The sequence below is a fragment of the Perna viridis genome, chromosome 6 (genome assembly GCF_037379345.1).
Source record: "Perna viridis isolate PV_CMFRI_1.1 ecotype Kerala chromosome 6, ASM3737934v1, whole genome shotgun sequence".
In the NCBI taxonomy this organism is placed as follows: domain Eukaryota; kingdom Metazoa; phylum Mollusca; class Bivalvia; order Mytilida; family Mytilidae; genus Perna; species Perna viridis.
The window spans coordinates 42,194,229-42,482,586 of record NC_142450.1 but is presented as its reverse complement, the minus strand read 5'-3'; the positions used below and the strand labels follow the sequence as shown (position 1 = coordinate 42,482,586).

The following is a 288,358-nucleotide window of genomic DNA, read 5'->3' as shown; positions in this document are numbered from 1 at the left end:
AACTGATGGAAATCAAAGCGCGAAATGATATGTTTCAACTTGGAAGCATGTGGATTTTGTTGATTGTCATTAAAATCGCCATTTGCTATCACGTAATCGATACTGGCATCGTCACAGGCTGCCTCGATTGAGTCAACGACAATTTTCCAAATTTCAGCATCCACATTCGGGGGGACGTAAAAGGTACCAAATAAGATTTTCTTTCCGTTTAGTTTGAGCTGGACCCAAACTGCCTCTGATACGTCGGACTCGAGATCTAAACGTCTGATGGCATGAATGAAAAGTGGTGGCAGTGCTTTAGTATATGTGCTAAAGCACTGCCACCACTTTTGTGGGGACCTCTTTCTCTACGGAAAGGATTATGAAAATTCATAAGTTTGATAGAATCATCGAAATGGTGTCTATGTAACCACGTCTCAGTAAAAATAAAATATCGAAGTTTGCGTATTCGACGTTTATGAGATCTAGTCCGGAATTAGACTCTGTACGTTAAGATGAAGAAAAGATACTTGAGACGTCAACGTGTCAAAGAGACTAGACGCATCCGATACAAATGAAATGTCATCATCTGAGATTGGACCCGGATTTAAGTCAATGCCCGATATAATAAGCAAAATTTGTACAACAAATGTAACAAAAGCAATGCCCCTAACACAGTCAGACAAAATGCTATTTTGAGCTCTATACCGATATATATCATTTGACAAACCTTTTTTTGTGCATTTGTATGGTGTACAAGATCAGAAAACAACACAAACAATAAAGTGACAACATTATACTGCTTTTTGTTGGTTAGTAGAAAAAATAGTATATAAATACACATCAATTCTACAAAGTTAAGCGTATTTTTACCATGAACAGTATGCTTTCTCATTCTATACTCATCTATCCCTACACCCATCATGTCACTCCTGAGTGGTACAGGAGCGATAGAGAGTGACCTATGCATACACGTAAAATTGTTCTATAAAAATGATTCCTGAATAACATACATGTTTGCGTAACCCTTGATCTGATTAATGACCTCATGTTATAAGAGCAAGGTAAGCAGTTTACACAGTGAACAGATATAAAACAAAGAGAAAAAATATGCACTTCAATAATAGTATAAAATAGAATGTACACAAAGTTAATAAATTATGGAAGGTTATCAATGCAAAAATATAAATGAAAAAAATAAACATTTCAAAGAGTAATCAAGGGAACCAAGGAGGTTATAGCGGTAATCAAAAGAACGTAATCCAGGGACAAAGACCAGACATGGAAAACAGACATACACTAAAAAGAACACAAAGCAACTAAAATCATACATACAAAGTAACAAAAGAAAATGAGCAACTCGGACTCCACTAAAAACTGGGAGCATGGACCAGGTGCACCGGTAGGGTAAGCGTCCTCTGCTTTTCTAGAAACACCCGCCGAGTTGCTCATAACAAAAGTCAGTCCGGGGTAGACAAGCGAGGAAAGGCAAACCATGACCCGTTGAATAAATCAGTTTTCATGGTGCTGATGGATACATCATAACGATCCACGAGTTCATGATGACGACCATAAAACTTCTGTAGTGATGACTTCAATCTTGTAGCAACATAACCCTGTTCCAGAAGCCTATTTGTTAGAGTTCTAGCGCGATACAAAAAGTCTGCGTAGTTTCGGCAAGCTCTGGCATAACGTATAAGTTGTGATATGAACACTCCATACACAGGAGCCGAAGGGATGTTGCCACATATGAAAGGAAAGTTGACAATTCTGAATGAAAAGTCATCACGTTTGTCGTAAAGTTTGGTCAATAGTTTTCCTTTACCATCGATTTCTAAGTGTAGGTCAAGATATGAGGCTGACTTCACAGTGTCTGTAGTATCCTTTATCTCAAGTTCTTTTGGGTAGATGCGATGTATCAAATCCCCGAAATTGGGATTGTTTAAAGATAATACGTCATCTATATAGCGGAAACTGAGATTGAAGGATCTAGCCAAACGATATTCTTTCTTTCTGATCAAATCAGCTATAAAGTCAGCCTCATAAGAGTGAAGGAATAGGTCAGCAAGTAAAGGAGCACAATTTGTTCCCATTGGAATGGCGACCGTTTGTTGAAAAACACGTCCACCACACTGGACAAATATGTTATCGATTAAAAATTCCAGCATTTTGTTAACATCTTCCTCTGTATATTTGGAAGATGATTTGGAATTATTTCTTACAAAGTATGGGGAATCTCTACCAAGAACTATCACTGGAATGAGTAAAAAAAATCTAAATATAAGGGGAAGAGATTTTACAAATCCAATGATGATTTCATTTATTTATCTAATTTCTATTATCAAAAATCGTGTGGAAATTTTAGTTAGATTAAAGTAAAACTTTTACTCAAAGTGTATTTTATATGAATGTTTGCTTCCAGACAGGCATCTTCCAAAGTCAGGGTTTTGAGTCCACCCGCGCTCCTTCAAACCCCTGACATTACTCATTCATATTTAACGGATATCGTCCAGCGAAATCTAGTGAGTTACTTAAATATACCCGAATCCAAAATCCAATCAAATCACTCGTAATAGAAACTCTTCGATATAACTTACAAAGTGGCTACACATAACGTCATTTTTTTTCAGTAAAGACTCTAAACAGAATCTACAGTTATCATTTTTGCTCATATTGCATCATTTGTGACATCATACAACTTTCAGTTACTATATCGGATCGTCCATTACCTCGTATTATTGTTTACCTTTCAACAGACATTTTATGTTAAATCGATTTTTGTTGGTGCTTCTCACCAGGAGAAGCAACCAATCGGAATTGGTTGGACGATACCCGCTAAATGTGAATGAGTGATGTCAGGGGTTTTAGGGAGCGAGGATGGCCTCAAAACCCTGACTTGGGAGGATGCCAAACAGGATGTTAATCACTTTGCATCAAAGAAAAATGACTTGTTATGATACCTATTAACTAACTTCATTTCATCTCATATTGCAAAAAAGTATATAACGCGCTTCATATCATTCAAGGTCCAATAACAAACTACTATTATATTTAGCATACAATGGTCAGATTTTAAATGACAGCTGGTAGAATATTTTTATATGTCGTTTCACGGTTGAGTAAACAACATTACTATTATAACACATGTTGTGGTTACTCAGTGTGCACGTTGTTCAGGCTAGTCGAGGCAGCAGCAGCATAGCTCATGCCATCCATTGGCTCTCGTTGAGCATAGATCACTGGGTCTGGAAAGATTTGAGGACAGGCACATGGGCATGTTTTCTTAATAAATGCTTTCAAGGATGTCTCATTGTTAGCTACTGAATTTTATCATTATGTTCCTTTAGAAACACCTTACCGTCAACCGTCCATGATTGCTTAACAAAGCCTTTGTTTTTAAGCTGACGTGCTTTGTAAGCCACACTACTACGAAGTGTGGTTAAATCTTCGTTTATTAAAACATCTGTAAAGTCAGTGTTATCTTCCAGATCCTTGCTGGCTTTAAGAATACGTTTTTTGGTCATCAGGTCTTTGACTCTTACGATGATCTGTCTCGGAGATAAGGCCGACCAAACCGATCTTTACGAACCGGATTACCGACTCTCTGAGATCTGACTGTATCACCATCCTGGAAAACATTGTCTATGCTTTTGACGATATCGGTAACAATAGCTGTTGTATTTTCGGTTAGTTTTTCTTTGATTCCACTAAACCTCATTAATTCACGCCTTCCGTATTGTTCCAGTGAATCTAAATTGTCGCGAAGTTTGTTGTTCTCGTGTCTGAGATTATCAAGTTATCAAGAACTCTTGGAATGCGTCTTTTACAGCGGAATCAATCTCCTGTTTTATTTTGTCTTTTATTGTACCGCGAAGTTCCTCGTGAATTACAGCCTTAAGCTGCATCACAATGTTCGTGATATCACAAGGTTGTAGAGCAAAGGTTATAGGTGGAGGAGATGAGTATTGTTGATATTGCGTACTAGTATGAGGATATGGTTCAGTTCGAGTAGTTTCTGGAGAAGACATGTTGCAGGATTTCTTTGTTTGAAATTCTGTTTCAGGTGGAGTAGGGTAACTGTGCCGTCGTGGTCTTGTACCCGGGGTAGATAAGTATATGGTAGGATTCATTTGAATGACACATGAGATGAGTGTTTGTATTGGACAAATTTTATTGTTCAATATATTGACTCGCTATATAATTGCGTGACGTAGGATTGTCAATATAGTCCGTGATTAAATGTACTCACATACTCGATTATACGGTAAATAGTAAATACAAATGTAATAAATTTTCCACATTTTCACACGAATCTTGGTATAAAGTCAATCTATGGTACACACAAACAGTCTTTTGCAAATCTCTTTTCGAAAAAGAGATTTAATCACATATTTTTAACATTTTGTTGGAACAAATTTTCCAATACATTTGTTTCCTGGGCATGCGCATTTTTACTGAACTTCTTAATGCGCCATAATTACCTAAGAGACGGGCATTTTGGACTAGCTAGGTTAATATATTAAGAAGATAATTCCCAAACGGTATAACTAAAAACATTCACCGTCACCAAGATCTTTTGAGAAATATTTTGTTTTATTCAGGATTTTATAATGTCAACAAATTAATTTTCCGTAGTTTTTACATGTATAGTATTATGTTCACCATGATGTAATGGCAGACAACAAAAGTCTAAGCAAACTCAAAATCAGAGGCAAATATCATTGTATAGAAAAACATTTTACCAATGAGTCGGACGAAATAGTGTTTATGTAAACAGCTAACACTTAGCAACAAACAATTGGTCTTACACAATACAAGCCATTCCATCTAATGTGGACACAGTCTAGAGTAATACGAAAATTATTGCATTTGGTAACACCGAAAATTTGATGTTCAATGAGACGGGACTTGCAAAAGGAAACAATGCGTAAATAATCGGAAGGTACGAAGATCGTTTAAACACTAAAGTACTTTAAAATATAACAAATATATGTAGACCAGGCGCGTAGCTGCCGTTAGGCAAAAAAGCTTTTGACTGCACTTAATTTTGCCAATTATTATTTTTTTTAGATAAAATATAACCAGGAGAGGCATAAATGATGCTCTAAAACGCTATCTCCGCGGAGCTTCGTCCCGGACCCTCTGCCGTAATTTAGCCTACACTTCAATTTGGCCTCAGCTACGCGCCTATAGACACACACACCCGCACACACTTGAAAAGCCCGAGAGATTTAGGAAATCGAATTAGAAGAAGAAAAGAGAAAGAAAGCGCATGTAGTGAACAAATACCAACTCCTTTGCCAAGCTCTTAAAGATGAAATATTAGCCACATACTGAACAAGCAGGATAAGAAATGTTGATAATTTAATTTCAGAAGTTTCACGCTTTCTGATTGCATGAATAAAAAATGTGTCCATCTTCTCATAGACCAAACTTTGTAATGTGACTGTGACGTCATCAACCCTTTTTGCTGATTTATTCCTAAAATTTTGATACTAAACTTAATTTAACGGTATGGCTGTTATATTTTTTCGGTTTATTTGAAATAACCTCAATGCCCGTGGTGCACACTTGAAAATAACCTGCTAAGCAGTTAATTTAGTGTGCACCACGTGAGGTTATTTCTTCATAGACCGAAAAAAATGACGGTCAGTCCTTGAACAAGTATACAGTTCTGTTACAAGTGTATTTTTATAAACATTTCTTTTAACAGTTCTGGCTCAAATAAAAGTCTGTCGAAATAAGTACTTAAACCCAAAACAATCAAATGGCTCAGACCTGTAAGTCATTAGTTAGGAAAAAAATAGATAGAAAAAGGGTCACACAGGTCTGCACACGCCGTAACTGACTGATTCATAGCATGTTAAAGAACTGACTTTTACCTGGTGATATGCGGAAGTGAAACATCATTATATGGACGAATCTTATTATAAAATAGCCAATAGGTTCTTATTAATGAAATCAAACAAATCTGACACATGGTATACTGGCGCAGCAAAAAATGGAGGCATTCTTTTCGCACGAAGGGGAGCAAGTAGAAACTAGGTAGAATTCTAAAGAAAAAAAAGATGACACTGTATAAAGGTTTGGACATTAGGCAATATTCAAAAGAAAGAAAATCTTTATAATAAATGGCAATATTCTGGTTCCATAATTTTCATTTTTTAATTATATTTTTGGCGGATAAATGAATGGAAAGTAGTCTCTAAATTAAGGATTATTTTCTGATAATCTAATTAGACTTCAGACATTATTCAAAGAAAAAAACTAATGAATTCGTAAAGGTCTTCTGAACCTAAATAAGTATTGTTGGGTCCTACATCCAGTGGGTGAATGCAACAATTTATAGGTCTAATTTTAATTTGAATGATCCCCACCCGGTGTTTCACTATTAATATCTGTATAAAATTAATATATGTAATAATGTTTATTTCACAATGGCGATGTTTGCTCAATTTTACTTTGTGCTTAAGTTTTTAAATTAATAAATCGGAATATTGATTTTTGAAATCTTAATGAGTGTTACATGTAAGGAGCAATTTTGTTATCAAAGATAACATATATGGGTGTTGTGTGATCATGGTGGTGTTTTAGATTTATGAGGAAAGCTAACGAAGATTAGAATTAAAATTTCCCGTCAATATTTTTGGAGTGACGCTTTAATTTATAGTATAACTGTACTTAATATTTCAACTGTACATAAACCGTTAAATGAGGAGTAATACCAATGAATATTGAATATTGATTTTAAAACTGCATGTAGTGAATTTGAAAAAAATTTTTTTGCAGATTTCATTACCGTGCTTCTAAAAACTCATTTCTAACGTTACGCAGGACGAGATAAAGTCGATGTCTTTCCATTGCAACGAGATTTTAGAGCTCTTGTGCACATACTTTTATACATATTATACAGATTTAAACACCGTAGTTCACTCGTCTTAACTCGGTCGATCCCTTTTGATGTAGGTTACCGGAATCATCCGAGGGTGGCCGAATGCACCACCTCTATGACCCGGGATGCTTTGTAATTATCATTACTTATATGCTTAGATTTTCAACGACACCGACGGATGTTGGACGGGGTCGGAAGTGCGATGACTCTTCTTTTTATCAATATAGATCGAATATCCGAATTGATGTAGCAGTCGCCAGAACCTTTAGATTTGTAGAGACTGTTATACCTGAAATTATTTTACATTACCGAAGAAAAATAGTCACACTAGCACAGTTTACCCCCAGTAAGGTTCAAATGCAGATAGTTAGGTCCACGTTATAGATATTTCCAATATAGCGTATTTAATTCTATGCTATTTACGTCAATAAACAAATCCAATCAACAATTTTACTGCGAAATAAATATGCAGATTAATTTGGTTTGTATTAATAACGATCCAATTAAAAATAGTTGACCTCTTACCTCTTACCAGTACCTATTTATTTCTATGCATTTACTCGAATAAACCAATCGTTCATTATATTATATTCAATATGTCGATATATTTAATTTGCATACAAATGCAGTATTCTTAGACGCATAATATACCATTTGATGCTTAGGTGGCAATGATAACCCTTCGAGATTATAAATAGTCATCGTTCATAGAAATGAAAAAGAGCAATACTGAGAGCTTTCTTCAGATATTTCATGCAGGGCCAAGTGGATCCATGTATTTACAAAAATGGGGCAGTGGTAACGATCAAGAAACTTAAGTAAAGAAAGATGTTCCAGGCAGTGACTACTCTCCCTGTTCCAGGCTAATATTTGCCGCTCACTTTTCCCTAAACTTTTAACAGAAGGGTAGCATAACCCCCGAAACCATCATGATCTATCATCCACTGTGTCGTGTATTTTTATTAGGGTTACCACCTCGTGACATTGGAAGCCCGGAGAGGACAAATAAAAATGAAACTTTGCTTATAGACGATGGCATAAGAATTTCGATAATGTGTTTCTGATTAATGGTGTCAGTCTGTGGTCTGGTGATATTGCAATGTAATGATAATTCTATTTGGCTGTTTGGTCATGTGTTATAATGATAGAGCTATAGGTGCTTCAGGGCCTTAAAAGTGCACGGCATAAATTATTGAAATTTAGTTTTAGCACTTTGGCGTTTATCTTAATGTACATGTCTCTGGAACTAGGTACCCAGAAACTAAGCGCTTTTACCTGACACACGGGTGTCTATGGTATTACTTGTAGGACTTGAACTGTATAGCTTATCAACTGAGAAATGTAGCTAGTTGAGAGGGACACATATACATAAGGGCATGCTTTATTTCAATGATTATAGCTAAAGTTTGAATGATTTGAAAGACGGTTTTGACCTGGAGATCTTTAAATTGAATTTCGATTTAAAAAATATGGAACTGGGAATGGCCAACTAGTAGTTTGTAGTTCATTTATGTAGTATGTTGGATGTTTTGTGTTAATTTATCTAGGTGTTCCATATAAACCAACATCGAATCTGAATATTTCCAAAACTGGCGCAAGGCACGCTACGATGCATCGCAAATTTTGTTGTGTATTTATTAAATGTCCTGCGTAATTAGAATGGTGAATATGAAAATAAATCAAAGAGTTCAGTATGAACCATTTACAACAATAATCTTGTGTTTAAAAAACGTTTGAAATCTATCCCCATACTTTCCTTTTACCTCTGTTTTTATCCGATATTTTTGCAATTTGATGAGTATTTGAGGCGTAAAAATTCAAACGATAGATATAAATTGATTCAGTACATGAGTACTTTGATTTAGTAAAGTTGGCTTTGAAGTTATTTCCAATTAAATGGATAGTATAATTTCCTTTATTTTTATTTTTTCAAAAACATTGTCTACTATACATGACAAATATGTTGTCGTACCAGCAGACAAAGCCCAAAACAACATTGTTTTTGTCTGCAAAATGTTTTACATCCAATGTTTATTATCAGAGGTAGACGTAGAAAATAATTGCAGTGATAAGACCTATACTGCTACCACACTCTCCAAAGAAGAGATTGTGGAAAACTATAAATCTGTGCTATCCTCTTTTGGTCTCTCTACCTCGATGATTGTGATTTACCATCTATGTACTGGATTCCTAACCTCCACAAGAATCCATACAAACAACGTTTCGTAGCTGGTTCTGCAAAATGTACCACCAAACCTCTTTCAAAACTTTTAACTTCTATACTCACAACTGTCAAAGAGGGTCTGCAGTCCTACCACAACACTTGTTACTCCCGTAGTGGTATTAATTCAATGTGGATCCTGAAAAATTCGAAAGATCTTTTGGAAACAATCAGTTCAAGACTATTATCTGAATATAATAGTATTAAAACCAATGATTTTCAACACTGTATACTTCTATTCCCCATACTCAGTTAAAATCCCGACTTAAAAACATTATACACCGTTGTTTTTCCAAAAACGATGGTACACTTAGATACAAATATATAGTTCTTGGTAGAGATTCCCCATACTTTGTAAGAAATAATTCCAAATTATCTTTCAAATATACAGAGGAAGATGTTTACAAAATGCTGGAATTTTTAATCGATAACATATTTGTCCAGTGTGGTGGACGTATTTTTCAACAAACGGTCGCCATTCCAATGGGAACAAATTGTGCTCCTTTACTTGCTGACCTATTCCTTCACTCTTATGAGGTTGACTTTATAGCTGATCTGATCAGAAAGAAAGAATATCGTTTGGCTAGATCCTTCAATCTCAGTTTCCGCTGTATAGATGACGTATTATCTTTAAACAATCCTAATTTCGGGGATTTGATACATCGCATCTACCCAAAAGAACTTGAGATAAAGGATACTACAGACACTGTGAAGTCAGTCTCATATCTTAACCTACATTGAGAAATCGATGGTAAAGGAAAACTATTGACCAAACTACGACAAACGTGATGACTTTTCATTCAGAATTGTCAACTTTCCTTTCATATGTGGCAACATCCCTTCAGCACCTGCGTATGGAGTGTTCATATCACAACTTATACGTTATGCCAGAGCTTGCCGAAACTACGCAGACTTTTTGTATCGCACTAGAACAAATAAGCTGCTGGAACAGGGTTATGTTGCTACAAGATTGAAGTCATCACTACATAAGTTTTATGGTCGTCATCATGAACTCGTGGATCGTTATGATGTATCCATCTGCACCGTGAAAACTGATTTATTCAACGAGTCATAGTTTTCATTTCCTCGTTTATCTACCCCGGGCTTGACTTTTTATGAGCAACTCGGCGGGTATTTCTAGAAAAGCAAAGGACGCTTACCCTACCGGTGCACCTGGTCCATGCTCCCAGCTTTTAGTGGAGTCCGGGTTGCTCATTTTCTTTTGTTACTTTGTATGTATGATTTTAGTTACTTTGTTCTTTGTTGTGTATGTCTGTTTTCCATGTCTGGTCTTTGTCCCTGGATTACATTCTTTGATTACCGCTATAACCTTGGTTCCCTTGATTACTCTTTCGAGCAATAAGTTAACTCTTTAATCATTACAATAACATTTATTTTATTATGAGAATATAAATTGCTGTTATAAATTTGCGTTTAATTTTGGTCATAGTCTGTTGATTAGCTATTACCATAAGATCCGCAAAGTCTATGGAATGTTGTGTTGTGTAAATTTAAGCTTTTAACAGGCAAGTTTATCAGGTAAAGTTCTTAATTACAATGATGATTTAAAAGTACGTGTATGATTAAATCTTCATACTATTTAATTTTTGGAACTAATTTGTATACCTCAAGGAGAAATAGGGGAGGGGAAGGGAACAACCTTGTGTGTCGACTCTGCGGTTTTCCTAGTCAGTTGTGGTTACCCTATTCCAACAAAGAAGTGTTCGAATTTTTGCTTTATAACCTCGAATAGAACAGACAATAGTGTAATTGTTGTCATAACAAATAATAAATGTGTGGTTTGTTTTCACCTAATTTGTCCCCAATGTTAATGTATTAAGTAACTTGTTTACTACATTGTTATCCGGTTTGTGACAAACAAGATTTATTTCAAGGTGGTTCTGGTACGTACACGTAATATATCACGTGATTAAAGTCCATTTGTTTTCTAGATACAAATAACATTTATTTTTATTTGGAATATTTTGTTCAATTTTAGCGGTGTAGGTGGCGATGTCCCTGTACGTTCATTAATAATATGTCATTCTCTTTTAAATAATTTGCGGTTTCTTCAGGAAGCTTTAAACTATTTTATTTTAAGAATTTTCCTGTATATTTGGGCACGTTCGTTTTATAAGAAGAAAATGTTTACATGTACTAAAAGTACTTTTGTTTTTTTGTTTGTTGTTTGTTGGGGTTTAACGTCCGAGCAGCAATATTTCAGCTATATTCAGACGATGAACATGAAAATGATGATAAAATGAACATGAAATGATGATGAGATGAAAAGGGATGGGACACAAGGACAATAGGGTCGACAAATTTTGATTGCCACTGGAAATAGGGAGAGGTGGGTAGGGTCGGGCAATTTAGCCTCCTGTGGCGGAGCCCTACGGTTCCTACTCCGAGAGAATACCACAATAGGGTTCTTTAACGTGCGAGGAACGTGACATCTTTCCCAACACGGTGCACCACTATGGTTTGCGGTCAGGTTTTCCGTATTATAGCCTGACAATCCCAGCATGTAACACGCCAGGGGTACCCCATTCCACCACCTGGGGCACACATCCCTGTTGCTCTGTGGGCAGAGCGCCCTAGCCCCCGGCTAGGGTTCTGAGCACTATTTAGTCGCCTTTTACGACAAGCTTAGCGCTGCTGCAGGCCTATTCTTTTAACACCCGGACCTGCACGGGGCAGACTACTTTTGTACTTGGTAATCCAAACTTTTTAAAGTACTCTTTACCACATGTAAACATTTCACGTGATACTGAATTTCACCATAATAAAGTTGATTGCATTTTTTAAATTGAATGTCTTTTTAATAAACTCTTTTGATTAAAGATGTTTTCTGTCTTCATTCTCAACAAACTTTCTCAAAAACAAATACACGGTTAAAAAAAAATTCATAGTTACGACAAATCTACAGAGAAACTAGAATAATGAACATAGATATACCAGTCTTTCTTCGGAAGGATATACCGCTGTAAGTCCATTCGTATGATAATATGCACATATATATTTTGTTTTACTACATCAGAAAATATTAGTAGATAATTGATTTTAGCATAAAATAATCAATAACAAAATTATAAAAAAAGTCATGAACAAGAAGTTCAATCAAATTCTATGGATAGCAACTATGGACAGATCAAATCATACCAAAACCTAGCAAAACACAAAAGAATTACAACCGTTTATGAAATTAAAACTTGTTTATATATTTTATACTTATTTTCCCAGATATATATATATATATATACTTAGCCTATCGTATTGGACAATTATAAGTGGGATGTGCCAAAAACAAAGACACTATTGTATAGACTTTCCCATAAACTTGTTGTGGCAGATAATTGTACATTAGCGTCTGTCATGTTTGTGGTATCTCTGTGTTTCCTTCTAGCAGCCGTTTTCAATCAATCGGAAGGAGATATACGGTGTCCGAATGGTGAGGATATAGCAGTTTCAATGTTCAGTGATTGTCAACGGGAAATTTTAAATATTGTGGAATTGATGTGCAGTTTATTTGCGCCTGATTCCAATTCAAATACTACTGGTATGTGCTCATATAGCAGTCTACTACATATTTCCACGTTAAAAGACGGTCCATGTATAAACCAGGCTGTTCCCATGATATGGATGGCACATCGAAAATTTTATCCCACTGAATTATTTTCTTTAAATGTAATGTTTATACCATAAATGTATGTCAACTAGTTCAAAGATTGTATTTAATGGACAATGGATTGCTCAGAAAATGATTTTAAAGTTAATTTTGATCAAAATGAAAGATTTATCTCCCTTTTTCAATGAAATTCAATGCTTTCTTTGTAATTTATTTCTTTCTAACCGTTGCAATTACTCAAAACTAACATTCAACTTTGAGGAAGGGTGCATTTGCGATATGAAATCGATAAATTTTTTTTCGGAAAATAAACTTTTTTCATGTGCCACTCACTGCCTTTTTTTTCGTGGACGCCCTCTTAAACAAATGTTTATAATCATTGGACTTTATTCAATGTTTCCTTGTATTGATTGTCTAATATATATTTCTATTTCCAATCCTGGCTATATTGTGAGTTTTACAGAAATATTATTTTCATGGTGCACTGTACTTTATGTCGACTGTTTTTCCCTAGGTTTTATTTCCTCAACAAACGAAAGAGCATCAATCACTGAAGAACTTGTGTGCAACTGTTGCATGGATGACTGTTCTGTCACAGAGCTAACTAAATACTGTAGACTTCTAAATCATAAATCGTAGTTGTATATTATTTGTATTTTATTATCATTTTTATTAAGAAGAAATTGGTGATAGAATTTATTTGTTTATTTTATCTATGGGCTCTTCAAAAACGCATAATAAATTTTAAGTATTGATTTCTTTACGATAGAAATAGTGTGCTAATTTTGGAACATCTCGGGTAACTTCCGAAAAAAAGGATTAATTAGAAATTGTTACTTATGGGACATAGGCATAAAAATATACAGGGGCAATAAAAGAGAAGAACTAGAAATGTTATGATAATATTTAGATGTATCTTAATGTTTATTGAACTTTAAATTATTCAAAATAGTGAACTTGTTTGTCTATTACTTGAGCTGTTGACATAATTTGATTTATAAATAGAACAATAAATAATTAGTGTTAAGTGTTTCTAAGTTTGTAAGTTGGACAAAATGTAAGTTCTGGTAAGATTTTTCGACTATACAATTATATGATCAACTTATCGCGAGTTTATATATAATCAAAAAAGATATAATTATTTTCAAAAATGAATTTTATTATTTGTATAATCACATTTGGTCTTAAATATATAATAATTTTTGCACTTTGCAGAAAGAATATATCTAAATATTTATATAAAAAATAATTACATGTGTTTTCAGTTGCTAAAGAGCTCAACTGACAAGACAAAAGGACATGGAACAAAAATTACAAAACAAAAAAAAAAAAAAAAAAAAAAAAACACACACACACAAAGCATTCCAAAAAAAGGCATTCCAAAAAAGCTTTCCAAAAAAAGGCTTTGCCGTGCCAATTTGCTCAATTTGCTGTCTTGGTAATTTCATAAAGGAACAACAAGTGCATTGTGATTTTGTTTCATTTTTTTACAATTTCACTATTTTGTTTACCATTGTTAAAAATGTAGAAAGGGGAAGGGGGGGGAGGGGTAGTCGTGTCAAAACAAAAAAAAAAGAAGTTTTTGGTTATGGGTATATAAAGTATTTGTGATCATTTGCAAGATATTCGACGATGCCTTTGAATACGTTGTTGTTATATTTTATTTCAAAGAAAGGGCTGTAAATGGACGTTGAGAGCTACAATCATATATATAATGTAATTTTCGATATACAGTACACGTGTTTCAAGAAGTAACTCTCATCAACATCATATATAGGATTTGTTTGTTTGTTGGGGTTTAACGCCCGAGCAGCAATATTTCAGATATATTCAGGCCATGAACATGAAGTGGATGATAAAATGAACATAAAATGATGATGAAATGAAAAATGGGACGGAACACAAGGACAATTAGGTCGAGAAATTTTGATTGCAACTGGAAATAGGGAGAGATGGTAGGGTCGGGCAATTTAGCCTCCTGTGGCGGAGCCCTATGATTCCTACTCCGGTAGAATACCACGGTAGGGTTTTTTAACGTGCGAGGAACGTGGCATCTTTCCCAACATGGTGCACCACTATGGTTTGCGTCAAGTTTTCCGTTTTATAGCCCGACAACCCCAGCATGAGACACGCTAGGGGTACCCCATTCTACCACCTGGGGCTAGGGTTCTGAACACTATTTAGTCGCCTTTTACGACAAGCTTAGCGCTGCTGCAGGCCTATTCTTTTGACACCCGGACCTGCACGGGGTTATATATAGGAAGATCACTAACTAGTCAATCATTTGTGAACCTGATGGATTTGACTTCGATAGCTTTTGTTTTTGAATATAATAATTAAATTTTTGGATTTATATATAGGAAGATCTAAATCCAAAAAATTAATTATTATATTAAAAAAAAGAAAAGCTATCGAAGTCAAATCCATCAGGTTCACAAATGATTGACTAGTTAGTAATAATAAAATGAATCGATAATAATGATAATTTTATTTTCTAATGTCTTAAAAGTAATGTTATTCTTCAATATCGCATGAATCTTAATTTCCAATTTGACGTTGTTCATAGCTTCTATAGAAATAAAAAAAAAACGTGTCCGATTAAAGTGATTGACAATGCTATTAATTTTCCCTCTTTCCCGTCCTTTCTTCCTTTTCTAGTATACTCTATTCCGAAAATATTATATATTGTCTTCTGTAATTAAGAGAATGTTCATGCAAAAAAATATTTTGATCGTATAAAAACTGTTAAATATCCCATAAATAGATACATATAAAGAATACAATTATTATTTTATAAGACTAACGCTTCGCTTTCGACTTGTGCGCACATTCCATTTGATAAAATGATTGATACATGATATTCAACAAATGACAGCTAATTTTGTCGAAACTATTATTCTTTCCCAACAATCCAACATAAAATGCAACTTCCTGGATTATGCTGGAAAGACGATACATAATGTCTGTAGCAATAAAAATTTGTAATTCTGTATTTATCAATTTAATTGCCTTTTATTAATCTCGTGTTTGTTTTTATCAAATCTCTGAAAATATTGTTATTATTGTTAACAGTTAGATAATTTGATTCAGGAATGTTTCTGATTTTTTATCATGTTATACGTAATAACCTGTGAAAATTTTGAAAATTCTTTAATAGATGAGTGTTCCACTCAGATTCATCTACGATCATCAATATTTCTCTATTTCACAGAGAAAAACTTATAATTTGCGAAAAACACCTTTACATCTTTAAGTTAGTCTTTCCTTTTGTCTGTGATAAATTTACGTCATATTTTAAAAGTTATTCGAAGCTGTGCGAACTCAATTTGTTATGGTGATAAATCAAACACAAACCAATAATATTTCTAATATATGTGAACCCAAAATGGGCCTAGACTAAACTAAAATGACAAAATATTAGAAATTCACAATTAATAAACAAAATCCCACGTTTCATTATATCCCTATCAGTGAGCATTATATACTTGGAAAAAATGGACAAATCGTTGAATAAAAGAATGATTTAGTTGCTAAGACTTGTATCGATGTTGATTTGTGTTAGTCAATATGGTTGTTGCATATTATCGTCATCATTGTGTCAGTACTGTTGTCATAGAATTTACACTGTCTATTAGATCCTGCATGATGCCTTTCCAATCTTCAAGGTACATTTATTCACCAGCTAATTTAAAAAATACTAATGTGGTTTTCTAATCATGTTTTCAACATCTTACATCTTGTAACCTCTTCTCGAATGTAAACAAATATTCCCTGCAGACGGCACAAAAAATGTAGCCTAACCGCAAATGCGTTCCATCGAATCAATAAAATACCTCAAATATGATACACATTCTTAATTCAACCTTGAGTAACATCGTTAAATATCAGTAAATAGTAGAAGCATATTAAGACAAATAAATGTAAACAGTTGGGGTGTTCCTCTGAAAGTTAACCGCAGATCAAAACACAAACAACCCATAGAATAGCAAACCCAACTTGTTTACTATTTTCGATTCTAACATTCATAAACATCTTTAAATTCACTAATCTGAAAAGTCATGCATCAAGAACAGAAAAAAATTAATTAAACAAAAAATTTTCCCTTTCACCTAGACGTAGTAATTAACTGCGTACTTCTTTAAAGATGAAGAGACCGAACTAAATAGTGTTTAATTGCGTACTCCTTTTTAAGATGAAGAAACCGATATATTGACAAAAAATTAATAGGAAACGTATGCTTTGGCAATGCTGTTATGGATATATTTTTTTTTATTCTGCTGCTTAGTTCAGTCCTTGTGGCATCGCTTTGCTCTTTTAAGAAAAAGTCGTATACTTATTTCATGATTGTGTATGACAGTTATCACATTAAAATAATCTATTGATGTACCTATTACTGTAAACGTTGTATATGGCTCAAATGTCCAAAATGCTGAACAAAATGTATTTTTTCTGAAAGTTTAGAAGTTTATTATCAAAAGTAAAAGGTTTACAAATGCCTGATACTCATATACTGCATCGCTTCACTAATTTTGTAATTCCATTAATCTATTTGTTTCATCAGACAGTTAACAAATCATGAAACGCATCACTTTATTTATATGCATCTTCTTGCAAGTTTACTCTGAAGGACACGGTGTAAGCTATTAAGCTTCTTTCTGAATCCTATCATTAGTTGTGTTTTGCTTGTGATTATATACTTGAATAAATATGTCTAAACTAAAATAATCCTGCATTCTGAGCCTTGTGATGCACTATAAATAGGTTCCTGAAAGAATATTTTTAGTGGCAAAATTGATTAGACCAACTGAAACATGCATTTTCTGATAAGAATACTCACAAATAGAAATATTGATTAAGTAAAAACACGTATAAAGAAAATAAGAAAACAGGTAAAAATGTGTCAAAAAAAAAAAAAAAAAAAAGAATATGTGAAAATTATTGGTACGGCATACCGTACCTGTCAAAATTATTGGTACGGTCGGGGCAGTACCAACCGTACCGGTTCCTACGCCCATGCAATTCAAGAAGAACACCAGTGTATATATAGATCTGCTTTATTATAGGATTAAGCACTGTTTTTCCTGAACTTATCGATATGTGAAATCGGACTACTCACAAAACAAAATAAAATTATGTAAGATTTGTGGGTGACTGGTCCGATTTTACACATCCATTAATTGCGGGAAAACATTATAATTCCAGTCCCAAACTATCTACAATATATTTAGGTTACAGACCACCAATGAGCATTTGGAACGTACATAGTCCTACACAGAAATTACCCCCTGTTCCTCATAGTGCAGTGAAAAAAATTCTCATTTAATTTTAAAAATGTAAACAGTTTCTGAATGGAAAAACATTTCTGTACATTTTATAGGTGATTTTGCTTCTTGTGGTGTGAAGCCTAATCTTCATAATGATTTCTAAATACACCCCTATCTGAAAACACTGGGATTTCCCATGCTATTTATATACCCTTCACTTCCGGCGACCAGTACTGCACTGCAAGTCTGCTAACCCCACATGCCATTCTGAGGATTGTGAGCTGACATAAGTAGAATCATGCTGATATATACTATAGTCCTCTGCAGGTTAAAGTTAAGGTAGTCCAGAGAAGCCGTTGAATATTGTGAAATTAGCATAGAAGCCTATGGTAAGTGGAATTAATGGTTTCTAGCCTATATTAATCGACAGTCGGTATAGTTTTGTTTTTTACCCCTTGACTTTAAAGATGCTCTCCCATCGAAACGCAAGTCACCTGATCGCAATTCTGTTTCCCGATATGCCAAATACTGATAACTAAGTGGCGTTCGAAAAAAAAACTGTATCGAAAATTGAAACTACGTGCCATGTGTTATTTCCTGAATGAAATGTAGAAAACTGTAGGTAAAAGAATAAAATCTTACTGCGTCGGCTATTTTATTTTTAAAGATAGTACTTGTCTCTTCTAGACTCATTTAGTGAAATTGACATTGCAAATGCCGGGCGCCGATCGAGGTCGTAAAAGTGAACAACCAATCATAAATTCTCGAAAAAGGCATATGCTTACTGAGCAATATAATTGATCCGAAAACTTGGAGTTACATAAAACAAAGGTTCTTCGTGATAGCTAGGCATTTTACACGTTGGCGTTCTCCCAGATAGTTAGAGTGGGGTAACACTCTCGGATCCACGTGGGGCCTGGGAGTAGGCCAGAGCGTCCACAGAGCAGCACTTCCGCTAATAGGACATACTCTGAGTTCTTCGGTCAGATATCCCGAAGGCTGAGCTCCGCTACCTCCATCTACTAACAGAATGCTCATAAGGGGCGGTCGTGCGAGATCCGTAAGGATAGTCAAGACCGTAAAAACCCCCAATCATAACTCTAGATTATGCAATAGATTAGATCTAGTTGTCTGATTAAGGGCATAAATAACGGTCTTCCAATTATATCGATCCAATATTTTAATTGACCCAGGGATATACATTACATAGTTTCCAGCGTTAAAACCGTCAATGATCATCATAGACGCAAGTTAATTATTCTTCCAGGCGTGTTTACCCACTACTTTTGAAAAAAAAGATAGATGGAAGGCTGTACATGTTTAGAAGTACCCTTACTAGTACAAATCAATTTGTAATAAGGTTGTTTTTACTGCTAACTGGGCGTCAGGCAAGTTCGTTTTTGAACAACCGAGTTATTGGTAGCAGCGACAGATTTGCCATTTTTGTTTAGTTTTGTCATATCTACTCCATATATACAAGAGTCAGGGTAACCCCAAAAGGTGGGGGCAACTCAGAAATAGTTGTCGTACATAAGCTAGAACTTTTTTTGTTATTTTATTTTTTTGTAATGTTTTGGATTGCAAAAAAATAAAATACTTTCGGGGACCTTCATGTTCTGTTGTTTTTCTTTGGGGGGATGGGGTTAAAATTGGCTGGTGTTTTGGGGTTTGTGTGATTGATTTAGAAACTGTGTTTTTAATCTTTGAAGATTAATTCAGTACACTTCAACTATCTATTTACGGTATATAAGCAATGCATTACATCAACTTTGTGAAAGAGACAATAATGCAATAATAATGCAACGAAGTATAATGACGATATATGTAGAATGTAGTATATTTATATAATGAAAGCTGATAATAATAATAATAGGTATATATGCTCTATGAAAAAAGGACAAACCGGATAATTCAATTGCCCCAGTTTTTCAAACTTAGCTACGACAATTTTCATCGAAATGTTGTCAAATCTATATAAGTAATAAATACCTTGGACGAATATATTCCTCGCCTTTAGACTATACGAATACAAAAAATACGAAAACTTTATTTAGATTGGGTACATATAACAACAGACAACATAACCTCTGGTGAGTTTTTAGCCAAATGAACAATATATATCACATTCACACGACATGCAAAGCATAGAGACTGCACATATAAATAGGCAAGCATCGCTAAAAAGCAAATTACGAACACATACAAATATGAGCTACACAAAACATATAACATAGATTGGCAATAAAACAAACAGCACCGTACGTAATTAACACATTTTAAAAGGCATGCGTAGACAATATAAAACACATTTTCGTGCACACATATTAAATACATAGGAGTAATAAGACTGAGTAAAATATCAAAGTTCGTGCACAACCACAGTGTAGCACTAGTTAGCAGCAAAAACACAGATAATGGGATAGTATCTATTTGCATGCAGAACACCGACATTCCGAGCCAGCTCCGAATTAAGCTCCTAAAATGAGAAAATCTATTTTCTATCCTGAAATGGTTCGGAATGCTGTTCCATAAAGTAGTTGCAGCAAAACGAAAACTTTTCTTACCAAAAGTACTGGTTTTGACCTGCGGTATATCTAGTATACTATTGTACCTGAAAGTATATTTATATGATTTCACAGTGACACGATCATGATATATCATTCAGGATTTTAAAGGTTTAAACAGCCTTTGTTCTTTGGCGTCTGATGTGCAGAGAAGGCATCCTAGAGCGATCCAAAAGTTCTTCGTATGAGCTATACATGTCACCATACACAAAGCAGATTGCTCTTTCTTGCACTTCCAGTTTTTTTTAAGAATTTTTACCAGTACAGAAATGCCATTCCAAAGGGCAAAAATTAAGATTGCTAAGAATGAAAGTAAGGAAAATTGATAGTCTTGTGAGTCTAATTTAAAATGGACTAACAAGTTTTAGTGTCGGGTACATTTTGCTGCTGAGATGCCTTCCTACACAAATTAGTAATATGAATATCAAAATTAAGTTCATAATTTTATAATCAATTTTCAAAACCCAATAGTATCACAGTATTTTCACAAGAAAAATTTGAAGAATTAATATTGATGAATGGTTGTTTTTCCAAAGTCTTTTTACCGACTGCTAGCATATGAATTTGTCAGGATTGTCCTGCATTGTATTTATTCCAAACCACTCAATCGGTTTCAGTGATTCCGTTTCTGAGGTGGAAATTAACACATCATAATCAGGTGAACAAAAAGATAAGGTGTTATCATCTTCATAGTTTTATAGTGTGCCATGTTTGATGAAGTAAAAAATATCATTGAAAAATACATTGAAAAGGAGAGGTCCAAGCATAGATCCTTGCGGTACGCCCTAATGCATGATGTCGGCCCAACTACTAAGATTACTATTAACTTTGATTTGCTGTTTTCGATTAGTTAAGTGGGAATGAAGGAGGGATACTGAAAGCTTGGAAACTCCAAATGCTGGTAATTTATCAAGCAAAATTTCATGTGGAAGGCAGTCGAATGCCTTAGACAGATCCATCAAAACTGCAGCAACATAGTAGTTTTTTTTCTAGTGCTGATCGCCAATCTTCTAGCAGTCTCAGTAGTGAAGTTTGACACCCAAGACCTCTACGAAAAGCACATAAAAAAGAGTAAAAATTGAATCAAAATACTTGCTCAACTGAGTTTCTAAAATTTTTTTCATAAACTTTTGATAAATTATATAATACACTGACAGGCATGTAATGTTTCCAAAGTACTATTTTTCATATATAAAGATGTTACTTGTGCCTGTTTCAGTCTGCCTAGAAAAACTCCACTTTCTATGGTATAATTTATTAAATTTGTTAACTGAGGTACAATTTCAGTTCTACAATTTTTCACAATCTTAGCTGGTATACCATATATACCTGTAGCCTTTTTCGATGTTCGTTTTATCAACAGCATTTTCACCAACCTTTTCAAAATCAAAAGATGGAGTACATGAATTTTCTCTTTCTGACTTAATAGAACAAAGGCTGTTTAAACCTTTAAAATTCTATCATTTTCTTGTAATACAATCTTATTGTCTCCAGAATAACACAAAAAAATGGTTTGACAGCAGACCAAAAGTCACTATGTGTTAAACCATCTGTACACCTTTCTTAAAAAAACTATTGTCTGGTCGAATTATTTTTTGTTTTGGTTATCAGGTTCCGTTGTTTTTTTTTTTTTTAAATATTTTTCCCCATGTTTTTGAATTTAGTTTTTTTGTGTATTGGTTGTATAACAACTATTTTGTGTAAATGGCCTTACGCAGTTCCCGGTTCATACATGATAAAACTTTTTCTTGGTTTTCTTGTTTTTATTAGAGCATATTTTTTAGTATTTTTGAGAAATTGTTTTCATATCGGCGGCATATCTCATTTACATCTTCCACTTTTGATGCATCTTCAGGGGTATTAATCTGATGTATTTCGGTGTTAAATTTGTCAATATCAAAATTTTTGTAGCTTCTGTAATTTTTTAAAAGAAACTGCAATCGTGTTGTGGCAGTCGCTAATACCAGTAGGAATTTTTTGAGTGTTAAAACACAGATTTTCCTGTTTGTTAGAATGATATCTACAACCTTTTCTGTAACATATGTAGGATCCGTAATTAATTGTGATAGATCAAAAATATAACATAAATCAATCATTTTCAGACATTTCAACTCATTTAGCATATCACAATTTATATCTCCTACAATAAGTAGGTTGTCCTTGTTTACATAACATTTATCTTTATATTTTGTAAAATTTTCTGGAAAAAAACAAGGTCAGAAATAGATGGAGGTTTGTAAACTTCCATAAATAACCATTTGTTGTTATGTATTTCTAAACTAATGTTTTCTTTTATCTTATGCCCAAAATTTTGTCGTCTGCCGAATGTAGTCAGTGTCAATCACTTTAATAGAATGTAACAGTAAAGACGTTCGTCGTCTATATTACTGATTATTTTTTAAATCTGGTATTTAGTGTATTGGTAATTGTCTCCCTTGAATGCTAAACGAGCAACACTTGAAAATATGCTGCTGAAAGTTCTAACGCTGAATTGTTGGTAAGAATTTCTACTTGTTTTATCAGAAAACTGCTGAAAAATTAAATTCCAACATGCTGTTGCCGTGTCAATGTCGATTATTTCCTGCAAACGCAGAGGTTGTAATTTCTATAGTGGTTTGGTGCAATAACAAATTTTGATTTTTTGTAATGAATAGGAGCCAGAACGCCTCCGGGGCATAAACATCAGATTAAAACAATGCCTTTGGTAACGTCATGATTATATGAACTAGCACTGTAAACCCTAAAGGGATTAGCACTGGAGATATTCTTTTGTTTTGAAAACAAAAAATATCCAGATATCTTCAGCGCCGAATCTCAATAAACATTAAGTGTAATTTTTTATGATACATGACTAAATGAATGGACATACAATCAGAGACCTATAATGAAAGAGATAAGAAAATTGTTAATTAGCCAGTTTATCAATAAAATGTGATGGAGAACAAGATTCCTGGATTTTCCACTTACAAAATGTATTTATTAAACTACTTTTTCCCCTTTTGATTAAATGATCTGAAATAAATTGTAGCAGACATTAAAATGGAAAGCTGTAAATTTTATTCAACAATCTTTAAAAACAAAAAAAAGTTGTGAAAGGTTAATGTGAAAATTATGAATTTAATTTTGAATTATTTTCAATTTGGTAAAATCAGGGTATATAACTTGTTTTCAATACTTCTTTTTTTTTGTTTTGGTAGAAAGAAAAATGGGGTATGAACATGAAGCTAAGATATTGTCAAATGGGAATCTGAAGGTTTTATTTCAATATTTGCAATATTTTTTAGTAATGATCATTTGAAGTCAAGTTGTCATTGTTGATTAAGTAAGAAAGTGATTTTGTTTCCCGCTGCGTGTAAATGCAAGATTTCAGTTTGTTGTAAATCTTTGATTACAGGTCTATGTTACAACACATCTAGGGTCGACATGTATTTGGAAATAAATATTTTCACCTTTTTAAATTTTCAATTAGTGCAATAGGCGAAAACTGTCCATAAATACATTATTGATCATTATTTCAAAACTAAAACTCTCACAGTTTAAACATAATTAATAGTTTCAAAGAATATTGTTTACTATTATGCAGCTCATAATGTACACAATGCAAGTATCACATGATTTCGGCAGTTATCGAACTCAGCAGCGAGATTTCAAAATCAGTTAGTTGCAATTGGTTAACACTGCAGTTGTGCATCTGTTTAATTATACAAATAAATGTAGGTCTATGGTAGGAGGCATTCCTCACTAAAATCAGATAATAATTTAATGCATGCATGATCAAGAATTTCACCTGCGTACCAGAACCAACTGAAACAAAAACTATTATGACAACTGATGACCCTTGTCATTCATTTATTCATTTCTTAAGTAGATCATCATTTACAATCATGATAATTTTCTTTGACATTTATCAAATGAATATCCAGGTTATGTGAATAGGAACTAAACATATCAATCAATTGTTGTTTTTTCCGAATATTTACCAAAGCCTTATTATTTTGACCATAGGTTTAACCCTGTATATATTGATACTATAAATTTTAACTTATGTGTTAATCTAGACAATAACAACAAGTCTTCAAAATTGACACCAGCCCAACAGCCATGGCTAGTAAAATGCTAATGGGCTAGCAGAATTTGGGTAAAAAGCCAATGATTGCTATATAAATTCCTTAAAACTTGTTTAGCCTGGGCTTGTTGTCAGAAATTTATACATGTATGGCAAAGACTGCAATGACAAGAAGTTTTAGTCAATTATATTGAAAAATAACAATATTGTCATTTTTGTACATGTATTTTATTACAAAAAACAACATACTTCCTGGAATACATATATATTTACATATTACATTATTGTTTATAGTCAGATTGCTTGTAGTCTGTAGTTCCCTTGACCCTGCAACCCTTCTCTTCTTTATTAGGATATTGAAATCCCATACAGCAATATTCATACAAAATAGAGGAGGATTGCAGAGTTAGTAAAATTTGAACTACATTTGTACAAACAATTTATAAACAATATGCCTACAGTACATGTATGTAATTTTTATTAATGTACATGTACAATGTAATTGCACATCCAGGAAGTATGAATTATCAAGATATGATACATACAATGTATTTTCCTCCTTTGTTACATACATTTACATGTACATTACATGATTATTAATGTTTATTATAAAGAAATACATCATCAATCTAACATGGTGACAACAATACTTGTTTAGAGTAAAGTAAGGTGACATTGCTTGTTAGTGACAGGTGCATAAAGACCCTACATGTACCTCCTACATGTCCTATAGCTCCTTCCATATCATTATCATATGTTGATTATTTTGGGTGTTAACAATCAAATTGCATCTTGACCTTTTAGGGAAATGGAAGGTTGTCTATTTTTTTCTATTGTTGGCACCTGTTGGAAAGGCTTGTAAACATGTATTTGATAAAATACCACTAACTGCATTGCTGCATTGCCAGTTTTGCTTACAGGGAATCATAGTCCTTTCTGAAAATATACATCCACTTGTATAAGATATGATAAAACACAAGCTTGTTTTCATCCTGTAGCTGTAACATGTTTCTCCATTTGCTTTAGGTCTATGGGACTCTGGCTCCAGGAAATTATTACATTATTCATGTATATAAGGATACACAGGAATTGAAAAATAATGATTGACATAAAAATTCATGATGAAAATTAACTTGTGAATCTCTTAAAGAGCAATAAGGATAAATCATTGTGATATGAATTACTGCAGTTGAAATATTGTAATTATTTAATTCACCAGTATCTATCATATTAAGTAAACCATACATACCCATTCTGCATGGCCTATATCATAAAAATGAAAAGAATAATTATATTACAACAACTCAAATATATTGAAGACATTCTCAAAGTCATTGATACATATAAGTGAAATTTGAAGTGCCACTTAATTTACCAGGATTTAGAATTGTAGGCAGTTTGGCAAATTTTTAGACCAATAACCCCTTGAAAAAATGATGAAGGTAGACTAGAAATTTGACATCAATGGACATATTTACATGTGCATGCAGTGATTGAATTATGGTGAAATTCTTGCCAAATGCAAGTTAAAATTCAACTGTGCAAGTAGAAATTATTTCCACTTACTAAAATTTGCTTGTAGAGTTTTATATATATTATACATGTAGATTTAAGTTGAATCATTATCTTACAGGGGTGTACCAACAGCAATAGCATGTCAACTGAGAAAAGAGAGAATGCTTGCTATAGCTGAGGAATTATCAAAGGGAGAATATGATCTTATCTTGCTTCAAGAGGTAATTAGTTGATAAGATGCCCATTTCATATATAGGCTTATGGAGGTTTGGAAAATCTGTTTAGCATTTCATTTATAAGTTTTCATGCACTTGAGCATCATCTGTGTGATGTTTCTTGAGTAGTCCTACTTTGAGTGTTTTGGATAAACAATTGGGTTAAGGTGGAGAGTGGAGGGCATCACTTTGTCTAGTTTATTAATACTATTTTTTTTTTATTATTTTAACAATATAATGTCATTTCTTCATAAGTTTGATGAGGTAAAAATTGACTAATGCATCCTGCTTCAAATTATACATTTGGCTAGGACTTTTACTTCAGGTAGAGAAATGGCTAGTTGTTAGATATAACTCCTTTCCTTGTGTTTGGTATCCAGGAGATGTTAGATATAACTCCTTTCCTTGTGTTGGGTATCCAGGAGACGTTAGATATAACTCCTTTCCTTGTGTTGGGTATCCAGGAGACGTTAGATATAACTCCTTTCCTTGTGTTGGGTATCCAGGAGACGTTAGATATAACTCCTTTCCTTGTGTTGGGTATCCAGGAGATGTTAGATATAACTCCTTTCCTTGTGTTGGGTATCCAGGAGACGTTAGATATAACTGCTTTCCTTGTGTTGGGTATCCAGGAGATGTTATTATTATTGGGAGATCTGTTGTTGTGAAAAATACATAATAAAATCAATGACATGTAATGCTAAATACTTTAAACATCTACTTAAAATATTTGAACAATCCATCACCTGTCTTGTAAGATTAATCCTTATAATTTGAAGTCTCTTTTTTGGGATTCTCAAATCTCTTAATTTGGGATGAATACAAATGTATATGGCCCAGTCCTAAATGGTGTGGGCTGTCTAGCAGCCCTAAAATTAAAAAAAAATCCTATTTTTTTCAGTTTGGCTAAAGTTTCTTAAAAAAACTTGGAAATTCAAATGTAATTTCTGAAAAAAAACCTTATTTTTCATGTGAATTCCTTAAATTTCATGTTACTTCACTCCAAAACTCTTAGGAATTTCGAAAATTATCCTTGAAGTTTTTGTTTCAACGACTGTTTGTTTCATTATTAAAAGAATGCATCCTAATTGTCTATAAATGCTTTCTTCATCGCAGGTAATCAGGATTTCTTCTGTTGGGAATTCACAAAAGACATGAAAGAAAGATAAAAAATTTTCTCAGTGTTAGTTACTTTTATGTCAAATTCCTAATTGACCCAAAAGTAGCTCAAAAAGTTCTTATTTTTAGCCCTAAAATTAGCCCTTATTGTTTGCCAGAAGGTGCTGGAATGGGGAAGTACTTAACAAAACTATGAAGATTGCCTATAGTATGTGCTTTCTCCATTGAATATTTGTTACCAATTCTTGAACTTTCATTTCATTTCATTTGCCATCACTTGGCGTCTGTCACCGTCTTCATACATGTACAAATGTACGTTAACAATTTTTTCAAAATCTTTTCTTCTGATATTAATGAGCGGAATTACATGTACATGTATATGAAACTTTGCACAGATGTTCCTTAGGGTATCTTGCACAAAATTTTGTTTAGAATTTTGACCCATCCAAAAACATGGCCACTGTTACTAAAAATAGAACATACATGTAGGGGTCAGACTATAGTTTTTCGCATATATCTCCAAAACCAATAGGTTTGGCCAAAATTATGACACAAAGTTTAAATGTTCAGCATGTTGAGATCTATTTGTGGTCAAATTTTTATTTTAATCTGTTAAGCCATGTTGGAGTTGCCCTTTGTCAACACTTTTTTGCTCTTTTTGATGTTCTTTCTTACAAAAATCTTCTCCTCTGATAGTGCTTGACCAATCGAAACCAAACTTTGTATGAATGTTCCTTGGACTATCCTGCATAGAACTGATGTTGGGTTTTTTGATCGCAGAAAACAAAAAAATAGAACAGGGGTCAGACAGTAGATTTTTGCATATATCTCCAAAACTGTTAGGTTTTGCCAAATTCTTTCAAATTCTTTGCTCACTTACTTTTGTTACCTTGTATGTATTATTTTAGTTACTCTGTGTTCTTTGTTGTGTTTGTCTTCCATGTCTGGTCTTTGTCCCTGGATTACATTCTTTTGATATCCGCTAGAACCTTGGTTCCCTTGATTACTCTTTCAATTGCTAAGTGATCCTTGTTACAAGGCCTATAAAATTCCTCAAGGGATCAAAGTTGTCAGGCAACTCCTTGTTAGCTCACCTTGCCAAGTGAGCTATTGCCATCACTTGGCGTCTGCTGTCGTCGTCCGTCGTCTTCCTTAACAATTTTTCAAAAGTCTTCTTCTCTGACACTACTAGACCAATTGGAACCAAATTTGGTATGAATGTTCCTTGGGGTAACCTGCAGAGAACTAATGTGGGGGCTTTTGATCTGTCAAAAAACATGGCTGCCGTACCTAAAAAATAGAACATTGGGGTCAGACAGTAGTTTTTTGCATGTTATATCTCCAAAACCGTTAGGTTTAGCCAAATTCTTTCAATTGCTGAAATGATCCTTAATAAAAAGCCTACAAAAGTCTTGAGGGGTCAAAGTTGTCAGAAGACTCCTTGTAAGAGTTATTGCCTTTGAAAGGTGAAAAATAGTTTTTTTTGTTTTTTGTTTTTTTTTTCTACAGTTTTCAGTCAATATCTTGAAGACTAAGATAGATAGGAAGAAACCTTCAATGGCTGAAATGATCCTTTTGATAAGTCCTAACCAAAGTCTTCTTGAGTCAAAATTGTCAGACAACTCTTTGTTAAATTTAATGCCCTTGAAAAGCAAAAATTTAACCAGGTGAATGATTTAGGCTCCTGGGAGCCTCTTGTTTTTAGTTATCAGCCAGTTTCTTGAAAGCTATGATAGATAGAAAGAGACTTTCCATTGAAGAAATGATCTTTATAATAAATCCAACAAAAAGTCATATTGTTAAATTTATTGCCTTTGAAAGGCAAAATGTAACAAGGTGAGCAATTCAGGCTCCTGGGAGTCTCTTGTTTCTGTTTTATGCTTGATGCACAAAGTCTGAAATAACTATGTGATTTCAAGCAACTTAAGTCTCTATTGAATCATCTTTATGTGAACCAGACGCCTATCTTCAAATTTTAGTGTTAATTTGATAAACAGGGGCCCATTTTATTTAGTTTGAAAATCTAAAGAAATGTCTAATTGTTTGTATTTTACCTTTCAGATATGGGACAAAAGTGATTTCAGTTTATTGAAGACACACATTTCCCAAGCCTTGAAATATTCACATTACTTTTACAGGTAGTTATGCTTTATTATGATTTATTTGTCAATCTTAGGAAAAAGAGGATAGGGGCCCTCCAGTATTTCTATTTTCAATAATATTCCTCAATTTCTGGCTGAAAAAAAGATAATATTACCTAATATTTGTTTGGGGGAATATAAATACTGTGAAAGTATCATTGTTCATGTATACCAGTTCATTATTTTCATGGGTTTGGTAAACCTCAGAATTTGGTTTCCAACTAAGAGGAAATTTCCCATTAGTTTGTATAATAGAGTTCTCAAATTCATAATTGCCAAAATCTACAAACTGATAATGTATTCCCAAAACAATGAAAATTGGTACACATGAATTAAGGCACTTTCACAGTATATCTTTGTTTAGGGAAATATGAGTCCTTAAGGCGAAAAAAATACCAACCCAATGAAATAGGTGCATTATAGGATAAGTGATGACTACAGGACATAGTGTACATTATTGTTACTTTGTTATCCTCTGTAACAACATAGCTCTTGTGTCTTTCCTGTCCATTGTTTTTTCTATCCATTATACCTTCATTAACACTCATCATGTAGATAAATGGTTAGTGATAGCATGGAAGTATAATATCTAGACATTATACTTCCATGGTGATAGGTATTAGAGGATCCCGTAGATTTTCAAGGTTAAAGTTCAGGATTAATTGTTGTTACCTTTGTATATTCCTTTATTGCTATGAATTCTGTATACATACTTGATTTGTTAATCATTCTATTTTCTGACAAAATTATTTCTTTCTACTTTTGTTATTGTCAATTAATTAGATTGATTTGAATAGATATAAAACATTCTATACAATCTCTAAAATCTTTATACAGTGGAGCCATTGGTAGTGGTTTATGCATGTTCTCTAAATACCAGATATTGGAGACATTTTACCATAATTTTCCACTGAATGGTTATGCTCACAAAATACACCATGGTGATTGGTTTGGTGGTAAAGGTCTAGGAATGTGTCGACTAAAGGTTCAAGACTTCAGGATCAATGTATATATTACTCATGTAAGTACTAAAACTTTTTATATGTCATATAAAGAAAATTTGCATAAATATAACAATATATATGTTTCAAAATGAGAAAATGAATAATCTCTAGCCCTCATGGATTCATATTTAACAGCATTCCAATTCACATACTGGGTACACATTTCATGTACAATTAAATCATCTACATACAATATCACAAGTTAAACCATTCATGCAACTAAATTAACAATATTCTGTTATTTTAAACTTTTAATTTCTGGTCTTCTGGAATGGAGCATTCATTGTGAAAATGCATCAACATTCAAGAATAATATTTTATTACATCATAACTGAAACAATAGTCTGAGTGTTTTTGGTAATTTCATTGCCTGCTTTTGATCTCTGTGTCCTATTTCAAAAGTAGTTTTTCAGTCCACTCCATCATTATTACATGCATCATATGAAGCATAGGTCAACATGAACAACATTACAAAACATACCATAGTTACAAGTATCTAATGCTACAATATGTCTTCCCATTACAACATACACTTAATTAAAAACGAAATTGGATCATTTGTACCCATGAAAAACCCTCTGTACCACCATATTCAAAGGTCAGAGGGTGCATGAACCCCAGGTGCAAAAGCTAGTGGACATGCTGATTTAGAAGCTGAACTGTCCTATTATAACATTGGTTTCCTATATTTTGTATTTCCTAATAATAACTCAACATACATTATTCAATGCAAATAAACCAATGTGTAGGACATGCTTAAATTTTTTGCAGCATTCTTTTTCCCATATTTTTTTTAAGGTCAAACATGGGCTTAATATCTGTTGGCATGCTCAATATATTTCCTATGATACTGATTGAAATTTAATGAAACTTTGCACATATATGCAGTACAGTGGTAGATAATTCTCTGTGTCATGTACATTGTACTTCTGTGCAGATTTATTTGAATATCCAACATTTTCTTTGTATATATTGCTCGCCTGAATATAGCTGAAATATTGCTGCTCGGGTGTTAAACCCCAACAATCAATCAATCTTTGTATATATAGGTGCATTACAGTGATTGATATGGTATGGTATTGACATACATTTATTTCAATCATGGAACTCAAGAAAACTATCTTCATATGATTTTCACATGAATTTCACCTTGAATCAAGCAAAATGATTTCTTTAGATCACATAAAATATTACGTAAATTGAGCCTTCATCTTAGTTTCATATATAATTTTCATGTGAAAATCACATTAATTTAAGGTTAGTATAAGATTAAGTGCATCTGAATTTTTGTATGGGCAAAAATAGTAGAAATGAGGACTGTTCTCAGTAAATCTTGGCCTGATGCGTTGTCTGCAACTCCTCTTCAATGACTTGCAGGGTTGTTATGAAACTTGATGGCATGTTAAATTACCATATTGGAATGTGCATATTGTCAGGATTTTGTGTTTGGGCGAAAATTGCAGAAATGATGGCTGTTGGACTTTTTTCAGCAAATCATGGGTCTGATGCATTGTCCGCGACTTTGCAGGATTGTAATGAAACTCAATGGAGTGTTGTATTACCCTTGAGATATGTGCATATTGTCAGGAATTTATGTTTAAAGTAAATTTGCAGTCATATTCTGTAATTGTGTTGTCTGCAACAACAATGAAATAGTACTGATTTTGGTTTGCAGTTGGATGCTAAATTGTGTGTCAAAAGTGCTTTGTCTATCCCCAATAAAACTGTCCAATATGAATTGTGTGACCACACTGGTCCCCAAAGGCACAGATTTCAACAGGTTGTAGGGGTTTTAGTCTCTGTTAGTGGCAATGCCTTGTTATATTTGATATTGCAATTTACAGTTGCATGCAGAATACAACTTCCAGGATGACGAGTATGCTGCACATAGAGTCTCCCAAGCATTTGATATGAGTCAGTTTATCAAGCTGACATCTACAAGAGATAACTGTGACTTGGTCATTGTAGGTGGAGACTTCAATGTTAAACCAGATTCTATAGGATCTCAGATCATCATGTCTAATGCTCATCTTCTTGATAGTTGGATTACTAAGGTAAAATAGCAATACTAGAGAAAGGAATATGTAAAACTTAATTTACTTTTGGCACTTTTCTTTATAAGGACTCATGGCATCTGTGTATCACATAAGTTTTATTGTATTTTTAAACAATTTTACATTGCCATGAAACATTCTTTCTAAATAATGCAATGAATTTGTTTGTTTACATTTCTTTCTTGAAAAAGATACTTGAATTATGTTTGGTATGTGAGTATTGATACATCTCAAAAGTAAGGAATAAAAACAATATTTTCTGTTCTGCTGAGCAGATTTTTGACATATAAACTGGTTTTGGACTCAGTGACTTCATCCTGAAATCTTGCAGGTTGCAGATATTGAGCTAATTTTTTTGTATAATGGTAGATGGAAATTTTTGTCCAAGTTTATAGAATTTTTTGACCAAGTTTTGGTAATGGTTATTTTAGGTATATGCATATGATCCCTTAGTTAGCTTGTATTTTCCTTAATCTGTTTTATTATTTTAAGAATGACAATTTGTCAATCTGTATAAAAAACTATATTATTTCCCCTATTGAAAGTATCGTTTTTAAATTTTCAGAAAAGCACTAATACACCAGGAAATGGAAACACTTGTGACTTACCTTCAAACTCATTCACTGGCAAAACAGCTCTGAAATTTGACCCAGAGGGTAAAAGAATTGATTACATTCTATTTCGTGGTAACAAAGGTAATTATGACATGAAATGCTTCAAGGGTTTTGTCTGATCTTTTTAATGAGTTGCATATAAATCTGATACATCTTGATTCCTCCTAAAATACTCAATCAACGATCTCTCTTTATAGAAATTTGTCATTCAGTTTGAAAAGCATTTTTTTTCTTCCTGATGGCAAGTTTTTTTCGTGTTTATCAGTGGGTGGTATGATGAACTGTAGAGAGTTTGATTTGTACTTTACTACTACAAACTGCTACATGTCTAGACAGCAGCATTATGAATCATGTAGCTTATAGAATAAAACTGAATTTTTTAAGCATGATGTTTCATCCTTTAGCATTTTTAATATGTTCTGTTTTTTATGCGTCTCATTATTTGTTTATGTAATTTTATTACCAAATAAATATAACTCGACTGAGAAAAGCCTATCATGGCCTTCAGATATGTTTTGTTCCCTACCGTTACTGTTAAGCCTTCTTAAAAATATATTTTAGACATCTTTTTCATTGAACAGTTGTTCCATAAAATACAAAAGAAAAGGAAAGTTTGAATGTGGGATAAATTTTATTTTTATTTCTTAATTAATGTTAAATAAAGAATTCAATTTAAATATAGCCAAATATTCAAATCCATTCTATTTTGGTAGGTAATGAATTTGACAGTAACAGGAGAATGTAATGCAGTTTTTTTTATAAACATGTGTATCATATCAAGAATCAAAATTGTAAAAACTACCTAAAGCATATTGACTTCTACATAATTTCACTAGGAGTTTCTATGGTAACCGAAGAGTGTAATGTTACTATGAGACAGATTCCCGATAGAAAATACCAGTTTTCTGACCATGAAGGGGTAGCTGCAATATTCCGTATAGAAACAGATGACAAATGTGAGTGCAAGTTACCTAAGTAACCAGATTAACAAGATTACTGTGGATTCATTTTAATATGAATGCAAAAAAAAAATTTCGATTGTATACTGGTATCACCCTGTTGTGAGTATTGTTATCATCATTGTTGACGTTTGTTGACTGTAGTTTATTTTTGAAAACTTGAGTAAACCTTATCGAATCTTATTGAAATTTTAACACATTGTTCCCAGTGACATTGTGGAGGGTCCCAGTGACAAAGTGGAGGGCTCCAGTGACATAGTGGAGGGACCTATAATTTTTAAAGGTTGTTGCACATTCTGTTTTGAAAATAAGGGGCTGTATGGAGATAATAGGTGTTATTATTAGAATTGATAGAACAAGCTTATTGTTGATCCAATTTGTATGATTCAGATGTCAATCTTTTACTTTTGAAATTATGTTTTCAATTTTTTTTTCAGGGTATGCTTATCTTTCACAATTTTGTAGTTACTGGGGTACAAAATTTGGCCACGCCCCCAAAAAATCAACTTTTTAATATTTGGTCAGATTTGAAATTATATGATTTACTTCAAATCTTGTCAAAACATATCACTGAAACAAAAAAATTGCAAATGATGATGATGATGAAGAAATTTATATGACGACTTGATCAGGGAGTAGAGCAGGGACCTGGAACATGTTTATTTAAATATGTTGCAATAAATAAATGGTATTTTAACAAGAAGAGTACATTTCATGTAAAGAATAATTACCACAAAATAGGAGTTTTTCATTTTGTAGAAGGACTAGAGGGGTATCATTTTTTCTTAATTAGCTTTAGAGAGGGGATACATATTTTTTATGTTTTCAATAGTCAGAGATAAGGAGTTCCCTTCACCTTTGCAGATAAAAAAAATGGTAAGTCCCAAAAAATATACTGTATACTGGCATTTATTCTTAAAAAATTAAAATACTATTTTTATTTAAGAAATATTGCAAAAGACACCCATACATATTGAATACTTACAGAGGACAGTATTTTTTTGTAATTATTTGAAGTGGTTCATTCCAAAAAAAGATGTGGGTGTTGAACAACCTTTATCCACTTTCATTAGCATAGTTGTTAGTTTATTTCATTCCATAAAAAATCCCTTTGCATAGTTTTGTCTATTACAAACTCACCTAAGCATTTATCTTACCTTGTTTCTTAAAAATAAATCTCAAACTGACATTTTTATCAATTAAGGAGGTAGACCAACCTTACAAATCATCGAAACATTTGTATTCAGCATTTTACATCAATGTCATGTAAGCATCAAAGTAACTTAGATTAATTTCATTCTGTGTCAAATGAAAGCTTGATAGCCTTTGGTGAAATTGAATATGATACAAACATATCATTGACTACATGAGTTATGTCCCTTGCCCTTGGTCTACCTCTTTAAACCACTTGAAAACTTGATGATTGGATGTAAATCTCTATATTTTATAACCCAGACCAGGTAACTGTGTTAACCTCCAAGTTATCAATGAATGAAAGAAAGGAGATTAGATTAGGAACAGGATATTCCTTATTCATTAAAAAAAAACTAGACTATAACAAACAAAAATGAGAGAAAATACCATAAGTACATATAACAAATATTACAGAAATAAGGAGTAAATGAGCAATAAAATTGGTAGTTTATACCAGGTGCTCCGGAAGGGCACATAAACACAATTATGTACTAACATTTAGGAAGTAGTAGAAGCAAGGTATACTGCATTTAGGTCAGTAAATTTGAAGCATTTTCTTGCTTAAAGAAATTCCAAATGTTTGAAAGAATGATTTGAGTAAATATGGTTTTGTACAACTCATAGGTAAGGGGTTTTCTTAAGCACTATATCATAAAATTTGATCTATTTTTAGCTGCTGGAACTGATCACTATAAAGAGGCTGAAATTGACAGTAATGTTACCAACTGTGTAACTGTGATAGATAAAGGACTGAAGAAAGCATCAAGTGACTGTACCATGTATACCGTGTTAGCTGTGATGTCTGTGTTCCTTCTGTATCTTATATCATCCCTGGATGTACCATATGGTTTTGGAATCATCAGGGGATTCATGTTAGTCCTTCTAACTCTAACATTTGGGTACTCTATATGGAATAGACTTATACTGAACAAAATGGAGGAACATGGGCTGATAAATACTCAAAAAGACCTGGAGAATTATTTAATGTTCTTAAGGGGTGATAAGAAAGACAATTGATAGGATATTTTTTATGCTTTGTTTGTTATATCTGAATTTGTAGATAAATTCTTTAAAATTTCTAATATCAGTTCATGTGACAAAGGAAAAAATTTAAAATAACATGCCAGGTACATAATATACATAAGTTTGTTCAAGTATCAAGTATTTTTTTTAAAGAAATTGGTGCCTTAAAGTTGTTAGACATATCATGTTATAAGTAGACTGTACAACATTGTATTTTTGTATACAGGTAATTAGATCTGAAAATTATTTTTGTTTATAAAAAAAATTAGTGTAAAATTTGTCATAATAGTTAAATAATGGACTATGGGGACCATAAATTAAGACACTGCAAATGGTACAGGTGATACCAGGTGTAGAAAAGCCAACCAAACAAATGATAACTCTAACGAAGTTTCAATTTCATAAACACTTTATATGTGTATCAATTTTATACCCCAACTCAACGAGGTGGATGAATTGATTTCAAATTTGGTGTGTGGCTTTATATAGATGTGGCATACATTGTAAGTGAATTTGGGTGCTGTCTGGTATCAACTTCCTGTTTGCTTTGTATGGAAAAAAATATAATTTTGTCATACAAAGCAAAAATTTTTTGCTTTAGATGTAATGATTGAGGAAATTTTCGTCACAAAGAAAAATCTCAGCTCCCAATGGATGGATTTATTTCAAATTTGGTCTGTATCTTTATATAAATGAGGCATACATTGGAAGCAATATGGATTGTGGTCAGATATCAACTACCTGTCTCATAGGGCCTTGCCATTTTTCACTATATGGAATGATAGAGAAAAATCTCAGCAGCAGATAGATGGATTTATTTAAAATTTGGTCTGATGGGGATAACTTCGTTACCCTTAACCTTCTGATATGAGTGGTGGTATATCTAGCATGACAAAATGTGCAACTCCAAGTAGTCACAAAAGTGCAACTGTCGAACAACAAATTGGGTATGTGGTTTGTAACTGTTTCTGAATTAGAAATAAACATGACTTTAGTGGTTTTTTTGATATTCCTGTGTCTCTCTGATTGACATTGTTGTCTATGTATGCTTTTGATTAAGTGGAACAATTCTATAGTGTATATGTTTAAATTATGTTATCTTTTCATTAGCTGCTGTACATGTGCAATACTGCAATGTTCTTGTTATGAATTCCATTTTACTGTGATATATGTAATCTATGTTTGTCTAGACTTATTTTTAATTGGACCAATGTATTAAAGGAGCTTATTTCTAATGAAACTTGTTTTAAATCTTTTTTTCCTTCATTTTTCCTTCATTTTTATCAATACCCTGAAGTCTTCATATCAACAGTTGTACAAAGACAGGATTGAAGACTTAGTCAATACAGTTCATGTCATAAAGTCATCATATTAAGGAAATCTTATTTACAGCCTTCCTTGTCAATTTAGGCCACACAGTCACAGGATATTGTGAGAGAGAAAGTCTAAATTCCATGGTATAAAATTGAAAAAAAAAACCCTACATTAAGTCTGAAAATGGTGAAACTGACAAGGCATGTATAGAAAAGTGAGACTTAGTGGTTTGAACTCCATTGCTCTTTAACTTCTGACAATACACCCTTTTTTTGAAAGCTATCATGTTATAATTTAGAAACTATGTTTTGTAGAAGATAACAATTTCAGACTAAATAGTAACACAATATCATCAAATAATAAAACATAATTAAATAGCTGTGGTTATTTTAATTTTTTTTGTTAGAATGTATGTCTTACTGGAAGAGTAATCAAGGGAACCAAGGTTATAGCGGTAATCAAAAGAATGTAATCCAGGGACAAAGACCAGACATGGAAAACAGACATATACAACAAAGAACATAAAGTAACTAAAATCATACATACAAAGTAACAAAAGTAAATGAGCAACTCGGACTCCACTAAAAACTAAGAGTATGGACCAGGTGCACCGGTAGGGTAAGCGTCCTCTGGAAGAATGCTATCTTTTTTTCATAGTTTTTCATATTTCCAGTGAAAAATAAAGTGTTGAACGTCCATAGTTCAACACTTATTCAGTTGAAGTATCTCCTTAAACAAGCATCCACCAATTATCATGTTCGTGTACATCTATAAATTTTCTAAGAAAGCACTGAAGAATTCAAAAGGAGTCAATACCTAGAAGATACATGGAGAGACAAGGTGATTGTCATACATCTCCTATGGAGGGTATAATAACATCCAACAGTCAAACAATACTTCACCAAGATAATCTTATTTATTGACAGAATGTTTTAATTAATTTGTGACAAAACAAATCTATAACAGAGATTTTCTCCTATGAAAGAGTATTCTAAATCATACTGCAAGTAAAGAGTTAAAAAAGTACCTACATGTGCATGCATACCTGAATATAATATATTTCCTCAACATATATATCCTCAACCCATAAACATACATTTTAACTAGGATATATTGTATATAAAGCTTAACCTTTATATATCTACCATGATTTTGTCTGATTATACACGACCTAATAAATGACATCATATACATCTAAAACAAATACATGTAGTGACAATTTTTTAATCCTTAACAATCTAACAGTTAGGAACCATTCCATATATAACACTGTCTATGGTAGGGGAGATTCATACTGTAAAAAAAAACAATGGAACAAATAATGCTTTGTTGTTCTACATATTATATTTTCATGTCACGATAGTCCTTTCTGCATTTTGATCTGTATTTTTTAGAAAACATGCATTCATTCCCCACTGATTCAACCAAATCAAAGAAAATCAAGAATGATAACTCTTGCTAAGTACCAATTTCATTCACATTTTCATGTATATAGTTTTTATCTCATCAGTGCAACAACTGAATTACAAACCTGGTTATATGACCTGTTCTGATAAAGAAATAAAAGTGACTTAGGTGGGTTTCTGACATGCATGAATCACCTTCTGACTGATTTTTATAAAAACTACTAAAATAATTAAAGCAGGTGAACAGTAATTCTTGTGTCGGAGAGATGCATCTCAACAGACATCATTAAATCAGGAAATTACTGATACAAAAAATTAAGTGACTAATGATATAAAGCCTTGCAGGTACAAAAAAAATGTTAGTGGTTTATACAATAAAGTGCCCAACAAAAGATACAAACACTTTGCAGGGGTAAGTTAGAAAACAATACAAGTACTACACAGCATTCATAATTGATATCAATTAAGAGATTTTATACCCAGATAATATTATTTCAATTCATGGATTGTCAACAAGACTAGATTCAACAAACTAGGTCAGTTGTAAAGTGCTGCCTCAACCTTCCTCAACACATGACACATTTCACAACCATACTTTTATTTCTTCAGTATCTTTTGTCTATGACATTGGAATTTCATGTGTTGCAGCATAGCGACCATAAACCTGATGAAACAGCTGTCGCTCTATGTCAATCAAGAGAGAGCTAGCACCTAGTCGAAACATCTTGGCATTTAGCCATTCATTACCAAGTTCTTCTTTCATTAGTATCAACCAAGTACAGGCATCCTTGGCACTTCTTATTCCTCCTGCTGGCTTAAACCCAACCTGACAAACAAAGTAAATATTTTAAAGGTATTTTCAAATCTGAATAATTCAACTGAATGACTGCAGTAATTCAACAGTTACAGGCAGACGGAAACATGCATGGTCAACCCACAGTAAAGGAATAAACACCTAACCCAGCTTATGCAAGTGACAATTGCATTGTTTTTCAATAGAAAAGTTGTGCACAAATTAATCAGTGAAAAACATATATTGGTTGGTATTTCAAGTCTGAAACAACTTATGAATGCTTAGTACATAAAATATAAAGAAATACAGGGTGAGATATGAGCCTTCATGTGATGATAGTATCAGTATGATATGTCCAAAATATATTTTACTGGTTGCAAAATTTCAAATAATTTGATAGGGACATGTAACTGATCTCTCTGTGTCAGCCATTTCCCCTATATGGTATCTATAACAAGAATAACCTTGTAACCTGTCCTTTGATAGAATTCCCTGATGGCCCTGACCATCACCAAGGCAACAGGAAATATGGCATTTACTCCTTCTTTACCAGTTGATGTCTTTATGAAGTCAGCACCTAAAGACAAATTATACATTTAAGTGCATAACATATTCTATGTCAAAACATCAAACTAAAATAAAGCAATTTAATTTGATGTTGAAGGGCTGGGGGCAAAGTCTCCCGGAAACTCCTGGATGTTAGCCTTTTTGAGATTTAAATTTTGACTTGAAAATATGGGATTAAGTCTGCAATATTTGCTCCAGTTTTGTTTAAAATATATGAATTTGAAATCAAGATATATGATATATAATGAATCATAACTGATTTGGTCTCAAACCAAATCAAGGAGCTCCCCATGATTCCCACCAGATCTATTTCTAGACTAATGCTGATAAACTTTGTTGACTGTTTATTTTTTTATTTTGATAAATGTCATATTTTGTTCTTAGGCTTTTATGTACTTGTTACAAAATTTGAACACTAACACATGGAAATAAAAGCATAGGAACAAAACTAAACATATATTAAATGAAATTCCATAACATGTGGTGGTTCCTTGTGTTGATTATTTTCATAATAAAACTTTGTTGTTTATTGCCTAATTATTACTGTGACATGTAGAGCAATTGCATGTGTATGGCAAGCTAAAGTGGACAAAAATCAATATTTTGAAATATTAAATAATGAATTTTTAATATTACAAAATCACTCCATGCAGGTCCGGGTGTCTAATGAATAGGCCTGCAGAAGCGCTAAGCTTGTCGTAAATGACGACTAAATAGTGCTTAGAAACCTAGCCGGGGGCTAGGCGCTCTGCCCAAAGAGCAACTGGGATGTGTGCCCCAGGTGGTGGAATGGGGTACCCCTGGCGTGTTTCATGCTGGGGCTGTCAGGCTATAATACGGAAAACCTCACTGCAAACCATAGTAGTGCACCATGTTGGGAAAGATGCCACGTTCCTCGCACGTTAAAGAACCCTGCTGTGGTATTTGATGGAGTAGGAACCTTTGCGCTACGCCACAGGAGGCTAAATTGCCCAACCCTACCCATCCCCCTTTTATCTTGTGGCAATCAAAATTTGTCGACCCCATTATCCTTGTGTCCCATCCCTTTTTTCATTCATCGATTCATGGTCATTTTATCACCACTTTCATGTTCATCGTCTGAATATAGCTGAAATATTGCTGCTCGGACATTAAACCCCAAAAATCAATCACCTCCCAATGAGAAAGGGTTACCCGGTAACAGATATGAGTTAGTTGTGTTTTATGATTAACATGATTAACAATCATTTCAATATTTTGCTTGCATTATGCTATAACATCCGTAAGACACAAGAACACATGGATAGCATTTCAACTTAATTATTGATTTTAAACAATATGTACTATCAGTAATAATCTGTAATTATTGCACCAACAAATAATCAAAAGATATCCATGCAAATATCCCTTACTAAATCAATACAGCCATCATACAGACTAAACTGGCTTTATAGACATTAACCACTTTAAAACCTACCTGCCATAATACAGACTAAACTGGCTTTATAGACATTAACCACTTTAAAACCTACCAGCCATCATACAGACTAAACTGACAATGTTGACAAGTAAGTCCATTTAAAACCTACCAGCCATCATACAGACTAAACTGACAATGTTGACAGGTAAGTCCATTTAAAACCTACCAGCCATCATACAGACTAAACTGGCTTTATAGACATTAACCATATTTCCAAGCTCCCCTGTAGCTAAAATTGTTTTCAGATGGGCCTCTCCACAAGCTTCTCTCATGGCTTTAACTTCTTCATAAACACCTGTAGTCAAATACAACATGTATTCATCATTAACACCTGTAGTTAAATACAACATGTATTCATCATTAACACTTGTAGTCAAATACAACATGTATTACTATAAAGATCATGGTCATGTATTCATCATAATCATCTGTAGTTAAATACGACATGTATTCATCATAAACACCTGTAGTCAAATACAACATGTATTACTATAAAGGTCATGGTCATGTATTCATCATAAACACCTGTAGTCAAATACAACATGTATTACTATAAAGGTCATGGTCATGTATTCATCATAAAGACTTGTAGTCAAATACAACAAGTATTACTATAAACAAAATGGACATGTTTTCATCATGAACACCTGTAGTCAAATACAACATGTATTACTATAAAGAACATGGACATGTATTCATCATAAACACCTGTAGTCAAATACAACATGTATTACTATAAAGGTCATTGTCATGTATTCATCATAAACACTTGTAGTCAAATACAACATGTATTACTATAAACAAAATGGACATGTTTTCATCATGAACACCTGTAGTCAAATACAACATGTATTACTATAAAGAACATGGTCATGTATTCATCATGAACACCTGTAGTCAAATACAATATGTATTACTATAAAGTTCATGGTCATGTATTCATCATAAACACCTGTAGTCAAATACAACATGTATTCATCATAAACACCTGTAGTCAAATACAACATGTATTACTATAAAGGTCATGGTCATGTATTCATCATGAACACCTGTAGTCAAATACAATATGTTTTCATCATAAACACCTGTAGTCAAATACAATATGTATTACTATAAAGAACATGGACATGTATTCATCATAAACACCTGCAGTCAAATACAACACGTATTACTATAATAAAGGTCATGGTCATGTATTCATCATAAACACCTGTAGTCAAATACAACATGTATTACTATAAACAAAATGGACATGTATTCATCATAAACACCTGTAGTCAAATACAACATGTATTACTATAAACAACATGAACATTATTCATTCTTATCATAATGCCCATAACATACATGTAGACTTACTATAAACCAACCATTTTCCCTTTTAACTATTTTTTAGTTTCCTGTAAATGGGAGCTTTCTTAAGTGGGTATATCATTTTGTTTATATGATGTATATTGAGGTATTTCATGGAGAGAATTGGATATATTATTGAGTGTTTGTTGTTTCAGTTCATTTTTGACCTTATATTTTAGGGCAATGGTTAAAGCCTTATAGAACTACTTTAACCCCACCACAGATGCCTGTCAAGAGGTGATTGATTTGTCTTTGTCTTGTTATATTTCTTTATTAGTTAGATTCTGAAGTGTGGTCATGGTTTTGTTACTATGGATTTGAGAATATTTGTTACATAGAACAAAACTCATATAAGACAAATTGTATCATGTGCACCAAGCTAAAACTATTTTTTGTTCACACCTTTTCTTCACAAAAATAAATTATTACTCGACATTTAGGATGCTAGTGCAGTGGAAATATCACCAATGTCATTATTGCTTTTGTTTGTATTTATTACCTCTCCAGTTTCCAGTCAATGCATAGTCCCTGTTGATAACAATATCTATTTCAGTAGCCCCATCAGCAACAGCAGTTCTGATCTCCTCAAGTCTCGTCTTTAATGGTGTCTGTCCTGTAGGAAATCCTGTCGCCACTAAAACAGAAAATTGCAAGTATTTGTAAGACCTTGCTTTGTACCTGTCTGCCACACCAAGGGAAAACACGTCATCCCATTCAGACACGTAATTCTGACCACAGGCCTGGTAGATAAGCAGTGAGTACTCATTTTGAAGTAAGTCTATAATGTGACTCAGCCATTGATTGAACCCACAACTTCCCTGACAAGTAGAAGAACTTTCAAAACAAATTTTGAAGAAACCTAATAACTTTATAATACATGGTATTTGCCAGACATTGTTAGTTTCAACCTTATTTGAGAGATTATGGCAGTAACTTTGCTTCATATTTCATCTGTTGAGAAATATAGCCTTTAGATCACTTACCAGGTGTGATGTATGAACATGTCATGCACCAACACTCTCTAAGTCTTCATGATAACTAAAATGGACACACGTACCCTCTCAACTGTTTCAAAGAATTGTTGTACAACTTAAACTGAAATGAAACTTCTGTAATTCTTTTCATAAGGACATTTCATCAATTGAAAGTTAATTTCTATCCATTATGTTTTTTAATATAGAAGCCAAACACAACAAAAATCAAAATAAATGACCTCTTAGGACAATAACTTCTGTAAGGAGATGGCACATAATTTTGACTGCCTAATAAAGACTTGTTGTCCTTGATATATGGAAAACCTCATCAAAAGAAAATTTCTTCCTATCTACCGTAGATATAAGCCCATTACAACAAGAGTTGAACCCTGGGCAGGTCCGAGTGTCAAAAGAATAGGCCTGCAGCAGCGCTAAGCTTGTCGTAAAAGGCAACTAAATAGTGCTCAGAACCTTAGCCGGGGGCTAGGGCACTCTGCCCACAGAGCAACTGGGTTGTGTGCCCCAGGTGGTAGAATGGAGAAACCCTGATGTGTTACATGCTGGAGTTGTCAGGCTATAATACGGAAAACCTCACCGCAAACCATAGTGGTGCACCGTGTTGGGAAGATGCCACGTTCCTCGCATGTTAAAGAACCCTACTGTGGTATTCTCCTGGAGTAGGAACCATAGGGCTCCGCCACAGGAGGCTAAATTGCTGACCCTACCCACTTCTCCCCTTTTTTCAGTGGCAATCAAAATTTGTCGACCCCATTATCCTTATGTCCCATCCCATTTATCATTTCATATTCATTTTATCATCCACTTCATGTTCATCGCCTGAATATAGCTGAAATATTGCTGCTCGTGTGTTAAACCCCAACAAATGGACAAACAAACAACAAGAGTTGGAGCATATCATCCCTTACCAGAAGCTATAGGTATATGTGAAGCATTTGCTGCTTTCAGGGCTTTTACAGCATCAACAACTCTGTTTGGATACACACAAACTGCTCCTACTGTTATACCTGAAAATGGAAAGTTGACAATGGGAATTAAAAAAAAAAATAACACCAGACCTTCACTCATACATATACTAATTAAAATACTACATGGAGGGAATCAATACTTGTATTTTCAGGTTTAAATTAATAAGTTTTAAACATTATTCATATTTGTAATATTTCAAATCATCATGCCTACAACTGAATACCATAAACAGATATCTTTCTACATATTGCATAATGAATAAAAATAATTTCATTTCGTAAAATTCATACCTTCATTTTCCATTTGTAGACCCTTAATGAGGTCATCTCTGACAGGGTTTTTGGCTTTGAAACACAGACGTTTAACATTACTAGCAGTATCATCTCCAGATAAAGTAGTCAGATCTATACATGTAACAGCTCTAAGCAACCAGGCAGACTAAACAATAGAAATTAAACACAATTAATGATAATTTCTTATTCTTCAATTAAGGTTATTCTTCCATATTTGGCTTATATGAAATGAAACTTGTCTTAAAAAATAGAATAAAAAGAAAATCTTCTAAAGCCACACTTAAAATAATGTTCACTTCCCCTTACCTAACAACAGCTCCTGCTTTGGGTAGGAAAGTAGGGGAAAAATATTTTTAAAAAATACCCAAAGTTCATATGATGCTATAAAAACCATGATCAAGGAAATGAAAAAATGTTGCTTTGAAAATTTTAGAATTTTGTCAGAGAATGGCAATAAAGTTATCTGGGAAAGGCCAATTTTTAAGGGTAGGTAGGATAAGGGGAAACAAACTTAATTTTAATTATGGCATAAAACTTTCAATTTTTTTCCACATTATGTCATTGTTTTTTGGTTTTTTTCTCTTCAAAATCTTAACATATTATATTAGAACAAAATGAATATGAAATGTCTAATTTCTGTAATGACTCACTTGCCACTGTTTCTTCACACATCTCCTGGTTCCTAAAGTTTCCGCCCTCCTTTTCACTGCTGGTAAATTGACATAAACATTCTCCAACCAACTTGCATCTGGAAATTGATGAAATTCATGTATGCTTTTTGGCTTAACTGACACCCAAAAAAATCAATCTAAAATAACTGATCAACCTTAAAAAATACATGTGCTTCACTCCAGACAAGATTTTTATAAGACATTTCATAGTATCTCTATCACATATTAAATGATTCCATTGCTAAGGAAAAACTCAAAAGAATTGCAAAAAAATTTTTGCAGAATATTGTAATGGCTACAATTTACATTACATAAAACTAAAAAATATGAAGCTTGCATCTTAATTCTTCCCTTCAACGAGTCTAGTTAATCATGATGTTTGCCAGAAAAGCTGGTAATTTGGTAGATGACAGATTTGGAATACAAAGCCCTGCTCAAAAATTTACTGCCGGAAATGAGATTTCATGTATGGCATGAAATATGTAGACTCAAGAAAACTTTAGTTGGTCACATGTATATCTCAATGTTTCCAAATTTCCAGTAGTTCTCAAATATAATAGGTAAGTTTTAAAAAAAAGAAATCATTGATCTGCAGCCAAAAAGCAACAGCATAGTTCAATATAGATTGAATGTACAGTGATTTTTCTAGCACATGCCATTTTCATCATTGACAAAAAATTTTTCGGGATGACAAAAATAATCTAGTCTCATCTATCTTTGAAAGTACAAAAAACATTAAGAGCTATAAGCTCATCACCGGTTCAAGTGACGAAAATGACAATTTCATTACCCCTGATTGTATACAAGACTCAAAAGGTGTCAACATTTTGTGCTAACAATCACACTAATCATTCATGTGATAGACAGTGGAGTAAGTGTCAAGCTCTTGATCACCTCAAGCCTGACTTTAATGCACATGATTAAAGGTCTATGAAAATGCTGGTAAAAATTTCTGCTGGGAAAATTCCTTTACTTCTTGTTAACTTTGTAACAAAATGACATAAACAGTTATTTTTCATTTATTTTTGTACATCAAACTTGAGTGTTAACTAATGCAGGTAATTTGGTCACTACTCAGGTATCACTTCGTTTTTTTAGTTACAGGTATTGTCAAGAACCCAACCCGCCTCTGGAAAACATAACACTTAATGTATTATCCAAATCAAAACATAGCTTTTCTAAAATAGGAAGGCAATTGTTTTCTTTTTGGAATTTGCAGCTGTCATTTGCATCTGAATTTTATTTACAACACATGATATCTGTAAAATATTCCCACCATCCTTGGAAGACTGTAATATTTGCGGTATCTGTATAAATTAATCTGACCCCCTAAAACTAAAAAGGATGTTGCTAGAGATGCTCTTAAAGGTTGAAAAATGTGAAGTATGGTGAAGTGCTACAAAGTTATCAACCATTTTGAAAGTGTGGGACAGGGGATGGGGCTGGGATTTTGGAAAAACATTTTACTCATTCATTGAAAAATAATAATAAAAAAAATTCCCCCATTATTTAACAAGGCAGATTTTCAAATAAAAATATTGATGTTGCTTGCTGTTGAAATATCAATAAAAATATTACACTTATAAAACAAAAATTCTCATCAGAACCCTACCCCTTTTGCAAAGAGGTTTTTGATGCCCTTTATTATTTTTAAGTGTCTCACAGATGCTACACGTATGGTAAAGCTCATGGTGCTCACTAATTTAGGCAATGCCTACTCCATATTATCAGATGTTTTATCTACTACATGTACTTTAAAAAAATATACCATAAAAATGGTCCTCATTTTCTCACATGAAAGTGACAACTTTCAAAATCCTGGAAAAAGACCTGCATTCCTACAGTAGGTCAGCATTTCAAATCATCATAATTTTTTTTGACATTTTATAGATATCCAGGCTATCTGTATAGAAACAAAACATGTCCATCAATTGATGATGTGAATTTTTAATGGAGGATTTGTATTTTGACCACCAGAGTGAGGTTAACCCACTATAACTGTTTCTTCCATAGCATTTCAGGTATCACCTGTCTCATGTTACAAATTTGAGAAGAAGATTGGTGAGAATTACTTCTATCATGAAAGTGGTAAAATCAACTGTCTGACGAGTCCAAATAATTATGGCGCCATGGGAGACTATCATCAGAATCAGGGCTAAAAATTAGGAAATGAAAGCTGGTAGCCCAGACTATATATTTGTTCCATATTTTCTATATATTCAACTAAATTTTACCCTGAAATTTGGTGGCCCAGCTTTAAATCTGGGAGCCATGGGCTACTGCTTATTCCCTGAGAATCCTGTCTGACCAGTACTGCACTACTGGCAGTATAAAAATAGAAATTAATACTTTATCAATTTTTGTCCGTAACCAAAGAGATAGAACTTTTGATTGGCTACTCTGGTTTGACACTACGTACTGTTACAGGTCGCACCCGCTTCATATATATTCAACATAAGCATTTATTCCATTAAACATGCTCTAGAAAACGGACATGAATTGGGGTCACTCATTTTACTTGCTTTATAACCGCAATGACAGTGGCAACTTAAATGAAAATTCGTTATACGCTTCAGTTTAGCTCAAAACTACACGCCTAACTTAACGCATGCATGTTGAAAACGTTGTGTAAAGTTATTTTTTACCGAAGTCAATTCCAGGGTTTCTGTCTGCCATGTTTACCAATTACAATCTTTAAGACGCTTGTATTTTTCGGTCTTGCAAACGCTAAATTGATGTTGTTTGAAAATCTACGATATAGTGTTCATTTTAATAGTTTGTGACCTTGAATTCAAAATATTGACCGCGACCTTCACTATTTTAAGTCAAATTGTATTTTTAGAAAACTTTATATCACTGACATTATTATGAGAAATAAGAACCACATATTAACAACAAAAATGGGGATAAGAACCACAGATCAGAGGGTCATGAATAATAAATCGCCAATTCAGCATACAAGTAAATCATAAAATTGCAGGTGATTTGACTGCAACATAAATTTAATATATTTAACAGGCAGCGACCATTTGATTTTCTGGGGGTGGGGTGGGGTGGGAAGGGCTATGGATTTTTATTTGTAAAAAGTCTGTTTCTAGAAAAGTGGAAAATATGAGTTTGACTTATCGCTTGAGAGAAAAATAAAGTTTGTTTTAAAAAAATCATGCTGTTAATGTGAAAGATGCCACGCAATAGTGAGATGACAAAAAATTGTTTTCAATAGATGGTGAATAGATTATTTGTTTTCTATTGGCCCTGGAAAATACAAGTTAATTTCATTCAAGGTAAAAAAAAGTTTGGTCTCAGAAAAAAAAACATAGCCAACCTCAGAACATCAAATGGTTGCTGCCTTATAGTATTCTCACTCTCTTGCAAAAATTCTATTTTATCCTTTGACATTGACCCTCAGGCAATAAGATATATCACACCATGAAGGTGTATTATATACCTTAATAACCTAGTGTACACTCTGACCTTGACAATTTAACCGAAGTTCAACCTTTTGCACAGAAATTGTCCTGCAATAGTTTGCCTTTGAACCTATTAACCTGGATATCTTTCACATTTGAATGAGTTTTGTACCTTGATAACCTTCAAATGGCCTACGTTGCACTCTTTAATTCTTTACTTACCTCAAGTTCAAATGTATTCAAATGACTGCTCTTTAACATGTTTTAGCAAAGTCTTCCCCAAAATCTAGTATATTATTTATAATCTTTTCTTTTGGTTAGAGAGCAACCGTTTGGTTCTAGAAAGGGTGGGGGTGATGGGGGCTGGAACAAATCTTGTGTCCTGAATTATTAATTGGTAAAATTTCTGACCTGAAATTTTTATTTTAACTTTAGCCTGTCCTTAATTTGTTTTCAAACTAGATCATGATTTTTATCTACTACTTGCATGCTGCCTTTTTATTTTACCCAATTGTTCATTCTGGATTTTTTAAACCATGAATTGTCTTCCTGTCTTTTTATTGCAAAATTAAATGATTGTTCCATTATCAAGTCTATAAGATAGCTGTATAGTTAGAAATATATTTAGTTCATAAGAATTCAGAATAAAATACAAAAAACATAATGCAGCCATATATACATTGTCACTTTTGTCATTCCATTTATAAAGACTGAAAATCAACCATAAGTTTTGGACTAATCTTTTAATTTGCAGATAAAGATACTGAAGTTATACAATAATTCTTCCCAGGGCAAAGCTTGATATTAATGCAAAGGACAAACACTGCACTATTGGAAACAGTTGATACAGCTACAAATTTGGATGGCAATTAAGTTTTTTTTCTGATATTTAAGAATGAAAGTGGTTAACAGACTTTAAATTTGCTATTTGACAATATAGAAATAAATAGTTGATGACAACTTTTAATGCTGACCAGTTTCCCCCCGTAAATTTCCAATGGTTTGTGATCTTTTTTTACCAGGAAGTTATCATTTATTTGATTCTCCTTGTACATGGTAGAAAAAAACAACATTAAAAAAAAATGGTAAGTCCCTATTAAACTCATTGAATCCATAAGAAAAAGAAACCTTATAATGTTACTCCAATGTCCTAAAAGTTAAAGCATTACATCCCCAAAATTCAATCCCAGCCTTGCTTTGAAGAATCATAAGCAACTTGTGATTTGTTTTCAAAAAGATCCATACATTATTACTCGTTATTGTATATTCATCAGGAAAGTGTCTGTTTTGGCCCTTATTTAATTCCTAAATGGTTCAAGTTACATTCCAAAAAACTAATCCCACATATGACATTTAATACTCAAACAATTTGTTCAAGTTAGTCTGGATTACAGGAAAAATCTAGTAATTCCTAACAGTTCAAGTCCTGAACAGCAAAATCAATCCCAGCTTCCTTATTGCTGAATGGTACCTTGTGGTATAATTTTATTGAGATCTATACACTAATACATTAATTATCATACTAGTGAATGACATTTTTGATGATGCCTAACGAGGACGACAATGCAGATGTCTGATGATGCAAGAGTCATATCATTATACAACTGCAAATGTTTTTTAATGATTTCTTTAGTTCATTAATAATCCTTGAGCATTTTGGGCAAGCATGGATACAGTATAAAAGCTTCATATGGCTGTCAGATTTTTATTGTGATTTGATACAGGAACTAATGGCCTCTTTTTGACCCCAAAATCAATCCCAGTCTGGCATTCTGAGGTACAATTGCTTTTAGAATCTTTTCACTTATACTAGTAGTCAAGTTGTCCAGACACCATAAAAATGCTTGTTTCCCTTGTTGTTCTGAACCCCATTCCCTTGAACTTGATACCAGGCGATCTCGCCCCCATTACTTGATTGTTCAAGTATTAACCCCCAAAAATCAACTCCGGTATAGAAAGTTCTTGATTCTAGACATCCATTTGCTTTTACCAGAGTTATATAGTTAAATTCTATGAAATGATTGATTTTGGCCCTTAATTCAAAAACAGTTGGGCCATAACTTCAAAAATCAATCCCAACCTTCTTTAATGCTATGGAAACTTTAAAGATCAAACAATATTCATGTAATCGCACAAATATCAGTGTCTGTTATTGAAAAGTTGTGGCAGGGAAGAGCTGTACACAATTTCTATTGGAAAAAGAACCAAATACAAACTGTTGACCAAGATTAGCTAAGGGACAAACTTTCTCCTACTAATGTGGTGTATTGTGTACAAGAGAACAGTGGATGCTGATACATCTTATGACATTTGTAACTTCCTGTGAATCTACATGTATCTGATTGACCATCCCTGTACAATATATACAGTATAAATTGATCTTCTAATGATATTTATATCTGTTTTGAAGTATCTGAAATAATGATATTGTATTTCATTGCATTTAATCTCCTGTATTAATTGAATTAAATGAGCAAGTTTTTTTTTCAATATCAAGGGCACAGTATCTCCTCTCCGTAACCTTGAAAATCAAAAGGCTTCCAGAATCAGCTAGAGTCAAAGCAAGTTTTTTTCCAAAATCAATTGGATGTTGATCTACCGTTCACAGAGGTGTGACAGAATAAGTGATAAGTAAACAGAGGAATTACAATATCCTTCAAATGAGTTAAAAACTAAGTCAACTATTTCTTTCATGTTTAATGGTCATTTTTCACAACCCTGATAGCTATATACAAAATAAATACGCAAGCGCTGTACAACCAAAATGTGACTAGACATATAGGTCAAATTAAACCTACGATGCAAAAATAAATAAATCGTAGCACACCCATACAGCATTATATGCTCATTGTTTTACTGGTTCCCTGTCTAAGAATATATTACTGCCTAAATGCAAGTGGAACATTACAGTTCAATACTTTGAAGAAACAGAATCAGAACTGAATGAAAGAAAAAGACTATTGAAACAAATGCTATAGAAAAAAAATCTTACCCTAGATACATCAAAATCTCAATTAACTGAATTAAAATGAATTAAAATCTGCAAAACTATGTGGTGCAACATAGCACAAATGTCTCTGTATAACTCTTTACTGCATAATGTATTTTAGATTCTTAATAAAAATGAAACTTAATGACAATAACAAAATAATGGAGATATACAATAAATAGTTTATAAATAACTCAGTAACAGACAAGTTTTCTCCATAAAATTTAAAACATAGTTGTACACTTATAAGAATTGTTAAAATGACAGTACTGAAAAGGTGAAAATTTTTACGTGGGGAAGGGTTATCTTCCCTACATCTGTGCTGAGAAAAAATCTGTGAAAATAACCCCCTCTGAATAGTTTGGTGTTGATATTGGAATTATGAGATGTGACAGAAGACCCAGACAGCAAGATTGTGCTGCAAAAATTTCCCCCAAACAAAAGGTTTGACCTTCTAAAACATGAAAAAAAATCACCTCTTGAAAATTTTAACGTTTACAATATGTCTTAATGAAACTGATCATAAGAATGTGTATATTCAGAGTTCTCCTATTCTTGAACACATAGATTTACCTGGTAAACAAATAAAGAAAACCCAAAAGGAAAGTATCTCTTTTTGGCAGTGAACAAACAAAAACATGCTTAATTCTCTAAAGCAAATATAATTTTTATAGATATTTTCCACAACCCAAAGGTGACCCTGTCATAAAATGACAGTTGTAAATTCTGATCACTAACCATAGAAATGTGATATGTGAACTAAATTACATGTTAATCCAATCTACTCAACATAGGATTGTTAATACATGACAATGTACTTCTATTTTACCTTTAATCACTTACAGTGTATTAATACTTTAAAAAAACCACAAACAGTTGGGCATCTATTACTATCTCTCAATATTTTATAACATACAAAGAACAAAATAACAAAAACCTTCCTTTTTACTGATTACAGAATATAATGTTTATTAACTCTACAATGACAATTTTAATGTAACTTTACCAGGAAAACTGCTGTTCAATATCTGCATACCAGAGGTATTTTTTACCAAAGCAAATCTCATGAAGCAATAAACCTGCTACTTATTTCTCTACTATTCTACTCAATAGAGTTATTCCATTTTCACACACTACACACCTCCTCAAAATTGTAAACAAACACACATGTTGTACATGAATACTTACACCAATGAAAACATTGCACATAAGTCCTTCACAGAAGGCTCTAACACTGATTTTCTGTGTTACAAAGATAATAAGCCTATTTTAGAAAACATTAAATGATGATTTTATGTATTGATGCTACTAATGGTTATATACACTCCTACTTAACCTGAATTCAAACCATTAGTCATTTTCAAATTCTGATTACAGTAAAAAAAACACTAAGATCTATGAGATTCTTCCCAGTTAATATCATAACTAATTGTTCTAATGCACTGACACAATGACCTAAGACAATTTAAAGCAACTGCATGGATTTGTGACTTAAAACTATCAACAAGAAATCAGAGGGCACTTAAAATCTAGAGTTTCTATCCACTTATTATGAGTCTGTCCGGGTAGAATGTAGCTAGATTGTGGCATAACTTTAAACATCATTACAGTCATCTTTTAAGGTAGCTTCTGTAGACAGCTTCTGCAGACAGTACTGTGTGATCTCCTCTGAAGTCATGCAGTTTTATTAACGTGTCACAAGTGAATGTCTACTGTTAACATGATAATGGGAATCCTGATGAGTTCTTTAAATGACGACAATGATCAATGGGCTCCAAGTCGAAGCCTTTGGCACGCATCATGTTCATAAGGTCCCTGTCTTCTTCACGCTCCCTGAAAATAGACATATCATATTTATTAATATGAAAGTTTTTTATTCATAAATAAAGTATTTACATGCCAAAAAATGCAATTATTGATATAGGTAAACATAGCTTCTAATTAACATTTCATTGAATCTTGTTATTTTAATAGTTACATAAATATTTGAAAAAATAATGCTGGTCTTCTTGAACAATTGCAAAAAAAAAATTACCACAACAGTTTCAGATACTGGAATTATGAAAAAGTATGTAAAACCACTTTAACAACTATTACAAAACATGCACTGTATAGAAACAATCAAAGTTATCCTCAAGGAATGGGGTAGGATCAAGGAATGAGGTATGAATCATGCAAAACTATTAATCATTCAATAAAATACCGGTACTTAAATATTATTTAATCCAATATGAAAAATCTCACCCCTTTTTTCAAAAAACCATAAAAAGTTTCAGTTATAATAATAACAAAGTTTGTAGCATGCCATCTTAATGGAATATTTGAGTCCCACTATGATCTTGTACTTGAAAATCAAGAGTGCCAATTATTAAGTATGAGCCAAGTTGTCAAATCTATTGAAAGCTATTTATATTAGTGTTTACAAGGATTGTACAAAAGAACAGAAAGACTGAATGGTACAATAGTTTTACAATAGTATAACAAGTTCTCAGTTGTTCAGGGGATAACTATACGGTAATAAAGTAACACATGATTGCTGCACGTAGCCAAATGTTCTCAGCCACAGCAAAATTTGAAGGCCCATTAGAAATACAAATATGCACATCACTGAAATCACTATGTTATTTGGAGATTTACCACTTCAACAATATATATGTATTTACAACTAAACTAGGAATTATCTCTATGGTCAAAGAAACAATATGTCCACAAAGACAACATTCAGAACAAGATCCATCCAGTGGTTTCAGATGAGGTGGGTACACAGTTATATTTCACTGTTCAATGTAGGAAATGATAAAGTCCCATAACTCCCACAAAATTTGTCAAATCTAAATGATGGTGCAGTATGAGCAACTATATATTGTGCCTAAAAATCCTACAAAATTTGAACAAAATTCTTTCAAAGGTATCAGAAACACTGTGTCCACGAAGTGTCAGTGCTCAAGGCAAGAAAAAGTTTCATATCCCATAAATCCTGTAAAATTTGCCAAATCAAAGTTATGGTGCATTATGATCAACTACCTATTGTGCAAAATCCTTCAGAGGCATCAGAAGATTTGCGTCAACCAAATGTCACTTTCATGTTCAATGCAAAAATGATCCAAGTCACCTAACTAATGTAGTGTGCCTAACATTCCTACAAAATTTTAACAAAATCCACCCAGGAGTGTCAGAGGAGTTGCATTCACAAACTCCAAAGTGTCACAGTAGTGGTCAAAGCAGGAAGACCATAACTGCTGAATTAAAATGGTGGAGAAATACAATCTATTAGGTTTGGTGCCAAACAATCTGATAAAATTTGAAATAAATTCTTCAAGCAGTTTCAGAGGAAATGTGCCCAGAAGACAAGTGTGGTGGACAGACAGATAGATAGACCATTACTAGGGCCCTCCATTGCATTGTGGTGGGGGACAATAAAGTTGCAGTATAGCAACTTACCACATCAAAACATTGTACCAAATATCAAGAAACATGTAGTTGATGATTTTTCATAGGGGCTGAAAAAAAGAAATGTCAAAATTCTCTCTTGAGACAAGGTAGACAGGATAAATGTATAACCCTTAAAAGAGTTTGGGTAAAGATACAGCATTATGTATACAAATAATACATATACAATAAATTCTGATTAGGTTTCCATATGAAGCCACTGAATACCTGACACGGTCTTCCTCTATCATTTTAACAAGATTATTTTTCTCCTCAACAACTTCTAGCAGCTCATCAAGGATACGTTTTTCCTCCGCTGCCTGTTCAGGAGTCTTTTGTTCATCTGTAAATCAACAGGTTAGCAATAAAATCATGCACAGGCAAAAATAAATTAAAATTTCTACCACCAGATCAAGCCAAGTTTTAATAAAAAAAAAAATCAAAAAAAGTAAAGATGTTAAATAATTAATCAGATTCAAGATATAAATTTAATTTTTTATCTTTTTCTTGACTTTCTCTGAAACTAAGCAATTACTAAATAATGAAAATATATTGTAAACAAAATAATACTGAACTAAACTGTATATACTCTAACATGTTAATGTAAAATACATGTCAACATTACAAAGTCTTTAATTCTTACTCTGAAGAGTTTATCAATAGACATAATAGTTTTACTATTGGACTTACAAAATGCAATTTGTCCCATGGCAATGATAGTTCTAATTCATATGGAACTAAGGGACCACATATAGTGTGAAAAAAATCACATTTAACATTTTATAGGTACCCCTAAATCTTACTAAAATCATTTATTTTTAGAAATCTGTACAATATAATGGAATTTGAAAATGTTTTAAGGATGACCTGAGATATTGTAGTTAATTCAGAAATTGACTCCAAAGTACTGTTATATACAAGCATCTACTATAGAAACACATGTACAGAAAATAGTATGCATTATGTGAGAAACTGATGTTATACCTACTTGTATATGTATTATACTGAAGTCAATGCAAAGATAAATTGATTTTAAAGCAGCAAAGAATCAACACATAAAAAGAGAATTTCAATATGGTGTACTACCACTACCTATTAAAAAATCTTTTGTACAAAGCAAAAAAAAAAAGATATCAGCCACACCAAGATGAGCAAGTATGATGGGTAATGGTTAATATTCTTAAAATTTTACTTGTATTTAAATTTTGCTGTTACGTAAACTAAACCCATCTTTTTATTCTTCAAGTTACAGCTTAAGTTCATCATTCTCTTAGTAATTATCAAAACAGAAATTCAAGAGGTGATGTCAAGATTAAAAACAAACTAGTACATATATTTTTTTTTCACACTATACATGTGTAGTAAACTCATATGCTGGTGAATCCATAAAACTCAGGAACCAAACCCACAAAACTTGAGGATAAAGGAAGTAGGTATGATTGTTATGAAAAGATAATCTGGTGAATATGGAGAGATATTCTGAGCAAAGCAGGAAGTGAAGAACTCACACTTCTTAGGAAAATAAACCTCAGATATTTCACTGGTGGAGAACCTGTTACTTCTACGTCCTGTTTCTATGGCACAAAATTATTGTACATGTATATCATCAACTGTTTTCTATAGAAATGTTTTTCTCAAGTACATATGTGTTGAATGGTAACATTATGAGAGTAAAGTGCTGATCATTTATTTATAAATTACTATAACACTTTGTGACAGCATATGACTGTGTACAAAGATTCTGCATGACTATAACAAGACACTACTGCACCACAAACATACAAAATGGTACAGGAAATGACATAAGGGAGGTAACCCATGCCAGCCTAGCAAGCTTTAATGGCTGTCAAAACTTTAAGATGATTGTGTGCAAACACTTCAAACAATGTGTTTACCATAAACTCATCAAACACTGAACTGAACTGATATCCTAGAACCAGACATAGAAATGCATAAGGACTGAACCCTTTCTTTACTAACACTGTAAATGAAAATGCTATTACTAATCTGAAACTACTCAACATTTCTCATTACACAAAAGAGAAGCTTTAGAATTTGTCACAAATTTGTCCAATCCAATTCAAAAATTTTAGTTAAACTGGTTGATTTTTTTACCATTACTTTTTTTCTCAGCTCCTAACTTCCTGTCAAAATTCTTGGTAGAGTTATTTTACTTTACTTCTAGTGATATTTTAATAAAGTTTAAGCACCACATGGTGGATACGCATATCACTATAGGTCTAGACAATTTTTCAAGATGAAATTCTCCTTTCAGCATCCAAAGTTATATTTTTAGTGTAGCAAAAATGGCCAAGTAGATCAGATTGTGCTATTACTTCATGTTGAAAAAAATAAATCTTGCAATATTTCATTATGTATTTATAAACATTTTACTTATTTTAATTTTTTGCCATCATTTTAAAGATTATCTAACTTTGTCCCTTAAACTGGGAAATAATAAGTTAAATTAGTTTGTCATTTTTTTTTATTTTTAAAAGTGAAAGGATTCAGTCACTGTGTGACAAACATTACAAGTATATATATGGATGTGAACAGACACAATGGTGAAATATCACCACACATAAACACAATGGCAGGTGTATAATGTACCTCTCAGAAGCAATTTAACTAAAACAAAATTGAAGTTACTCTTATTTATTATCAAGTAAGAAGGAACCATTATGTGCCAAAAATGGACATTTCCCACACAATATTGACTGATATTATTTATTTACTCTGTTTTAAAGTAGACCTAAACATGACACCTGATTATTTTAACCTACAAGAAAAATACTAATGATACATGGAATTAAAGGAACTTATTATTTAAGTCAATATCCTAAAAATTGTGAAAAGTGTATAAAAATCCAAAGTACCACAAGTAACAAGAAACCCATACACAAACCAACTACCCAAAATAACCTTGACCTTAGAAGTGATAGTGTGGGAAACATTACCATATATGGCACATTTTCTAAACATTTCAGACAAAGGACAGTCCTGTACTTGTAATCTCAAAATACCTATAATATATATATAATTGGTTTTATCAGTTTCAAAGGACAAATAATTGAAAGAAAAATACTAAATTGTGGAACAGAAAATACTTTTTATGCTTTGTGCACATAAAGATCTCTATCAAGTTTTTGGAGATGAAATCTTCAAAATGTTAGTTCTTCATGCACAAGATGCAATTTCTAAAAACTTAAAAAAAAAAAAAAAATTCAGTCAACAAGCAGTGTAGTCATACTGAACATACTGAGAGAATCATATAGAACATTTCACAGTTAAGCTTTTCATTTTATTCATCCATTCTCAGGACATGCACAAATACAAGTTTTTATATCAAATAAAAACTTACTATTTATAGCCATTCTTTCCCTTAGTTCTTGTTCCAGTCTACCATGGCGGTCTTCTAATTCCATGTACTGTGCACTACAATTAATCAAGATGGTACAAATTTTACTGAATTTAAATATATATTACACAAACACCTACTTTAGCTCATACAATGTTAGGTTCCTTATACAAAGTAAAAAATGATTATATTTGTCTTAAACATTTGAAAAGCTTAAGCTTTCCACAAAAGCAGTTATAATCCAGTGAGAAACATATCCTACCTTGATAATGTTAAATTTGTTATTTTAAAAATAACCACCAAATAAAACAAAACAACAGCAACCACTTTTAATACTATTTCAAAGGAGTTCTTTTTCTTTGTGGTTCTGAAATATTTTAGGTTCATGGGGTTAAAAAATTCATGAATCTTATCTGAAAATACACATTTAAACCCTTTTTTTTATTTAACTGCCCCATTAAATCATGACAATAGTAATAAACTGACAATATGAAGTTGTTTAGATGTATAACATACTTGACCATCAGTTCAGATTCATATCTGACCAGAGCATTCTTCTCATACACCAGGTTAAACCATTCCTGCATCAACTCAGCTTCATCTCTTCCAGCCTCTATAGAATAATATACAATGTTTATCAATGAGAACCAAACACAATACTGTACAGAAAACCTTTGTTTTAAGTCTCTTATTTAATAATGAGTATATCTGTGTATATTGAACATGGATCTAAATTTTCTTGAACTAAAACAAACACTAGGGGGATATTATAATATTTAATCTAACTAGATTAAATACTTGGCAATGATCAAAGGTTGCACTATCATATCAAGTGATAATTGAGCAATTTCATTGCTTATAATTTAAAACGTGTGACATATATCTACTTTGCAACAACTGAGTTTTGAGTAATTTAATTCATTAGGAGTCAAACTATATACATTTAATGGGGAAAAAATCTAGACAAGATAAATAATTTGGCTTAACAAAAATGTTCAGTCATCCGTGTTTGAGACCACCAGACACTCTTTCTCATCTTGTCTCCTACTTCCATCAATGCTTGGGAAGTTTTAAATTCTTAGTTAAAACTAGTAATTACAATAGATAAACAGATAAATAATTATACCGGAAATCTACCTGTAAATCTAAACGTACGTCATTAATTAGTGAATAGTTTTTTCACCTGAGTAAGAATTCATTTTTGAAAATATTTTTGTGTTCTCCCTCCTCAAGTGTATATACCATCACCTTCTTTCCTCAATGCTTCCTCCATACTTCTCCCTCCTTAAGTATACATACCATCACCTTCTCCCCTCAATGCTTTCTCCACAATGACACCCCTCTCTTCCAACTCTTTTTGTTTAACATCAACTTCTTCCAGCTGTCTCTGTATTTCCTGAGCAATCCTTAATCTTTTCTGTTCCTTCTGTTTCAGTTGTTTACGGGCTGCAGACTGAACTCTTTTAGCTATCTTTATGTTTAACTCTTCCTCTGTAAGATTTCGTCTCTCCTGAATGAAACAGAAATTTTGGTTTGAACTTTGATACACATACTAGTTAACACATATACATTTATAACTAGAATAGGTATAGTGTATATGTCAGAGACAGCATCCCCAATGAGGTGAAAATGTCAGCCCAAGGCCACCCATTGGTCTTCAATGAACAACAAGGAAACCCTCATACCAAAGGGCAGACTGCAGCTGGCCCCGAAACGTCACTATACACAGTACGGCAAAGCAGTTGCCCCATTATACTCAAATACATGATAAGACCAAGCATGATGTTGCACAGTCTGTTGTGCTATGTATACACCACTCATTCCAGAAGATTATAACAAACAGCACCCAAAATGGCTAAAATGGCTAAATGTATTTCCCATCTATAAAAAGCCACACACCAAATTTAAAATCAATTCATCCATTGGCAGCTGAGTTCAGGAATCACAGAGATACGGACAGACAAGGTGATTCGATTATATATACCACTCACTCACAAAGTGTCTGTATAGTAAATCACTAATATTTCAAGAAGAAAACATATAGAAGCATGCTCATTATTAGAGTTATTAGTTATACTATTTTTAAAGTACTATAAATATTTTCAGTTACTCAAGATTTTATCTGTGAACCACTGATCTTCTATATAATTTTTTTTTTGGATGAAAATCCTGCATAAAATATTCACGAAAACAAACCTTAGATTTTCTCATTGAAGTGTCTGCAGACAGATGACTTTCATCGGAGTCAGAAAACTCATCAACTGGAAAAAAAAGCATTACATACAATGTAGGTAAAATTAAAGTAAATTGCAACTGTAAATTTGCTTGAATGACATTAAGAAATGTGTACATGTATTTGTAAGCGATTTTGCATAATAAGTATGTGGGAATTTTGCCGAGAGGTGAATGTTTGTCAGTAATCAGCAATTACCTTATTGTAAGCTTTATTGACAGGACCAATAAGACTTAGTTCCAAGTGTGGACCTTTTTTTGTATATAGATATTTCTACCTGATGTCTGTATGTGGTTTGTTTCATGTTTTATGGTCTTTCCATTATACTGGTATTCATAATAATGTACATTTGCATAAGTTGCCTTGATTCCATTACATGAATAATCACTTTACCATAAAAATAGCCCATGCTATGAAACCTGGTTAATCCTAGGATAATCCAAGCAATATAAAGTTTTACATAAATTGTCAATAAGTGGGTTATGGTATCCTGATTTTTTTTTAACTTTAATGTTTATCAAAGCATGCAAATTCTCTATCTTCTCCAAACCACTAACACAAGGTTAAATATGTGTTAATTTCTCAGTAATGTTTACCAGAGCATGCAACCCCTTCATCTAACCCTAACCACCAAAATAAAGAGTAACCATACATGTATGTTAATTTCTAATTTATCATGCATAAATAATAATAAAACATAAAAGGTATTTACCCTTGAAGACCTTAAAAGCCTTAAATTCCTTGTCATTTCCAATACACTATTATTTGTATAAATTAAATGCTTAACTTTCTTCCGATCTCAATACTTGATATAACTTTGATTTATTCATGCCATTATCAAATTTTCAATGTTTATCACTGACACATATCTTTGTCTATTGCTTTTGTTTTGTTCTATAATCAATGACCAAGAATAAAATTTTCAAGTACAATGTTATGACCAAACCTTAACAGCTGGATAAAGAACTGAATTAGTTAACATGCAGTAATACTATACCTTCCAAAAACAAATCTACATACAAAAAAATATTAGATTTCATTGTTGAAAATGTTTCCAAAAGTATTTTAAATATAAAAAAAACCTTTAAATTAGTAACTTGATACATGTACATGTACATTGCATTGTAAAATATTGGACTGTAACACTGTAATAAAAATACCCTGTTATATTTTTACATGGCAATAACCCAATGACTGCCAAGTATATTGGTTGGTCACAATTTCTTTGAGTGGAATGTTTGAGAAAACGGTAGTACATGTATGTACGTTGTCAATAATAATATGGTGCAGTTTCTCTCATATTGTAGATGTACATTTTTCAGCTTTTATTGTAAAATACGTTCTTTTTTTTTAAATGTTACAAGATGTTTTACTGATTGTCAGGCAGCCATATCTTCCTTTATGTAGTGATCTATAAATAGTTGCATCCAAGCCTTCTTTTTTTAAAACTCCAGTTGCAAATTAATGACCTACTAGCGACCTAGTTTATGTTACGATTTCTCAGAGTCAAATTTTGCGAAAACAGAGCATGTATGTTGTCAATAAAAATATGGTGCAGTTTCTTTCATGTTGTAGATGTACATTTTTTTAGCTTTTATTGTAAGACATGTTCTTTTTTTCTAATGTAATTGTTTTACTGGTTGTAAAAAAGCGTAACGCAAGCGGCCATGTCTTTGTTTATGTACAGTATTCTATTAATAGTTGCATTCAAGCCAAAATCCAGTTGCAAATTAATGACCTACTTAATATTTAAGCAGAAAATCATCACTGACCCATTTACATTTATTCATAAATAAATACATACAATCAGCTCTTGGTGGCATTGATCTTCTCTGTATCACTGATGGTCGTTTCTGCGAGTTGGTCTGCCTCAATTTCACTTTCTCTGAGAATACAGATGGCAATTCTTTCAGTTCTGCAGGGTCTACTGATTTTTGTCGTTTCTTCTTTTTGTCAGTCTTAGGTGTCTTTTTCTTTTTCTTGGCAGATTTTTCATCCAGAGTATCAGTAGAGGAGGATTTATTTTTCTCCTTTAATTCTTTTGGATGATCAGGAGATTTAGATGGTTTCAGGATCTGAAGTAAGGATTTCTTTTTTTTTGTAGTTTTGTTTGGAGTTTCAATGTCAGATAGTCCACTTTCTAAAGTATCAACAGAATCCTTCTTTTTCTTTTTCTTTTCTTTTGTTTTTGGAGTTTTGGCTAAAGCATTGATTGGAGTGGAATGTAAAACTGTCGACTTATTCTCACTCACTGATTTCTTATTTTCATCACTTTCAGAAATCATATCACTAGTACTAGGAGTATTAGATGTAGGTGTACTCAATTCACGACGTAATTTTCTTTGAATTTTCTTTGCTGAAATAGGTGTATAGTTAATATCAGAGATACCTAATTCCTCATCACTTTTTAATCTAGCCTTTTGTCTAGCTTTCTCCTTTGCTTTTGCCCTTTCCTCCTCTCTTAGTCCTTTACTTTGACCTACAGTTGGAGTGCTCAGTTTATCCAGTTTTAAAGGTGGGATAGGCAATATTCGTTTTCTCATATCCTTACTTTGAACTTCTTTCAATTTCTCTGGTTTATTTTTAACACTTGTCATTGGAGTATAGAATTGCTCTTTATTATTTTCTAATAGATCATCCTCACTATCATCAGCAAAGGGAATGTCATCAATACCCTTGGGTTCAACTGACGGTGAAAACTGATTTTTTAATTTTGAATCCACTCCAATCTTTTTCTTTGAATTTTCCTCATTTTGACTTGAGCTATCCTCAACACTGTTCATTGCAGTTAATTTTGTTTTATCAACAGATATTGTTTTTTTCTTACTACTGACATCTGCGTTATCATCAGGAGTATCAGATTGAACACTTGTGGTATTTGTGCTTGAAGAGGTTTTAAATTCGGGACTTGTTGGACTTTTAGTCCCCGAAGATGCTGGTGAACCATAGCGTTTCCTCATGAACTCACTTTGGAACTCAGGAGGAGTATGTCTACTTTTCATATTGCTTATATCTGGCAGTTTCCTCCCTTCAACTGATTGTTTTGTTTCATTATCTAAACTTGATGACACCTCTGAATATTTCACATCCTTTTCAATTTCCATAACCATTTTATTTTTTGATGGTGTACTAAAATTATCAACATTTTTATCTACTTTAATCAATTTCTTTTCATTATTTTTTGCATTATCATACTTCTCCTTTGAAGCATGTGACAGTTTTTTCTGCCTCAACAAAGATCTCTTGCTTCTGGAGATTTTTGGTGACGTAGTACTCATAAGAGGACTTTTAGCTTTGTGATCTGGACTAAATTTCTTAGCAATATGATCGGGCAGTTTTGGTAAGGGCCGCCACACTGTCCCATCACTATTAATTGGTGTTTTTGAATGGTCAATATTGTTAATATCATTTTCATTACCTATTTCACTTCCGTCACTACTCAATTGCGGAGATATGATCTTTTTCTTATTCATTATTTCATTTTCACCATTTTTCACTACACCATTAAGACTACTACTATTACATTTTTCACAAGTTTCTGATTCAAAATTTTCTGAGGTTTGAGATTTTTCATGATTGTTATTGATGTTTGTGAAATCACTAGCAGAGATGAATGTATCACTAGTCAAACTTGCATTAGGAGTTTCATATACACTTTTATCATTTTCTTTAACCTCCATGTCTTCTTCATTCTCAATTTCCCTTGCAGCATGTAAGGTATCATCTAAGTTTTCATTTACACGTGGAGTAGTTTCATCTGAGTATTCTTCATCTAAAGCATGACTAAGAGTAAGCTGATACTCCTTGAAAATATCATCGTCATAATCAACGTCTGGAGTATCTGTTTCTCTTTCATCATCTCCTGCATACTTCCGATTGTCCTCTGATAATGAAGTTAATGATGAATGAAGTGAATTAGAGTTAGAATTACTAGGAGTAGATATAGTAAAGCTAGAATCAGATCCAAATGATTTTCTATACTTTTTCTTCTGCTGATTTAATGGACGCCCTCTTCCTCTTGTCCTTGTAACAAACCTATCATCGATTCCAGTAAAGTCCTGATTCTCCTCTGAGTTATCCATGTTACGAACACTATCAAGCACAGCTTGAGCTAGCCTCTTTGACGAATCAGTACTACTTGACCTTTGTTTGACCCCTGACACAAGAACACCTTCACATTCAATATCAGCATGATTGTCATCCGACATAGCAGCCTCTTCTTCACAAACAGAAGAATCGTCAGTTTTCAGAATATTTTCATTGCTACTTTCAGATGACTTATGGTCAATTTCAGCAAGTAACCTTTCCATCTCATTATGCATAGCAGTTTTATCATTTTCATCATCTTCAGATAAATTTTCCTCATCATCATTGTCAGTTTCAAAGACTTCATCACATTCATCTGCTGTATCTTGTCCATTTTCATCCTGGTTTTCTACAGCATTTCTATCAGACAATTCAACAACTTGTTCTACATACTCCTCAATGAACCTATCTTTACTACTTTTGTAATCTTCATTTGCATTTTCCTCTATTTTTTCAACACTATTTTCTACCTCCATAGGTTCCTCAATCTGGACTTGTTCAATTATTTCAATTTCTTCTATTTCCTGAGCCTACAAAATTAAAACACATCTAATGTACTATGGGTGTATCTTAAAACAAATTCAAATAAATCCATACATTGAAAAGTATTATAATTAAGTTCCAAATGTTAAATGACAGAAAATGGATAAAAATAATATACTTTAGATTTTTGCCCAGTCAACTTTTTATATCAGTTTATAAGAAATAGTACATGTAAAATATTTGTCTTTCCAGCTTATCTTGTTTTAAACCATCACATAACTAATGAAGAAATGATACCTTCTACATTAAATTATCTTAAGTCAAATGTTCACATTACCTCTTCCTCACTATCCTCAGAATCTGTACCATTCTGAATCATTTCCTCTTTCTTTCCATTGTCCTCCTTTTTATTACCCATGTCAAACATTTTCCATGGGTCAAGCCTAACAGGTTCAGGTGGAGTATTGAAGAAGTTAGCCCTGGCAGCTTTCATGGCTGATGGACTATTACCTTGGTTAATGTCGAGAGTAAGTTTCTGTTGACTTGAGTCAGTTTTACTTGGTTCAGTTTCCTTTTCTGTTTCAGTTGAAGATTCTTCTTGTTCTTCTGTGTCTGAATCTATTTGTAATGAAAAAGACCCAATTAAACCAGTAGAATGACAGTTATTCAGTGACTTTTAATAGGAAGTAAACTTTAATATAGATGTTTATGTTCTTACGATAAGAACAACAAGTGAAATTTCATCACTGTAATGTATATAATTTTTTTCATCATAACTTGTTTTATACGCTTAAACCACCAAATAATGAAAACTTAATGAATACCATACATATTTAAACATGTAAAGTAAAAAAGCAAAGTATAAAAAATATGAAGATCTATACAGAAATATTTAAGACAGATGGATCTGGTTAAAATTATTTCTTACATATATTTTTTTTCTCTACAGATATTTAATACAATACATATGGAATACAAGCATTATATATAGGTTTTTCTCATATCATATTCTAAGACAATTGGGACATCAATATTAACCATAGAGCTTGCTTGAGGATTAGCTTTGGTTGATGGCATGTAATAGCATGTGAAATGGAAAAATCCATATTATATATTGTTTATCATATATTTAACACCCTAACATTTTTTCAATATCAATTATTCAGGATGTATTATGTTTTTTTCTCGGCTAATATGGATATCAATCCACTTGACTGTTAATCAGTCAATAATAATCACCTTCATCTGAGTCCTCCTCTTGCTGCTCATGATTCATTCTCTCATACTGTATCTGTGTGTCCAGTTTGAGGGCGTCGAGGAGGTTCTCATGTGACTTGCGTTTTAATGTTTCTACCACCTGTAATGCTTCTTCCAGTGTTAGATCTTTGTTGTGACCTAATGTCTCATTGACAACCTCATTCAGCTCCTCATCATCACTAGGCCTGAACAAATATTTCAGAGATATAAAGATAGTTCAGAAAACTACTGCTTTTTTATCTTTATTTCTTGATTATTTTTTTTTAAAACGTTTATTAAACTAAACCTGTTTTACTCTTCAAATACTTGCTTAACGAAAGTTAAAATTGTAAAACTTTCAAAGGAAGTAGACTTTCTAAAATACAATTATAAGACATTTTAAGTCAGCATCACTTTTTTTCAACACCTTCTCAACAATGTCTAAAGGAAAACACTTCAATATTAACACTACTATAGGAAAATTTGGCATTAATGGAAATCTGTTGAATTAGAAAAGAAAGGAAAATGAGGAGGTAAGAATGAAATTGTGAACATGTGATAAATTTCCAAAATATTAAAAACAGGGTTATTTAATTTTAGATGACTCCTTTTGTCCCATGCTAATATTTTCTGACATTGTTCATGCAACTACTTATTTAATCTACAGCTGTTTATTTCTTTAGGGTTTTTTTTCTTTTTACCTGTCTAAATGTTACCTGAAAATCCAGTACAATGCAAATGAGGGCAAGTGTAGTTTGAAAGTTTTATGTGTAAGCATTATTAATTGTTAAAGCTTTGAGAAGACTATGAAGCTTCAAGAAATTATATCAAAATGTTTTTAAGTTTGGAGTGTTAATTCATAAATATTAAAATTCTGAAAATACCCATCCACCAATGTCATAGCCTCTATGTTTGTCTGACCTTAGCACTAACAATGGCTTATACAAAAAATATTAGCAAATGTTTAGTGACTATAATATCGGTAGCCACTAAATCTACCATTACTAAGTATAGAAAGTGTCTAAGTTAATATAGGATACTTTACACAATAGACAGATAGTTATTTAATGAAGATCCACATCTGAAAAACAAATCGGTTCAAATAATTTTGGTCAGTGCATATAAAAGGGGTTATATGAAACAGGATGGTGTGATCATTCACTGCATTTTCAGAAAGGTTTAAAAGGGCAACTGCTGTGCTGTACCACTGCTCTTGTGTATGTCAATCAGTCTGTTTTCAGTTTCAATATAACTTCACTAAAGTTTAGTATTAATGAGACAGAAACTGAGAACAGACTTGTACAATTAAAGCTCATCTACCTTCTATGCATTTTATTGTCACACCTAAAATGGTAATTAACTCAGCATTGTAATTCTAGCCAATGACAACAAAGGCATGGCAAAACATATTCTAAAAACTAAAACAGCCTCTTCTTCTATCAAGACAGATACTGTTTCCAAAATAAATGTCCTCCAGTGTAAATCATGGGTAACCATAATATATACCCAGTTAGAAATGTCAATTAAAAATGTGTCAAGTAAATCGAAACCTTTTAATTTTTGCAGTGAACAGAAAACAGTGAAAAATAGTACCCGCGACATTGTTTTTTCATACAATATAACGATCATCATTTTTTGGAACCACAAAAATTGATACTTGCAAATATGTTCACTTGACAGAATTCATGAAAATATATACTTTTACTGTAATTGATAAGAGCTACAAAAGTTTTTTTCTCATCTCACAAGACATACAGTCTCGGGTCAAAAGTATTTCTGCAATATGGCCGACGTCATTCAACGTCATTTACTTTATACCACTAAATAAATCAATAAAAGGGCATTTTAAAGACAAAATAAATGAGATACTAACTTTAATATTTTGTTATTGCACCATTGGCTCTCAATACACGACGAATTCTAGTTGGAATAGAATTATATAATGTCCTTATATAGACTGGTTCAATGTCCATCCACACACGTTTAGACTCCCTGATCAAGTCCTCCTTCGTTTTGATCCTGTGCACCACCTTCTGTAACCGGATTTTAATGTACCTCCAAACATTCTCAATAATGTTGATATCTGGGCTTTGCGCAGGCCACACCATTCCTTCGATATCATTGTCTGCCTTCCATCGAATCGTGTGTCTAGATCGGTGGGGGGTAGCATTGTCATCTTGGAAGATCCACCTCCCTGTCGGAAAAGTTTTAGCCACAACTGGCCAAAGATGTTCATCCAGAATGTCTGTATATTTCTGTGAATTAATTGTCCCATTCACTGGTACAAAAGTTCCAACACCGTCAAATGTTACACATCCCCAAAACATAACACTCACAACGGGACCGGCTGTGTCGTCACCCTTCTCTCCAAGGCAAGAATTAAACCACTTTTCATCGTCTCTCCGCCAAATATGAACTTTGCTATGCTTTCCTATACATATTTGAGTCTCATCAGAGAAAATTATATTCTTCCAGTATTTGTTCACAGTCATATGAAGCTTTGATCGACACCAAGCCCTCCTTTTGAACCTGTTTCCATCACTGATCACAATTTTCTTCTTCACAACTCGTTTTTTGAATCCATAAAACTTAAGCCTCCTCTTAACAGTTGATTCACTTATCTTAACTGGTGTTCTCTCATTCAAAAGGTTAGTAACATCCTTTAAGTTCTTTCTACGCTCCGTTTTCACAATCCGTAGCAACTGCCTGTCCGTCCTGGTGTCACATTTTCTGGGTCGACCACTTCGTGTCCTGTTTTCTTCATTTTCACGGATCCGATAACGTTTTAAAAACTTTTGAACTGTAGAGGGATTCAAACCCAACATCTGAGCGATTTTTCGTCCACTATGTCCATCTTCATCTAATTTTACAATGCATTTTTTCGTATCAACACTCATCTCTTTTCCTCTCGGTGCCATTTTTTAGCAGACGACAAGTAAACAAAAGAGAGACAACTCTATGCATCCCTTCAATTTCCAGAAAATACTCTATAAATAGACCTTTTAAAAAACCAAATCTATTTTCACTTTGTTACAGGTCATGACAAAAATATCGGCATTTGGTTCACGCACCTGTCGGGCACGGATAACGTCGGCCGCCATTGTGCGGAAATACTTATGACCCGAGACTGTAGATATTGAGGCTGAAGTAGTAAAAGACACATCAAAGTCTGGGTTTCATAAAGTGCCTTAAATTTAGATTTTCCTCAAATCCCTGAATTTTTCCTGAAATTCTCAATTTCAAGTAACTTGATAGTTCAAAATTAGAATCGAGGGAGGATTTAAGGAAAATCTTTATTTGAGATTGTTTATGTAACCAGGTCAAGGTATTCATGCAATGCTTTGAAATACAAAAACCAACAACTAAAATTGACCAGTTGAATTTCAGAATTCTAAAACTGACATTCATATAAACTAAATTAAGGGATATCTAGGATACAACTAATTACTGAAGAACTAAAATTGATAGATGCTTATATCAATCAAAAAATAAGAATCAAATTCATCCAAATACAGAGTAGCAATTTACACACACAGGCATTGATAGCCTACCATTGACTCAATGTTTGAGCCATCTCATAATCTAATAAATCACTGCAAAATATAATAGATACTGTCAAAATACCTTTATATATTTACAGAAATTATGTTTAAGCAATATATGTAGAAAGCTAATATCTGTATAAAAATTGCTGGTTTAAGCTTTAATTGCAATGCAAAACCAAAATTATTTATTCCAATTTTCTTTATTGTACTTGTCAAGTCAACTTTACTAATTTCAGTATCTTACCAGATAAAAAACATTAACTGCCCAGAGACACTTCCACAAATAAAAAACACTGACAAAACAAAAATATATGGTCTCTCATTATAGAAATGTGTACAAAATATTGACAACACTTTATACTAGCTCTAACTACTTACTCCAGGTCTGAGTCACTAAAATCTTCATCCATGTCCTCCAGTAGAGCATCAGAAGACATGGAGGCACGAAGATTGTGTTCTGTCAATTCTTCTTCTGATTCTTCTGTGAACCCATCAATACTGTTCTCAAACCCAATACGTTCTGGGGTCTTCTTAGGCTTAGGTTCATCGTCTGGTGGGGTCAAAGGTGGAGTTAGTGGGGCTGAAATGGGCAGAAAGTTACAACAGGTAATACTTGAGTCTTATGAAATGACTTATAACAATGCTATTCATCATGTCTAATACCAAAGAATGTTTCAGGGTAAATATTTGTGTTTTTTTAAAAACTTATAAACCTACATTGTACTTCTTCTTTACATGTCTGACAATAATGTGAACACACTGTGAACCAGGTAATTTCTTGCAATATTTTTCCATGGTTACTGTAATCAATCTACTTTTGCACTATGTGACATTCTGAGTGTTCCTAAATCATATTATAGTGTCTTTCTAAGATGACAGTTTAATTTTATCATTTCAGGTCATACAGGGAAAATAAAGCTGCTGACAATCTTCACAGTTTACGTAATTCATCTAGAACATTGCACAAAATGCAAAATGTTATTACACAATTTTTGGTTAGTTTGTTCTTTGTGAAATATATTTTGGAATTAGACCACAGGTACTCATACATAATGTAAATGCTTGGAAATTTCCTTTACCATATCAATTATCCTATAAAACTTACTGAGAATTTTCTTTGGTGACGTTTTTCTTTCTACCTTTGGAGATGGACCAGCATCTATAACTACCTTCGGAATATTTTCCTGAAATTGAAACCAAAAAATTCAGATGTAACAAAAAATAAAATCAGAAAACTTACACATGCACAGTTTTCACTCCTTAAAATCATAATTTGTTTAATTTTTGTACAGTATGGCTTAAAAAGCATCCAAAAAATTCTCAAGTCAAAATGGCAACATAATTTATACAATTCCATAATCACAGATAAACATCACTGAATTGAATATGGCTGCAAAATTCTTTCTACCCAAATATATGTTTTGAACTGAAGAAAATCTGTTTTTTAGACTGAAGATCTGTTACAAGATCTACATTATCTAAGTAAAGTATAGTCACCTTGATTTGTTCCTCTTCCTCGTTATATTCTCTCTTCCTCTTTGGTTTTGAGAAACGCATTTCCAACCGAGAATGTCGGAAACAGAAAAACTTGACTGAAAATAAAGAAGTCTTGAATAAGATGTACATTCATTTGATCCTAAATTTCATGTACTAATAAAACACAGACACAATACCATACCACATTGTATTGCTGATCATTAAATAAATTTCAAGTCTTTAAACAGATGTATACTGTGAAAGTACTATTGTTTGTGGGACACCAATTTTTGTGGTTTTTGTGGGTAGGCAAAACAAAGAAATTTGGTTCCCAACAAAAAGGAGATTCCCACTGATGTGTATACTGAAGATCTCAAAACCAAGAATTAAAGAATCCAAGAACTTATGTTTCTTCACTAATCTACAAAAAATTAGTATCAACAAATTAAAGTTCTTTCACTGTACCACATTTTAATAAGTTTCAATACAGCTTATAGATACTTTTATGATCATTTTGTTTTGGCATAAAATGTCTTAATGATGTTAACATAGAAAGTCCTTCTTTATCATTAAACATACCATCACCATTAGGAAGTCTATCCGCACTGTAATTATTTAAACGGAGACCACCATCACAGTAGTCACATTTCAAACAGCCTCGATGGAAGAAAAGACCCTCAGCACTCATTCTCTCCATCAGGTAAACCCGCTTCTTACAGAAATAACACACCTCACTGGCTGGCTGGGCTGCCATTAGTACACCGGGAGCTCTCTGTCAACAAAGCAGTCACATATATAGTGAACAATGGAACATAAATTGCATACATGGATGCAGCTATTTTTCATGCAAATTAAGATTATAAACAATAAATTAGGTATTGAATTCAAAGTATTCTTTTTTTTCAATTACCAAGAAATCATCCACCTAAAAACCATGCAGAGGAAGATTTTTGTCAAATGCTCACATGTTTAATGTAGAGAATGCTTAATAGAAATGAAATACACTTCTGAAAAAAAAATGTCATAAAGTGGCAGAAAAAAGTCAATGGAATGTACAATAGTTTTGCAGGGAGATATTTCTGATTTTACAAACACTTTCTATTATATATTTCAAACCATATACTGTAAACGTACCAATTTTGTCTATTTTCATGGTCGGCAAAAAACCATGAAAAATTATACACAAGAAATTGATTTTTAACACTACATAACGCATATCATTTTTAGAATCAGCCAAAATTGATACAAACAAATATGCTCACTTGACAGAATCAGTGAACATTAATACGTTAACAGTACCTTTCACTAGAAGGTTTCATATGAAACATTATTGTTCACTTTACAATCCCCTCATCCAACTACTTCCCAAAATTAAATTAGTGACTTCTTTTCAAATGAATCAGTTAATCTTGACTTTGGCTAAATCTAAGACAGCTACTTAATATAAAAATATTTCTCTTTCTGTGCATGATCAAAGTTGAAACATTTAGTTGGTCTATACTATCATATTTTATAACTTTTAAATAAATAATAATGAAAAAAATCAATAAGTAATTAATCAAATCAAGTTAAATAATACATACCACCTTTTTAACAGGAGTCTGATTTACATTTTGTTCCACAGCAAATTTAGAGGCCAAAATTTCTGCCATAGCACTAACTTTAACATTGCCTTCAATGTCAATTTTGTTCTGGTTTGAAATCTCATTTATTTTCTGATTAAAGTCAAACTTATTGGCTATTTCTTCCATGGGAAGTTTGTTGTACTTGGTTAACTCAACATCTGTCTTCTGATAACTCTTAAAATGAAAAAAAAACACACACAATATAATCTTATGACAACTTGATTCATTTGTTCTTTTTTTCATTCAAGAAAGACAGTGTTCAAAATTAGATCTATTTCATCATAGATCTACAGCAAATTTTGAAAAATTTTATGTTATAAAAATTACATAGCTTTACTTATCGTTTTGAACTTTGGTAGGTGCAACTGAAACTTTGGAAGGATTAATCAGTACAAAACTGGAAGCACAATAAACATTATACAATGAATAATAATTCAAAATGTTTATACAATAAGCCTTGTATGGTAAAGCAAATCCCCACTATTTGTGTTTGTTACAAGTGACAACAATCTCTGTAAAGTCATATTTTAGCAATTACTTATATATGACGTAACCTTTTCTCTGCTCTACAATAAGATTTTACTAACTTCAGGAGATTTGTATTTCTTTTTAGACAGAGATGAATCCACTGCATTATCATCTTCCTTCTCTTTTCTCTATAAATCAACAGGAAATTGCATTTACTATTCTTAACAAGGACAAACTCATGTAAGTAACCAAAAGGCAACATAAATTAACTCAATTTAACACTATTGAGGCAAAAAAATATACATGGGTGTGTGCGTGTGTGTGTTTCATGTTACAATAAAAAAACAATCCAGGTCAGTAAGTAAAGAATTTTATCTTTTCAATTATTTGTTTTTTTTTTAGTTAATGTCAAATTATAAAACAAGTTCAGTCAAGTGTACTGAGATATAGTCCCAGTGAATACAACATTCTTTACACAATTATTATCATATGTTTGTATATAGGATAGCTCCAATACTGGTTCTATCACTACTGGAGAGCACTCAATTTGTTTATGAAGCTACTCTGTATCCGAACCAAATACAAACTATTTCAGGAATTTTGACATAATCTTGATATTTGAAACAATTTAAATCAGAATACTTCCAAGTCAGCAGCTTTGTGTTTAGAATAGTCAGGGACAGGAAACAAATATATGGAATAAACATGAACTTTTAATATGCCTTAATTTTCTCAGCTCTCAAAAATGAATATTTTCTTAAATGAGTTACAAGTTAAAGCATCATTTATTTAAGACAAAAAGTGTTTCATGCCAAAAGAAAGTAAATTAGAAAAAAGAGTTGATATATTGTATTCACACAACAATTTAAAGTAACAAACCTTTTTAGACCTGTAAAATTTGGTACTGTTTCGAAGTTTTTGTAGTATAGAGAGTCTGCTGTGAGGAGACTTGTGGGATTTCTGAGGTTCATCTCTCAACAGTACGTTAGGTGAGTCAGCTGGAACACAATATCACAGGTTATAACTTCAATGGTAAGCATATTACATATATAACAATATTGTTCTAAGTTTTTGTACATGTAGATCACGTACTTATATGTTAGCATAACATGAATGACAATACCAATATCTCTCTTCCACTGCTCAACTAAAGTTATGAATACTGATAAACATTTTTTTTATTGCATTTGGTAATTTCTTGCTATATGCATCTATACACAACAGGTGATTTAAACTGTGTAAGTCTAAAAAAAATATATGCTAGGTTCTCAGGCAATGCTGCATCCCTAAAAACCCTCCACAATCTGCAATTTTTATTACGATAAAATCTGGAAATTTTATATCCGTTCCGGAAATTTTCATATCCAGTCTGGAATCGACTTTTAATAAGTTAATGGAATTGTCTGTACGCTTGACAGAAAGGTAAAAAGTATGATGCGAATGAGGCTGTTATTTAACATTGATCATTAAAAACAAAGGTTTGTCTTGTGGCGGAGATGGCTCTTATTTCTTGCCACATCTCATAATCCAGTAAAGTTTTAATACCATGGAGTATTTTATTTAACATTAACAGAATTGTTCAATTCAATGAAATTTCTCGAAAAAAAAAAAGGAAACTTGCTTCTGATATAAAAAAGAAAAAATAGAAGCCTACCTCCTGTATCAATTTAAAAAAAGGGCCTAATTGAGTGGACCATATCAAGTGAATCTCATGTATTCTTGCATTTTCTGCAGAATTGATAAAATTAAAACAGCAAAAGTCAGGCCAGTTTTTGATATAATTTTACAAAAAATGTATGCAACTTTCTAAGATCTAGGGGATGCTATGCCTTTTATTCTTCTAGATAGATACAGGTTTTTTTGTGTAGTCAAAAGGAAACTAGTAGTAAAATTTAAATCATATTTGTTGAAAGGTAATGATGAACATTAACAAACTATAAGCCTAGAACTTTCTTTTTAAAGATCTTTTATGTACAAAAACTCTGTCATTTCTATAGCCATTCTATAGTGCAATGTGTGTATTAATAGATGACTAAAACAAATCTAAAACTAAATATTTCTCATACATACCATTAGCTAATCTCTCCTTCTTAAATTTATGGTAGAACTGAGACAGATAGGAGACCATGGTGAGTTTGTCAAGGAGAGAACAGTTGACCATTTCCTGAGGGGACATGACAGGGGAGATTCCCAGGGAAGACTCAGCAACAGTAAATGCTAACTGGTTATTCTGGATACCATCATTTGATAACAGTGATTGAAAGTCTCTGAAAGAAAAATACACTATATTGTAATTAAATTTTGATGATGACAGAATGTAATTTGCTAAATCAAAATTTCAAATATAAGCTTACCATTCCTGAAAATCTGTAGAAAGAGTTATAGGAAAAATATCAAATAACTTATTCAAATGTTGACACCTACATCACACTTGTTAACAGTGCAAAAATGTACTACATAAAATAGCCAAGGAACACAATTTAGACAAAATGAAATTCAAGACAGTACTTTGATTTATGATACATACATGAGATCAGGTTTGAAGTAGTGTATAAGTGCACAGAGAGCCAGACCATTCCTCCATGATGTAGTTAGATCCACTATGTGAACACCTCTATACACTCCCTGATTATTAAGTACTCGCTGTGTCCATCGTAACAATGAATAACTGTCAATGTATTCATCTGCAAATTCAGGAAAATAATATTAAAATGGGCATTATAGTATTCCACATTCCATCAATAAATTAAATGGTATTTAAACTGGTATCAACAATAACATAAGTTTATAAGTAACTTACATGCAACACCAAAATAGTACTAATAAGAAATGATTTCCTAAAAATTTCATTGACATCCTATACATCAGATATGATTTTACTTGGTCTACAAAGCAGATTGGCAAAATCTGAAGTAAATCAGTTAAAAAAAGAATGGCAAAATCCCGATTTGAAATAGCGGATTTCCTCTAAAAAGTGGAAAAAAATCATGTCTGTATATATAATCCCTAAAATAATCAAGTTTCATTATGTAAGACATAAAACATTGGAAGGTGAAGAACTAGAGAGTCCATTATATCAAGATAAATTTGAAATGTTTGCTTCATTGTATTATTTTGATTACTTAACAGCTGTATTATGATACATGTTAAACTCATTACATCATTTTATTGGAAATAAGAGCCTAAACCATGTCTCTAGGAAAACAATGAAAAACAAAAATGGCAGCTTTCTCCAATGAAGATAAACATTCCGCTAAATTCCATCATAAGCATTTTTCAGCTATGGTACTACATGTGGATGGACAGAGGGGCAGATTATTGTGTATCAGAATACCAACTGTCAACGGACAGGGAATGAACATGAATTCTTACCGTTCCTAGGCTTTTTGGCAGGAACTTCAATGATTTCATCATTATATGTTCCATCACCAGTATCATACAGATGTCTAACCTGCTGGGGTAATACTGTCTTCATGTTTAGGTTGGTATACCTAAAAAAGTATTAACAAAGATTCAGGCACAAAAACACACAGCTAATTCACTAAATTGTTAGATGTCTTGCTTGATAGGTTTAGTAAAATTAATTGTTAAAAAACCTATTTGTATACAAAAAAAAATAAAAATTCAACAAGACATAACCTACATATAAACATTGTAATGTATATAAACATCAGGAATTACAATGCTGAAACAAAATTGTGTTCATTGTTTTTATCTTGTTTTTAGTATTTCGGAACACAATTTCAAGATAATATCACTGGTGCTTAGATTATATTAATACCTGATCAAAAGCAGACATATGATTACATGCTACCAGTGTTCATATAAAACACTTCAATATACCTAGTATTGGGATCTAAAGTGTATTCATTGTAATTCTTGTTCAGGTTCTCTGGAGTGGTTTGGGACAAGACTTGATAGATTGCCTCTCTCTCTGCCAGGACTTGTAATGGAGTCATCTTTCCTGAGGCCCAGTTCTTTACCATCCAGGCAGCATCAAATGCCCCTAAAAACCCTCTGGCACAACCTGACCCTGTTGGCCAGAAAGGCTGAAGAAAATAATTAAAATACAATGTAACTTCAGAAATAAAACTAAAACTAGACTGAAGTATTGTAAACAGAATAAATCTATAAATACTGGGAGTAAAACTCACAAAGGATACCCCTCTGCTATCCACATATTTTTATGCTAACTTGAATCACGGAAGCTTAATTATTTTAATGTTATGGTGAAAATCCATTCCAGATCAGAATCAGGGGATATATGGTATGAACATTAAAAATCCAATAATTTTTAATTTGAATTCAAAGGTCGAAGTCATTTAGAGGTCATAAATGTAGCCAACACATTGTCTTATGGTGATTCACCCACACACTGAAAACGTAAAGTCTACACAGAGAGACACAAAAAGTTGTGTCACAGACACAAATCCATGTTAAAAAAACTATAATTGGTACATGTAGTAACAGATGTAAAAGTTGGGTTGATTATTCGTATAGAACTATCATATTAATTTTGGAAAAGTCTCAATTTTATTGCTGAACGTAATGCAGCAAACTTTTACTTCATACATGTAGATGAAAAATGCTTGTTGTAATACTACCTCTAATAAGCTATCTCCAACCAAACAACTCAGTAAAGTGTGACCGTTTCTCTTCACTGCCCTAGAGGCATTGACAGCAGCAAACATGGATGTGAAATCAAACATGGCTACATCTGGTTGACGATAGTGATTAATAGCATACTCTAGTACAGGAAGTTGGTGATTGGTGGAGAAATTGGCAGCTTCCTTAGCATAATCTAACAACATTTTCTTGTTGACATTAGTCGGTGACAGCAGTGAGGCAGTGTCTGGGTAGTCCTGTAATACAGCAGAGTGACACCTGATTTCAGTGGAAATGACAAATGATATATGTATATTTCACACCAATGAAAGACAACATGAACAACATACAACACACTGAGACAAGATGAAGAAGTAACGAAGGATTTACAATAAGTTCAACAGAAACAGATGTAAGGTTCACAACTCATATAAAAATAATGCATACAATTTGTCACGTGAAAACTTTCACTATTGTTCGTTTACAGTCCTGTTTCAATTTAATATGATAAAATTGTGTATGCCTTCTCAGATTTACTGTTGACAGGTTAAGTTAAACTGCAACAGAATCATCAAGTGCTTAAAAACTTTAATGGGCAACAGGTGCCTTAACAAATATAGTTTAACTCAATATTTACCTGTAGTAACACTCCTTTATCAAGAAGGCTACATTTCTTAGCAGTCATCACAAAATAATGAGTATCATCCTTATAATACACAATGTTCTCCAAATCAATTCCTGTTTTTTCATTCAAATCTTTGAAGAATTTCTGATTGAATATAAAAGCTACTCCACTGATCTCCTCTACCCTGGCTTCCTGTTGTGTGTTGTTGTTGATAAAATTAGCTGTAATGGCAATGGCAAGCTTTCCACGAAATTCTTTTCTTTTAAAACCTGAAGTAAAAATAGTTGATATAATAATGATACAATAAAGAAGTCATTATCAAACATATAGATCTACAAAATAAACATTTTAGAAATACACAGGTACCAGTATACTTATATACATGTACTAAACCTGAAAAAAATTACTACGGAGTACCCCAACTGTTAGATACAATGTATAAAATAAGTTATCTCCCATTATCATGTTTTAATTTCTTTCCAAATCACTGATGAAAATGTGTAAACGAGTACAGCTTAATAACAGCCTGTTTCTAGACATATTTACTACTAATGTACAGAGTACGTCCACTTGTATTAAATTCTGAATGGTGAATGAGTTAGCATGAGTACCAGATTTTCTCTAATGAAAGAACTGAATTTTGGCTGAATGTGCAAGAGATACATTTAATATTTTTGTTCAAAGAAGACTAACATTGAAAATAACATTGCACTGACTTCAAATAAAACTGACAAACAGATGAGGTTTAGAACCGTGGGAAATGTGAGGCCGTGCAGAGCATTTTCAATGGTTCAAGCCCAATTTGTACATCAAAGTTTCAAAAGATAATTGACATTTCAAGAAGAAAACAAAGTTTTATTTGAAGTGTAATAAGCTTGTATCGTCACAACAGTAAGTCAGTCAGTGATAGTATATCTCTTGTAAATATACGGTCAATGCATTTCGACTGGTCAAATAGAACAGTTGCAGTATAAATTTCATTTCTATATCAATCCATACCCTGTAAAGTGTTCCTTTTCCCATCAGCACCAACCAGTACATCAAACTCAAACTCAGATACAGGACTGTCTGATGGTGTTATCTTAGCTTTCCATCCTGTCTCTACAAAATAAATACAGTGCCACATATACTTATCAAACCACTAAACTATGAAAACTAAATTGGTTTCCTATATAAACATGCAAATGAATTATATACTGAAAAAATTGTACCAAAATTTCTGAAATGAAAACTAAAAGATTGCTCATAACACGTTATTTTTCTCATATCTTCCAAACTAGTTGAGATTGTAAATGCAAGGTCTGATCAATTGGATTTTAGCTTTTCTGACTTTTCAAAATTTGTCATGATTACATGACACCATTGCTGCATTATTGATGTCATTGGGAAGACATTGACATTTGAGTCATCAAAGTTCAGTCATTATTACCTTTGATATAGTATTATAGAGCAAAACAAAAACTGCCAGTTGATTCAGTAAATGTGCAGGGTTATTGACTTTTGAAAAAAAGATTATCACCTCTTCAAAAAAAAAACAAACAAAAAAAAACCAAACAAAACCCAAGAAAAACTCAGTGAATATCATGTCATAAAAGCTACTGTAATTATACATTTATCTTGACAGAAGATACTTGTATATTACTGTAACATATTTAAATTATTGATAAGTATTATGTATACACGTTCTTTCTTATGAATCAGTGCCGAAAATTTATAATGTAGGTATACTTTCTTCAAGATTACTTCAAGTTTCCTCCTGGTAGGAACATTACAATTGGAATACAACTACCAAGGTTTTTACATATAAAAAGTTGTCCTTTGATTCATGCACTACCAAGTTTTTCCCTTTAAAACCAAAGCTTAAATTACAATGATTGATTTACTTGTTTCTCAATGTCAAGTAATACTAATGAAAATCTAATAGAAATAGCCTATAAAATCTATATAGAATGACTTGAAGACCTTAAGTCAATTTATAAACAAATAATGAATTTCTTACAACCTAATCTGACCAATGGAGGTTAAAATCTCATCAATAAACACTGATGCCTGATCAATCAGCTGGGAGAATCTGTACATCAATAAAACTTATAGGTCTGGTCATTACAATCAGTACAGCAGAGAATTTACTTTTCAATCAGTGTTTGAGTGCCACTATAAACAGCTGACAGGACAAAGGTGATCAGAAGTAGGTCATTATATGGAGATTGTAATACCTGTTTTAAAATCAGTCCAATTTTATAATATCACATTGCAATTGTATTGTTTTTCAGCTATTATTGGAAACAAATACAAACTCTTTACTTTTCTAAAGAACTGAGTACTTATACACTTTGACAGATTGGTTAATTATTCTTTGTTATACTTGTAGTTTTGAGGCAACATTAAAAAGATACATCTAATTTTTGGGTAACTTGCAATATTGAAACATATTTACTCCAAACGAAAAGCAAGACTTTTACAGCAAAAGAACCCTAATAAAAATCACTGTATTGAAGAAGTCAGATGGGACTTCATGAGATAATGATATCACTATAAACCCATACTAACTGTGTGTTTGGTCAGATGGTGGCTCTATCAAATCATCAAATGACGTATTGACATGGATTTCTACACCCAGGAGTAGGGCTACCTTCATCAAAATGATCTGTAGTTGTCGAATACCTACAATACAGGAGTAGGTTATATAGGACCAATATACAGTGCATTATTGTTAATTAGTACCATTTCCATGTTTGTCCTAAGACAGCAAAAACAATAATCTCTCAATAATCATAACTTTCCCTACAACATAGTTAATAAAACTGCATAAACATAATCATTCTATACAGATCTAAACAGTTGTCAAACATAAAAATTGCTACCCAAGATTTAAAGTACTTTCTCAGAGTCATAACACAAGTAAACATATCAATATAATTAAAGGGTTATATTGCTACTAAAGTTATGTATTTTGTATACTGAAGAGGTGACAAATATTCCGCATAATGTTAAACCAAGGAGTCATTATACTTAACTGCTAGATTCTTAACTGAAGTTTAAATGGGAAGAAATAAGCAAGTTAATGATAAAATCAGATCTGTAATACATGTGATTTCCTAGATTGTTATGATAACTGTACCACATTTTGACATACCACTTACAGTCTGGTTATACTACTGTGTAAGAATAAAATTGAAGAATGTCAAATTCTTATTTTCTTGTCATTTAAATCACCATTTATCTATAATAAACAACTTTCGGGGTCTACAAAATTGGAGCAGGATAGACAGATAATAGACAGTCAGAAATCTGAACATTTTCTTCATTGCACTTCAATGTTTTCATGGGCCATTTATTGCAATTTATAAATTTTCATAGTTGATGAAATTCCCATAATATCTACTAATCAAATCTTTCAATTTATCTTTTTTCTATCTAATTTGAAATATTTTACAACCCAACATTTGGTCAGACTTCCCAACAATGATAACATGATGAAACTCAATGAAACAATACCCTTGTAAGTTCTATTCACTGAGGTGGTATACCTTTTACACACTCATTGATGGGGTAAATATCAATGTGGTGTACCTTTTTTTAATATTATCTAGTGTTTAGTTACTCACTGATATGGTCTATGGCACCAGCACAAAACTTTCCAAAGAATTTTTTGGCCCCTAAGCTTTTGAGATCTGTGATAAGGAATGGCCAGAGATGAAGAACATTGTTTCTGGAGAAACTGTCTCTTTTTTCTACAACTACCACCCTTGCACCAAGTAGTACTAATTCTATGGCTGCCCTCAGACCACATGGCCCTGATCCTATCACCAGTACCTGAAAAGGCAATACAATCATTGAAGACTGAGTATAAAAATAAGTAATGCTTTTTATGTTGACATCTCAGAAGTTAACATCTAAAAGTGTTATGTTTTAGGGTGTAAATGTATACTAAACATAATGTATAGGTATTTATGTTTAGTAATACATGTATTTCTTACACATATACTGTACGTAAAAATAATTTTAAAAATGGACACCTTTGGAAAATGTCTAATGAAATGGACTGTATATTAGAAAAATAATTGAACATACTCCAATTAGAGGACTCTCTCAATACACTTGTGCAACTGCAGTCTTCATGGTAAACTCTTTGATCCAAAGGACCTAACTATTCTGGAGAATCATTTAAATACATAGGTCTGAAAGAGGAATTTTTACAGACACCTCACCATCACTTATACCAGCCTCTAGCTTCTGACAACTGGTTTATAATGAAAACTGCATCTGAAATGCCTTACTGGTTTCTATTTAAAAATAACAAAACAAATTTCATATTTCTTACCCTAGTGTTGGCACAAGCTTCTCCCCTACGATATTCTTTCCTGGAGGCATGCTTATCTAGTTTTAACCAGATATTCTGAGCCTTCCAGAAATTAATCTTTGACTTGAGTCTTCTGTAAAAGTTGGCATGTGTATCATGTTTGAGACCGGCTGCATCACAGAGGTCATGGAATGTAGATAATATGGATTTGCATGTTCCAGCTTTGGTGAAGTTTTCAAACTGCCAGACCAGCGAGGCAGGCTCACCACCATTCATAATGCATAGCTAGATCCTACAATTAGATGTATATACACTATTAAACAAATAGAAATCAGTTTATTTGTTCATGTAGTACCTACTATTAGTATAACTTTGATTAGCTACAGACATACAATGGCCTGAGAAAGATATAGCTCATAGACAGAATGCCCATTTTTTTTTTTAACTAAATGTACACTGTAAAAGATAAATGCAGTTGCCAGGTTCACTTTGTTCAAGCCATAATCACCATTCCCAAATGGTTTGCATGAAAGTTCTGTTTCTATTTTCTTTTCACAGCTGTTTATTTTGATGGTTTAACTTTTCAACAAAATTTAAATAATTTATATATAGTTGTCTTCATGTTAAAAGGAAAGACATGTTTAAGCTGGAGTCATTAACAGATCTTTTTACCCCTTGTCAAAAAAAATAAAAAGTGGTTACTAGATCTTTCAAAGGCTTTAAGCAGTAATGTAAAGCCTTGAGAAAATGATGTAAATATAATAATCATAATTTGACGAGAATGATTTACATTAAGAAAAAAACTTGTTTTCCAAAAAGGCATATTCTGCAAAAAGTAAAAATGTAAAGTTTATTGCACATATAACTTTATGGTGACAATGATAGAGACACAAAGGATTGACTTGATACTGTAACACCCAATTACTTGGTCAACATAATTATTTCACTGTTCAAATGTCTCATATATCCACACAGTACTACCTTCGATACAACTGACATGTCAAGTCACAATAAATCTTGTTGGCTAAAGAAAGATTTCAATTTAAACCTATAATTTGTTGAGGTGATGGAGTGAAAATTAAGGTATAATGTTACTTGCAAAAAATATATGTTTGAATTTTTTTATATAATACCAATGAAAACAAACCAAGAAATCATTGTTACCAAAAACCCACGGCAAAAATCTCAAGTCTTCAATAACTGTTTATGTTATTTATCAATATATGTTTACATGTATGAAGTTATCTGTAATTGAATTTCACTTTCTGGAAGAGTACATGATGATTTCTACAGGAAATACTTAGATTTTCAAAGTGCCTCAGTAATCTGAAACATCAAAAACAGATTCAAGATTCAAGATGTAATACAAACCCCTGAAGCAGATGGCTGGGAAAGTAAACTATTGGATACAGGAGTCAATAAACTTTAAACTATCTGATCAAACACAACAATTAACAGCTGATCACTGACCACAATAATCTGATCAATGTTAAGTATATCCTTGAATGTATGACATAATATAACTACAATGTCTTAAAATGTAGACAATTACATGCAACATTCCTAAATATCAAAAACTATTGATTATTATAGACAGAGATAGGAGAGAAGATTCATGCTGGCACCAGGATAATTTGTCTTATTTTGGCTAAGTATAGGCACTATTGTTTTGTCATTGCACTATTCGGCAGATATAAATGAGTTTTCCCTATAGAATACATGTACATAGAAAACCTGTGTCATAGTGCATTATACATGTAACACCCGCTGTAATTGAAAACATGATTAAATCAGTCCATGTAAAACTTCTATGATGTAATATAAATTACTGCACAAAGCAAATAGTTTTTTCAAGGTTTTTTTTTTAAAAAAAAAGATAAGCTTCTAAAATAATTTGAATTACTGAATACAGAACAGCAAATTATCCAAAGACATAGACATCTATCAGTTGATTAAAAACATAACACACAATACCGAAGACCATCATAGAAGAAATCCTACATACCTTTATTGTACAGAACAAACATACAAGATTGCATACAAATGGAAATTTACTTATAAAAATAAAAGTATTAAAAAAACTCTTTCTTTTCACATGAAAACTTCTTGTTCTTACAACCTCCCAAAGTATGCAAAGCAATATCAGGAAAGATATTAACCTGCAAGACAATGTACAACAAATACATCCCCTCCATAGCTGTCAGTCTCAGTGAATCTCACTACCAGTAATTAGTAAATGAAGTTTATTTGTAGAGCCAGCTGCTTTACTAACTCAATACAAAACATATGTCTACAGGTGAATAATCATCTGAAAGTTTTCTTTTTCTTTTATCAATCAGTGCATTCAATTTGATTAGCAAACAGAGATATTTAAGAAACATGACTCAACAGCTTTATCCATCCACAATGTGACTGAAATACAGAGGCTTCTTAAAATTCTTATTGCATGTATCAATCACATGTATTACCATATGAAAGCATCAATGTGATAGTTGAAATATTAAACTTTCATAAGTTTTCAATCCTATCATCTTAAAGGAAGGCTAGAAAAACTCCAACAAACGTATTGACATTAACACTCCAACAAACTACTGACATTAACACTCCAACAGATGTAATGACATTAACACTCCAACAAACGTATTGACATTAACACTCCAACAAATGTATTGACATTAACACTCCAACAAACATATTGACATTAACACTCCCACAAACGTAATGACATTAACACTCCAACAAATGTAATGACATTAACACTCCAACAAACATATTGACATTAACACTCCCACAAACGTAATGACATTAACACTCCAACAAATGTATTGAATTAACACTCCAACAAATGTAATGACATTAACAAGCATTGTTACTTTACAAGTTATAAGGCATTTCACACGTAGAACTCTTAAATTGTCCATAGGGTATTATACTTAAAAAAAAAAAACAAGTTGAATTATGTAGCTATAGTCCACAAGAAAAAAAATCAAAATGTGGTTGCCTATTTGGTGCTATGGCTGAAATATAACCATTACAATTTTCAATGCAGATTTTGAACCAGCCCCTATTTCATTATTTGTGAGAAAACGGTGGTTGCATTTATGGTAAAACAGGAGGTCCACTGTCTCCAAATCTGAAAATTTCTGAATCAGTCCATAATATTATGAACTGAATACTCTACTACAGTATTTCAAACAATTCTATTCATTGTACAAAATCTTACAAAGTTTAGAAGAACATAACGTAAACATTACCTTAATGTACACATGAAAAAATGCACATAGTTTAAATTTCATAAAATATTATATGAATGCTTCTAACATGCCCACACCATTGTATACTAATAAGTTAATACCAGTAAATATGTTGAAAGTTAGGATCAGTCTTATGGTTTAAAACACAACTATGTATAATACCAGTTAATGGGATAACAGGACATAATCCATAACTAAATGATTTAACACTTTAATGTTCTTCTTTCTTGTCTACTAGTAATCATAACTTTGTCTTCAATGAAACAGACATTTATTTCACTTTACACAGCATAAGACTTACAATGAAGTGCTGAAGTAATTTAGAATATGTACAATGTATTTACATTGTACATTAAGTTATTTTGATACAAGCAAACAGACAGACAGACTGATAACTATTTAATCCACCATGTACATTAGTGGTCTCCATCACATGTACCCAACATATAAAAGCAAACAGACAGACAGACTGCTATCTACATGTATTTCATCCACAATGTACATGTACATTAGTGGTCGGCATTGCATGATGCCTGTATCCAGCGTAATGTATACTAATCAAGGGAGGTGAACAACAGCTCTGAGAATAAACAATGTTGAAAAATACACCATGGGGGATCAAAAGTTTCAAAAAGTTTTCGAAAGATTCTCCTTTTGGTTAAAATTGATTTTTACCACCAAGACCTTTTGATGTCCCTAAATATGGTTATTGCTATATTTTAACCTATGCAATATGCATAAAAAGTTCTGCAGTTTTGAGATTCAAATTACAAATGTACATGTAAAATATATACATGTAAAACACCTTAATGTACACCCTATTTAATCGTGACCAAAACAGAAACATTCATTTTTAATCTACCTGATTCTGAACTTTTGAAGGGAATAACAAACAGAAATCATATTCAAGTGCTAAGTCGTTCAATTATAAGACAATCCTCAGTGTTTTGAAAAGAGGCATCACAAAGGCAACACTCCTTAGGCCATTGAAAAATGTTTTGAACATGCAAGGTAGAATTTGAGACACCAGCATATGTATTATACAGGGCTATAATTCACAATTGCAGCTTTTATGAATGAAGGAGATATTACAAACAATTACAGCAGTTATCAATAGACATAATATACCCCAATAATATGTACTTAAGATCCATTATACATTGTGTAAATCATATATTCACAATAGAAAAAATGTTCTGATTTTGCCCCCAAGCTAGTTTTGTCACCATATGAAAAATATAAAAAACAAATTAACATGTTGTTTTGAAACCAATGAGATGTAACTAAAAATCAACTGTTTGTACCCTTAAACAAAACCATGGCTATAAAATCAAACCATTATACAATACTGTCTCTACTAAATACTTACTTATCATTTTCGTTGTGTTACATAATCAATAAGGCATCTAAAATCTTAAAAATGGAATGTGTCAGGCTATCAAATTTATTATTGATCCTACAAGGCAGCTCAAAATGGCTCACATATTGCTGTTAAGAAAGCAAAACAAGTTGTATTTATCTGTCAAGATTTTATTAAACATTAACATGTACTCATAAATCAGATCATAACACATGTCAATGTCATACTTTAATTCCATCATGTGTATTAACTACATGTACATGTATGTAAATGCAGTATCAATATTGCCATTTTTGAATTCATGCATAAATGACCTAGAAAACTTTCTCCAACAATGACAATATCTATCCACTGAATACCAGGACAAAATTAAGGTTTAGTCTTTCACTAGCATATAACAAAGACGTCTTCACAATTTCTCATAACAAACCATTCTACACGCCCCAGTTTAGATTTTAAATCTCTCTGTATTCACAACTACCATCTTGAACAAGTTCGGAATTCTTTGATTGTTATCTATCTACTCAACTAATACATGTACTGTATAATTACTAACAATGTTTTTGTTTAGTTAAAGTTTGACTTGGATTCTTTCGATAGACAGACACATTGTAGTAGGGTATGACATGCCATGTGGCTGACAAATGCATGAGCAAATATCAATGTGCATCAAAATCTTCCTTAAACTGCTCTTGACCTAAGCTATTAGAAATCCTAAGTTGTTAATTGTTTTAAGTTATCTCCATGATAATCTGGCAGAATAAATAATAATGTATAACTTCCTTACACAAAATTGTATCTTACAACTTCAACTGTCTCTACCTACATACATTTTTGTATATGTATAAATACAATGAAGCTAAACTAATTTTCTCACTAGATAAAAATGGAGGGACACCATACCCTACCCTCAAAGACCTGTGCCCATCTTCCCCACTAAGCACTTGTGACCCTCTTCATATTTCAAAGTGCCCTGATAAAATTTTGTCATTGTCACCCAAGTCACCTCTACTACATGAAATAAGCATTGCAAATAACTTCCCCTTTCCTTAAATTGCCATACAAATGTACGTGTAAATATTAATAGCTGTATTAAAACAATTTGACAAATTCAAGGGTTTGAAGTACATTACACACTAAACTCCTCCTGTGCCTCTCTATTTTCAGAACCCAACTAGAACAATGTAGACATTAAGGGTTTTCAAAATATTATTTAAATCAGAAATATGTTGTGATAAATCTTGGCTTGTAACATGAAAGACTTTACACAGAAGAACTCATATCATAATACAGGATAAAGATATTGACAACAACTTACATACATGTATAGTATTGAAGGTATCTGCAAGACATTTACTTTTTCAGAGGTCTAATAATCACTACTACTACTATCTGACTGAGCCCTCAACATTTTACAGAATAATTTTGTATTGCAATCTTTGTCAATACAAATTTGTTTTAAATTAACAATTTGGTTCCTGGGTTGACAAATTTACTTATGCTTCCCTTATAAACAAAACAATCTGAAATTTTCAGAAATAGCATTAAAAGTTTGACAATACATGTACATGTATGTTCCAAATGAAGTATTGATCAACACAACAGACAATAAACCCTTATCAATTAACCAAAATGTTTTGACCATGAGACATACATGTAACCATTATATTGTTTGTATATGTTCTCCATATCTCAATATTTAAGGAATGTGCTTACTTAAGTCTACAGCTATAGATCATGAAAAAAAAACAACTTTAAAGGCTAAAAGTACTAAAAGAATCAATGAAAAGACTTGGATTACACTTTATCTCCTTATGTAACTAAACCAAGGCAAAGTTTGTGACATACATCTCACAATCCAATGGGGAGACATAAATACCAACACACTGCATTATAATACATGCCAAAGTATTGTTGGTTTACACTCTGAGAACTTTATATCCCATTTGATGGTTAGTTTAAATGCATTACATGGGAATTTAGAACCCATCCCCACAATCTAATACACAGAACTATTTCTATTAGACCTGTGGTTTAAATTATCTTATTAAGCTAAACTTAGTCAAACAAGTCCAGATTTCAAAGCCTAATTGCCATTAGAAATAAATTACCTCTATATTACTACAAAGGACCATACATATTAGGACTTAACTTAAAGCTGCCTTTGTTCTATTTTGTCTATAAATATTCAGTTTCTAACTGAAAACAGAATGGCAGCAAATCTACCTCCTAATACATGTACATGTAAATGGGGAGAGACAACGAACTAAAATTAGATAGAATGCCAAAGATTACTATAATATACAAGTTCATATCAAGTTTTCTTGACTTATTTTCCTAAAATGGTAATCAAGTTTGTTTTTCTATCAAATTTGAAGGGATAAAAATAAGAAAATGTGACAAATTTGACGCAAAATGATAAGAAATGCTAGTCAGTTTGACAAACTTACAAGTTACATTGTATACATCTGACTTAGCAAAAGTTGTATACTGACTCAACATAACTGACTTATCAAGAGTTGTATACTGACTCCACACATTGACACAACACACTTAGCAGAAGTTGTATACTGACTCGACACAACAGGCTTAGCAAGAGTTGTATAGTGAATCGACACAACAGGCGAAGCAAGAGTTGTATACTGATGCAGCACAGCAGACTTAGCAAGAGTTGTATACCGACTCAACACAGCAGACTTAGCAGTTGTATATTGACTCCACACAACAGACTTAGCAGGAGTTGTATACTGACTCCACACCATTAAATTTTTTCTCCCCCATAAAAAAGTTTTCTTCCCTATTCCTTACATTACTATATGACATATAAAAATGATGAATTACTTCTGACCCTCACTGAACTTTCTTCTTATGTAAATGATGAACCTGCATCATCCTCTAATATACACACATATACAATGTATTTGTAATACACATACAAATGTATTTATCATCAAGATATAAAATAATCCTTTTTAACTTGATGCATTTAAGTACTAACCTCATTATTTAGTAGGTTACCATGACTGGCAAGTTATTAGCAATAAATTGGTAGGTAATTGGGTGGTAATGAGACTTTTATACAGCTGAGAGAAATTAAATTGAGTGTTTATAGTAGACAATGATACTCTACTGTCCATAAACTACAGCCAGACCATGACTAATACCGACATTATACACACCTGTTGATTTTATAGTGACTTACTGATCTACCTAACATTACCTGTCAAAAGGTAAATACTGACCAGGCTGAGGGATTGTATAACTCATTGGTATACACTGAATACATTCCACAAGTACTGTACTGATCAGGCTGAGGGATTGTACAACTCGTTGGTATATACTGAATACATTCCACAAGTACTGTGCTGACCAGGCCGAGGGATTGTACAACTACATTGGTGCATACTGAATACATTCCACAAGTAATGTACTGATCAGGCTGAGGGATTGTACAACTACATTGGTATATACTGAATACATTCCACAAGTACTGTATTGATCAGGCCAAAGGATTGTACATTAGTTCAAACTGAATTCTTATAATACATCCCACACATCTATTAATATTACACTGTTGCGAAATTAGAAAGACTCCAATCAGTACAAAATACATGTAGATAAATATATGATAAATAATAAAACTGATGGATCTATGTCTCAATCACATTTAGCCTTATTTATCTATATATACCAGAACCCTGGGATGAATACAAGAGGAACTTGTAGTAGATTATTGAGTAAGTTTCTACATGCATGTGGACTCTACATTTACTTGTTACTTCTCATAACATGACACCAACTACTACAAAGTGTTAGAATCACAAAGTTTCTCACTAATTGAAATTAATAAAAAAATCATACCAATTGTAAAATTAAAGAGAATCTTTCCTATCTGGTGCTCATTTGGTATAAAATGTACATGTAAACATAATACATGTACTATCAACAAAATGATTGTGAGCAGCCTAAATGTTTAAACCATCAGCATAATTTTAAAACAGAATAGTAGAACAAAACAAACCAGCAGATTTGAACTCATATCAAATCACTTCATTATAGAAAGGAATTCACTCACAATGAAAAGAAATATTTCCTGTTATTCTGGTCCACAGCCATGAAGAGAAAAGTGAATCTATGCATCTATTGTTTACTCATCTTAGTCACCTGGATAATTATTGATAAAAGGCCAATACACAGACAGGTGTTGATTACAGGTGATAAAGTAATAATAAACCTATATACTTATAGAAAGAATAATATTTGAATACTTCAAACCCAGTCATCTTGGAAGAAATTGGATTAGGGGTATGGTTACCAATCTATTGGTACAAAATGTATATAAAATACGGAAAAAAAACCCACTGAACAAAGAAACGATGCCTTTCCAGCCTACATATACCAATTTTTTACCAACATGTATTATAGTCCACTCTGTGTACAGATATGTGGTTTAACTTTTTTCTGAATTATAAATAATAGTGAATTTGGTGGGTTTTTCTTTATACATTTGTAGTTACGGCATAGTTATTGTATTTAAGTACCAGTTCACATAAAATTCAGACACACTCAATGGTAAAGTGATTCATGGTGTAGAAAAATCCACCAAACAAATAATGCTTTTTCAGTCTACATACGATATACTTTCACATAACAATAATAATTTCTGCATTAAGACCTGTACTTTATTGAAAATCATACATCTCCCACAATAATCAACCAAATGAAACTAAACCAAGAAAGATAACTCTTGCCAAGTGCCAATTTCATACGTACAATCTATATAATTTTTATCTCAAAAGCGCAACAACCAAAAGAAAACTTAAGACTAGTTATGTGATCAGTAACTGTTTCTTAACAAGAAAAAAAACTGAATTTGGTGGGTTTTTGACGTGCATGAATCATTTTTTGTCTGATTTTCAGAAAGACTGCTACTTAAAAAGAATGGAATTTAATTTTAAATAACAATCTTGATAAAGGAGTACATATAACAAAAACACTTAAATAAAAGGATAATAACTGAATTTATAAAAAGAAGAATAAGTATGAGTCAATTACCAGGGGCCAGAGAATGACAAATGACACTTGGTTAACAGTTCATAGGTATCATGGAACACTGTAGGATGGGTCAGACAACTAGGGAAACATGTACACCCATCAGCATGGGTGGAGCCTTATTCTATTTTCCTTACATCATGTACATGTGCAATATACACTATCTGTACAAAATATTTAAGGCCAATTTTCTGACATTATACTAGTCATTACAGATGTCCATAAATGTACATGTACATGTACCATATTTTTATTAACCTGCTATCAGTTTCCTATACATTTTATTTTACATCTTTGTTATCAGAAAAAAATAAGCTGCCCTGTATGATATATACATGTAGTCCCATTTCTATTTAGATTAGTGATAGACTTGCTATTAGCAGAACCTCTTACCCTACCCTATTCTACTTCTACAACTACTTGTACAAAACCATACATGTACAGAACCATTGAACAAACTCTAGAATCCACAAAACCATGAACATTCAATTACTTATGCAACCAAGAACAAATGTATATAGACCAATATAAAGCCATAACCCAAATATTGGCTTCTGTTTTTGGACTTACAGCCCACAGTACATGTAGAATACAAAATGTAGTTTCTATCAAATATTTCAAGCCTTATTTTGTTTAAATAAATCATATGGACATTGTCAATATTAGCATGGGTCAGTAACTAATTAAATCTTGTACATAAATGGATTACTATTGTGTGTTGGCTGAACTACTGGAAATTCAATTAGAGTCCAGTCAATGTGAACATTCCAGATGTCTAACTATGGTAAAATGTACAATACAAACATGCGTTAATTTACATTGTACAAGTGTACATGTATATTAATACATGTCCACATGACATGCTTATAAACTGTCAATGAAATGCTAATTATTAAGATAATTAATACAATTGTATAGCGAATGGTTTATACCATATATCAACTAATGTATCATTTTACATATACACTCCATGTACAATGTACAACTGTATAAAATGTCAACATCAATGGAAAATATGTTTTCCTTTTAGCTCAATGAGTTTCAACCAGAATGAGTATAGATCTAAACAAAATCTGTAGAATAACTATAAAAAGAGATTATTGTTTTAAAAATTCCTCAGGGAAAGTTTCTGTGTAATTTAATTGTCTTTTTCATATTATATGATATTAAATAAGCGTATGGCCAAAACCTTTTCTGGGAGTTGAAAAGACAAATAAAAAGAGATTGACAAAGTTTATAAAACTATAATTTACCTTACATGTAAGTCAAGTAATAATCCTTCTCAGTAGAATCCTGAGTTTCCTCAGACACCTACATGTCCATCCCTTCAATCAAGATTTAATACTTTACTAATTAAGTAACTTCCATCAAAGAGTGAAGCATCAGGTCAGGTACATTTTACACCTGTATGATGATTCACTATAACTAGGTTCAGTAGCCAAAAGGTTCCTCCTTTGTACTGCTACCCTTCTGTAATTACTTTTTCATAAGAATTTAAACTTTTCAGGGTAACAACTTGAAAATTGTTTACCATTAATTCACTGCTACATTGTTCTTTTAATTCATCAGTCATTCACACATATAAAAGGGTATCCTGTTTGTTGATCTTACATTTTCATATTATAAATGTACACTTCAAAGTTACTATGTACCAGTAGTGGCAGATCAAAAATACATTGTACATGTACATTGTACTATTTCTTGTAATTCTAACATTTTAAGAAAACAAATGGCTTTCTCTGATGAGCTTCAAATGAAACATAAAAAGTAACTTTCCCAAATATGTTTTGCTTCTAAACATACATATAATATGTAAATGAAAAACTTCACCAAGCCCAGCTTGATACAACCAAAGAGGTTGAACCAAACTACAGTACAGACACAATTTTTAAGCTTGCTACAGCTCTAATAAATGTTTAACACATACATGTACACCAGGCTGCAGCAAGTTTCTAGAAAAAAATGGAAGTGGTCAAAGAACTTTAAAATCTGCAATTAGACATGAATGATAATACAATGTTGAAAAAAATGCTTATTTTTTTTTTATCTTTTTCATAAGTGAATAGGGCCACAATCCTTTAAATGAATCAGAACCTTCCTTTGCTTCACATCTTGTACAATTTCATAAAGACCCATTTACTTTCATTCAAGCTGTTGTCTAAGGAACAGAAAGCCAGTCTACCCTTCGTGACATGGTTCAATTTCATATGATTCTATACATTTACACTTTGGTTTTTTTATACCATTTTAAATTGTACAAATGTACATGAACATTGTGTACATTGTACATTGTACTTCATGAACAGCCCATAATTCCTGAACAGTTAAGGTCATAATTTCCAAAATCAATGCCAACCTTTATTTTGTGGTATGGAAACTTGATATTATTTTTTTTTAAAGAAGATAATACCTAATTAATTCAAGTCAGTGTATGAAAACTATAAATAACAACAGTGCAATACTATAAACGACCACAAATATATACAATGTATTCACTATACTTAACTGCCCAATAGTAGGTTATATTACACAAATTGATCAAAAATTAACAAAACCTAGGTTTAATGTACACTACCAATTTCAATAACCTTAAATTTATGTACAATGTATAATATATAAATGATAAACTAATTATAAAAACAGGCTAACATCGATGTACATGTTCAAAATGTACACTGCATTGTACATAGAAATCTGTATTGTAACCAAATTATGCTTGATAAATACCTTTTAAGGTTAATGCTTTTATCATGAATCAAAACTCTATTGATATCAGAACAGTAGCAGTGTTGAAATGTAAACAAAATTTAAAGTGATTTCGTCATGATCAACATACAATGTCAAGTCCTTTCCTTCAAAATTCTCAATGACTAGCCCGAATAATAGAGGACTGTATAGGATTCAACTAGCCCGAAACAAGCAATGTACACATCATTTCATTTGCCGAACCAATTTTTACTAGCCCCGGGCTTCAGGTTAGTGGCTCAAGGCAAGCACTGCAATGTATGTACATGTAATTTCTAAACTGCAACAGAAACTACATGTGCATAATTTGTAGATTGTAAATACAACTTATAGCAAGCACAGCTCAAGCTGCTGCAAAGTTGCAGCAAGAGCAGAGAGCTCTATGGCAGCATGCATGTGCTAGTTTGTGGGGTGCAGAATGAAGAGAACAAAAATTCATTGTCCAAAAGTGATGTGTCCTGGAGAGAATGTAAAATAACAATAAATGTTCCCAATAATTATCTTAAAAACAAAAACGTTTTCTTGAATGAATATCTAAATATCAATCTTAAATAGAATTTTATTCTTGTTGTTGTGTGATTGTGTTGTATTGTCTGTAACATCTGATCTGGTTGAAAGTTTTTACATGTATGTTGTTCTTTCGACATCATACAAAGTGTACATTTTGTTACTAACTCACAGAGGCTTGTGTGTTTTTATGTTTGATGATGAAATCAAATAACAATTATATATGTAAGTTAAGAAAATTGCTGTCAAATCAAATGAAGATAAAACTGGGATAAAAAGTTATCTTCATCCATTAAAAAAGTTGTTGAAGTTCGTCCCTACAAAATTTTTGAAAGAAATAATTTCAGAGAATTTTTTTTCAATACTGTGATACATTGATAACACTTTTTAAGCACATAAATTTAAATTATTTACCTCCCCTGATGCTGATTCAGAAAAGACAAGTTATGCAATGAAAGATTAAATGTTGTACTAATGTTAAACAAAATAAAAACCCATTTTTTCTTCAGTCTAGAAAACTACGGATGCATGTACAGCAGGACCTCAATATACATGTACATATAATTATGCAAGTCAATACTATAATTTATAATTGAAGTGCAGTTAATCCAGTAATGCTAGAAATGGTCTGGTAACCCTTTTTTCTGATTTGATGGCATCCTATGCACTTGGAGAATGAATAGTAATAGTGTAATGTGACCAAAACAAAATATATGTCATTGATTCAAATTTTCGAATGTAACTTTCCTACAAATCGCATTCAGTGGAATTTAGTAGACATCTCTGAAATATTGAATCCTTACCTTCACATAAAAAATGAAATTTATTATTTGATCCCAAGTTATGCAAAATTTATGCTTTTTGACTCAGTGATTCGTCATTCGTGATACACTGCCATTGTAAAATGTTGAATGCCAAGGACACCTGTTGAAGTTTTTCTGAATCAAGGGGAGATAATCGTTCATAACAACTTTCCCTTTTTGCAGTTAATGTACATCTTTTTAAATGATTCTTTTAACTGATACTGATTTTTTTTAAAGTAAGGAGTACTTTTTAGTCTATCTCGATTGATTGGGGTAAATAACTGCTGATTGCATTGTTTCATTAACATTACGAATACATGTACAATATATCAATTCAATGCAATACAAAGAAAGATAACTCAAATAGGCAACTATAATTGCTTAAATTCTTCGTTACTGCATTTCCAAAGTCGACTATCTTTTCCGAAAGCATAAGGAATGAGGATTAGGCCAATACATTGCTATCGTTCTGTCTTTTAGTTTTATAAAATGTTCACATAAACAAATCTTTTAAAAAAAGTAATAATAGGGTAAATCAAAGAGTAATCAAGGGAACCAAGGTTATAGCGGTAATCAACAGAATGTAATACAGGGACAAAGACCAGACATGGAAAACAGACATACACAACAAAGAACATAAAGTAACTAAAATCATACATACAAAGTAACAAAAGTAAATGAGCAACTCGGACTCCACTAAAAACTGGGAGCATGGACCAGGTGCACCGGTAGGGTAAGCGTTCTCTGCTTTTCTAGAAACACCCGCCGAGTTGCTCATAAAAAGTCAAGTCCGGGGTAGACAAAAGGAAAACTATGACCCGTTGAATAAATCAGTTTTCATGGTATTGATGGATACACCATAACGATCCACGAGTTCATGATGACGACCATAAAACTTCTATAGTGATGACTTCAATCTTGTAGCAACATAACCCTGTTCCAGAAGCCTATTTGTAAGAGTTCTAGCGCGATACGAAAAGTCTGCGTAGTTTCGGCAAGCTCTGGCATAACGTATGAGTTGTGATATGAACACTCCATACGCAGGAGCCGAAGGGATGTTGCCACGGATGAAAGGAAAATTGACAATTCTGAATGAAAAGTCATCACGTTTGTCGTAAAGTTTGGTCAATAGTTTTCCTTTACCATCGATTTCTAAGTGTAGGTCAAGATATGAGGCTGACTTCACAGTGTCTGTAGTATCCTTTATCTCAAGTTCTTTTGGGTAGATGCGATGTATCAAATCCCCGAAATTAGGATTGTTTAAAGATAACACGAAGGGGACCCAGCGGAATTTATGAGACTATGATTTTTAGCTACTAACTTTCATAACTAAGGTGTTTTATTTGGCAATTACTGCAAAATTTTCAACAAAATAATGAAATTAAATAAAAAAGAGGGTCAAGTTATTCAAATTGAGTATTTTGGATCCTTTCAATCGGCCAGCAACAGATCAAAGCGTAAGATTTTATAAATAGATGTGTTTTATTGCGTAAAACAAACTTTAGAAAGCGTAATGTAAGTTTGATTATATTAAGTCTTTATCATATTTAAAGAAAATTTCCACCCATACCCCAGTGAAAATGAGCAAATTGTTTGAAAAGTATATTTTCGATTTTGATACTTGTATCGGTTATTTTTATTATGAAATGCTAAACTACAGCTTATTTAATAGTTTTATGGCAAAATTTGTCACACAAATTAATTGCTTTCTGACAGGGAATGGAAAATGAGCAATTTTCGGATTTTTCTCAATTTTCACTTGTTTTTAATGTCTATATCCGTTTTTACCAGTTTATGACCGAAATTGTAAACTCTTATAGCGTCAATAATTGTATTCATTCTTTATTCGTTATATAGAATAATTGTTACCAATTTTGTAGGAATTTGCTATGTTAAAGATCTAATATTGATGACCCAAACTTCTCCTAAGTAGTCCAAGATTACAGACGGTTGTCCGGTTATCAACTCTCCAAGAATTAATTTTAAGACGATTATACTAGGAACCTCTGTATCTCTCAATTATGAATCGGTTTGATAGCAAAGGAAGTTTTGGGATTACCTTACAATATAAACCAAGCTTTTACTCCCGAAGTTAACAATAACATTTTTTTCAGTACTTTTTTTTATCAATTATCTAAGTTCTCTTTTTATTAAACTAATATTTACTTTATTTCCTCTTATGCAGAGATTTTCTTCACATGAATAATGAAAGGGAAAAGTGATTATCATTATATGAATTACATAAAAAATTACTTATTATCAGAAAAAAAATAATTGGAGTGAATCGCTGAAAGTTACATAGCATGTGGTCAACAATGTCCTTTATGGAAAGTTTCGCACACTCTGAAGATATACTGTACGCAAATTTTACTGGAAAAAAGTCAAGTTCATCACTTTCATGTTCGAAATCAGTATCGCAGGATATGATAGTAACAGTAAAGTTTATAGGTGCTAGACTGTCTAGGTATACGCTAAACTGAATTGGATTAATGTTAATAATGTCTTTCCAAAGATCATCACGTTCGTCTTTCAACGTACTACATGAAATTAAGATGTGCTCTACGATATTTGAAAAGAACATCCCACATCGATCACATAGTAATATATTATCGTCTTGTTCAATAACGGAACATAAGTCAATAACATATTCAGCTGCTTCTCGTAGTTCTGGGTAAAGTTTTGCTATAGTCCAGGCATCGTGTGGTTTAATTTCGCTGTGTACGCGTCGGAATAGGTTAAAATCCTCGTCGCTTGATAGCCTCGAATACCACTCAGAATGTTTAGTCTTTTTTATCTGATCCCTGAAAATAACTGGCCATGCTTTCTTTGATGGAAATTTACCAGAGTCCATAAATGTAACAAGGTGTTCTGTCATATCGTATTTATGAGCTAGTCTATACACACCAGGAATAAAACCAAGTTGAGTTTTAATGCATTTATATTTGAATTCGAGTAGCCTGGTCACCATAATCCTTCTAGGCAATGCATTCGATTTTAGCCCACATATTCTGCCAAAGAATAATGACTTGCATTTATCAATGTAACACTCGATGCTAAACCAACCTAACAAACTTGTACACATGTCCGAACGTGTTCGTTCCGGGAGTCCTTATAACGTTTTACATGCGAATTTATGTGACCGCCAAGCATCTCAGTTTCAGATTGAGTTAAGCTACTCAAAGTTCACAACCATAAAAAGCTTTGGTGTAAAACAACTGTTGTACTATCTTTGAACAAGTCAGTGGATTTACAATTGACGGGTGAATTCCAGAGTTGATAACAGACAACACGGATGAGCGTAAAGACCGACAGGCATTGAAAGTTTTATTCGTTGATTTTAAAGAACTCACCAAAAGTATCCCACCATGTTTAGAAGAAGTACCATACAATGTTAGTTTGTTTGAAGCATTACGGGGATTAACACCATAATGTAAAACTTGACTTTTCGAGGGAGAGAGTTTAAACGCCCATGCAGTGCAATAATGTTCACATAAATCTATGAGATTCATTTGATGATATATCGTCTGCTTACACAGAAGTGCTGATACAAATGTCAAGTAACATAGCACCGCTTTTTGACCGGTCAATATCAGGAAGCAGATCATTAATGTAAACAAGGTAAAATAGAGCTGACAAAACACCACTTTGTCGTATATCACGTTCCTGAGGAAAACAACGAGGCATGTTGTTTTGAAACAGCACACAACTGTTCATGCCGCTGTACATGTTATCGATCGAAATCAACGTGTTCCCTGGTATACCATGTCTATAAAGTTTCAGTAACGAGGTGGAGTGCCATACTGTGTCCAATGCTTTTATGCTATATAGGAAGACAGCAAAAACTTTGATGTAGTGATAAACAACCTCTTGTAAGTTGAAAGAAGCAAACATACTTGAAAGTTGTTTCTGGTAAGCCATTTGTGAAGGGTGTGGAAAGTTTCTTTTCAGAGAATAAAGGCGTATTGCTAAGGCTTTTTCAAAAACTTTTGAGATAGAGCATATTAATGAAATTCCACGGTACGAAGTAGGATCGCTTTTCCTTTTATTACTGCCTTTAAAAAGTGGAATGAATGCACTAGTGATCCAGCACAAGGGAATATAGCATGATTCAAGTATTATGTTGAATAAGTTACACAGGTGTTTTACAAGACTCTTTCCGCCATATTTGATGTGTTCGTAGGATATATTATCCAAAGCGGTAGATTTGTTGCTTGGCAGATTGTTACAAATGTCAGATATCTCATTGAAGGTAAATTGTTCAATTTTGATATCATTAATATGGCAGTTCAGACGAATTTCACGAACCAGTTCATCAATAGAATTGGTGTTTTCTCGATTTGTCAATGTGTCGTCAAATTTGAATAGTGATTCATAATGTTCAGCCCACGCATTACACATGTCATTATCGTTAGTGTGAGATACACCATTCACGTTTAGTTCACGACAAATAATATTATGTTGTCTTCTACTTTTTAAAACGGACCACTTGTACTTTTGATCAGTTTTAATAGAATCTTCAATCATTTTGCACCACTTTTGCAAAGTTCATTATACGCTTTTTCTAGTTGGTGTCGGAAATCCCTCTTAGAGTTCTTATAGTCCACAAAATGTGCATCATTACGACTATGAACTTTGCCATTAAAAATCCATGCAGTTCGTTTTTCTCTCATCGTTTTGTGATAGATAACAACAGTTTTATGTCAATATGGTTTAAGATGCTTTATGAATCATTTGCGAGGCAGAGTGTCGTTATCGGCGGACTTAATTGCGTCAACTATAGTTTTATAGTACACTTCTATATCATCCAGGGGAGCAGCGGCTGGATCTTGAACACACCATAAATTTTGAGACAATGCAAACGAGTAGTCAATTAGAGCGTCTGAGGTTTTAGCTTTTGACCAAGCAACTTTCTCACAAGCAAATTCATTAATAGTGGCACTATTTGAGAACGGATTTGAGTCTGTCATATTGTCATAAGCACATGCTATTGGTTTATGGTCCGAAACATTGTACATATGATCATCGTCCGTTACAAAAACTTTACTAACATCTCGCAAATTGTCTCTATGAGTAATTATGTGATCAATCACAGATTTTGGACCATTAGAGTATGATTGGAATGTGTGGGTAGGACCTCTAGCAAAGTCTTGAACGTGAAGGGACACGCCATTGTTTTGAAGCAATAACTCTTCTAATAGGCTGCTCCGTTTGTCTGGAAATAATGAGATACGGGACCCAGACACTTTACAATTGAAATCGCCAAGCATGAAAACTGTCCCGTGATTAGAGAATGCACTGTAAATATCGAAAAAATATTCGAGTTCGCGGATAAATAGATCATGTGGTTGTGTGACAGCTGGTAGGTACACAGACAAAAAGAAAATGCTTGGTTCATTTGGAATTTCCAGTTCTATACCACATATTCTGCTACTGTCTATGTCTATTTCGTATATAAAAGGACAAAAATGTTTTGAATCTAGAAAACTCACTGCACTACGGGCATTACATCTATAATTCTCGGGGAAAAATTCATCAATACCTTCCCATAAATTTTATAACGACGAGTGTCAATAGTGTCAAGAAAATCAAATTGTGATTTACGTAACCAGTGTTCGGACAATGCGATAATATTAATGTTGTTCTTCTGTAAAAAGTTTAAAAGATAGGGAACAGCTGACATAATGCCTCTGAAGTTCCAATGAGCAATATTAAGTTTCATTGTCTAGTTACTGTATATTTTTCATTTCGAAAATATCCCAAGGAAGCCAATTTTTCATGAAGACACCTTCAGGCCAGACAGAGAGTTCATGTAATTTATATTCGTCACATTCGTCAATGTTAACTTGAGCGGAGGAAGTTCTTCTGTTTGACCTGTCGAAGTAACGGAGATGTGTTACTCGTACGCCTTTCTTTAAAAGAAACGATCACATCGCAGATGAAGTGTATTTGTTGATACTACCAACATAGAAACGACTTATTTTACGCTTTTCTTTTCGCACAAAACCGAAAAATGTGGAAGAACTTGTAGGATAACATGCTGATGTCGGAAAATGCACTGGGATACCTTTATTACTAAGATATGTATCATTTAAAGGTTCAGACATATTTTCTCTAGTGTATTCACAAATATCAAAACACTGAGCATTAGTGGGTATGTCCCTTATTCTTGTATCGGAAGACAGTTTTTCTACAAGAGTCAGAGAGTTTTCAGACCTAGGAGTTTCCGATGGATCATTGCTGTGCAATGTTTGCGGGATGTCAGATATTCCGGCATTTACAGATGAAACGCAATGCATAGATCGCCCTTGTGATTCTGGGATATCAGAACGCCTAGCTTTGTCAGGTGATATAAAGTGTGTACTTCTTTTGTTTTGTGGCGGAAAGTCAGAACATTTGCCATTGTCTGATGATACAAGGTGGGTATTTCCTGTTGAAGAGTTGGACATAGATTTAGTAGTAAGGTCGATTCCTTCAAGCTCAGATTGATTAGGTTTGGTCTTTAGAATTTCAGCATATGACCTAGTTGTTTTATCAAATTTTTCAACTGCTTTTTTTTCTGCGTTGCCTAAGCGCTTTCTGAGGTCAGTTATTGATGAGGAAAGTAAAGCGCAACTAGTGTTTATAGTGGCAAAGTTTTCGTTTCGGGGTTTGAGTCGTTTATCTTATTTCTCAATTCTGCCGTGCTAGATGCTGTTTTCGAGTTATTTGAGCAATTTAGTTCACAATTTTTTTTCCAGTGAATGAATGTGTCTTAAGATTTTTGACATCAGCAGATGATGCAATGTTCGAAGCACGTAGCGTAATGATTTGGTTCAGACAGTTTTGTAGCCTTTCTTGGTTTTTAGTTTATATCAGCGAATCGCTTGTTTTCTTTCACTAGCTTTTCAACAGTTGTATTGAGAAATTCTGTGTCTTGTGTATATTCTCCTTGTGTATTTAAGGATGTTTGAGGTACATTTTGATTAAAAGCCCAACAAACAATAATTTATATACATGTATTATAGGAAAACATGGATCTTCTGTGCAGAATGTATGGGACTATCGTTTTAGTAAAAATGATCTAGAAATTTTCACATTATCTGTAAACGCTATTTTCTATTACCTTGGTAAACAGTGTTTAAAGACAGAACTTTCAGAGCGTACTTTTTATTCCAATTAAATTTAGATAGTTCTTTTTTCATAAAATGTTAGATTGAGAAAGCTGAAAAAGCCAGTATCTTATAAAATAGTCACAAAGCATCAAGTTAGCACAAGTAAAAAATGCTGTGTATCCATCTACAGTTTGGAACCGATTTACCGATATTGGCAGTGTCATAGTACTCTTTTCCACTCGTCTACCACAAATGGGACATTGTTTTAGCAACTCGATGGTTGCTTCTAGGAAAGCAGAGGACGCTTACCCTATTGGTGCACCTGATCCATGTTCCCAATTTTAGTGGAGTCCGGATTGTTCATTTATTTTTATTTCTTTCCACATGTTATTTTTCTTATTCCATGTTTTTTGTTGTGTGTGTCTATTTTTCTTGTCTAGTCATTATCGTTGGATTGTGTTATATTTTTATTTACCTTCAAATCCTGGTTCTCTTAATTTTCTTTACACAATTGGCGGCAACTTATATATATCTTCTATAATGTGACCTACCCTTTTTAAAAACAAAGGTGTCCCAATTTTTTTTATGCTTTTCTATTAATCCTTATAACCTAGTTCAGAATTCTAGCAAAACAATATTATTACACGCCTATTTTCAAAACTTTATTGTTCATTGTTTTCCTACCGTAAGACGACTTTACTTCTGTAATCAAGGTTATGTTTTTGACACTATCCAATATTGTTTTCATTTACGAGTCAAACCATTTAAATTTACACAATGCAATTTTCTGAATATATTTACTGTTTTGTTATGGTTAAGGTAGGTTTTCACTTCAACTGCCACAAGACATTAATACTGTAGTTGTATTTAGTTACATCATAAACAAGAAACTGTAATTTTAATAATTCAATAATATTTAAAAATTTCCAAAATTAACGACATTGGTATACTTCGAATCGAAATTTATCATACTTATCAGTAATTTCCAGTTAGCAAACATGCCAGCTTTTTTTTTTTTTTTTTTTTTTTAAAGATAATGAAATCGAAGATTCCGCGAAAGGTGAAATTAATAGACACAAACTACAGTGGTGATTGAAATTACAATCAATACATCACCATATAAGAGAATTATTAGAATTTCAGATTTTTTTCTATTTCACTTGTTATTCTTGTTTTAAGTACCATAATCCAAACAAGTTTTATATCCATATATCACATTTTACTTTTACATAGGATCGTAGCTTTATAAAAAGCCAAAGTAATAAATACTTGAACTTAAAGCCCATTTATGTGGAAATTAAAAAAATAATGCCTCAATATGAATGACAATGCTTATTTTGGCATATGAACCTTGTAAATGACATTTTTGGGTTGAGATATTTGCCTTAAAAGTATAGTGTACAACTTTTGTATGCTATATACACGATCATTTTCGTTCATTCTGAGGCGAGTGTTAGCAAGGTATACCATTGCAGCCGAAATTACCTCAAAGTAATTGAAACGAGAACAAGAAGACATTGATTCTCCGTCAGAGTGGTTAAAGGCCGTGAGGTTTTTAATTTTGAAACGAATGAAAGTTTTAAGTAGGTCAATGAGTGCCAAGGCTACATTAGTTTTCAAAAACCCCGATGTAGCAAAAACATTGTATACTATACATGACAAATATGTTGTCGTACCAGCAGACAAAGCCCAAAACAACATAGTTTTTGTCTGCAAAACGTTCCACATCCAATGTTTATTATCAAAGGTAGACGTAGAAAATAATAACAGTGATAAGACCTATACTGCTGCCACTCTCTCCAAAGAAGAGATTGTGGAAAACCACAAATCTGTGCTATCCTCTTTTGGTCTCTCTAACAAGGACGATGATTGTGATTTACCGTCTATGTACTGGATTCCTAAACTCCACAAGAATCCATACAAACAACGTTTCATAGCTGGATCTGCAAAATGTACCACCAAACCTCTTTCAAAACTTTTAACTTCTATACTCACAACTGTCAAAAAGGATCTGCAGTCTTACCACAACACTTGTTACTCCCGTAGTGGTATTAATTCAATGTGAATAAATTAATATTTGTAAATTATATGTTCAAGGGGATAAAACAACCCATTTTAAAAACAAGATTTATTCAAAAATCGGAAGAATTAATGATGCAATCAATACACTAATTGATAAAATATTCAAAATTAAACCCCCCCCCAAAAAAATGAACATAAATATGCAAATTGTCAACGATTAAAGAAGAAACATTATACAAAACAAACTTTAAGAATGACTACTGTTAATATTGGCAAAAAAGTATCGAAGCATCAAAATAGAAGAACAATCCTTAGACCTCAAAATCCAAGCACATAACCAAAACGTCAAATCATGGAAAAGAGACGCAATGACACAATGTAACTAACAAAATAAAATACGAAAGTACATCAAGATAATGAAAACAAGACAGCATACCAAAAAAAAACACAAAAACAAAAAAAAAAAAAAAAAAACAACAAAAAAAAACCCAAAAAAACTAAAGCACTTGCAATATTAAAATCGTACAAAAACTGGTAGTGAATATTCATGAGTGCCGACATAACAAATTACCAATATAAGTAAGCTTTTAAAATTCAAACAAAATTTCCTCTCACTTTAAGCATATAAATCTTTTAAGTTAATAAATATCCATCAAAAGTCAATACAATGTATTTGAATTCAGAAACATACCACTCGAATACATAAGAAACATCAGCAAACAAGACTTTTCCAAATGTACAATTGTTAAGTTACATGATTTATATAAAAGTTATGCTTCGTACAACTGTAGTATGCAAACTGCAGTTGCCAAAATAATTGTGAATTATACTTCATTTTTCATAAACTATTCAACTTATTTACCCAATGGAATTATTTCAAACTACTCATTGATAAAATGGTAATAATATTACATGAAACCAAACTCACATCAAAATATCAAGGAAGCATTAGAATTGGAATCCGATTTTCTTTCCTTTGTAACAACTATAACAATATTATATTGAAGAGAACAATAAGAAGATAAACATTACATAATGTTAATAAATAATTATCAAATTGAAGGATTCAAATTTCTTTCACCAAAGATATACGAACATGCAAAACTAAACAAATTATTAAAACATGAAATATTAAAATCACATAAAGCTCTTTTGAAATTGTTTACAGAAAATTGAAGCAAATTTTGAATAAGACATCAAAAGTTTCATACTAAGTCTTTTTAATCATATACAAAATGAAAGAGTAGAAGACAAGAAGCACAAAAAGTATCATAGACAAAAATAATTGAATGTCTTCTAAACTTGATTTGATAATTCTAAATCACAGATCCGAGTGAAAGATGATATTGAAGATGAATGAAATTCAAACCTTTAATATACACACACAGTTAGTCGACATATATTAGAGTTGGAATAGTCACAGAAAAAAATTCTTGTGTGATTCTAAAATAGCACACAACTTTTATCTAAACAGTAAAATATTTTAAAACTCGCTGGCTGTGATATAATTATTATTGCTTTTGACCCAAGCTGTTAAATAAACAGAAGTTTTCACGTGAATTGAGCAAATAAACTTTGTGACTAAGTTCACGTGAAATTCGTTTGAATCGAGTCTTCACGTGAAATTCATGTAAATTGTTAAAAAAAAATTCGTGTTAAGTAAATTTCATGTCAAAGAGTAATCAAGGGAACCAAGGTTATAGCGGTAGTTAAAAGAATGTAATCCAGGGACAAAGACCATGGAAAACAGACATACACAACAAAGAACATAAAGTAACTAAAATCATACATACAAAGTAACAAAAGCAAATGAGCAACTCGGAGTCCACTAAAAACTGGGAGCATGGACAAGGTGCACTGGTAGGGTAAGCGTCCTCTGTTTTTCTAGAAACACGTTAAAATCACGTTAATTTTATGTGGAGTTCACGTGAAACTCGATTAACAGGAATTTCACGTGAAAAATATTTGCCTGTGTACATTATAAAATTATCAGAAATATCACTGAAAAGTTAAACATGTTTCAAAAATATGTATCAAAATATATGAATAAAAGAAGGAAAAAAAAAAAACAAACATGGGTTCAAAAAGAAAGAGCATTGGGAACTGATTTTACCTATTTGTCACACTGTTTTATTTGAAATATCATTCCCATACTCTTGCAGTTATTGATATAAGCACTGATAATATAATATACTAAAATTATATATAAAGACTCCCGTTATGAATTTTTCATGATGTATGGTTTGTGCTGATAAAAAAGTCACAAACGAATCACTCTGTATGTACAAAACAAAACAAAACAAAACAAAAGCACACACAACAAGAACTTCTACATAAACAGCAAACCATTTTCAAACACTGATTGTGATGTATTCATCATTGCTATTGACACAAATCCGTAAATAAACAACCGACTTCATATACTTATCTCAATGTTCTACACAATTCCATACTCCAGCAATTGAGCATACATACATCAATAATGTAATACAGTATAATACTAAGATCACATAAATTTCAACAGTTACTATAATATAAAAGCATAACAATTGATAAACAACATTTGAGTATAGAAGAACTAAGATCTACAAGGAGTAAATTTTCAGATTTTATATATAAACAAGACTGCATACCAAGTTAGAATTATCTTATTCCCAAAACACTCTTTATAGACAGTAGCTTAGAAAGAAAGACAAATGAATGAAATAATTTCTTTTGATTAATAGATTGATTTTAGAATCAAGTCCCAGTTGAAGTTCTTCCGAAAGTTTGTGAATTCAGTCAAATAGTTTTATGAATTATATACATTTGTATAATATTTATATGTATATCACAATTGTCGTTTTCATATTTACGGAACGCAAGCCATTTTAGCAAGTTTGAGAGGGACGTAACCCGCCAATACCCGACAACCTGCTTGGCGGTCTCATTAGGGGAAAGGAAGAACAGTAAACATTTTTATTGAAACTCATACTATTTACACTTCGGAAAGTAGCTAATGGTTTGGAATGGATTATTGAAAAAAATAATCAAGCACACACTGCAGCTACAGTAAGTCAAATATTTAAATTTGAAGTCTACTGCTGTCCATTGATCCAATTGGACAGTAAACTAGTCTACCGGGTTGCAAGGTTACTTCCAGTTGCTCAAAATTTAAAAAAAAAACGAAGTCAAAGTCAAGAATATGAAAAGGTCTATTTCATCTTACAAACAATTGAAATTATATACATGTGAACAAAAGTAAAATGTATGGCAAACATAATGTTAAATAGAAATAAAATAAATTAATAAAAAAGTTGGATCTTCTATGCACAACTGAAACACAGTAGTGAAGCATAGAAAGTAAGAATAAAATAAGAGGATGAAATAAAATAAACAGTAAACAATAAACAAAAACAAAAAAAAAGAAGAACATCCTGAATGTACATATAGCAAATGATATCTTTACCTGGAATCTTCAAAGACCAACATATTAATAAAAGAAATACTACAATGACAATACCTTCTTTAAAAAAAAAAAAAAAACCACGCACTTCATTCATATGGAAATACAATTAGCCATTATCATATTATAATTTGAATAACAATTCTTAAAATTGATTTAATACATATGCTGAAAGTTTTTTTTATGATAAACTAACAATTTACAGAAATAAAACATATATATAGCCCAATGAACTAAGATATCAATACAAATCTTCTTCTCTATTCTCCTCATGTACGTCAAAAAGTATAACCCATGTATCAACTACATGAGCACATAACAGTTTGTTCATATCAGTGTCAGCTGATAAGTCGTCAATGACTTGCTGCATCCAGGGAGGTTGGTCTATTTCTTCTGCATAGGGATAGTCATAGAAATATTGAGACAAAGCATCACTTAACCTAAAAATAAATGAAAAATACAGTCATGATATAAAGAGATGTAGTACAAAACAGAAACTAGAAGAATGACTATTAGTATGAAGTTTCCAATTATGAAATTTAACGCTCGACCTTTCTTTAACTGTCAACATTATGACAGGTGTTTGCCTTTACACAGAGGTGAAGTAAAATATTCCAAAGCAAATTTTATTTTTTAATTCGACCTGTAACAATTATCAATAGAATGATATTAGTTGCATACAGTAACATTCTAAATTAAATCAGCAATCAAGAAAACAGACTATAAAATGTGCTACATAAAATATGCATAGTTAGTTATCGCACAGTGTATATTTTACATGGAAGCACTACAACCTGGTTTATATACACTTGAATATACAATAACTAATGTTAATAAAATCTTTAGGAAGGAAGTGCTTCCTACTATGCGCACCATGATAATATGATACTTGTAACATTATACCAACTTAAAAAAACACGAAAAAACGAAAATTATTTCCCTACGCTTTCTTTTAATAATTGGGAAACGGATGCGGACGTTAAATGTATAGGAAAACCTTCTAAAGGTAAAATCATTGCAACAAAAAAGAAACAGACATGGCGAAACAGCAAATGTACCCTCGTATAACCTTTATAAACAATGTTAATACTCACACGGACCACCTAAAGGTATTCAGTAAGTGTAAACACACCTTTCAGTAAGCTCTGAAAGGTCCAAAAAGTAAGGTACATTAAGTTACGAAATCCATGAGTAAATCACGTTATGTACAGAGGACTGGAAGCTATCGTCTAGGCATTGAGTACCATTCGCAAAAAAGAAAACAAAAAAAAAACACCAAAAACCAAAACAAAACAAAACAGTAACAATTTAAAGATGCTGTTCACAATGCGCTTTATACATATAACCTTTCATATGATATTTTCTTCCCATTGTTGAATTAACTCTTATGTTCAGGCCATTGACATTTGGGATACCAAATCAATCCTTAGGCTCTATAAACAGTATATCATGTTGTTCAAAACATCTAACATTTGTCAATTAAAAAAAAGAATAATCATATTACAAATTGACCGGCAAATTGTAGGACAAGTTACAGTTTCTGTTAACTTGTCTTTTAGCATAGTACTACTAGGCTCTATGGTAGCCATAATGGTGAACAAACGCAAGAATATAAGCACGCATTTCTTGCGTATTCAACCCATTTACCTCTGTTGCAATATCTAATGTAAACAACAACTACTCGCGTACTTCACCTTTAAATCTTGCATACCTTACTCCTGACATATCAACTGATTCAGCATCTTTCTGGGGAATGTCAATCATTAACATTATACACTCAAAAAGGATTTCAAGAAGTATGCTAAGGTGTCCTGGTTTTAATTTTTCAAAGATCTTTCTTAATGTATCTGCCTCCTCATGTGAAAGTTGAGACTTGAGTGACGTCGATACTCCATCAAATGACTCCTAGAAGGCAACAATGATATAGCTATACTAGTAAAGCGGGTCTTTGATTTAGTCAGTTTCAGTTTGAGGAAAATTACACACTCCAAATTAGCATCGGACTTGAGTTCATATTAATTTTATACCAATGTTGTGAAATGTGTTGTGTGACGAATTTTGTGTGTAAATTAGAAGATGTAACTGCCGGATAGTTAAGGAATATTGTTTACACAATATACTGATGATGTGTATGAGTTGATTTGCTTGCAATGGAAAGTAACAGGATTCTTGAAAATTGTTAACACATGAAAACATAGATAAACACTTTGACTTAAGTGCAAAATCATGCTTTTATGATGAAAAAAAAAACGTTTACAATCAAGTACCTGGTGATATTTTTCTAGCCGTTTTGTCCTTTCTAGTGCAAACTGTAGCCATAAAGACTGTGCGTGCTTACATTTACATACTTGATGAACCTGCAAAAATAAAAAAAAGTAACGTTTTTAATTTCCAAATACGTTTTCAGAGGGGAAAAATAAAACTCCCAGGAGCCTGAATCGCTCACATGCTTAAATTTCTGCCTTTCAAGGTCAAGAACTCTAACAAGGAGTCGTCCGACAATTTTGACTCGATTTGATTCATTACACTTTTGTAAGCCTTATAATAAGAATCGTTTCAGCAATTGAAAGATATTGGCTAAACCTAATGGATTTGGAGATATATGCAAAAATCTTCTGTCTGACCCCAACAATCATCTTTAGTTTCATCCAAATCAATACAGTATTTTAAGAGATGTTTGAAGAAATTGTTAACGACGACGACGACAACGACGACGACGACAAGTGATGGCAATAGCTCACATGGCCTACGGCCAAGTGAACTAATGATATAAATTTGTATACGCTTTATGCCGAATTTAAACAATTGTAATTGATGATGATCCAATGGTTATGAAGTAAATTCAATACCTATTACTTAAAAGACTTGCAGATCGTAAATTAAAGATAACTTAAGAAATCAACATTCTGCCTAAAACGTTGTACAAACTTTTACTTCAAATGGAATTTAAAACATCATCCATTTAAAGGAAAAAAACACACTGTGCTGTGTAAACGTGTTTACCTTATTGCTCACAAACGGATTCTCTATTTTCAAAATTTTGACCACAAAATCTTTCAAAGACCGCTCATTTTCAGGGCCAACTGATTTGAGAAAGCTAATTGCAATATTTAAGTTGTCCATGCTGCTACACAACTCGGGATATTCTAAATTTCGAAGCTCTGACTGAATTTGTACAAGTGCTGATTGACTTATTCTCTCCTGTGAAACAATAAAAATAAGACTAATCAATTTTAACAATTTTAGGGCAAGCACAAGATCAATGAGTTTTGCTATTGTGTGCATTTCTATTAGTTGTCGAGGCACCTCCCGCACATACGTCTCTTAAAACAGGAAATTACAATTTCAAAACTTTTACAAAGAAAGGTAAATGACTTTTCATTAAAAAAAAACACAAAATACCTTTGATTCGTACGAAGGGTTTCGTAGCAAATATAACATGAAAGAAAGGAACTAAATGAACCTAGAGGAAGGGCAATATTCATCCGGTTAAAATTCGGGGTTAAATAAGAGTGTTGTGAAAAGATTAGGAGTTCCAGCCATTGGCAAGACACCAATTGTGTTGCCTGTTGACGGCGGACGTTCTCACTAATAAACGTTGTCTTTTTTCTGCACCGTTATTATCAACTAAGGTGCACACAATATATGTGGAAAAAGAAAACAAAATATAAGTAGATCTGGTCATTGTTTTGCTTAGAAGTTTGCAAACATATGGAATAAATTTTATGTAATACAGACCTGTTGGATTTTTTCTCTCAGTTGACTGAATACCACGGCATTTGTAATTTCAGAATGGTAGACAACTGTGTCAATCTAAAAATATAGTTAGACCTTTTTCATATTTTATCATTGACAGTTATATCATATCAATTAATAATAACATTTATTTGAGGTTCATATTCTTTAAGATACTAAAATCTAATTCTTCTCAATTGTTTTGATTGTAACAATCACAGGAAAAAGTTGCAAATATGTATTAAAACAAAATAAATAAATTAATAAATAAATAAGTTGCAACTATATCTTAAACTCCAAGCTAAATGTTAATATCTCAGTAATAAGTAAATTAGAAACATAACCGATGCAGGCTTTTTCCAAAAAGGTGCAAAATAGAGCATCCAAGTTTTACCATGTACCATTTTTCATATAGAGTAATTATCTTTTCATAATTTACGATATTGTATTAACATTTTTGTTTATCTAGTTCTTCGTCTGGTTTTGTCTTTGAATTTTGATCTTTTTGATTAACAATATGGCCCTGGTTCCCTTGATTTCCAACAAATATGCATATTCGTTTATAAGTGTTTGCCAACACTATACAAATGATTTAGGCAAAATTATAGTTTTTCATCATGTCATTTACAAGCATAGGTTGAACTATTGCCCATAATGATTCAGTTTGACATTACAATATGCGAGTTCCTTCTATGTTTAGAAAACTGTGTTTAGTTTTCTAAAATCTTAGTTTTCAGAAACTAGTACAACAGTTTAACAGAGAATTGTATCCATTAGATGTATTCAAACTTGATACTAATAAGTCATTAATTGTCAAGACTTTGCCTTTATTTATTCTTGGAGTATAGGCTTTTTTCTCATACACACTGTATTTGTATTTCTGTTAGATTAGTGTACGTCCCATACTTACATCATAAAAGTTAAATAATAATGGGTTTGTGCAGGTTCCAAATTTTCTCAAATATTAAAATATAAATTTGATAAATGAAAGTAGTAAATTGTTTGCCGAAAAGTTGTACACACCTCTTTTAGCTGAACAACTGATTTTGTTAAAATGAATCTGTCAATGAGCTGTCTCTCTACATTTGCAAAATCGTAATATACTTTGGTTCCCTGTCCGACTTGAAATGAGTAATTACAATTTGCCAATACCATCGGTAAAAGGTCTCGGCTTGGATGGTAGCTTATCAGATGAGCTGGTGAAACATCTCTTACATATACTTTAGGTAGGCTTTCATAGCTGAAGACAGTCAAACAGTTAAGACATATTTTAAAATTTTGCATTGGTACGAAATTTTAAAACAGAGAGTCTCAATTAAAATGAGTTTATATTATATATTTTTAGGTGGCTCTCCTATTTATCGGAATTTCAAACTTTTCTCGTTTAAGGGAATCTTAAAACTATTTCATGTGAACCCATCATTATAAATTGTCACATTATGAAAAACTTCTATTACTCAATGCAAGTGTTCTAAAAAACAAGAAAAAACATTAGAAGGGGAGATTACCCCGTTAAAGAAAGTAATCAAACATCAACTAAAAAGTAGCTGATTTACATGACCAAATATTCAAATTTAGAAAAAGAAGGAATATCTGACAATTTTTCGTTTATATCTGTTAATAGTCTGGTGAACCCATATTTTCTTTTCATTTTTGGAGTGAGGCTAAAAAGTCGTACAACAAATATCAAAATAAAGAGAATTAAAATTGAGCTTCATAAATGATGGAGCAAACTTACACCTTCCTCCTTTGAAATAAGCTATAAAAATAATAAAAATAATAATGATGATGATGAATTATCATATTTACATATACCTTATTCCCTTTACTTGGCAGTATTTCTCCAAGAACAAATTTTGTCTTTCCAGTAAGAAAAATAGCAGTATAAAAGAGCAAAGCCCGTTGTCTCTGTAAGTTGGTAGAATGTACGATACAGAAGTTCTATCATCAATTTTCAATTGACAAATGTCTTTGGGTAGATCAACAAAGTTGCCATTTAATGGAACCACTATAAGGAAGAACAAAGAATATATAAATCACAACGCAAAGATTCGTTTTTGTCAATGAAATAATAACTAGAATAACAGACAATTATCTCACAAAATAGATACGCAAGTCCACTACGTTAAAAAATACAATTACTACCGAATTTCATTCCATGAATAACCATCCAGTGGTTTAAGTGGGCAAGTAAAATGTACCCCTTCCATATTTAATATTTGTATCGAACTTAACTTCTTACAATTAGCTATCCGGAATTGGGTTTTGTTACTTAAATATTTAAGATTACTTCGAAAGTTATGAACTCATGGATCATTATAGTGTATTGTACGCCAATAACAATTGTACAATTACCCCTGCCTTAAAATACAAGTTGTTACGGTAAAGAATTCAGATTGTACTAATAATGATAATGCTCCATATAAAATTAATAGAACCCAATGACTAACGAGTTTTGAGTCCACAGTATTTTATTAAATACACAACTTTAAACAATTACCATATCCTTCGAGGTGATGTCGAACACTTTCCCATGCTTCTTTAAAATCATTCCAACATGAATCAATCTCACCTGATCCGGGCTCTGAATGTAGAATTGATGTACATGACAAATTATGATTTAAGGTTTTATTATTTCTATTTACTATATCGCCATTTTGTAAAAGCATGTCACAACAATACTAAATTGAATTACAAAGATGTTCATGTGTCTGTCACCGAAAGGAATAGGTCATCAAAGACAAATCTCAAGTTGCAATACATAGACAATGACTATATCTTTATCAAAAGTTCAATTCATTTTATAACAACGTTTTGCGTATTTAAAATAATAAATGACTACCTGTGAACAAAATAATTATAATTTGCCAATTTAAGAAGAAGCCAACAGGCTATAAGAAAAAACAAAAACAAATGGACGATTCTCTCCTTACCATGCAAATCTTTTAGGACTCTATCCATAGTTAGTCCTACAGCTTCCGCCTTCTCTAGACGCCTACTATATTTATTAATAAGAATTCGTTGAAGTCGTATAATTCCTGGGACAAATCTGAGGACTCTCAGTAAATGTTCCTGGAAAATTAACACAAAGAAAGCATATCAAATTACCTTGTTTTGATCAAACATTAAATTCGTCTTATTACATGTATTAACACTAAAAGAGCTTTAGAAATGTAAACGTTTGTACCTAATAATTGTTATGTTATGTTATGTTTTTCATTTTATTTAATCCTGGAAGTCAGAAAGTGCCCAGCTCATAAATACAGGAAAATGACAAAAATATTGTAGTTTTGTAATTGTCCACCATTTTTATGTGAATTACGTTACCCTGTACCAGGGTAATCATGTTATATTGTCATTTCGAGTTCCCATTCATGAAAATTTGTTCCCTGTTTTCTGCAAAATAAAGGTAAAATGTCACTTTTTCAAATTCATTGCTACGTGGGTATTTTTTCATATATATAGATGTATTGTGGATTTATATGATGGTTGAAATGTATACTTTTCATAAAAATTTCACTTTTTAAGAATCTTACACAAAATCATTTCTGTGAATTACGTTACCTTGCAGTGTGATCTACGTTATCAAAATAAATTCTACCTTGTTCCGCAAATTATCCTTAAATGGGCCCAGTATTGATTATAAGTGTCTTTTTCTTAATGTAAATGCCATTTTCGAAGGCAAAGAATGCATATTATTTAAATTCAAAAGAAACTAAATATATTTTTCATAAATTTATTTTAACGTGAATCATTCATTTCTATTGCTTATTATTCGGAAGGATTATTAACTTTTCTTTAATTTTACTTTTTCATTTGACGGTCCTAAATACTACATCAAACTCGTAAAAAATAATTCTGTTTAGATTAATTGGAATTTTTCAACAGAAATTATGTAGGTGGTGTTTTCATACGCCCGGGAAAGAAAATATCACAGTTTTAGATGTTGGTTATGCACTTTATCTATATATATTAGTTCATAGTAGGCCAATGAATAAATATTTACATCCCTTACATACTAGCCCATTTGTTTAATATATAGAAACTGTTTACTGTAACATAATCCACATCACCTAATTGTAGTCTAACTTTGAGGTGCTATCAGTCATCTTGTACATACCCATTTGGTGCTCTTATTTTGCGAAAGAAACATAGCGATACAGTAAGTTTAGATTTTATCAAAAGTACTGGAATAATAATAAAATTTTACATATTTTTTTTATTTGGTTTGTGTTGTTTTTGGTTGATAAGTGAGCAAGTATGTTGGGACCACTTTTACCTTAATTACAAATATCTCAAATGATATGGTACCAAATGCCAGATATTTTTGACATGCTATGACCTGTACATCTGAATGGTGCGTTTTACGGAAAACTCGTAAATCCCGCCTAAACGAATTGTGCCAATGAAAACCGTAATTAGTTTAAGAGATAGAAAAATTCTAATTTTGTGTAAAAAATACCTCTTCTAAAAATTGTAGTAAGACAGGACAGTTCTGGTTGGATTTCATAACTGTATGCATGAGGTGATCGATAGAAATACGCTCTCGGAACTGCCAGACCAACTGATTTTCTGAAAGTCTGTTCTTGCGTAAGGGATCAATTTGTTTCTGTGTCTCATACATTAATTGTAGTAAAGGATCTGAGCCTGGTAGAAAAGGTAGAATGTTTAGTGATTTGAACAAAAACACAATGTCTTTATCTTTATAAAATTTAAAACATTAACAAAAATACACGATTTTCGGTCTTCTAATGGCATGGCTTTGAGGTCCTTGTCATCATACGTATATATTAAGTATCCAGACAATACCTTGTGTATAAGTTTATAAATATCTTAGAAATTGTTACATAAGGTACCACACCACAACAGCAAATTAGGGATTGATTGTGATTGCTTTTATTTGAAGCGCTTAGAAAAATTCGCCATCACATTCAGAACTACATAAGGCTAGAAGGGTGTGTAAATACTTGCCAAAAATGTCATAATTATCAATGGCATTAAAATGTATAATGGTTAGGAATACGACATGCAACTCATTTTTCAATGGAGAAAATTGAAGGAACATTTTGTGAATACTCAAAATTTAAATTAAATTTATTAACAAAAGTACTGAAATACGAATTAGTTAATAAAGAAACTAATCTTCTTGTATGCATTATATTCCAACATATTAACAGCCATCACACAAAATAAATGATTTATAGATATGGTTTTAAACGCATTTAAATAAATACGGACAAACGTTTTATTTTAAAATAATTCTTCAACCGACTGCTGAACAATCAAAATCATGGTATTACCAAATCCTTCATCATTCATTATTTTAGTACTGACGTCATGTAGGATTTCGTCACTTGCCTGAAACATAAATTATTTTACAAGTACCTTTTTGTAGATGATACGCCAATAAAGCAGAGAAACGTTTCATTATTTTTCATTCCAGATAATCGGAGAAGAAATAGCAGTACTTTATAAACTACAAAATTTACTATTAAAATAAAACTAGTGGTTTATGCCTGCATGGCTTGGAAAAAAAAGAATTAAACCTTTAAGTCATGTAATTGAGCTCAATAATATGTAAAGTACAAGATATTACACACGATGATTATAGAGAAACGGAAATATGCCGCATAAAACATGCATGCAATTACCAGTCACATTGATATGTTTTGCTTTACAGTTACCAAACAAAAAAAACAAAAAACAAAAACAAAAACAAAAACGACAAAATACACTCTGCTAACTTATTTGAATTGTATTTTTTGGGCATAAAATATTCATTTTTGTGATAGTTTTCTCTTCTAATGATACACATACGGAAGAATGAAATTTAAGGTTTCCTTTCGCTACCTCTAATTTCATGTTTAAGAATGATAAGGAGACAATAAATGTAAAACATTAAAACAAAATATGATCAAGCACCTCAACCAAAGGTCCAATATATCTTTTGTTGAATTCATCTTCCCATGTTGCTCTTACATGCTTATTCTTCAAGAAGCAAATATCATCACCTAAAGAAAATTGTAACAGTGCTTTTAGAATTATTGATAATTGAGATATTTTTACAGGGAACTTAAAATCCGACATTGTCAATAATAACTTAAACCACCGAATGTACGAAAACTTCACAATATCTCAAGGAAACAGTATAAGATCTGAAGAAGTTTTTGTTTCAGATTTTTGGCAAAACGCTTCACTTTGTTTGCTATGTGAATTGGCAGCACGTTTGAAGAGAATATTATATATATTTTTTATTTTGCATTCATTAGTAATTTAAAATATCTGTCAGTCTATCAATTTAATGCAAGTTTCCGGTATAAATCTGCATTAATTTTACTTTTTATTTGATACCCCTTGTATTTCAAAGAAAAAATATTAATTCCTTCTTGAGCCATAAAATAAATTTTGAATACTTCAACAGTTTTTACATCGGACAGATAAAATTAGTAGACTTGTTGACCATTTCTCTCATCAGGATACCAGTAGTGAAATATCAAAATGTTTTACATTTATGCATTCCACATTTTATTTAGTTCAAAAGTTTTAATTTTTAACTTGAAACCACCAAACATTTTTATATCATATGTTTCAAATTGAAAAACTGAGATCAAAGCTCACTTGGTGATACCCTATGAGAGATTTAGATACATTCAGATAGAAACAGGTAATATAAATTTGTCAATGTTATAAATCGTTGTAACCCATAAAAAAGAATTAAAAAACAGAACATCTGGGTACAAGTAGGTTGGACTTGCTAAATATAAAAACGACTACAAATCATCTTCTAAATATGCTAAGGAAGATGTTGCAAAATGCTAGAAATTTTATTCGACAACATATTTGTCCAGTGTGGTGAACGTGTTTTCCAATTGACGATCGGCATTCTACTGGGAATAAATTGTGCTTGCTACTCGTTGGCCTATTCTTAACTCTTACGAGGCTTACTTTAAAGCTGATCTAATCAAAAAAGAAAAAAAAGTTACACAAGACACTTTGACCCCTCTTCCTGTTATATAGATGACATATTGTTTTAAACAATCCTTTATCGGGAATTCCATGAATCTCATCTTCTCGAAAGAACTTCAGATAAATGACACTGCAGACATTGTGAAGTCAGCGTCATATCTTGACATACACTTGGAGATCGATAGAAAGGAAAACTTATGAACAAACTTTATGACAATGCGCTGACTTGTCATTCAATATTGTCATCTTTCTTTTCTTCTGTGGCAATATCCCTTCATCACCTACGTATGGAGTTTATATAAACACAACTCGTATGTATACTAGAGCATACCGAAACTACGCGGACTATTTGTACCGCGCCAGACTTCTTTCTATTACGCTTCTGGAACAAGGCTATGTTGCTACAGAAGTTTCGTGCTGCTCGTCATCATAAACTCGTGGATCGTTACGGTGTATCCATCTGCACTATGAAAATCGATTTGTCGATTGTGCCATAGTTTTTTCTTTCTTTTTCCCACCCTGTACGTGACATTTTATGAGCAACTCAGCAGGTGTTCCTAGAGTACGCCTATCCAACTGGTGCTCCTGGTCCATGCTTCCAGTCCGGGTGGCCCATTTAATCTTTGTACACCTTATCACCATGAACCGGCTTGATTTACAGTGTCAGTAGAACAAAATGAAAATTCATCGCGTATTCTTATTCAAATTTAAGTTACACATAAATCATTTTCATTTTACATACACACAACGAACTTTTTGTTTTACAATGATTTTTTTCAAGGAAATTAATTGAAGTCTTTAATGAGCATTGACTACTTACTTATGTTTACTGGTCCAAGATCATTGGTAAAGTTAGATAACAGTTTATGAATCAGTATGAGCACATTCTCAACACTCTTCCCAAGAACAGCGGATATTGATGCTAAATCCTTCTGTATATGCTCTATCAGGAAAAGTGGAACGTCTGTTTCCTGAATATCAGGCTTTATAGCATCACAAATGGCCTATAAGAGAGAAAATATATGACACACTTTCATTTAGATGTCCGTTGTGAAAAAAAAACCAAAAACAAAAAAAACAAAAACAGAAAAAAAAAACCAAAAAACAATATAAAACAATATAAAACAAACAAATCCTGTCAAAAAATATAAGATGTCGGGAAAGCTCCTAGTAACTTACTAAATATTCGGCGTTTGTAATGTAGTGCTCATTTTCAATATATCTTCGAGAATTTGATGAATTCATTAAATTATTATGAAAACATTATGTGCATACAGTATGTCTGAATAAATTACAAATAAGAATTCATTTGCACGTAAATCATCTGTAACAACATGTATGCTAGATATTAAAGAGTAATCAAGGGAACCAAGGTTATAGCGGTAATCAAAAGAATGTATTCCAGGGACAAAGACCAGACATGGAAAACAGACATACACAACAAAGAACATAAAGTAACTAAAATCATACATACAAAGTAACAAAAGTAAATGAGCAACTGGGACTCCACTAAAAACTAGGAGCATGAACCAGGTGCACCGGTAGGGTAAGCGTCCTCTGCTTTTCTAGAAACACCCGCCGAGTCCGGGGTAGACAAACGAGGAAAGGTAAACTATGACCCGTTGAATAAATCAGTTTTCATGGTGCAGATGGATACACCATAACGATCCACGAGTTCATGATGACGACCATAAAACTTCTGTAGTGATGACTTCAATTTTGTAGGAACATAAAGATAATATTATTTGTTTCTAACATATTAGGTGGGCAAATGAAATTCTATTTGTCTGTGGGCTATCAAAAACTTCAACAAAAGTAATCACTAGTACTGTTATAATTGTAAATCGCCCCTTGAAAACGATTAAAAACATCTACGCAGACCAAAGAGATTCTACCTTAAGCACTAAAAATGTTACATGGCAACCTCATTTTCGAGTTTAGGGGAAATATTTTCAGTTTTATTACAAAACTTATGCAGTAATATAAACACTTTTCTTTTTCGAAAACAATTGGCGGAATAAAGTTGTAAAAAAACATGCACAAGTATTTTGGTCTGTTATCATAACCTTCAAGCATAAAGTAAAAGATTAAGCACAAAAATATAAAGGTTCACACAATATTGAACCCATCATTACATCATTTTCTTTGACGTGTTTTTCAACAAACGGTCGGCCATCCAATGGGAAGAAATTGTGCTCCTCTTATCGCTGACCCATCGTTAGATGTACCAGTTTCGGGAATTATATTCATCGCATCTACCCCCAAATAACTTGAAATACAGAATACTACAGACACTGTAAAGTCAGCCTTATATCTTGACCTACACTCAGAGATCGATAGAAAAGGAAAACTTTTGACAAAACTATACGACGAATGCAATGACTTAATTCCGTATCTTCAAATTTCCTTTCATCTGTGGCAACATCCCTTAACAACTCATTTGTTATGCCAAGACTTGTAATAACTACGCAGACTTTTTTGTACTCACAAGACTTTCCCTATTAGGCTTCTGTGACATAATTATGTTGCTACAAAATTGAAGCAATCACTACAGAAGTTTTATGGTCGTCACCATGAACTCGTGGGTATGTATGGTGTACTCACCTGCACCACAAGAACGGATTTGTTCAATGTCATAGTTTTCCCTTTCCTTTTCGTCTTCCCCGGACATGGCTTTTTATTATCAACTTGGTGGGTGTTTCAAGAAAAGCAGAGTACTCTTACCCTACTACCTGTTATTTATTCAGTTTTTTTCATGTTCTTTGTTATGTGTGTATGTCTTTCGTGTGTACTCTTTATCCGTGAATTGAAATCCTTTTTTTCTGGAATTTTGGTTCCCATTATTAAACTTTCTCTTTAATTGAATTAAATCAGCAAATATTATTCAAACACTGCTACTATATGGTCTTTGGAATGAATCAAAACTTGACAGTTTTAATAATTTACGGAAAAGAATTGGTCCATGTTAGCTTATTAACATGACACATGGGACAAATATCACACAATTGACAAGACAGTATTGCTACATGTACATTAAAGATATATCATATATCATATTCAATGCAAAATCATGAAAATAAAATAAATATTTAATATTCAGATTGCATGTATACTTACAGTTCTGTTGGTATTGGCTCCAACATACATAGCAATATGTAAAAGAAGTCTCATAACGGCACAGCTTGCTTTTGAAAGCGATCTTTCTGGACAAGACACATTGTTTCTAGCTATAGCCGTCCCAAGAATATGACCAGTTTCTGTCGCATCCTTCCTGTCGAAACATAGGAAAACAGTGCCATTTAAATCAGAAAGGATTTTCCTTTTAATTCTACAATTAGAATGTCAAGATTTAGTATAAGAAACATGCATACATAAAACTATATACATGTAACCCATAACAAATAACAATCTTACAAAGAACCTACGGAAACTTAAAGAAAAGACAATGAATGTAAATGATTGACTCAAACATCACAACAAACATCAACAAGAAGCAGTAGATTATATGAATGCAAAATAGAGGTAAATGTTATTTTCTTCTGAAAATACCTTGCACGTATAAATAACTCATTTCTAGTAGAAAAAACAGAAGACAGTAACGATGCTCTTATTTTCACATGGGTGTTACAAGCGGAATACTGTAGGCATTAATGTATTGCATCCAATACTCGCAGGGAGAGTTCGACTGATGGGGAGATTCATGTTTTTTTTTAACGAGGAGACACAATATTCAATTTGTTAAGACGTTAATGAAACTAACCAGTTTCTAGTATTAACCCTCAGTCTTGATATAACATATCCCCGAATATTGAAAGTAAATTCATATTACAGAGATTTATTTTGTTTTAGTTCTTGTTTCTTTTTTTTTTTTTTTGAATTTATCAGAAATAAAAAGAACAAATAGTATTTGAACTTCTTATATTCAATTGGACACTTGTTACTCCCGGAGATTTATCAATTCAATTTGGATTCTTCCAATTTCGAAAAAGTATTATACGTCATTCTTACCCCAAAAAGAAGAAACACACACTACTTGGTTAAAAGTCTCCACACTTTGTAAACAAACTATTCGAAATCTTCATCTAAGTATACAGATGAATATGATGTCAAAAATGCTAGAATTCTTTTATCGACATTTATGTCCAGTGTTGTGAACGTGTTTTTAAAAAGACGATCGGTATTCCAATGAGAACAAAATGTGCTCCGTTACTCACTGACCTTATTCTTACCTTCTATAAAATTGCCTTTACAGCTGATCTGAGTCAAAAGAATTAACATCATATAGCCAGATCTTTTGATCTCATTTTTCTCTGTATAGTTGACGTATTATGTTAAAAAAACAGTTTCTGGGATTTTAAATATCTTGAGTTTAAGGACACAACAGACACTATGAAGTCAGCCTCATATTCTGACCTACACTCAGAGATCGATGGAAAGGGAAAATTAATGACCAAACTATAGACAGACGCGATGACTTTTCATTCGGTTTCGTCAACATTCATTTCATATGTTGTAACATCACTTTTCACACCTGTGTATGGAGATTTGATATTACAACTCATACTGTATGTCTTAAATTACCAAAATAACCCGGACTATTTGTGCCGTGGTAGACTTCTTACAATTATGTTCTGGTAATGTTGATACAAGATGAATTCATCGCTACAGAAGTTTTATGGTCGTCATCTTGAACTCGTAATAAAAAAAGAACGCCTACCCTACCGGCATACCTACCTGGACAATGTTCCCAGATTTTAGTGGAGTCCGCGTTGCTTATTTACTTTTGTTTCTTTGTACGTTTTTGTTTGGTTATTATATGGACATTGTTGTGTGTGTCTTTTTCCCTTGTCTGGTCTTTATCTTTGGAATATAATCGTTTGGTTTCCGCTCTGTTGTTTTGATTACTTTTGGATTCAAATACCAAAAAGGTAACAAATTTTTCGGTGAGTTACTCAGTGTGCAATACGTAAACAATACCCGTCGTCTATGGCATTGTTTGATAACAGTCGATGATACTCTCCACCAATCTGCATTCCACATCCTGGTTCTGCACATCTACCTAGGGTATAGGGTCTACCACACTGCAGTGTAAAAAGAACGTTGATGGTATCGCATTGTTTTTGTTGATGGAATCGTTCTGATTCAATAGCAAAGATGTTATATCATAATGCAATAAAGAACATTTGCTTTGAAAGTATACGGTATATGGTATATTCGATCCTCAACAAAATGAAACGACACTACATAGAACTAAATTACAATGCACTTTCCTGTCAATAGAACAGAGCAAACATTGTACATACGAAATGTATCAGCCTATTGACTTTTTCTGTAAAAGTCAGTACATCACCTTTTCAGTAGACCAATGGAAACTCGTAGAAGAAGCATTCAAGACAAATGATAAAAGAAAAAAGGTGAGCTTGAAAGGAGGACAGGGGACATTATAACAGCATCTTATGTTCGATTTTAGGATGAAAATTCAACAGAACAGTATAGCTCGATTTTATTACTTGACGTTATTTTCACGTTTTCCAATAATTTATTATTTTTAGAAAGTAACTTTAACTCATAATTGATAAAAAGATATATACTAACCTTAATGTTATTTCATTAGTACACCATAATTCATTTCATCTATAGATTAAATTAGTGTAGGAATAGCTCAAATGACGTCAAATTCTAAATAATATTAGGAAAATTAAAAAAAAATTATCCCTGATCGCTTTTTAATGATTTCTGGATCGCATTATCCAGACGTAGTTATAGATATTTCAAAAAGAAAGCACAAGTTGCATTTAAACTAATATGAGCATCTACGTTAAGATGAAGGGCCTTGGGAATTTTCTACAGGATTCTGACCACAAATAGGACAATTCTCAAAAATTGCTTAAATATCTGAAATTTCCATTAGAATTTATAAAAAACCCTTTTTCTTCATAAATTGAGAAAAAATTAACTCAAGGAATAGTACAAAACAAATTGAATATTCGTTTTGAACATTTTTGCTCTTTCATTCGGCAATTTCAAAAGAAGCATTGTTTTACAATTACAATGTATTGTTTTTCGCGTTTTGTGATTTATTTTCTTTCAAGCGAAAGTGCATATATATTGTTAAACAATAAATCACTTGAATCGTAGACTTTTACTGTCTTTAACAACATTTTCATTATGCAAGGTCTATCTCTTAAATGACTTGACAAGTTTTATTTTTAAAGAGAAGGTTTTTAGTTCGAGCCTGACACTAACATATTTTATGTGCTTTGGTTATTATCTTTTTCCCATTATAATTTTCTCCTTAGTTAATGATAACTGTGTTTTTGTTTCAAAGAACAATTCGTATATCTAAAAATAAATGATGCTATGACATGAATACTTTGGTCCAGCAATTTACGAAATATATGTTCCGTTTGTGACGTAATCAAATTACCTAATTGTTGAATTAATTCATGAGTACTGTGACCGCGAAAGCAGGAAAATTGCCCATGTGCTTTGTGCATTTATCCTGTTTGTGTGTCTTTAAAATTGTCATTGTCATTCTTTCTATACATGCATATCTATTCTATATATATATATACAATGTACATCTATGATATTCCCTTAAATAACAGTAAAACTGTCAATGAATCATAGATTGCCAAACCAGGCCAATTAAGAATTTGTTGTGTCAGTAAGATTTATGACGTTCGCAACACAGTTGCCTTTTACTCAAAGAAGTGTGGAAGTCATAAATGGAGCACAAATGAGTAAAAGGAATCATCACGTAATATCTTATTTTAATTGGACGAGTTTACATTGCATATTAAAAACTGGACATGCAGAGCATGAGTAGTGATATTTCGTCTTAATTTTCGGATATAGAAGAAGATAATTGCCCAATGAAATATTGTAAATTAAGTCATATTTGAATGTAGCATATATGGAATTATTTAGAATGAAATATTAATGTTAACTTTTCTCGTTAAGTGATTTGGAGCGTAAATATACTTTTAAAATAATTTAATTAAATCCAATCAGCAATTTCCGTTAAGGTGTTCATGAAATGTTATCGTAATTTAAAGTTAACGTTATTTATCATTTTGAAGAAATAACATTTTATACAAAATTTATTTAAATAAAATTTACTTTTAAATATACAACTTTCTGATATTTTACAAACATCTTTACTCAATAGAAAATATCCCGATTCCGAACTTCGAATAGCAGGCATTATTTTACGGTTCAAAAGCTGACATGACAAAGAAAAGACGTCAACGATACTAAAAAATCTTCGTTTACAAGCTGGATAGTATTGCTCCAACATAATTCCAATAGTCTTTAATCGAATTCATATTTTTTTGGGTGTGTGTGTAAATTTTTGAATTAAGTATGACAACAATTAAAGGTTGATATTTAAAATTCTGCATAAAATTAATTTCCGAATTAGTATGTTATATATCGTTCATGACTTAGCAGGTTTATGATGATATACATGCGTCATACTATTATTATCAATCGACCAAGGCGATACCCTGTTAAGGTACTATTGGAGAAGTAAATAATGATCAGACTTACATTTCCAATCAAGTACAGGTGGCCGTTTGGACATTCTACAATAGAAACATTATTTTACTGGCGTCAGTGTTAATCAAATTAGGCCATCGTTTTTGCTTCATCAGGTCCATGCACCACAAAACTTGAAAAATTACTTACGTATGAGAACATTCTAAACCCTTTGTGAGTTTTCAATTTCAAAGACTTTGATTGAGTCACCATGGATGTTAAGAATATTCTCAGACTTAAGTGTATTTTTTTTCACTTTTGTTGCTCCGGAAATAGCTACCTCAGTCAGTTGCTCATTCAGTTGAAGATAGAAAAAAGAAGTTTACAGACAATATCAAAATAATAGTAAGAACTATCGGAGGTTATTGAAAGTAGATTTAAAAGATGGTCTTTCTTTCAGTAGAGAACTTATACATAGAGAAATTAAATATTTGTCAACGTGAACATTCGTAATTTGAATTCATTTATCTTATATAGAAATGCCATATAAACAGAAAAGAAAAAAAAATATCGACGTAAAGCAGGCTACAGATGAGTCATATAGAAAATCTTGAACGCTCATTACTCGATAGCGAGATGAATATTTAAGACATGCAACCTTCTGATCTGTCATTATTTCATCGTCGCTTGTACCATCACCAAAACGTTAAAAATAAAGAGCTGTGCTTTAAGCGCATGATACGTACGGTGTCGTTTTAACTTGTCCTTATGCTTTTAATGAATTGATTTTGATGAACTAAAAATACTGTGAGCCCTGTTCAATATCCTCCCCCACCAAAACAAAAGGGTGAATAAAAAATGCATAAAAAATTTGGCACTACCAAGTCTACCTCAAGTTTGTTGTCTTGATTTTTTACCCATACATTTCTATCTTGTTCAAAACACACTTTTCTGACAAGGTTACCAAGTACGTCTTATATTTATCAGTCGATCATCATAACTAATGGTCCTTTTTCAACGATTTTTCAACAAATAAAATTTCCTTGGCCGCCGTTTTCGCCTTTTTAAAGAGTAAAACTTCAATAGATATGAACTGAATTTTTATTCCGTTATTATGCGAAAACTTGAAAATCACCCCCTTTTTAAGTATATAAAATCAAAACACGAAAATGAAAAATCTGAAATTTATAAAAATCGAAAGCGAGCTTACGTCAATTGATATGAACAATTCACCATAGTTTATAAAAGTCGGTGAAAGTGTTTTTGGATTATTTTCCGTGACTGGTTTAATTTGCTCAACTAAGCGATACAACTCACCACTTAATATTACCAGACACTTATGTACAAATAATGATACATCTTACATTTCAAGTGCCACATTTAAAGCTAGTCATGAAGGAGTGTGTCGACGGGACCCTTGATGTCGTTCCATTAAAGAATTTGGCATATCATTTGGCAATTATATTGGTTAAAAGTTTGCAGGTATAAACTAGAAAAAAATGTGAACAATGCTCATTGTATTGATATTTTGACTCCTCCAAATGACAAATTGCCTCTTTCGACAGACATCGATTTTTTTTTTATCAAAATCTACAAAAAGGGATGCATGATAGGATTGTGAAATAAAGATTATGTAAAAGTTTTATTAGATTCTGTTGTGAATGTATCTCTCTGCCTTACGGAGGGGACAGAGACACCACTGTCAAAATATACCCCACACTTTACAAGTAGGAGATATAAAGAATCGTTGTCCATGGACTAAACAGCCAAAAGACCACATTACCCAAGGTCTTAAGCAATAGGCGCTTCCTTCATGAACCAATTAAAATTAAAATTAAAATCGTTTATTCGTAAATGGGTAGTTAACACGGACTCAGAAGACAAAAACATGCCTGTCATGTGCAAGGGTTAGAAGTTTTTAGAAGTTTACTTACTATAAAACACTAGTTTTTCGTATCCCTTTGCAGCATTAAGTGCTTCTTTAATAAGATCAATGTCTACCTGAGGCATTGTTGGAAAATATGATTGCTGAAATAATAATAAGCATCATAATAGGTAAAGGTAATTTTATATAAATCACGCTCTATTCAAAACATATGATAAATATGTTATTGCTAGACATATTTCATTTTAACTTTCAATTTAGTATTTTCCAGTAGATGTTGCTAAATATTGTTTGTGAATTTCCTACACAAATAGAATTTTAATTGATATACATTTTTTGCATGAATGCAATATGTCATTTTTAAAATTATTACTGCTCCTTTCAATGTTTTAGTACTTAGTACAAAATCATGTTTATAGCAACAAATCACCAAATAAAGTTAAATGTTCTTACAATCATACGGTCTGGCCTAAGAGCAAAGTTCAAAAATGGAGACAAAAGTGTTTTCTGTCCAGGAATCAGCTTGAACAGAATCAGACAGTGTGTCAAAAGACAAGACAATCCTTGCTGACCAAGATTCATTCCTTTATGTACATTCCTTTCTAAATCATATTTCCAAGTTCTGTTTTTCAGCAGATTTCCGATCAATTCCTAAAATGACATGTTTTAATAGTGATCACCTGTGAACATGAATATTCACAATTATATTTCTCCTTTGGAAATTTCACTGGTTAAAGTTTCCTTTACTGCTTGTAATGAAGAGTGCAATGCTTTGATTTAAATGTCGTCTATTAATGACATTGTAATTGCTGATGTTCGTTCACAAACCTATCGACATTTGTAACATTATTTTGTTCACTTTAAAAACCAGAAACTACTTATCGATACTTATGCTAGCCTATGAACATAATTACAAATATGAATCATGAAGAAACAAAAGTCAACGTCTTCAGGCTCTAAAGAGTATGAATAGCTCACTTGATGAATTTTGAATTATATAGTCATTTAATTTGATCATTAAAACAAAGGTTGAGAGAGTTCCCTGTTCTTAAATTATTCGTACTATCCACTGAACCACCTGAGCCATGTAAATGCACATATATACAGCCCAAGATTTAATTTCCCATATTGTTTCAATTATAACCTTTTAGAAATTGAAAGTACTCAATGGGCTACATGAGCTACATAGAAAGAGGATCAATTGTAGAGGTTATTAAGGTTATTAACCCTATGAAGTTTCCAAAAAAAAAAGCTTTTTGGTTTCAAAATAGTTGATATTTGACAATTGACTAATCACCAGCCAAAATAACATCTGACAGCCATCTTGTTCAATCAAGCGAAACCAAAGTTTATCATGTGTATAAGTTGTTTCTTTCTGTTACGTTTGGACACCACTGACGGCTTAGTAAAACCAGATATATTGGCCAAATGTGTTTCTCCGTAAGGTTTCTACGACACATCAGACTGACCACAGATCCACTGAGCCGCCGGAGCAACACAAAAAATAGATCGTTTGATATTGATGTCATTTCCCTATCAAGTTTCAAAATATTGGCATCTATGGTTTCAGAAGAGATGATCATAGGAAATTGTCCAATCCGAAACCTAGATATATATTGATCAAATGGAATTAAAAGTAAACCGTTTATATAAAGATATTCATGCATAAATAATGCTTGCAAGTTTGTTTTAAACTTGTCCTGAGTTTCATGTAGTTGAGGAAAATGTGAAAAGTTTGCGGAGAACGGACACAAAGTTATGGCATAAGCACACTAGGACCTTTTGTCCAAGGTGAGCTAATACAAATTAAGATAAGAGATGCACAAAAGCATCACATGATACAGAAAGTAAATGACTTTAAATAATTACATTCTGCATTTTCAGAGAAACATCGGATGAAAAAAAAGGTATTTCCTGGGACAAAAAATGTCCGTATGTTGTATCAGGAAGCACGCTAAAAATCATTCATATTCATATGCAAAATAAATAGTGCATACAAATATTTTGTGATTAAGAACTGGAAGTGTCATAGAATAATTTCAATTAGCGTTTTCGGAGAAGTTTCGGAGTGGAATTGTCCTCATGTGGTCGACGAATGACATATTTTCAAATTCCATATTTGCAAAAACAAAACTAGTTCAGTCTTTCAAATGGAAATTCAAAATAGTAGGTACGCAAGGGCATCATGTTCTGGAATTGTATGTAACCTTAACTTTCATAGAATTCAATCATGTGGTAACGGAGGGATGATGTCCTCATCTTATTTGATGATTGAAGAGTCGACATGGTTTTTTTTAATAAATCTCCAAAAGTAATTCAGATAGATAGGCAAAATAAGAGGCACGAATAGCACCATTTAAGTAAAAATATGGTTATATAGTTTTAGACAACAGGTTACCCCTGTATTTTTATAAAAATTAACAGGTGTTTTTTGGTCACTTTGTTGAGAACTTCTGTCTTAAAGACTAGAATATAGAGCTCTTATGATTACAAAATGTTTTTGCGATCTTTTGATATTGATGGTGTTATATTGCAACTTAAAAGAGAAAATCTGAAAAGATTTTTACTTATTAAACTTGCCATCTAAAATGTTTTGATATTGAACTATTTTATTGTGATCATAATTAAATACATGTTACTTGATGCTACTGTAACATTCAACAAGAACTCACTTACACTTATTCTAAATAAATCATATCAGATCAGATTTCAACTTTAAAAAAAAAAAACATTTTATTGATTTCATGATAATTCTTTCACCAACACTTCTTCGTATCAATCTAAATCGTTTTAGTTACATTCATGCCAAGTAATCAAAATTCAATAAAACATCAATGGCTCCCTTACAGCTTAACAGCTTAAAATACATTCGAATTACTGTATTACTGATCGTCAAGATTTGTTCTTTATGCTAAAGGTCCACGTAACTCATTCCGCTACTGAGGATTGTAGAATATTTTTTACTGAATCATTGAAAATAACAAAGACCTAATTTAAGAATACTTACTCTGTCCATGAATTCAGAACGTTTTGATAGTGTTCCTTGCAGAAATGTTCTTGTCTAGAAACAAATTGAATAAAGATTCACTGGGAGTAAAGGAACACAAGACTAACGATGGAACCCTCAAAATGACAATGAATAGTTCATCTTTAATGAATTCTACTAGCACCAGAGAGTAGATTACAAAGGTGTTATTTAATGATAATTTTGGTTATTTGGAAACAACAGCACATTATCTACTTCCCTGTGATAAATACGCAGCCATTTGAGAAACGAATCTATTTTCCCTTGATCTTGTAATTCCATTAACATCCAAAATCTTGTTTCATGGGTCAGATACCTTAACTTTAGACCAAAACATACAGCTTTTTACAAATGTGCAAAAGTAAATACTAGGCAGGAATAGATTTATGAACACCTAAATACAACCATTGTACTTATAATGCATTTTAATCTTCTTTTTCTTTTTTTAGCTGAGTCCGAGTTGCTGATTTACTTTTGTTACTTTATATGTATTATTTTAGTTACTTTATGTTCTTTTTTGTGTTTGTCTGTTTTCCATGTCTAGTCTTTGGCCCTGGATTACATTCTTTTGATTTCCGCTAGAATCTTGGTTCCTTTGATTACTCTTTTCCATATATCATATTATATTAAAAGCATATTTTTCAAAACACCTGTGAAAGTGCCAAAGTCCTACATAAAATCAATACCTCATTGTTTGAAGGAGATGGACTTTGTATAAGCTTTGCTTGTTTTCGAATCCTTGCCATGTAATTATTGTATTTATTGTATAATTATTGTAATTGTATTATAACTATGTTTTAACTAAGTTCGTTACGTATGCAAAATGTCTACTCAGTTCCAAAATTTCATTATGCAACCCTGGATGGACAGACCGTAGGACGAAATATGCCTTTTCTGATTAAGATTGACTATTTAATTAAATTAAAACAATGAACTAAAATGACGAAAATAATGGTGATGGCTAATGATTAAATATCTAGAACACGTCCAAAAATACACACCCGGTCGGGGAATTTACGATGATCTCCATCGAAAATATTTTCCATGTTGAATTCTCTATACACAACCAGATTAAAAAGTACGTCTTGTTTCCATCGACTCCCGCCTCCCTAGATAAGGAAACATTTTATAAATCAATAATTATACCACAGTAAAAACTTATCATGCATTCACATTAAAGCGAATGCACAAAATACCTAAAAAAAACTGATAAGTAGCAACAATGGCATTAATTTAGATATACTTAACGTAATTTCTTCATAACAAATTGCACACTACTCCAGTTCAAATTAAAATTCAACCGATAGGAAGTTAAAGTACATACAATCATAAAATAAATACGAGTTGTCATTAGTTTGAAACCTAACCGACCAGACAAAAACAAGCGCAGCTCCATGCATATAACTTAAAAATAATAATATAGCTGCGCAATGTTTATAAATTTAGCGGATGATACGTCCGTCGACTGATATATCAAACATTGAGTTAACACGCAAAAATCATTCAGTTGGGTGGGATGCGCTGAAAGCGTTTTTCAGTAAGAGTACGAAAACAGAAAAAAAAAAACCTATAACAACAGGCTCCCAGAAGCCTGATTCGCTCACCTGGTTAAATGTTTGCCTTTCAAGGGCAATAACTCTAACAAGGAGTTGAACATTTTAAAGTCTATTGTAATTGATAATTGATATCTATTTTTACCTGTAATAGCTCACATAGCTTTTCAACGTCTTCACTTAAAGCTGCTTTAACAAATAATTCCCTCATCTCGTTGTATCCTTCTCCACAGGTCAAAAACATATCATTTATCCTTTCGACCTGCATACATAATATGGCTTAGACTACCTGAACAAGAGCTTTCTTTTTCGATAATTAAGTAAACTTAATTTCGCCATTTCAAAGCAAATATGGACATTAAGAAATTTGAAATTAGTTCGCTTTTTTTCAAAACTTGACATTGTATATATGACTTTGTATTTGATCCATGGAAAATGAAATAAATTAGGTATAAGGTTAATAGATATTGCAAATATAGCTTGTGTACAGGGAGTATTTGAAAAGTGTATAATAGCATTCGTATTATTGTAAAATATAAAACGACAGTTGGTGAATTAAATATAATTATTCATGATTATATTTTACACAAATCAATATTCGGGTTCATATACGAATTTAATGCCATTGCTTTACCTCTTTTCTCTGGAGTTCAGGAGGACTTATCCATCGCTTCATTGTTTCCTCACAATTATTTAAAATAGCCTGATAACAGTCTTTTCCATAGTTTCTACATACATATTTGACCAAATATCGACTGAAAATGAAACAGATGATCTTGATAGGGTAGTTTGCGCAAAAAAAATAACTTCTTTACAATATTTTGCATGCAACGTCATGCTTAAAATACCCACACCGAACCAATTCAAACCTTGAAATGGAAGACACTGTCCAAGCCATGATGCAAAAGCATATATCAATTTTCTTAGCATTACTTTGAATTGAAGCTGATAAAAAATATAAAAAAATATTTAAAAAAATATAAAAAAGTAGGCCCACAAGTAGAAGTTCGCATATAGATGTGACTTTAAAATTATTATTTCAACAAAAAAAAAACAAAAAACAAAAACAAAACAAAACAAAAAAAACTGCATCTGTCTAGAAACAAGTATAAATTTACGTATTTGTACAAATGAATGTTCATTAATATAGCTGTATTTCATCATGTCCCAAATTGTAGAAACCCTGAATATTAAAGAAAAGATTAGAATTGAGTTTGATGCGTACAATGACATTTTTTGTTATTATTTGTTAAAAATCTTTTAGTATTCCCATTAGAATGAGTCACTTACATTGGCCATTTTGAACCACAGTTTTCACACAACTGTCCAGCTGCCTCAAACAATTTTTTAAGTTCTTTATCGGTCCTCAAAGACTTGTCTCCGTATACTTTGTGCATGAGTCTTCCGGTAACACTTAGAGTAAACCGTGTTTGTGCAATATGGTGCATATTAATCAGTAGTTGATCATTGTCTAAACATATATAATTACATGATTCCTCTAGCATAGTTGTAAATTTAGGCAGCATTTCTGCGTTTTCCTCTGGGTATTGATGATAAAAGCTATCCTAAGGGGAGAAAGGATGGACAAACTTGACACTTTTCACCATTAGACTTATAATGCACCAAATACTTAAAATCAGTTGTAAATCTTTTTTTTTTCATTTCATAAATTCAATTTCTTCAAGATCATACATGTTGTTATTACCCGTTTTAAATCATTCTACCTTTATAATAATAAATATAATCATTTTCTTCAAAGGCACTGTTTAATGCACGTACCTCTATGCACCGTATAACAAGAATACAGAGATTGTTGATTTCAGAATGACCACCTTTAGCTGGTTTTACATGTCTTAATGCTCTACTGAAATAACTTTCTAGGTGCCGTTGAACATTTTCTTGACTTAAGAAAAAAATATAAAAAAACCATTACACTTTTTTTTTAAAGTTTCGAAGTCTGTTCAAGTTCATAAATAAAACAGAAAGGCTCTTATCCCCATAAATTTTGTATCAATGAAATACTATTTACAGTTTTGTGTAAAAGGGGGTTCTCAGAATTGTTTTTGTGTCTTGTGATAAGTTTCTTTAATTAAATAACTATACAGCTATGCATATCTTGTTCTCATCCAAATCTGTGACGACAAGTTTAATTTCTATTAGACTGTAGACTTCATTTCCTTTTTCTATGGCCTTCAGTAACTTTATAAAGAGTAATCAAGGAAACCAAGGTTATAGCGGTAATCAAAAGAATGTAATCCAGGAACAAAGACCAGACATGGAAAAAAAAGTACATAAAGTAACAAAAACCATACATACGAAGTAACAAAAGCAAATGAGCAACTCGGACTCCACTAAAATCTGGGAGCATGGACCAGATGCACCGGTAGGGTAAGCGTCCTCTAATTTTCTAGAAACACACGCTGAGTTGCTCATAAAAAGTCAAGTCCGGGGTAGACGAAAGAGGAAAGGAAAGCTATGACACATTTAACAAATCAGTTTTCATGGCGCAGATGGATACACCGTAACGATCCATGATGACGACCATAAAACGTATGAAGTGATGACTTCAATCTTGTAGTAACATAACCCTGTTCCACAAGCCTACTTGGTAGAGTTCTAGTGAGATACAAAAAGTCTGCGTAGTTTCGGCAAGCTTTGGCATAACGTATGAGTTGTGATATGAACACTCGATACGCAGGTGTTGAAAGAGTAATTAAGGGAACCAAGGTTATAGCGGTAATCAAAAGAATGTAATCCAGGGACAAAGACCAGACATGGAAAACAGACATACACAACAAAGAACATAAAGTAACTAAAATCATACATACAAAGTAACAAAAGTAAATGAGCAACTCGGACTCCACTAAAAACTGGGGGCATGGACCAGGTGCACCGGAAGGAATGTTGCCACAGATGAAAGGAAATTTTGAATGAAAAGTCATCACGTTTGTCGTAAAGTTTGGTCAATAGTTGCCTTCACAATCGATTTCTAAGTGTAGGTCAAGATATGAGTCTGACTCCATATTGTCTGTAGTATCCTTTATCTCAATTCTCTGGGGTAGATGCGATGTATAAAATCCCCAAAATTAGGATTGTGTAAAGATAATACGTCATCTACATAGCGGAAACTGAGATTAAAGGATCTAGCTATACGATATTATTTCTTTCGGATAAGATCAGCTATAAAGTCAGCCTCATAAGAGTGAAGAACTAGGTCAGCAAGTAGAGGAGCACAATTTGTTCCCATTGGAATGCCGACCGTTTGTTGAAAAACGCGTCCACCACACTGGACAAATATTGGATTTTGTTCGAGTCTTTTAAAAGTGGGACATCTGTACATTATGTTGCTCTATCTTTAAAGGAAATGGCGCTTGGAATTTCTGACCAATTCAAAATGGATTGTTGAAAACATGTAATAATGGATCTTTTTCGTAAGCCATTTATTCCCGTTAAAAGCATTCATTTTATAACTAGCTTCAAGATATATCGTCTGAAGAATTCTGTGAAATATGACTATGTGGTTCCACACCTAAGTCATTAAGACAAGAAACATCACGTTAGACAAATGAACAGAAGTTCAATATAAATAAGGGACTTACCTTGTTTGCATTAGAAGTTGCAGTAAAAAAGACCTAACCACTGGTGTAGAATCGACATTATCATCGAAAATGTTCAGTTTGTTGGTTGCTTGTTTTCCATCTTTAGTTTGAAAAGTAATGTAGGAGAGCAGTTTTTCCACCACTTCATCTGAAGGTGGTGTCCCCTCAGCAAAACAGAGTTGAGATACCACTTCCATGAAAAAGCTGTTACAACATCTTCTAAATCCTTTTTGAGGCAGACTAGAAATATTTGAGGTTTTCAATTTAAGAATGTATGTTTTCGTAGTTCCATTTTATATAAACCATGAATGCGTTTTCATCAAGTGCATTTGATTAAGTAAATAAAATATTCAAGAGAAACAAGATTCTAGCGGAAATCAAAAGAATGTAATCAAAGATCAGACATGGAAAAAAGACAAACACAACAACTTACGTCTTTTCTATTGAAACTCGATCAAAGTTTTTAGGAAACCTTCTATTGCAAGTTGTACATGTAATCTCATTTCCATTTGAATCTGAAACATTACCGTCATCAACACATCTAGTGCATTTGATATGACCACATGGAAGACACAAAGTCCCCTTTTCTCCAATGAAAGGCATTCCGCAATTGTTGCATCCTCGATCCCTTAAAAAAACATCACATAATAAAATATTTTACCTCTTTTGACAAAACGTATATACTTTAGTTTTTTTATATTGCTTTCACAGATTGCTTCGTTATTGGATGCTGTGTTTGGCGAAGTTATTATTACAAGCAACTTTAGTACAATGAAATTACCCTATTTAAAAAAGATAATGCATGTTTATATATAAGTACTTTATTTTTAAACAAAATTTGTACGTGAAATATCATTTAAATGAAAAAAATTGAGACAGCTTTGACCACATGCAGATGATTTGAATTGTAAATTAGTTTCAAGTAAAACAAAATTACCTTATTGTGTTGGTACCCAGAACTTTGTGGCAGGATTTCAGAAAATTTTCAACATTTTCTAGTGAAGAAATTGTTTTCATATCCGCATCTTTCTTTAGAAGCTTCAGAAAGAAATATCGAATATCTTCGTGTTAATATATAACACGTCGGTTAGAGCTAACGTTTTTTTAAGTAATACGCATGAATAAATTTTAAAAAAGAGTTTCATATATTGCCATTTCCGCAGAATTTGCACATTTTTGCTCCGATTTGCTGTACGGTTTAAATGGTATGCGTTGATGAGCAACTTAATTTATCCAGTGTCCATACTGATTTAATTTCATTTTCAGGGCCAAATCTTATATAACCGTACCATTTGGCCTGACACTTACATAGCTTGATGAATGATTTTGAACACACTTATTCCTTATAATACTAAACAAGTTATGTTTAATTTAGTCCGATAAATTGTACAGTATACAAAGACCCACCTAATATATTGATATTCAAATTAAAACTTAATGTATCGATTAGTAGTGTCTGTTACTTTTTCATTTTGTACTGCTTCATTTGAAATAATTAAAGCCTTGCATATTGTTAATCGATAGCATCTTTCACTAAATGAGACAAATAAATTTAGATATACATTTATGTATTTATATAATTGTGGTAATCTGTACATCACTACAGATTCAGGCTATTAAAGCTAAGCTTACTGCAAAAATATCATTCAATTAAAAAGGTTTATTTTTTATTAAACATTGGCTTATTTAAAGCATCTTCCTTCTAAAACTTACCCGACTTAATTCCTTAAACGTTTTTATTTCCCTCGTCTCATTACAAACGTTTTCTATGTACAATTTCAAAACTACTAGTCTTGTCCAGCGACTCCTGACACCGAAGAAGAACAAATAAACATTAGATTTGAAGTCTTGAAAGTAAACTTAACCTACAAATATAACTACATAACAATCAATGATGTAACAGCATAAACACAGTTCAGTCAATACTAGCCAGTAATTAAAATACAAATTCACTATTATTTTTTATCGGCAAAATACTGAAGTATAAAATAATAAGGCCAAATATTCATAATGTGAGCGAATGAGAATTACCAGTGGTTGATTCATGCGCGAGAGTAGACCACATTTTCATGCTTTTTTAGAAATAAAAATAATTTTTACAAGATTAAGTTGTACAATGAATATTTTATAGGTCTCACTGTTGTAATATCTCTAAATGATCAAAGTTTCTTCAACAAATAAACAACTAAAATCATAATTACTTTGGCCATAACTTAGCAGTTTAGGTGGAGGTATGTAAAAAAAGTAATTTCAAGCAGTAACTAATTGTTTATTCCTACAGGAATAGACGGTGTGTTAAAGTTTTGAGAAATTAATTATACGGTAAAGGATGAAAAACGATTAAGTGGCTGTATCATATAAAACACTGGTATCAGATGATCTTCTTTGAAAGAATTAAAAAACCTACTTTCTTCTACACAGCCTTATATGAAGCATGACATTTCTTCATAACTTGAGCAAAACCAATTGGAAGGATTATGCGTTGCTGAATAGAGGTTTTTTTTAAATATATAACACTTAAAATGGATTTTCAACCTTACAAGCATGAGCTAGAACACTTCTTACTGAGTTTTGTCTTATTTTACTTTAAATTTCATAAAAATTCACCGAGTGCTTGTAAAAGAGTTGGAGTTACAATATAAACATGCAAAACGAATTATTTTTATACAAGTACTTCGAACCAAGACCGATTACCCAACAAAGAAACATACAGAACAGTTTCATACTTTCATACGCATGCTAAATGTTTAAAACTACAAATGTCCATCAGAATAATGAAATAATCATTCAAGTTGGTTTAATAATTTAAAATGAGTATTTTATTTCTTTTTCCAACATTCCAAAGAATTAGTTTCAGATACATTTTACTCCAAGTGTTTAATAACACTGACATACTTGCACTACATCTAAGTATCAGTTGGAGTTTAGTGTCGGAATAGTAATACTTTTTGTCTGTCAATAGCAATTGCCAGTTGAAAAATTGCAATGGAGGAAGCAAAAACAAAAACAAAGACAAAGAACCAAAAAAAAAAAAAAAAAACCGGCATGCTATTAAATTACTTTTCAAAAAAAATTTTTACAAGAAAAACAACTTTGATGGTTCAAAAAATGTAAAGGGTTTATGAAAGAGTAATCAAGGGAGAGCCAAGATAGTAGAAAATATGTACATTAATACATTTAATATATAATGTCTTTTACATTTAAAACGAAGCAAGGAAAACGTATTTAATTTCGACTCTTGAGAAGAATTAACTATTGAGAAGATAACTAAATTGTCATGAAATACATGCCAAATGACTTCTTCATAATGAATAAATAAGTGCTATTGCGCGCATAGATTACAGTGTTTAGCTTTGAATGCATAGTTAATCTAAAAGTAACTTTCTTTTGAGAGTTTGACTCTTTTTTTAAATTCTTGGTATATAATGAAGCCACTTTTACCCACCTTGCTGTAACTATGGCTTGACGGGTTCTAGGAAATTGCTCTTGTTGGTCTTTATTTAATCTAAAGAATTCCAAAATGCTTTCAACGACAGGCCGATAGTCGCAAAACATTTGTATCCATTGTTTCTGAACATCGATATCATTTATCTTTCCATGAGGCTCAAGCTTTGTGAGTAACAAAATAAGTCCCATCAAATCAAGCGTCTGAAATATTATAGACATATAGCTCTTTACCTTCCTTTTGCGTTTTTTCGAGGAGAAGAATAATACTTTCTTAAAACTATTGTTTAAGAATGAAGAGTGTTCAATTTATAGTTTTACACTGATATGACTCCAATGTTGTTTCTGGTATTTTGAATAACAAAATTCCGCTATATTATTTGGTCCCTCATAAAAATAAGCATTTGAAAACATCTTTAACGATGTTCGTGATAGGACTAGTTTGGACTGCTACTATGATAAGAATGCCATTTTCTAACCTAATAATATGAAGCATGATCAGAATATCTTTTCCCAACGTTTTTTACTTTACACATATTTTTATACGTGCCCCGCCTAAATATAACTTACGGTCCTCTTACGGGTCTTATAATGACAATATTCTTAGTATTAGAGCATAAGGCTATGCATTAGCAGACGGACCAGAGAAACATCCGCGTATCTGATGCGATTGATAAAATGTATAATTTTGACATATATTTTGACAAAATATTGAAGTTACAAGTAGAAAAAAGAATCAATAAAGTGTAAAAGACTTACAATTTCTTCAGTGGTTTGCAGATAAGAAATTTCTTGTTCTTTTGTTGAGAATATAGTTGTATTTTTGGAACATTCTTGCCACACAAGACCTATCCTTCTGTAGTTTGAAAAACGGCCACTAAATGACTTGTATGCCACATGACAAGCAATTATTCCTGTAATCAACTCTCTAATTTCTTCTTGAATAACTAGTTTGCATCCTATCATCAAGTGTTCGCAGATAACCTTGTAAAACAAGATCAATTAATCATGTATTTAGGTACCAGAAATAAAAACGATAGTTATATTGAGAATCACCAAAGAGTATAATTTATGCTGATAATTTCTGCAAAAATACCTCATTGCTGAAGATTTTTTTAAAAAGAAATGTGTATGTCTTAGTTCTACTTTACTTAAGTTATAACATACATACTAGATATTCTTCTTCAGATTTCACAGGGTAAGCCATATGAACAAAGTCTTTTATGTAGAATTGAATAACTTGCCGTATGTCTTCATTATTAATCTGACATAATAGCTTGCCAAGTGATGTGGACTCAAATATACCAGCTGCCTTCATAACAATATCTTTATCAGATTGTTCTAATTAAAACAAATATCAGAAATTAATCTATGAACTTAAGTATATTCATCAGTAACATACATGCAGGTTAATCATTATACATTATCATCAGGGTATAAAATGTGTGGACTTTTGACTAGGTGGTTCGACTTCGATTGAAATCCCTCAAAAACGGGTATTCTTAATACGATGCTAATTTGCTAAACACGTTAACATAGCATTTAACTGTTCTATAGATACCATGTATGCCCTAGTTAAAATGGCATTTTCTTCTTAAAAATAATGTCATAATTGCAATGATGTTGCGTTTTATCTTATTTCTGAAAACAAAGCCACGATTTTCCCTTACAAAGATACTTTATTGAACAAAGCTGCTATTAAAAAACCTTACAGTCCTGGTAAATACAAGGTATATTACAGGTAAAATGATTTTTGTTATTTTTACAACACACAAGTACATTTAAATGAGAACAGGAATGAAATTCGCTACTTCCTCGTAAATGTTTCCATTAAAATTGGAACTAAATTAATGACTTTTGATTGAGTTTTAGTGTAACATTATTTTGTTTTATTTATATTCGTCTTCTTTATGAAATTGGAGCTATGTGCCTTAGTTTGATTTCTTTCAAGTACATTAAGTAAGTATCACAGAGAAGTAATGATTGCATGTACACAATTATGATTCAGGGCAAATAAAAAGTAATTTACCCAAACTTGGAAATAATGTATTCGGTTTGTTAATAGTGAATAATTTCACTTTAAAAAGCCTAAAATTTCAATTTGTTTTGTTTTCAGATTTTACATATAATAAAAGCTATAAATAGTGAAACCTATAACGGTGGATATTATGTTAATGGTCCAATAGTTTTAATCATATATTCTATATCCTGTGACTAGATGTTTTAACGTGAATTCTTTATTTTAATTAATTTTAATTAAAATTTATTTTACTTTGCTCCAAAATTATTTGACTGCTAAGCAACCCATAAAAACATGTTGGTAATTATCAACAGTTTTGCAAATTTTGCAAATTTTGCAATTCGCTGAGGGCTTTATTCGAAATTTATGCAGGTTTTCCGTTGTTGATGATATATGGCTGATTCATTTCCACCTATACTTATTGCATGTTAGACTGTTTATTAAAGTAAGACTATTATCTTGTAAAGAACCAAACGTGAGTTCCAATTCCCATTTTCCAATACCTAAATGTTATTATTATTTTTTTAATAAGGTATTTATATAATATTAGAGTGCTCAAATGTTACTCGGGACGTTTTTATTAATATTGACTTGTTTTTTTCCTTGACTTTTGAAAGACCGTAACCACGACTTTGGTAAACTTTAACAGTTGAAATTTCCGGGAACAGTTTCTTTTATCATTCAAATTACCTGATATTTCATTGTCGCAAACACCTCCGTTTTCGTTTATAATGTCCTTTATACGAGAAATATTTCAGTCAATCCAATTTCGAAAAATAAGTATTTTTTTAAATTTGATATGTTTGTTGCCACAAATTATTTGTTTTCGCACTTCCCTTGGCTTTGACTGCATTTGGAGGTTAAGGTCAGTTGTTTGTAGTCAATTTTTAAATATATTAGTATAAAAATCTGGGATTTTCTTTTTTAGTTCAATTATATTTAAATCTGTCAAGCTTAGGTTCATTCTAAAGATAAAGAAAGTTATTTCCGAATTTATTCAAATACATTCTGGGTAATACGCCTCAGTTGTCTTCCTCTTATTTTGCGATTTTTTAAATCCATTTTAGTATCAGCGAAGCAAGTAATTTTTGACGTTTGTCATGTTTAACCCTCCTTCTCTATAACTGGATTTGATGGGTTGTCTTTTAACTTGTTTATTTTTATTATTCCAAATAAACATTTCCGGAATAGGTCCTTAGAACCATCAGGGGTTATTTAATAAATTTGATTTCATCAATTTTGTCCTTATAGTGTTTAACATCACCTATCCATATTCCTTTTGTTTTTTTCTTTAGTTATCTTAAAACCAGAGAAGTTGCCGAAGATTTCTATTAGGGTAAAAATCTTGCGGACATCATCTTTAGTTTTTAAAAATGGAATTGTTTCCACTGCTATTTGAGTTATTTTTAAACAACGAGTTTTATTTTGTTTTCAATTTTATATCTATTACCTTAATACCATTATTACAAAAATGAAGGATGAACACGGACATCATTGGAGGATCCTTCTGGTAGGAGGTAGAGGTGCAGATGGCTACGCATGGTTAAACACAGTATTATTTATATTTGAATATAAGGTTTGTATACAATTGATATATCCTTAATCAAAATCAACGTGAGATAGAGTATGATATATAAAACTCCATTCTATCAAATCGAACACTTTTGAAAAGTCTGTGAATATTTCCCCCCTTCTACATTGAAATTATAGCTGTAATCGATTACATCATGTATTTGTCTTCAATTCAATCACATAAACATATTTCGCAGATTTCTCCACCGTGTCATTGTTTCCCTCTCCTTTTTTACATACCCCTGACGTGACATTTTATGAGCAACTCGGTGGGTGTTTATAGAAAAGCAGAGGACACTTACCCAACTGGTGCACCTGGTCCATGCTCTTACTATTTAGTGTAGTTCGGATTGTTCATTTACTTTGGTTCTTTGTACGTGTTATTTTGGTTATTTAATGTTTTTTTTTTGTGTGTGTGTCAAGTTTCCTTGTCTAATCTTTATCTTGGAATATATTGTTTTGATAATTGTTCGCATCTTGGCTCCCTTTATTATTATCAAACCTTCAAAACGTGGAAAGTTGGGACAACTCTATTATGACCTGGGTGTATTGAAATTATAAAATCCGGACAAAACTTTTTTCCATCTTAGAGCAGACAAGTACCACTCAATAGTACTGCTTGACTTCATCTCGGGCTGAACCGAAATTCTTTCTGGTGGTACAATTTCCTTACACCAAGGTACTGACGATATTGCAATCGTATTACATATATGATTTTGTTTTTGTTTTTTTTATTTAAAATCTTCCAGAGGATTAAACAAACATAGATGTCAAATACATTACAAATGACTAACTCATTTTTCTACAAACTGAAAAAAAATTATGTATTGTGATTAATTAAGCTTCCAAAATTTATCTTACAAAATATTTGATTTTTTCGTAGTAACAACACTATTGTATTTCTTTTTGATGTATTTTCGGAGATAAAAATATTGTATTTTTTTTTTTACAAAATTTGTTTATATTTATAAATGAAATAAAATATTTATTGTCATAAGACAATCAAGAGATAAATACTGGAATAAGTCCTTAATTTTAGCGCGAGGCTTATTGCAGTTTACGTTGAAACATATATCTCTATTTTTTTTTGTTTTGGATTGGTCACTGATGATCTTACAGGAAGTGTTTTTTATTGAATAAGAAAAAATAAAAAAAATAGGTTTATGTGAATAATAGACAAATATCCATCAGAAGTGAATATCACTTTACCTCCTCAGAAGCATTGTTTAAATACAGTATGAACTGATTATGTCTCATTACGTCTGGTTGGTACATCACAAATAAAAAAACATTTATGAGAACTAAAGAATGGCGCATTCGATGCACAAGATACACGATCATGAAGTAGATTAAACATGCAAAAATGGGAATGTTACACGAATCACAAGTATACGTCACTATAAAATACTGAGGCAATTAATACATTCTTGTCCTGCAACAGATATTCTTAATTTAATCAATGTATGTTACCCATAACTCATGTTGAAACGCAAGTTTTAAGTACACATCAAATAGATAAATAAACTTAATTGTGTAAACATACCAGGTTCTTCAGCAGTTGCTTTCACTACTTCGTTGATGCGTTTGAACAATACCCACGAAAACGGCATTGCTGCATTGAATGATAACCCTTCATAAGATGTGCTTTGTACAAAATACTCTGATAACAAGTTTCCTGCTTGATTTGAACAATCAGAATAATCTATTTGTGTTACATGTTGAGCATTAAAAAGTTCAACCCATAAAAACTTCTGCCAATCTCCATTTTTTCCATCAAACATTATGTCCAAATTCCTATTTCTGTCAACAAAAGCGAATATTGCAGCCAAAAGACTAGCAATCCTTTTTTCCAAACATTGAAAAACTGCTCTCCTACAAAAAAAGTCATTTATCAGTTATCATTATTCATTATGAAACAAGCCGTCAATACTTGCAAAAAACATGAAGTAGGATTTCATGAACTTAGATGTACAATATCAATGGTTTTGAACGATCTGATGAATTCAATTTTGAACAAACAGTAGTGAAATTGGACAATTAAAGATAAGTTAATATTGACGTACCTGAAGGTTCCGGCATTGTTAATATGTTTTTGTGTTGAGGCTTCTGTTAGTAACCACTTCTGATGCTCTGTATCTAGTTCCTCCTTTGCTTGAAGCAAATGTTTAAGGTGTATAATTATTCCACTTAGGAAACTTTTATCTGTAATAACAAAATAACGTAACAATGACATAGTAAGTGAACGCAAACGTTGATCGGTTGATCGGAACTTATATTGTCTGTGTAAGTCATAGACTTTAGTGTTTTTCTTCTTTCGTGTGTATCGACCACGTGCATTGGCGGTATACAGTAAGTATGATGGAGAAGGCAAAACCTAACGATCAATGAGTTCATGGCATAGTCCGCACACCTTTTGAAATGGTGGCTTAAATCTAGAGAAATCATGAACTCGTCTAGATAGCTATAACTTGTTTAAGAAGTTTATCTGGGTACAAATGTACCGCTAGCAAAGACTCGGGCATAATGCATGACCTCTGATATAAACACCAAATAAGCAGGTACTTAAGAAATGTGCCAAAGACTAATAGAAAATAGAAAATAATTAGTCTCATTTGTTATAAGTTTTCGTCGATCTTTTAAAATATGACAACATACAAGGCAAGCCACTCAGTTTCTCTGGTGTTTTTTATGGAATAAGGGCAATGCCAAAGATTCCCCGAATTAAGGATGAAGTAAAACTATCTAATCATTCTGTTAATAGCAGCGGTGTATGATGTTTAGGAGTCTGGATTTCAACTGCAGATTTGCAATCGTAGAGTAAAATGTTGAAAAATCAAAGGTTTTAATGCTGTTACATTAAAAAAGAACTAAATCTGAATAGTGGTTTTTTCCTAACAGATTGGAAGAAATTCGGAAAAAAGACTTTGCCGATCCATCGATAAAGCGTTACTTTTACAGAACATGTTTTACTTCATGAATTCTTTACAGAGAGAGACTTTAGAGAGTAAGTCTAGGAGGCAAATTCAAATTCCACAAAACTGCTCACAGAAACATAATGATCAGTTGTTCAATAGTCTTTGACGTCATCCAAACATTGTTGGATAAGTAAGTTAGACCAGTGTTTAAGTTTCACTCTATAGATATACCACTGCAGAAAATTGAGGGAATTTTGTGGAAATAAAGCTTTATTGAGACACACAGACAAACAAATCTAACAAACTGTTCCTGTAAAAAGTGTATATTTTTCAAATCCTTGCATTATAGAGATTCATGAAAATTAGTGATTTTCTCTTGTATTTCGTCTTAAAAATCTCTATCTATTGTAACATAATGGTAAAAATATCAATTTTAATGATAATCTGTGGATGCCTTCCTTATATCAACTGTCAAAAGACAGGTTTACTAAAATATCAGGCACTTTAAATCTGTAAGAAAAAGTAAGCAGACATGGTATTGATATAAAAAATCAAAAGATATGTGTATTTTTTTCTGCTTACTTGTTCATGATTTTGATTCTTTAAGTTCATGCAAAAGTTTGCATATTTCAAAAACAGTCAGCTAGTACAGAGGAGAGAACCCATTGTGAAAAGACCTGAATATTTCCGGATAGCTTATAACATACATTTCATATCTCTATCTTCACAAGTACTGCATCCTTAATGCAGGCACACATTACCAACGACAATCAATATTTCCACAAGTTCCACCTTGCATCTTTAAGTTTTACTAAATTAGACCGGGTCAACTATCTGTACGAAATAGTTCAACTCAATCGCATCTGTATAGTGCAACCTCAAGTTGGTCACACAGGTTATACAAATCTTCGGAATATTTTAACAGCTTAAAAATAGCAAAAATATTTCACTTTAACATTTTAAGGTGAAATATTTTTTTTATTTACTTAAGATGAATTCTCTTACCATTTTCAGATTTATTTAATAAAGTCAAAAACATTTTTATCCGCTGGATACTTCTTGTTGAGTTGCTCTCTGGATCTTTCACCATCGCCAGTGCAGACTGTACACATTTGCCAATCAAAAATTTTATATCAACATGAGAAACTGGCCTGGGGTTGTCCGTATTACGATATTCATTTGAAACTGGATCAGAATTAATTTGCTCCGCTGTCTTTTCCTCCTCGCATAAACCAAGTAAAGCACTAATAGGATAGTTATACATATCCATGAAAGATGGCATTTCCGCAGGTGGTAAATGTAAGTCGTCAATATGGTATGAGTGCCATAGGCCACACTGAATGTATGAAAAAGAACTACTCAATAAATAATGAAAAAAATAATCCTTATACCGTAATATACAAATACAAATTCTTCTATATATTTTGTAGATTAAAATCGAGACGGTCAGACTTATGTTGTTCGGCTGTACAGGTTGAAATTGATATAAAAACGTATCTTAAATCTTAAATGAAATTGTTGATGTTAAAATATATCTAAATACAAAATTATCAATCCTGAATTCATATCGCAAATTTCGGTGTAGTATGCTTCAACGTGTAACATCTCGTCAGCAGCATTAAAACCAAATAGATAGCAAATTACCCCAGAAATACTTAAAACCTAAAATATAGAAAAAGAAGAGGGAAGCCAAATTCAGCACCAAAAAGTCAAACATATCTTCTAAACTGTAAAGATAGATTAAAACTTCAAAATGATTAAAAACAGAACAATACTATAAACCTGAAATCCTAAGAAATTACTCCCTCCTATTCTCGGTAGCTGAATGAGCAAAACAACATAGATGTTCCCAATACGCTTTTCCTTTATCTGCTTCACTTCTCCTTGTATACTGTATCTAGCACAGGCAATCAGGTTAGCATTTTTGTCACCACAGTCACACTGAACAATCAACAGAGAGTCACGATCCAAATTACTTTCAAGAAAAAACCTGTAAAAACAAACTGTAAAATCAAATAAAAATGTTTGGCCAGAAATCATCATATTTCACTTTCCGGGGGATATAACTTTAACAAATTAGTAGAATCTTTTGGATTGAATAGCTCTTTAAACAGAAGAAGAAAGGTCACATTTATTCACCAGTATCTTTTATATGTTTTGAGATAAATGTAGACATTTGGTTGCTTGATCCCTGTGATCTAAAGTAACAACGGTTGCCATGTTTTACGCTTAACCTTCAAAATCTGTGCAATTCTCAAAGTAAATACCCTAAAAAGCAGAGACCAAATTTGGTAATTATCTACAAAGTGGTATCAGAGGAGATAAGTTAGACGATGTCGGACATCAAGCGATTGCTATTGCTCACATGGTCTTTGGCAAGGTGAGCTAATAAACATAACGAAGACGATGACGGATTCAAATTGTTTAATTACTTTTTAAGTATGATTTCCCTGAACCCAGTGCATGTTGGTAATTTTTACCTTATCTTCCTACCAAATTGCTGTTCTGTATCAAATGACTGCATTGTTAGCAGGGCTATATCTTGTTCACAAAATGACAGATCTACAGTAAAATCCTTTAAATTACTTGATGAAAGAAGTTTTGAATGTGTTGTTACCTGAAAAATGAGAACCATTGTACGTGTTTTATATATAATAAAGCCATATAAATTTCAATTGGTTAAAAACTAAAGTATGTCCAATGCGCTTTTTCAAGTGTGAAGTTACTGCATTAACATGACAAAGCTCATTCATCAATTAAAAAGTCCCCTACTAATTTTTTGTTCACGAATATAATTTTTTTACCTGTGCAAAAAGGAGTGCTTTTCTTTCTACAACATTTTGATGAATCAAAAACTGCTTTAAGCTGTTGTGTTGTTGATGTTTGAAATACTTTTCAATGTAAATTTCCTGTTCATTTCTCAGTTTCGTAGATTTCAACCTAAACACGGAATCTGGCGTAGCACACCAAAGCAGAGCGTTCTTTGCATCATCTAGTATCTAAATATTTATAATAAAAATAAAATAAAAAACGGATACAATCAATATGAAAAAAGTCCGAGTCTGTTTCATCAATTAGTGTTATATGCATCAAAGTAATTGTAAAGTAGATCAAAAACATGCAACCATATTCATGCAATCAGATATTGGCTTGATTATCGAAAATGTTGAAACAATATTCTAAACATTTCTGACAGATGATTTAGTCGATTTAATTTGCTTCATCCACTTATGAATTAATAAGTGGGTGCACACTGACATTTTCCGTTCATCGCTCTGTCGAAGCCGTTATCTGTTCATTTAACTCCCTATAGATTATGGACTTTTTTCTATTTTTTATATTCAGCGATTTTCAATGCCAAAATATAGCTTTTTTCTTTTATGGTTTATCAACCACAAAGGATATAAAGGACCGTCTATTTCAGAAACGAATCACAATTATATAAGGTATGGGTTAACTGGTGAAATAGCCTTTGTTCTTTGCTAATGTCTTTGGAAATCACTAGAGAATTTTAACAAATGATATAAACATATATAATTTGTAATTATTAAATGATATATTACTTGAAATATCTACCAGGTCTAGTTTTAAAGGTTCAATATATGTCTATCAGTTACAATGCAATAGTTTAATAGACTAAATGATAAGAGTAATCAAGGGAACCAAGGTTCCAGCGGAAACGAAAAGAAATCATTCCAGGGACAAAGACTAAATATTGAAAACAGACATACACAACAGAGAACATTAAGTAACTGAAATAATACATTCAAAGTAACAAAACAAATGAGCAACTTGAACTTTACTAAAACTGCTTTTCCAGAAACATCCGCCGAGTTGCTCGTAAATAGTCAAGTCCGGTGTAGACGAAAGAGAAAAGGAAAACTTTGACGCTTACCCTACCGGTGCACCTGGTCCATGCTTCCAGTTTTTAGTGGAGTCCGAGTTGCTCATTTGCTTTTGTTACTTTGTATGTATGATTTTAGTTACTCTTTGTTCTTTGTTGTGCGTGTCTGTTTTCCATGTCTGGTCTTGCCCTTGGATTACATTCTTTTGATTACCGCTATAACCTTGGTTCCCTTGTTTACTCTTTGACACAATGAACAAATCATTTTTCATGGTGCAAGTGGATACGTCGTAACAATCCACGAGTTCATGATAAATTTATCAAAACTACCCTTGAATATGTTAAAAAGAAACAAAATAGCAATTGTACAGAGTAGAAAGATCATATATTTCTGATTAATTACACTGTAATTAGTTTATTTATCCTCTCTGGTTCTTTTTGTAAAACAAATGTCTTTTTCAACTATTTTAACTTGTAATATCGACAAGAACCACGACGGACGTTGATAGATGAGACATGTAAACTTAATTTATACCCTAAAATGAAATCTTCATATTGTGTAGCACTGCAAGCACAAAATTAGTCAAAAAGCAAAAATATTTAGTCGAACGTTTAAAAGCGTGAATAATTTGATGTACAGATAACCGGCTGGTGATTACCAAGTGAAGAGTCATTGAACATAAGTTTTAACGTTAACTTCCCTAATATAAATTAGGAAGATGGAAAGTTCAACACATTTTAATTTATATTTCATTCAACTTCCAATATTTTAAATTCGGTATATTTTCTGAAGTTAACAGAATAAATCATTTCACGAATAACACTTAAAAAATTGTTGCTTTCATTATTCATTCTGATTGAAAGATCAGTAAAATGTAAATGTCGTAGACACTGATGTAAAAAAAGAAGATGAACGGTTGATTTACAGGGCAGCATATTGGTATAATTGCACGAACCATGTTCTTCATTAGAAGTTGTAAAAACAAACCATTTGACAAGTCGTACTATCAGGAGCTTCACATTTCCTTTCTTCAAACAGTAGCATAATGATAGCTGCACATGTATCAGCATGGTAACCAATAAACACATCACCTTTGTTGATTTCTTTTTTCTGCTGCCTGTAGAAAAAGGCTTTAGGTTACAGACCACCAATTCAACCAATGAGCATTTGGAACGTACGCAAAAATAGTCCTACGCAGAAATTACCCCTGTTCCTCATAGTGCTGTGAAAAAAGTTCTCATCTTATTTAAAAAATTTAAACAGTTTCTGAAAGGAAAAACATTTCTGTACATTTTATAGGTGCATTTTGCTTCTTGTGATGTGAAGCCTAATCTCCATAATGATTTTTAAATATACCCCTATCTTGTGAAAACACTGGGATTTCCCATGCTATTTATAGACCCTTCACTTCCGGTGACCAGTACTGCACTGCAAGTCTGCTAACCCCACATGCCATTCTGAGGATTGTGAGCTGACATATGTAGAATCATGCTGATATATAGTCCTCTGCAGGTTAAAGTTAAGGTAAAGTCCAGAGAAGCCATTGAATATTGTGAAATTAGCATAGAAGCCTATGGAAAGTGGAATTAGTGGTTTTTAGCCATAAGCTGAAGCCATGGCAAAATGAAAAGTTTCTTGAAATAGCTTTAAACTACTTGAAGATCTTGTTAACTTTGCCATGAGAGGAATACACTACAAAAATCCTTCAAAATATGCATTTTTTTAAGTTATAGGTCCAAATTATGGAAAATTGGTCTTTTTGGCTGATTTTTATGTCCTATCTTGTAAAAAGTGTAGAAAATTTAGTAAAAATATCAAATATTAAACTTTGAGGGCTATATTTACCTAAATATGGTGGTAATAAGCACTTGAAATCAAGTTCTGTGTAGATTTGAGCAAAAATTAGGTTAGAAATGAGGAAAAACTCACTTTCATTACTGCGGTTAAGGCCATATCAGCATTCCCCTATGGCAACATGGAAAATCCATTATTGAGTACTTTTTTTGCTTTAGGTGCCCTTTACTGGTCATGTTTTAATGTGAAAACACTGTATTTACAAATTTAAAGCCAAATATATCACCTTTTGTGAAAATTTAAAGATTTAGGATTTTTGACATGTGATCAAGAAAAAGGGGGAGGCATGTCAGAAATAAATTTTTAAAAATAGACCAATTTCTCAGAAAATGATTACTTTTAAAACTATGTCTTCATTGATATTGTTAAAAAACAAATTGTGATTGATATTTTTTATTTGAAAAGTCAGAAAAAGTTCTTTGCAAATATTTAATGCATTTAAGTATGTTAGAATATTGTCACTTTTTTGCTCGCACAACTTGGTTACCCTATATTTAAAAATCAAATATTTAAAAAAGTGCTAGTCACATTTCACTGAAACTTTGCAAATGCATTCAGTATGTGTGTAGGAAGATACCTGTATAGTTATTTATTTTTTCTAAGACAAAAAGTGACTCTTTAGGTTACAGACCACCAATTCAACCAATGAGCATTTGGAACGTACGCAAAAATAGTCCTACGCAGAAATTACCCCTGTTCCTCATAGTGCTGTGAAAAAAGTTCTCATCTTATTTAAAAAATTTAAACAGTTTCTGAAAGGAAAAACATTTCTGTACATTTTATAGGTGCATTTTGCTTCTTGTGATGTGAAGCCTAATCTCCATAATGATTTTTAAATATACCCCTATCTTGTGAAAACACTGGGATTTCCCATGCTATTTATAGACCCTTCACTTCCGGTGACCAGTACTGCACTGCAAGTCTGCTAACCCCACATGCCATTCTGAGGATTGTGAGCTGACATATGTAGAATCATGCTGATATATAGTCCTCTGCAGGTTAAAGTTAAGGTAAAGTCCAGAGAAGCCATTGAATATTGTGAAATTAGCATAGAAGCCTATGGAAAGTGGAATTAGTGGTTTTTAGCCTAAATAAGGTGACACATTAGACGTAGCATTACCAAACAAAACAAGATAACAGACTAAAACAAATGGAACAACAATTAGAACAAAATATTCAAAAGTCGGGAAGTACAAATAGCTCTTTTTTCTCACAAGCTATTTGCAATCTTCAATTCGGAACAGAAAATTGGAATTATAGAAAACATTCTTTATGTACGTTAGCAAATTTTTAACATTTGATCACTGAATGTACACGATTTCTATGATGCAGTCTATGAATATAACTTTCAAGGGAATTAGTTAATTCTGACTCATTAAAAGCAAAAGAAGAAAGAGTCATTAAGTGAACCAAGATTCTAGCGGAAATTAAAAGAATGTAATTCAGGGATAAAGAACAGACATGGAAAACGGACAAAAATAACAAAGAACATAAAATAATCAATCCAAGCATTCTTAGAGTCTTGCAAAACAATGCATTGTCCCCTACCGGCTGTTTATATCACTGATCCCAATACTACCTTGAATCATCAAGAATAAATAAAAAAACTGAGGAAATGGCCTTGAATTTGAACAGAAGAAGGGATATGGACAAAGACAAGAAAGATGTTCAAACCATTTATAAGATACGGATTTGCAAACTTTTATCCACGGACAATTGGAGATTAGGTTTCAAATAACGGTTGACTGATTTGTCAAAAAACAACTCAATATTATAAGTCGTTAGAAAAAAGCCCGTAAATTTGGTAAATCAGCAATGCAAAACGAAATGAGAATTTGATCTGTAACTCATCAAGGTAGACTCACATACAAAAAAATCAGCTCAATATCTGCAAGTTTTTAGAAAAAAAAGTGCGGAAAACTTAAATTTCAGTACTTTTTTTAAAATTCAAAGACCACAACTCAGACAGCAATCAGCGGAGCAAAACGAAACCTAAACTTGATATGCACCTCATTGAATAGAAGCGTTTATCTCAAGAAACATATTGGGGTGTCTGTAACAAATGCCTTCATCTCGGAATTTGAATCAAATTTTCGTGTTTACCTTTGCCTTAGATAGCTAAGTACTTCCACATGGCAGTAATCATGTACCCATTCTTCTAGACTGTTTGTTAATGATTGCTGGATTTCTGATAACATAGTCTTAAGAGAAAATATATGTTTCTCTAACCGATTGATTAATGGAATAGGAAACTTCTTGTATACATTATCCCTTTCGGCAACAACAATTAACCTACAAAAGAAAACTTTTTTAGAGTTATGTTTAAGATCAAGTTACCTTCTGTATATTGATATAGTTAAGCCAGAACATATGTTTGAAATATATTAAAATTACTTAAAACGGATGATTTTACCAAAAGAAACATACGTCGTTCTCCTATCTTATTGTCACTGTAGATAAAAATAAACGTTGGCGGTTAATCATTACAAATGTGGGCTTACTTCAACCATAACTTTTCATCTCTTTAAGACTGGTCCATAGCATAACAGTAGTAATATGTAGACAACAGGCGATTTAAATTGAGTAAATAAATGGACCATATCAAGAGAAACACACGTCTTTTTATTCATCTTTTGCAGCTTGTAATTGAAACGTCATGTCAGTTTTAAGTTTAAAATAACGAACATGAAACTCATCTTTTTATATGTAAGATAAGCCATATTTCAAAATTTTTATATATTGGCAAGCTTATCTGTAGTGAATGGGAATTTTTTGTGAAACTGAACAGAGTCTATATTTGTCGAAATTTATTGATGATTTTCGATACTATAAAAACGCCATATCTAGGTAGTTTTCAAAAATGAGACGCTAAACCAATAAAGACTGAAACTTACTGCTGTGTTCATTGAATATAAATTTTTAGTGTCCATCAATAAGAAATCATAAGAACTAAATGAATTTAATTAATGATTTAGTTACATTTTAATTGGAAATAAGATCCCTATTTCTGATTTAATTGATTATCACTGCATGTAATGGACTTTAATTAAATTCAATCATCAGAACATCAGACACATAATGACATTAGCATCCATCAACGGTTTAGTTGAGGATTCAAAATGTGTATGCTTTCCAATATTTTACTCAATGGTTAAGTCAATGTTATGGATATGAAAACTTCAAATGGAGAATACAACCTATAGATCCCGCTTTAAACCAGAAAGAACATACTTGTTTTCTTTTTATATTAAACGAACTTGTACAAACTAACAATCAAATTTACTACTATACTGACAACCGAACAAATTCTAGGTTTTTGGCACAGCAAAGCAAATAAAGAGGAAGGTTTTCATGGGTATACGTAAGACAACAATTGATAAGGTGTTAAAACTAATATTTCAGTTATGTAATGAGATGCATTTAGACAACATTAGTATATTCAAACATTTTAACTAATGATTGTCAATATTTCACGAAACAACAAGCGAACAACTTCTTAACGCATTTGCAATACTGTAAGTGGAACTGAAATGCGTGTTTTCTATAAGCATTTTTATCGTAATGCTAAATTACTTTTCAATATTCTCCAAATGGTTAAAAACAAGTATAAGGTACTCATTCAATCTCAGATATTTTCAATCAAGTGATTACCTGAACTTTTCGTGCACTTTACACTTTACTCTGTGACTACCTAGTCCAAGATCTACATATCTTTGTCCTCCATAATAAACATAGTACTTAAACATAACAAAAACAAAAAAATGTATATATTTCACATGGAATTTAAGATATGAAAAGAAAACATAGGTCTTCTGCAAAAAAAAAAAACATAACGAGTAAAACAAGTGCTCATTTTGATCGTTATATCAATCAGCATCATATATTGAAAAATCATATATATATATATATATATAATGTCGAAAGGAATCTGCCAACCAGCAAACGTAATGGGTATCGGATCATCGAGTCATGGCAATGCAAAACAAACTTTAAAAAAAAGCACTGCAAGAGTGCTAATGTAATATATTTGCCCCACTGCCCCATTTCTGGCCTTCAATATGTTGGTGAATCTAAACAGTCTTTGCACAAGCGCTTGAATGGACACAGGAGCGAACTAACAACAAAAGCCTTTACTCCCAGTGAGTCAACACTTCCGATTACCAAACCACTGCCTGGATGATTTCCACAAAATGAAAATCTTCTTCGTGGAACAAAGCCCGGTCTAGGGCGATCTACAGAGTGTGAAGCGGGAGGAATTTTAGATAAAAGAACTCTGTGTTTTACATCCACACGGAAGTAACAAAAACATTAAGTTCTTCCTATTTTGTAGTTTCGTATTACAGTGTTTGTAAATATTTTTAGTTTTATAGTTCAGTGTTAAAGATCAACACACAACATGTGTCTATAACACAATGTTCAAGATCTTCGTTAATTGTCAATAAAATTGTTTACGTCAAAGGTATTCACCTATTTAGATAGTGAGTTGTGTTCACAGACCATTTACTTTAATATACACTCAGTTTATTCAAGGCACTGAAGAAGGTCATTTGTTTTATCAAGATAAAAAAAGAAGAAGGTCATTTGTTGACTGAAAATTTTGCTCATTATATATTTTATTATAGTGTATTAAAATCTTTATCGGTATCGTTGTACAATCATTTAGACTTATATAATGTTTTGTTTGTGCTGCATCGTCATGACTCGACGATCCGATTATATTATAATATATATATATATAAATATTTTATTTTTTTATCTATTGTTACATATTAAAAGGAAATGCAATTTAATATGTTATACGAGACATTTTTAGTTAAGATAAACACTATTTTACCAAACTTTCAAGTATCAGTCAGTAAATATTCTATTTGGAGTAAAAAGCATTTCCATTCATATTTAAATGCGTATCAACTATGTGGAACTAGGGCTGACAACAAGAATAAAACCAACAGAAACATTCAACAAATAGACTATACGGTGAAAACTTGTGAAGAAAATTGTTTTTGATAATCAGTTTATCTTGAACTGACCGTAGTATTACACTAGTAGTACATACATAAAACAAAGTATAACTTTTAAAATATTTTTAATTATAGATATAGAAAAATACTGTCTTACACCAACCTGATTTAGAGCATCATACAAGCTTTCATACAGGTTCTCAAGATTTAGTAGTATAACTGTACTTCCAGTTTCCATACAGACTTTGATGCGATTGATGTTTCTACAAACCTGTATTTTGGAGACGTTATATTAATTCAGCAACGTCAACATAAATTTGTAGTATATTTTGAAGGCATAAACTTCTCCGTCAGTTGCAAATCAAAAATGCCAACCGATAAACAAAGAAAAACAAAACTACATTATAACCACGTTCACATATCATGATTGGATTGTCACCGATGATAATGTATAAAAATGTAACGCATGCAGAAATTAAAAAGGAATAATAATAGAATAATTAATTGGAAAGAGTCAATAACCAATATACTGTCACGAGTGCTGAAGAATGCCTAGACTGAACGAATATGCAGAACTTGTTCCGCGCACAAGTAAAATTTTTATTCTACTTTTATATAGTAACGTCGATATTCATCAGGTACAACGAACACGAAACTGAGGGTTATTTTTTTCCTAACTCACAACTGAATTATAATAACCATTACTTTTATTAATTGCATAGCTGCCCTAACGTAAAGAATAAAATTTATAACAAATAAAATAACACAACAACAGAAATTATAAAAAAAAACACTTTAAAAGCCAATAACAAGTCGATTTTTACCCAGCGTTTTGTTAAATTTCATTTGTTCATGACTTACAATAATGAAGTCCAAAAAGGCGTTGATTACCTGTGTATATTCTTGATCACTTGGAAAGCTACTGCCAAATATAACTTGAGCATCCTGCATTGCCTGAATTTTTTGTTTTAAAATTTCGAGGTCACCATAGTTTTCGGTAAGAAGTAAAAGGTACCTTGTCTCACTAAAAATTTGAAAGAATATTGTAAATTGTCTGGATAACGAAGGGCTCCCAGGAGTCTGAATCGCTCATTTGCTTAAATTTTTGCCTTTCAACGGCATTAACTGTAAAAAGAAGTTGTCAGACAATTTTGGTAGGACTTATCATAAGAATTATTTCATCAATTGAAAGTTTCATTCTATCTAATATAGTTTTTAAGATATTGGCTGAAAACTGCTAAAAACATAATGTTTGCCTTTCAAGGGAAATAACTCCTTCAAAGAGTCGTCTGACAAGTTTGATCCCTGGAGACTTTTGTAGGCCTTATAAAAAGAGTATTCAAGGGAACCAAGGTTATAGCGGTAATCAAAAGAATGTAATCCAGGGACCAGACATGGAAAACAGACATACACAACAAAGAACATAAAGTAACTAAAATCATACATACAAAGTAACAAAAGCAAATGAGCAATTCGGACTCCCCTAAAATTTGGAGCATGGACCAGGTGTACCGGTAGAGTAAGCCTCCTTTGCTTTTCTAGAAACAGCCGCCGAGTTGCTCATAAAAAGTCAAGGCCGGGGTAGACAAACGAGGAAAGGAAAACTCTGGCCCATTGAATAAATCAGTTTTCATGGTGCAGATGGATACATTTCAGCAGTTGAAAGTTTCATTCTATCTATCACAGTTTTCGATGTATTTGCTGAAAACTGTTTAAAAAAGTCATTTTTACCTCTCAAGGGCAATAATTCTGACATGGAGTCGTCCGACAAATTTGATCCCTTGGAGACTTTTGTAGGCTTTACAATAAAGGATCATTTCAGCAATTGAAAGATATTGGCTAAACCTAAGGGGTTTGGAGATGTATGCACAAACACTACTGTCTGACCCCTATGTTCTATTTTTAGTAACAGCGACCATGTTTTTTTTAACCAATCAAAAATCCAAAAGGCTATTTGGTGCAGGGTACCCTAAAAAACAAAAATATCAACTTTCATTGAATTCTGTAGAGTAGTTTTGGAGGAGAAGATTTTTGAAAGTAATAACATCAAAAACAGCAAAAACGTACAAAAAGGGCAATAACTCCAACATGGGGCAACAGATTTTCACCAATATTTGACCACAGATATATGTCATCATGCTAAATAGTTTTACCTATGTCAAGATTTGGTTAAACCTAACGGTGTTGGAGATATATGCAAAAATCTGCTGTCTGACCCTTATATTCTATTTTTAGTAACGACGGCCATGTTTTTTAACAGATCAATAATCCAACTGGTCGTTTTGTGCAGAATACTCTAATAAGAAATAATCATCCAAATCCGTTTAGTAGTTTCACAGGAGAAGATGTTTGAAGAAATTGTTTACGACGACAGACGACGACAACGACGACGGACGCCAAGTGATGGCAATAGCTCACATGGCCGACGGCCAGGTGAGCTAAAAAATTACAGATAGACATTAAAGATTTACTCGTAAACACTACACTAGCAAAGTATGAATAGGGTTTTATTTTTCAACGATGAATCATAATTTGAAAAACATTTTGCTATTTAAAACTGTCGTTGAAAAAAAAGCAAAATAGTTTTGCTTAGAGTATACAAAATGACGTAAATTTTAGAAACAACTAACCTTTCAAGCATTGTCTTGTCACCTTTTGATTTTAATTCCTTATCGCCTGCTAGACATGCTTTAATCATTCCCCAGGAAGAACAGTCAGGATCCCCTTTCTGTTTCTGAATAAAATGATACTTGCAATGTGATGGATGCTTTATAATAGATTGAATTTTATCGTTTGATACTTGTAATGAATGCCAATTACGAAATATTTTATCCAACATAGTCAGAACATATTAATGCAAGAACATATAAATTTAAATTGGGTTTATCTTGCATTAAAATCATCATTGAACAAGCCTACTGAATTTAATCTCCATTATACTTTTCCTTTTCTCTTACGTTCTTTTCATGCCATTTTATTTTATATCATTCAAAATTACCTGGACGAAATCTGTAAAGTATACATTTATGATCTTGAACGAAGGTAATAGAATGTAATTGTAAAAAGTTCATTAAGTGATGAAAATAAACAACCTTTTCATCCATGATCACTGTCGAACGTTTTAGACATTGTCGGAAAATATCAACAGAATCAACATTGTCTAATCCACCAAAGTTTCTCATTATAGCATGTTTCAACTCAAACCATGTTGGTTTTTTCCCGGATTTAGCAGCAAATGCGTACACCATTTTTATCAAGCTACAAATATAAAGAAAAATTACAAAGGCGAGAACCAAAACCAAAAACATTTAAATAACTTGATTTTAGATTAGCAAATTAGTGGTCTAAGTTTTGATAATTGATATTAAGTTAACATCTATGCGAACTTAACATTTAAAAAATATCTTAATTCAACTGTTGCTAAATGTGACGAATTGTTTTGACGAATCTCGTTTGCGTTCCATGCGTGATGAGACCCACTTCGACCTGGTCTTGTTTGCCTAATTTCAAGTTGACACTCGAAGTGTTTGCAACTCTGTTGTTCATGCCCTTATTAAATAGTTAATTACAAGAACATATTAATGCTCGTTAGATTCACTTTTATCAAATTAAGATTTGGATAATATAACTGCTCCCAAAACATCATTTCTTAAACATACGTCATAAAAGCAACATGAATAGAAGGGAATATGTGTTTGTTACTTGAAACATATTGAATAGTTTAGAAACTTTGTGAAGTCAACATTACATTACCTGTAAAAATCTCTTAAACCAAAAAATTCCCTCTGCTTTGAACTTTCAAGAACAGCAAACAAACTTGAGTAAGCATGTGACAATGGTTGTACAACACTCTCCATTAGTTTAAGTATAGTGTCATCATCCTTTTTCGTATGGCAGATACCTCTATGAAATTAAAATTACCAAAATCTTTGGAAAATTAATAAAAATGCGTAATGAATAGCAGTGTCGTTGTAACAAAGCAGAAGGCTAATCTCTCAAAACGAGGCGGGGCAAGTATTTATATCATTACTATTTTGTAGAAACTCTTATACAGGACATAACTATTTTTATTATCAATTCACGTATATAAAAAAAATCTGTTTCAACCTATAATAAAATTGTATTTTAAATAGTACCTGGCACTATTCATAAGTTCGTCTTGTCCAGGAACTTCCCTTTGTACAAATATACCTCTGTTCATTTTGGCAGGATCTAAAGCCCAGTTCGATATACCTATGAAAGCAACCTGAAATTATATCAATTTTCGTCAGGTTTGGTACACAAAATTTATTTCCCTCTATATATAACCTTATTGTACTCTTATAATCACATTATTTCTTAAACAATACAATAGTAACAAAACAAAATTATGTATTTAAATTCATAAAAACAGATGTCGTGAAGATAGAGTTAGATGTTGTTAGTGTGTAAAAAATAGCAGCTAAAGTGCATAAGGTCACATCTTTTTATAAGTCAAATTCTATAAATGTGTCAATGAAAATTCAAATAGAATAAAATAATAGTCGCACTATGCTTAGGTCAAATAATAGGGGAACAGTTGATCAGAAATGCTCACCTTAAAGTAGTTAGTGTCGTTTTCGTCAAACGAAGCCCCTAGCTGAAAAAAAAATTACAAATATTTGACAATCAAAAATGAGCAATATACTATAAGTTCCCATTTTAAAAAAAGGAAACGAAAATCTTAACGAGTTTTAAAAACAAAATTAGTGAAAAATCAAATACCAATAAAAAGATCATGATGCTGACATTGTTTGCATAGTTTTGATCAATAAATGCAAGACATTCATGAACTACAACAATAGTAAAATAGTTTGGCAAAAAGGGTAACAAAATGAATGTCAGTCAGTTATGAAGAAAGAATCAAGTATCCATTCAAAATTATTCATGTGATGATTTACTGTGACCAGTACAGATGACCAAATGTCAAAGAATTTACTGGTAATATGTCTTTGTCTTCGTCGCTTTGGTAACCATATTCCAGTAAGGGATGTAATGTCTACAATATTAAACCATACATATTTGAATTAATTCTCGTATTAATTAATGTTTGCAACCAAATAAGTAATAAGTAACTTCGACAAAAATATTAATGCTACTAAAATTATTTTATGCCAAAGACTGATCTCCTCCTATACATAACATATATTTTATGTCCAACAAACCTAAATCAAACAAACAAAAACACACAGAAAAAAAATGAAGTAGTTAACTAAAACTGTCTTAAGAATGCAATTAAAACATTCATTCGTTTAAATTTGATCAAATAAGGCCATTTACTATGATTGAGGTAAGATAATGTGTATTTATATCACCAAGATCTGCTTTTTAAGCAAGTTTATATAATGACCGTTCGTGTTGTTCGTTCGTAAGTATATTGTCCTTGTCACAGGCACTTGGTGATTTGAATAAAGTTTTTCAAAGTATACCTTATTATTGGGTGCAGAATGTAACAATCTCAACTCAAAATTGTTAATATTTTGACCATATGGTTTGAAAACAATTTTTTGAACAGCAAATGCATCATTTATGATAGTCTTTGATAATTTTAAAGTAATTCTATACAGGTATGCAACAACAAAGGATTCGATTTCAGATTTAAGCAACATCAAAATACTACAATTTATCCCAGGAAAGAGGAGAGTGGGTTTCACTCTAGAGTACATTTGCTAAAAAAAAATTCGTGTTTATCTAAGATGCTCGTTAAACATCTATCCAAATTATGAGCAACTCGGCGGGTGTTTCTAGAAAAGCAGAGGACGCTTACCATACCGGTGCACCTGGTCCATGCTCCCAGTTTTTAGAGTTGCTCATTTACTTTTGTTACTTTGTATGCATGATTTTAGTTACTTTATTTTTCTTTGTTGAGTATGTCTGTTTTCCATGTCTGGTCTTTGTCCCTGGATTACATTCTTTTGATTACGTTATAACCTTGGTTCCCTTGATTACTCCTTACAGAATAATATCATGTTAATAGAAATGGTGAAAGTCTGAAATATTGCTGGTAATATCGGAAAAGACGTTAAAACTAGATTGTTTAAGATATCCAAAATACGTTCAAGGAAAGTTACATTACAATCTGCCCAGAAGTTTCAGAGGAGAAGACGTTTGAGAAAGTTTACCTGTGAAAACAAAGGACTACAGACACATACACATACACATACACACACATAGTGATGGCAATAAGTCACCTGGCCATTAGGACCAAATGAGCTATAAATTGAAAAAAAGGTTTTGCCATAAAAAAATGAACAAATAAATAAATGTGTTATCAAACCTTTAAAGGCATCTTCGGTGAATCCTCTGCTAATCCAATCTCATCCAATACCACAACAGACACAAATCTGTCAAGATCCTTGGCCTTTTGAAATTCAGCACATTGTTTAAATGTTCCAACAATGCCATCAGGTGTAGAGATAGGACTGCACTGGAAAGATACCATCTGGACCTATAAAACATCAGTACAATAATGTATAAAGGTATTGCTATATCACCATAATGTATTACTTAATACAAATTATCAATGGTTACTACTGACAAACGAAAAATAATTACACATGTCAGTTGGACTGAAGGTCTAAAAAAAGATTTCTGCAAAAAAGGGCATATGCATTTTATCAAAACTACTGGTTTTAAGTCTTTAAAATTATGAAACTGAAGAAAACTACCTTTTGCCATGAAAGCACAGAAGTCGTATGATCTACAAAACATCTGGTTTTTTTTATCCAAAAGTATCTACAAGAGTAATCAAGGGAACCAAGATTCTAGAGGATATCAAAAGAATGTAATCCAGGGACAAAATCCAGACATGGAAAACAGATAAACACAATTAAGAACATAAAGCAACTAAAATCATACATACAAAGTAACAAAAGTAAATGAGCAACTCGGACTCCACTAAAACCTGGAGCATGGACCAGGTGCACCGGTAGGGCAAGCGTCCTCTGCTTTTCTAGAAACACCCGCCGAGTTGCTCATAAAAAGTCAAGCCCGGGGTAGACGAAAGAGGGAAGGAAACCTATGACACGAACATTAGAAAACTGCTACCTGAGGTACAATAATAACCAGCATATCATGCGTAATGAAACTGTATCTCGCTCATATGCTTAAATGTAAAATATTGAAGTAGGTTCTGTGTAATTTACATTAGAAAAAAAAATCTGACCCCAACATTTATCATTACTATAATGTACAAGGAAACAAGAATGTTTCCAGGGTATCACTGAAATAAAAAGAACATATATACAGTAAACGAGTCAAGTGGCCTTTAACGTAGGCAGTTTCATAAGCAACAACCATCACATGCATGAAATACGAAGACAAACGTGAAAGTATACAGGCAAAAAGATATATACCTTTTCGCGGCAAAAATATATACAGTTTAAAAAAAAACCAACAACAAAAGATGAAATGATGCAAATTGTGATAATTAACAAATTTTTCGGTATTGATTAGAAAATAAATCTCGTTATGGTATAGTACCATTATTTAGTTTAGTTCAATTGGTTATAATAGAGTTTAACAATTCCTCATCATTAAAAAGGAACGACTAACAAATAATTGTTCGATCAAATAATGGAAATAATGGAAATAATAGAAGTGTAAAAGTTGATGGATATATCTTCTACTGCAAGCGAAAGCGACAAAGTGGCAAACATAACCTACCATAGATATCAATTCTGAATATATATATATATATATATATATATATGTACATTGTAGTGAATAAACGGGGAAACACTTTATAAATACGAGTTAAGATTGAATTACAAATTGTTATAGTATCACATCTTGAAATTCGTCCCGGCTTTCAAATTGATACACGAAAGAGGTAATAAGATAACAAACATATTGTTGTTTGTTGATTATGTCCAAACAGAAAAATGAACAACAATAATAGCGTATATTCATATTTCTGTGCCAAAAAAAAACTTTATGAAAACATTGGTTCTGATTTAACTGAAATATTTCGAAAGATCAATAAAAATCGTTAGAAAAAATATGTATATCTTTGGAAGTCAGATTGTAGGTTACATGTTCATTTGAATTCGAATGGAGGAAGTTGGTAAATAGTTTCCAGTTGGTGTTCTTATCTTTTTATATACATCAAAAATGGCCAATAGCAAATTTACTGTATTCAAAAGAAAACATTACCTTGGTATAGATTCGTTCATTGGCAAACGCTGGATTACCTTAGTAAACATTTTTCCACTCTTGTAAATAGAATAGTAATTTACCAAAAACAAAAATTAACATACAACGATAGGGGAAAAACGTTTTTTAACCATTGACCTACAAAAGACACTAAGAGAAAAGCATTCATAATGCTAATTGCTAAAAACTACGTCGCACAAAATGCTGGTATAAAGATCAACAGCCTTGTTATACGTTTTGGAGGCTTCATTCCAGAAAATTGGCCGGATAAAAGATAAGAAACAAGACTATCGTTCTTTTTAATTAAGCAGTACTAATAATTGTTTTAATTTTTAAAGTTTTTTTTATACATAATCATTAAAAAAATTGTTAAACCTTAGTGAACTGAGTTATACTTAAAAGGTGTAACTCAACTTGCACCTTTGATTGTCCAAGGTAATCTAGAACAAACTTACTTGTTTGTACTTTTTAAAAAGAGTAGTCTTCGCAGTATCCCCCTGCATAGCATCCGCAACGATGGTTTTAGCCAATGATTTTGAACTACCTGGCTTTCCCACAAGAAACAGGGGTATTCTTAGCTCAATACAAACTATCATCATAAATACATTCTCTTTCAATGCCTGATTTCTAGCTATATTGTCAGCAAGTTTGACATTTTCAAGAAATTTATCTTGACATCTGAAAAGAAAGACTTTTTTGGTTGATGTTTCCATATTTCTGGTATAATATATGCAACAATTACACGCTGAAATTTGTATCCTGTTTAACATTCTCTTTTTCTATTTGAATTTATCATAGTAAAGGTTTTACATATTTTAATATATTATATCTTGCATAATAATGATGTTAGGAACGAATTGACCCAATCGTCTCGATTTTTATTCATCACGTAAATTGATTAAAATCATACATCGACTGCAAAATGTTTGTCCGAAAACATACCTTAACATTTCGTGTTCTAATTGGTTTTCATCTTCAAGGGTCAATGGATCCACAAAATAAGGCACTATCATATTTCTAAATTCTTCCCTCTTTTGTAAACAGGCCTGGTAGCAGACACTCAACGCTAAAATCATGGCTTGTGTAATCTTAAAACACCCAAACAAAATGATGAGTCAAACGGCAACCAACTGAATTGAAACACATGTATTAGAAACAACTAAACCCTAGTTTTCTTATGGTTGGTTTTGGCAAGAATAATTAAGGAAGGGTGATCGTTAGTTATATCTTAAAAAACTTTCGATTAAAGCGGAATATTAAATACCACCAAAGAAAGTTCAACTAATGCAGACAAAATGCCTTCATATTAATTCAAGTACACTGGTATTGGTGTTTGCGTCAAAGATAAAGAACTAAAGGCTCTGAAGAACCTGAATCTCTTACCTGGATTGATACATAACATTATATTTTGTAAAAGCGGCCATGTTTTCTTGTATAAAAATTCCTAACACTCACACCTAAGGAACAATTACATCAATTTTCAGCAGAAGAGTAATCAAATGAACCAAGGTTCTGGCGGTAATCAAAAGAACGTAATCCAGGGACAAAGACCATGAAAACTGTCCAGTAGTTTCCGCATTTTTTTTAAAGGTAATACCATTAAAAATAGCAAAACGATGTTGAAGGGCAATAATTCAAGGAGGGCTAACAGATTTACACGAAAATTAGACTCCAGATATATCTCATCATGCTGACATTTATACTCAGGCAGAATGAGGCAACATTTAAAGTTTTTGTTATATAAATGCGATTTGTAAAAACTGATGTCCCACCCATTTGTTCTATTTTTATTTCTCGAAAATCCCCACAAAATATTTTTGAAGAATACCCTAAAGAACACTCATTCCAAGTTTATTTGTAATTGGTCTGGTAGTATCAGAGATTTGAAAAAAAATAACTATGACGATGGCGGACTCCAAATGATGGCAATAGCTCACACTACCCTTTTGACAATGTGGGATAAAAAGGGACCTTAAAAAGGCCTCTCGTTAGGCTGAAATATAACTGAAAATAAATCATCAATTGTTGAACGTATTAATTTCCAATTGGGGGCGTGAATCAAACAATTGAGGAAACATACGGACTTCTAAGAATTAACTGCTTACAGTTGACCAAACATCAGATATTCTGTCCTCTTTGTACTTTTTGATGACTTTCCGGTTATATTAGGCAAAGATATGGTGTCAAAACCGAAGAAAACGAACATTCCTTTGTACATACTGTATCATATGGGAAATATAAAGTTGTTGCTTTGGTGTGGACATAGATTTATGGGTGTAAAACGTTTCATGAAAATCAACAAAAAAAAAACGAAAGTTTTCCTTTAAATGAAGTTAAGCAACAAAATTCTTGTTTCCAATATTTATATATTTTGCTAATTCTTGCACAACTCCTGTGTTATTACAACCATGTTGTTAATTTTAGGACCATTATTATAGTTTGGTATAAGACTCTACACCTTTGAATATAACTAGAAGATCTGTGTTCTTTGGACAAGGATAATTCTGTCATGGCTTAAATACTCATGAATATTTTAACAGGAATTATATTATTCCCACGAACAGTTTTAACCAATTGAATACATAAATAGAAAAGAGAAACAAACCTTTTCACCAAATATGAAGTTGATATACGGACGTGTCAGATCGATAAATGTGATATCTCACCATGAAATGGTGTGTTACAAAGAAGTAGAATACACATAGCCTTTGTGATTGGTTGTTTCATGATCGTGTCGCATCGACAATTAAATCTGAGCAGTCAAAAATTTGCAACACATATTTAGTACTCTTTTTCGGCAAATATAAACTTCCTTATTTTTTTTAAAATATTTTCACCCGCTTTGATATACCGAAAGTCTAACTTTGAAGCTTAAACGTTTTTAAATCAGATTAATGCAAAAAGGCCACCAGATATAATTTCTCTCTTCAATTGAAATGACTTATCCTTGAAGTAAAAGATTACCATTGAATCAGATTTTTTATAAGCTTTAGATGTTTTATTTCTAATTCATGACATTATCAAAGTCTATGAGATGCCAACGATGATTAAAAATCTTCATTTTATACTTGGTTACATAGTTTGTATCACCTACTGAAATACTTAGACTAAAAGAATGGCATTTTTTAATGTCACTTAAGGAAAAACGAAAAAGTAATCTCGAATTAATTAATGGTTTGAAAACTATAAATGAAATGCAAAGGGACTAACGCATGAGAGTAAACTATGAAATAACTAAAAATTGTTGAACAAGCATTAAAGCAATACACTCACCTTCACTTTTTCATGCTTTTCAATTGTTGAGTCGTCATGAAGTATGCCTCCACCATACGTCTGTTTGTAAAACCACATCATCACTTTCAAAACTCTTTCAACATCTCTTAAGCTAACAAAGCTACATTCATCCTGCAATGCATTAACGTCATACAAGACATCACCGCATACGGTAATAAGCGTTGAACTTCCAATACTTACCAGAAATAAACGAAATGAATAAAACAAAATCACTATTATCTTTAGTTTGGCCGTTTTATTTACTTCATGGACTGTTAGATAATTGTAATACATCTCCATCGACGTTGACGGTGTGATACGAACAAATGAAATAATAATCGCCTTTTGTGATCTTGTCTACTAAATCTAATTTGTGGGAATCAACTTTGTTACATTTTTTAAAAATATTATTAATGTATTCAATCAGGATTCATTGAAAAAAGATTTTAACTCATGATTCCTGAGTATTTCAAAATGGCAAGTCTCTCATTTCAAGTTTAACATTATAACAAACTTGGCGAGCTTCGTTTGTTAACATGTTGATAATTTGCAATTTTCAAATTTCAAATCAACATATTATAAAATCTAAAATGCGTTGTGAAAATTATAACAATTTTGCTATTTCCCTTTGTTTAAAGTTTAAATAAATTTGCATATTTAAAATTACCCATCCTGACATTGATGTTATATATTCTTATGCGCCATGCTACTTTACAATTCATATTTTAGGTTTGAGAATTTGTTGATGAGTCAATCACGTTTTTTTTTCATGATTTGCAAAATATACAATTGATTATCGTTTAACTTTCTGACGTTAAAAATATAGAAGTTTCAATTTTAAACTTCAAGAAACCTTTTTAAATGTAAAAAATACCAGTTTTATAAATTGTAAAGTTCGACATGCTGTATACGTGTTTCAAGGAGTAACCTCTCATCAGCAGCATTAAAGTCAAATATTAAAAAAATCACATTTCAATTTGATGAAAGAAAGCAATTCGGAACACATTTAATTGGAAGAGAATTTAAACTTCAATATTAAATCAATTGTTCCTTTCAAATATTTTCGTGTCGTTTTGGACTAACAAATAGAACACAATTAAAATGTTTTAACTACATTATCTATTAAAATATATCAAATTTAAAAATGGACATAGGAACGTTTGCTAAAATTGTTTACCTCTTGTTTTCTCATGAAATTTTGACATGCACTTAGAATTCTGCTGGCAACATCAGCTAAATTATCTATATTAGGAAGGATTCCTTCGCAAATCTGGAATAGAAAACTTTCAAACCAAACATTTCTCAGAAAAAGTTTAGTAAAATTTTACAATTCATATATACTGAATACACATGGTATAAGAGTTTGCTATTACTCTATGTAGACAGGCATATTCAGGTTTCCCGTAATGCTTCTGTAAAGAATATTAAGAAATGCAAACCAAACATGTTTAAAATTAACTGCATTAACCATGGATTAAAACTAGACCTTTAAATCACACAGAACTATCAAGAACTTAACAATAAACTAAAAAAAAACCTGACGTCACTAAACTGGATTACGCACAAGTTGCACAGGCAGGGTAAGCGATTTTTGCTTTTCTACAAATACTCTCCAAGTTGTTAATATGATTTCAAATCTATGTCAAAGCTACAGAGGAAACCAACCATAGTTCGAACAAGGAGAAGTATTGGACCCTCTGCGTAATTGAAAGATAGGATGAAAATACCGTCAGACACCTCTATCACTATATACCCTCCATTTAGCAGTTGGGGAATAAACAAATAATACGACTTACATATCTAAGAACCATTTGCCTAATATACATCTCCTCTACCCTAGTGTTGAGCTGTCCAAAGTCCCAAACTAAAGGCAACATACTCTGAGGTAATGGCTGTACTCTGTAAACCAATCGCCTCATCGCAACCCTTCCTGTTAAATAAAAACAGACAAGCAAACATTTTTTTTGTAAATGTATTGTGCACAGTCTCATAAGGTTTACCAATGATAGTATTGAAAAAGCAAATGTGTGATATTTTCTAACTTTTCTAACGACGTTGAAACCATAACTCTTGGAATAACACATTTATATTGTTAACAGCAGTAAGAAAAAATGCATAATTAATAAAAACTCTTCCAGTTCCCATATACATCTACACTTAATCCTACCATGCAGCTCCTGGATTTTGAAATAGGTTACAAGAAGGCCTATATCAGATTCCAGGACAATCATACCATGATTTCCCGCTATATTTCTGCTCTTTACCTTCAGTAAAAGAAAAAACCAGAAGTTCCGAATGAAAATGCTACAACTGGTAATTAATATGAGACCTACCATATAAAGTATTGAATCAGCAGGGAATTAGAAATATGGCGGAAAATCATGGTATTTCAACTCTTCAATTGTGAGATAATAGGGAACATTTCAAAATATCCATAGAAACAAGATGGCGGATAAACAATACGTTTAATGCAAAATTCTCGTAGGAAAAATAAATTTTGAATTTTGTCAATCTCTGAGGTAAGAACGAGAAATAATTGTATGAGAATCGTAGTACAGAACGACATGAATAAAATGGCAAGTTTTTGAAAGGAACCGTCGAGTAATTAAAAAAATAAATGCAAAAACCGCAAACAATCTGAGGTGACTTGGAGTATAGTGGAATTTTTTTTTTTTTTTTTTTTTTAATAACATTTAGTTTGGTTTAAGTTTATTGTTAATCTTCAACAGTTTTTAATGAATATTTCAACAGTTAACTGTTGCTAACATTTATAACATATACTTAAACGTACCGAGTCGGTCAGTCGTTTTATCAGCATCAACATGGTAGCCTAGACCAGCCTGTTCTAATTTTTTAATCAGCTCTTCTTTGTGTCTGAAAATATTCAAAACAAATATGGTAATTTTTTAACTTCACATTAAATTGATCTGTATTTGATAGATATATAGCAACATACCTACTTGTCTATCGGAGAAATGCGAAACAAGGAGGGTTTCGATTTTAAATACTAGAATACAAACGCCAACATTAAAACCAACACCGTCTATAAACTCAAGATTCAACATTTGATATTTCTTGACATTACAATAAAATCAATCAACATAATTATGGCATAAAGCAGGGTTTTCATTTTGTTTAAATAAACAACTTTTACATCTGAGAGAGTGCATACTTCGAGAGAAAGAAAACAGGAGAATTTACTACTTGAAAACTTAAAAGACGACACTGGATCTAAGGTATTAACAAGTAGATTTTAAAAAAAACAGATGCCAAAATACAAAATAGTGAACTTCTCACTTTCTGTAAGGATTGCATGCAGCTATAATTTTCAGTTTAGCATGTAACTGTATTTGCCTTCCACCCATTGTCTTGTCACACATGACTTCTTTAATTACACCAATAGCTTCTGTTGTATTAGCTTCATCAAAGAACAGGACAGTATACATATTAGGATACTTTTCAGCATTCTCTACAGCTATTTGTTCAGCTTTTCTAACTTTTGTTATAATGTCACTGCTAGTAGTTCCTCCATGAACCTAAAATTTATTAAAATTATACTAATATTAGGAAAACAATACAGTATTTTAATTGTGAGACTGTTTCGTTATTTAGAACATCAATACAATGTTGTAAAATTATTAAATATTATTTTCACTGTAAACTTTTAATTATTTTTATATTTAACAGGTGCGCTCCATTGGTGACAGTTGTCCTAAAGAACCCAAGTTTTCAACGATATTAATTTACCTTCATGACAATCATGTTTCTAACTGATTCATCTTGCATTTGCAGGGAACACATAAATTGTACAAGTCTAGTTTTACCACAACCAGTTTCCCCTATTATTATCACTGGTATATCACACCTAAAACAACATTTAGCATCCATTGAATTTTTATAGAAAAAAGTGTATGAAGCTAAACAACTGTTTTGCAAACTCTTCCATTTAGGAATACCTATACATCTTTGTAATCACAATTTCTTTTTTATTTAAGTTTACACTGGTCTTTCACTTGATTTTTTTCCCATTACTGGCTTTCAATTGAAACTATTGTTAGTGTAAAATCAACAATTCATCAAAGACAAATCCAGGATACTGATACATTTCACTTACTTTTATAAGAGTATTTAGAGGTCTTTCTAGACATTAATCGATGCAATTATGATCGACCTAATATAAAAATTAAGATAGATGGCGCATTATGATAATCACAACAAAATAGATTATCAATAAATTACCTAAATCTCATGTATATTGCCAGAATTTTTTTCACATTGTCTGTGGTCAATTCATAAGTTTCATCCGGATCATTACGATACTCTACACCCATGACTTGGCATAATTTCAAAAGCTTGTCCTTACTAAAACACAAAGGAGTGTATTTCTTTATGTACAATAAAGATACATATATCGGGTTTTTGTCTCTTTTTCAACATATCCATTCTCGTTATATGTAATCATTAAAGACATTGTTCAGCACACATAAATACACACACGACTATTAATATGTTCAAAAAGAAATCATCAGTATTTTAAATAAATGTACATTTATGTTCAAGTTCTTTATAATCTATCTTAATTCAAATTATGTTGTAGTATTTAGGAGTGACTTCCGGTTACAATTTATTTTCTTAAAGTTGTATAAGTTCATGAAGACATAACTTTGAAGCATTCATTGCTTATTTTCAGTTTTGTTTAACAAAGTATAATCTGCTTTACTAAACCTAATTCAAGTCCTTTGCCGAATTAAAAAAAAACTTTTAATATGCTTTCATAACTACGGTATGCAATAATCGTTATAAATTGTTGTTTTCACTATACTTTCTCGAATACGCTTGCGCATTTAAATGAAAGCTAAGTGTAGTTTGATATTTGCAAAAATTTAAACAAATACAGTACCGCTCCAAACTGTCAAAGGATTCTGAGAGATTTACTCCTGGCTGACTATTAAGACCGTTGTATAAAGAGTGTTCCATATTGTTAGAGGTGGGTTCCATTAATCTCTCTTGTAGTACTTCTCCCGTAGTATCATCTATTAGGTTTCCAGATTGTTTTTCAATGTTGAAACCCAAGAATGTCATTGTATGTCCATCAGGATTAAAAAACAAATATGCATGTGGACTGAATAAGAAATAAGTTATGAGTGTTAGATTAAAAACCAGCATTTTTAAACTTGTCAGTAAATTAAGAAGCCTAATATCTTAATAAACATTTATACACGTTTTTATTGTCACCTTCAAAATTCAAATGCATTTGTTTTGATACCGAAGGTTTTTTTAAGCGCAAACGTACAGCTAATACAACAAATTGTTACTCTCTAAATCATCAAAAGAACATTAAATGAATTATTTACATTATATATCCTATAGTTTGTCAGATTTTTTTATGTATTTTGAGATATTTCAAATAACAGGCTGCCTTCTTCAGTATTTAAACCCCAAAGTTTTTAAGGAAAAGTACCATTTCAGAATACATCTATAAAATCCATAATACTTAATACTTTAACTACCAAGCACTGACACTTAAAGTACAGAAACAGAAACAAATGGTAGGTTATATGCAGACAAACCTTGTTTCCCAAGTTCTTCTCATTTTATACAAGTCATCAACATTTCCCTCCATTAAATGTTGTGTAGTCTGTCGTTTAAGAATGTCCATTGGAGATTCTTCACTTAATTGCAAGGATCTTGTAGCAAAATCCTTCAAAAATATTAATTAAATGATTCAAAAAAGATACACACACACATATTTTTGCATTTTAAACTAACAAAAACAAAAGAAGCAATAGTGAATAACAGTTGTATCTCGACAATTTTGGAAAACCTGCAACCTACAATTAAATCATGGTTATAACAATGGATATACGTTATTTTTTACAGGCAATAACCACGCTTGACAGTGGTACGAGGTAGTTGTTTGCTTAAACAATTCAAAATTTAGAGTTTCGATAGAATTGACTTCTGAACATATTTAAAAAAAAAACAGAATGTACTTTAGAACAAATGGTTAATACTACGGTAAAAGAAGGGAAAATGGCGGAAATCCTACTTTAGACTAAAGATTATTTGAGCATGCCATAAATACCATTCATTTAAAGTTAAATAAGAGTATCATTTAATTGGGGAAACATTGTTTTACTAGTCTTGATGTAACTTCTTAACATTTGAACTTTTACCCCCTTTTAGACCAATACCCTTCAATTTTTGGTTTTCATGTTTTTTTGAGATATATTCAAACGAGTTAAAGTTATCAGCTGTACACGCTTCACAATTAGGTTGGTCATTCTTTCGCATAAATAAATCGAAACATAATAAATTGTGGTTGTCATAGTAACCGAAATTCCGTTTGGACAAAACAAAAAAGGCCTTAATAACTTCTTAAACAGTACAACATCATGCATTTTACCAAATGAATTTTAGTGGAATTTGTGAATGCATCTATTGAAGTTATAAGTGATACAAAAGTGAGGATATTACTTCCATTAGTTCTGTGATATTTTGGGTTTTCGTATCGCAGCGTTACAAACATCCATACGTACCCTTGACATTTCGATAGACAACTTCAGGACAAAATTTCTAAAGCCTGGTAAATCTTCTTCAAGATGCAGAGTGCAGAAAGATGATGTCTCAAAATCCTGCAATTGGCGGTTCAGAAAACTGACAAAATGGAACAATTCTGACCATGAGGGATCCTCAATTCCACAATGTCTAAACGAAACAAAATTAGTGTTAAAAAATAGGGGTAAGGTCAGTAGGTTTATGATGAAATTGTTTCTTGAATTTTACGCAGTGTTTTTTTTCTTGTTGGATTCGTGTCCGGCTGCTTTCGCTTATACGCGATATTGACATGTTATACATAATCGTGTTATTGTATTTGTATTATTGCATTAGGGATATTGTTGGAATGTTCGTGGAAGGGTTTCTGTCGACGTTCGTTCTCATTTTTTCATTCCTCATGGCAATCAGTCTTAGACTGTTGACATGTCCTCATCTTTATTTCAATTATTTGTTCGTATTCTTCACTTTTCATTACTATTCATATATTTCGTAAAGGGATATGATTGTATTGGGCTTATTTTCATCGAAATATACGCAATCGTAGGTCATTTTTCCTTGAATTGTTTTAGGAAGTAGCTGTATCTCCCTAGCTCCATAATCGGCATTAAGCGCAAACACCTAGCCAGGACGTGACTTATATAACTAACAGACCGTATTATTATGGATGGACCTTTGTTACACTGAAGCGTTCAGTGGTTGCGTTTTTCTATTATATTTCAACATTTCTTACTAACTGTTACTTACTTAAATATTTAATGAATGTTATATAGAACCTGAAATTCTGTTCAGTTGTGTATCAGAACAAATATACTGAAATAACCAAAATGCCAATCTGCCAGTATTAACCAGTTGTGAAGTGAGGTACTCGAAATATAACATAAATACACTTTCATATCCATGAAGGCGTTACATTATGTTTAAAGTTTCTTACGTTGATTAATATACAAAATTTGAACCACAGACTACAAGAAAGCCGTAAATGATATAACTGTCTGCAAATGATACTGAATTCAAAGCATCAAATTATTTGCTTGATTGTTGGGGTTTAACGTCCGAGCAGCAATATTTCAGCTATATTCAGACGATGAACATGAAATTGATGATAAAATGAACATGAAATGAAAAAGGGATGGGACAAAAGGACAATGGGGTCGACAAATTTTGATTGCCACTGGAAATAGGGAGAGGTGGGTAGGGTCGGGCGGTTTAGCCTCCTGTGGCGGAGCCCTACGGTTCCTACTCCGGGAGAATACCACAGTAGGGTTCTTTAACGTGCGAGGAACGTGGCATCTTTCCCAACACGGTGCACCACTATGGTTTGCGGTCAGGTTTTCCGTATTATAGCCTGACAACCCCAGCATGTAACGCCAGGGGTACCTCATTCCACCTCCTGGGGCACACATCCCAGTTGCTCTGTGGGCAGAGCGCCCTAGCCCCCGGCTAAGGTTCTGAGCACTATTTAGTCGCCTTTTACGACATGCTTAGCGCTGCTGCAGGCCTATTTTTTTAACACCCGGACCTGCATATTCTTTTAACACCCGGACCAGCATCAAATAAGAATTTCAATTCAGAGGTTTCCAAAAATCAGAAAACAAAACAAATATATATGCCAAATGCAGACAACATATAAAATAAATAAGGGAAACACGACAGAACACCAAAAAATAACCGAGAGTGACATCATACGATCCGGACGGGTAAACAAGCCTTGATCCGTCAGCAACAACCATCACATTTAAAGTGGGTATATCTAGTTAGCGTAAAGTTGGGTTTGTAGTAAATCCAGTAAGATGTGAAATCCAGCTGAAGATATTCTGCATTTGTGAGAAAGAACTTCGTATTGGTAAAACAAACTGTGATGGTAACCATTAAACTTCTGCCGTTTAGTTTTTTTTTTTTAAAGTATCCTTGTTCTACAAAAATAGTTAATATGCAAGTGGAATGCACAACAGCAACGAAGTCATTGTGAAATGTCTACATCATTGACTTGAGATATATTATAAATTTCCACCAAAGAAAAAGAGGAAGTTTTTGGTTTGAAATTCAATATCATCACATTTGTCATGAAGGTTTGAAAATTAAAATTGAATTAAAAGTTTATTCTAGTCCCCCATATAAAAACATTACTGAAAGACATCACACAGCGTGAATTAATCTTGTCATGCAGAAGGGTGGTGGCAAGAAGAAAAATCGACGTTTTTTATATTATTATAAAAATTAAAGCTATTGGAAAGAGCGCCAAAAAAAAAAAAAACTTTTGAATCCGACTTCCGCCAGTGTTAGTAAAGAAGTAAAATGTACAGCTGAGGAAGGATGCAAAGACTTGACACCTTTTTAATTAATTAATTGTTTGTTTTAAGGATTCATGAATTATTGGATATAAACGACTTGCGGCAATTTACGCTCAATAAACCGCGAAGAGGTTTATGTTGCAGCGTAAACCGATCGAAAGTTGTTTATATCCGATAATCTGACCAACAAATGAAAAAAAAATCTTTTAATATAATTCAATAACACCAGAACAAAAAAGAGTCTCGATAAAGAGATGAAATATGAAATAAGAGTAATCAAGGGAACCAAGGTTATAGCGGTAATCAAAAGAATGTTATCCAGGGACAAAGATCCGACATGGAAAACAGACACACACAACAAAGAACATAAAGTAACTAAAATCATACATACAAAGTAACAAACGCAAATGAGCAACTCGGACTCCACTAAAAACTGAGAGCATGGACCAGGTGCACCGGTAGGGTAAGCGTTTTTAGATGCAGATCAATGCTGTCAATGTCATTAATCGTAAAGACAATATGAGATTTACATGCTATTGGTGTATTGGAATATCACTGAAGTAGTTCCCTGGTTACATGAAGGAGCGTGGTTAAAATATAATGTTAGGTTATGCGAAATTGACAATGTTATTCGATAAGCTGAACTATTTCAGTTTTATAGAAATTGAAATATTTGCTACTAAAATATTTTCACTGTTTAGATGTTTTTATTACAAGGAATGTCGACAGTAATATGACAAGTAACGCAGAGCAACCCAACCCCCTCTGCCAGACTTTGATTGATTTTAGTTGATTTTAGAATGGATAGTAATGGGGATTAATTTCCCATATAAAAATCATTCGATTTTGCTATAGCAATGTCAGTTATATAATCGGCTACCATTTCGTTCTATCTACGAAGAAAACATTTAGCTCACCTTAATAAAACTTGTAATACGTCCTCTCTGTTCCCTTCTTCTATATTGGGATCAATATTAGTCAACGGCTTATTTGTGTCTAATCGATACAGGTACTTGTAAGGTCTCTGAAAAACTTGACTCTTAATCTCTTCATCATCAGATGTGAGATCGGTTCTATCAAAACCTGAAATAGAAATATAAAAAACAAATGTGTAAAAACATACAAAAACATAAATATTATCAACAACTTTTTCACTGATATGACTCAATAAATTCTTAAATGTTCTACTAAAGTCAAAATACAGGACGCACACAAACACATATAAAAATGTCAATATATTTATTTTTTTCATACAGTTTGAGCTGAAAATATTTTGGAAAGAATTCATACTTTGCGAACATCTTAAGCCATTTCTTTGTTTTCTCATTAAAGTGAGAACATATATATATATATATATATATATATATATATTCGTCGGAATGATATACTTCTAGACAGTTTATATATGTATCGGTATAAAATAAAAGATGACCAGAGTTTTCTAAATCTGTAATTTACACTATCGCTTTCATGTTTACGAACAATTTTCAGGTGTGTACAGATATCAGTATAGTTACTGTAGCTAAGTAACGTTATCGTGACGTTACTTAAATGAAGGGGAGATAATTCAATTAAAGGGTTAGAATTTACAATAGACATAGTAGAAAATAAATGGAAATTAAGCTATTTTCTGTTTAAAATAGGTTTAAACTTCTTAAATATACAGTATGGAAATGCAATGACAGTAGATGCGGTACTTGCAGTTATATACACACGGGAAAAGAATTGGTTATGAAATATGGGAATAAAATATTCACCAATGCAAACATGACATGCAGGAGCACCAATCTCATCTATTGTATACAGTGTATTGTTTTCAGGAAATATATATTGGCCAAACTGGGAACGCACTAACGCAGTGTATGACCGTCCACCGTCAGCAAATAAGGGAACCAAGATACAGAAATATTCCATTGAGCAAGCATTTAGATGAATGCAGTGATGATGGTTTTAAAATATTTCCTTTTTACAAAATGCACAGTTCTGAAGACCTTTTAAGGGAAATTAAAGAAAAGAACTTTATAAAAAAAGTTTAAACCTATTCTAAACAGAAAATAGCTTAATTTCCCTTTATTTTTTACTATATCTATTGTAAATTCTAACTCTTTAATTGAATTATCTCCCCTTCATTTAAGTAAAGTCACGATAACGTTACTTAGCTACAGTAACTATACTGATATCTGTACACACCTGAAGATTGTTTGTAAACATGAAAGCGCTAGTGTAAATTACAGATTTAGAAAACTCTGGTCATCTTTTATTTTATACCGACACACACACACACACACACACACACACACACACATAGATATATATATATATATAAATTAAAGAAATGATACAACATATTTGTAATCTGTTTCATATCTTGTAAAGGTACTCCCAATCTTGGTTTTACAGAAGAATAGATTTGAAATGAAATTTTGATTGTATTTTATGCAGAAACTTAAATTTCTACTTATGCATTTTTTTCAATCAAACATTTTGAGGATCGCAACGCAAAGGAAAATTAACATATAATTTTCTATGATGTAGGCATTTACACAGCCTGTATGAGATTTGGAAGTCTACAACCACCTTAAACATTTAACCCCTAATACATATTTCCATAATATTTCCATATATTTCAGGCAACAAAGAATACACATCTTAAGAAGTATGTATTGTATAAAAGCTATTCATTGATTTCAATTGTACTTAATCTATAAAAAAAATAATAAAATATTGTCAACTTTATGAATATATGTGTGTGTCCCATGTCTGAAACTGAAGCAAACCTTTTGGGAAGTTCTCTTTGAGAATTTCAGCACTCTCTTTCGGTGATCTACACATGACATCAGGTAAAATGTCCAAACAGCGGTGCAAGCACTTCAGGTTCCCTGTCTGAATGAAAACAGTCGATTTGTTACTAAATATTTTTACTGTGTAAGTGTTTTCTTCACAAAAAATGTCCACTGTACTTTGACAAATAACTCAGAACAATCTAACCACTTAAGAATGGTAAAGGTTGATCTAGAATGTAATTGATATGGAGAGGAAATTTCCATATTTTCGTAGAAAAAAACTATAGCTTTATGTTGTTTAATAAAATATAAAATGTTAAAGATTTGAATCTTAAATACGGCCATTGAAACTACTACAGATTTTGTAAAAGCAAATTACCTGTGTATCAGAGTCACTGGCTAATAAAGGCATTGACTCAATAATGTAGTAATCTAACTTTGATCGTCTCCATACGTATCCTGAGCTGTTACTCAGATAACCAAGCACAAGTAACTGGAACAACAAAACATCGACTCCTTCCAGAACCTAAAACAAATGACAATTTCATTTCTTTGTAACATACATTACTGCATTTTGAATAACCCCACATTACAAAATGATAAGCACGACTCTTATTTATCATTTGTTATTTACTTTTACTATTAATTAAAAAAAAACAACCTCGTTAGATTTGAGGACTGTAATACATTTGTTTTCATATGACAAAATAGCAAATCGATTTTTTCTGTGGGTCGAACCGTAATACAATTCTGGTAAAAAAAATGATACAGAAAGACACATAAAACTAATATCGAAGTCCTTCTTTCAAGGAGGAGCGATTTTGTCACAATTTCCTTTGAAGTATACGTCTTGAAAGTGTTTTCTTTTTATAATACATTGCAACATATTTGTAAAGAGACAATATCACTTATCAAATGAAAAAATATCGAAATTCAATGTCAAAAGTCACCACTTCATGTTCATGTTACATTATATAAAGGCTGTATATGTTCATGCAAACTATAAATCAGCAAAAACCTTGCAAAGGCAGAAATATCGATTTGAAGCAAACTGAAAGAAAGACCATACAGAGTGTTTACTATAGAACCTTGGACACTCGTTAAGATTGAATCCTAGTATGTTGTATAAGAATAAAGATTCACACCTCATGTGAAATATCTAAATGAAAAATCATTGGTTGCAGATTTCCAGGCGGCCGTGTATGTTGCAGAAGAATATTCACCACATTGTCGATTGTAATTGTTTTTTCATACAAAGGAATTGTTACAACACACGAAGTAATATCGTCTCTATAATGATGTCGTTTCTTTAACTTAGCAGTCATATTCTTTTTGTACAAACTTTTTCCAAGGCCTGCTCTTCGTGACTTAACAACACGAACACTGGATCTTGAAAAACAAACAAGAGACGTGTACCGTTTTATCAAGGTTAAAGTATTTAGCGAAGTAGAATTTCATATTTTACATGAAACAATGAATTTGTAAAGTCAGAACAAGATATTTACATAGTCTTTCGACTTATCTGTTTTCATATTACCTTTCTGACGTTGATAGTTTTTGTATAATCGATTAGACAAGATATAGTTGAAACCTTACAGTAAATAGGGTAATATCAGAAATATCGATAAACTCTAGACAACATTCAAACAGAATGGTGAAAAAGAAAAGTAAAAAAACAAATGTCAATATCAAGTCCAGGAAATTAGTAACAGCGCAGTTGTGCTGATTTGGTACTACATTTCCGATGGAAATGTTGGTTTATGGAGGTAGACCCAGCGTAAGGGACATAACTCTTGAAATCAGTAATATGATTGTATCATATTAAATCTCACCAGTCTATCAAGCTTTATTTGAAACAGAATGAAATCAATCCTTGTTACTTTGATGCTTACATGAGATTGATATAATATGCAGAATACAAATGTTGGTATGATTTACAGGAGTTATGTCCTTACCCTAGGTCTAACTTCTTAAACAATTTCTACATTATTACTTTTGTGATCGCCGGTTAAATATTGAAAAAGTTTTACTGGCTGCTTTGTTCGGATATTTAATATTGAATATTAAACAATTTTACCTTATTTGTTAACTATGTAAATTAACTGAAAAACGACAACCAGGTTCATTTCACCAAAGAATATAGATATTGATATCTCGAAACAAAACAAGTAGAAAAAAAACCGATCGGAACAGTCAACGGACTTCACCTTGATAATGACAAGACGACATTTATTTAAGAATTCATAGATGTATATTTACGATTTTTTATCACCAATTTATAAACCAAGTCTTACCTTCTAAAATCTACAAATGAGGCAGGTTCCACGCCTGATACTTTCTGGTCAACAATGAATTGCCTTGAAAGGTAGCTTTTCACATGATTTTCTCCTCCAAACTTTATTTGGGGTCTCCGAAACTTATCTAAAGCAGCAACCATTCTCGACCTGTACTCATTCTCAGCACTACATAGGACTACTAGTTGAAACTTGATGCCTATTTTGGAATCAAAATGTATAATCCATACCTTGTTCTGATCAAGTTACTGTCATTTTCTTCAAACTAGCAAGTACAACACTATACTGTAAGAAGCATACAACATGTGGAAGAATACATTACAACTGCGTTTCTGTTGTATGTTAAGTACCGAATTCATATATTAAAAAACAAATGAAATTTTAATCATTTGAAACTATTACTGTATATCAAACAATCAAATTACGTTTTATAGGAATGAAATTATTTTTTAAAGATTTATTTAAAAATCAATAAAAAGTATGAATTATCTGTAATAATTTTCAGAATAAACTGAATAGAAGCAGCAAATAATAATCATATTGATAAGGACAATCATTTTAATAAGAAGTGTCGTTTTGCTTACCTTAATGTATAACTTTAAAATATGTTTTTGTTCATCAAAGATACTTTCTAGATATGTAAGTCATTTCACATCTGAAAGCTGTATCTCATACAACTTCGACTTAAAAGAACCAGTATTTCGTAAAAATTTCGAGTTTCACTATAATTGGCGTCACATGCCCGGACCATTAAAATTTAAAATATAAACGGAACTACAAGTTTTTAGTCTCCTATCCATGACATAATAAGAAAGATTTGTTCTGTCGTATCATAAAAGGACATCTTCCTAAAATTTGAATTGTTCAAATCCAATGACATTTAAAGCTAGCATCACAATATTTACATGGTTAAACCGGTCGTGAATCCGTTACCAAGAAGATGTCCGGTTGTTGGTTGTATGACCATAACTATTGTTTACCGCCAAAATAATCTTTTTTTATGTTTATCTCTCTTACCAAATGTTTGTTTACTTTCAAATTTGCGAGAAAATACATTTTGATCAACACAGAATTTGAAAAATACATTAAGCAGTATTTGTCAACAAGCGGCACTTAGCAATACAAAATGGCGGAATTACAATGGGATATTTTTGTAAGGAAATCTTATAAATTTATCATATCAACCGGAAATACTGGTATTTGTTTTTTTTTGTTTTTTGTTTTTTTTTGTTTGTTGTTTGTTGTTTTTGTTTGTTTTTGGTTTGTTTGGTTTTTTTTTTTTGCAAACTAAGAAATGTATAAAAAATAAAAAGAAAGACAACTCTGTCTAAAAAATAGAACGAATGAAAAAATATGAGTAAATCAATAATGGGCTAAGGTGAGTTATGGGCATAAGGTGAACCTCTGTGTCTTGATTATCGTGTTTTACATTCAATCAGCATAATCAAAAAATATTTCAAGTAATTCCAAAGGATGCTGGTGGCAATTTTTTCAACAACTCTTTGAGAAGTTCCAGAGGGAAGATTTCAACAACAAAAAAAGGTGGATATATGGATATATAACAGAAATAAGAGGCCTTATTCTCCGGTGGACTGAGATGAACCATTATCTTTTTTTTACCTTTACTTTTAGCATTTTTCAAATGTTGTTCTAGGGATTTTTCTCCTTTGTCGCTTACTTCATACACCAGCAAATCTGCATTTACCAGGCAATGAATTTTTCCTTCATCTGAATATAAAGCTCTTCTCCAAAATATTTCCAACTGTAAAAGAAGGGAGCATTTATTGTAACATATCTCATCACGGACTACCAAAACAACCCTATTGAGCAATAAAAAAATATTAAATCATCTGGTTTAACCGAACCTTTGTCAGCTTATCAGCATAAAATGTAACGTAATATCAATTCGTCGTCAATCATTATCGTTTTTAAGACATGGATTTATCATGACTTACCTCAGTCAATATCCGTAGATATCCGGATATTTACGTAAGTAGGAATGCACACTAAGTACCAAAGTAAGCCATGAATCTTACCTAAAAGGTGTATAGGGTACCGAAGTAGTTTGTTTGTTTTGGTTCTTAAAATTATTCAAATGACATTACGACTTATTATATGAAAAAGATGAGCAACTTGAATTTTAAGTTCTGTTTCATGCAGGTGTGTTTGTTCCATTGCGAACGTCTATTTTTTAAAGCCTATATCTTTAAAGATAGTAAGATAAAGTAATCGGTACATACCATATCCACTGTTGTTCGTGGGGTGCACAGCAGCACTTCATCTGGTAATGGTAAAGGGGAGTTTTCGTCTGTACTGTATATGGACAAGACTGTATTGTACATTTCACCTATGATGAATGATTGAACTTTTTGGAATATTATATGTCAGTTTGCCTAATAAAGTACAATACGTAAATCATGTTTGTAAAACAATACAATCCGATGTCAACACAAAAAAGATGTTTTTTATTATTTAAAAAACCTTGCTTCATAGATTAAGAAAACAAGCTCAGCATGTTAGGCTTGCCACAAGTACCTCTTTACTTTATCCGACAGAGAAAATTTATGTAACTAACCTCTCTAATAACGTCACTTCTAACTGTTCAGAAGAAATAGGTAAGATATGGGTACCCATGTGTTACCTTATACTTGAATAACATTTATTTTTCGCTATGTAAAGCCTCCAAAATGATATTGCTCAAAACAATACATAAAAGGTACATAAGAGAATATGTAATTAAAGTTCTGTGAAAGTTCCATTCAGTTTCATTTAGTGGTGTAGGAGGAGTAACGAATAAGGGTGTGTACTCCTATCCCTATCGGAAGGAACGAATGGAGTACACACAGCAGAACACCCCTTTAACTTAAAAGCCCTATCTGGCAAGCGATGTGATAATTTTGGCTTTGTATAATTGAAAACTTACTTTGCGGACAAACAACTAAATTTGGTTTCCCCATTTTTAATCCGCACACGGCAAAAGATCTTTTAACAGACAAACACCCTGAAAGCATAAATGGTAAAATATTTACACCAAGTCAAATTTTAAAAGATGCAAACTAAATTGATATTCTGAGCCTTTTTATTGCTATGTTATCTACTATAATTGAAAATGTTTATTACCTTGTCTATTTTGTGCAGCCAGTTTTCTCAGTATAAGTGCTAAATGATCCACACTGATGTAATTTGGTGTACTTGATGAAATCACTGTTGCTAAAAAGTTCTTCCATACCCTTTCTAATTTTTCAATTAATACTTCCACTGAGTCTCTGAAATTATATTAAAGATTCAATAGAAAAGCGGGAAACCTATCAAAACGTAGAAAGTCATGTTTTTAATTGTTTAATATTTATTGTCTGTATACCCTTTCATTTCTACTAAAGATAAAAACAACATCGATATCAAAAGCACATGTTTACAGTTAACTTGGTTGTGATTTGAATTATTTCTATTGTTGCTAAGAAAATAATAATTTAGCTGAACATTCAACACTATAGACAAATATGCGCTTCAAGACTACATGAAATTACCGGTCATCGGCGATTTCAGGAGTTTCCAATAAGTTGTTCTTGCTGGATGGATATAAAGAATTTGAAGAACTTCTGCCATTGAATGTCATGTGATTCTCAGTCAATTGTTCAGCTGCTGATTCCTCATGTTGCTCAAAGCACCATCGAATACCTAAAAATGAACTATTTTAATATCTGCCAAGGGCATTTCATTTATACACTTATATCTTCCGTGAATACCCCCTGTAAGTGTCTTTAAAGTTGCTGGTTTAAGGTGTTGGCAAGAAAATAACGAAGTAGCGAATAGGATTTAACGTAAAATTACCTGACGAAAAAAGTATTTGATAACTCAATCAAGTGTAAAGTCCAAATAAAAACGACTTTGTTTAACTATTTGAACATTCAGACAAACAGAAAACACAATCAAGTTGAAAACAAGGCATACCCATGTTGTCTATATTAAGTTCCCAATGTGCAGTTAATAGTTTCTTTCATTCAATTTAACAGAATCTTATGCATGTTATTTGCAAAATATCAATTTTGCTTCCTTTCAAATACATGAGCAGAAGTAATTTAGAAAACTATTCTTTTTACAATTGTACAAATATTTCTGACATTTGTATAAAATTGCTACGTTTTATATCATTATTTTGTGTCTGTTAAGACGTTCAGCCAAACTGGGGAAAAGTTGTTTGAAACAAGTTTGAAACACGATGGTATCCATCTTGTATTAAAAAAAACAATGTACTTTTATCAATCTATAAAATAATTATAAATAAGAAACATGTGAGTATTCAAGAACACTCTTGCTCTTACAAGTAGGCTTCTGAAGACATGGTTATGTTGCTAAGATTGAAGTCATCACTATAGAAGTTTTATGGTCGTTATCATGAACTGTTGGATCGTTACGGTGTATCATGCACCATGAAAACTGATTAGTTCAACGTGTCATAGTTTACCTTTCCTATTTCGTCTATCCCAGACTTGACTTTTTTATGAACATCTCGGTGGGTGTTTCTAGAAAAGCAGAGGACGCTTACCCTACCGGTGCACTTGGTCCATGCTCCCAGTTTTTAGTGGAGTCCGAGTTGCTCATTTACTTTTGTTTCTTTGTATGTTTTATTTTGTTACTTTATGTTCTATGTTGTGTATGTCTGTTTTTCATATCTGGTCTTTGTCCTTGGATTACATTCTTTTGATTTCCGCTAGAACCTTGGTTCTCTTCATAACTTTCTCCAAATCCTAGTAAACATAATATAAAAAAGATGTGTTTTGAATATGTCAGAAATTCAAACTTAACATATACATGTTTTTCCATGAAACATTTTCTGCTGCTGAAACATGCAATTCTTGGTCATAAATAGTTAAGACACAAAAAGAAATAAAATACATTTGGATGTATTAACATACCGATTTTTTATTCATTTTTATCTATAATGCTAATTTTATCAATTACCTTCCTCAATTTCATCTGGCTTAAACTTTTGAAGGGCATCATTTGCCATAGTCTTCGAAAATCCTCTTTCCATTATTTTATCTATAAATCTTGCTTTTGTTTTTTCAGGGTCATGAACATCTACTGGAGTTTTTCTTACTTTCTGGTAATGCAAGTCTTTTCCTTTTAACTCTAATTTAGCTTTCTCCACTATGTTAATTAAGTTTTCTATGGAAAATCCCTCACTGATGCGAGACAACAATGGATAAATTAGATTGGATTTACCGTCTTTATCACTTATATTTGCAAGCTCACGTTGTAAAATTACCATTTGTTCAATAGAGAAAAAGTTAAGATAGGGATTTTCGTCCCTTTTTTTATTGATAAATTCTAGCCATCTGATGAGACAGATTTCGAGGAATTTAGCTATTTTGGGAATAAAAACGCTAACATCATTGTTTTCTATGTCTTGGTTGCCCAGAAATGATCTAGCACTGTCTCCTGTTCCAAAACTAGTAATGGCACAAGGCGTGCTTTCTCTATCACATCTTAGTTCCACTTTAAAATTATAAAATAAAACACAACCAGCAGCCAGTAACTTTATGTATGCATTACTCAGTCTGACAACCGAATCCAATATCTGTAAAGGTTGACCAAACGACAATTTTAAGAACCAAATTAACAATAATTGTCAATACAAGCCTTTATTTGTTCCCAACTGGGTAAAAAGTTTATTTTCGTGATTTAATTGTTTGAATATCTAAGTCATTCAAGGAAAATAACGAAACAAAGCTTGTGTTTAAGTCTTTTTTTTTTCAAAATTCCTGAAGAGCACACTAACACGCCCGAAATATGCAGATATGCTAGGTAAAGATACTACAGACAGTGTGAAATCAGCTTCATATCTTGACATATAGATCGATGGTAAAGAAAATTATTTGCCAAACTATACGACAAAGGCGATGACTTACATTCCGTATTGTCAACTTTCCTTTCTCCACTGAAACATTCCTTGAACACCAAGTGTGGAGTTTTTATATTACAACTTTCATACGATATGCTACAGCTTGCCGTTACTATGCAAACTTTTTGTACTTAGATAGGCTCCTTACAATTAGGCTTTTGTAACAGAGTTATTCTGCTACGAGGCTGAAGCCAACACTACAGAAGTTTTATGGTTGCATTTTAGAATACTCTTGCTCTTACAATTAGGCTTCTAAAGACAGGGTTATGTTGCTAAGATTGAAGATTGAAGTCATCACTATAGAAGTTTTATTGTCGTTATCATGAACTCGTGGATCGTTACGGTGTATTCATCAGTACCATGAGAACCGATTTTTTGAACGTGTCATAGTTTTCTTTTCCTCTTTCGTCTACCACGGTCTTGACTTTTTATGAGCAATTTCGGAGAGTGTTTCTAGAAAAGAAGAAGACGCTTACCCTACCGGCGCACCTGGACAATGCTCCAAGTTTTTCGTGGAGTCCGAGCTGCTCATTTTCTTTTGTTACTTTGTACGTATTATTTTGGGTTTTGATTATTTTGTGTTCTTTGTTGTGGGTCTGTTTTCCTTTCTGGTCTTTGCCACTGGATTATATTCTTTTGGTTCCCTTGATTATTTTTAGACACCTCATTAACTGAAATCATGATGCTCAAAATGTGCTGAACAGTGTTAATTGGCGAAAGGGGAATTTTCGTTCAAATGGGGTACTATCTCCAATTCAGGGCCATGTGGTACCAACTGATCTGATGTTGTAATATCTATTTTGCCAGATTAGTTTTGGATTTGACATGATTATGGGTCGGATTAATAAACACTAATAACAAAAAATAAACACAATAAATAATGATAGATACTCTAGGATAATTACAAGAATAAATCTGTCCACGTCATCTTTGCCCATTTCAGCTTTTCCTGCCACTAACATAAGTCTTGATTGAAGATCATGTAGCTGATTGTAGTTGTATTCCTTTTCTGATGTTTTATTCTCTTGTTGTTCGGTCACTTTCAGACGGATAACGTCCATCATTTCCTTCAGATAATGACAGAAACAAGTGTTATTACGTAATTTAGTGATTTCAAACAGTTTTTGGAGATGTTACAAAAGGGACCCGTATTGTTTTCGAATTTGACACATTTTAACATGCAGCAGTAGTGAAAATTAAACAACAATTAAAAACTATTAAAAAAAACTTTTATTGAAAACATTAAACTCACCACCTCTTTGCATTTTCTATAGTTTCTTTTTTTTTTATTTTGAACGGTCCATCCTCTTAGATTTTAATCGAATCCGATTTCTTCATTTACTTTTGGTTCTTTGTATGTGTTATTTTGGTTATTTCATATTCGATATCCGCTTGAATCCTGGTTCTATTGATTACCCTTATCAAGTGAAACATATTCGAAAGAACTTGTTATATGTACGTGCACAATGATTAATAGTTACTTCAATTCTATATTTAACATTTATCAATAATATATGATGCAGGGAATCGTAATACGACCACATAATAAGAACCATGAAGAGTAAGGACAAGAATGAGATTAATACTCAAAAGTGGGTTGTGATAAAATGTTGACGAGATTCTGACTATAATAAAAAAGATAAACTTTGCAAATAGACATGAAACAAATTCTTTGGTTGGGTCTTGGGAGATGCGTTTGGCCTCTATTCTAATTCAGCAAAGGTCATAACATTTAAAAATATCTCAAAACATTTTGAGGGAGGGACCTAAGGATATATTCATAAAGAGATCCATACGCTTTTCTCATGCTTTTGTTCGGAAGAAAACCCTTGCCCTCTTCTTTCCCTTATTCATAACTACAGATTACTTAATAACCCAAAAGTTCGTCTAAGTCTGGCGTTTGTGGTATGTAACATTATTGCACGGTTTCATATAGATGAAATATTTTTACAACAGTATAAAAGTTGAATTTGCATGAAATGCCTGTAATTATCAATCTTTGGTCAGTTGTGACCTTGTTAAAAAATTTTATCAACATCCTTCAAATGCCAATGATGTAATTGCACGAAATCCAAGTATTTCGGACAACGCCGGGGTCATACTATTTTACGACTGCTCATTTATTGCAGTCGTCTAACATTACATCAATCATGCAACAGTTTAGTGTTAAACTTCTTTTTGTTCGTTAAAACTATGTCAGGTAAATTAATTATAGTTTACTTTACTCACTAATAAATATATGTATTAAGTTGATACTAGGACAATTTTTTTTTAAAGTAAAAATTAATAACTGATTAAATGCAATCATAATTGATTGTGTATTTGATAACCATCAAATCATTTCTACTGTTTAGGTAATGTTTCATTGTTTCTGTACCAATTATAAACAGTTTTGTTCATTTGGTACTAAAATTCAACTTTTTCAATGTAACTGTGTTATTTTGTAGACATTTTAGCGGCAAATTTATTTTTCACTATAAGGAAATCATATTATGAAAACCGTCCATGCTTAAAAGAAAAAGTTCTTGTATGATAGGATGATACTGTATTACTCAAATGAAAGACCAGTTTTGACCACCGAATGCTTTATTAGTTCCAAACGTAAAAGACTAACATGCTTGACTCTTCTCTTTAAAAAAAAAAAAAAAAAAAAAACATGCTACATTATCATAAGAATGTTTACATACTATTTGCGTGCCATTTGTGCCAACATAGAGGGTATTGTTGTTTTGATTTTTACTCGATGTCTTCTCCTTATATTCAATCATATAGACACCAGAAGCATTGATAGCCTCCACTTGAACAAGAGATGTAACTTCTACTGACCCATGTGACCTTTCAATAACTTTAAGCCATTCCAAATTGTGCCAAGTATCTTCCTAAAATAAAAATGAATTACTAGTATAAGTTAAATAATTTAAAAAAATTATGGTTTTCCACAATATCTTCTTTGGAGAGTATATTCCTAATTACTGCTATTGTTTTCTACGTCTACCTCTGACAATAAACATTGGATGTAAAACGTTTTGCAGACAAAAACAATGTTGTTTTAGGCTTTGTCTGCTGGTGCGACAACGTATTTTGCATGTATAGTCAACAATGTTTTGCTACATTGCAGTCTTTGAAAACTGAAGTAGCAATGACACTTATTGACTTACTTACAACTTTCAAACGTTTCAAAATTAAAGACCTCACAGCCTTTACCCACTCTGTCAGAGAATCAATGTCTTCTTGTTCTCGTTTTATCCATTTTCTTGCGTAGTCCTCCACGCCATCCATAAGAACTTAAAAGTTATAATTTCAAATTACAAAGCGTGGTTCACGGTACTTAGGACCTTTAGAAAGGACCTTACGGAAAGTTTCGTTTTCGAAATTGTTTTAATCACACGTAACCGGGCGTGACTGGAAGGACCATTTTTGATTTGAGAGTTTTTGCAAGAACAGTCAGGGATTTTAGCCTTGAATTCATCAAACCCGAGGTTCTGCAACAGCCTTTTTATAACTGAAAATCTATGATGCAAAAGGATAGAAATATGAAATAATCGGCATTGATTTGTCTTTAAAATACGATTAATGTTTGTGACGTTTTTATAATCAAGGATTTTACCCAAATCAGTTGCATCTATACCTTTGTTGACAAACGGTAGTGGAAGAAATGATCGTTTTTCTTCATCTTGACCTTATACACAAACTGGTTAAAGAGCCTGTGTAAACCAATATCCAAAATTATGGCCACAAGTCTGTATAATGATGAGGGAGGTTCAGAAACAGGAGTGCCAAGAAGACTTTTTTGTCAAGATAGTGTAGTAGAGTGAGAAGTAGAGAACAGAGTTTAGTTGGAATGTGATGAATTCCAAGAGGTTTTTGGAAGAAAGCGTGCTTTGGAAACAAACATATTAATAAGAAAACACAACAGGTCCCTAATTATGTTAATAAATTCCTTAATGGTGTTCGTAGTGCCATTTTGACATGTAAATGTTATGAAATAAAACATATTCGACATTATGAACTCGTTGATAGTTACTAATAAAAAAATTGTTCCCAGTTTGGCAGTTTTAACCGGATGTGAAATAATACGAGTAATTTGGTGCAGAGTAGAGGACGCTTACCTTACTGATGCACCTACCCCCTTTTACCAGGTTTTAGTGCTGCCGGGTTGCATATTATTTTTTTTTAGTTTCCAAGTGTATTTTTTTTTTTACTTAATGTTATTTATGGAAATTTGTCTGTTTTTGTTGTTTTTGCTGCTGTTGTTGATCTAGTTGTTGTCCCCGGATCATATACATTATTTTCCTCGCTGTAATCGCGGTATCCTTGCTTTTACTTTGAGATAGTGGGATGATTTCTTAATTTTTTTTTATCAGAAATGAACAAATAGATTTTAATAATGAACCCACCATACTTATTTTCGTAGAAAATTAAATAACTATTAAAATAATTACAATTTCTTGTGGAAGATCTGGATTAGCCTCAAGTGCTTTCCATACTTTTTGACAGCAGTCAAGAAGTCCTTTGTAATCACTGTTTCGTTCGAGATGGAATATCAAAGGTGCATAACCAATAGCTACAGATTGAAGACATCTAATTTTTGCTATTGACATAGCATCATCTCCAGCTGATATGTAGGCCAAGTCTACAAACGCTTTCAACTCTTGAAGACCGTTTTCTAGAAAGCAAGCTAGAGTGTGAAGATGGGCATCGAAAATGCTTAAAATGTTATTATTTTTTATCAGGATTGTTCTTATAAATATGTTGTAAAGACGAAATCTGAGGAACTGTTCGTATTAAGACATTAAAGCTTTATATATAGCACAAGTATAATTTATATTTCGTTTTGTTTGTTTTACTGTTCTTATGTTTTTTACTCATATTTTCATCTTGTATCTTTATGCAAAATGATAACAAAAATGTCCAAATTACGAAAACCACGAAAAATAACGAAGAAACAGAGCGCTCAATTTTCCTGTTAATAGTTACTAATATAAACTAATCTTTTTTTCTTTATTTTAGATGTCAACGTATGCGCGAGAATGTGCATGGATTGTAAGCCTATAAAATCTTACACAATATTCACATTATATATCTTCATTTGTTTAACAAATTACCTGCCATTGTTTCTCTGAGCCAATCAACTAATTCTTTGCTACTGATAAACTTTTGTAAACAAAACACCTTCGTGTGGTCGATGTCTCCGAGTATAGAAATAGTGTTATGGTGAACCATATTCAATGTCTGCATTTTTAAATTTTTGTCCTCGATCTATAATATAATCAAACTCAAGATTATAACACAAAATAGAAAAAATACCACGTACACAGTGCTGGCATGAACAAAAAAAAAAACATTATCGGTGTTTTATGATGTAATCATGTGTAGTTGACCAACTACATGTATCTGTATTTTATTTAAATGACGATAATGGATTCGTCGAAGCATTTGCAGCCTTTAACTTTCTTTCCAGATAATTAGCCAAACAATAACAAACAGCTTTCATATCCCTGTAATTATCTATTAAAGCTATCATACACTTTAATTTTATACAATTGTGTACGTTTTTTTACACACCTATCCGGGAAATGATATTGTGAAACTAATTCTTAAATCTTGAACAATATTTAACTATAACCTAAGAGGGCAAATATCAAGGTTCTGTAAAGGGCTTATTAAAAAGCTGACCCCGAGACGTTTCTTCAAATGATGAAAGAAAAGGAAAAAAAGTATCGCAGATTAATTCATGTCATTATAAACAAGTTTTTAAGCACGAATTATTATAAGAATTGAAATTACTCAGCTATAGACATGTTTGAATAAAACAATTATTTATGAGGAGTTCGAGAGTATTTTCCGGATTGGAGTATAATATACACAAGTCAAATGCCGTGCAGAATTGGTAGAAAACTTTATTCATATTAAATGCGCTCCTTAGATTTTTATTGTCGATAATAACTTGTATCTCAGAATTTGCTGTACAATGCACTTTTTGTGGTGAACACATTGTATAATTTAGGATTGACAACATAATTACCATTTGTACAGTTCTTTCAATCGGTTCGAAGTTACCTTCTAACCCAAAAACGTCTTTCATTTTGATTATAACCCTTGCTATATCTCCACAACATCTTAAATTCTTGTAACAATCAATCTGATCTAATCGTTCGTTTATCCAGCTCGGATTTTTACCGTCCTCCATAATTTGAAATTCTTCACGCAGTGATTCGGTATCAAACCGCTCACACATCTCTTCAAATTGTATGAAAGGAACGTCACCAGTTTTCAATTTCTTGTGAAATTTATTCAAATGCTTTTGCACTGGTTTCCAAACCTTTGTTATGATTTCTGATATTTGTAGAGGTGCTCCTTTTTCCCTGACGAGTCTGCTTCCACATTCGTCCCACAGCGTCAAGAAAATTTTCCCCCTAGAAGACTTGATAATGTCTGGTGCAATCTTTAATATGTCTTTATACATACTGAATGCAATCTCCTTTGGCTTGTCTGATAAGAACCCCGTTTTGCTTATATTGTTTAAGGCAACTTCTTCAATGTCAGCAAAATTGTTAACATGGTATTCTAAATCTTTCGTGTCAGCTGAAAGTTTAATTAAATTCAATTTTACCCAGAAGCCAGGAATAAAGATTGCGCACTAGTCACCAAAAGTAAGGATGATTTAAAATACTTTTATCTCATCGTGTATCTCAATGTATCAGCTGTCCATTGGTATCAAAACAAGATTTTTATATTTATCTATATAAGGGTGACTAAAATTTCACGTTCATGAAAATGTATCATTTAAATCTTTAAATACAATATCAAACAAAGAGAATGAATATGCTGCATATGTCCGACATCAATCACATCGGACTCCTCTGGTCAAATTCTCAGCTTCTGTTAATGCAATAAAACAAAATCAAAGCTGTATTGATCTTGAATAGTATGTCCATAGGGTTGACAAATTTTACCAAACGAATCTACAGTATTCAAATAATAGCTTGTTTAAATTATCATATTTCAAAAAAATAATAACATTATTGTTTTATGCAAGTTTGTGAGTCTTTTTTTAAACAATTTCTTAAATTTTCCTTAGTTTATTTTACTGGCGGTAAGTTTATTCGTAAATAGCAGGTATAACGTTACCTCGATTACAAATTGGAAATAATAAATATGTTGTGGACTTGGTTTCTCAGCCCACGTGCTAATGCTTACCATCAAATCTTTTGAAAACATCTATAACAAGCTTAAGATTGTCCTGGCTTGTGGTAAACGCATCTAGTTCTGCAAGCCTTGACTTGATAGCTTTTCTCGTCACGGGGTCGTTAAAACCCTTAACTTTCATATCACGCACTACCACAATAAAACGATCTTGCAGATCTTTTATGATTTTGAGTTCTTTTACAGATATTGTTCTATCAATTATTTTATGATACAAATCCTCGATGTTGTCACACATATTCTTCATTTTAGAACATGTTTCTGGCGTTAGACAAGCGCTGTAACTTTTGTTGACTAAAATGTAAGATGACATGATATTTGAGACAAGTGATAATAATATTTGCTTGAATCATATTATTTTGGCAACTTACTGTAAATTACAAATGATAATACGCAGAAAAAAATAGTACTGATAAAAATATTTAGTATCAGTTTTTATGCGTTTAATTTTATGCACATTATCATATGGCGTGATTCCTATCCGGTGTGTTTGATAAATATATATTATCCCTAATTGGTGGCAATTCTGTGCTGGGGGAATTGATAAAGAATACCCTTCCAGATCACCTAATATAATCCCCGATGACGTGTTTTTGACATTTTTTTTATTTTGATATTTCTGAGTTTCCTTTATTTTTTTATCCCGCAGTAATGCACTAGTTTATTTTTCTCTTTTCGAGAATTTGTGACAGAAATGTGCTAGAAGGAAATGGTTATGCATACATTAACTTTATTATTAATTTGTTTGAATGGGCCTGTAGGATGGCTTGATTTCTTACAAATAGTTTTATTTGGTTTAATTCTGAGAATTGCAGTATTATACGTAACAAGTGAAACAATTGTCTGTATAGTGGTACTCACAGATTATTTTCAAATAAATAGAAAATGGTTTCCAGTTCAATGCAAACTTCAAGCTTGAAAGCAAATCTTTAGACATGTCTTTGTCTGCACTTTGTTCAAATACATCTGATAACAAAACACCAAATCGTTTCAATGGTTCTACCTTCCAGGACTGTAACTCCCACGTTCGCCCCCTCTGTATAGCCTAGAGACATTCTCAATAATGTAAATGTATGAAGTATTCCTTCGATATTGTAAATAAATTAACTAAACACTAGCCTTTTTTTTCGAAACACGCTGATTGAATGAACTCGGACTTCATTATCATTTCCAATGACCAATTCCCATTTTTCTACATGTTTAGGTCAGTTCAAGCATAAACTGCACATATAATCCGCTGAACATGAGAGCCGCTAAATTAATCTTTTTTATTTCATGTACAAAAGTGCAAACATATTTTAATCATGAAAATACTATGACTAGTACAACAAAGTACAGACTACAATACAGTTAGCACACACCCAGGAAAATAAGCAAATCTTCATTAAACAGACCATTTGTCAGCTTCTTGAACGACAATTCAAGAGATAATGATCTTGAAATTGAAAACATGTACTTCCAATATCAATTTTATATGCCTTGCAATTTTTTTATTCATTGATTCCACCTATTACAAAGCTTATTTTAATGACAAGTTGAGGCTTTTTACAATATTTGATATATCTTCATGGCTGTTGTATGTGCAGTTTATGTTTGAACTGACGACCTACATAGGTAGAAAAATGGGAATCGTTCACTTGAAATGATTGTGGTTAAATTAATGAGCCCTACCTCTAATGAAATTAAGTAAACCTATATACACTATAATTTCAGTTCGCATTAAAACTACTTTTTGTTTCTGTTGTTTCTGAATATTCACACGACTGCAAATGTCTTGAATAAGCAAAAAATGAGACAGACATTGATGCACATAACATAGTGATGGATATAAAACAAGAGGCTCTTGAAGACCCTGGATCGCTCACCTGGCAAATTATGCCCTATTTTTAAGTTAGTACAACCATCCTGCTTTGTTGTACCAAAGAGTATATATTGATGAACTTCTATCAATATATAAGAGTATATATTGATGAATACTATAAGTTAAACTGAGTATGTTAGGCACTGTAAAATGTTTGAAATGCCTTAAAAATGTTTTGAAAACCTCTGGTAAAACTCATTCTGACCAATGTGTTCATTTTTATGTAACGACGGCAATGTTTTTGACCTATGAAAAATTTCAAATGATCAGTTTGTGCAGGATACCCTAAAAATAACTTTTCCACCTTTTATTAATTTTCGTCGTATGGTTTCCCAAAAGATTTTCAAAGTTGTACATGTGAAAAACAACAGAACAATCTGTATCACGAGCCATAGCTTCTACTTCGGACGACATATCATTTTGAACATTTCTGCATTTATCCGTCTTCTGATTACCCATCATATGAATTTTGCTAAATTCAACGGTTTTCTGTTATTTGCAAAAAAAATGTATTTTGACCCCTATGTTGTATTTTTAGTAACAGCGATCATGATTTTTTTTCTTTTTTCACAGTTGAAAAATCATATCGGGCGTTTTGTGCAGATTTGTAGATTTATATGAAATAGACACCGATTGATTTTTTAGTTGACTGCTTAGTGTGTTGATATAGCTATGAAAATTATAACACATTGATGAAAAAAAACAATGTAGTCTTTTTTTTCACTTTTTATGTTGTTGTAAGTCGATAATGTGTAATCACATTTTCTTGTTTCTGCTGTAGTTGATAGTCGAAGATGTGTTGTCATATTTTCTTGTTTTTGTTGTAGTTGATAGAGGATGAAAAAGTCCACCATGGGTCAACATTTGACCACAGATTGATCCCATCACGCAGAATATTTTCACATCATCAGAATTTTGTTAAAACTTATGTTTTTGAGATATATAAAAAACAGCTGTCGGACCTCTTTGTTATATTATTTGTAGCTTCGGTTATGTTTTTCGACGGATCCATAAGTTTCATTCAAATACATTCAGTAGTTTCAGAGGAGATGATGCTTAAAAAATTGTTAACGACGACGACGATATAATAGCAATAGCTCACCTGGCCATAGGCCAGTTAAAACCAATCAGCTGAACCCTCAAGTCAAAAGAAACGTTCAAAGATTGCGGAATTGGAACATAAATAAATCGGATATCTGTATGCAGAAAATAGAAGTTCGAACGTTAATAGTATGCTTTTAAATATCACATTTGTTTGATCTTGTAATTCGTGCTGTATTAATTTATAAACAACGGACGATACGCTGGTTAAAAGAAGCGCTCTCTATTGTTTAATCTTTGTTGTTTTTATCAAGAATCTACAGTGTATACCAAATGTTCTCGTTATTGTAAGGTTAAAAGAAATATATAAAAATGAAATATATATCTATAGTTCAGTTATTGTTTATATCTATATTGTCTAAGTTACAATATTACCATTAAACTTGTTCGAAGGTTTGTTGTTGAAAAGTACCTTCGCTTTGTCAATGGTAAGCTAAGTATATAGTTTGCACTTTTAAAACAGCGAGTACTTTATTATTAAAAAGTATTATTCAATATGTGCACTTAATAAGTTTGTTCATGAGTGTCTGCTTTTGCATGCATTCAACACTAAATTTTAAACCATACCTTTTTAACATATCTGTCTAACACCTCCACCATAGTACTGCAGTACTTCGTTTTATTTTGGTAGTATGTTTTCACTAAATCCTCCTCGGTGTTCTGGAACAATTAGCATGTTTATTTTGTACATGTCAATACAATTCAACTAAACAAGTAATTTTGTAATATACATGTATATATCAACTTTTTTCTGACTGGGATAAACTGGAAAAGATTCGGAGGGTTTTTAAAATCAGATGAAAACTAACTACAAATATAATACACATACAATTTGCTGGCAAATCAAGTTTATTTAAATATATCTGTATGATTCTGTAACTTTTGTAGGAAAAACCTACGACCTTTACAAGCTATTTTTACAAAACATGTCACAAGTGACAAATCAGTATTACAGCAAGGGAAATGTTTGTGTACAGCATACCGCTTTTTACAATATTAATATAAGATTAGTATATTTGTAAAAACAAAACACACATATCGCGTCACAATTAAACAACATGATATATATATATATATATATAAGCGTCTAAATATGTTTAACATCACCAGAAGATGGTAAAATTTAAATTGAATATTTCGGATAACAGATATCCTTCCTCAGCATAAAACTCATAAAACTATATATAGTTCTGAGACGTTGTATAATATTGATTTGTTGTGACATGCATCATTAATTTGATCCTCTATCCTACATAATAACACCTAGATGAACTGTCCCGTACTACCATACATCGTGTACTAAGTTACAGCCTAGATTAATCCTACGAGGAGGAATCACCCGACCAGCGAAAGCTATATTTTATATTGCCTAGCTGGCCGAGTGGTCTAGGGCGCTTGACTTAATGCAGGCGGTGTTGCCATAGATGACACAGCAGTACGAGTTCGAGTCCCGCGGAGGGAACGACAAAAATTTGCTTCGCAAATTTGACAGTTCTAACATCGTTGGGAATTTTTCAGACCCTTCTATAAGTTTACGTTATCATCCCTGTATCAATTTGATCCGATGGAGCAGTGTAGAGAATAGAGTCGTCACATTCTGAGACGTTATATATATATATATATATATATATATATATCTACACGTCTCAGAATTAAACCTCACAAAATTAGCTGTTTAGTTTTACTTTAATAAAATATTTTTAGTAATGACTTTCGAAAAAATGAACTATTTTTCATAAAAGAAATCTTATTTCAATATTGAGATGTGCTACCAAACAAGATGCTCTCAAGGGCCTGAATTGCTTGCTCATCTTGCAAACAATGCCCTATAAACTAATACATTAAAATTCCTTTAAAAAAAAGCCTTTCCAGAACCCATGGAAAAACGTGGGCATGAGTTCTCGACACGCTATATGATCCCACCGGGTTTGGGGCATGGAAAACGTAAGTAAACTTGTGATCACGAAGGTGTGCCCCTCCTGGATTGTAATGTACAATCTCTATTGATACATGCATATGCATTTGTAAATATAATCCAATCCAGGCATAATTGCGAAGGCGTGAACTTGTCTGGAAAGTTAAATGCAAGTCATTAATGTGGAAGATGCAAGTCAGAATTTAATACGATTACATGGATGCTAACTTGATATACCTAATGTCCGTATATGTAAAGTTAGAATAACCTACTATTTATAGGTGTTGACAAACATGTATGAAGTCTGGTGTAAACTTAAATACAAATGGCATAAGCGCATAATCAAAAAACATATTCTGAAGTTTAATCATGTTTACATAACATTCTCATCATCACCATTTAACTCAGAATACCGTGTCAAACCAAATATCCGAGCAGGTGTAAAAATTGTTCCGAAAAAGGCAGCCATTTTAATAATGGCCGCCTAAAAAATTATAAAGGATACCATGTTTACCATATAAACCAAATATCATTGAAATCTGAGCAAGTGTAAAAATTGGCGGGAAAATGACCATACATAACAAATTTCGTTATCACCATTATACTCAGGATATCCTTTCATCTTCATTTTAATCTTTCTATACTTCAGGAAAAAATAGCATTTTCACCCACAAGTTTTATTTTTAGTAACGGAGGCCATGATTTCGATCAATAAAAATTCCAAGCATCACTTTTTTGCAGGTACTATTTTACCAAGTTTTATTCTGAATAGCAGTTTCAGAGTTGAAGATTTTTTAAATAATATTATAAAATGAAAATGTCAAAAAATGGCAGTTACTCAAACATCAGTTGAAAATCGGCACAAATGTAACTCTCATCATGCTGAACATTTTTACCCTGTGAGAATTCGCCTAAACCTAATGTTGGTTTTTTTTTTAGATATTTTTTTTTACCCTGGCGTTCTATTTTTATCAACGACAGCCATGTTTTTCGAAGAATCAAAATTCGAAGCTTAAACTTTGTGCATGATACAATAATGAATAATCCATTTAGTAGTTTCATAGTTTCATAGGAGAACATGTTTGAAAAATTATCAACGGCGACGACGACGACTATGGTGCTAAGTGATGACAATAACTCACCTGGTCTACGGCCAGGTGAGCTAAAAAAGGGAAAGTTGAAACAGAAGAAAACAAAAATAAGATAGTTCAAGTTCAAAAGACAGCACGATTGGTCTTTCTTTTCCCTTATTCGATTATATTAACCAAACAAGACAAGTGTTTCGCTTACGGAGATAAAGTACGATTGATATTCGATATTTATAACACTGTAAATTTATTTACATTCTTTTATTATCAAAAGAACAATTTCCAGTTTGATAATCAATTTGATATTAAAATCAGTTCTATATTCAATATTCAGAACGGTTAAATTTTCAATATAACACGGAACGAATGACAATTGAATACCAAACAGAAAAAGTTCCAGTTTGATATTCAATTAGATATTCAAATTCTGCCTTTATTCAATATAAAACCCGTAAACTAAGGACAAACAGAAAGAAATTTCATTTGATAATCAATTTGATATTCAAATCCGTATTATATTCAATATATAACCCGGAAACGAATATCAAACAAATATTGAACATAAAAAAATCCAGATTGATGATCAATTTGATATTCAAATCCATATTTTATTCAATGTATAACCCGGAAACAAATGTCAAACGAATATCGAACGGAAAAAAAACGTTTGATATTCATTTAGAGTTTACATGTTTTAGATTAACCTGAAGTTAATATCAAATGAATTTCAAATGTTAAAATCTTACCGTTTGAAATTGAACCTTTTGAAAATCGAATATCGGACATATAATATCTAACGTACTTGGTGTATCGCTTTAATAGGCAGTAAGTACGCAAAACTAACACGTGTAACCATAAACACTTTTATTCGTGAAAGTATTGTTTTATAACGCAAACAAATTTTGTGTTCAGAAATATAAGCATAATGGACATTTCTGTATAGATTTATTATTGATTTTAAATAAAATGATTTTTTTTATTTCAATACAAGCGATGCAAAGAATTGTTAAGTTTAATTTAATTGTATTTTCTTTTGTTGCCTTTTTGGATTGTAAGTTATTTTTTAAGGAAATTAATGGAACCAGAGTTCGCACAGAAAAAAATGTATTCAAGCATAATAACTCGATAGGGAAAATACGAACACACAACAAAGAACGTGAAGTTACCAAAAAAACACGTACAAAGAAACAAAAGTAAATGTGTTACATTTTATCTTAAGCTACATAGTTTAGGTCATCCTAATTACCAATGAATTTTCTTCCATTTAGACTCCGGTTTTTATTCTTTTAGTCTAATGGCAAAACATAAGAATATATTGTCGTATTATGATATTGGAATTCTCTCTCCTGCATCACTGCTCTACCTTTGAAGTCAAATCATGATTCGTATGTCTCACAAAATATTAAACTGATACTGAGATTATTCTTGTGCATGAAATGTTTTGTAGAAATGTAGTCAGTGTTTTTTTTTTTAAATCTAACCTTGTCAACTGCCATCAAAGAATCTTCTAAAGCTGAGGAAACTAATGTTATGAATTGACTCTTAATACGACCTTCATGCACTCTTATATCTAACATCTGATTCCAAACCTGTTCAACATAAATCGGAAAACAAACCGTTATTTATACTTTTATATGAGGACTATATCCATCAACAGAAACAGAATTATTATATTACTTACATACGATTTCACTCATTTTTTACCAACATAATTAACATTTATTCAACAATAGTTTGTTACAAAATCAATAAAAAAAATATTTTAAAGTGGCAAGCTTTGAAAAGATGAAAAAATTACAAATTAAATACATATTATAAACGACTTTTTTAGAATGTTCCAAAAGTTGCTGGCTGTATCGATTTTTTTCTTTACGAACATTCGTCCTTAACATTTTATATGTTCCTTTGCGACTTCATGTTACAGCTTCAAACAGCTTGGAAATATATTATTTATGACCTTGCAAATTTAAAATTAAGGTATGCTCACTTCATGCAGCGGAAAATGTAAATGGTCAAAAACAACAACCATTTATATACATTTATTTTACTTACCTGTAAACATGACTTCAAATCTGAACCTCTACAATTAAGAAATTTCTGTGTCAACCAAACTTTTGTTCCTTCTTGAATAGATTCAATTCTGATTTCGACTCTTTCTTGTTGCGCTGAATTACCGGAAATAACAAAAGAACTGTATAGGTGGAGACAAGTAAGAAAAGTCTCCCAACCTAATGTAAGTACGTTGTCAGGCATAATTGACCCGCTAGGCCTACTGAGCATGACTTGCATTATATCGGCTGCAATCCAGAATGACCTTTCTGCGCAATCTAGGTTCCTGAAACGTATCATTTTACACTTTACAAAAAATAATCTGCAAAAGGCCCACTTCATTTAAGATAGATATTCCTTCTTAATTATACGCTAGGACAATTATTTTTGATAATTTTTCATGTTGTCTAAAAGTACACATTTTGCACATTCAACAAAAAAAATCCAGGTTTCTAATTAAAGAAAACCACAATGTTAAAAACTGTATACATATAATATTTTTTATGATAACTTTATTTAAAAACGATATATGGATTTAACATAATGATATAATGATAGATAATTTTACAACTTCACTTAGGCATGTTGCTAGGATTTCAATTTTATATAGCCTTGAGAAATACAAATAAATGTATTTTTTTAAATACTACGTTCACGTCACAGGCTAAGGAAACTTACTTCTCAATATCGATTTTGTCAAGTTTTTGTTTCGCCGCACGTAGACAATCGACAAAAGCCTGAAAAACAAATAAGTTCATTGCTTGTCCATATTATCTTTTCCATTGTAACGATAGCTTGTATAAAAATCATAAAACTGTAGATATTTGAAAGAAGTTGGGTACAAAAGTAGATAAAAGGTCTAGTAAAAATAAGATAAGGCCTAATATTTTACTTGTTACATCCAATAAAGAATTCAGCCTTAAATTCATAATATAACTTACAGCTTCTTTAGAATTAGATGCAGATATATCTTCCTTTTCTAAAATGTGACATAAAGTGGCAAATATTATATCAGGAGATATGTTGTCCGTGTTGAAAATCAATGGAAGATCGGTCAATCTTAGACATGAAACAAATGTTCTCGGTAAGAAATAGTCCTGGTCAAAATAAGGACTAAGCGTGACATGGATGTCTGTCAAAGAAGTCCTGAAAAAAAGAAATTGATTTAAAAACTGTAATATATTACCTAGAACGTACATGAATAATGAAGACGCATTGTTCGAAGAAAGAACACGTATAGTAGTGCCTTAAATGGAGATATCATCGTATTCCGTTATAAATAAAAGATAAGAAAACATTCATGACGATTTTTGTCTGTCTATTTAGTACTAACTTAAGTTGTCAAAAACGTTTAAGGAGTGACTGTTATATTTTTTCGGAGTATGAAGAAGTAACCTCAATCACGTGGTGTACACTAAATAACCTGCGTAGCAGATTATGTTCAGGTGAACTCCACTGGCATTGAAGTTATTTTAAATAGACAAACACAAATTTAACAATTCCTTATAATTTAACTTAGGATCAAAATTCAACGAGTAAATCATTGCAAAAGGTTGATAATGTCACAGTCATATTCAAACTTTGATCTATGAGATGATGGACGAAATTTTTCAATAAACCAGAAAGCGTGTTACATCTGAAATAAAATTGTTTAAAAATATCTGAAATATATTAAGCGTCATAAATAAATCGGACTTACTCTGTAAAACCTTCATTTTTAAGCTTTTCCGCCATATTTTCAAAACTGTAATGACTTTTTTTTGCAAGTCCCCACCAGGTTGGTAAATCTGAGCTATGCTGCACATCTAGGGGAGTTTTCTCACCAGGAAAACACTGCCCATTAAGAAAATGGATCAATGGTGCACAGCAGAGCCAATGCAAACCACACTGTTCAATAGCAATTTTTGCAAATTCAAATACGGTGATCGGCAAATACCTGCAATTTCAAATTAACACAAAACACTAAAATTTGAATTTACAATACAAAGTTCATTACATGTAAGAAATGTTCTTATTTTTTTAACAGTTTATAAGATTTACCCTGAAGCAAAACAGTTTATAAAAAGTGTGAACTGTCTCAAACCTGGTTATCGAGTATTTCAATTTTTGATTGAGTCAAATCCAAATTTTAAGATTTTGTTCGTTATAAAACCTTATCGTGTTTTGGACTATTTGAAACTGGAAGTACAAACTAGTCGACGTTAATGACGTCACAATACCAAAGCAAGTTATACAAAATATCTTGCATTGTAAAAAAGGAACAACCAATCAGAAGACTTGTTTCAAATTAAATTAAATTCTTTGACTGTAAAAAATGTTAAAAATTGTTTTCTCTTCTTCTTTATTGTCATACCCTCTAATAGTGCTTAAAGTATTTTCATGAATAAACATAACTTTAAATGAAGAAAGAAACTAATTACTAACGAAGGTTTGATTTATTCTTTTACAAAGGCTCATGCAAAATCAAAATCTGGGATGCACACAAACACGCTTATCAATGTCAATGTAATTGATACTTAATAGTTAAAACGTTCTGGAACATTTTCACTGATTGCATTCTTTATAATTTTATTTTTTTCAAAAGTAGAAATATATTTTTATACACATACACATACACTTCGTCGTATATTTAGATAAATGATACTACAAAAATCATCTCTTCAAAAAGTGGATGGTTGTAGTGTATCCATTTGCACCATGATAACTGATTTTGTTCAACGTGTCATAGTTTTCCTTTTCTCTTTTCTCTACCCTTGACTTGACTTTTTATGAGCAACTCGGCGAGTGTTTCTAAAAACAAGCAGAGAACGACTACCCTTCCAGTGCACCTATTCCATGTATAAAGTGGAGTCCGAGTTGCCAACACTGAGAAGACAATAACACGATCAAGAAATTAACATATATTTAGACATGCAAAATAATGTTGCCTTGCTGTGGATTTGTGTCAAAAAAACTGAAACCACCTAAAATATTTTTCCAAAACCATATTTTCATACATTTGAGTGAAGAGAATAACAATACTGAAAAATATGTTTTTGTACAAGCGTGTAAGGGTCTTTTTCAATAATTCATTACATGAAAATGTTGAAGATGTAATGTGTTTAAGTTTTTGACTTTGTAAGTTGGTTAATTATTTGAGAACAAGAGCGGCATTTGCGGTATTTAATAGACATTGTTTAAATACTTACCCTTACCTTGGTCTCTCAGGTTTTGGTGGCGTCTTGGTTTCTCATTTACTTTTGTTATTTTGTACGTCTTATTTCGGTTAATTCACGTTCTTTGTTGTGTATGTGTCAATTTTCTAGTTTTTACCCGTGGATTATATTCTTTTTTAATTTCCACTAGTATTTTAGCTACCTTGATTCCTCTTTTAAGACTTAGGACTTAAGTGTTATATCTTTTGTTTACTAATGCTATAACTTTGGGGGTGATAAATTAGACAAATAGTCATAAAAAGACATATATAATCAAAAAAATAATGCTTTTCAATTTTCATTTTTACCTATATGTCCTAGGCAAAGCATCTTTAATTCGAGCAAGATCCAACTGCAGTTTATCAGCATGCAATCCGGGTAATAAAGCCAGGCATAAAACTTTCCATTCATCATATTCAAAATAAGATCCTAGTGAATACTCGACAATTAGGTATATGGTGGTCAATGCGTTAACCATTATCATACTTTGCTCCTCTTCACCATATCGATTTTTGTGGGTGAATTCTTGAAATATTTCTTTCAACCTTGACGTAAAAGCCTTAAAAATAATTAATTGTATTAACTCACGACTTCGTCTTTTGCATCTTCATAGGAAGTATCATCCTGTTAGAGTTTTCAGTAGACAAGCAAATACATATTCTATTATAAAATTCTGCCATCAATGACCAAACTAGAAGGTATAACATTCAGTAACCGATTGAAAACAAATTTGAAGAACAAGTTCTACAAAGTAGTGGTAACTTGATCGTATGCGTACGGACGAGGTCATACGAAGTTTTGAAGGATGTAGTATAGTTCTATCTATGCGTATAATTTGGGCAGTGAACTAATGGTGGAATTCAATGTTAAATCATTATTTTCTGTTTGTTTGTTTGTTGGGGTTTATCGTCCGAGCAGCAATATTTCAGCTATATTCAGACGATCCATTATTTTCTTATTTACTTATAAGTTACTTACGTTTGAAACATCTAAACATATGAATTAAGTGTAAGATATATTAAAGAAATGGCATGTACTTGAGAAAAACACGTAATGTCGAACAGAAGGTTCGCGTAAAATAAAGTTTCGTTTTCTCAGTAATCAAACCTACGTACACTTTTGTTATTTGAACAAGTCCGTTTTCCCTCATGTCTCTTTGCAAATGAAATCAACCTACAGGTATGAGGACACAATTAATTTCGTAGTGCATTTCGACAGACCCATCTTAACATATAAAAAATTTCCACCGCTTCAAATTAAATAAAACTTCACCATTATGGATACATGTATTAAAGCATATTTCTATAAGAGTGCCAGAAAAAAATCACCATCATTTTTCCAACTTTGCTTCAGAGACCCCGTAGATATGAAGTGAAATAGTAACCAAGGGAACCAAGGTTATAGCGGTAATCAAAAGAATGTAATCCAGGGACAAAGACCAGACATGGAAAACAGACATACACAACAAAGAACATAAAGTAACTAAAATCATACATACAAAGTAACAAAAGTAAATGAGCAACTCGGACTCCATAAAAACTGGGAGCATGAACCAGGTGCACCGGTAGGGTAAGCGTCCTCTGCTTTTGTAGAAACACCCGCCGAGTTGCTCATAAAAAGTCAAGTCCGGGGTAGACAAACGAGGAAAGGCAAACTACGACCCGTTGAATAAATCAGTTTTCATGGTGCTGATAGATACATCATAACAACGATCCACGAGTTCATGATGACGACCATAAAACTTCTGTAGTGATGACTTCAATCTTGTAGCAACATAACCCTGTTTCAGAAGCCTATTTGTTAAGAGTTCTAGCGCGATACAAAAAGTCTGCGTAGTTTCGGCAAGCTCTGGCATAACGTATGAGTTGTGATATGAACACTCCATACGCAGGAGCTGAAGGGTTGTTGCCACAGATGAAAGGAAATTTGACAATTCTAAATGAAAAGTCATCACGTTTGTCGTAAAGTTTGGTCAATAGTTTCCCTTTACCATCGATTTCTAAGTGTTTGTCAAGATATGAGGCCGACTTCACACTGTCTGTAGTATCCTTTATCTCAAGTTCTTTTGGGTAGATGCGATGACCACTGCCAAATGTCCTTAATTTTGACCTTCTTCCATATTAACAAATTACAACTTCCAAATAAAATTACGGAACAAAAAAAAACCTTTGTAAATTTTGATTTCTGCAGTAAATACTAAGCAATAAAGTTTATGACAGCAAAGAAAAAAATCAGGAAGAAACACACTGAAAAAGGAACTATACTCGTATGCAACGAAAAGTCAATGGGAATTAATTGTGGTCATATATTCAAACAAATAGCATGTAAGTAACAAATGTGGTCGATCAGTTTTCTCTTCCACATAAAAGAACTTATTGAATAGAAGGCAAAAGGAGTGAATCAATATACCAGACCACATAAATGTTTTACACGTTAATTCGCAATAGTGGTAACCGAAACCTGACATGTACATACATGTCTGTACAGCCTGATTTGTGTTTTGTATCAATTACAATACAAATGTACTCATCATAATGTCAGAACAGATATAATTTACAAAAAAAGTTTCTTTTTTTCTTTTTGAGAAAGAGACCACATGAAGGTGCAGACCATTCTTAGACTTTAAGAACATGTTATTATAAGAAACAAGTTCTCAATGACAATTTGATCACTTACTATATTCAATTAAATTTACTTATTATACATGTACTTATTCATTTGCAAGTATAGAAAATGAAATTACAGTATTAAACAGATCTTATTTTTTTTATTATTTATTAGATACACGTCCTTGAGATACAACTTCATATCAATGCGATAAAATATTCTTGCGGTGAAGTATAATTTCTTCCCATTCCAGACTCACTTCTCTCTATCACTCCTGGAAGAGTAATCAACGGAACCAAGGTTATAACGGTAATCTAAAGAATGTAATCTAGAAACAAAGACCAGACATGGAAAACAGATATGCACAACAAAGAACAAAGAAGATGGAAGTGAGAAGTCACTTCTCCTATTCACTGAATCCTTGATTATGCCATGTACACATATTATAACCTTATCATTACATACCTGGGTAAAACCTGAATCAAAATCCTTCTCAGAAACGGCATATGTGGTCTTACAGTAAAAATGTAAAAGACCATTATACAGCTGTTTGATCCTTTCGATCATCTCTTCCCCAAAGCAGCCATCTTGTTTTTTAACACCTCGCCAAAACGGCATAAAATGATCGATTGAGGTAAAATAATCGCCCAATAATATTCGTTTATGTTGTTTTGCTTTTTGACCGGTCATAAGGTAGAATATACCAGCCACACTTCTTGATGGAGGTCCCCTTACTACTCCATCGTAATGGTGGTATCCTGTAAATCAAGGAGAACAAATGCAATAAAAAATGTTTTTATTATTATTATTCTTGTACCTGAAACGACTCAATTGTTTAGTTTCATTGTGTTGCAGGTTTTGCAGGACGGTATTTTTGTCAGACGACCGATGAATGGGCAGAATATTTGATAAAACAACGATTGATTTTGAAAATGTTTTGCTATATTACGTTTCGTATACATTAACTTCATGCTCGAGTGAAAATTTATGTCATGATAATTAACATACGGCTATACTTATCCAAAATAAACATGTGCAAAACAATCATAAAATGAAAGCTATTATCTTTTTTCTTGTTTCAGCGAGAGATTTAAGAATTGAAGTTGACATCTTTGCACATATTTCACAAAGATTTTTAATGGCATTTCCCATTATTTTTAGACCAGAAACTGAATAGTTATTTACAATTTATTAAAATATTAATTATCCATTTTATACAGGTGTTTTGGTTATAACTCAATGCATTAATTAAAAACAATTAAAAACAATTTGGGCTTTAGTGAAAAAGGTGTTAAGACTATATTTTTGCATGCTTATGCACATTTCATTACACATTACTATTCATCCATTATACAAAACAGCAAGTACTTATTTTTTTATTGACTATGGTTAATAACCTACAGGATAATTTAATGAAAAGGACGAGTTACCAGGGTTTATGTACGGTTTATATAAAATATTAGGCCTTGAAAGGTAACCAGTCCAAATCACTTCGGATATTACTTTGTCATTAATTTGCAAAATACTGCCAAAACAAATCGTAATTTTTTCTTGCCAGAGGTTTTCGCCACATGATTTTACAATATAGATACTTCAAGAACAAAAGTCTATTGTATCAAGAAATTTATTGACAAAGTATGCAAGTTTGTTGAAACGTGTAGCTCATACGTCCACGCCGGATAAAACTACGAAAATCTGTTCGTGAAAAAAGTTTAAAAGTTGCACATAAAACTGAACCTTGTAACATGATTTTTACAAGTAAATGTTGTAACAGCCCGTAAATCTTACAAGTCTTTTTAAAGAAGTAGCTAAAATTTTCAGTAAATAATAGGGCCTAACTGGAAACTGCTATTGACAAACATATCCCTTCAATCACAAGTACCAAATAATGTCAAGTTTATTTATTGAGTGCGGGGAACTTGTTCTTTGCACAAGAAAAAACCCAATGTTTTCCATTCTTTACCCAAGTATTTATATAATTATTGTTTAGTTCACGATAAGCATTTAGTTATCCTATTAACTACATGATTTATTTTTAATTATTTATTGTTAGTTTCAAATACATTCAAACTTATGTTATCTTTTGATTGATTTTCCGAATAATCAATACTCATTTGGTAAGGAACATGTACAGGCAAATTTTTTGAAATTTACCGTCAATGTCACTGTAGTCGTTAAGTGAAATGGCTAGAGTTCTCCAGTTCTCCTCGTTAAGGATATATTCTTCTATTTCCAACTTCTCGTCACTTATTGTGTGGTATCTATAATGTATTTTGATGTCAAGGAATTTTCTTGGAATATAGAAAGTTCCTTTTACCTCAAACCCAACTTCTCCTTTATCACTAAAATAGAGATGTAAATAAACATAAAAAAGAGAAAAAAATCCATAATAGAAAAAAATACTTGCTGTATTCTTAAATTATTTCTACAAAAAACACTGAAAAACTCGTTTTCGTGAATCGACGCGATTGGGCTATATATCTAAAGAGGCCTCGATAATAAACATCTTCACTGAATGTTAGATGAAATGTGTTTTAGTCAATAGTTTTTTTTCAGAATTTAAACTAATATTTAATTGAAGGCTGGTGCCTGTGAAAAACATGAAAATCGTGAAAAGAAGGAACGTAAAAAAAACACAAAATCATTATTAGCAAAGTTGATTTGGGCGAACAATTATAGCAGATAAAGTAACAGCTAATGCAAGAGAGGAGGAGGGCGAGAAAAGAGCAGGACATGGACCGACAAGGTAAAGTAGAACAACAGTAAACTAGAGGTTCACAGAAGCCTGGAACGCTCATCAGGTAACGAAACTTTCATTTGTTGGGTGATTTAAAAATGAAAGCTAATTTCCGGGAAAAAAATCACCAAACGATCTGTCCAAGCTGTCAAATGTGGTATAGAATAATATGATACCATAGGCATCCATATGTTTAATTAGATTCGTAGAGTAACATTTTATGAGACCCATTTTTGGTCCCAATTCAAAAACGGTTGAGGGCACACCACCGCAAGTCATTATCCAATTTTGTTTGGTTGTTGAAAAATGCTTGGGCCAACTTTTCCGGTATTTTGTTCATATCAAAGTACTCACGACATTTAAAAACGTCACGAATATATTTTATTTTATATTTATTCTGATGGCTGGATAAAAGGAGTTATAACATAAATTCGAAAAAAAAAATACGAACCGTCCTTTCACAAATTAAGACTAATGGATAATTGAAACAAGATATATGATATAATAAAATATTCTTATATAGCTTCTTATCTAAAAATACTCTAAAACGCCTAATAACATACAAAATATATCAATAGTAGTACAATGAAATGGTAGAAAAAAATAAAACATATTTACAAATTAAGGCTAAACACTAATAACAAATCCCATAAATGAAGAAAATCAAAATCAGTATTATGAAAATAAACTAAAACATCAAATAATAATAAAAAATTGTTTGAAGCCGTTTTGTGTTCATTTAATTGTTAACTCAGGGAACAAAGTAGAATCCCTAGCATTAATTGCATTCTGATGTCTTATTGTGTCAATAGATCTTGAAAGTGTAAAGATATACCCCTCTTTACTTAATTTCGAGAATGATTTATTTACAGTTTTTCTACTCATTGTTATTGAGCTGCTCTTATTGATCAACGGTTAACATCCAAATCTAGGTCCTTCAGTTAATGATTTAAACAATGATGATAATAGCGAATATTCCGATTCTGATCTCTCCAGTTTGTGCGAATTACTTTCCAATTTTGTTTATGCCTGACTCGACAGAGCTCCCAAACTACCAAAAATCAATTCGAAAAGATAGGGGTGGTTGTAAGAAAGGGGGAGGGGTTGCTGTCTATGTTAATGTAAACATTCATGCCATTCTCCCATTTCATCTCTGGACTGAAGCAACTGAATATCGGCATCCCCTTTGCTTAGAAACGATACGCTCATTTTCGATGACAACGAAAAGGCGAATGAATTTAATCGTGCATTTTTGAGACAGATCTTGAGGATGTCTTCCTTAACCTGAACAGAATGAACATTAGTAAGGTTTGCGGTCCGCACCTCATAAATCAATGCTTATTAAAAGCTAGTGCTCCGGTATCAAAAACGCAGCCATGTAGACTTTTTAACTTGTCGTTGTCTAAGGCAGTATTTCCTACCGATTAGAAAAAGCGAACTTTACGCCGATTTATAAAACTGATAATGCCATTGAGGTAAAAAACTAAAGGCCCAGTTCATTGTTAAATATTATTTCAAAGTGCATGGAACGATGCGTCTACGAAGATCATAGTAGTATTTGTGATATAAGCAAAGCGTTCGATCACGTATGGCACACGGGTCTATTGTTTAAGCTAAACAATTATGGCATTTCGGATGGGCCTTTGGATTGGTTTGGTGATTATCTGAGTGGTAGAAAACAACGCGTCTGTTTAAATGGAGGCTTCTCTGAGTAGACATCCATTAACGCGGAAGTACCGCAAGTTTCCATCTTAGGTCCTCTATCATTTATCATCAAATGAGCAACTCGAACTCCACTAAAAACTGGGAGCGTGGACCAGGTGCACCGGTAGGGTAAGCGTCCTCTGCTTTTCCAGAAACACCCGCCGAGTTGCTCATAAAAAGTCAAGTTCGGGGTAGACGAAAGAGGAAAGGAACACAAAGACACGTTAAACAAATCTGTTTTCATGGCGCAGATGGATACACCGTAATTATCCACGAGTTCAGGATGACGACAATAAAACTTCTGCAGTGACGACTTCAATCTTGTAGCAACATAACCCTGTTCTAGAAGAAGCATATTTGTTAGAATTCTATCGCGATACAAAAAGTCTGCGTAGTTTCGGTAAGCTCTGGCATAACGTATGAGTTGTGATATGAACACTTCATACACAAGTGCTGAAGGGATGTTGCCACAGATGAAAAGAAAGTTGACAATTCTGATTGAAATGTAATCACGTTTGTCGTAAAGTTTGGTCAATAGTTTTCCTTAACTATCGATTTCTAAGCGTAGGTCAAGATATGAGGCCGACTTCACAGTGTCTGTAGTATCCTTTATCTTCGGGATAGATGCGATGTATCAAATCCCCGAAAGTAGGATTGTTTAAAGATAATACGTCATCTACATAGAGGAAGCTGAGATTAAAGGATCCAGATAAACGATATACTTTCTTTCGGATCAGATCATCCATAAAGTCAGTAAGAAGAAGAGCACAATTTGTTTCCATTGGAATGCCGATCGTTTGTTGAAAAACGCGTCCAGCACACTGGACAAATATGTTGTCGATTAAAAATTCCAGCATTTTGTAAACATCTTCTTATGTAGATTTGGAAAATGATTTGGAATTATTTCTTACAAAGTATTAGGAGTCTCTACCAAGAACTATTTATTTGTATCTAGGTGTACCATTTTTTGAAAAAAAACAACGTTGTAAAACGTTTTTAAGTTTTAAAAAAGCGTTTACCCGGATTAAAGCACCTCATCGACGGCGGTTAGTACTTGATGGGTTTACACTTTAAAAATGTATTTGTCGTACATCAGACATTTATTGAAATATGGTGACCTCATATGGGACAATAACATAGTGTAGAAAATCAGAAGAAGGACGACAACGAAGACTCTTTCAAGATATAGAACCTTCCCGTGTGGCCTTCGGTTGGATGAAATAAATATTCTAATTGACGACAAAGACGACGACAATGGCAACAGCTGACTTAGTCGTCCACCTGCTGAGCATGTACGCTTAATTAGAAGCAAAGCAATAAAGACCCTAAATCGCTCACCTAGAGATTTTCGATAATTATTTGAATCATTGGAATAGGAAGTTTATCATTTTAAATGATCCCTATATCTACATCATTCCTGCTATCCGCTTTGCTACCTAAGCCACAAATGAAGACATCATGGTCAACAACCCTGTAAAGTTAAATAATTGACACCTTGGGATTCAGAGAAATAAATAGCAAATTAATGTCAAAAGAGGGCAACATGGGTCAAAAGATTGTTACACAAATACACAAAATACTTCTTAATAATAATTCAATGTTAATTAAAACTGATATTTATACATGTTAATCAGGTGTCATACCTTTCATGGAAAACTTCATATTTTAGTCTTTCTGATTCAACCTGGATGTAAGCTGTACAATTCGTTTTGAACATGGAAGGATGAATTATTGCATGAAAGACAACTTTAACATCTAAAGATGATTCACGTTTATATTGAAGCCTGTAATAAAAAAAAATAATGTACTTATCGTTCTTTATTCAAGTGTCTATATCGATAACGATAGAAAATATTAGTTTTAAAATTTTAGGCATTATGCCAGTTGTAGATCAATGGATTCTGAAAACACGTGCGATTTTTTTTCCAAATATCGTGGAGTAATAATACAAACTTGTTAAAAGTATGTAGGGGCTAGAGGTTGTTAAAACCAGAATTCGGGGATTCAAGAAAAAGAAACGATGGTTTAAAAGAGCGTTTTAATGTAATAAGTAATATAAATGTGTGTTTGAACGACGTGGGTAACACTTATCCCCCAAAAAATCTTTGAAAAATACTACAAAATAAGTATATTTAATACAACGGAAGTTACATTGGTTTATGCTGATCTTCTTCTGTGGGTTTCACTTCTAATCTCCATACAGTTTGCTGTGAAATTAACAAAATACAGTAGAGGAATGCCATAAAACGGATTGAATGTACATATATGTTACAAATAATATATCCCGCAAATTAAACAAATCTACAACTAATAATAATCTTATTTCATCTGTATTAAGATGTGAATAATTTTTTTTCTAACTTTGCTTTTCCCGGTAGGAAACAAAAACTTTGACCCCATTATCTTTCTGTCCCATCCCATATTTCATCATCATTTCATGTGATTTAATAATTTACTAAAACACATTAATGTGTTACAATTCATCGTTTCCCTGTGGAAAAAAATGTTGGCAAATGGCTTTTATCACCGTAAACTTTCACCATCCTTTCAGCTTAATAATTTGACAGTTAAATATAAAGTAAATTAAATTAGTATGCTTTATTACACTTTATTACAAATGATTGCCTTTGTACACTAAAAGACTGATATATTCGGGAAAAGTAAGCGATGAACTGACTTAATTTGAACACAAAAAGGGAAGGAATACAAATTGATAATTTAAAATTCGAAAGATCAGTTCAAGACTATTATCTAAATATAATAGCATTAAAACATATGATTTTTCAACACTGTATACTTCTATTCCCCATACTCAGTTAAAACGCCGACTTAAAAACATTATACATCGTTTTTTTCCAAAAAAGATGGTACACCTAGATACAAATATATAGTTCTTGGTAGAGATTCCTCATACTTTGTAAGAAATAATTCCAAATCATCTTCCAAATATACAGAGGAAGATGTTTACAAAATGCTGGAATTTTTAATCGACAACATATTTGTCCAGTGAGGTGGACGTGTTTTTCAATAAACGGTCGGCATTCCAATGAGAACAAATTGTGCTCCTTTACTTGCTGACCTAATCCTTCACTCTTATGAGGCTGACTTTATAGCTGATCTGATCCGAAAGAAAGAATATCGTTTGGCTAGATCCTTTAATCTCAGCTTCCGCTATATAAATGACGTATTATCTCTAAACAATCCTAATTTCGTGGATTTGATACATCGCATCTACCCCAAAGAACTTGAGATAAAGGATACTACAGACACTGTGAAGTCAGCCTCATATCTTGAACTACACTTTACGACAAATGTGATGACTTTTCATTCAGAATTGTCAACTTTCCTTTCATCTGTGGCAACATCCCTTCAGCACCTGCGTATGGAGTGTTCATATCACAACTCATACGTTACGCCAGAGGTTATGTCATCATGAACTCGTGGATCGTTATGGTGTATCCATCTGCACCATGAAAACTGATTTATTCAACGGGTCATAGTTTTTCTTTCCTTGTTTGTTTACCCCGGACTTGACTTTTTATGAGCAACTCGGCGGATGTTTCTACAAAAGCAGAGGACGCTTACCTACCGGTGCACCTGGTCCATGCTCCCAGTTTTTACTGGAGTCCGAGTTGCTCATTTGCTTTTGTTACTTTGTATGTATGATTTTAGTTACTTTATGCTCTTTGTTGTCTGTTTTCCATGCCTGGTCTTTGTCCCTGGAAGACATTCTTTTGATTACCGCTATAACCTTGGTTCCCTTGATTACTTTCTTAAACTGTATTTTCTCTTATACTCTCAAAGAAAAATATATAGTTGTGTCAATGTGTCAACCACAAATTTAAAAAAAACTCAGCAGAGAGAAATACTTGACTGTACTATTACAGAAATCACTTAAACAACAAATACTTAGATTGGTTACTTAATGAACGATTTCGTTGGCCTTTGGTGTATAAAATATTTAGACCATTGACTTAGTGCTCAATTGTGAAAATGCCTGACTTAATAACAATAAGTGTACACTTATTTAAGCTAAAGACTAATATAAGACGGTGTCTTTGTTGAATTTGTAATTTCAACCACAATTTACTTTTGTAGGCTGGCGCTCCATTATCAATTCTTTATCAGAAATTTCTGAGTGGCCACCTGAAAAATTCAATTTTATTACCACAAACTTCATCACTATTTGGTTTGTTAATCTTATAACTAACGTATTTACCGGAATATGATCAAAACTGACAATACAATACAAAATACAAAAATGCACCAATACGGGATTTAGCCGTCCAATACGTCTTATTGGCATAGTTTAAATCCATATTGACCTAGGGCAATATAATGTATTGGACTAGTTAATTAATATTCTTAAAAATATCAATATATTCAACTTTGTCTTCTTTCGAGTTTCACCTGCCTCATATTAGTAGCTGCCCACTGGTGAATGAAACTATTTCAACGTCTATTTTTATTTGTTCCCATGTTTAGTTTGATAAGAATAAGGGTGTGTTTATTCTGAATACAATATCAGTGGCTGTTCTTTCAGATTAAAATTTACAGTTTTCATTTTAATCCATATTCGCATCTTCCTGTTTTTTTTGGTTTTTTTTTGTTGTTTTTTTTTCTATGTTTTCTCCTTAGTACTTATTTTTACCTGTTTTAGCCTGTCCTTCGCCAATATTCACCTCATTATTATTTTCATAAATCTGTTCTGTTTTGAATTGTTCAGGCTTGTTAACGTGTCCTGTGATGACGATTTCGTTTTCTTTTGATAACTCAGCATCTGTAGTCATAAGCGATTCAAAGCAGTCTATCCACCAGGTGGATTTTGGCAAGACATCATTAGAAATAATGAACAATATAAATACATGTAATATGAAATTCTTTCAATTACAAATACTTTGCAATTACTTCCAAACATGTATGGAAAAAAAATCTATTTTGTACCAGAAGCACACTGATCCTAGATCTATGAATTGTTAGAACATAATCCGGGAGTATGTTGATCAAAAGTAGTCAAAATAAAACTGAGCAATGTCTACTATAAAATCATATTTTACTTCAAAAGTGTATAAATGTTGTTTACAAATGTGAGTAATTTGCGTTCATGCTGTCAGTAAGCAGAAAAGGTAAAAATGCGGATTTGCATTTTTATTCTTTGAAGCAAATTTTGTACAGATCATCGCACTATTAGTAAAACGACTTTAAAAACCATTATGTTTTCATGTTTAGCAAAGGGATACACCATTAGTAAATCATTTGTCCTGGGAATTCACACTTTGAAATATTACTATTTTTACATGTAAAGAAATGGAAACGTTAGCAGTGGCAAGTGAAACCTTTACTGCTAAATGTTAGTTGCATTCTACCAATAAGAAAAACTACGGGAAATGCACCATCCCAATTTGGAAACCATTTTACAATATAATAAATCAAAAATTATCTCAATAAACCAACCTGATGGTTTAAATTTATCGTCATGGTCATGTCCATGATCTTGTGTGTTTAAATTTTCAATTGGATCACTTGAATCTCTTTCATGTTTGGAATCTTCAACCAAAGTCTTTGTATCGTAGTGTTCTGGTGGAACTTTTCCAACTAAGTAATCATATACATGTTCTGTTTAATCATTGTGAGGAAAGCAACCTTATTTTTGAATATAAATATAACTATGTAGCAAAGTGTGTGAGCACTATAAAAAATGTTAATATGTTCATTATAGTAATACAAAATCATTTAACTCATTGCAAGGGTCCATAAACTATATAGTAAAATAGTGAACCAGTTTAATTTTAAATATACCTACTCAATATATATAAATCAAAGAAAACAGAAATTTGTGATAAATCTGTGACCGCTGATTTACCGATTGTGACGCAATAGCATGCAAATGTTATTTAATCACTACTGGTATATTCAAGCCGCAATGGAAGAGGGGGTATAGCGTAATGTATAAACTAGATTTGACCCACCATATCGTTTGAAATGCCTATACCAAGTCATAACCATTACGGTACCAGCTGCACATACTAATAAAATGCTTGTTTTTTTTAATTTAAAAACAACAGACGTAATACCTTTCGTTTTTATCATTTCTTCATTGACTTCAACACTTTGAACATGTTCGTTCTGATCTGTTAAATATTTTTCATCATCTACCTTAGATTCTAAAGCTGCCCTTTCTAAATCGGCTTTAGTTGCGTTTCCACTGTGTATCACTTAAAAAACAGGGTAAAGCAAACCTTAATTGGATAATTAGGGTAGAACACAAGAACACATAGACCATATATATATATCAGTATAAAATAAAACATGACCAGAGTTTTCTAAATCTGTAATTTACACTAGCGCTTTCATGTTTACAAACAATCTTCAGGTGTGTACAGATATCGGTATAATTACTGTAGCTAAGTAACGTTATTCTGACGTAAAGTTCTTTTCTTTAATTTCCCTTAAAAGGTCTTCAAAACTGTGCATTTTGTAAAAAGGAAATATTTTAAAACCACTGTCACTGCATTCATCTAAATGCTTGCTCAATGGAATATTTCTGTATCTTGGTTCCCTTATTTGCTGACGGTGGACGGTCATACACTGTGTTAGTGCGTTTCCGGTTTGACCAATATATATTTCCTGACAGTTATTACACTGTATACAATAGATGAGATTGGTGCTCTTGCATGTCATGTTTGCATTGGTGAACATTTTATTCCCATCTTTCATAACCAATTCTTTTCCCGTGTGTATATAACTGCAAGTACCGCATCTACTGTCATTGCATTTCGATACTGTATATGTTAATGGGTTAGTAATTGAGTCAAAGTTTGCACGGGTAAGTAAGCGTTTTAGGTTCGGCGGTTATCGCTTACTTGATAGAACGATGTCGTTGTTTATAAGATTCTTCAATTTTTCGCACTGTGCTAGTAAAGGTAAATTGGAACGGGAAACCTTAAATATATTAGTATTGCAAGGATTATGGGTGACTACAAATGGAATTGTACTATTATCATTCGTGTCATTGTTCCTAGTTGCTCTTAGTTCTTCGATATGAATCTGCTTTGCTCTCTCAATAGACCCATCGATAAGAGTTCTCTCTTTTGAGAAGAAATTCTGTCAATTCCGCCAATTTATCGTCTCTATTATTTAGTTCCGTAGAAACGGTGCAAAGTTTGCGAGCTAAACAATAAGGAATGTTTCTTTTAGTGTGTGACGGATGACATAATTTGAAGTTAAGATATTGATGGGTGTCGGTGTCTTTGTAATATATATCGATTGATCATCGAGCTTTACGAGGATATCCAGGTAATGATTTTTTATTGATTTGTTTCTTTTGTAAATTTGATAGATGGATGAAAATTATTAAGGACAGTAGTAAAGTCCTCTAATAATTACAGAGATATATATGATGATATATATCATGATGAAACAGTCATCTAGAAATCGGAGCCATGAATTCTCAATGTAATTAGCGATTTCCACGCCATGTTTGTCTTCCATAATTTGATATAATCTCTCTATAATATGCTACGCTGGTAATGGGATTTTTAGAACAGGATTATATCAAATTATGGAAGACAAACATGGTGGTGTGTCTATTTTCTCTATCTAGTATTTATCCTTGGAATGCATTCTTTTGATTTTGGCTGGAATCTTGGTTCTTTCATTTCTTCATTAAAATCAAATCGATTTTCAATATCGGATCTGTTAATAATTGTGGTAGCAGACGGGTACGTTAATGGGTTCAATTTTAATGCATACTTCTTTCTACATGTACGTCTGTTTCATTGAATGTAGCTAAGTATACCAATCTAGATATGTCTCTGTGCAGATGTTGCATAAATTCCTATTATTATCCAGGTATGCCCACCGCTGAGAATTTGATCAAAATCATACAATGGAATTTTTGGGGTTTTTATTCAACATTTATGATTCATAGATCAATGGCGTAATAAAATCAAAAGTTCATGATAAAGTCACACATTAAAACTACCTAATATAATAGTATTATGACTGTCAAATATAGTTTAAGAAAAGCACGTAAGTATTTTATCGTTTTATTTCTTGATAGGGATATCAATAAAAACCGTGACGTTAATTCTGTGTAATTTACAGTGTAACTATGATAAATTCATTTCATATCATAGCTTACCATCTTCAAAAGATGTTCCACATCCTGGACAAAATTTGGCAGTAACGGGAATCAATGTATTACATTTCTGGCCTTGTCCATTTGTCCTAGTACAAAGTGTAGGTGCCTTTTTAAACATATCTGAAGTAAGTTCGTATCCACATTGATGGCAATACCTGTCGGAGTCACATACAGTGTGCTGACAAGATGGACAATGTGATTCGTTGAGTCGACTAACTACCTTGCTTCCACAATCAGTACAGAACTTTTGCCCGGGTGAAATTTTAGCTCCACACGATGTATTGCTGCATTTCATTACGTCGTCTGTTGCGATTACTGCAATGAAAACGTTCACTTTACTCAAGTATAAAGTTACTGTAAAAAGTGTACTAATTGACACTATAGAAATTAACAAAATTGCTTGTTTTAAGTCTAATTTAAAGTCAAAATATTTTAATTAACAAATTTCTTATAGTAAAATATAATGTATTCAATTTTGTTGAAAAGTCATAACTGAACTCAGGATTTGTAACAATATTGTGCATCAAAAGTATACTTGACATCTTAGAAGCAGTTCGCTGACCCTCTTCTTTTTACTAAAAAGCAAACAGTATATTTATATAGAAAAGTCAATGAAGCCGGATCGAAACTTCATACTAATTATTTGATATGTTTGACCTCGTTGTCGGGAAGATCTTCGAGTATTGTACTACCTTCCTGTGATTGTTTACACATAATACACAGAGGGCTATATGTAAAATATGCAATCAGCATTTTTTATTTTGAAAAAAACCACAGAATCCAACTTATAAGAATAACAAGTCGAAACGACTTAAAAAGACTTTTCTGATTAGTTTTTTTTTCATAGTTGCTTAAGTAATTGTTATGTTTCAGAGTAGTAAAGCACGAATGCTTCGAAAAACAAGAGACCCTCAAAGAGCCTGAATCGCTCACTTGACAAACCATACCCTGTTAACTAAGTAAGTAAGGGTATCATGTTTTGTTACCATGTTTGACAAAAAACTGCTGAAAAAGAGCATATATTGATGAATGCTGTAAGTTCAAAAGAGTACCTAAGGCACTGTGCCTTGAAAGTGTTTTAGAACCTCTGGAAAAAATTTGCGCAGGGGTCCCCGTTATTCCCCCAGGTCTGAGGGGGCATTAGTACAGTTTACATTTGCTGAAAAAGAACAAAAAGTTAAACCATGGCTATCACCATTCATATCAGGAGACCATGTTTACTATATAAAACAATTAACGTTGAAATCAAAGCAAGTATAAAAATTAGCGGGAATAACCGCCCAGAACGATCTTTCGTTATCACCATTCAACTTAAAACACTCAGTTTCCTGAAGATGAAATTTGAGCAACTAGAGGAAATGGTCGCAAAATGGCATCAATTGTGAAAATGACCGCCTTAAAATAATTTCAATACTGCCAGTCAACTCAGAATAACATGCCCATTTTATGGGTAGCTGTCTTTTCATTATTCTTCTATAGTTGAGAAAAAAAATCAAAAAAGCATTTTGATCCCTATGTTCTCTTTTTAGTAACAGCTGCCATGTTTTTCCACCGATCGAAAATCCAAACGATCATTTTGTTTGTGATACCATACAAACTGTAGTACAAGTACTTGCATTGAATTATGTACGGTAGTTTCTGAGGAGAAGATATTTGAAAGTAATGACATCAAAAACAGCAAAAAATGTCAAAAAAGAGCAATAATTCCATCGTGGGTCAAGAGAATTTCACCACAAATACATCACAGAGAGATCTCATCATGGTGAACACTTTTATCCGGTCAGAATTTGGTTAAACCAAATGGTTTTAGAGATACATGCAAAAACCTGCTGCCTGACCCCATGTTCTATTTTAGTACATGTAACGGCGGTCATGTATTTTAACAGATCAATAATCCAAACGATCATTTTGTGCAGGATACTCTAAGGAACAATCATTATAAATTTCATCTAAATCCATTCAGTAGTTTCAGAGGAGAAGTTGTTTGAAGAAATGTTAACGACGACGGACGCCAAGTAATGGCAATATTTCCCATGGCCTATGGCCAGGTGAGCTAAAAAAAATTTGAAAGTTGACAAATTTCAATTGTCGACGCATGATAAAAATTTCCTTCATAGACATGCGTAATGAAATAAAGTGGTTTAAGTAAGTTTGTCCAATCAACACCTACACGATTTCGTATTATACTTATGATTATTTATTTGTTGTCGTGTATTGCATGATAGCAAACATATGAAATACTACACAAAATTCACAATATTCTTACTTTTAGAAAGAACTAATGAGGATAGTTCAAAAAAGAAGATATTTATTGACAAAACAAAGCCAGGATCACTAAAATAAAACAAATCCAGACGTACAGTTCAAAAGAAATAATGTGTACACTCATGAATACAAAAAAGTACGAATCCCTGAGGTACACAAAGGAGTAGTTCCTGCATCTAACAAGTCATCACCTTGGTGCTCGTTGAAAGTTAAGTGAAAAGAAAATGAATATATCCATTTAAGATAAGGGACATTTACTGACATATTCCTTTTATATTTGTATATCAAAAATCCATGGCTCTCAAATGGAAAAATGAACGGATATGGTGAAACATAGTGAACGCACCAGCATCTAAAACTAAAAATTGTAAATACCTTCAGTGTTCACCATAAGGTCTTAAACAAATATAGACACACCTTTCAGCAAGCTCTGAAAGACCGGACCACATGGGTAATAAATACAAGGTAACATTTATAGGGAAAAATGGTCTGTAATCATTGAAAAAATTACGACAAATCTTGGCAATCTATAAATTATATAGACAAAGCTGCAAACGGAAGCAACGTACAAGTCAAATTGGGGGCTATTGTAGAAAGTACTTTCGTATAAACAAAATTAGAACACCACTAAGATCTATCAGTCTGTAACATATATACATTCTGACTAACGGATGAGGTCGCAGTTATTATTTGTTTAGTCTCGGCAACATAATAAGTAATTTTGAAAAAAAGCGACAAAATGTATTGCGTACCTACCAAACGTCAATGCAAAACATAAATAACGTTTTCAATGGTTACTGCTCTTCTAAACTGATATAATAATTGCTGTTACTATACATATTTCAGTGATGGATTATGATTTGCAAAAATGTAATTTAAGACCTGACATGAATAGCTAAAATATTGATAAGTGTAAGACAAAGATTTTTTTACAAACGATCCCTACCTAATATATTTTTGTCTTTTATTGTTTTGAATTTCTATATTGTTTATATAACGTGTTGGATGCAAGTCACTCAGGTCCCCGTGCAGGTCCGGGTGTTAAAAGAATAGGCCTGTAGCAGCGCTAAGCTTGTCATAAAAGGTGACTAAATAGTGCTCAGAACCTAGCCTAGTGCCTAGCCGGGGGGTAGGGCGCTCTGCTCACAGAGCAACTGGGATGTGTGCCCCAGGTGGTGGAATGGGGTACCCCTGACGTGTTACATGCTGGGGTTGTCAGGCTGTAATACGAAAAACCTGACCGCAAACCATAGTGGTGCACCGTGTTGGGAAAGATGCCACGTTCCTCGCACGTTAAAGAACCCTTCTGTGGTATTCTTCCGGAGTAGGAACCATAGTGCTCCGCCACAGGAGGCTAAATTGCCCGACCCTACCCACCTCTCCCTATTTCAAGTGGCAATCAAAATTTGTCGACCCCATTGTCCTTGTGTCCCATCCCTTTTTCATTTCATCATCATTTCATGTTCATTTTGTCATCCATTTCATGTTCATCGTCTGAATATAGCTGAAATATTGCTGCTCGGACGTTAAACTCCAACAATAAATCAAGTCACTCAGGTAGATAAATATAAAAGACGTTGAAATCCCATATATTATGTAATGGTTATATACCATGTAAAATATAGCATGTTAAACATTTTGAAGTATACTTTTATTTTTTTTATTAGTTGTTAAGATATGATACATAATAATTTATAATATTTGATTACAAAATGTTGATTGGTGCTGCATTATGTTTCGGAAATGTATTTTTAGAAAATTTGTAGGGACATCGCAGGATTCCAACATAGACTAAAATGTGTACTAAAATAGAAACATTTCTATATTAAAGTTGTCATGTTGTCTTACCTTTTTTAACTGATGTTCCACATCCTGGACAAAACTTGGCATCACCAGGAATCAATGTTTCACATTTCTGGCCTTGTTCATTTGTCTTGGAACAAAGTATAGTTGCTTTCTTAAAAAGATCTGAATCAAGTTGGGATCCACATTTTAGGCAGTACTTGTCGGAATCACACACAATTTGCTGGCATGCTGGACAATGTGCTCCTGTAGGTTGGCTTTGAACTACGACATTGCCTCCGCAATTTGAACAAAACTTGTGTCCGGGGAAAATTTCAGCTTCGCAAGATGTGTTATTGCATTTCATTACGTCTTGTAAATAAAGTTTAGATGCCTTAATATCTAAGTAGAATAAAAAGAATAAAACCTCAGAAATCATAGAATAAGGACATACGTAGTTAAGTGTTGGCCTTTACCGTATTGCAAACATGACGTTTAGACCACCAGAATTAAATTACTTTCAATCGGACTTCTCTTGTTTCATTTACGCTAAAGTTGTAATTGGTGAAAACCTGTCAAATATTTCCTAGTAGAGGACGAAACCCTCATAATGGCAGTCAATGCGAATTTCCATTTACTCTTTGACATTAGAAGCACTGAGAGCCTGATTTCATTCTGACAGGAAGTTGACTTCTAATACAAAATATAGTACAAAGCAAGGATCATTTTAGATTCGTATAACAGTTTTATGTTGCTACAAGATTGAAGTCATCACTACAGACGTTTTGTGGTCGTCATCATGGACTCGAGGATCGTTATGGTGTATCTGTCTGCACCATAGGAGCTGGTTTATTCAACGGTTCATGGTTTTCATTTCTTCGTTTGTCTACCCTGGACTTGACTTTTTATGAGCGATTCGGCTGGTGTTTCTAGAAAAGCAGAGGACGCTTACCCTGCCGGTGCACCTGGTCCATGGTCCCGGTTTTTTGTGGAGTCCGAATTGCTCATTTGCTTTTGTTACTTTGTGTGTATGATTTTGGTTACTTTATATTCTTTGTTGTGTGTGTCTGTTTTCCATGTCTGGTCTTTGTCCCTTGATTGCATTCTTTTGATTACCGCTATGGCCTTGTCAAGTCCGGGGTAGACAAACGAGGAAAGGAAAACTATGACCCGTTGAATACATCAGTTTTCATGCAAAATGCAAACAGTTTGAGGTTCACGTGAATTACAATTTTTGAAACAGTGCCATGAGTTTCTTTAATTCAATTTGGAGTATGAGTAGGCTTAAAAGAGATTTAAATGCTTTATAAATTGTGAGAGATTTCCATTGGAATTATGATGTTCCGGATTTACTGCACTGGTTTTCATAGTTTGGGATTAAGTATCATGTTAGTAATAATTTTCATTTGTGTTATAGTATGGGATTTAGTGCATTGAGTTTGATAGAAATTATAATTTGGGATTATAAGTGCAATGATTTTCAATGAAATTTAAGATTTGTAATAAGTGTTATTTACATTGAAACTTTTTTGGATTAAGTGCAGTTCATTGAATTTTCCTTTATTGGATTATTTAAGTGCAATTAAATAGTTTGGGGATTTAGTGTATTTTTTTTAAAAGTGCAATGATTTTCATTACCATAAAATGTAGTTTTGGATCTTGTGCAATGCTTATTTTTTAGTTAAAGATTTGGATTAATTGGTTTTTTTCATTGGAAGTACAGCTTGGGATTACATGCAATGATATACATGTAACTGGAATCATATGGAGAATATTTCTTGTTTCATTTTAATTGTAATTGCTGTTCTGGATTAAGTGCTATGATTTACAGGTCTGATTTGAGTGTTTTATGTGAAAAATGATTTTATTGGAATTATACTTATGGCTGAAGTGCATTAAATTTCATCAAAACTATATACACTTTTTGTACATGTACATTTAAAATAATATGAAAACGTGCAAGAAATTTATAATGATCCGAACTATTGTTTAAGTAGATACTTTGAAGGATTATATTTCAATGCATATATTTAAATAAACAGTAGTCAATGGATTCAGCTTTGAGATGGGACAATTCAAATAAATAGTAGCATAACATTGTAACTTCAAGCTATTGCTCATTCCATGGAAGTGTCACCATTTTACTTTCATTTGCCTTTTCATATTTGCTATCCACTTGGGGACCTGTGAGTTTAAAGCTTTTTTTTTCTTGGAAAAATATAAAAAATATTCAAACCAATAGTTTTCCACATTAGTACTTTTCCTGTGTTAGCAAGTACAAAAAAATACCAATTATGTAAAAAAAAACAAAACACACATTAAATTCCAACAAAACACATTGTGAGTAATATTCACAAGCTGAGAAAATACCATATGATGTGAAACATAGCCAGCATTGGATGCCTTACACCTAACCAGGTAAATTTTCATGGGTGAGTGGCTACCTTTTCATCACCTCTTACAATAGCAACTGGTCAGTTTAAATGTCCCAATAGCTTTGTCAATCCTTTGTATTGTTCAGTAGATTGGTAACAAAAGAGTGTCATGGTTGTAGGAAAGTCACTGTAAGCTTTTCAACAAGATAATTTCGAAAATGCCGAAAACATTTAAAACAGATACTTTAAATACATAATCATTAAAAACAATTAAACAGGATGTCAATTTTGTTATGAACGGAGTGAAGGATTAACTATACAAAACGGTATATTTATATAGGTATCTTTAATAAAAGTGTTCATTGTCCTGAAATCAAGCCAATGTCCAAAAAGACATGGTTATCACTACAGTGATGCAATCTTTTGATATGAGCATTTATCCAAAGTTTGTTTGTTCTTGTATTGAAGTACATACATCACATGGAAGGTTGTCAGAATCTTTCTTCAGCGTGCTTTTAGAAAAAAACCGTAATTTTCAGAGATGGGAAAGGTCTAATATGAAACGAAGGATTTGAGCACGCAACATCATAGTTTAATAATATCAAGTTGTGAATGCAGCAAAGCATTAAGAACAACTACTCGTGGAAATTTAATTTGCTTGTTTTAATTAAAACCTTTTAAATTGCTACCTTCTGTTTTCCTTTAAATTGTACTTTTTGCAATAGTGACTTACATAAACATTGCATATAAAGTCTTCTACTCCTGTTTGTAATTTGATTCAACATTTACAATGGTCTCAGTTTCAATTTTTTATCACCCCATAACATTACAAATAGTAAAATACTGAGCTATTTAAATCGAACAACATTTTTATCTTAATTAACGGAAAAAAATAATTCAAAGCATGAACTTTTCAAAAGTCAACTATTCAAAATAAATATATACAGAAAACATATATAATACTAACCATTTCTGTTGTCAGTGTACACAATGAAAACGGCCTAGTTAACCGAAACTGCTTCATTCATTGGCCAGCTTCTTGAATCACGCGCATGTAAATGGAAATCGCACCGTAGGAGGAAGCAAACTATTGATTTTATGCCTTATTTTTAAGATGACGAAATTTAAATACCCCAGTCCTAATTCCTTATTCAAATAGACAGTAATGATACATACGTGCATAACCCTTGAATGATAAATAAAAACACTGGCTATATATCTACAACGAGTTTTTAAAATTAAGTATTGTTTCTATTTAACTGTCTTGTCGGGACATAAAGGTGTAGGGGCATTAGGTTATGAATATGGCCCAAAAAATAACAACTTAATTTTGCTACGATAATTCATTGTAAGGAAGTCGCATTGGTGCAACAATTATATGTTTTTTAACATAACAATTGTTGAATAAGGTAATTTTTTGTTGTTTTTCAATTGCATTTTCATCGAAAAACTAGGTCCTCGCCCAAGGTACAACTTTTTTTTCATATATGATAAAACTATGTGATATGGATATATACACTAAATATAAATTATATCTTTGATGCAGACACCACTTTCAGAAAATGACCAAAAAGTACGAAGTGAACAGAATTTCAGAATTTTGATAATCTTCAGGCAATTAATTTAATCCTTTAAATGCAAGAATTTTCATAAATCCTTGTATTTTCTCATTTGTTATACAATCATAGTTCCAAATTTACGATTAACACTTTCAACACTTGCTGCTTAATTTTCATAAGTATTTCAGGCCAATAAGATACCTTAATGTTTCGTCTCCTTTTTGTCAGCGCTTTAAGTACTCCTGGTCTAAAATAAAACCCAATTAGCAGTCATGTAGTACACATTTTACTTGCTGGACATTTTCCAAATTCGACGCGAAGGAGTTGTCACCTACCGATAATTAATAAAAGAACAACGAAATGTTGTATTAAATGAAAACCAAAATCGATTCCAGTATCAAATATGTGCATACTTTATGAAGCGTCTTCTGTTACTGTGTTAATCTAAAAGATAGAACAGAAATTTTGATCAGGCTTGTCATAAATATCCATTCTGTACATTACAATATAGGAAGACCGGTAACTTTAAGCTATGAAATTGTACCCAAAACTATCAAATCAACCTTAGTTTCACTTCATGGCAATTCAATGTCTTAAATGTCAATTTGGCTGATATTAAATTGATAACTTATCTATCTAAAAACAAAGTTAGATTAACTTCGACATTATGAAATCAACATGAAGCTTTTAGTACTAAGAAGATTAAATGATAAACGTCTGGATGATCCTACTGAATATTTGAATATATTTTATGCTGCGTGCTGTTCGTTTCCAGAATCATATTTTGATGACTGTGAATAACTCAGATTTTGTAACAAAAAATTTCAGCACACACTGAGAGACTTAGAAGAGGCTTGGGAGAATAATTAAGGGAACCCAAATTCGAGTGGAAATCAAAATAATATATACTGAGGATAAAGCCTTGATAAGGAAAATAGACACACACAACAAATAACATTTTGAAAATAACCTAAACAAAAACACGAACGAAGAAATAAAATTAAATGAGCAACCTGGACTCCACTAAAAGATGGAAGCATGGGTCGGGTGCAGCGTTAAGGTTAGCGTCCTCTGCTATGGAAGCATGGGTCGGGTGCACCGGTAGGGTTAGCGTCCTCTGCTATGGAAGCATGGGTCGGGTGCAGCGTTAGCGTCCTCTGCTTTTCTAGAAACACCCACCGGGCTGCTAATAAAATGTCACGTCCGTGGTAGACGGAACAATGACACTGTGAACAAATCGGTTCTCGTGGTACAGCTGGATACATCGTAATGATCCACAAATCCATGATTATGACATCAAAACTTCTGTAGTGATGACTTAAGTCTTACAGCATTGTGATAACCCTGTTACAGAAGCCTAATTGTAAAAAGTATAGCACGGTACCGAAAGTCCGCGTGGTTTTGCCAAGCTCTGGGATAACGTAAGAGTTGTTTTATGAAAACTCCATACAAGGGTTCTAGGGATGCACCACAGATAGAAGGAAATTTGGTAATAAGGAATAAGAATTCATCGCGTATGTCGTATAGTTTGGTCATGAGTTTTCCTTTTCTATCGAAAGTGTAAATATCAAGATATAAGGCTGACTTCATAGCATTTGTAGTGTCTGTTATCTCAAGTTCTTTTGGGGTAGATGCGATGCGACATCTCCTCATTCTTGGATGGCTCAGTGTTATCTGTGGAAAAATTCAGAAGTCTGTTGAACGAAAAGTTTTATTTTTGGGCTTAATGAAACGATATCCATGTTCAAGTCTAGTGGTGCAGCTGAACAGCAAATGAAATAACCACCATTATTCTTGATCAATTCAGGTCTTCAAATTCAATGTTGCACTTATATTTAGATGCTGCTGTGAGTGAAAAAAAGGAGGGTTTGGCTTGTATTTCAATGACAAATGGGGACAATCCGCTTGGCCCTCAATTTTTTTTTTTTTTAATGTCTCCTATCAGACATTACTTTTTTAGAACTCTTTTATGTAGCAGCGGCTATTTACATTAGGGGAAGCTTCTTATTAAAGATTTTATTTCACATAAAAAATAAATCTGTCTGCTGCGTCTTGAATAAGCTCATCTATCATAATGATCTTAGTTCGCAAGTTAGTGCTAGCATTCTTAGTTGTTAACATTTTATTGAAATCAGAACTTATCAAAAGCCATTTAAACGGGATTTTTATTCTTTGAGTCCTTGTGATTTTCAGATTCCGGATACTTAACCCACTAGCTGACGCAGAACAATACCCTATCCCGTCCCATCTTTGGAATATTTAAATGAAGAGAAACGAGCGATCCTGGAGAATTCGATGGCCCCTAACTGTTGGAAAACATATAAAACAGCAGCACAATTTCTTCATTCATTTCGAAAAAAGTATAATCTAAACGATATCTGGCCCATCCCTGCTGACGAGATCGCCTAATTGATAGCCTCCTTGTCTTGCAAAGGTCTATCATTAAATTTGATTAGTACTTACATTTCTGGATTAAGTCATGCTCACAAAAGTCTAGATCTTCTGGACACAACTAAGTCCTTCGTGATTTAAAAAATGTTGGAGGGTTACAAAAGAAAAAATCCCAGAAAACCCGATATTCGACAATCCATTACAATGGTTATGCTCCAAAGGCTGATTCCTAGTTTCAGAGTAACTTGTGGGTCTCACTTTGAATCTCTTGTCTTTTGTTCAGTTTTTGTTTTATCGTATTTTGCTATGTTGCGAGTGAGTGAAGTAGCAGTAAACAGTCGTTCAAATGAGACGGGACATGCTATCAACTTTGAAGACGTATATTGTTCATATGATAAATCAGAACTGCATATAAAAATTTGCAACTCAAAAACGGATAAGAGATACGACTCCCCAACCTTTGTTTTGATTCCCTATTATGATACAAATATTTGCCCAGTCCGCCTTTTCAGTCCTACTTACAATTTCGTCCAACTGTAATCGGTAGTTCTAACAAATTTTTCATACATTTAGACGGTCGCCCACTTACTAAATATCAGCTTCCTTTCATGTTGCAAAAGGTTTTGTCCTTTTGTGTGTTTACCGGACATTTTATGTCCTATTTTTTCGATAAGGTAGAGCATCTGATTTAGCGAAAGAAGGCAAACGCGATAAAACGATCTAAGACTGCGGGAACGGGTCTTCCAATGTTTTCTTTCGCTACATTAGATTGTGAATTATCTCGGTGTCCTTAAAAAAATCCACTTTATTTATTAATAGGTTCGAGATCTATACGGATAATTGGATCGTCCATGGTATATTGGGCTGAGAGAAACGCTCTCAGAAACAAAAGAGAGAATTTCAGTTAAAAGAATATAGGGGTCTGAGTCGGGATTCGGGGTTTGTTAGAGGAAGAAGTGAGCCCCACGGTCTCAAAGTTGTTAAAACCAAGACCGCCTCCAATGATAACCGTAATTCAAGCACGTTCAAACGATTTAGGAAAGAAAAAAAAGACTTCTCAAATTGAGAGATGAAATTCAAACAGACATATTACGTTTTCGTTTGCTTGTTCCTAATGCAAAAATTGTTTTGTGTAATGTTCTGATGAGGAGGTATTGACATGTAACTAAACGTGGCACCTCACTTGAAAAAGCTAGAAAACGACTTAACAAAGAAATCGTTATTGAGCACTCAAACATACATGCTTGGGAGATTAGCTTATTTAGATATGATGGAGTACACCTTTCAGGTGATATTCACTTAAATAACCTTCAAGGAGTTTAGAATCTTTCTATCTAGCGATATAACCAGTCCATTTCCTACCACATAACAAGTTAACCGATTTTTGAAAGGGGGCTTTATTGGAGTGTGTATTGATACACTCATTTGGCAAGATAAAGGGGTCACGGTACGTTCCTCGAAATTCTACGTTGGACATATTCATGATTTACTCTCCAGCGGTACAGCTGGCAGTTGTTATAGGTCTTCTCATGATTGGCAACGGTGAGTGACCCATTCTAAACTGGTACAAGTTTGAATGTTGTGTGCCAAATGTTTGAAAAGTGAAAGTTTATATTTAATAATTACTCCCTTGAAATAACATACTGTAGTAAAATTATAAAGTGATGTAACCTTGCATGTAATGCGAATATGCTCCATCGTAGTGGGATATCGTGATACTTCGTACTCTCTCGTATTTCCTAACTATGAGGGATTTGAGCCTCCATTGGTACAAATGGAGCACAGTTTTGTCCAATGTTTAAAAAACCGGCACTTCTGTTTATTCCTACCAGATTTCGTCATTGTTAATTTTTTTCCATATACACTATCTTATATACACTATCCAAAAGCCAAAACATTGAATGTTTGATTAAATATATTAGTAATTCAAAACGATGGAGTAGTGTGGATGAAGAAAGACGACAACATCGTTAAATTAAATGAAAATTTCATTTTCTTGAAAAATTACGTCGGAAAGCTTAGCTTTTTGTGATATTCAACAACAAGAATTTAAGTTTCCTAAAATAAGAATTACGTCTGAAAACTTGAAATTTACTAAATACAAAAGACAATGGTACTAAATGTTGTTTTATTAAAATGAAGAAGTCAGTGAATTTCTCTTCACTTTATTATTTTGCCCGACTCTAGGTTAAGATACTACTGTACTGTCTTTAAAGCTTTGAGACAGATTAACAAGTGTGTTGATACTCAGCAATTGCCATCAATGCATGGAGAATGTAGAACAGTTGCTTTGCTAAAGATTTTGGGAAAGTTTTTTGGTTTTATTGTTTCTGGTAAATCAAACAATGTTCTGTCAAATAACTCCAATCGTTGTATTGATTTCGTTGATCTACAGAGCAATAAAAGAAAATTTCCATTTACTAATGGACGTTGTAAATTATCAAAACGCACTATTCTTTGCATGGCAATTAGATTTCGATGTGCAGAATTTTCTACTCTTGTTTACCGACAAGATCATTATGAAAAATTTCTTATTCTTCAGAATTGGGAAATGCCTAAGCTGTAGGAGTAAAAAGCACACCAATCATATTGTCTCCTCAATCGTATGAAAGTCCATTTAATTTATAATTCTGATTTTGACAATTATGACCAGCTTTTGATTGATATATATGGCATGGCAACTTCACATATGAATCATGAAATATGTTGCATTATTTTGACTGTCCTTCAGAACAAATCGTCATCTAGTTTGTACTAAAACATCAAAATTCTGGTCAAATTTTCGTTCAAGTAGAGGCTGAACAACATTACATGGCTTTATTGTCTGCTTCAAGGTTTTCCTATTACCTGGGGTCATCTTGTTTTGTACGGAAACAACACGTTTTATATTGTTTGTGTCTATTTGAAAATGAGTAGATTGGAAGGATGTGGGCTTTCTGACATTCTTATGGTCCAGTGATAGAATCTATTTTCTTAAATAGGTTTATTAGTGGGAAAATCTGTAGTATAGATATTGTTCATTGTCATAAAACATTATAAGAGGATCTTGAAATGTTGCTTTTCTGTAATTATCATTTCATGATTCCAACAATCAGAGAATTCATTTGATGCCTTCAAATCCTTCGTAGATGAAACATCATAAAAGTGGTTTGCTTCCATTGCTCGACGCGACGAAATAGCTGGTTACATCACTGATTTTCTCAAATTCGAAATTCATCCAGTATATTTGACAGTGGTTATTGCTTTACGCTAGTCATTTAAAACAAGCTTTTCCGTCATGCCTGCTAACATTGGAAATCACACCATTGTTCAACTGGGCTTTTGAATCGAGGTGCATTTAAAGTCGTTTATGAAGCATTCAAAGTCGTATTGTGGTGCTGATTATAGTAGTACTAGGTAAAATGGTTTGCTTAGGACTTACTGATCATTTTAAAGATGGATGCGAGCTGCTATTGAACGTTCTTAGTTTGCAAAACTGAACATAAACGTGGCTGATATACTGTGCAATAGTTCTGTAGACAGCATACACCAAGATCCCAGAACCACAGTAGTCAAACAAAGTGAAAAATAAGGGTTCAACTGTAGTCAATACCCATTTCAATGTTCCAAGCCTATCAGTGTTGGCTGTACATTTTGACAATGAGGACAGAGATAGACTTGTGTGCTTAGGAAAGAATCAAAAGTGCAAAGATTTCTTTCATAACAGAGAGATTTTTTTCTATTAAGTGCTTAGTCCTTTCAGATACCACTGTAAAGACCTTAAGAACGATTTGATAGATTGATTCGTTAACTTTACTTTGACACCTGTAACTTGCAGAATTGGACAGCAGGTGGCTTTCTAAATAAAATTTATAAATCTAAAAGGCCAAAATATTAAAACTCCTTCTGACCATCAAATCCTGGTGATGGAAAATTGCAATAGTACCTTCTTGAAAGAACTTCTGCTACATTTCAAGATAACTGCGAGCGTTCTTGAAGTGGATGTCTCATTTTGTCTATATGGTGTATGTTGAGGGATAGAGGAATTTGATGTATTATTGAGTGAATTCACATATTGTTATAGGGGTGGGATACTTTTGTTAAGTAATGTGTTTATTTCATGGATATTAGTATTTCATGGGTTTATAAATGATTGGTATTTTTTGTATTTTTAAAGTAGAGAATAGATTTACCTTTTATAAAGAGATTTGTAACCTGCAATGACTTGTAGTGTGGATTTTCTTTGAATTCGTCGGAAAAAACCGAAAATTCTTTTTTAGACAACTATTACTGAATTGACTACAAAAATCGACAAAAGTTTTTATATAGATTATAAATATATAAAATGTGATTCTACAAAATAGAAATATCATATTATTCATTTTTATGAAGCATGAATGATCTAGGTGTTTAGTTTAGCTGCATACTTTTCAGTATAATTTATTTTGAATTACATCTGTATACAAAAAAAAAGTGTGTACAAGTTTAAACAACAACTGCACATGCACTTTTTTTTATCCAATACGAGCCTCTATAGTCTAGTCATATTTGATAATAACTGGCTAGTGCCTGGGAGTACCACCCTCTCACTGAAATATCTGCCTGTCTATTCAGGATGCAGAACCTTCGTGTACTGCCATTTTCACAAATACTTGTCTATTCAGAGAAAAGAAAAGGTGATTTCTGTATGCATACTAAAATCTTTGCAGTGTTAATTAAAAGGAACTTTTGTTGAACAAAACAGTAAAAAGTAAAATAAGTAGAAAAAAATGATAGATTTTTTTATATTGATTTCAAAACATCAATCTCCTTTCCTGAGGAAATTCTTTACAATATTTGTTTGGTTCTTTTAACATTGAACAACATGCCCAAACATAATATGTAGCAAGTCACCCCTACCAACACTATTGAATGTCATGCTATAAGATATAATTTCAATGATAAGAATTTTATGTGTATAGGCTACCTCTTGACATCAGACAAAATGTTTTACTGTAAATTTAGCAAAAGTGCAAAAAGAATTTTTTCAATATTTTTATTTTCTACAACAGAATCTACTCAAGCAATCTGCAATAAAAAATTCCCGTTCTTGTGAAAAACACCTTACATATCACAGTCTTAAACAACAAAAATACATAACAAAGAGAACATAGATCACAGAAATTTTGATTTAGACATGAAACTTGAAATACTCTACCAACAAAACCTAGCTCTCCTATACACACTCAAAATCTGAGAGCATCTTATGTTTACAAAATTCAGGACTTTATGCTACAATTAAATACTTAATATAATCATGTGATTCAAAAACTATCAACTTTTTATATTGTACTCCTAGAAAAAGCATGTTATAATTGTATTTAGAAACTTGCTCAAGTTTGATTTAAAGATAAACTTCTTCATCATCATTATAGGATTAAAGAACTTAAATTCTCCTAATACAGTTTTAAACATCTACTCTAATATCTATACAATCCCTAAACATCATTTTACTATAGATTTTCATAAAGTCATATAAAACATATAATCTGAAATTACTTTCAATTATGGCTAAAATTTTCATGGTTCTATTATATACCATTCAGGCAGTAGTGAAGTTGTTAAAATTAGTAACCTATTAACATATATTTTAACAATAAAAATAACTACTAATTTTATAGGCAGTTCATGCGAGCTAAAGCCCTTGAAACACAAGGACTGTATGACCAAGGGAATTAATCTACTTCTTTTATAAAGCAGGTTAAATACTGGAGTAAATTGAGCAAGCTTTCTGTAACCATCATTACACACACAATACTTGGTGCATCTAAAGTACTAAATAAATCAGAATATAAATATGAAAAAAGAATCAAAATAGTCAAATTCAATCATAAAAATGGTAAAAAATCTACCAGTTATAGGATGGAAAAATCTACAAGTTATAGAATGGAAAAATCTACAAGTTATTGGATGGGATCTTTCATTTAGTCATTTTATTTTAACATGATGCTAAGCTAGGACTGTACATAGCTAACTGTTAAACATTACAACTATAATTAATTTCAATAATTATTAATACACAAGTACCAGTACTCTAAGAAATGAACTACTCGTAAAAGTAAATTTCAGTAAAAAATTGCCAAGTTTGATTCTAAAGGAATCATTTGAAACCAGTTTTACTGTAATGATTTTGTAAAAAGAAACTACATAATGCCTTAAGACTTCAAAAACATGAGGCATTACCAATGAATTATACTGTAAAAGTACTATTGTTTGTCAGACCAATTTTGTGGTTTATGTGGGTATGTCAAACCACGAAATTTGGTTTCCAATGAAGGGTAGATGATGTGTATACTGAAAATTTTAAAACCACAAATTCAAGATTCCACCAACTTGTGTTTCTTCCCTGATCCATGAAAATTGGTATCTACGAATGAAAGTACTTTCACAGTATGTAATGATAATTTGAAGTAACAAAACATCTTTAATTCATTATATCAACAAAATCCTTAATATTTATTACATATAAACTCTGATCGGGGCAAGACTGTAATTGACAAATATGTCATTTACAACAAATTTATGGAAAACAATACCTTAAGTACTTGCATTTCAATTCATCCACTTTCAGCATTAAAAGAATGGTGTGACTGCACTGCACACGTAACAACATGACATAAAACCTATCTGAATGTGAATCTGTGGGATTCTGAACACTTTTAAATATTGAACATTTATAACTACATTTTGTAAATTGACACACAAATCTGAACTATATTTGAAACAAAGCTGTAGCCTCATGTCTCACCTGGCAAAGAAATGTTACTGTAAAATAAAATAAAGTATTACTGGGACAGTTCAGTTGATGCCGGCTTTAAATAAGAATAAACAGAAAAGTGTCTTCCTTTTGGTTTAAAAAAAAACAGTCAATCTTGTTTATGCTACAAAAACTTTGTGAGGAATATCCCCATTTAAAAAACAGATTCAAAATGAATGTGATGCTAAAATATTTAAAGGGGATGTGTATACAAAATATTTTGATGACAACTGATGACAATTCAGATAGTGGTCAGACAGGTGGTTGATAAATCAGTAACTATTGCATCATTTGAATTAATCTAAAGAACATTCTATTGAGAACTCAAAATGCATTTAAAACAATTCATGGCATTAAACAGCAATATATCATCTGTAAAAATTGAATCTAAAATAGAATGACAATATTTTCAATATACTGCCACAAATCATAACTACAATATACTGCCACAAATCATAACCACAATATACTGCCACAAATCATAACCACAATATACTGCCACAAATCATAACTACAATATAACTATTATAACAATGTCTGTCTGGAAATGTATATCCAATCATCACTTCATTCGCTTAACCTGCGTAGTCGTTGTTTTTAATTTGATTAAAGAGTCATAAAACATTTTGCATCTTTCTTTTTACTCTTAATATGGGTAAAATAAAAGTGATGAAGTTTACTAGTAAAAACTCAATGAACTAATCTAAAAGTTTTACTAATATAACAATACAACAAATTAACTTTTTATGATGGTTACACTAAAAGTTTTACTAACATAACAATACAACAAATTAACTTTTTATGATGGTTCCACTAAAAGAAATGAAATATAAATTCCATCTAAAAATGAACAAATGTTTCTTAACAACTAAAGTAGTTAACAATATAAATACCGTCATACAGTTTACATACAAATAGCTACTTTTTGTGAATTTTCAAATTTTTTTCCACTATTTGTTAACACTGCATTTATAAAACATTCACATTTCTGGCACATACAAGATGGTTGATAGGATAAAATAAAGGTTCCTACCTAGAATTAAATGCAAGCAATGTTTGAACCAATATAAAGGTTTTAAAATGTAATGTTATAGCCACAAATGTATGAGACAAAAGTATTTTTTTATGACTAACAACAAGTATGGTTGGGAAGAAAACTATGCCATAACAACAAAAGTTCGGTCTTCATGTACTTCATAGGATATTAAATATTACCAGAAGGAACTTCCATTTTCATTTCTATACAAAAGTAAATTAACACAATTTCTTTGTGATAACTATCAGAAAATGTTTTGTTCCAAAAAGTATATTCCATTTAAGTTAACATGTACAATAACCTAATGTACATTATTAAGTATACAAAAGAAATAGGCTCAATATAGAAAAAAAGTTTTAACAAACTGTGACCTACATCAATCAGAAAATCTCATTCCCAAATACACTCAACTTGTCACATTAGTCAAAACCATCTACAAGCATTATTCTCTACTTATGCAGAAAAGACTAGTATAAAAATAGCATTCAACCTTCACCCTAATCTAGGTAACAAAGTAACTATGGTAACACTTGAGATCTGTACATAGCTAGGTGTTGGTTAGTGATTCCAATCCTAGCATCTTTTCTCATTTGTCCTTCCGTCTCCATGTGACGATAGTAATGAATTCTATTTATCTTGGCATTCCGTACCCTGCTCTGTTCAACTTGATTATTTATGTCCTCATTTATTAATCTTGTGTGATGAGCATCCCACCTAGCCTGTGATCTTTGCTCTTTTACTTCCTGCAATAAAAAAGTTCAAGGCTAATGTACACCCATTTTATTAAAATAAATTGAATCTGATTATCTGCATGCATTCATTTTTATTTATTTATTTATTTATTTATTTACTCTTCATTTTTCAGATTGTGTAGATAATAGTCCAATCAAGTAATAAAATCTGACCAACTCAAAACTTATGAAAGGCAAATATATTATGATACATTATGGAATGGAACAGCTCAAAGAATTCATAATGAAACTACTGTATTGAATAAGGGGGGATAAATCTAGAACCAATTTTGGATTGCACAATATCAATATGATAATGATACTTTTTTTTCCTTTTTAAAAATTTATGACTTTTTACTCACAATAGTAAACATGTGACCCTAATTAGCATGTACAAATCTAAAATTCACAATCAAAAATCGCTTAAGAGTGGAGCGCATATTTAATCACTTGCACTAAAAGGAAGAATCATATATACTTTTACTATAATTTTCCATTTCCCCAAAAATTGCATCTGACAAAAATTTATGCATTAAAAATTATTTTAACCAGGTGAAAGTTATTGTTAAATGAGAAATGAAGAACAAATTTTTGTTTAAATCAAAACATGGCTGAAAAAGCAAATTCTATTAAATTAAACATGTCAATAACCTACAAAACAAAACAAAAAATATAAATATTTGTAAATCATAGAAAGGAGATTATTTAACTGAGGTATGCTAAAGCATATAAAAGTAAAACCTGTCTAATTGAACCCAAAATAAATTGGAATTCAGTCTGGCTATATAGCTTCTGAAATCCTTTTATGTAAGTTTTAATGGATTGTGAACCAGCCTTGGAAAGATTTCCATTACAATTTGTTTGAGGTTAAGCTTAATTTGACAGGACTATTTGGCAAATTATGTTTACTAGTACAATTATGTTTATAGTACATTACACTGCTAAACTTATTTGGTTTTATTTGTTAAAATCTATTAATTGTTAGTGAATCTAAATACTCTATGTCTTGTAAAACATATTTTAAAACTCTAGCACTATATAAAACCCAAACAAAGTCTACCAAGTTGAAGCTTCAAAACAACAAACTGCCAAATGCCAAGTTAGTGTTGACGTGTAATCTACTCACTAGGACATGTGTCCTGGGTATGTTGACATTGCAGATACCTTAAAGTTTACAAAATAATTTTAAAAAAAAAATGAAAATGTTCTGATTTTGTGATTTAGGAACTAAACAAGATTCCAACTTTTAATTTTTGTTTTTCTGGAAATATTGAAAGTTCATTAATGTTGATAATACTAAAACAACAATAAACACAACCCCTAAAATTTAGAATTTACACTGATTAAAAAAAAAACTTCCAATTAATAAGTTGAATCTATATCTACACTAATTTTTTATGAAGTCCTGAGAAACTATGAAGGATTATCTAAATGTTTTTTTAAGATTAGTCTATGTCACAAACCTGTCTTTTTTGTTCTATTTCTTCAACTTGTCTTGCCCTCTGACACTGAATTGCCTCCCTTCTTTCCCTTCTTTGTTTCATTGCCTCTATCCTCTGTTGATCTCTCTGTTTCTCCCTCAGTTGGTTAGCCTCTATTTTAGCTCTAATCTCAGCACTAATGTGTTTTTTAGCTTCCCTGGCTTTCTCCACTGTTTCTTGTTCTTTAAGTTGTCGCTGGTTATCCCGCTCCAGTTGAGCTAATACTCTCTCTCGATGTTGATCTTGCATCAAGTCTTTCATCTGGTCTTCCTGTCTGAGCCTTTTATCCCATGCTTGCTGTCTTCTCATTACCTGCTGTCTCCTGGAAACAAAATTAGATATTAAAACATCATATGTAAGAAGATAATTGTGTCATATGTCAGGCTTTCAAGGGGAGCTAGTTTGGTTACAATTCTGGTAAAACTTATCACGAAGCTCTTCTATATACTGGTGAGACCAATAGAAGATGAAGTATTTGGTAACAGCCAAACAAGGAAAGATTTTTTGCATGGGAAAGTGATTAGCAGAGAGTGGGATTAGAAGGATAAATGTATCACATTCCAGTTGAACAAGTCCCACTAAAATCAGAGGTTTTAATTGATTGATTCAGAATGGCCCATTGAAACAACAAATACTTTACAGAAAAATGGCCCATTCTGAAAATTTCAATCACAATCAATGGATAAGCTTTCACTGAATTTTGTACATTAAAACTGATACAAAAAGAAACTCTGTACATCAAGGCCCTTTTTCTTTTTTTTCTCCCTATTATCCTAAACTATTCTTATTCTTTTTTTTTCATCATTAGTTGTTTGACTATGTTCATTTGTAGTAAAAAGTTACTTGTTATCATTTTTAAAATAATTTTGCTTTAAGATATAGTAAAATACTATAGATACTCTGTGATCCCTAGTGCACTATTTTTATAATTTGATAAACATATTTTATTCACTGACTCAATTTCAACATGTTCATAAATCTAATGAGGGATATCACTCACCTGAATTCTCTTCTTCTCTCTTCTTTCTCCTCAACAGTTGGATACCTAGGAATATTTGACTGTGTTACCTCAATCTTTGACCTACTGCCCTTGGGAGGTTGTGGGTGTACCATTAAGTGACCGACAGAGTTACTGTAGTCATGAGTTGCAAAATGATCTACATATTTGTACATAGGACTGCCCCACTCAGCTGTAAAAACAACATAAAAGATGATTTTCAGATTTAAAAGTTTCGTCTTATAAATATGTCAGCAATTAATGTCGCAAAAAAAACACGTAAATGTGAAATTTGCCATAGTTTTCACACCCCATCGGAAAGAAACAATTGTTAGGAACCTTATGACAAATTTTGAACCTACACCTTTTGATACAGTTGACAGGGGAATATTTTCAGCAGAATTTTGTCTGCTACACAGTTCATTTTTGGTTTTCCCAATTTTTTTTTCTTTTTATTAAATTAACATTAAAATAATGGAAGACTATCAATATAATTACACCAAGCATACCTATGTATGGTCCTCTTTGGTCTCTGGCTTCTAATGGGCACTGTAAAGCTGTCTCCCTGAAAGGCCCATGATAATTAGGTGATATTATATCAGGAGCTGGGTCATTCTTCCAGTAGTTTTTCCATGGAGGTCTTTGTGGAGATCTTTTCCTAGATCTCCTATGGAGACCTATCCTTCTCCTACTGGATAAGTCCATATCATCAACTGCAAACTTTCCATAATCAAATTTCTCTGCTGAAAATAAGTAAGTTATATAACTGAGAGTTTTCTGGTTGATCTGTTTTTCATGATTTTATATACTTTCAGAAAAGGAAAGAAAAAATGAATCAGGCACTTGAAATGAAAGTCCAGTATTATACAATATGTTCCTGGCCATGAAGTTAATATAGGGTATACATGTAGTTTATACATACAGCTTTACTCTCACTCATCTAAAAACCTACCCTCAGGTCTGTTCACAGTCGCTGACTGTGGTCTTTCTAATGGAGAACCTTCCTGTCCATCTCTGAATGATACAGATTTTTTGAACATGTTTTCCTCTTGTTTCTTTCTCTTTTGTAATAACCTGTCTCCACCTAATTCCCGTAATTTTTCTATTTCTTCAAGCCTGGCTAAATGTTCTAGCCTTTCTCTTTCTAGTTCTTCCTCCCAATCTAATTCTGCTGCTCTCCATTCATTGTAAGCACTTGATAATTTTTGTTCCTTTAATCTTCTCTCTATTTCTTCAGTTTCACTGGGTTGTCTCTTCCCTGAGTGTTCATCTTCCTTCTTTCTAATTTCATCTAAACATTTCTGTCTTTCTTCTTCATCTCTTCTCCTTTCTTCTTCCCTTTCTCTTATTAGTTGCTCTTCTTTCAGTCTTTGTTCTTCTCTTTCTCTCCTGAATTGTTCTTCTTTGATTATCATTTCATCTCTTTCTTTTTCTCTCCGCTCTTTCTCCACTCTTGCCTTTTGAATGGCAAGTTCAAACTCATCAATGTCTTTTTCTGTCTTTTCTTTTTGTTGTTCATCAAGGAGTTGTTTGTGTTCATTCAACTGCATGCTAATTTTATCATTCAATTCACCATTGGTCAGTGTTGTACCTATTTTTTTTTAAATAATCAAAGTTTCAGATTATGCTATCAAGATTATCTCCCTTGTCACAATGTAGCCGTTAACGTCACAATCTCCATTTTAATCTATGTCTATTTGAATATGCATTTGACAACTTATGAAACTTGGTTTATAGCTTGTACTTGACAATGAAAGGCTGATAACTTCAATATATTAAAAAACATAGGAATTAGTAAATCAATCAAAAAGTAAAACTTCTGAATTATTATGACATTGTAAATATTTTTTGGTCCACAAATATCAGTGAATAAAACATGATAAAATTTTCTTCTTCAGAGACTTGGTGATCACTAAATTTTCAAAAAGAACTGGGGCTTTCACTCACCGGGTACCAGTTTATTGATTTCTTCACTCTGTACTGCAGATTTTGTTGTGGTAGAACTGGTGGTTATTCTATGTCCAGGGTAAGGAGGGGGTAAGTAAGGTCTTAACCAGGGCCTTGTTTCCAGCACCATTGGTTCAATGTCAAACTCAAAAGGTGGAGCCTTTCCATACTCCTCTGGTTCCGCTAAGGGACCTGAGGTGGGATATCCTGGGAGAGATTCCTGAGGGTAGTCCTCTTGACTCTGTAATTTCTCTCTTGCTTCTTTAGGCATCTTCAACTCCAGAGAAAGTCTTTCATACACCGGTGTGGGAGTCCATATTGCAGTTTCTGGAGGAATTTTGGCAGTTTTTCCATTTGAAAATGTTACAGTTAATTCTTCATCTTCTGGTCCTGAAAACAAAAGTAACCAAATACAAATATGATTGTTCTAAAAAAACACACAATAACTTTTAAAAGCTACAACAATTTTTAAATTGGTTTTACCATACAGATTTGTATGATTGTTTTTATGACTGTTTCCACTAAATCATATATGAAAATATTTCTATGATATATTCTGATTGATTATCTCAATAAGAACTGAAATAAAAGGTATGTCATGGTGGAAAAGAAACTGCCTGATTGTAATGTACTGTTTGAATCAAACTAGGGTAAAGTGCTGTGGACAGTTAAGTATTTTATCCACATTCACGGGCAGGGTATACATCTGTGCTTATTTTTACAATAATAAGATAAACTTCAGGTATTGAATGAGTTATCGAGGGAATATCATTTATAATTAGTAACAATGGTAGAGTCTTTCGTTATGTTGCATTATTGTTGATGGACTAGAAATCAATTGACCTCTTAAATACACTATTATAGGTAAATAAGCAATATCCCAAGTAATCCGTTTTGAGGAGCAAATTAAATGTGAAGATAAAGTGTTTAGAATTTTAAAATTGGTTAAAAAAATATAAAAACATAAAAATATAAGTCGACTATATTAAGTATAAAATAACATCACTTGTCTAATTTCAAATATCAAGCAATTTTCACAAAGTTGTAATTTAATTGACAGATTTATATGTATAAAGCATTCTTCAATAAGTTACTAATGTAATCCTTGTTTTACTGTTTCTAAGAACAGACAAGAACAAATATACATCTAAGGAGAGATTGTGATTACTTAACCCTTTGTAAGTGTAAAAATAAAGGTGCCAGTATTTACAATCTATATATCCCCAAAGCCTTTAAAAAGCAATCAAAAGACCCAAATCAATAATCAAACTAGCATTAATCTTCCAAAGTTTAAGCTACTGACCAAATATTTAAATCCAAAATTATTCAAGGTTTTTAAAATCCATTGAATAAATCTATATACATAATTAATACCAAGTGCTTGGTTAGTTCTAAACATGTTTGTTCTTAATGTACACCTAGAAACAGTTTTTTTCTTACTCATATTTTTCAGTTGTAAGCCATTGAGCAAGTGGCTCAAGGAATAGAGCAAAAATGGGAAGTCATAAGCCTCTTTTATACCTGTATACTTTTTTATACTTCAGGGACTTAATTTTTTTAATTTAGATTTTCTTATTAAATGCCTTTTTTTATCAAAGTACTTTGAAATACCAGTTCTTAGGCATATTTTCACTGGCCCAGAGGATGGGAAATTGGAACTCTGGAACCCAAATATTTCATAAACTTTATATTATAATTATTGCTGATTTTTTAAAGTATGTTGATAATGCTTTTTCTTAACTATTCAGTTAACAAGCAGTAGACTTCTCCTATACCATTGACAATGTATTCTGCCCGTATTTCAGTTATAGTAGAAATCATTGGATATTTTCCAGATATTAATAGTGTAAGAAATGGTTTATTGACATAAACATGTATTTGGTCTATATATCTATAATTGTCATTAAATATTTACTTTATGGTATGATAGAACATGACATGGAAAAAATCAATCTGTTCTATAGAAAAAGGTGCAAATTGTCTTTCAAGTGTTTTCAATAACATGTAAAGGATCATGAGATTTTCTTCTGATGGATACCTGAATTAGGCTGTATAGTTTTTTTCAGCAACTAGTACTAACCTGATTAGCAACAGCAAGGGTTCTAAAATTATTTTTCAAAATGTATAGATTATGCTGATGTCTATTTATATGATTTTTTTCTAAACTGTGTAAATGTCTGCATGTCCTTCTGATAACTTGAACGTTTTTTTTTTAATCTATTGATAACATATATTATTTGTGTACAGTGTCCCAAGAAACCTTGGTTAAACATGTTCATTTCAGCAAACATGTCATTGATAAGTAAACAGAAAAAAGACAAATAGGAAAGATGATATCTAAAATCTGATAAAATCTCTTACATAAGACCTCTCTTGGTGCCTATACTTCTTGACTGTTTAATATGAATGTTTAAATGTAAGCAATTTTCTACCTTGACTCAGACACTGATTAAATGATAATAGTTTAAACAAGTTTTCTCATATATAGATGTACTTAAGAAATTTATCAAAAATAGAAAGTAAAAAGGACAGATATATAGTTCTTCTAATTGGGAAGAACTATATTATTCCTGCAGTGCAAACCTTTATGATTTTTGTCTTTTTATCAGATTTAAGATTAACAAAATTCTAGAACAGCACTTAATACAAACCTGGTGCACATCTTTTCTCATGCCCATCTATGACTATCCCTGGGGCAAATCTCTCTCTTTCTGGTTCCCAGGGAGCCAAGATCCTGTCAGCACATAGAATAGTGTGTCGTTTGGCATCAATATAATCAATAATATCGTACACATATGTGTCTTGGTAACTTGTATCTTTATATTTACCATGCTTACATGGACCAAATGCTATCAGGAATTTATCAGCTAGAATCTGAAATAATTAAAACAGTCATACATGTAACATTACATTCATTATTCAATGTACATTTTTGGTTTTAGGAATCTTGAATACCGGTGGGTTCCCAGCTGATCAGATCAACTTGCTCACAAATATAAATATCTGTCACCAAAAAAGGGTCTACAATACTATTATTACAGGGTACAACCTGTAAAAATTCAGTGTAATATTTGATCTTTGGTTTGTTTGATATATTGTGAAGTAGGATATCTGTTTTCAGTCTGCACAGCTCACTTCCATAAGGCCAACCTTAAAATATTGTTGGTTTGCTGTTTATTGACCTACTGAAATTTTTTGGGGGTGTTGGTCATTATAAGCCATACCTTTCTTAAATTTACATAAAAATAAACCTAGAACTGATATGCATTGAAATAACTGTACCTATGCAGCCTAGGTGGTAAATATACTATCAAGTTTACTTTACAACATGAAAAAAGGATTAAAATACTTCAAACATGGATCAACAGCTTACAATATCACTTGGATCAAAGTGTTATCAAAGGATCAAATTAACAGTCTATCAGACATAGCTGTATATTATCAAAATTCAATTAAATATTCTTAATTGGAAATTAGGTTGACAATATAAAAACAGTAATGTCATTCTACATGCTCTAACTTTAATCTATATATTGCTATAAAGGACCTGACATGAAGTTTTATGGGACTACTACTTTGAGTCATAGAGATAAGCTATCCACAATTGGATAATTTTGTAACTAACACTCAACTATGCAGTATATTAAGTCTTCATAAGATTTAAAACCCATACTATGCTGTGAATTTTTAACTTTAATAATTGATTTACTGTTAAAAAGAAGTCCCTTGTAGTGCATACATATTTTTTTTCTGGTAGACATTTCATGCTTATTGGTCTAAAACAGATCCATATTGTGCATTTTTATACAGTTTGATATTTCTGGCTAAGTCATGTACATTTTTTCTCATACATCAAAGGTCCAGAAATAGAACTAATGTAATAGATACTTTACCAACAGTTCTCATAACTATATGTAAGACCTAGCCAAAGAGACTTTCAACAATTTTGTAAACTTTCTTTTCACAATTGGTAATTGCCTTCATTGAAACATTACACAAAAATACCTTCTGAAGAAAATTTCACAACACTGAGCAAATTATCACATATACCCATTACCCAGGTAACACTGATGGGAATATCAAGGTATTATATTATGCTGGGGAATACACATACCCCACCCCCAATGTGGGTATTAACAGTATTTGACAATACAATTTTTATAAAGATTAACATGTAATTTGATTTTATACTTATGAATTCAAATAATCATTTATTTGTTTATATTGCTGAATGCTGTTGAAATTATAAAAAATAAAGTTTTTCCCAGTTTTACCCTTGCATTAAAACCAAGTAAACCCCTTTTTTGTATTTCTGACTGGGCGGGACAAAACTCATCAAATCCAGGTTTTTACCAACTGACACCAGTTGAGCTGTCAAAATTTAACAACTAGCTAATAAACCATGTACAATGTTCAATGGTTTGAGTTTTTTTTATTTGCCATAGTCTTATATTTTTACCATACATGAACAAATGTTTATCAAAAGTTATCAAAATTCTAATGCTAAAAATTGGACCAAATATGTATGAACTGATCTTAAAATCTTTTTTGTACTAAATCTGTATTTAGTGGAAGGAGGTGCGCTATGAAAATGCAAGATAAAAACCATAGGTGTTTTAAGGGAAAGGTCTTACGAAAAATATAAAAAAATTTCAAAAAATTTTTTTCTCAAAATGAAGCTAAAATTTTCAGATAAATTCATTCTTAAAATCACATCCTAGACAGCAAATGTATGCACTGTATACATATAAATAAGAAGTCAAAATATAGTCAACTACATTTACATCAATAAATATTGTTGTTTCAATAATGGCTTAACAGATGACTGTCATGAGTTACCAGTTTGTTTTGCATTGCATGACTTTTAATGAGCAACTCGGCGGGTATTTCTAGAAAAGCAGAGGACGCTTACACTATCGGTGCACATGGTCCATTCTCCCAGTTTTCAGTGGAGTCTGAGTTGCTCATTTGTTACTTTGTATGAATTATTTCGGTTACTTTATGTTCTTTCTTGTGTATGTCTGTTTTCCCTGTTTGGCCTTTGTCCCTGGATTACATTCTTTTGATTTCCACTAGGTCCTCTTTCGATTGTACACAAATGTATATGTTTGTTTTAAAAATGTTTTTGTCCTGATACGATGCAGTTTTAATCATCATGGTAGTTGGTACTGGAATATCATAAATTCATTTTTACTGTCAACAGTTCATATTTGCATTTAAGATATGATGCTTGCTGAACTGTTCTTTTTTTAAATAATCAAGTTTAAATCTTGCTGAATAGCAAAGTTCTATTTCATTCATCTTTTTTGCTAATGTCATTCAGTGTTGAAAGTAATTGTCAACCACTACTCTCCATTCTTACAATTTTTTCAACAGAAAACTAGTGAAACCAAATAAAACTATACCTCTGTTTCCTGGTACCCCACTGACTCATGCCTTGACCCCCCCTTCTCCCGACTGATTTATTTTCAAGTTAACAAACAACAAAAAGTACCACCAAATGACCCAACAGTATATAGATGGCAGTAAATTTTTGGTTTCAACAAAGTCCAGGTGGTAAATTTCGTTTAATGCATTGTTTGCAAAAAGAAAAAAATGAAAAACTGTTGACTGTAGAAATAAAACATACATGTACAATGTACACACAACTCTGTCAAGAAAGTGAATTCTCTTAATCAATGTAAGGGCTTGTCTTGTGAAATTATATAACTGTCAAATGACAAAAAAAACATAAAAAAATTGGAACTGAAGTTTGAATACAGTCACTGCAAAAAAATTCAAATAAAGAGATTCATAAAATTAAGTTTTTATTACCAGGAATTCAATGAAAGGAGGAATGAAAAAACATATAAAGTGACTTTTAAAATATCTTACCTGGCTTTTGACTGTACCAAGGTAGAAATAACCGTCATCAATCCTTCTAGCCAAAACCTTCTTACCAATCAACAATGCACCAGCAGCAGGGGAAACAGTGGAAGTCTCTATACTCTCTAACATAGCATCCTTTGCTTTAAGGTAATTTCTTGCTGGCCTGTATCGACTCCAACCGTATGGATAATAGTACCTGTATGGGTAGCCATACCATGGACCTAGATTTGGAAGCCCATGGTAAGGATACATAGGGTCAAAATAAGGAGCATACTGTCCAAATGCATTTACACGGGGTGTTAGATAAAGGCTTTCCTCTGGTCCTACTGCAAGAGAAGTGGTTATGCTACACATTTTATCCTGACTGTGAATTGTTCCACTGGCTGTTCTTACTAACCTTTCCTGAGCGTGATCAGCCCTATATATTGGGGTTATTCTTTCAACAGATCCATGTGTTGTTAATGTTACAATGTGAAAAGATCCATAAGATTCAACAGCCAAATCTTCTAACAGTTCCACAGCAACACTGTCTATTTGATCTTCAGTACTAAGATAAATGCAGTGGATAGGTCTTCCCCTTGCAGCATTATAAACATTATCTAAAATGTCCACAGGGTGTTGATCTGCCAGTCCATCAGTGACAATATACACAGATCCACATGTTGGATCAGCCAGTGCAGTCAAAAGAGCACCTTCAGTATTTGTTCCAGTTTTGGGGGTCAATTTTTTTATCCAATCTGCAGCAACAGCAACAGTCTGTGGTGAACACTTTACCATCTTATCAGCCCATTGTGTTACATCAGAATTAAACTCAACTAAATTAAATGATCTTGGTTGTTGTTTATTTGCATGTTTGAGCAATGTTTCAATCAAATGTTCCTTCACAACTTCAAGACCTTTGTACATACTCCCAGAAGTGTCAATACAGAAGGTAACATTTTTCTCAATTACCTCGCCAAACATTGTAGGAATACCTTTAACCTCTGGGGGAATAACAACAGCCATTTTAACCTCTCCTTTCTCTTAGAACCTGGAAATGAATAGTAAGGTTTATTTCTAATAATTGAATATTTCTTAAAGCACCCTCTTTGTGTCTGTCTTTAAAAGTCAAAACAAACACTTCCTAAGGCTAAGTACACGTGCAGTTGTATTATAAAATGGGTACATCATTTACTGCAGAATGTTTCTGAACCTAACATATCTATCCCTTTAAGCAAAATTTAACAAATAAATGTGTGAAGTGTAATAATATTTCGTCAGAAGAAAACATTTGACAAAAAAATATCTCATGGATTCTGTTTTCATGTTTTTTTAATTGGATACTTTTGAAAGGAAGAATAAGGTAGAAATAATTAAGAAGTGGAAAACAGCATAGTTGCATACTTACATATTATGAATGAAATGTGTCTACGAAGCCATTAATTTTAAAATCAACATGCTATATACTTGGTTTACAATCGTTTACATCAAGCACCTGTTGTCAAGGAACGCGTTGATTATACCACCGCAGTTTCGTATTAAGATATTTGTATTTTATTGAAATATTGATGGATGTGTTGTGAAATGACAGATATTATATTTTTATACTCAAAATACACCTTTCTTTTCATTTTATTAGAAAATAATAATATATATACACTTTAGTGTTATTAGTTTCGTATTCCAGTTGGATGAAGGTTAGGCAAAAAAGAGACGATGTCAACTGTACTTCGCTGTGCTTTACGTTCCTCTGTTAGAACATTGGCTTTGCCCAAGAAGTGTTGTAAAAGCCAGGTCCGATGGCTTGGTCGTGGATATCGGTATCCGTACAAATCAGCGAAAGAGGCGATAGAGACGCTTGGCAAAAATGAGTCTACAGCACCTGGAACAAGCACGTAAGTTAATTTGAGTAATTACAGTTGTAAAGGAGTATAGATTTACCCAGGGGCGTAGCTGCCTATACTCAAATACGCAGTTGCGTACTTTCGGAAAAAGTAACAACAATAAAAACACACATTTTAAAGATGAAATAAAGGTTATTTATCACATATGCATACCATGAACGTAGTATAGCTATACTATAGGCTCTGAAAAACTGGCTCCAAAATCGTTAAAATTCAGAAGTTTCCCTCAGGGCTTTGCCTTGCCAGACTCACTGGGGGCGTTGAGTGTGCGGAGCTGATAAGATCAAACCTGCATTCTCAAAGAAAACTAGCCATTGATATATCACCAATTCTCTGTCTTATTTATCTAAAATCAATGCCGATAAATACTGGTGAAGTACCCTCTGACTGGAAAACAGCACATGTCTCTCCAATTTACAAGAAAGGGTCTGAATATAATCCTGAAAATTATAGACCGATATCCTTGACATGCATTTGCTGCAAAATCTTGGAGCATGTTGTACATGTAGTTAGTGCCATCATGAACCATGCAGATTAAAATATTTTATATCCACTTCAACACAGCTTTCGGCGACAAAGATCTTGTGAAACACAATTTTTAGGATTTATTGATGATGTAACTAAAAACCTTGAAAACTCTTTTCAGACAGATGTATTAATCATGGATTTCAGTAAGGCATTTGATAAAGTCAGTCACAATTTACTCACTCTCAAACTTAAAAACTATGGAATACAAGGTGAAATTAATAAATGGATACATAGCTTCCTGTCTAATCGTACTCGAGCAGTCGTCCTTGAAGGTGTAACATCTAGCTATGTTAACATTCAGTCAGGGGTACCCCAAGGTTTTGTACTGGGATCCAGTCTGCTTTTATTTTATATTAATGATATGCCAGTAAGCCTAAATTCCACAGTACGTTGATTGGCTGATGACACCGTAGCCTATCTAGCAGTTAAATCTAACGGTGACTACCAATCCTACAAAATGACTTAAATAAACTAAGAGAATGGGAACAAAAATGACACATGGCATTCCACCCCTACAAATGTAATGTTCTCTCAATCTCCTGTAACAAAAACCCTGTAAAATATACCTACACATTACATGGTCATACACTAGAACATATCGATAAAGCTAAATACCTTGGCATTACAATCCAATCTGACTTTAAATGGCACAGTCATGTAAACAACATATGCAATAAAGCCTCCAATACATTAAGCTTCCTAAATATAAACTAAACATCAGTTCCATCAAGGTAAAGGAGCAGGCATATAAATTGCTAGTCAGACCATCACTGGAATATGCCTGCTCTATTTGGGATCCATACACTATAGATGACATAATAAAATAGAAATGATTCAAAGGTGTGCAGTTAGGTTTGTGACAAACAGGTATCACAATGCATCTTGTGTCTCCAACATGATACAACATTTAAACTGGAAAAGCCTAGCTCATAGAAGATCAGACACAAGATTGATAATGTTATACAAAATTAATTATTCCCTAGTTCCCATCACTAAAACCAATCGGTTAATTCCACCTCTCAGACAGTCCTGAAATATACACTCATTATCCTTCCAAATTCCTCAGTGTTGGTTACAAGTCAGACAACAATTTTTCTTCCCAAGAACCATCCAACTATGGAACAGCATACTAATGAACACTGTTATGAGTGATTCAGTCGAGTTTTTCAAAACAGCCATCTCAACTTACACCTACAGTCATTAAACATCCACCAATGTATATAGTTTTAAACTCACTCTTATTGTTTTTTTTTTTAATTCACTCCTATCGTTAATGTTTAAATTCACTAGATTAATTTGGTTTGGAATTTGTAAATAGCATATGCAGGGGAAAGTGACATTATCTTCAGTGTGTTGAAGTTAGTCAGGAGATTATAGAAGATTATTTGTTGATGGGAAATAGAACTAGCAGATGGAAATAACAATCTGGCAGGCGTTAGACAATCGTGATTGGACATGCATATTTGTATATGAGATAGCTATATCTACCTAAGTAATAGAGATAAAAATAAATGTACTGACTTATTTAACATGTAATTTCAGAGACAGTATGTTGTTGATTTTTACTTAATTCATATTTTCTGTTTTACCCAAATATTTTAATTAACCAATGTTTCCGTTGATAGGACAGAGACTCCAACCCAGGACTCCAAGTACATTTCTGATCTCCAGAAAAGCTATAACTACATAAAAAGTAGATAAATGTATTTATTTCACACATATTTATTCATATTTATTGATTTCATTCAACTACTGTGTAAAACTGACAGCATGTACATTTCTTTCACAGGCGCATTTTTAACCTGCAGGCGTCTGCAGGCATATTTAAGTAGGACTGTTTAAAAGCATCTACCTTCATATTGTAAGACTAAGTACAATGCCATCCTGCCACACTTTTATCTCCTCAAAAGTACTGTGAACATCTCTTAACACATCCATCTCATTACTAACAAACTTTTCAATATTTCCAACCCTTATTTTTTGTCAGAGTTTCTGCTCCATTTCAAAGAGAAATATATGTTCCAAATTTCCCAAATATTGGCAGCAAAATTTCCAATTATTTTGACATGAAACATTGTCTCATTATTTGAACATGACTAAAACAGAGATCTAAAAATCCTTTCTTCACTCAAGTGCATCAAAATTGTCATCCAGAGGTCACCTCATGAGCTTTAAGATAATGGTAACAGAAACTGCAATGGTCCTCATCAATGAATTTAATTAGATATTATTTAAAAATACTGTATAAAAATCCTTGTCCTAATGTTTATAGACTAAATCGCAGACTCACAATCATCATGCTCCTTTTCTTAACTACAGTTGGAAAATCACATATCTTCTATTTGTTAGAGGAAGCCACTGCTACACTTACTCACCTCTAGAGTCAATGTGACCACATCCGACATCAAATGTTAAAGCTTGACTCACTATTCTTCACCATGAATTTTTCACCTTGCCACCAAATGTATTATGAGAGCATGATTAACCTCATAACATTATATCTTTCCAACAGAGGATGAAACCCTGGACCATGTGACAAACTGGTTCGACAAAAAAATATTCTTTTAGCAAAGTTAATTTCCTGGTTTTTTAAATTATTCCCTACTACAACAAAGTAGGCTGTCTTACCACTTATGTATAAAGATTTGTTATACATGTATAAGGCAGGTTAAGTTGTAACCTGTAAGAGAATGAAACTACAAATGTACATTTGTTATATTCATTTCTTCTGTTTTTATTTACACATCTTTTAAGATGGCCAGGGTGTATAATGGTACAGTACCTGAACTGATCCAATCAGTCATCGATCACCAAACAATTTCTGATCAGTCATAAATCTGTCAATTGGATCCATTAAACCACTGATCAGTACATGTATATAACAGATTCTCTTGTTTTGTTTGTCAAATTTTACACATATTTACTAATTGCAATAGATTATAAATTTTATTTTACATTTGTTTAAGTTTAACAAAATGCAATATTTGGAATTTAAGATAAATTTAATAGTTTTCTTTTGGATTCTTTCCTATGGAAATCCTGAAATTTACATGAACTGATCATCTATCATTTTACATACTGAAACTGTGATCATGTCGGCCATCAGTCCATCAACAACCAATCAGTCAGCAGTCATCGATCTGTCTAATAGTTGTGCAGATTGGTTCAGGGACTGTATACCGGTGTATGTCTGCTATTCACACATTGCATAATACTCAAAGCTGATGCTCTTAATTTTTGATATACTTTGATGAATTAAAAAATGTGGTGATTTTTTGTTCTTGCACCATAACTCAAAAACCTAGCAGCAATTGTCAGTGAAACTTTAATAAATTGTTTAGGACTCACTAACACTTCTAACATTTCAATTACTTTACATGTTATAAAAGTAATTTTCAAAGTTTCACTGTAAAGTTCCAGGACAAATGACATCTTAAAGTTTATATTATTGCGAAGCTTGGAAAATAAGGCTTCAAAAAATCATTATTGTAATGGTATGTACAATGATTGTAGAAATTCTTCATGAAATTTACTTGAATAAGTAATACTGAAAATCCACATTTTTACCTTTTCTGCTAAATGACAGCATGGAGGCAATTACTCACACATGTAAATAATATTCAAACACTTTTGTAGTAAATTAAAAATGTGATTTTAAAGTACACATTCTCAGCTTTCTTTAAGGAGATAGGACTAGGGTATGGTACACAACTACTACAAACCAATGGAACTTTTGTACTCAGCATTTTACATAAAGCTCATGCAATCTTCAGATTAACTCGGACTGATTTCATTCTGTTTCATGGGAAAGCTTGGTAAAATTGAATAAGATACAAACATATCAGTAATTTCAAGAGTTATGTCCCCTACCTTAGGTCTACCTCATTGGAAAACGCACAAATAATGCACTAACAATGCATAAATCTATTTTCATTGTGGTACTACACTGTACATTAACATAGGGGTGGCCATTTGAATCTATAGTGGTGAGTGAAACCTTATTTGTATCAATATAAGCTCCCTTTTAATTATTTTTGTAAATTTCTGATTATGCCATTTTGAGTTATTGGGCTTTGTGAATGAAAAGATTTTTTACAGTTTTCAGACTACAGAATACACATAACTTTATTCAGCACACAAAAACAAGTCACTAAAATTTGTAATGATGACAAGAACAGTATGTGTGTGCCTTTGTTTGTGTGTGTGTGTGCATATCATTTAAGTTATGGAAATTTTAATTGAACCTATCTTTTCATTAAAAGTTAGTGTTAGTGGTTTACCTGTAATCTACAAATGTATGTCTCAATTTAATTTATATGTTTTCAGATATGGGTATAGAGAATACGGTGGATTAGTCAAGTCATATGATATTACCAGTGGCCCAGGGATTGTGATGTTTATTTTGTGGTTCTGGGTTTTATACAACACGATGTCAGATTTTGAACATTTACTGGTAATTAATATTGTAATAACTACATGTATTTCTTAAGGTTGTTAGAATTAAAGCATATGTAGATGAAACTGAAGCTTCCTTCAGTGAGGTTAATACCAATAGTATACCAGACACCTTAAAGGGTTCAGGATAAGCAAATCAAGAACAATTAAAGACTGATTTTTTATTTTTGACCAAGTTCTGTGAAATAACCAACTTTTGACATGAAGTGTAAAGTGTTCCAAAATTGGTTGTACAAGCATAACTCAGTCAACAACTAAAAACAATCCTTATAATTTCATTTCTAAGCAATTTTGAACAAAATTAAGACTTATCCCTGCATCAAAGCGTTATATATTTTAGAAATATTTTAATTGTGGAATGCAGACAAATCGATATTAATGATGTCATAGTACCAAGTAGGTCTATTGAAAAATAACTCATCTTGTCCAAAAGGCTCATAACAAATCAAATTAAAATTAGGAAATATCACTGACAATTGAGATTTAGTCCATGCATTGTCTTGTATTCTTAGATACAATGATGTAGATGCTGTGGTATATTGTATACTAGTATTACCATGACTGAATGAAGATCCAACATAATTTGTCCCTTCAACCTTGCAAGCTTTTCATACCAAAATCATCATATTTAAGTTTTGAAACAAGATCAAGGTTCATTAAGTCTACTCACTCCAGTATGCTAGAGGTTGTCTGACATTAAGTCTACTCACTCCAGTATGGTAGAGGTTGTCTGACATTAAGTCTACTCACTCCAGTATGGTAGAGGTTGTCTGACATTAAGACTACTCACTCCAGTATGGTAGAGGTTGTCTGACATTAAGTCTACTCACTCCAGTATGGTAGACGTTGTCTGACTTGCTATTTTCTGATATAGTTGGGAGTATGTAAATGATGTAAAAATGTTTTTGCAGTGAAATTGTCCCTGTGTTTTTCAGAACCATGGCTGCTCTGAATTTTGTCAGACTTCAGTAATTTTTCATATTTAATGGCACTTAGGCCTGGAAGTATGGTAGAGACTAATGCCAGCCTTAGCAAGAGAGAGACATAAGGAGAAGCCTTAAATTATACTGAATGCTTAAGTTTATTTCCATAGTTTATCACATTTTGCACAGTTTCCAATATTTTAAATATGGTTGTCATACATGTATTGTTAAGATTAACACTTGGAAAATTCTGTACATTTTTGTATGTTTTCAATTTTCAGGGTCATTATCGTCCACCTACGACGAAAGAAATGGAAGCTTGGACTGACCAAGAACTTGGTATACCACCTGACAATGAAGATTAATTTAAAAAAGGACTATAGAGTTGGAATGCAGAATTGTACAGTTGTTTGCCATCTTAAAAATATTTGTTTTTCTTCTTCTTTCCTGTCTTTCTGTATAATATGCCTTTTTGATTATGTCAGCTGTTAGACAAAGAGCTTAAAAATGAAAATATTAAATTAGTTAAAAGAATATCACCACTAAAGCTTTGAATATTATTCAATTGATTTTGACTTTAATGGCTCCAACTTTTATCCTTAAAAACATAGCATTGATTGTCAACATTTCTTCTCTGAACGTATATTTCCAGTCATGCTCAACAACTGAAAATAAGTTAAAAATGACAGATATGTTAAGGAAGACTAATATTTACTGTTAGTCATCCTACCTTGAACTAAGAATACTGTGGGCAAGCTCACTAAGAGAATCCCCAAATGGAGTTATACCACCAAAGGCAAGCTGGGATTAATTTTTTGGGTTGTATTTATCAAGGAATAATTATGGGGTCACTGCTTCTGGCAAAAGTCTTTTCTGTGTCAAAAATCTAATCACAATCAAAATTCAGAGATGTACCAAACCTTGAATGGTGTACCCACACTTGACTCAATTGTTTACGGTTGAAACTCTGTAGTCATATCAAGCTGCACTTTGGAAGGCAATATATTTACACCTATCCTTAAAACTTCGGTGAAAGATTAGAAGCAATAAATTCTTGGATGGGATTGATTCTCACCGAAATTAGACAATGGGAACCTCCTTTTTGGGAGATGGACAGAGTAAAAAGTCCACGATTTAGGCTTGTTGTCTGGATAGGCTAGTGCCTCCATTTTTTACTAGCAACAAAATGTGTGATGGGAATGATTTTTACAAAAAAACAGTCAAGGAGGACCACTTTTTAGCTCACGAAGGCCATGTGAGCTATTGCCATCACTTTGCGTCTGTCGTTGTCATTACCACAACAATTTTTCAAAATTCTTCTCCTTTGACCAATTGAAACCAAACTTGGTATGAATGTTCCTTGGGGTATCGTGCATATAACTGATCTGATGTTGGGATTTTTGATCCGTCGAAAAATATGGCTGCTGTTACTAAAAATAGAACATAGGGGTCAAACAGTAGTTTTTTGCATATATCATCAAAACCCTTAGGTTTACCTAATTTCTGACCAAGGTTAAAGTGTTAAGCATGATTTTCATTTTAATCCATTTAACCATGTTGGAGTAACTGCCCTTTTCAACGGTTTTTGCTATTTTTAATGTTATTTCTTTGAAAAAAATCTCCTCTGACACTACCAATTGAAACCAAAGTTGGTATGAATGTTTCTTGGGGTATCCTGCATAGTACTGTCGTTGGGATTTTTGATCCTTCGAAAAACATGGCCACCATTCTTAAAAAAAGAACGTAGGGGTCAGGCAGTAGTTTTTTGCATATATCTTCAAAACCGTTAGGTTCAGCTCAATTCTGATAAAAGTTCAGCATCTGTGGTCAAATTTTCATTTTAATTTGTTAAGCCATGTTGGAGTTATTGCCCTTTTTCAATGTTTTTTTTTGCCATTTTTAATGTTATTTCTTTCAAAAATCTTCTGCTCTGACACTACATGACCAATTGGAACCAAACTTGGTATGAATGTTCCTTGGGGTATGTTGTATGGAATTGTTGTGGGGATTATTGATCTGTCAAAAAACATGGCCACTGTTACTGAAAATAGAACATGGGGGTCAGACAGTAGTTTTTTGCATATATCTCCAAATCTGTTAGGTTTAGCCAAATTCTGACTGGGATAAAAGTGTTTAGCATGATGAGATCTATCTGAGAACATTTTTTTGTGCTAATTTTAATGTTATTTCTTTGAAAAAATCTTCTCTGACACTACTTTGCCAATTAGAACAAAACTTGTTTTGAATGTTCCTTGGGGTATCGTGCATATAACTGATACGGGGATTTTGAATCTGTTGAAAAAAATAGAACGAGGGGTCAGACTGTAGTTTTTCGCATATATCTCAAAAACTGTTAGGTTTAGCAAAATTATTTCTATAGCTGAAATGACCCTTATTATTACGCCTTCAAAATTCATCAGGGATCAAAGTTGCCAGGTGACTCCTTGTAAGAGTTATTGCTCTTGAATGATGAAAAATGACAGGTTTTTTTAAACAGTTTTCAGCCAATATCTTGATAATTATTATAGATAGAAACTTTCTATCGCTGAAATGATCCTTATGATAGTCATACCAAAGTTTTCTCGAGTCAAAATTGTTGGACAAATCCTTGTTAAATTTATTGCCCTTGAAAGACAAAGTTTAACCAGGTGAGTGATTCAGGCCCCGGGGAGCCTCTTGTTTGGTTGTGGGGCTATGTAAAAAAGTTGGTTGCCTGGATAATGCATCCATTTTTTGACCGACATTTATATATATATATATATATATAATTATACATTTATATATAAGCAAACCAATATACCTACTAAGGTTCTTCAATTTATCAACACGTATATGATGAATGTGTTTTTCAGTCGACGGTGAGCGTTTCAATAGGATCTAATTGTGTTAAATTATTTGCAGGCCAATTCCTTCATTTATATGAGACTGACTGGATAGCCAATCTTATTCAAATGAAGGAACACTGATAAGCCAGATAATTTTGTCTCAGTTTTCCACTATATGGATGTCTCTAAACAATCTTAACATTAATTCAGATTAATTTTTTGTACCATGCTAGGTTTCTGGAACAAGGTCATATTGCTACAAGATTAATCATTAGTACAAAAGTGTTATAGTTTTCATTATGAAATTGTGGATCGTTATGGTGTATATTCTGCACCATGAGAACCTATTTGTTCACCTTGTCATGTTTTTTGTCCCCTTTCGGCTAATGCCGTAGAGGACTTAGGTTTGCACTCCGTCAGTCTGTCAGTCCATCAGTCACACTTGGTTTTCTGGACTTTTTTTTGTAATGCCTCATCCAATTGATTTCATATTTGGTATATAGTCTTATCATGACAAGTTAAGTTCAAATGACATTACAGTTGAACGATTTTTACAGAAGTTATGGCCCTTGGACATAGAAAATTTCATGAAATTTTATGTTTTCTGGACTTTTTTTTGTAATGCTTCATCCAATTGATTTCATATTTTGTATATAGTTTTTTCATGACAAGTTACAAGTTAAGTTTGTATGACATTATGGTTGAACGATTTTTTTTCAGAAGTTATGGCCCTTGGAGATAGAAAATTTAATGAAATTTTATGTTTTTCAGACTTTTTTGTAATGCTTCATCCAATTGATTTCATATTTGGGATATAGTCTTATCTTGACAAGTTACAAGTTAAGTTTGAATGACCTTACGGTTGAATGATTTTTACGAAGTTATGGCCCTTGGACATAGAAAATTTCATGAAATTTTATGTTTTCTGGACTTTTTTTTGTAATGCCTCATCCAATTGATTTCATATTTGGTATATAGTCTTATCATGACAAGTTACAAGTTAAGTTCGAATGATGTTACTGTTGAATGATTTTTACAGAAGTTGTGTCCCTTGGACATGGAAAATTTCATAAAATTTTGTTTTCCACTTTTCTTTGTAATGCCTCATCCAATTGATTTCATATTTGTTATCTAGTCTTATCATGACAAGTTACAAATTAAATTTAAATATTATTGCGGCAAAATGGTTTATATGGAACTTATGGCCCTTTGACATAGAAAATTACATAAAATTTTATGTTTCATCATTTTGATGCAAATTGCTGCTGTCATTCTAGAGTTATTTGCCCTTTAATTCATAATAACGAAGTTTTTTTCAACTTTCCAGGTGATAGAAAGAGAATGTCTTTTTGCAGCTTTCTGTAATGCAAAAATGTTATTATCTAATGTAAAATGAAGCTCAGGTTTGATTTTGATGGAATTTGCTCTTGCTGTTCAAGAGTTATTTTCTCTTGATTGTTAAAAAATAACACCATCCATTGTTAGTTCACATATGTAAAAAAAAATCTCATAAAGGCAATGAGTTCAAAGGCTGAAAGGGGACACTGTATTACATCAGCAATACTGTCAGAATACTTGTTTTTCCCTATTTCGTTTACCTTCATCAATCCATCCAATAGGTCTGAGATATTTGTGACTAAAATTGTCTCTATCATGCCATATTTCCCACAAAACAGGAAGTTGATACCTGACAGCAACCAAAATCACTTACAATATACAACCCATCATATAAAACCACACACCAAATTTGAAATCAATCAATCTGGTGGGAGCTGAGATAATTGCAACAGAAATCAGAAGCACCGATGGATGAACAAGATAATTCCAGTATACCATCCCTCATTCAGTGGATAATTCCAGTATACCATCCCTCATTCAGTGGAGGTATAATTCCAGTATACCATCCCTCATTCAGTGGAGGTATAATAATCATAATCAATCCCTTCTTTTTTTCATAAAAAATGGCACTAATAAGAAAGTGGAAAAACAGACAACATAATTTCTATATACCACAACCCCAAACTTTGTTGAGGTTGGGGTATAAAAACTTCGTTTAATTTTACCGGATATCCAATAGGATGAGAATTTTTACTATATAAGGACATTGCACATAACAGCCATGACCCAGAGATACCAGAATATGTCATTATTGCATATTTACTTTAATATAAAAATAGATGTGCTATGATATGTTGATCTCAAGCTGGAAGTTCTAGTACAAAAATGTAAATATTCAAATCAACCCTAAATTAGAGAAACTGTGCATGTAATATTCATACACACTGAGTCTACAAAGTTTCAACAATGGTGTATGTAATCTTGTAGTGTGTCATACAAATTGCAATATTTCAAAACTGAAGTAAGAAGCATATGATAAAAGGTGGAATTTTTTAAAAGTTGCAGACTAAACAAAAGAGTTTTTTTCTGCTGTTTGCGGATGGTTACTGTATTATTGTGTGTTGGTGGCTTAATAACCACAGGGTAGTGATATGCGTCTAGTGCAGTAGTGATCAACCGTCTCTAGATCGCTACTGACGCTGACTAGTCTACGTGTAGACGAAAAGGGGAGCAGCGTAAGCAGAAGCCTTCCTCTGCCAGTACATAGCCTCTACACTACCAAGACTCCTTCAATTTGCCTCCCCGAGGTAACACACGGTAACTTGGGTCTAGTACTCAAGGCTAACATGAAGGGGATCTCGGAGTAACAAGGACCCTAGAGGTGTAGAGTGCAGGCCCACCGGCGCGTGGAACACGCCCTGGCTCTCACCAACCTTGCCCCACCTATGGGTTAAATAGATCGCTGCCTTGTGATGGACTGTTGAGTCAAAGGCTACGGGAGACAACCCAGACAGAAAACGATGGTCAGACTGGGATCAAACCTTTGAAAGGGAACCTGTCTAGGAGAGGAAACTCTGATGTAAAACCCGGCTAGAAAGGAGTCGTCACCCATGGTAGGGAACCTATCTAGGAGAGCTGACTCTGATACAAAAGCATGTGAGGGACTTGCTGACCACCACATTAAAATAAAGCTGAAGCTAGAGGGCCAACCCCCCACTAGTGGATACAAATGGTTACAGAAACGATTACAGTAAAAGTCATTCCTCGGACTCGTCAACGACTAGAGAAAGAGGACCAAACCAAACATCGAGGACAGCAAATGACGCGAAAGCTGATGAAGTTGTTCTCACCAAAACAACCAACAACCATAGGCACTTGGAATGTTAGAACAATGTATCAAAGTGGCAAAAGCTTGCAAATTGCGAACGAAATGGATAGATACAATATCGAAATTCTAGGACTCAGCGAAGTAAGATGGAATACAGCTGGAATGACAACACTATCTTTAGGTCATACGGTCATATTCTCAGGAAATCCAAATGAAGACGACATACATGACAAAGGCGTGGGATTCATGCTTACAAAGAAAGCCAAGAAATCGCTTTTGGAGTGGAATCCAATATCTGCAAGAGTGATATCAGCTAGATTTGACACTCGATTCCAGAAAACAACATTTATACAGGTGTATGCACCAACAAACACCGCAGACGAAGATGATAAAAATGACTTCTACAACTTATTACAATCAGTTGTTGATGCCATTCCTAAAAGAGACATCCTTATCATCTTAGGAGATCTGAATGCCAAAGTAGGTGATGACAGAGGAGGTAGAGAAAGGGAGATAGGACCACATGGAATAGGGCAAATGAATGAGAACGGAGAGATGTTTGCTGACTTTTGCGCTATAAACAGTCTAGTAATTGGTGGTACTTGGTTTCCACATAAATCTTGTCATAAAACCACCTGGATTTCACCATCTGGAGACACTGAAAACCAAATAGACCACATAACAATAAGCCGTCGATGGAGATCTTCATTACAAAATGTACGAACAAAACGTGGAGCAGACGCAGCATCAGATCACCACCTTGTAATTGGAAAAATTAAACTCAAGCTTTTAACAACAAAGAAAAGAGAGACTACAAAAAGGAAGTTTAATGTTGAAGTTTAAAGATCAGAAAGTGAAAGAAAACTTCCAAATTACACTCAGGAACAGATTTAGTACTTTATTAGATCTTGACAACGAAGAAATGAAAAATGATATTGATGACATCTGGAACTCAACAAAGACAGCCATTCTGGAAGCATGCGAAGAAACAGTTGGTTTCATTCAAGTGAAAAGAAAGAAATGGATGTCAGATCAAACATGGGATACAATATCTGAAAGAAGGGAAATAAAAGAAAAGTTGATGAGTGCCAAAACCAGACAGCAAAAGAAAAACCTGCAAGACCTTTACAGCGCAAAAGACAGAGAAGTGAAGAAAAGCTGTAAAAGAGATAAAAGAAACCATGCTGAAAAGTTAGCAGTAGAAGCTGAAAACGCCTGCTTAAAAGGAGACATCAAAACATTGTATAACATCACAAGACAACTCAGTGAAAAGATCTCTCAAAATGAAAATTTACCAGTCAAAGATAAAAACAACAATACCCTCACAAAGCTAGAAGATCAGCTTGACAGATGGAAAGAACACTTTAGTAAGGTATTGAACAGACCACCACCAACAAATCCACCAATACTTGAAGAAGGTCCAACACTTAACATAGAGACTGACAAAATTACCGAAAATGAAGTAAGAAAAGCCCTAAAACATCTTAAGAATGGGAAAGCAGCGGGAATCGATGGCATACCACCAGAAGCCCTCAAGTCCATGAATGACACTACCATTCAATATCTTCTTGGGCTATTAAACCAGATATGGGAAAAAGAAAAAAATTCCAAAAGACTGGCAAAAGGGACTCTTGGTAAAACTACCTAAAAAGGGGGACAAATCCAATTGCAACAACTGGAGAGGAGTAACTCTTTTGTCCATTCCTAGTAAAATCCTATGCAGTATAATCTTACAAAGAATGAAAGAAGAGATTGATAGCAAGCTGAGAGATGAACAAGCTGGATTTAGACAAGAACGATCATGTGTCGACCAGATTGCAACACTCAGAATAATTATTGAGCAAACGATCGAATGGCAGTCATCCCTATATCTAAACTTTATTGACTTCCAGAAAGCATTTGACAGCATAGATCATCAGGTCTTGTGGAACATTCTAGGACACTATGGGATTCCTCCTAAGATTATTTCCATGATTAAGTTACTGTATGAAGAATTCTCTTGTCAGGTCATACATGCTGGTACATTGACGGATCCTTTCCCTGTAACAACTGGCGTAAGGCAAGGATGCATTCTCTCTCCCCTTCTCTTTTTCATAGTCATCGACTGGATAGCAACAACAGCTTACAACGACCCTCATGGTATACAATGGACACTAACATCTCGTCTAGAAGACCTCGAATTTGCAGACGACATATGCACACTATCGCATCGTCTTCAAGATTCCCAACACCAGGTCAACCATCTCGAAGAAACAGCTAAAAGAACAGGATTGTATATCAACACAGCCAAAACCAAAGCCATGAGAATCCAACAAAACCAGATGGATCCAATATTGGTAAATAACCAACAGATAGAGAATGTAGATAAATTTACGTACCTTGGAAGTGTCATGAGTACAACTGGAGGCACTGACGAAGATGTACAAGCCAGAAGAATGAAAGCATTACAGGCTTTTTCCATTCTAAAGCCAGTATGGAAAAGTAGAACACTGAGAACGACTACTAAGATCAAAATTTTCAACAGCAATGTTAAGTCTGTCCTGTTATATGGTTGCGAGACCTGGAGAGAAACAGAAAACACCATGAAATCTATACAAGTCTTTGTTAACAAGTGCCTAAGAAATATACTGAATATCAGATGGCCAGAAAAAATAACAAACAAGAAACTCTGGCAAAGAACAAAACAACAACCAATAGAAAACACCATTCAAACCCGAAAATGGAAATGGATTGGTCATACTTTAAGGAAGAACAATAAAAACACTACAAAGCAAGCTTTAGATTGGAATCCCCAAGGGCAAAGAAAAAGAGGAAGACCAAAGAACACCTGGAGGAGGGGTTTGAACTCTGAACTGAAGAGAGTAGGACTAACGTGGAAGAATTGTAACACCATCGCCCAAAACCGAAGCGAATGGAGAGAAACTGTAGTCGCCCTATGTCCACCCATGGACGAAATGGAATAAATCAAATCAAATCACTGTATTAAGAAAGAAAATTCATATTACAACTAGATTTAATGAAAATATAACAAACACATACATGTATGACAACACTACAATGAGTCATTTATGAGTTTTGTTTTCCACTATGTGAGAATATCATGAGCTTTCAGCTCAACAAGTTTTTCCATTGTTAACACATCAGTACACCACTGTTCCAATCTTTTCTGCATTGTTGAAATCTGAAACACAAAAGTAACCATTTAGCTTTTTAACAAATGCTAAATTTTGATACTTAATGCATGTCAAGCATTTCCCTGTAGTTTGAAAAACACTTCTATGAAGTGTCATCATTACCATGGATACAATTACTTTTGTTGTCGGGGCCTTTCAGAACTTAATTGAAGATATGTTTACACTTATTGTAGACCTTTTGGTGATCTCTGTAAATATTTACTATTTTTATAAAGGTTATTAGATAGTGCATTTGTTGTGTTTCACCATATCTGTTCATTTTCCTATTCTATGTAAATCAGAATCTTCCATTATAGCCCTGAGGTTGTATTATCATGTTATAGTGAGGTCTAAAACTGGATTCAACTCTGATAATGAAAAGAATAACATGCAGTAACATGGATTCTGTCTTGTAAGTCTTAAAATTACGAAAAGTTATATATTACTCCAGGATTGACCTTTCTGGTGTTTTTAAAATACTAAGAATGTGAGCTAGCATCATGTTTAAATGAAAAATCCATTTGAAAAAGGAAAATAAACAGCTGCACAACAAGCCCCTGATAAGCCCATTGTCTTGTGAAAAAACACAATAAATGTTTATGGAATATAACGGTGGTATAGGATGTCATGCGAAGTATATCCTGACTCATTCCTTATTCCCGCTCAACAGGAAGTTCATATAAGAGACCTACAAAAATTGCTAACAACATGTTTTATATGATAACCAATTGAATAATAATTCTGATTACGAGAACTAAGATTTTTGCAACCCAAATTATGCATGTCAAAACAATCAAAGTTCCATAAAACAGAAAGTCGAAGATAGAAACAAAAATTGTTACAACATGTTTCAGTGTTCATGGTATAATATTTCTCCAAAATAATTTCCCCATATTGGTTCTTTCTATGGGCTATTCCATCAATAAATGTATGGGAGGGTTTAAAGGCAGTTTTTTGTGACCCTACCACCCATACACATTTTTTAAGGATTAATGCACCTCCTGAATTCCCTTCATAAAATGTGAAAAAAAAGAACACCCCTTTACAAAATAAAAAATTCAGTAACTCAAAAATATAATGAAAAATCATCACAAGTAAACAGATCTCAAGTATATAAAGTTTTATGCAATAATCCAAAATAGTTCATGAGGTACAATGCAACGTGTAAAAACATCCCCCTTTTTTACAAAAAAAAAACCATAACTTGAAAATAAAATATTCAATCCTCAACAAAAAGTATACAGACCTTAAGATTAATATAACTATCAAGTGTGTAAAGTTTAAAGCAATAATCTTCAATCATTTTTGAGATATGACGTGACATTCAGAAAAAAACATCCCCCTCTTTAAGTTGAAAAGTTCTGTAACTCGAAAACTTTAAATACAATTTCCCCCCAAAAATATACAGACCATTTGACCAACATAAGAAAAAACTATTTCAAAGTTCAAAGAAATTTAGATAATTTGTTCTCAAGTTACAGTTTGACATGTTTACGACAGATGGACAGATGGACGCTGGACATACATCAAGTAAAATGGATGGGAATGTAATAAATATGCAGTAAACACAAATTTTAGGCCTCCCTGTTGATATCTTTCAAAGGTTTCTGATTCAGCAAACCTACACAGGCACTAGAAATAACACCCACAAATGTATGTCTGAAGTTTCTTTTTATTTATTTCTGTTCATTGAAATCAAAGCAATTAAAATTGCTTATAAAAATAGTTCTACTAATGTGAGAGTGTTTGTTCTACAGTTTGACCACCACCAATATCAGGGCAGGGTTCACCATTTTGGAAGATTAGTATAAGTAATTAATGTTTACCATTTACATTTTATGATTACTAAAGAATATTTACCAATTAAGAAAATAAATGTCATAAATGTCTCCAACTTTCCTCATTTTGAAATATGAGGGTACAATCTTGAAATTAAAAAAATATTCTGCCTGAAAAAAGCTGTGTAATATGTGACTATAAGTGATTTCAAAAAAAGACAGACAAGGAGGTTGCAGAAACCCCCACACCCTTAGAATAGACAATATATACCTGTTGTAGATCTAGAACTCTTGGCTGGACCCATGTCAGGGAGACCTTCTGATCAATCTCATCTATGAACCCTTTTACTAGCCCTAAACTAAGTGCTTTCATTACTAACAATTCAACCTACAAAACAAAAGGAAATCCGTGTCATTTATTTATTGTGCACATCAAATAATTTAATAAGACCATCACTCCCAGTACAACCTGAAAAATGTGCCTTCTTGCAAATAAAATATTCACAGATTAAGGTTCTTCCCAAGTCAAAATTTAGGATGCACACAAACACACAAAATTGTCAATATTTTCATAATTTTAATGAATTATGAACAGAAACCTTTGAAATGCCTGTATACAATACAAACATCTCAATTTATTTCTTCTCCTTCAACATTCTCCCTAAAAGTATATTCTGTTGTAAAATTTATAAATGAGTGCAGTTGTGTATCAAAGCAACTTCTTGCATAATTTGTTGCAATGAGTGTCCACCAAGTTGTCAGGTAATTGTGTTATTCCTTATTCTCTATGATATGGTTATTTATCTCCTTCTTGGACAACTAGATATTTGCAATATCACATCATGGGACGATGTAGTATGAAAAATTCGACGTTGTTGTGTGGTTGTGTATCATTTTCTGGAATACATACATAGTAGAAATTGACTTTATAACATTTCTTACGTTGTTCTCCCGTAACAACTGGTGACATCATAGATGAACAATTGCTAAAATTTCTCCATGGCAGATGTTGAATGTCAAGCAGCCACATATTTCAAGTTGTTAAATTCTTCAAAATTCATCAACTGATATAATATGGCATGAAAACCAAGTACCTACTGTCTACAACAACAGCTCTATACCATTTAATGACCATAAATGTTTCACAGTAATATAAAATAAGTCATGATATATCATAAGAGCATTATTCTAATCAGAATTAGAACCTTTGTGCATCACTTGCAGAGGTTTAAAACCTTTGAAACTCCAATAAAAGACACTAAAATATTTTTTTTTTTAAATTCTACTTTGTTATACACTCATCTGTTGAAACTAAATACTGATCAAACAAAAGATGACTTACATCGTTAACTGGTAACTTGGTCTCCATTGCAATCTCCTTAAATGTTAGCTGTCTATCATTAGCAGGTCTTTTAAAGGTCATCTGAAACAACACAAATTGGCAACTTCCTCAAAAATTGCTACTAAAACAATATGAAGTAAGTTTTTGTTTATAAAACACTTCTGAATTACAAGTGTGAAAAAAAGCAAATATGTCAGTATATTTGAACATCAGGATTTTCAAAGCAAGTTACGAAATTCAAACAACACAAACATTCATGGAAAGGTTATGGAAGAATTGCATAAGGTAAATGGACAGATGGAAGGACAAACACAGTAGTTGTTAATACCCACAAAAACCATATCTCATAAGCAATAGTGAAACTACAACAATAAATACCTGTGAATGCATCAAAAAAGACAGAATCCTAAAAAAATAAGTTTACAGTACCTCCATTAAGCACAGCAGTGATATTTTTTGTCTCATTGGAATTTCATTTGCTGCTAAATCAAGCTGAAGTATAAAAAAAAATGTCCCAGTATAAAATGTTTTCTCCCAAGGATAACACAATAAAACATGTAAAACTGATATTCCTTTAGTAATACATTTTTTCGTTTCACTACATTGGCTATAAAAAAAAAAACAATTACTCAATAACAAAACATACAAAATTACTCTGAGACCATGTGGTTTGACTACTAGACAAAAAACAATGAAATTGGTACTAAATCAACAAAAACTTTCATAATAATATTTTATTTCTTAAAAAATATGAAACAATTAATCAGCAAAACATATAAAACCAAGAAATTACAAAGATATTACTAAAAAACTTAGGAAAACTTAAAGATGTTCTGAGATATCATTAAACATGTGATAGTAATGGGTGATATTAATCTTTGGTCTAAGTTATATAGAAAATGTCAGGGATTTTCAAATATTTTTTTTAAAAGGCCTGGATTTCAAACATATCATGTTAAAAATGTGGTATCATTTAAAGATGACTGATGTTTTTAAATCAATGACAGTCTCAAAGCGAATGAAAGACATTATATCAAAGCCTTAAAATAACTTTAATGAATAAATACTTAATATAACTGATAAGACTTTTACCTGTGTAGACCAACTTCTCTTTAGTTCTTCAAATCTTGGTATATTACCACTGTTGAAGGCATATAGAAGGTCTACTAGCCAGCCTTTATCTGTGGTCTTTAGAGATTCGAGGATGGGATGGGCTAGCTACAAATGAAAATAGTCAAAGAATAATGTAACAGTCTGCATTGCAACAATCCTTTTTATGCATCATTCTTGATTTAGCCAACAAGTTCTGCCATTTGAGCAGTTATGATTTTCATTAAAATTTTCAGAATGGTTTTGTCCACCTATTATGGGATTAAACATCTATTTTTTGTAGTTCATGTAGCGGTAAAATCAATGTGAATGTAATTAACTATTCTTATGGCTATATTATGCCATTTGGTTTGTTGCCACACTCTTTGGAACCACACGGCCACCATATTGGTGATTTCTATCTGACCGGCAATCATGGATGAATGAACGATCTGAAGAAGTTCATGTGAGTATGAACTTTCTAGCAAAGTCGTTCTTAACCAATCAAAAACGCCTATAAGTATAAAGAATCTTATGATTAAAATTATGGTCTAATACGAAATGTCAAGACTGATGAATGAATGTTCCAGTTTGATTTTACTCTGTACTCTGAGTGTAAGAATTATTCATTATGATGAAATGTGTAATGTGTCACAAAGATTGCTTTTCATCATGGCTACCTAACAAAGCAAACAAACAACAAAATACTCTTTATATGTCATGTATTAACTAAGTTTTACAGACATGAGTATGTGTCATACCAGCTCTCCAAAGTTGTATACACCTTCTCCTAGAACAGCTGCTAATCCTAGATTAAATGCTCTTTCTACTTGTTCTGTAGCTGAAATGTACAATATGAAGTGAGATTTTGCTTCATTAAATAGTTTTATAATTTTACCAAATAACATAATTTAACAAATATATCTAATGTTTTTGCTTTTATCACTGGTTATAAAATCAAGTCAATTTTTTTTAAATGTGCTAGGTATACCACCTACTTTTAACAGAAGTGGACATCAGGCAGAATCCAAAATAGCTAACGAAATATGCCACATCTATATAAAGCCACACATCAAATTTGAAAACAATCCATTCATTGGGAGACCAGATAATTGCGACAAAACTTGAATGGACAGACAAGGTTATTCCAATATACAATCAACTGATTGAGCTGGGATTGTTCATTACATAATAGGAAATGACAATATTATCCCAAGTCCCTTAATCAAAACATGAGACAATTTTAAGATTTTTTGTGAACATTTTACAGAAATAATAAATCAGGATCCTAAATCAATACTTTTTAAACCACACTGTGTATATGCACCCTTTATTTAACAGGCAATCAAAATAACATGATCTAGACAATAAAAAATATCGTACCTGTTATATCTTCTAGTGACATACATCCAAGGTATCGTAGAGCTTCTTTGTAGTATTCAGCATGATTACCCATCAATTTGTGGTAATTACTAGACAACTCATAAAATCTACTGTGTACTGTAGTAACTCCATCAAATGTTTCTAAGACCCCTGAACATTCCTCTACTAGAGCCTTTAGGTAAATATAAATGAAAATTTGTGGTGTGTAAATCATTAGGTTTCCATATGTCTAGTACTGATAATACAACAAGTATTGACGAGAAACAATGTATAATCTGTAGTCTGGTTCTGTGGCCTCTGTAAGTTAATTCTGTGGGTTTTTGACCTACATGAATCACCTCCTGTTCGATTTCTATTAAGACTGCTATTTAAGTGTCAGTCCATGTAAGAATCTGACAGTTGGTGAAACATGGTATGAAAGTGGAGGCTCTAGAGAGCCTGAATTGCTCACCTGGTCAAAAACTGGACTCTTGATCTTACCATATTATTGACACACGAATCATTTAATCAATACAGAGCATCTTAGTCATCTATGGTTTTCATATTAAAAAATAAATCTCTTTTTGTCATTTTTTCACTTCAAGGGCAATAATTCCAACACTGAGCAACAGATTTTTATGAAAATTTCAGCATAGGTTGGTCTCACCATGCTAATCAATCCCCACCTAGAAAATTAGGTTAAACCCTTTGGTTATCAAGTTATTTCAACAAGTCATCAATTTTTATTAGTGGTGGCAATGTTTTTGACAAATAAAAAATTTTAAGGATATCTAAACAAACAGTCATGCAATGTTTGATTACAATCCATCCCACAAGTTGTCTAAGAGAAGATTAAAAAAAAATAAATTTCAGGACCGATAACTCAACAGATCTCAAAGTTGATAATTTGTCAACAGATCTATCTGAAAATTTTGGCATTCACGTACCTGTAGGTAATTCCATCATTCTGAACAATTTTAATCCCTGCAAGATTTTAGCTAATCACAGCTGTTTTTGAGTTATTTGCATAATTCTTCAATTTGACCCCTATGGTCTATTTTTAGAAGCAGTGGCAATGTTTTTTTCACAAGATCAAAAATCCACACACATAGATTGCTTAACATATTCTACATAATATTCATGCGAAGTTTTGTTCTAATATATCCAATAGTTTCAGAGGAGAAGATTTTAGAAGTTCGGAATCTAAAATTCAGGGAAAAAATCCATTTCAGGATCTCATTTCTTTGTCAATGGATCTTTCTGAAAATTTCGGCATTGGCCCATCCCATCATGCTGAACAATTTTACACCACCAGATTTTATCTAAACCAAACTTTTTGAGTTATTTGCATAATTCTGAAATTTGACCCCTATGGTCTTTTTTTAGTAACAGTGGCGATATTTTTTTTCAAGATCAGAAATCCTCACATACATATTTAGTTCTACATAACATTCATGCAAAGTTTTATTTCAGTCCATTCAGTAGTTTTAGAGTAGAAGATATTCATATTTGGAAATGCAAAATTTGGCAAAAAAAATTGATTTCAGGATCCATAACTTATTCATTCATCAACAGGTCTTTCTGAAAATTTCAGCATATGTCCATCCCATAATGCTGAATAATTTTATCACCTACCAGATTTTAGCTTAACCCAACTGTTTTTGAATTATTTGCATAATTCTACAATTCAACCCCTATGGTCTATTTTTAGTAAAGGCGGCCATATTTTTGCCACATCAAAAATCCCCACACAAAGATTGTTAAAAATATTCAAAGAACATTCATGAAAGTTAGATTACAATCTCTTGAGTAGTTTCAGAGGAGATGTTTGAAAAAGTATTCATATGACGACATCAGAGGACAGACACATAGTGATGGCAATAGCTCACATGACTTTTCAGCCAGGTGAGCTAAAAACCCATCATTTTGACAGTTGTAATTTGACTATTTGCACCATCAAAATCAAGGAAAACAGACAAGTTCAAGGGCAGATAACTCTGTCAAAAACCTCATTTTTCTAAGATTCTATTGAAAAATTTTGAGCAAATCCAATGATGCAGAGATCAAATATTGGTCTTTTCAAATAGAGAAAGCATCCTAAAGCGATATTTTATTGTTAGATCAGTGGGTTTTGACATGCATGTTCCTGATTTTTCCCATCTTGCCTGATTCTTTAATAACACTTACACTTAAGTCAATTCCAAATCAAAAGCAAGTCAATCAATCTTACATTATAAGTAGCTGTCTTTGTAAGAATCATGCAAAATCTGAAAAATGTGATACACCCCAAAAAAGGCTACATATTTTTATTTTTGTAATTAGGTTGTTTTATGGGTCTATACTATGAAATGTGTAATTATTCATTCAAATCAGCCTGCTCTTAGAAGATAATCAACATTAAAAATCCAGTAGGTTCTATTGTGTTTGAGCGTTATTTACGGAATAATCTCCCTTAATTTGGAAATCTACAGTGCATTCTATATATTTTTTATCTCCTAAGAGCATAGGTTATATGAAAAACCACATGTTAATTTCTGTATACTATGACATTTCAAACAAAATATCAAAAATAAAAATATGTAGGCTTTTTACCCATGAATCACATTTTGCATGATCCTTAGGTTGAGTGCTACTTAATTTGAATAACCTCCGTTTTGAATTGGTGAAATGCACATCTTCATGTGAAAACTATCAGTAAATCTGCAAACAGTTTCACCAAATATCACACCAATAAGAATACTAAAATTGGAAATTGAGTGAAGGATTAAAATTTCAACATGGTAAAAAAAATTAGATTGTGATGAAATATAAGCTTTAGAAAATCAATAATATGGCACTGGGAAAATATACTCCATGATTCTGTAGTCCACCTTAGTTCAACACATTATTGATTGTTCAATCCTTCTCAAACAGAGTTGTCTTTCTTGTCATTTGTACTGAGATTTACCCTTTTAGTAAAACAAAATCATCAGTACTGACAGTTTATATGCCTACCAGAAATTAACAAGAATTTATCATTCCTTACATAAAAATCTCTTTTTAATTTAGCCAACTTTTTTAAAAAGTGATACACTGCTGACAAATATGTATTAACTTCCTGCAAATCTGCAGAATAACAAATGGTACCAGTATCACTGCAGATTTGACAATATAAACAATAACAATGTCACCAACTTTCAATAATTCAAATTTTGGGTACCAGTAGATGTCATTTAAAAAAACAACTGGGCTGGTCATACTAAATAATTTAAACAACTATGGCAAAAATTTGTATTTCTATCTCATATTCACATGTGACACCAACTTCTGAGGTATAGTCTAAGAGAACATTTTTGTAAAAAAGAAAATATTTTAGTGTTATTATGAATGCCCAGAAAAAATATGCCAAAACTTCCAAATCTATTTATTAGAAATATACAGACTGCTGTGATTACAAACTACACTGACTCTAGATTTCAGGCTTTTAGCAGTAACTTTCTACATAATAGTTTTAAAGGGTTATTGTTTTAATAAATGCACTAAGGCAAACCAACAAGCCAAGGTTTACAAGATTCCTTAATCAAGAAACAGTTCAAGAACCAAAACTCAATTTGAAAGATTTTATTGTAGTTAAATATCTACAGGCAAACAGCATCTGAAAATTACACCTTCATGTATACAATCTATTTGTAGTTCATGTAAAGGGCATAGATACAGTACAGTCAGTTTCTCCTTAATAGTCTAATAATATACCTTTGTTTTCTCCATATCCTTGGTCTTTAGACATATCAAACCACTGGTTGTCATACATAGTACTTTGGCTTCTTCACTGGCCTTCACCTGACAACATGGTTAATAATAGTAAGTAGGTTTCAAATGCTGGAGAAGAAACTGTTATTCTGTCATTTATTTTATGAGTCCTTGTCACTTATCATTACACATACCAAGGCTAGGGAAGGTGGGTCAGTTAATTTTGTTTGCCTTTAGAAGACTAAGTTGTTTTGTTTGTACCTGTCATTGTTATCAATAGATTATATGCATTGATTAAATCCCAAACAAAAAAAGAAAAACAATTCACTTTCTCTGGCAGTTTTTAAAGCCAATAAAGTCAGAAGATCAGTTTCCTAACATTTTAACAGAAGCCAAATTTACAGATATATTTTCACTTGATCAAAACTATGTAGAAGTAGCTTTGAAATAAAAAACCATGCTAATGGCATCTCTTATAACAATTGAAAAACAAAGAACTGAAAGGTCAATTAGAAATTGCATTGCAATTGAAAATTGGACTGTGTCAATAACATGATATTTTTGTCCACATCAAATTGACCATGCAGTTTTACTGTGCACATTTTGGACTTTAAGGGACATAAAATTATGAAGAGGTTAATAGTGTGAAAATAGAAGAACGCTTTAAATTATTACTGAATTAACAACTAATATATACATGCAAAAAATCTGGAATTATGTAATAATAAGTCCCCTGGATCTGTGAACTATATGTTCCCAGGTGACTGTGCATCAAGTAACTGACACCAGTAAAACTCTATTTATTTCCAAGACAATACTACAGATATTACAGACAATATATTTAATTCCTTTGATTATAAAGAGCAAAAGACCAATAATTAGGTTTTATAAACATCTAAAATTAAGCAAATAACTGTTGGACATTTTCTAAATATTTCAGTTAATGACCTGCATTATTTACCATTTCCATGCCTTGATACACACCATATAGTTAAAAAATAAATCATAGAAACTCCATTTTATCAATGTTTTAATACTACAGGCCAGCCATGGTAAAACAATGATAAAATAGAGTTCATGTGATTTATTTAAATTCTAAGAGGACTAAATTCTTCATGTGTTCATGAAATGTTGGTTATGTGTTTATCACTTTTTTTACCATGACTGCGGTCTAAAGCGCTTTGAAGCATGTCATATTAGAATAATTAATTTCTCTGATCTATTTCTCTCCCACTCATACACTACAAAAGAAAAATATCTGGCATGTACCCAGAGTTTAACAGCTGTAACTCATAATAACAACTTTCAAGTGAAAAAAAAATATTAGATTGACTTGTTTCGTATTAAAAGCACAGACAAAAAGACATTTTCTCTAATGAGGAAAAAACCAGTAAAAAAATATGTAATTTCCGAACGAAAGTTTTCTTTCTTCATTTTTTTATCTTTTATAAAGTAAACATACCTTCTCTTTCAACTTTTCTAAAAAGTCAATGCCAGCTTTAGGATCTAAAACAAAGAAAAGATAACTTTTAAAAATTAACAGAAAATATACTACAAGGTGCATGTAGCCAGTGAATATAATATGACATTTACTATTGTTGTTCGTACCATTTGAAGCCTGATATTAGCACGGTCTGAAATATTTACATCCCAAAGGAGAGCTTCAGTATTCTCTTCACAGTTTTGTTCTTCATTTTAATTATTAGGATAAAGATCCCATGTAAAGCAGTGCATTCAATCAATATGAGTTACGGCACAAATTATTTTAATAAGATGCTATTAGTCAGAAGTAACCTTAAAACAACTGCGAACTGAAATAGCTACAGACTTTCATCCAGTCCAACAATGGCTCAGTACACCATTGTTCAGCTTGCCTTCATATCAATTGGCTTATTTCGTTAGAGTTGCAAGACACTTGTGCTGCTCATGTATTAAATGTGAATGAACTTCTTTAATACAGTTTGTATTTTTTACTTGCATTTTGTGTATATTCACACTAAAGTTCACTTCAAATTCTTGTTTTTGTGGTTTGACTTTTTACAAATACCATATAAATATTCATTATAACATCATAATATCTTTTTTATATACAAAAAAAATGCCAAAAATACCTAATATTTGTCTGCTAACACAAACTCCCAACTCAGCCAGAGCCAGAGGGCTTATTCTAAAAGAAATAGAAAATATTAATTAAACAGAAAATTCAGAACTTGTGTTCTAATATAACATGCTTAATCTTCTTTCATCTGAAATTCTACAAAACACTTATCATGAATGGGAAAGTGGTAAGTTTATGTACATATACTCAGAAAAATTACAATATATTTTAGTGAAATTCTGTTCCCAGAGACTTCACTGTCAATAAGAGATTTTATGGCATGTCAAATTAAGTTCCAAAAGTTGACACATTGGTTTGATTCCATTTTTTTTTATTTCATGTACATTTAGTGCAAAACAAAACAAAAACAATCACAATAATATTTTTGATAGATCTTCAATTACTTCATCACAACTACTGGTAAAATTTGGACGCACTTGAAACACGGTGTAAACTGATAGTGTGAAATTATACATGTAAGTATACAAAAAGAACATTTCATAGGTAACAGAAAATAAAATCTCTATAAATAGTACCAATAGTCTAGTACAAAAATATCATTAAAGACTATAAAATGCCGTTACCCCAAAAAAGATTAAAGTATGTTTGTTCTCCATATCAAAATACAGTACTATGAGTATTTGATAAGAAGGTAATTACCAAAAATCTGCTCAGACTTAATGTACATCATTTATCCTGCAGCAACCCAAATTTCTCACTACACATGTGGCATAAAGGCAATTTAGAGTTTCACAGCATTGACTGGTATTACTATACTCACATGACACAGCAAGTAAAAGGAAGTCTTACCTGTGCTCAAAATCTGCTATGAAATGTTCATACAACTGTAATAATCAAAAAGAACTTGTATAGAACACACGTACAATATAAGTGTTTGTGCTAAAAAAAAAATAAAATAAACAAATTACCAGTTATTCAGTCAAATCATAAAATCAACTTTCTATATTCCAGTTTATTTAAACCAAAGACTCTTGTGTAAATCATGGAATGTTCTTAATGTATGTATACTTCTTGGCATAGATCATCTTATACAAACACAACTGGCACAACCATTTAAAAAAAGCAAATTCTATATTTATCTTAGTAGAATTTGATTATTAAATTTGGGAAATGGGTTTTCTAATTAGCTAATAAATAAAAAAATAATGCTTTACCTTAACCAGCCCATCCCCCTTTGAAAATGAAGGATGCTTTACAAACTTGAGAAGGCGCAAAGTCAGCTGATGCCATAATCTGCAAAGAAAATACATGCTACACTCTAGTCATTCACATAGAATAACAAACTCCTTCTTACAAAATAATATCTATTTTTTTTTTATTTCCTGGAATGAAATGTTCCTGTATAAAAAACTTGACTAACTTACTATGCACTGAACAAACCACTAACGAAATTATTATAAATGAATAATGGAAAATAGGTATCATATTTATGTTTAAATTAACTAGAACTATGAGTGAACCCCTTAACCTTTAATCATATACTCCTTTCTCCTCTTTCCAGTTCATACCTCATTTCGGCGCAATCACAAATTCTGATTTTTTTTTGGAATGAATATTTGGAAAGTGACCATGTCCATCATGTGTTACCAAGTATAGGTGGAAGGTACTATTTACTTCGCATAGCGACAATAGTGAAAGTTGACAAATTCACACCTTTTAAATGTAGAGGTCCAAATTAACTTTCAACAGTGGAAGGTCTTGGACATTTTTCAGAGTTTCTAATAAATTAAAGAAAATCGAAAGTCATTGGACATTTTTCCAGTTATCTTCATTTTCCTAACTAAAACTGTGAGCAAAGTCATAGCATAACAGTCTTGTTTCTATGGTATTTTAAGCTGATGATGCTTAGGGTCAAAGTTACCCCTTTGTCTGTGAATGGCACATAAATTTTAAAAAATAACAATATTTATATAAAATGGTTTTCAAAAAATATAATGCAATTTTTTTAAACTGTAATAATGTTAAGAGTCTGGAATTAATAAAAAAAAAATTTGGGTATCAGTACAATTTGTCCAATCACAGTGTCTGGAAGTATTTACCTGTGTAGGGTACATGAAAGGCCAACATGAAATAATGAGAAAAAGTACTATTCTACTATTAGGTCAAGCCTAGAGGTGTATACTAACATATTTAATTCAGCTCAACATTCCATAAATGGTGAACAGAAATATTCTTTTTACACATGTAAGTTAACCATTGTGATTTACTTTACATCCTTGAAACCGTAGTATGCAGTCAAAAATCAAATACATATTTTAATATTGATTTCAAATCTATTATAATATAAACAGAACAGATTAAGGGCCAGCTATGCAAGAGGAATTCCTAAATAAAGTCAAATTTATTAAATGCACACATGACCAAGAAATTCTCCTTCACACTGGAACAAGGTTATACCAAAACAATAATCACAAGGTCAGCATTTACTTTTTAGATAATTTTCTTTGACATTTAAGATGAATGTCCATGCTACGTGTATGGAAACAAAACATGTCAATCAATTGATGCTTTTGAATTTTATCCAATGCTTAACAAGTTGACATTGGAATGGGGTTAAACCTAGTCCAAATAATCATGCTGTCTTGGAAGGCTAATTTTTATTTTGCTTTGTTGAAAAATCAGATTATAAAAATGCCTCTGCAAATGTCATGATTATTGGTACACAGAGAAATGTGTAACCCATACCCATGTCAATTTTTCCCTTTATCCAAATAATACATGGTTATGGAATGTAAAGTTCTGAAAATTTCATGAGATATGCAAAAGTCTGTTTTAAATCATTCTAAGTCACAAAAATGATGTACATTTTTGTAATAGTTATTGTTTGACCGCTTTTCTGTTTTCGAAAGACATTAAAACTTCACCATAAGACATCCTGAAATTTTTTGAACAATTTTATATTGTTTAAAAAGAAGTGTCAGGGTTTGAATGCCTTATCCTACCCAGCATCAATCCCTGTATCAGCAAAGAAAGGATAAGATCTTATTCAGAATGAAAAAGAAAGTCTCATAAACAGAGTCTTATGTGATTTTAACTAATCACCCCTGAATATTTGGATGATATTATGGTGTTCTAATGTAAAATATGTATATTAAAATTGTACAGATAACAAATATGTGCAATTTAAAAATGATTAATTCCAGCTTAGTCATAATATTATTTTGTAAATGTGAACAAAACTTCAGCTTCAAACATACCTTCCAAGTCTCCCAAATTCATCTGGAACCTACCGCAAAGTTGCCCTATCTCCCACAAGGACCAGATTTCCCGCTTGGGTCCTGCAAATCACCCTTATCACCTGAAATCTTCCGAATTGTTCGGAATTGTGCCAGATTTTAGGAAAGTCAAAATCATTCAAAAGGTTCAGTTTTTTCCATCTGATCAATGTTAATTATGTAAAAAAATGCCTCAGGAAAAAAGTAGGTGAGTTGTTTTTAGAATGAAATGTTTATTCATTCACTTGGGAACATGTTGGCACGACCAAAATGTTATATGTCAAGACCTGCTACTTCCAATGATAAAAGTTGTTCAGAACGAAAAAAATACCTTTGCAGACACCCTAAATCCTTGGAATTAGAATTTCCATGGGTTAAGCTAGTGATAGAGGGGCTCATGATGCTTATTGAACCCTTTGTAGTTCACATATATCTATTGGGAGCATAATTTGAAAATCATGCAAAATCTACCAGTTGAAAATTTGGGAAAAGTTCAAAGAATACCTCATCCTTCATGACAAATTTCAAATGCACTAAAAAGTAAAATCACTAGAGCCGAGTCTTTATCTGCAAACTTTGTTGCTGAGCATAATCGAAGCTTTAAGTAGCATTCTATTTAAGAATCAGGCAATGGGTGGCACATCATATTTCCCAATTTGGTCTTTTTTGCCTAAAATATATTCAATACATCTAGAAAACAACTGAAAAGCTATATAAATTCATCCTGAAGCAAGCATTGACATAAATATTTTTTGACAGCTTATAAAAGAAAAATGTGCAGGAAAATTTTCCCGTCATTTTTCATAGTGCATTTCAACTAAATTTGACATATCAATATCTTAAAAAGGCAAACTTTACAAACATTTGATGATTATTTCTGGAGATCATAAGGTATAAATACTTGGATAAGGCTATAAAATCTCTGCATTTTTTTCTTCGTGTGCCACACCTTATATACATTTTGCTTGATTCCTAGGCAGTTTGTTTGTTTGTTGGGGTTTAACGTCCGAGCAGCAATATTTCAGCTACATGTATATTCAGGCGATGAACATGAAGTGGATGATAAAATGAACATGAAATGATGATGAAATGAAGAATGGGATGGGACACAAGGATAATGGGGTCAACAAATTTTGATTGCCACTGGAAATAGGGAGAGGCGGGTAGGGTCGGGCAATTTAGCCTCCTGTGGCGGAGCCCTATGGTTCCTACTCCGGGAGAATACCACAGTAGGGTTTTTAACGTGTGAGGAACGTGGCATCTTTCCCAACACGGTGCACCACTATGGTTTGCGGTCAGGTTTTCCGTATTAAAGCCTGACAACTCCAGCATGTAACACGCCAGGGATACCTCTATCCACCACCTGGGGCACACATCCCAGTTGCTCTGTGGGCAGAGCGCCCTAGCCCCCGGCTAGGGTTCTGAGCACTATTAAGTCGCCTTTTAACAACAAGCTTGACGCTGCTGCAGGCCTATTCTTTTGACACCTGGACCTGCACGGGACTCCTAGGCAGAGAATAACTTACTAGAATACACAACGAGTTTAACTTATCTGTATTGTATATATGTCACAGTATGCATTAAAATCTCCCTCATTTGCCCCTCCAGAGGTTGGCAGGTATGGCTTCAAATACCATGTAACAATGAAGAAATTGGCAAATATTTGGGTATGGGGAAAAGTTGGAACAGGTACTGGTTAAACATTTTGGTAAGTACCATGATTTATCTGGACTAGGTTAAATAAGTATACTGGTCAAGGAGTAATTCTCACTGGCAAGTAATTCTAACCAATTCTTCTCCTGTGAAACAAGTTCATGTCCTAAATTTAAAACAAATCAATTAACAGACTGCTGATATTTTGTTTTTGAAAAATGAGCTATCATACAGCAACTTTCATTAAGGAATAAAATTTTGGTAATCTGTTTGGTGAAATGACGAGATCTACTCAGACCAGCATATTTACTGACACTTCACCAAGAACTTTAATTTTCTTAAATTTATTAGAAACTCAGCAAAAATGTCCAAGACCTTCCACTTTTGAAAGTTAATTTGGACCCCTGCATTTATTGATTAGATATCTATGTCAAATGCTTGTTTGTGGGTCGGTCTCAGTATCACTGTCAGTGCGAGTGGGGTGGTCATAATCTGGGTTTACTTAATAAGTATAACCACGACAGGATACAAGATACTTTTTGTTATATAGCTCTTCAAGCTGTCCCCATTCGGTGGCAACTTCTGAGTTTCCAGCCGCTTTTCTTTGTTGTTCTGCTAAAAATGCACCTACGTCTCTCGGCATGACGATAGATTTTTTGTAACCGGAAGTGAAGGAGTTAGGTAAAATCTAAAATGTATAATCCATATCCAGCTCCGTACCCGTAGCAACGTTTCCCGGTAGCAAAATAATGTTTTGCTTAAATTTTAATATTCATTTTTATGGCATGTTAAGAACTGAAGATTGTGTGAAATGTCTAAAAGTCCGGTTCTATTCATTTCTAGTCAAGAAAATAATGTATACATTTTTAATATTTCTTGTTTGATTGGTTCTCTGAATTCAAAATGTGTTACTGGTACGGGTACGAGTTATACATTTTAAGTCATACCATTGAGTTATCGAGTTATCTCCCCAAAATTATAAACCTCCAAAATTGGGAAACTTTCCCTTGAATTTTTACTGAATCAATGAAGGATTCAAATTAATGTCCATGCTTAGATAATTTAGTTCAATTCAAACGGTAAAAATTATAATGATTGTGAAAGTAATTATTTAAAGTTCTAGTAAGTACTTGGCTTGAAATATATCTTGTGCAATAATATTGCATAGTGTGTTGCATTGTAGCTTAGGTGAGAAGGCTCAATATGAAATTTTGAAAAGGGCAGAATCTATTATTTTGTTAATGTTCAATACAAAATTGGCGAAAATATGACCTCAACTTTCTTAAAATAAAAAGGCAGGATAGAAAAATTTGATCCTAACCATCACCACCCCCTTTTCCAAGTAAAAAAAGAAACAAATGGTTTCTCTCTTATGAAAATTTGGGGAAATGTGTCAACTTGATCAGAATAATTCTGTATGGCTACTCTCTTACCGATTGTAAAGTCGAACAGTTTGTTAATGACTAAATTAAGTGTTTTTGCTTCTTTATGGCAAATTTTGCAAGAATGCCCAATACCACCGTCTAATAAAAAAAATCGCCTGTCGATTTTTTATTAGAAGGTGGTGTTAGGCATTATGATGAATGTGCCGAAACTGACACAAAAACGAATTTTAATCAAATTTACGAATCGGACGGAATTATTGGTTCTCGAGAGAAAGAAGGGGGAGGTCGAAACCACCTGTGCCCCAAGTGCTTGAGTTTTCTTCGACAGTGAGTTTGGATGTATCAGTTTCATCTTTGTTGGTGTGTTTGTCATATG

At 32.4% G+C, this 288,358-nt stretch overlaps 8 protein-coding genes and 1 long non-coding RNA gene across 23 annotated transcripts; 4 read left to right on the top strand and 5 right to left on the bottom strand.

Moving 5' to 3' along the window:
* Positions 1-11,011: 11,011 nt before the first annotated feature.
* Positions 11,012-14,076, top strand: LOC148615043 (uncharacterized). The gene is made up of 2 exons (XR_015923825.1): positions 11,012-12,648; positions 13,232-14,076. It is a non-coding gene; the product is annotated as an uncharacterized LOC148615043 (long non-coding RNA).
* A 4,275-nt stretch (positions 14,077-18,351) lies between these two features.
* Positions 18,352-37,689, top strand: LOC148615042 (putative neutral sphingomyelinase). 2 transcript variants are annotated; one of them, XM_088589657.1, is made up of 8 exons: positions 18,352-18,370; positions 26,245-26,347; positions 29,522-29,598; positions 30,439-30,622; positions 32,450-32,659; positions 33,225-33,354; positions 34,110-34,229; positions 36,100-36,587. In XM_088589657.1, the coding sequence occupies exons 2-8, from the start codon at positions 26,288-26,290 to the stop codon at positions 36,441-36,443; spliced, it is 1,125 nt and encodes a 374-aa protein (XP_088445783.1). In that variant the 5' UTR covers positions 18,352-18,370; positions 26,245-26,287; the 3' UTR covers positions 36,444-36,587. The 2 variants fall into 2 exon arrangements, with proteins under 2 accessions (XP_088445783.1, XP_088445782.1); XM_088589656.1 differs by lacking the exon at positions 18,352-18,370 and adding an exon at positions 22,884-23,042 and having other exon boundaries at positions 36,100-37,689.
* A 971-nt stretch (positions 37,690-38,660) lies between these two features.
* Positions 38,661-48,992, bottom strand: LOC148615041 (deoxyribose-phosphate aldolase-like). The gene is made up of 8 exons (XM_088589658.1): positions 48,912-48,992; positions 46,246-46,343; positions 45,593-45,740; positions 45,242-45,340; positions 43,841-43,975; positions 42,155-42,283; positions 40,427-40,539; positions 38,661-39,995 (listed from the first exon to the last, which is right to left on the bottom strand). The coding sequence occupies exons 1-8, from the start codon at positions 48,940-48,942 to the stop codon at positions 39,789-39,791; spliced, it is 960 nt and encodes a 319-aa protein (XP_088445784.1). The 5' UTR covers positions 48,943-48,992; the 3' UTR covers positions 38,661-39,788.
* A 3,366-nt stretch (positions 48,993-52,358) lies between these two features.
* Positions 52,359-97,984, bottom strand: LOC148615040 (uncharacterized). Of its 12 annotated transcripts, none has more exons than XM_088589646.1 (30): positions 97,859-97,984; positions 84,159-84,429; positions 83,443-83,650; positions 82,385-82,498; positions 80,834-80,935; positions 79,847-80,103; positions 79,209-79,466; positions 78,448-78,653; positions 77,977-78,095; positions 77,132-77,288; positions 76,675-76,871; positions 75,484-75,602; positions 74,724-74,792; positions 74,095-74,310; positions 73,091-73,283; positions 72,533-72,627; positions 72,141-72,219; positions 71,414-71,615; positions 71,042-71,083; positions 67,494-67,696; positions 66,592-66,872; positions 63,490-66,301; positions 62,683-62,697; positions 61,649-61,713; positions 60,752-60,962; positions 59,969-60,065; positions 59,456-59,529; positions 59,052-59,117; positions 56,323-56,437; positions 52,359-54,498 (listed from the first exon to the last, which is right to left on the bottom strand). In XM_088589646.1, the coding sequence occupies exons 2-30, from the start codon at positions 84,411-84,413 to the stop codon at positions 54,381-54,383; spliced, it is 6,945 nt and encodes a 2,314-aa protein (XP_088445772.1). In that variant the 5' UTR covers positions 84,414-84,429; positions 97,859-97,984; the 3' UTR covers positions 52,359-54,380. The 12 variants fall into 12 exon arrangements, with proteins under 12 accessions (XP_088445772.1, XP_088445778.1, XP_088445769.1 ...); XM_088589652.1 differs by lacking the exon at positions 59,052-59,117 and adding an exon at positions 58,705-58,722; XM_088589643.1 differs by lacking the exon at positions 59,052-59,117 and adding an exon at positions 57,603-57,668.
* Positions 97,985-107,062: 9,078 nt separating this feature from the next.
* On the bottom strand, positions 107,063-231,710 carry LOC148615039 (E3 ubiquitin-protein ligase rnf213-alpha-like). The gene is made up of 97 exons (XM_088589642.1): positions 231,540-231,710; positions 228,264-228,599; positions 224,151-224,465; positions 222,082-222,222; positions 221,462-221,602; positions 220,659-220,787; positions 220,098-220,153; positions 218,159-218,214; positions 217,651-217,791; positions 213,721-213,908; positions 212,032-212,324; positions 209,268-209,518; positions 207,465-207,701; positions 206,707-206,911; positions 206,444-206,502; positions 205,769-206,051; positions 205,198-205,305; positions 201,281-201,373; positions 198,613-198,796; positions 197,746-198,045; positions 196,571-197,130; positions 195,651-195,804; positions 194,988-195,211; positions 193,233-193,424; positions 191,451-191,612; positions 189,603-190,221; positions 188,168-188,318; positions 187,761-187,906; positions 187,564-187,641; positions 186,881-186,987; positions 186,261-186,402; positions 184,641-184,839; positions 183,492-183,735; positions 182,726-182,872; positions 182,341-182,446; positions 180,481-180,646; positions 177,254-177,422; positions 176,285-176,415; positions 175,615-175,836; positions 174,954-175,076; positions 174,462-174,579; positions 174,012-174,250; positions 173,506-173,588; positions 172,511-172,644; positions 171,892-171,984; positions 170,715-170,846; positions 168,384-168,529; positions 167,897-168,119; positions 165,565-165,735; positions 164,227-164,286; positions 163,846-163,887; positions 163,406-163,515; positions 163,023-163,172; positions 162,362-162,527; positions 161,900-162,003; positions 160,161-160,293; positions 159,433-159,540; positions 157,960-158,045; positions 156,412-156,600; positions 153,442-153,571; positions 151,414-151,608; positions 151,090-151,226; positions 150,392-150,599; positions 149,615-149,945; positions 147,758-147,896; positions 147,238-147,566; positions 143,274-143,443; positions 142,862-143,086; positions 142,104-142,306; positions 140,372-140,465; positions 139,596-139,696; positions 139,092-139,286; positions 138,659-138,898; positions 136,839-136,962; positions 136,350-136,624; positions 135,694-135,814; positions 135,205-135,321; positions 134,508-134,615; positions 133,489-133,542; positions 130,935-131,132; positions 130,531-130,624; positions 128,669-128,703; positions 126,095-126,198; positions 124,235-124,388; positions 121,938-122,121; positions 120,074-120,162; positions 119,452-119,509; positions 118,614-118,798; positions 117,085-117,223; positions 116,652-116,735; positions 115,967-116,159; positions 115,175-115,391; positions 114,155-114,229; positions 113,420-113,617; positions 112,684-112,773; positions 112,128-112,321; positions 107,063-110,856 (listed from the first exon to the last, which is right to left on the bottom strand). The coding sequence occupies exons 2-97, from the start codon at positions 228,562-228,564 to the stop codon at positions 110,658-110,660; spliced, it is 15,996 nt and encodes a 5,331-aa protein (XP_088445768.1). The 5' UTR covers positions 228,565-228,599; positions 231,540-231,710; the 3' UTR covers positions 107,063-110,657.
* Positions 231,711-238,894: 7,184 nt separating this feature from the next.
* Positions 238,895-254,871, bottom strand: LOC148615038 (uncharacterized). 3 transcript variants are annotated; one of them, XM_088589638.1, is made up of 10 exons: positions 254,745-254,871; positions 253,364-254,387; positions 250,141-250,363; positions 247,490-247,879; positions 246,495-247,133; positions 246,052-246,285; positions 245,546-245,735; positions 244,528-244,867; positions 244,191-244,228; positions 242,936-243,076 (listed from the first exon to the last, which is right to left on the bottom strand). In XM_088589638.1, coding segments are annotated over exons 2-10 (3,054 nt in total). In that variant the 5' UTR covers positions 254,363-254,387; positions 254,745-254,871; the 3' UTR covers positions 242,936-243,075. The 3 variants fall into 3 exon arrangements, with proteins under 3 accessions (XP_088445763.1, XP_088445762.1, XP_088445764.1); XM_088589637.1 differs by lacking the exon at positions 244,191-244,228 and having other exon boundaries at positions 238,895-243,076; positions 246,052-246,282; XM_088589636.1 differs by lacking the exon at positions 244,191-244,228 and having other exon boundaries at positions 238,896-243,076.
* A 132-nt stretch (positions 254,872-255,003) lies between these two features.
* Positions 255,004-261,589, top strand: LOC148615037 (uncharacterized). The gene is made up of 3 exons (XM_088589640.1): positions 255,004-255,231; positions 260,095-260,221; positions 261,428-261,589. The coding sequence occupies exons 1-3, from the start codon at positions 255,053-255,055 to the stop codon at positions 261,509-261,511; spliced, it is 390 nt and encodes a 129-aa protein (XP_088445766.1). The 5' UTR covers positions 255,004-255,052; the 3' UTR covers positions 261,512-261,589.
* Positions 261,590-267,038: 5,449 nt separating this feature from the next.
* LOC148615036 (protein CFDP2-like) lies at positions 267,039-267,980 on the top strand. The gene has a single exon (XM_088590484.1). The coding sequence runs from the start codon at positions 267,039-267,041 to the stop codon at positions 267,978-267,980; it is 942 nt and encodes a 313-aa protein (XP_088446610.1).
* Positions 267,981-270,132: 2,152 nt separating this feature from the next.
* Positions 270,133-287,272, bottom strand: LOC148615035 (26S proteasome non-ATPase regulatory subunit 13-like). The gene is made up of 13 exons (XM_088589639.1): positions 287,134-287,272; positions 282,884-282,962; positions 282,519-282,553; positions 281,722-281,777; positions 281,073-281,116; positions 279,614-279,700; positions 275,903-276,074; positions 275,281-275,360; positions 274,523-274,648; positions 273,860-273,922; positions 273,431-273,511; positions 272,360-272,476; positions 270,133-270,318 (listed from the first exon to the last, which is right to left on the bottom strand). Exons 1-13 carry the CDS (start codon positions 287,238-287,240, stop codon positions 270,223-270,225), a joined length of 1,143 nt encoding a protein of 380 aa, XP_088445765.1. The 5' UTR covers positions 287,241-287,272; the 3' UTR covers positions 270,133-270,222.
* Between the last annotated feature and the right edge of the window lie 1,086 nt (positions 287,273-288,358).

Coding starts and splice junctions, on each gene's coding strand:
- LOC148615038 (XM_088589636.1), bottom strand. CDS start 254,362: ATGGCTGTTGTTATTCCCCCAGAGGTTAAAGGTATTCCTACAATGTTT. Junction 250,364..253,363: donor TTGGTACAGTCAAAAGCCAG/GTAAGATATTTT, acceptor TAATTATTTCAG/ATTCTAGCTGATAAATTCCT. Junction 244,868..245,545: donor GAGAGAAGAAGAGAATTCAG/GTGAGTGATATC, acceptor TTTTGTTTCCAG/GAGACAGCAGGTAATGAGAA.
- LOC148615041 (XM_088589658.1), bottom strand. CDS start 48,942: ATGGCAGACAGAAACCCTGGAATTGACTTCG. Junction 43,976..45,241: donor ACATATACCTATAGCTTCTG/GTAAGGGATGAT, acceptor TTTCTGTTTTAG/TGGCGACAGGATTTCCTACA. Junction 39,996..40,426: donor ATCAAAGGACAGGTTACAAG/GTTATTCTTGTT, acceptor TTTGTTTGTCAG/GTTGGGTTTAAGCCAGCAGG.
- LOC148615036 (XM_088590484.1), top strand. CDS start 267,039: ATGGTTACAGAAACGATTACAGTAAAAGTCATTCCTCGGACTCGTCAA.
- LOC148615042 (XM_088589656.1), top strand. CDS start 23,011: ATGCTGCTGAAAGTTCTAACGCTGAATTGTTG. Junction 26,348..29,521: donor ATCTTATCTTGCTTCAAGAG/GTAATTAGTTGA, acceptor TTTACCTTTCAG/ATATGGGACAAAAGTGATTT. Junction 34,230..36,099: donor TATAGAAACAGATGACAAAT/GTGAGTGCAAGT, acceptor ATCTATTTTTAG/CTGCTGGAACTGATCACTAT.
- LOC148615037 (XM_088589640.1), top strand. CDS start 255,053: ATGTCAACTGTACTTCGCTGTGCTTTACGTTCCTCTGTTAGAACATTG. Junction 255,232..260,094: donor ACAGCACCTGGAACAAGCAC/GTAAGTTAATTT, acceptor ATATGTTTTCAG/ATATGGGTATAGAGAATACG. Junction 260,222..261,427: donor CAGATTTTGAACATTTACTG/GTAATTAATATT, acceptor TTCAATTTTCAG/GGTCATTATCGTCCACCTAC.
- LOC148615039 (XM_088589642.1), bottom strand. CDS start 228,564: ATGAAATGCAATAACACATCTTGCGAAGCTGAAATTTTCCCCGGACAC. Junction 120,163..121,937: donor TCTTGGACCAGTAAACATAA/GTAAGTAGTCAA, acceptor AATTTTCTTTAG/GTGATGATATTTGCTTCTTG. Junction 117,224..118,613: donor TACTACAATTTTTAGAAGAG/GTATTTTTTACA, acceptor TTAATTTTCCAG/GAACATTTACTGAGAGTCCT.
- LOC148615035 (XM_088589639.1), bottom strand. CDS start 287,240: ATGCCGAGAGACGTAGGTGCATTTTTAGCAGAACAACAAAGAAAAGCG. Junction 282,963..287,133: donor GAAGAGCTATATAACAAAAA/GTATCTTGTATC, acceptor TTTTCTTTGCAG/ATTATGGCATCAGCTGACTT. Junction 273,923..274,522: donor AGAGAAGTTGGTCTACACAG/GTAAAAGTCTTA, acceptor TTTATACTTCAG/CTTGATTTAGCAGCAAATGA.
- LOC148615040 (XM_088589646.1), bottom strand. CDS start 84,413: ATGAATGGTGGTGAGCCTGCCTCGCTGGTCTGGCAGTTTGAAAACTTC. Junction 80,936..82,384: donor ACCATCTGACCAAACACACA/GTTAGTATGGGT, acceptor TTTATTTTGTAG/AGACAGGATGGAAAGCTAAG. Junction 78,096..78,447: donor ACTTTAGATCCCAATACTAG/GTATATTGAAGT, acceptor ATACTTTTTTAG/GTATACCAACCTAAACATGA.